The 288,358-nt window shown below is 33.3% G+C and overlaps 12 protein-coding genes and 1 non-coding gene across 14 annotated transcripts in view; 9 read left to right on the forward strand and 4 right to left on the reverse strand.

Annotated features, from left to right (window-relative positions):
- The window catches only part of Inx7 (innexin 7), a 3,661-nt gene extending 2,752 nt beyond the window's left edge, over window positions 1-909 (forward strand). Inside the window, exons 3-4 of the mRNA XM_036365778.2 lie at window positions 1-105; window positions 389-909. The exon at window positions 1-105 is cut by the window's left edge and continues 427 nt beyond it. Coding sequence (XP_036221671.2) covers window positions 1-105; window positions 389-722 — 439 coding nt within the window. The 3' untranslated portion in view covers window positions 723-909. The remainder of the gene's footprint in view (window positions 106-388) is intronic.
- Window positions 910-23,713: 22,804 nt separating this feature from the next.
- On the reverse strand, window positions 23,714-24,659 carry bou (glycosylphosphatidylinositol anchored membrane protein boudin). The gene has a single exon (XM_014243518.3). The coding sequence runs from the start codon at window positions 24,313-24,315 to the stop codon at window positions 23,890-23,892; it is 426 nt and encodes a 141-aa protein (XP_014098993.2). The 5' UTR covers window positions 24,316-24,659; the 3' UTR covers window positions 23,714-23,889.
- A 13,330-nt stretch (window positions 24,660-37,989) lies between these two features.
- Window positions 37,990-67,010, forward strand: ogre (optic ganglion reduced). Of its 2 annotated transcripts, none has more exons than XM_070109896.1 (6): window positions 37,990-38,678; window positions 53,337-53,937; window positions 59,400-59,507; window positions 66,126-66,281; window positions 66,340-66,692; window positions 66,759-67,010. In XM_070109896.1, exons 2-6 carry the CDS (start codon window positions 53,689-53,691, stop codon window positions 66,979-66,981), a joined length of 1,089 nt encoding a protein of 362 aa, XP_069965997.1. In that variant the 5' UTR covers window positions 37,990-38,678; window positions 53,337-53,688; the 3' UTR covers window positions 66,982-67,010. The 2 variants fall into 2 exon arrangements, with proteins under 2 accessions (XP_069965997.1, XP_069965998.1); XM_070109897.1 differs by lacking the exon at window positions 37,990-38,678 and adding an exon at window positions 51,190-51,208.
- A 1,173-nt stretch (window positions 67,011-68,183) lies between these two features.
- On the reverse strand, window positions 68,184-69,638 carry Rab21 (RAS oncogene family member Rab21). Its single transcript, XM_014243517.3, has one exon. It carries the CDS (start codon window positions 69,347-69,349, stop codon window positions 68,666-68,668), a length of 684 nt encoding a protein of 227 aa, XP_014098992.1. The 5' UTR covers window positions 69,350-69,638; the 3' UTR covers window positions 68,184-68,665.
- A 145-nt stretch (window positions 69,639-69,783) lies between these two features.
- On the forward strand, window positions 69,784-77,211 carry LOC106618833 (zinc finger protein 721). Its single transcript, XM_070110297.1, has 7 exons — window positions 69,784-70,064; window positions 71,399-72,763; window positions 72,842-73,230; window positions 73,287-73,545; window positions 74,163-74,297; window positions 74,362-75,725; window positions 75,782-77,211. The coding sequence occupies exons 1-7, from the start codon at window positions 69,948-69,950 to the stop codon at window positions 76,644-76,646; spliced, it is 4,494 nt and encodes a 1,497-aa protein (XP_069966398.1). The 5' UTR covers window positions 69,784-69,947; the 3' UTR covers window positions 76,647-77,211.
- LOC106618843 (protein CutA homolog) lies at window positions 70,191-71,187 on the forward strand. Its single transcript, XM_014236739.3, has one exon. The coding sequence runs from the start codon at window positions 70,552-70,554 to the stop codon at window positions 71,077-71,079; it is 528 nt and encodes a 175-aa protein (XP_014092214.2). The 5' UTR covers window positions 70,191-70,551; the 3' UTR covers window positions 71,080-71,187.
- Window positions 77,212-80,150: 2,939 nt separating the features above from the next.
- On the forward strand, window positions 80,151-229,944 carry LOC106618832 (uncharacterized). Its single transcript, XM_070109899.1, has 6 exons — window positions 80,151-81,079; window positions 209,667-209,723; window positions 210,371-210,514; window positions 215,368-215,561; window positions 216,202-216,298; window positions 228,463-229,944. Exons 4-6 carry the CDS (start codon window positions 215,421-215,423, stop codon window positions 228,609-228,611), a joined length of 387 nt encoding a protein of 128 aa, XP_069966000.1. The 5' UTR covers window positions 80,151-81,079; window positions 209,667-209,723; window positions 210,371-210,514; window positions 215,368-215,420; the 3' UTR covers window positions 228,612-229,944.
- TRNAM-CAU (transfer RNA methionine (anticodon CAU)) lies at window positions 87,344-87,416 on the forward strand. Its single transcript has one exon. It is a non-coding gene; the product is annotated as a tRNA-Met (tRNA).
- Window positions 148,024-149,759, reverse strand: LOC106618835 (protein spaetzle). Its single transcript, XM_036365787.2, has one exon. The coding sequence runs from the start codon at window positions 148,843-148,845 to the stop codon at window positions 148,126-148,128; it is 720 nt and encodes a 239-aa protein (XP_036221680.1). The 5' UTR covers window positions 148,846-149,759; the 3' UTR covers window positions 148,024-148,125.
- On the forward strand, window positions 149,769-150,792 carry LOC106618837 (protein spaetzle-like). The gene has a single exon (XM_070109755.1). It carries the CDS (start codon window positions 149,866-149,868, stop codon window positions 150,523-150,525), a length of 660 nt encoding a protein of 219 aa, XP_069965856.1. The 5' UTR covers window positions 149,769-149,865; the 3' UTR covers window positions 150,526-150,792.
- On the reverse strand, window positions 181,451-182,795 carry LOC106618839 (uncharacterized). The gene has a single exon (XM_014236734.3). The coding sequence runs from the start codon at window positions 182,694-182,696 to the stop codon at window positions 181,725-181,727; it is 972 nt and encodes a 323-aa protein (XP_014092209.2). The 5' UTR covers window positions 182,697-182,795; the 3' UTR covers window positions 181,451-181,724.
- Window positions 219,441-220,412, forward strand: LOC138857398 (protein spaetzle-like). The gene has a single exon (XM_070109898.1). The coding sequence runs from the start codon at window positions 219,535-219,537 to the stop codon at window positions 220,201-220,203; it is 669 nt and encodes a 222-aa protein (XP_069965999.1). The 5' UTR covers window positions 219,441-219,534; the 3' UTR covers window positions 220,204-220,412.
- LOC106618841 (protein spaetzle) lies at window positions 223,750-225,169 on the forward strand. Its single transcript, XM_014236737.3, has one exon. The coding sequence runs from the start codon at window positions 224,334-224,336 to the stop codon at window positions 224,994-224,996; it is 663 nt and encodes a 220-aa protein (XP_014092212.2). The 5' UTR covers window positions 223,750-224,333; the 3' UTR covers window positions 224,997-225,169.
- Window positions 229,945-288,358: the final 58,414 nt, after the last annotated feature.

The following is a 288,358-nucleotide window of genomic DNA, read 5'->3' on the forward strand; positions in this document are numbered from 1 at the left end:
CAACGAAAAGATTTATGCGATTTTATGGTTTTGGTATCTTTTCGTGTTGGTGATGACGATATTAGGACTGATTTGGCGTTTAAGCACATTTATGTTGTATAAAAAGTAAGTACATAACTATAATATATTTGTATATATAACTATAATATTGGTTATCATATAAGGTCGCTAGAGGAATCAAATATTCTATAAAAATACCCTCAGACACCAGACAATTTTTACTGAGAAATTTTCATATTTTTTAGAACCGATTTCCCGAAAAATATGCATAACAGCTTTTAAATCATTTTCGAATAGTCGAAATTCAAAAAATTACCCACATAGAACCCTATATATTTCAAGATTTACATTTATAATATATATTTACAAATTTTTGTGTTCATTTCAGTGTTCGTTTTACAAAATTAACATTCGCATATTTCGCACGGCCAGGTCGCATCGATGAACAAGAACTGACCGCTGTGGTCGCGAAGTGTAATTTCTCGAATTGGATGTTCTTATTCTTTCTACGCAGCAATATTTCCGAGTTTCTCTTCAAACGTGTGATTTTTCATTTGGCTAGCGAGTTGCCCGATCCTGAGAAGGATAACAGTATTAACGCATTCTTGGACAGGGAGCATTCGGCTGCTAAGGCGGGACCAAGTGGAGTAGTACATGCAATGCATCTAGATGAAGTCGATACGCCGCTGCTAATTAGCAAAGACGGAGCTAAAGTTGATTAGAACTCTAAATGTTTTATGGTAGTTTTCATGCCAATTTAGATATAATTTAGAAGTCAACTACTTGTTTATAAAGTGTAGAATTTAAGTTTTCCATGTTTATTTATTTCCAATACTGTTATTTTCTAACACTAAATTAAGGTAAATGAATCGAAATTAAATAAAATAATTGAATCTAAAGCTGATTAAAGATGTTTCTTTGGGTTTGAAATATAAATATTTTAGCGGTAAAGGATGTTGCGATGCAACAAAAAGCCTTACTGCAATGACGGCAAGAGAAATCCTGGCGCCCGTTAGAGAGAAAAGCTAAGAAAGGTGTATATTTTTAAGATAGCTCATATAGTTCTAGAAGTTAAAGTTATAGAGCTTAATTGAACATAACCATTTAAAAATACGGCGCAATTAGAGAATTCTAAGCACCAGATTTCTAAGATTGTCGGTTCTAAGTAACCGCAATAGATCGGGACTTTTATGTTGCCAAGAATTGTCAACTCGTTGCCAATTCTCAAAACTATTTGGAGAATGTTTCTGCCGCCAATATAAAAGCAACTAACATACTTTCAATGTGATACAGATAGATGAGACTTCTCTCCACTAATATGCCAAAGAGTAGACGAATGAATTTTCAGAGAAACGATAACTTTTGAAAAAAAAAAACAAATTACTCCTACACTATTGAATGACATAGGTCTTTATAGCGGCAATGAAACCAACAAAAAAAAATTATCATAATCCCAGCATAATTTTTCAAAGCTTTATGCTTGTATTCTAAGCTGCTAAAACAGCAATAACAACATTACCTGTAAATCTGATATAATAGTTTTTGAAATACTACATAAGCGACAAAAATAGCGCGACTGAGGTCATGACCAAAATGTTTAAAGTTTTATTTTAAAACGCCTTGAAGTGACATTAGCATCTATAAGAATGTATGATGAAAAGAATCTCTAATAATTCGATAAATTTGTATTATGTTGATCCCCCTGTATAAAATAAAATAAATCGAAAACCAACTTGTATACAACTCTGTTGCGCAATTTGCCACTTTTCAAAGAAACAAGTTGCCTCAAATCTGAAATCAGTTAATTTATTATTTACAAAAAGTGCTTTTTTATATCTTGATTTATTTCTTTATTTAAATACCTGTCGAGTATTACTGTTATTTTGTATTTTGCCTTATTTTCCTTTGCTATTGAGTTTGGCTGTTTACCGTTTCCAAGCACGTTCCCAAACTGAGTACCGGACTCAACAATTCAGAGAGTTGTCTTTTTGACAGATCGCTTGAACGCGCGTGATTTGCATTTTTTGCACTATTTATTTTTAACTTTCTTATAATAATTTTTTGAGATTTTTATAGCCTGTAATTACATTCGCTAAATGTTAATTGTTCATTTAAAGAAATCCCATTTGCAAATGAAACCGGTTTTATTTATTATTATTATTATTAATGTATAAAGGCCAAGTCATGATTTTAACTCCGCCGAACAAAGAAGCATCTCTAATTAGTTCCAGAATCATATTTTTTGGAAAAGTAAAATAAAAATAAAATAACGGAAAAAATTAACAATATAAATCTTTGAGTTTGCTTTCAATTAATTATAAGTCGGAAAGATTAATTATTTAGAAAACAGGTCTGAAATTTTCAACTGGCTTACGAAAAAAATTAATTTAAAGTTTGCCTTTAGAAATGATTAGGGGAATAATATATAATATATATTCTTATTATTTATTAGAATCCGCTTATGTAACAGTAATATAAAAGCTTTTAAAATTAGTAAAATTTGTTTGCTGTAAAAGTATAACTTATGGGGCACACCTAGTGTGACAGACTAAAAAAGGCGATTTTTGAGAATTAAAAAACTGATGCATCAATTGTTTTAAAATTTTAAGGGTATATTTATACATATTTTAAAAATACACAGTAAAATTTTAGGAGAAACCAATTAAATATTTTTTGAGCTACACGCAATCTCCCACGGCGCTTAAACAAAGGTCCTCCACTCTTGAAGATAATGTCCATACAATGACTTATTGACGAAAAAAGTCAAGCAATAAAAACATGGCGACGTTTTGAAAAAAAGTATAATTTTATATCAGTTGAAATAACTGGTAAATCATTGTATGGAGAACTACCATATATATAGAACCTGCAGAAAAAATGTTAGAGTAATTCCTCAAGCAAATTTGGAAAATGCTGTTTCGAGAAAAACGCGTTTAAAAATAAACTTTTAGGTCTAATTGAATTGAGAACTAAATTTTATGAGGCTGTAACTTAGAAACTTTTTGAGATATCGATTTAAATTTAGTAAGTTATTTAACCTACCGATTTTTTTAAAATTTCACACTAGGTTTAGTCCTTCATATTTCGTTCATAAGTGGCAAGAATTCTCAATAAGCTTATAAAAAATTAAATTTAAAATTTATTTTTTCCTAACACAAAGGGAAATAATATATAAGTTATTGAAGACATAACATAAAACAATTTTAATGAAGTCCGTTTATGTGAGAGTATATATGTATATTTGAACTCAGTTAAATTCATCTGCTGTGGAAGAGCGACGCTTCAGCTGCTAGAAAGCTTATATTGAGACAAAATTTCTAAATTTAAAAAATGTATTATCTCTTAAGGCTCTCGCTGTTGGCTACAGCGGGAAATGAGGTGAAAGTAAAACACAGATGTTATTGGATTTAATTTCCGAATTCCATAGATAATTATAATGATTGAAATTTCGCGAAAATATCACATTAACGAAAATAGTTGTAAATGAATTCAAAATTGTAAAATAAAATGGGAAACAATTGAATAATAAGCCAACCCTAAGAAAACATAAAACTTTGCTTATGAAAATGTGGGGTTAGAGATGAACGTTGGGCAACCTTAATTTAATTAGTTACAACAATATTTCCGATGACGATTTTGGGAACCAATTTTTTAAACCTACTTATTTTAATAGAAACAAAACTAAGTCACGTATATCCTGTCTCGAATCCCTTATAAATCGTGGCGATATCGCAGAAGCTATTTTGATACCACTTTTGATCGCCAATTTATCAAAAACTGTCGTCAGTTTTATTCCTACAACGCAATAAGCACCCATGTATACGAATAAGAGATCAACCAAAGTTACAAAGTTCAATACGAATTAAAATCCACACTTAGCAACACGCTCTTTGTATGAAAAATCCTAAATCCTATGTGTTTGTGTGTTAAAGTGTCTGAATGTGATTGCATTGAATTTTGAAAGCGGTTTCCAGTCCACACCAGCAGCTCTTGTAGGCGTTGTAAAACTAGCTTTGTCACACCTGCGAATATTCATACTTCAGTTTGTCATTTTGACTGTCTTCTTTTTATTCACTTTTATTTTACAGCTAACTATGAATTCGTCGTCTATTCAGCGCTACATTTTTGCGGTCAATGGCAACTTGTTCGGCAACTTTTTATGGTATATCACCCAGGCAGTTATGCTTTTAGAGTGAAATAAAAATCTGTGAAAGTAAAAATAAACAAACACAAAAATATTGCAAATTAGAGGCAAGTCGAGCCATAACAAGACAAAAGAGTCAGACAAATTAAAGCACTAAATTTTTACAGCTTCTCTAAACAAATCGAAGAGCTAAATAACGAGTTTCATTTAACGTTTGCATAATAAATGCATGAATCAAGTATTTTGAATATGGACAATTCTTTTATCAATGACTTGATATTGGATTCCAATCAGACAAATTTAGAAGTGATTTTATATGGCAGAGAAAACTTGAAAACTTTTTATTTTGTTGTCTGTAAACATACATAAATTCTAATCTAGCTACTTAGCTAACTTTGAAACAACATTTTAGAGTAGCCGACAATCTTTATAGGGAATTAAATTATCCTCCTTCTGTTCCGGCATTAACACTAGAACTACGAACCGGTCAAAATGACCGGTTGCATCATTTATTTATACCATTTCCTCTTTATTCCTATTTACTAGTTTACGCTAATGTCATGACTTTTATTAAATTTGTGTATAGAATAATATTATAGATTATTTTCTCCTTACCCTTCTAATTTTCAGGAAGAGAGAAGCGCTCATCAAATAGGGACACCAGCAAAGAGAAAATTCGCTAATTTAGTTTATGGGCTCGATACTGTAAACGAACGTGTAGCACAAAAGTGGTTTGCTAGGTTCCGTTCCGGTAATTTCGATGTCAAAGATGCACCACGCGTCAGGAGGCCTGTCGTCGAAAATTGCGATAAAATCATAGAAATAGTGGAAACAAGCAATCAGGTGAGCACTTATTTAATTGCTGAGGAACTAAAGATAAGCCAGAAATCCTTTTGGAAAAATTTGCATAACCTTGGATTCAAAAAGAAGCTCAATGTTTGGGTGCCACACGAACTAACGCAAAAAAACATGATGGACCGAATTTCCATCTGCGAATCGCTGCTGAATCGCAACAAAATCGACCCGTTTCTGAAGCGGATTGTGACTGGCGATGAAAAATGGGTCACTTACGACAACATCGAGCGCAAACGGTCGTGGTCAAAGCTCGAAGAAGCGGCCCAGACGGTGGCAAAGACCGGATTGACGGCCAGGAAGGTTTTGCTGTGTGTTTGGTGAGATTGGCAAGGAATAATCTACTGCGAGCTGCTCTCCTATGGCCAAACGCTCAATTCGGCCCTCTACTGCCAACAAATGGACCGCTTGAAGGCAGCACTCATCCAGAAAAAGCCATCTTTGACCAACAGAGGCCGAATTGTGTTCCGCCAGGACAACGCCAAGTCACACACGTCTTTGGTGACGCGCCAGAAGCTCCGGGAGCTCGGATGGGAGGTCCTAATGCACCCACCTTATAGTCCTGACCTGGCACCAAGTGATTACCATCTATTCCTGTCCATGGCGAACGCCCTTAATGGTGACAAGTTGGCCCCAAGAGAGGCCTGTGAAAATTGGCGCTCCGAGTTTTTTGCCAATAGGGTCGCAGCCTTCTACGAGACGGGTATAATGAAGTTGGCATCTCGTTGGCAACAAGTTTACGAACAAAACGGCGCATATTTGACTTAAATCGGACAATGTACACAAAGTTATCATCTTTTGAAAAATCAATAAAAAACCGAACGAGCTTTTTACTTGACCTAATATTTATATTAACAAGCAAAAGAAAGTATAAATGTCAGGAATTTCACCCTCTATACAGTGGTATTTCCTACTAAATTCAGCGTATGATTCATCAAATAATATCATATACAAACTAGCAGTCGTCAATTCCACGCTATGATTGAATTCAATTGATTGAATAATTTGTTTCCAATTTGTGTTACTAGGAACAGATATGTCTTATTTTACCCCAGCCACGATTTACTTTAGTAGGCACATTTCTAAAGATATGAAAATTTTAGAAAAATATTAATGTCAGTGAATGAGAGATATCCCATTGATGAGAGAATATTTTTCTCACTAAACGAAAGATGCTTCATGCATATGTAAACCTGTCAGAACTCATCTTGATCCATAAAGAACTTACATCACAAACTTCGACAGCATTGATCGACGAAATTTTAGAAAAAGATTTATCTTACTGAACCCAACTAAGCTTATCAGATCTCATCCCGAACCAAGAAGCACTTACGATCACACCACTCTTCACCTTCTTCGGCAGCATAGATGAGAAAAATGTTTAAAAAAAAGGCTTATCTCATTAAAAGCAAGACACTTCATAAACCTCTCCATACCACCTTACCAACTTCAACAGCATGTAACAGGGAAAATTATAGAAAAAGATTATTCTAACTATCCATAAAACTCTCAGGGCTCAAAGTGTTAAAAAATGCTTATGTCACTTTAAGACTAATAAAGATCCAAGAAGAACTTGCGCTCATACCACTTAATCAATTTAATTTGGGAAAAAATTAAAAAATTAGGCATTTTGAATTTTAGAAAAAAACTTAGCTCACTAAATGCGAGATGTTTCATAGACTTTGCAGGACTCTTCCCGATTCAAAAGAAAACAAACTTGCGGTCACGCTAGTATTGACTGAGCTTATGTATGACTCGTTGTTGGAAGAAAGAGAGTGGACCTCAAGCTACTTAGTATTACAGCTAATAGTGATTACTTTTTAGCTAACTACGAAATTATCAATTCAGCAAAATTCAATAGCAATTTAAGCCGCGTCACCTCAACTAGTTTTGGTGGCACTTGATAAGCTTGACGCGTGATTTTTGATTTTCCATCTTAAGCATTGCTAAACACACGCTGTAAAATACGTAAAGCCCATTTAAGTAAATTCCGCATGATGTTTTTTTCTTGCTTGGTTTCTGAAGTTGTTAGTGATTTGGAGTTTTCATGATTTTAGCGACAAGTTTCGTTATGCTGAAAGCAGGCCAACACGATAAATAAATAAAATCACGAAAATACGAGAAGAAAAAATTCACAAAATTTGTCACATCAGCAAAAAATGTTGAAAAAAAGATTAAGCAGAGCTTTATATTTTACCAACTACAAAGACACGCTACCAATTTCACGGACATACATACATACATACATATTTATATAGAAACCTGGCTTGTACGCCGCCGACTTTTGTTTATTCGCTGGGCATACAAATAAGGCACTTAAAAAGCATTGTTGTTGTTGCTTTTTGTGAAGCATTTAAAAGTAGTAGCGGCTTTTTGAATTTAAATTTTTTTCTTTTTGGTTTCACAAAGTGAATGACCGAACCATCAAGTTTCTGCCGAAAATAGCAAAATAAAGAATGAGCACATGGCATAAATATAATTTAAATACAGATATTTAGTTGTTGAAGGTTTAAGTATTTTGTCTTACAAGCGGCGGCAAGAGGCATAAGATTGAGCTCGTGCTGTGTTCGAGCCTAGTAATTTATTTTAATTAGACACGAAGAAATTGCTAACAAACTGGCTAGACTAATTGGATGTGGGACTAATTCGTACGCCACATTTAATTTATATAACAGCAGCAAAAGAAACTTTGAACTTTTTTAATTTCTGCTGAATATACAATAATACAACAAACATACGAACATAAGTATGAATACATATTAGCACTCGCTCGTGATCTGCGTCGATCTTGTGCCAGCAAAAATTAATTCACTTCTGCAGAAAGTATCTAAGCTGTAGTATAACAAAATTAGCATAAGCAGAAGTATGCAATGCCAATGCAAAGTACAATTAATTGCCCCACATTTCGTTATGTGTGCGATCTACACAAGCGCAAAAGGTGCATCTTCGAAGCGTTCTCAGACCCAATTTTTCAAGTGGCAACGAGTAGAGAACGCCAGTGATGGTCAGCTTATGTGCCCTCAGCCAATACAGTGTAATAAAATTGTGCCTAGTCTGCAAAGTTCTTATGCAAATCTAACGTTGCTACTTGTCTCAATTAGCTATGTAGATTAGCTGCACACGTTTATGGTTCGTCTGTGCCTGTGGCATGTGTGTGCGCGAAATTCTCTATTGGCTTTATTGTAATTTATTGTATTTTATTATCAATTTATTTGTAATGCACGAATATATGAAATATTTGCATACCATAACTTGCAGCTTTTGCATAGCTAATTGCTCCCAATTACTCGAAATACTCAATTTGCATCTTAAATATACCTAATTCAAAGTACATGTAAATTCATTTTATTAGTTTCTTTAGAGGTGAGCTATTCATTTAGGGTTAATTCCTTCATTAACCTCTTGTAAAATGAGTGAAATGGTGAAAATTGTAATTAGGGGCGATTGAATAAGCTTGCAAGTGTTTTGCATTGTAAATTGTTCACACTAGTTGTGGAATTTTTTAATGGACTGCTAATAAACTTAGTAATAAATCATTGAATGAAACAACACATCAGTGTAGAATTATTCACTGGCATTATTTCCTCTAATGGTTTGAAAACGAATTATGATTTGATATTGCAACATCGCCATTTCTATTTGAAAAAATTAACTTTCGAGTCAATTTCAAAAAGGCTGCAATAATTGTTATAAGTCAGCTCACACTTTATCACCATTTTATATAGTTGAGATATTTTATGAATTTTAGGGGTCAACTAATCGTTAATTACTTAATACATCTGAATAAATATGTCAGGCATTTTCCTGTTAAGAGTTTAGTGCGAATATTACGCCACACTTTTTTGAACGATTTTAATGGAGAGTTGAAAAGTGACGGGAGATTTCGCATAACCAACATATGGTTTAAATACATCATGACAAAGGATTGACAGTTGATAAAAACAATATCCGAAATCTCTAAAGTTTTAAGGTTGGATGAATTTATTTAATATAATGAAATGAGGTTTTGCACCTGAGTTTTAAACCAAACTTTATTTATCGATAATAAAATGGAATGTACCTCAATGAAAAACACAAAATAGAAGATGAACTAAATTACAGTAATGAGCGATTTAATTAATGTTCGGTTGTGAAAAGGTTTGAAAAAATCATAGTAAGAAACATGCAAAACCGATAGGCCGAAACTAAGCTGTTAATATTTAGCGATGAAGAAGCAATCGATAGTAATATTATTGGATCACAGTCTATAACAGCTTATGCCTACAATCACTGAACAAGTTTCTTTACCATCTTTAATTAGCTAACTGTGCTATCGCAAAAGTATCGTAAAATCTTCCAAAGCACACGGAACCACATAGACGAATAAATTCATCAGTTTACAATTTCTTTCATCTAAAATCAATGACCAACTTTATAAAATGGAGAGGACTAGGTTAAAACCTGACAGAGTTCAAACTGATAATTAACCGAAAACAGACGCAGCGATGATTTTGCGGCAGAGGTAGCGAAGCTTCCGATCACAAGGAAAATATCTATATATAATATTTGTATCGCAGTATATTGATAATCAAAATGTGCTGAGCTGTATGAAGTATGTGAAGAACGGAGGGTTACCCTCGATTTAAATCATTCACTTAATGACCCTCATATGATTATAATCATTTGGATACTTAATCTAAACCAAGGCCTAATTGGTTGAGATCTTCATGTAGCGGAAAGGTACCAAAATCCCGCACGAGCCAAAACGTCGATATCAAACAACCAAATTTGGAACATTCAATCGGCTTCAAATTTTTATTTATATCGCGTCAAAAGCTAAGGTAAAACTTTGTAAACAGAAACGGGCTTAAACTAACTGATAATTTTACTAAAGTCAGTTTTTAACTATTTACAAGTTAGATTTTTGTAGTATCATTATATAAGAGATACAATATACAATATTAAAACATATCTGATTTTTAATGATAAGAATTTTGGAGTTATCCCACCGGCCTCAACCAAAAGCTCCCAAAATTATGCTACAAATAATGGAACCAACAGTATGTTAAGTTGTATGAAGTAATAGCCAAATACAAAAGAAGTAAGAATTTGAAATTGTAATATTATCCTAGAACTACTATCTACGAAAAAGGATTACAAATATATATGTACAGTACATAGATAAATACATATAACATAAAAACTTTTAATTACGATGTCAAATTTAGTGCAACTTAACCTTAAACTATTAACTCATACAGCATACAATTAAAATTTACTACAATTAGTGGCATCTGGCAGGATCTGGTGAACCCACAGGACAAAGTACGCAAAACCAATCGACAATTGTACAATGAATGCTTCGCACATTCAAACAACAGTAAGAACTGTTCCCTTAACAGGATAATGGCACCAATAAAGACCAAAATACACAGCAATATTAGAGTTAATTGTATGTCTGACCCAAATACAAATTCTAAGAAATTGAATTGAACGTAAATACATATGTATTATATTAAATATACCTATACAAGTACTTAACTATTTTAACATGTTTTAATAGAGAAGCAAATAGTGGCAGTCATCTCTGTTATGTAGTGCTCATATATCACGTAGTCTTTTTCTTTGAACAAACAAAACCGCCTGAACATCTAAGGGAATCGGAGTGCATACTATGCGCTCAAGGTCAGTGTCAGCACCGATGTGTTGACGAGAGAGCAGGCAGCCTGCGGGTTGTTGGCAAGCAGCCCATAATCCATGTCGGCCTTTGAGTGCATTTTCCGACTACGGATACGTGCATGCTTCCTTTTTTCAGTGCAATTATGTATACTTATTTCTATGTATGCTCTGTGTGTATATTTAGAAAGCTTTTCCATACCATTTAAAAATAAATGAATGTATACAAAGTCAGACAAATGTTGAAATAAGAAATGTGCATACATAAAATGCTGGAGAACCAAAACCCGTATGAATTTAAAAATCATGCTGCCACCAGCATTTGGAACACCCCACAATTGTGGGCCCAACAGCAACTTCGGAGCGAAAAGTGCCCGGAACTCAGAATTCAAATGAAGACAGTTTCATTTTTATTAGCTATTTACTTTAAATTTTTTTTAACAATTTCGGGTTTTGGGAATACAGTCATTTCCAACATTTGTGCCAAATTTAAAAGTTCTTCTGGCGAATTTGCCTCCCCTTCTTATATCTAAAAATTATTGGAATATTGAAGACGGGAAAAAATTGCAACGCAAAACAAGGATTCTTTAGTGCCATAATCATAGAAATGGAGATGAGTGTATTTTTCCGTTACTAGTATCTTTGGGCTATTCGACTTTGCACATAATACTAAACTTGAAATATTGTGTTTGTTCTTAATACACTTTAACTTAGTTAAAAAAATAACTAACGTCTAGAAGAATTTAATTATAAAATATAACTTATCAGAAATTTAGGAACTTTTTCAACAGAATCTACATAAATGCATAGAAATATATTCATAGTTCATAGTATTTAGAATATGTGCATCGTTCGTTTTCTCTATTTCTCCCTTGACATTGACGAGGAAAATGCGTCGCTATTTTCGTACTTCAGAAAACACATTCAAATGAAGCCTACCGTAAAAGAGAGTAGACATACATACATACAAATACATATATGTTGATGTGAGCAATGAATTTTATGCTGTATTTACGTTGTCTGCCCGGAACAGCAGAAGTGGCAATGGACACGGTGTGTACTAAATATGTTTCTACTTTGAAATGTATGCATTTGCTTCTGAGTATAAGACACTAAGTCGAAATGCAGACGCATTAGCACATTTTCCACTTCCCATTTCTAGGAAAATGCGCGTCATTTCCCTTTACAAAGCGTCGAGTAATTGCTGCAGCGATTTCTATTGAAAACGTGTCGATGTTGCACAGTGCATACATACAAACATGCAAACATAGGGGATGTTTGGGATTTAACATAGTAAAGGTAAAGATGAAACGCACCACTAAATCTGGCATAAAATAAAATGCGTTTTGAAAAATAATGCTGCATGTGCTCAGACTCTCTCGACGGAAGTATAGAAATAGAAGAATCATATATTTCAAGTTTATATGAGTGCTTATGTTTTGAGTAGAATTGTCTTAAAAGGAGTGAGTTTGAGTTAGACAGTGAAATGCCCAATCTGCCTGTTTTTCAATCATCCTGAATATTTGCAAAACACACAGTTTAATAAGCACTGTATTAATAATATAAGTATATTTGTTATAAAAGAGAATCAAATGTGATTTATTCATAAAGAGAGAGAACAATAATTTAAAAGTATGTGGTTATAATTAACAAATCATCGGAACAGAAACTGTGGATGAAAACTGTTTGGTTTAAAAGTTATTTGGTACTCGAGTGTACGAAAACATGAACAGTGTTTTCTCTAAATATTGTTTTTCAAACTAGCGTAAGGATCATCCCAAAAAGTAAAAAAAATGACTACGATGCCAAAAAAAACATTTAACGCGAAAATAATCAAAAATTTTTGCAAAAAAAAGTCAAAGTTTTTTGAAGCCACATTTTTATGTTCTAAAGATCGCAGTCTAAAAATATAGCACAAAAAAAAACGCTCTCAAATGAAAAAGTGTTTGATTTCACGATTTCATTTCCGATGACATAATATAAAAACCGTTTCCATTTTAATGACTAAACATTCATTTTCCTAAAAGTAAATTTTAAATGCCATTTTTTTCGGCTTACACGGGTACTTCACCCCCTAAGTCAGTCGAGATATAATTGGTTAACAGGAAGTTCGAAGCATACCTAACCAAAAATAGTTACACTTAAATCATCATCCGGGTACTTTATTCCCCAGTGAATCCCAACTAGGCAGCATTCATCAACTCGCTGGATATAATTTAATTTTTGAGTTGCTTCCAAGCAGTCTAGTTTTCATCTAGATTAGAATATTGGACTGCAAGGGAGTTAATATACCTTAATCGGCATAAGCATAGGCGATAGATTTTTGGACTTAAAGCAGAAGTGATTTGGTTTGCAACATCGAAAATAATTTATGGTATGCCTTGTTTTGGCAATGTCCCTCTAGTGTCCATTGCTTAGCAGCAATTGAAGAACTAACAGAAAAGGTTTTCGGAGCTCCACAAAAAAAACAACCCTGGTAGGGTCAAGTTATAACTATAACACATATTCAGCTTGAAATCTCTGCAATTCTTTCTACAAAAAAAAGTCTGCAAAGCAAGACATTTATGTGCGTATATCTTTATTGAATATTTTACCTTTCAATTCTTTATTGAATATACGAAAATTTTTGGTTTTAACGTTTTTAATCCTTTCAAAAATTAAGTATTTCAAAACGATTCATAAGTAGTTAACTACAACTTTAATATCGTATTTGTCCATGTTAATTTGCCCGTTTTATAGTTCTTAAGACAAACTTGGTGTAAAAAAACCAAGCTTACCGTCCTAATATTATTGGATCTAAAGGTGTGGTTACAAAGCTGATAAATCAGCCATCAAATATTTTAAGAGTTTAGAAGCTGTTATACACCCGATAATCATTCCTTTGTTTAATTTAAGCTAGCGCTAGTACAGAGTCGAAAAGATATGTCCCCTCCGAAGAAAGCACGAACAGATAACAGCCGCTTTCAAAGGTTGAAAGGTGGAACCAAAGAAATTAAGAGTACTTATATAATAAGTCATATCGCTTTGTGAAATCACACTACTAAACTGTTTGGAAATTTTACTTTCCACAAACATAAGAATGTATGTACCATATTCTTACCATAATTTCAACAACAAAAATTCGTCGTTTGCAAAAACATTAAACAATCAAATGTACACTTAAAATCAACTAAGCAATTCGTTGCTTTTCGTATTTGCATGTGACCACATCGTATTCAAATAAATATTTGTATGCTCATTTCGTAGTATACCAGAACATAATCTACATTAGTATTTACTTTCAGTGTTTTTTTTTTTGTTTTTAATTAATTTCACGAAAAATTCTTGACCTTAACGGTCAAGTACAATTAGTTGCGACAACACAACGGTAAAACGTTAATCAATCTAACACTTAAGCAATGTGAATATATACATATAATTACCAATACATGCACACATTACGTAGATTACAATTAAATAGGTCAAAAAGAGCCGAGTTTTGGAATTTGCATGTGTAGAACTAAAAATATATATTTGTTTACGAACAATTACACTGCATGATTTTGAAAATAAAATAAAGTGAAATTACAAATTAGTGATCTCAAAAATGAAAAAAAAATTCCACCGAGACAAGAAACATCCACACGTGTTATCAAGCGAATCATGCAAATTTAATTCAACAACAAACACAACAAGTGAGATGATATTAAATTAGTTGAAAATCACGAGAATAATGACGCAAATATAAGTCTGACAATGCTGTCGTCACTAAACACCGCACATATGTAGGTACACCGGACAAGATCATCAACGGGCATGTCCGTCCGTTCGGCCGGCTCATACATCACATCCCACAATCACATAATCGTTAAATGCAATCAGCAGCGTAGACGTTGCGTTGTGAATGAGGAGCAAGTGAATGTCAAGCTTTCGTAATTACATAGATTAAATACACTATATACATATATTGTAGATGCAAATGTAGTCAGTGTAATAATATTTTTTTAACAGCATGTGGTAGTTAAAATATATAATTTACGCTACAGGCAAGACAGTAGTTAGTTTGAGGCTTTATCGAGGCATAATGAAAGTTTGTGAATTGTGGAAGAGTGAGACATGTAAATTGGTTAAAAGAAAAATTTGTAAAGGACTGTAAACCTATCCGCCCGAAATATCTAAGAAATACAGTGTGTTCCAAAATTAACGCAAGATTTAAATTTGCTGTCGTTTATGTAGTAAAGTGTTGACAACCCTAAAGAAAAAACAAATCAACAACTGACAGTTTAGGCTTAGTAAAAATAGAGCGTTATACGATAGAACCACATGTCTTCACTATTGAACAATATTTCAAAAATAATGAAAAAAAATGAATGCTGATTTTTCGAGGAAAATCATGCTAAGCGATGAACACATTTTCACCTTGATGGGTTTGTTAATCGCCAAAATTGCGGGTTCTGAGAACCCATATGTGATTGTCAAAAAACAAATGCATCCATAGCGTGTAACAGTTTGTTGTGGATTTTGGGCTTGAGGCATAATTGGACCACACCTTTTTGAAAATGGGGTTGATCAATCAGTGGCTGTTACTGATGCTCGATATCGCGACGTGATAACCCAGTTCTTTATGCCGAAATTGGATGATTTGATGTGGTCAATATGTGGTTTCAATAAGACAGTGCCACATGTCATACAGCCCGTGAAGCACTTCAATTGCTGCATGAGACATTTTCAGGTCGTATACTCTCTCGTTATGGTGATCAGAATTGGTCCCCTAGATCGTGTGATTTAACACCATTAGATTAATTTTTATGGGGTTATTTGAAATCAGAGAACCATTGCAACAAGCACACAACCACGCGTGCATTAAGGAGGAGATTCAATATTGCATCAATGAAATTAAGCCACATTTATGCAGAATAGTGATGGAAACAAATGCGTATGTGTATGCATCTCGACGCAATAATTAAAGCAAGTATTATATCTGTTGAATCATATATGTTATGTTATGTAGTGGACACGTGTAAGTTAAGATTTGACTTATATCGATAATTAAAGCTCTGGCTTCTAAAAACAACGATGAATAAATGATTCCGAGCAGTATTTAGAGCTGATCATTATTTAACTCTGGAGTCAAATCTACGGAGATTAATCCAACATATTTGCTGCATATGGTCTGCACTGACTTTTTCTTAATCTCAGACCACAAGAAAATAGTCTCGACGAGGAATTAACGGTCAGTTTGATATATTTTATTCATTTTCCGTATGAAGTTACAACAAATAGCTTGGATGTTTCTTAGGTAATTTTTGTGAAATCCGTCTTCTATGCAACAAAATGAAGAAATCAAGTAATTTGATATGTAAAATACATTCTAAATAACGTCTAACTGCCAAGTTTCCATCGATCTCTTTTAATTATTGCGAATGTTATATGAATGAAATAGATGTTTTTGAAATCAAAACGAAAGGAAAATCTAATAGGTTTTATTTATTTTTTGGTCATTCCTAAGACGAGAAATTTGCTTACTACTACTATTTAGGGAAAACTGGAGATTCTTTGCTCATATCGTTTTCTTATCGCTTTTTCCACAAAAGTTTCGAACAGGAATTCGAGCTTACTATGTAACTATATAATAAAAAAATTAATTTGCGAGTTCTGCGATTTCCGACTTAAAAACAAATTTTTATGCCACTTTTTTATACACTTTTAAGGAAAACAAGATTGTCATTCATAATTCAGTGGCCAGCGACTGTATTTGAATAGGTAACTACAAAGTTGTAAAACAAATACAAGTACACACGTAGGTACACATTTAAAAATGTAAGTATTCACATGTGCGCATTTATGTAACCCAATTGTGGGTTTTATATCGATTGTAATTTCTAATCCGATTGTTTAAAAATAGCTCAAGGCAACTTTAATTGATTGCAGATTCATTATTTTCATTACTGTTCAATTTGGTTTCAATTATATTTTGCTATTCTCTTTTGGTAATTTCTACTTGGAATATGAAGGTACAAACACATACTTGTGTACATGTAGGTATATATACATATATATATTCAATAACCGGCATGAGGTGACGATGTAAAATATTTTGAAATAACAAATATTATAAATTTCTGCTTTCATGTCTATAGTTATGTTGGAAATAAAAATGAAATAAATATCAAAAAAAAAATTTTTTAACTGAATTTCTCTACCTTGAGTAAAGTACTATAAGCATTGTTTGTATTACAAATACATATACATGTATTTATGTACGTATGCATGTACATTTTCGCGAAATTTTCCGATTCAATTATCTCAAAGAGATTAAATGCATAATTGTCCGGAACATTGTCATTTATACTAATGAAGTAATAATTAACAAATTCAATTATTATTTAAAGCACGGGCGGTTGACGAGAATATATATGAAGGAATGTCCATAAAATAGTATTTGCTGTTCATAACAATAATGAAAAGTTATAAATAAATTTCACGTTGGGCGATAAATCATAATTGACAACTTTATTGACCGATAGATGAGGTGCCATAAATAGCAATTGAAGTCGTTTGAACAGAACAGTATACAAATATAACAACGTCAATGTGCGATAATAATATCTGCACGAAATTTGCAAAATACACGGAATTAGAGCAATCAATAGATTGTACCGACTCAGTAGTTATTTTATTATGTTAGCTAGAAGTGGTGTTATTTCTGTTCAAATTACATTTAATTTCTAAATCTTTGTATAAATAAACCTAGAATTATTCATAATTTTTTTATTAGCTAGACCTTTTTTAAAATTCGATCTTCAGATATGTATAATACCGAATATGTTTCTTTCGCTTGGTGCTCTGAAAGATGGGTTCTTAGACACCTCTACAAAAATATCTCCAAGTATGAGCTGTTAATTGTAATAGAAAAGTCATCCGCCTTACAGTTTTCTATTTTTGCTTATTATCAGATACAAAAAAAAAAATCGAAAACTTAACCGTTTAAAATATCTTAACAGTTAAAGCTTGATTATGACTGTTATAACAAAATGAAAATAAATCATTATAAACCAGAAACCTTATAGTATTGTAGAGAATTTACTGCTCTACGAAAAAGGTCACTTATAATTAAAAAAAAAACATTATATGTGCATATATGTACATATATAATATGCATTGATGTTTGCCGTGGATATTTCGTAAAAGCCTAACTTAATCGAAAAATTATATGAAACCATTTTGTAGAGCAGTAAAGTTTCTAGAAAACTATGAGCTTTCCGATTTATAATGAGTTTTGTTTCCTTGAGTTATAAAATTCATAAAAAAAAACATAAATTAATTCAAAAAAATGAATGATCACACTTTCACCGTTAGTATCTTTTAAACGGTTAGGTTTGCGAAAGAGGTGCCTAAAAACCTAACTTTCGGAGCACCAAGCGAAAAAAATCGTTTTTTGTTTGTACCCACCCTAATAATATCCCCTATCTCAGAAGGCGCAAATAACCAATCTCAAAAGTGTAAAAAATTATAAACATTGTAAGTAGTGAAGTTGGAAACTATGTTTGTGTTTTATAATCTTGAATGATCAAATCTAAATTTGTTGTTGTTGCTGTAAAGCCGGAAATTAGGAATTCTGCCGACCGGACAGTCCTTGGACGGATAAAATTTGACTCCTTTCCGGTTGTATAGACCCAGCTGTAATAGCAACGGATTAAAGTAGCCCAAATCTCAGGGGGTCCACCAGTAAAACTTTAATCACAAAGAACCCCAAAACGCCAAAATTTAGTTAAAAATGTGGATGGTTTTGTAAGGAGCTTCTTGAAAATTCAGGGAATGTTAAGAGTTTGAAATATTTCGAAATTTAATTTCGAAAATCTATATTCATTACTAGGCAAAAATTTTAGAAGATTTTCAATAGCTTCTTTTGAGGTGAATAATTCACCAAACAACAAAAAAAACTATTTCACATTTTCACAAATGAGTAATTTCAAAAATTTTCTAGTTTTTACATAAATTTCAAAAACCATCCGTACTGCACTATATCAAACGATCAACAAATTATATCCATATTTTTATAAGCAACTTCAAGCCATTCGTTAGCGATTTCAAGTGAAGCCCAACAACTGTCACAGCAGTACAACATATTTGTGTCACCTTTGCTTGGACTTGATAACTTATGAAAGCCCGATCAAAGCGATCAATATGTACATAGTAAAATTAAAATACCACATTTGCTACAAAAGCAACCGAAGCAGCAGCAGCAGCAATAATTTAGTGGCAGCAACCTAAATGCGAATTGGAGTGAATTGAATTGGAATGTCATTGTGTGTGCATATGTGCATTTGTATGATCATAGAGTTGATCAGCGCTGCCACCAACGATCGTTTTACATGATCGATTTTGCTGTGACAGTGCGACATGAAGCATTTGTTGTTTATTCATTTGTATGTAGGTTATAATGGCAAATCGAAATTGTTACTGTGTTACTGCCTGCTGTTGCTGCTCACATTGTGGCAGTGGCGGCTGACAACTTTCAGTTCGCATCAACATACAACTTTCATACAACAATTGCACTTCAATGTGCTGCGATCTACACAAAGTTTTTGTGATTTTCTGTGATTTATTTTATTGACTTCTTTTCAATTTATTGTTTGCTAAATTTGCGTCAAGTTGAATTAGCAAATTTCTCATTTGAATAATTCACAAATCAGCAAAAAATAGATTTGAATACTTTGTGCTGTTTATATCTTTTATTTTTGCTAAATTGTTGTCATTATATAAGCAGCTGTGATCTCGCTAAACCCGTAAATTTGCTACCAGCAAAAATAAACATGACAAAAGTTGACAATAAAAAGCTTTTGAAAGACCCAACAAATGGTTAAGTTCATTGCTAAAACTACTTATTATTCTTAATTATTCGTGAAGCGTTCTTGTTGTTTTTATACGATAAAAATCAGGCTCACACCCCTAAATTATAATATATTAGGTCATGTAAAAAGTTCGTTCGGTTTTTATCTAAGAGATGGCGTTATTGTCCATAGTACTAGTGTTACGTGTCGCATCATGTCATACTATACGGCGCTGAAAACGTGTTTATTCGCGCTAAAAGTTTGTCTTTGACAGATTTTCGATTGATTGACTCAGTACGTGGTGAGCGCTCGTCAAAGATGGACACCAGAAAAGAGAAAATTCGCTAATTTAGTTTATGGGCCCGATACTGTAAACGAACGTGTAGCACAAAAGTGGTTTGCTAGGTTCCGTTCCGGTAATTTCGATGTCAAAGATGCAGACACGTTTTTGGTGACACGCCAGAAGCTCCGGGAGCTCGGATGGGAGGTCCTAATGCAGCCACCTTATAGTCCGGACCTGGCACCAAGTGATTACCATCTTTCCCTGTCCATGGCGAACGCGCTTAATGGTAAGAAGTTGGCCTCAAGAGAGGCCTATGAAAATTGGCTCTCCGAGTTTTTTGCCAATAGGGACGCAGCCTTCTACGAGAGGGGTATAATGTAGTTGGCATCTCGTTGACAACAAGTTTACAAACAAAACGGCGCATCTTAAATCGGACCAATGTAGACAAAGTTATCATCTTTTGAAAATCAATAAAAAACCGAACGAACTTTTTACTTGAAAAATATATATATACAATTCATTTTTATACTCTGAACAGGATATATTAAGTCTGCCACGAAGTTTGTAACACCCAGAAGGAAACGTCGTAGACCCTATTAAATATATACATAAATGATCAGCATGATGAGCTGAGTTGATTTAGATATTTCCGTCTGCCTGCCGAAATTTGGCATGGATTATTATTTGAGGCAACAATGTAATATCCGAAGAAGTTATTCAGATCGGATGGCTATAGCATATAGCTGCCATACCAACTGAACAATCGGAATGAAGTGCTTGTATGGAAAACTCTTTCATTTGACGAGGTAGGCACGAGTTATTGCTTAAGGCAACAAATTATTCTCCACAGAAATTGGTCAGATCAAATCACTATATCATATAGCTGCCACACAAATTGAACGTTCGGAATCAAGTTCTTGTAAGGGGCCTCTGTATTTGTGAAGGGTATTATAGCTTCGGCGCAACCGAAGTTAACGTTTTTTCTTGTTTAATAGTACTTAATTGCAATGACTCTGAGATGGATCCTGACGGAATGAGTAGTCCTCCTTAAAGCCGACAATTTTTTGTACGACAAAGGCTAAAGCGAAACGATGTAAATAATTTTCTGGATTGTTCCGTGTAGTAATAAGATCAAAAAATTATAATAAAATACATAATTAACTTTAACAAAGTTTTCCCACTCATGACCTTGATTTTGAACAGTTAGTTTGAATGGCAGTTATATGCTCTAGTAGTCCGATCTGAACAATGAATTGGAAAACAATCCCAGCCAAATTTCGTGAAGATATCTTGTCACATAAAAAAAAATGCCATACAAGAACTTGTTTTCTATCGCTCGGCTATATGCTATATCGGATAGTTCCGACAAATAAGCAGGTCCTTGAGAAAAAAGAACGCGTGCAAAATTTGAGATCAATGTCTCTAAAACTTTGCGGATATATAGACAGATGTGGCTTAATCGAACCAGCTTGTCGCGCTGTTCATTTATGTATATATTTTATGGGGTCTCCGACGTTTCCTTCTGGGTGACAAACTTAATATACCATGTTCAAGGTATAATATTTTAAAAATTTTTAAGATGAAGTAACAGCTCTAGCTAAGAATATTGAAGAGAAATATTTAAAGATTTTAGTGAGATCGCCATTTCTTTAAATTTTTTATTCAATTTAATAGGTAAAAATAATATTTTTCGGAATTATTGTTTAGAAGACCCGATATAATATTATAGATACATTAAAAACAATTTTTAATAAAAAATAATATAAATTTTGTAAAGAGCGATGAGATTACCAGCTCATCCGATGTCTTCATATTCATGGTTAAAAAAATCTCTTTATTGAAAACAATATTTGAGACACATACTAAAAGAAGATTCATTTCTGCAGCGGAAAGTGTCAAGCATACAACCTTAAATAATTAAGTACATTAGTGGGCAACAAACAAGTATTAGTGGGCAACAAACAGGACCTTTTCAGATTAGCTCACCCAGCCTCATTTCCTTGTCCTACAAGACGTATGAGCATTATTTGAAAGCATATTTTTATAGGTTATGGAAATTGTAAATTAACTTTAAATTCTTTATTGTATTACTTTAGTATTATTCTTTACAGAAATACTGTTGCTTAATTTTTTCGAATACTATACTTTGTACATTCCCAATATTTCTCACAGTTATACAAGTATATCCACTACGTTTTACAAAATGCAGCCTACTTTTCTGCGCGAACTAAGGATTAACTAGAACAACGCCGAAATATTTATAAATTGTGATACCGTGGCACGTAATAAATATCTAAACATTTAATTTTGAACTTCAAAAATGGTTAACCCATCGTAGTCTTGAAAAATAAACTTCGTTTTCAAACTAAGGCACAAAATGTTTGATTCGCTGTATTAATAAAATTTGTCGTAATAAAAATGTATAGAAAAGAAAAAAATAATATATAAATATTAGTGGAAATTAACAAAAATATATAATATATGGATATAGTATTACACTTTGTTGATATAATTTTTCATTTGTTTTTCTAATATTGTACATATACCCACGATATTTGTAACAGTTATAAAGCCACTTTATTTGGCAAAAGACCATTTCACGATGAAGTGATGACTAACTGAAATGGAGCCGAAATATTTCCAATATATTAATCTTTAATTTTAAGCCATAAAATAATGTATAACTCACCGTCATTCTAAAAAACATATTCGATTTAAAACCAAGGCGAAAAAATGTTTTGATTGGATGTAGCAACAAACTTTGTAGCAATAAAAGTGTTAACTAAAACCACATACTTATATTAGTGGAAACTAACACAATATGCTGATTAAAAATGTTTTTAAGAAATTAATCGGTTTCAATCCAACCTTGTAAAGATTAGCAGATTATTGACAATATTTATTGTATTAAAGAGTGTTTAAGTTATTTATGTTCGTTATAAGAAGATAGCTAACTATGCATAGCTCCAGCACACATAAATAACAAAAAGCATGAGTCAACAGATGAAAAAAAGCAAGCTTATAAATTCATAAATCTTAAGCACGGATTTTCGATAACTGGTTTACTTAATCTTTCGTATAATATATAATGAAAATTAATAAGATATCTTGAAATATTATATTTTTTAGTATCGGATTATTTTGCACAAGAAGAGGATTTGATTTTTTAAAACTTTTCCCAATGCCTAAAAATATAAAGAACATTCGACCAAACTTTTATCATTCGTAGCACTATCCCATATATATTATACCATATTATGATATGTACGAGAGCATCGAATTAAGTAGAATATAAACTAAGCCGTATATAAAACTACATCTTAATAGAATTGTGTTATTTATTGCAAAAAAAAAAAATTATGATAATTTTATTTTTTATTATAAATATATATATTAAAACGATTTATTTATCATTTATTCATCTCGAAGAACCACGTTACTTTTTGCTATACAGTTAAAAAATCTTCATATTCCCGTGCAACACCCTGTTTTAGTAAGAACATTCTTTAGTATCATAAAGGGCACAAGCAATAACCAATTAAAGCGGTAATCAACAATCCGCTCGAGGTCAAACGTTCAAATAATTAAAGATTGCGCCAATTGAGAAACTTCAAGCAGCAAAAGCATCTCTGATAGTTACAAAATTTTAGAATTTTCTTAAGAACCACTTAATAATACAAGTACGAATATAATGATGGAGATTTAAAAGTAACGCAGAGAGAGAGACTGAGTAACGGCAAACACCTCACTGAACTGGCCAAGAGAGTGAGCTGAAGAGCAACACAGCATGTTGGTTGAGTAATTGAGTAAGCCAGGCTTAAGTCACAACGCTCGCCCTTTATAGATCTACAAGGCATGACGTCACTGAGAGAGAGTTACAAAAGAGCTAAGTAAATCTAGGCGTGTACAACTTACAACTAAGCGAAAATTGTTATAAAAATATGTAGTAAAAATAATACACACAAGTTTTTATAAGTAAACATTTTATTTTTTATTGTAAACTATTTGTATGTAGGACTTGAAGAACACAAGGCACTTTTTTACAGACCAAAAATTAATTATATAATAATTAGTTACAATGATAGCAGGCTTAAAGCTACATATTTCGAGTTATTCATGCGCACAGCTTAGTGTCACCTTACTCAGCAACGCCAAAATCTGGCCAAAATTAAGGAGCCAACAATGGCAGCTAACCATGGTCTTAAGCTACCCGCTGCATTGCAGCCATCTGTGTCGCAGGTAAAGATGCAGGAGCGATAATCCATGCGATCACCTTTGTTCTTCACATAATCACAGTAATTGCCCAAATCCTTGGAAGAGCAGAAGCGTTTCGCACCTATGCCGCCCTCGTAACGCCCAATGTGCTTAATGCAATACTTCGCCTCATGGACATTGGAACAGTTCTGGGGCTGAATATCGGGATCATCGAAACGTTCGAACCATTCGCCACACTGGAAGGGTGTTTTGGTGTCAGAGGCATCGCAGACGTAACAATTTATAGCCAACGTTGTACCACTTAACGCGACGCTGATTAGTAGAATTTGCAGCACGATTTTAATTGAACACATTTTGTTTATTTTGTTTCAGTTTATGAATTTTATAGCACCAGCACGTAAAGAAAGCAAAGGTCAACAGCAGCACAAATAAAAAGTTTTCAGCAATTAACTATGCACTTAACAACAATAAATAGTAAAAATTTATTACGAAGCTTTGGAATAAACAAAACAGCACAGCTTGGCTCAGCTCACAAAGCAACACACACAACTCGCGTAAATAGATGGACGCAATGGGCACGGCGATGACCGTATAAAACGTCAATAGCAAACCTCAAAACGTCAAAAGTAAATGGAAACACAAAGTAAAACAGACAAATGTCAATTGGAAACTGACGTTTCTGGCCGTTTGCTTTTCAACTACATTCACAAGCTGGCCAACCAACCATGCAACTCCCAGCTGAACTCGGTCTCCCTCAGCACGACTTAACTTCACTTTATTTGGTTGTAGATTGGCATTTTTGTATGTGTACATCACACTTGACTTTACTCTCTTGCCAAACACATGCATGTGGGTCAATGTAAAAACCTGGCTCTCACTCTGGCCTTTGCTATCACCACAAAACCACTCATCGCTTGCCAACTTTGTTCGGAGCGGCTTAGCGGTTTATACGAGTGCAGTTTGCTGTCATTTGTGTATACGATAGGCAGCTAGAAACTGACATGCGCTCGCTCTTCCTTTGCTAACTTCTAGTGTTTAGCATTAAATATAATTAGCTGGTCTAACCAGTGTTGTCGCGGATGCGTTGTACAAACGATTTTTATTTAAAATCTGCTTTACTATTTCATCTGTTTCGAGAAAATATTATGTTTTAGTGATTCCTTAACCATAAAGCCATTAATCCCGAAATATATGCTATCGAAATCTTTAGTCCAATTAGTGAGTACTAGTGAGGCCTTAGTAGCTTTAATGTATTGCTTAGCCCGTAAGCTTAAGCCTTAGTGTCTATTCTTTGCAAGTACAGTATTAACTTTTGCACGCGGATTCTAATGTATCTTCAAAACTTTGATAGAATTTTTGTTGCAGAATGTTTTAAACTGATTTGTTTTGAAAGCATATTGATGCTATTGTTACCATCAAAATAAATCGAATTTCGGTTTACACATGTTAAGAAGTATAGTTCCGATCATAGTACCATTGTTGCTCAATATCGGTACCCCATCTTCTTCTTTTTTGCTTTTTGCCTTATGTTTCATCATTCCAACTTTCATACTATATATTAGGATTCGCTTGACGAAGGACTTATTAAGGGTTAATTTAATTAATCGACCGATTTCCTAAACCAACACTCTCATTTCAGTTAATAACAGTTTTTACGTTGGACTTCAAGGCTGTCATTCGCAAAAACGCTGTTGTTGAGATATATGTACGTCATACCTGTGGCAACAAAAATTAAGACAAATCGGTCCTTTAGGACTTTAACTTAAGTTATAGAACTGGATATAATCGATCAATAAGTTATTGTCTGTATTTTCTATTTAAAAGCTTCTTTAAACGCTAGAGTCAATTTGAGCTATATGATAACCCTCATTGCAACAACTAAGAATCAACGGCAAGCTGAAGAAACGTTCACATACCTTATATGTCATCATTTCTAATATGCACACGGTCATCTTAATTGTAATTGGCTTTACATTGGCAAAAACTTCGTTAAAACATTGAAGACCAAGATATGACCATAGTAAGATAATTCAAGTGCGCCACTATAGGTATATGCTTAAAGCAACATTAAAATTGGGTTTGTTGTACAGCTTCTACTTTTTTTTTTATTTTTGCATCTATACATATAATATATTTCATTAAAAAATAGCACTTTTTGATTGTGTCTCATCCAAAATTATTAATAAAATAAAACTTCGAAACACAATCCATAATGAGACAAAGAAAAACATAAAGACTAAGGCTCCAACTCTTTCTGATCCCAATCTCTTCTGTTAAAAACTCTTTTGATCAGAAAAGAGCTTCTTGCTTAGCTAACTTGAAAAAAAGTACATAAAACATATGTCGAGGTGAGAAAGTGAAGACCTTGACATTCCTAATGTAACCAAACCACAGGCAAGTACAAGAGTAAGGATTGATAATATATGTATTTATGATATGTATACCTTGCAATTAGCTTTTAATACACTTTCGAAAAAAAGGAAAATTTATTTTCAATATAACTTAAATAACATATACTTATCAAGTTCTTACAATAAAATACTAAGGTACAGGTACACTAAGTATCATACCCTAACCTACCGTCGTCCCCTGTTAGTAAGTCTGAGATTTTTACTCGGTCAAGAACTGGTACTCGAAGGAATTCTATTTAAAAGTTCTATTCCAACAGGATGGTTTGGGAGTGAACGTCGTCGTTTTTATTGAATGCAGTAATGTATCATGTAAGTTAGGGGATCTCATCCCTAAACCCCTAAAAGAATGTCTGTCATAAAAATGCCTTTAGCAAAGTAGAATTTATTCCCTTATATCAGAAAATCCAGCGTTTTCAGTTTTAACGCCTCATCTATAGTGAGTTCCCGTGAGTACTAGCAAAAATTATGGGTTATGTTCCCTATATTCGCTTACTGCGAATAATAACTAAATTCTGTAATACTCTTATACAATATTTCAACGGATTCTATTAGACTATGAAGCACTTTTTTGTGAGGAAAGTGTATTACTGAATTTGGTTTTTGTCTAGCATGAAAGTGATATCAGTTAGCCTAAAAATTGCTTTTTCAATACTTCTATACAAACAAATTTCTATTTACAAATCGAAAATTTTTATGAATATACATATCTATGTAAAAGGTGCCTTCCAAAGTAAACAGCACTTAAAAAAAAAAGACAAAACAAATGGTTTTATCGGCAAAATCAATTAATTTTATTCAAAATAGTCTCCTTCTGCTTTAATACAGCTTTTTGCACGGTTCAAAAGCATGTCGAACGAGTGTTTTAGCTCATTGCCCGGTATGGCCGCCAGTATGCCGGTGCAAGCCTTTTGAATGGCCTCCACGTCTGCATAACGCTTGCCTTTCATCGGCAAATGCATTTTTCCGAAAAGGTAGAAGTCGCACGGTGCCATATCAGGTGAATACGGGGAGTGGTTGATTGTTAAAATGTGATTTTTGGTCAAATAATCGGCCACAAGCGTCGATCGATGAGACATCGCTTTATCGTGCAACAAACGCCAACTTCCATCTTCGCGATATTCGGGCCGAACATGTCGAATACGGCGCACCAAACGCTTTAAAACTCCAAGGTAGAATACCGCATTAACGTTTTAGCCGAGTGGAACAAATTCTTTATGGACAATACCCTTGGAATCATAAAAACAAATTAGCATTGTTTTCACTTTTGACTTTTCCAGGTCCGATTTTTGGGTTTCGGCTCATTTCTCATTTATGTCCTCACGACCACTTTGAAAACGTTGAAACCACTCGTGTACCCTGCTACGGGATAGGCAATCATCGCCATAAACTTGTTTCATTAATTGAAACGTTTCGGTAAAAGTTTAAAACAAAATTTAATGTTGGCTCTTTGTTCGAAGCTCATTTTCGCACCGATGACAAAAACCTACTGACACTTAAAACGCAATAACTTCACTTCCAATAGATGAAATGTCATAAAATTTGTAGTGGAAGTCGATAAAGGATAGCTGATTCTAACGCACTAATCGACATAAAAATGGCGCCACTATAGTTTACTTTGTTACTTTTTTACTGTTTACTTTGGAACGCACCTTGTATTGGCTGCGAAAGGAATTTGGAAACACATGACCATATGAATTAAAAAAAATAAATATAAATAAAACAGTAGCCAAAGCTATTGTTTACTATTTCAATACTCGCCTCATAACGTGAAATGACCAACAAACTCAATAGAATCAAACTGCCAACTACTGTTTGCTAGTGGCTATAGTTATTTCTTCAATATACCCAAAGAAAACAAATTTAAACAAACTATATGTATGTACACATAGCGTAAGAATACAGACAAAATTTGAGCGGGTTGTATGTATTTACCGGCAGAACAACTGCTTCTCCCAATGTTGGCAATATTTGGCAACTTGTTGCTGCCACATGTAAGCAGCAGGCTTTTGGGACCTGTTGTACTTAAATGGTTTTGTCGAACAAGCATGAACACATATTAATACAACTATATAGCATAAATGTACTCGTATATGCATTGAAGACTTTGCACCTTTTTCTACGTGTTGGTTTTGGCCCAAGGCATAAGAACGAGTATAGAGAAAAATAAGGGAAAGACTTGCAACCGGTAAAACTACCTTGGCACCTCTTTTCTTTTCTAATTCTATTATTTCTACTATTTTATTTGTTTACAAACTACTCTAGCTACGTGACTGCAATGACATTGTTGGCAAACGAAGCCAGAATGAAATAACAGACCTAACTCGATGTAAGACAACTGTTGAATGTTAATGCTTTTTGATAACTTCAACCAGCATAAAGATTCCTTAGTTTTTTATATTGGTATTTATCGATTGCGTTTCTGTTTTGGTCGCCTATTTATTACAACACATTTTTTGGAGCGAAACAGATCAAACCAATGGATCTTCTTAATGCACGACTGGTTTTGTTTTGATATTGTATTTCTTGTAAAATGCAAGACACCATTAAACTGTATGTATCATTTTAAAATACCAGCAGTTTTGTGTTGCAATGTTGGCTTTGACGACTGAAAATAGTAAAACATTTGCTCTTTATTGTAAAATAAGTGCTAAATCTTTAGTTTTAATGTATATAGGTATGTATGTCTACACTAGTCTTTGCAACATTACACTGAGAGAAAAGTAAAGTTACAATTTTCAAAAGCACGATTTTTAGTCACTGTAAATTCGGAAATAATATTTAATTTCAGGGTTGCTTCGTATCTCAACTCGCTTTTAACATGCTCTTGCATAGCAAAAATAATTTTCCATAAAAAAAATTCCTTTAGACTCGGTTATCTTCGATGCGCCATTTTTTGCTAGCTATATTTGGGTACTGTTCTCAAAAAATTTACATGTAAAAGTAACAGCAAAGATATCAAGTTGTAATGCTACAAGAGAGCACCTCATTACTGTTGTATAACCGCTATCTTCAATGATACCAAGTTTTGTTTTATGCATTTCAGAAAAATTTTAACTATGTGAAGGGCTCAATAGACAAATTACTCTCCAAAATTAAAATACCAATATTTTATGTAGATTTTGAAAACTTAAGGCTTAAAATCAATTATAGTTGTTTATAATAAACGTATGGCTCAAGATCATTAAAATGTTTTTTTGCCGCGAAAATCAGAATTTATAGATGAATGAAATAAGCGCAACTCACTTGGGCATGCGTCAGAGAACCTGTTAACGCAGGGTTGTATCGTAAGTGCTGCCAGTTTGTTTGAACAACTGGTATAATTCCCTACTCTCTAATGTTGGGCGAATCGAAGACAACTAATGTAAACAATAATAAATATGTCGAAATATATATAAATTGATTATTAAGATTATAATTACAATAACTATGAGCCCGATACATAGATAAAACTGAACCGATCAAGATACAAGTATAATGAAATAACAGAACGTTTACACTATTTTTTTTTTATAATTTTATACATTTTTCTTCAGTTTAGTCAAGCAATTTTCAATCACATGGCCACATTAAAGCATACAGGGCCCTTCAATTTTCTAGCATCGAGATATAATTATATACAATATTATTAATTTTACTTCCCAATGCAACATTTTATTTAAAGAATTTTTAATATTATTATTTTTTTTAATTTTATGAATCGTTTTGTGAACTTTAGGAACACCCTTATATGAGATGTCTGAGCAAAAAGTTGCGATGGTGCAAAAAATTCAAAGTTACAAACCGCAAAGACTGATTAAAGGACTATATAGAAAGCAGGGTGCGGTAAGTCAACGATTTTTCTTATATTTTCAACTATGACATAGATATTTCTAAGCGAACCTCTCGAAAAGTAATGCACAACCCTACAAATAAAAGATTTACTTTCATATTTTAGTTCCACAAATTTCTTGTAGTACAAAATATGAGAGACAGTTCCGTTAGATTGAATGTTCAGAAGTGTTACACTTTTTCAGTGGCGCACGGAATGTAACTAAGAGAAATTTTCGATGACTTTTTCCGTCAACCACTACGTCTGAAAAATAAAAATGAATAAAAGACCGTTTAGAATATCTTAAAATTGTATTTTAATTATTTGTGTTTTAGGATGTGGAGCTTTGTACTTTTTGCGTTTAAATTTATTTTTTTATATCGATTTTTTGATTGCAGTTCTAGTCTTTACTAAATTAAACATTATAAAGCTTAGACAAATATACCCCATCTAAACTTAATATTAGAACCCAATATAAATGAAAAATATAATATTGAAATCAGAAAAAATTATACAAGTAAATCATTTTCACTATACAACGTAGACTAGTCCTGTTCCATACATTTGCAAGCTTGATCATAAAAATTGTGTGAAAAAAAGCTTACGAAATATAGATATCTAAACTTGAACATAGTATGGAACGACAAAATGGTTTAAATGCTTTTGGTGATCTAATCGGTCTCATGCGTTGCTGGTGAGTGCCTAGAATTTCCAAAAATGTGTTCATACTTAGAAGCCATGTTCTTAGGGCTAGATATATATTAGGGTGGAGCGAAAAAATTTTATTTTTTTGCCTTAGCCTCTGGGTAAATTCTGTAGATTTTAAGAAAGGAAAATTTTTGGACAAAAAAAAACTTTTTTAACACCTAGAGAAAGTTTTAAAGTAAATTTTCGAGTTAAAATTTTTATTTCTTAAACAATTTTTGATAAGTGTTCAATTAAAATTTATCAATTTAAAAAATTTTTTTGTGGCCATTATTGGAGTTTTAAAAAAGTCTTAAATGACCACATGCTTTCCTTAAGCGTTAAAATAAATTTTCAGTCAAAAATCGTCATATTCAGTATATTTTATATATTATACAAACGTGAAGAGTTTAAACCAAAAATTATTATTTTTTGTCCAAAAAAAATTTAACTCGAAATTTACTTTAAAACTGAGTTTTGTCCAAAAATTTTCTTTTTTATAATCTACAAATTTTACCCTCAGGCTAAGAAAAAAAACCAAATTTTTCTTCGCTCCACCCTAATATTTATTATATTTGTTTAACATCACGGGGGTCTATAAAATCGTAGACCTTAAGGTATTCACCAAAAAGTTTACTAAAATTATTTATTTTAAAATAACTTTTCTTTCACTGATCATCGCATGAAAGCTGCTAGCAGATTTTTTCCATAGACTGAATGCAATCTGCTTTGCCCACATCTTTACACGGGCACTGTTCCAGACAGATCGTGTTCTTGAGTTCAATAAACTATCCGAAAGTAGAATAAGTACAAGTTTTCTCGATTCGATTTTTATAAGCATACAATGCGGTACATATTTATATGTACACATATGTATTGTATGTACGTATGGCTGTGCGAGTATTTACAAACAAGAAACTCATGCTTCTTGCGTGTAAATACTATACATATATATACCGCAAAAGCGCTGACATTCGTTGTCACTTGTGCGCGTGCAGCGTCCAATGTTCATAAGGATTTTTCTAAGAAATGACTTGCAAGCTGAGAGTTTGGCGGGTGTCTGCAATTGCCGACGTGTTGTTGTTGATACGTTGATGATGCTGTTGCTGCTTTTGCTGCAATTGGCCGTGGGTGCATCTTGTTTTTCCTGTTTTCCACTCAATCGCTTTTCGTTTTTATTTTCATCCTCAACTGTGTGTGCTTTCGTGTGTGTGAGCTTATGTATGGTATTGCTTCGTTGCTCACTTTTTATATAAATTGAAGATTCTGAATGCCACGCCACTGTTCGCTGAGTTATCAATTTGAGTGCATATTTCATATAATTGCTTTTATTATCCAATATATAAGATATTATTATTTTGTTGATGTGAAGAAGAACTTCAAATGCAGCTGGACACACTTGCCGACAAATACAGCCACATGAAAATAAGACTCCATACAAATGTAGGGTCCACAGCAGCCGGTTTGTTCTTTCACTTTGTTTTTTGGTTCTACGTCCTGTGCGCCTGTTCCTTTGTCTGGCTTTGCGTCTGCTTGCTGTGGCTGTGGCGGCTTCTGCATTGCATGTGGCAAGTTCGTTGATATAAAATATGTATGTATTTATTTATGTACGTATTAATTTACTTATAACACAGCCATGCTCATGCTCATGTGGGTCTACATATGTTGCCCCCCACTTCCGTTGCCAGCATGTATGAATGTTGCTGCGAATGATGTTGTTGCTGCTCTTATAGTTCATTTTATGCCCAATATGCTCATTCATGCATATTCTTAATTCTTGATTATTGCATTTACTGTGCCCACATCAGACTATCACTCCTATATTTTTATTAAGTTTCGCAGCTCTCTTGCAGCTGTCATTGAAGCGATGGCCTGCATTGTGGCATAGACACAGTTCCTGCAACATTGTGTGCTACATGCCATGTTGGAAAGTGGAGTGTAGTGTAACATGACATTGAGTACTTTTTTGAGTGTTTTTGAAATATATTTTGTGGAATTTTTCAGGATGCATTTATGGGTATTACTAGCTTCCATAATCGTTTGGAACCACAAAACAAAAGTAGAAGCCACTATAACTTAAAAAATGGTAAACCCACCCTCGGAAACTTACAAAATTATAAAATTAATATATTATAGCTATTTACTTTCAATATTCCATTCGCTACTATATTCCATATAGGCAACGGAGCTCGAGGTTACTATGGGAACGCATTCAATTTCAGACATTCTACCTTAGAAAAATTCAAACAAGAATAAACAAGAACTTAGATAAATCCAAGCATATGAATAATATTCATACAAGTTTCCTCATGATGACAAAAAAATTCTGTTTCAAAATTGAGAATTTCAAAAAAAAGTATATACATTTTTGTTTGCTTATGTGATGTGTCTATATCGAATAGATATATATTTTAAAATGTTCTCCGAAAAATTGAAATTGGAAAATTTTAAAGAAGTGTAAATTTTTCACAAAAAACTGCTTTTTTGGGAAGCCGTCGGAAGTCCTTCGATTATTACCTGTAATCATCTAGTGCAATAAGAAACCCTTTTGGTTTTTGGATTTGAAATAATTTTAAGCAGAAAAATTTTCTTCACCGTCAAACACTTCCTTTTGGAAGACCTCTTGAAGAACGGTTATGGCTACAAGGATATCCAAAATTTTTCAAAATGTTAATAAAGTACATACCAGCTAATAAAGTACATAAAATTCTGAAAATGTACACTATTTTTATTTTTTTATTATAAAAAAGCGTTTCTTCCAAAAAGTTTCACAAAAAAAACGCGTTTTTTTCTGACTTGCAAGTGGATATAATCCCTTACACAAACACTCTATTAAAAATTCTCAAATCATTACTGATGAATATTATTTGTAGGTTTTAAAACTTATTGGTTATTTATTTAAATTGCTTTTTACACCTATATTATATTCTATTACAGAGTAACTTACATCACTTTTATGATCATCTACATATGGAATTACATTACATTAACTCAGGTTCAAACCCGGAAATGATGAATGCTAAAATAATTTAATATAGGCTACAAAAACACTATTCAAACTGATTTCTGGATATTTTGGATCTAACAATTGAAAATTGGCTTCCGAAATCGTGAGAACCATTTGACGACAGAATAACTTCAGTAATTGCAGTTGAACAATATTATAAATACATATGTATGTCCTCGACAACCCGGCAAGTCGCAACTACCCGAAACTCCAATATATTTAAAAATCTTTTAAGGAATCGAGTACATATTTTATCTACTTTAGAACTAAAGAAACTCAAAGAAATGTGAATAAAAATCTCTAGTAGGTCAAAAATATTGATAGAAAACGCTAGTAGGCAGTGTTTCATAAGTTGCAACGTGTGTATGTATTAGCAATTTGCAAGTAAGTAATGTATGATTTAACCAACGGATGGCTTGTTGGGATGGCATTTGTATAAATTGGTAAAACTTGGAAAGGTTGAAAATCAACCGAAAATACCGAGATATTGAAAACTTTAACATGTTAGCAAAAGGCTCAGAATTTTTAGCTTAACTTTTAAGGGTAAGAATTTATATTTGATATTAACATTTTATACTTTTTAATTGATCTCATCTTATGCATTCATGGAGAGCATTTTAAAATCGCCAAAATTTTCCTAATTTAAAATTAAACGTGAGTTTCTCAAAACACAAAATTATGAAAGGAACTTTATAAAATATTGAGTTATTTTCGAAGAATTTCCAACAGCTAGTCACTTCCGTATATATGTATATATGTGCTTATTCATATACATACAATGCAGTAAGATCAGAATTTAGTGATGATCGACAGTCCAAGGAGAGCTTCCTTTTCACTTATAAATTGCCAAATAACGCCCGGAAATGGTTCATCTGTCTCGATTTGAAATCAAATTGAAGACTAAATTAAAATGATTGATCGTAGCCTCCCCATTAGGTACAGCAATCTCTTAAAAGGCCTCAAATTATGCATGCGCTTAGCTGTCAACCAGCAGCAGGCGTATTATCCTTTGCTCTTAAAAGGCATACGTGCGCCGCAACACGTCGACACGTGAGCATAAACCCACAAATAATGCTGAGTAATGGATAAATGTATATCGGATATGATCACACGTGGTCATGCATGCCGTAAAATGAGTCGAGTGGCTGGATTGCATCGGCGCCGTTGAGTGATGTGTGCGTGTTACGTGGCATGCAACGCTCAGCATTTCAACGAATGCAACTACAAGAGACACCGCTAGTTTAAAAAATCGAAGTGAAAGGCACAACAACAACAAAGCAATAATAAAGAGGCGAACATCGGCGTTTGCAACAACAAAAAAAAGGAAAATGGAAAACAAAAGAATATATACAATAATAAGGCGGTAGTAAGTCAGAGCAAAAACGAATAAGCACATGCAAGTGGAGGCAAAACCAAAACACAAATGCATAACTTTTGACTTTACATACCGTACATGCGAGTATGTACACACGCATGCGCATGTCTACATCGGTAAAATGTGTGGTCGTTAAAGTGAATTCAACTTTGACATAACGGTAATTTAAAACCTGCCTTCAAGCAAACCCAATATTTTGTATTTTATTTGGTGTGTGACTCCAGATTAGGAAATACAAAACAAAAACATGGAGATATCAGCAGCACTAGCGAACCGAATTGAAAAACGATAAATATGTCAGCGAGAACACGAAAAGGAAACGAATAAATATTGTTAGCAATTTTAGTCGAGTCAAATAAAGGCAATCGGCTTTCTTTCTTTACAGCAGTGAGCTTAGTTTATGTTCATGTAAGTTGACAATAACAGGAATGTAAACGATTTAAATTGTAAATCGGCGAGCAAGTCGTAAATCAAATATTTCAAAAGCTAACCACCAGCAACTAATGACTTCATTGGTAAACATTGCAATTGCATTGACATATGTACATTTGAGAATATTCTCCTAAAATTTTAAGGTGATCAGGCAAAATAGTTTCAGAGATATAGCGTATAGTGTAAAATTTTATTAACTTAGCCTAATGGACTCCCAAAAACTTAAAACGCGTTTTTCTCAAAACGCTATTTTCGGAGTCGGTAAAACGGCTAGATCGATCGACTGAAACTGACGACGTTCTTACATATATTTGTCAGGTAAATTTCGATTTTTTAGCCAACTGAAATATAATTTTTTTTTTACAAAAAACTACTTTTTTGGAAAAGGCGCCATTTGCTCCATAATCAAATTTTTACTAGTGCTTCGATCATTAACTGCATTCATTTAAACTAATAGAATTTTTTTTTTTGTTTTTGGATTTGAGATCATTTTAATCCGAAAAATCTTTCTCGCCGCCAGACATCTTTTTTTAGAGGTGCGCTGGAAATCGCCTATGGGAACAAGAGAAACCAGAATTTTTCAAAACTCTTAAAATATTCTCAAATATATTTACACTCGATATTACTGCAAAAAAATCGATTTTTTGGAATTCGCTAGAAGACATAACCCCTTAATATAATATTTGAATAAATATTTTCATATTTATGTAAGAAAAATTTATGTAATTTATTTAATATATTTATTATTTTAATATTGCTATATTATCTGTTTTATATTATATTAAATTATGTTACATTACGTTAAGTTTTATTATATTAAGTTATGTTACGTTACGTTAAGTTTTTTTATATTTAGTTGTGTTACGTTACGTTAAGTTATGTTATGTTACTATATGTTTTGTTATTTTATACAATTATATTTGATACAATTTAATTTAATTTTTCAGTGTCTTTTTTTATTTTTTGTTATTTTTTACTTTTCGGTATTAAATTTAAATTTTTAAATTTTTAAATTTAATGCATACTCATGTTTTATTTTGCTTTCTGCTAGGGAGCATTATTATTAGAAACTAGAGTTTATATGTTGGAAATATTTTAATAGTACTAAATATTTACTAGTATCTATTAATTTAAATATATATTTTTTTATTTATTTAAAATTTTGCTATGCTAAGTTATGTCATGTTAAGTTATGTTAAGTAATGTTATGTTATAAAATGATTTATTATTCTGTTTAATTCAATTTTAATTTTCTTCATTTAGCAGTGCTATTTTAAATTATGTTTTATTCCATATTGTGTGTATTTTTTTCTATTAAAAGAGCTTTTAGAAAGATCGGCCTTAGTATTTACTATTAACGACCTCTGAACTTCTAACTGCTTAAAAAATAAGTCATTTAATTTTATTATATTTCACTTTAATTTTTGGCCTTCCAAAATGTTTAATATTTTATTTTATTTAAATTGCAGTTTACTTTATTTTAAATTATTTTAGCTCATTCTGGAGCGCCTCCAGTGAACACTCACTCATTGAGCGAGTGACTGGTGAGCAACTTTGTATGCTCAATTACAGCGCTGAGCGTAGTTGGCCGCCAAAGAGCGACTTAGAACATTAGTTTGGGGTATATATTCCTATAGTTCTAAATCTCTGCGGGCTATCACGCTAAAACTACCAAAGAATGACAGATGTTATGCTTACTTGTATGTATTTAGTATATGTATGGACAATAATTGCCCACGTGTATGTGAGCATGTGCGCCTGTATGTATGTAACTCAGCTGATTGCACCCTCCACTATTTGACAGTGACGGCCATTGAGCGGCTTCTAGCGCTGTAATATGGTTGTTTGACATTTTTGAGCGGTTTCAAGCGTATGCATACGTGCACTAACACACTCTCACGCACATACACACACGCATGCATACGGGCATACAAATGTACCCCTATAAGAGACAATGTTGACCAAATGTTGTACGTACCAACATATTTATAGCAGACAGACTGTGCTCAACTAAATCCAAAACAGAAAATTACACAAACAACAACACCAGCACTAAAGTATTTGTAAGTATGAATTTTCGAGTTTTACGTTTCAACTGCTCTTCGTCTCTTTCTTTATATATGTGTGTGTTTGTGTGTGGACGCGGTGTGCATATGTATGTATGGATTTGTTGTTCTCAGCGCTATTGCCATGCATGTTTTTGTTGTAATTGCTGTTGTGGTTTTTGTTGTTGTTGTACATTTTTATACGTTTTGTGTTGTTTCTCGTCTCGTTTCAAGCTTCTTCAACATCAGCCACTGTACAAGCAAATTAGTGTAGTATTTGTGTTGCACAGTACTCAGAGCTACCCAGCACAAGACGGCGCGTGAATACACACAGTGTTGAGCCAGCGTATGAAACAACAAGCCCACCGCAGCAGTCGTTAGGCTAGCCAGCGAGACTCTAGCACGATTACGAGATATTTATACAAAATAATAGTAATAATAATAATTATATTCATTATATTTTCATAAATTTTTAAGCAACGAATTTTACAACAACAATAAATGGTGTTTAGTGAACAATAGAAAGTTTGCGGTTAAAAAAAAAAACTTGTGTGTTTCAAGGCGTAAAATGTGGCCATGGATGTTTTTTTGATATCAATCACAGCGATCAAGTGAAGAAAAAAATAGAAATCCATAATTTTACGATCCTCACGATTAGCGGTCATAAAGTGTCAGAAGCTGCGATTTGTTTGTGAACGAACGGAAAGTGGCGCGCTACGTAATCCTTATCAGCCGACAACTTTACCAACAACATACAAACATACAACATAGACATTAGTGCGTGTGTTGGAACAACAAACACACGAGCAGGCAGTAGAAAAGGTGTGCGCGCTAAGCTTCGTATAAACAACAATAATAAATAATATTGTTTATGCAAGGATTTACTGCTGCAGCGATAAAAGGTTTAAACACATCTTAGGCGCCAATCAAGCGTGGACAGCAGCCATTAGTTGTGTAAGTATAAACAAGCATGCCGACATTTGACAAGCACTGTATTATTTATTGCAAGTACTCATAAGGTAAATAATTGCATCATGATTCATAGCTATTTTATATTTCAGTTAATTATTGATTGTAAAATAGCAACCATCCTTAATTTGCACGATCGTCATATTTTCTCACCACACAACTTTGTAATAATTAATTTATACAACGACAGACAGTCAGTTGTACTCACTTTGTAGATTTATTCACTGACTTCTAGCACTGACAACACTAATTAAATTACATTCAAGTTGCGGTCATTATGATTGCATAGCCAGTTCGCCGCTAAACTAGTCAATCAAGTTAGAAAAAATTTAAAACTATCAAAACCACACGCAATTAACTGCATATTCGCGCCAAATAATTTGCCATTCACTAAAATTTTTTCACTATAACGAATGGTAGCAGAAATTAGAATGTCATCATATATAAACAGTTATACAATTGTACAATATGTATGTTAATGTATTCAAACGATTGAACTATTTTGACTGAGCTCTCAAGTTTTGTTTTCAACTAGAATTCATATCGAAACTGATTTCCCATCAAAACAAGAAACAGTTTTGACTTCGGCTGCATCGACAATACATAACCTTCAAATGCATCTTTATTGCAATTGTATGTATAACTAAATCGGAAAACGTAATCGGCAAACGGTCTGCATACAACGAAAAACGTTTTGCTAGTTCTTTCTAGCCACGCGATTTGACATAAACAACCTTAAGTCGAATTAAGGTCACTTAATACGGAAAAATATTTTTTATGAAGATCCCTATCTTAATTTTGATCGATCAGTTTGTATGGCGGCTATATGCTATAATTGACCGATTTGAACAATTACTTCGGAGATGGCACCGTTGTCATGAACAATAATCCTTGCCAAATTTCATTCAATTTTATCATATTATATAAAGTTTTCCATACAAGAACTTTTTTTGGAACGGTCAGTTTGTTGGGCAGCTATAGTGGTCCGATATCACCAGTTCCGATAAATGAGAAGCTTCTAAGGAAGAAAATATCGTGTGCAATATTTCAGACCGATATCTCAAAAACTAAGGGTCCAATTTCAATATATACAGATGGACTCGGCTGAATCGACTCAACTCGCCAGCTGATCATTTATATATATATATAAACTTGACAGACTTAATATACCCTGTGCAGTGTATAAATATAACTGTTGTGTGATCTATATAAACTATTTAACTACATTTTATTGCATGTCGTGCTAACTTACGATGTTCTACACAATCTATAAAAACTATGGAAGCATTGTGCCAAATAGTGACGGATTTTGCTCCATATAGTATTCACTCCATCATTAATTCCCATCCGCTATTTAGCCGGCTTTCGATATAACTATAGCAAAATCTTCCACAATAACGTCGGTAACGATTGTAAGTAGTCGGCTGTGTTTTGGTTTTAAAGATATTTTCAGCTAACCGGTGAAATATTTATACCTATACGTCGTGCTGATAGTAGTTTCCCGGTTCAGGAGTAATTAATATAAAAATCAATGGTCAACAATATATATAACAATATATCTAAAACAATCGTCTAACATTTTGGCTATTCAAAACTGTCTAGTTTTTAGAAACTATGGAGTTCCAAAGAAAATGTAATTTACGTAGGGTCACGACCTATCAGTTCTCTATTATTTGTATAATGACCTTCTACTGAGGACATATAGTATAATGTTGGTCTAAACCAAACTTGACATAACCTAAATTAAATCATCTTCTACTCAGCGACAGACTTCTGGTGATATCGATTCTCAGGAACCTCACTCACACTTGCTGCAACATTTTTTTATGATTTCGAAAAAATATTAAGTTCAATATATATTTTCGCTAAAGGAATAGATTAGTCGTTAGTAAGCAATAATCGCTGTCAATAATAAACAAGCATTTGTTTCTTCGAAGTATGAATCTTTAGAATATATATTTTATATATATAATATAATATAATATATAGTTTACATTAATGGTAATATTGAACATTATTTTTATTCTTATTTCCATTAAGCTTTCTATACAAAAAGTTAAACATTTTAAAGAATATTCCAAATGGGATACTTGGAATATTTGCTGATATTTCGAGCCAACTGGTATTGAGTTTCAAACAACTCAGTCTTTGCAGTGTTTTAAAACTGCAAACTAATTGCTTTGGGATATTTTCATATTTTAATTATTAATATTGTTGCTTACCAAAGCATAAACACATGTGGTTACATGTACACATGTACATATGTATGGGTAAGTAACTTGCAAAGTACATAATAAAACTTCCAGTGACTTGATAAGCTATCGCTTGTGGCGGCAAATTGCAATCGTTTCGGAAATTGTAGTTAAGTTAGTGAATGTACTTAGACATAATTACGGAAATATAAACGCAGTTTTTGCAAACATTTTGAAAAAAATTAAAATATAAGCACATCATGCTTTTAAGATTTCTCAAAATTTAAATTTATTTCTCGAATTAAAATAGTTTTGAAGCAGTTGAGAGATCTGGTACTGATCCGCAGTATTATGATCGTGAAACATCAATAAGATTCTTTTTAAACTTAAAACGGTGCATCACATCTCGCGAATCACGTTATCCCAATCAAAGATAAAATACATCTCAAAAACATCTTTCTTCAGTAATACGGGTTACAAGCAATTAGCTTACAAGTGAGCAAGTCATTTTCTACAACAAAAAACAACAATATAAACAACTCAAAAGAAAATTTTAGTTACAAAAATACAACAGAAGAGAAATAATTTTAGTTTTGTAGAGAGTGTAAGCTATTCTGCGTTTTTCTTTGGGTTTATTAACTGGACCTCCTATGCTTCAAATTAAGCACTTACAAATTCTAGATTTCTTAAATAAAGATGGAATTAGAAAAGATTAAACCGATTAAATGTACAGTTGTGAGCGTAATTTTAGAGAGACGTCATTATAGAAATTCCCTCTGAAGGAACGAAGAAGAAAATGCATATGGTAACCTTGTTAATAAAAACGAAAAGTGGGGTTAGTTTCATGATGAAACAGTCATATGGAGAAAACACATGACAAAATGTACGTAAAAAGTTGATATTTGGATTGAGGCGAGTTTAACCTATGTATTCTCGATAAAGGCATCAGAGACATTCATAAGGAAATTTTTGGATGGAGAAGAAGAAAATATTGAGGACTTTATGGGTTGTAATATGCCTCCTAATGATTCAAGGATTGCAATAAAAAAAACAAGCTTTTTTCAGATATGAATAGAGTAAGAAGTTTATAGAGCGTAGATCTTTTACATATATATATTTTTAATATATTTATGCATCAAAGTTAAAGTTTTAACTCAGAAAATTCAATTTCATTGTAATATTATACATATACATATATTGAATTAATTACTTAAAAAAAAAAATTATTTGTATATACCATAAACAGTTATTATTCACTTACCCCTCAACCGTATAATCAATCTCGCACCTGAAATAAAAGCAAAATTTATGTTTTTTAATTATACAATTAGACATATCAAATAACCACTTAAACTAGTAAACTTAAATTTATAAAAATAAATAAAAAAATATGCTTAAGTTCTTCTTCTTCCACTAGAAAGCCAAAATATTAAATTACCAAACAAAAAGTTAGAAAAAAGCACAAAAAACAGTCACGAAAGCAGTGCCACAACGAATATGTTAAGTTACTACATTGGAACGAGCGTATCAACAAAAACACCAAATTCCAAACGATAACACAACAACAAGAAAAAAACAACCGCAACATGTCTGCAGGGTATAGTATAACAAGAGCAGCTGCTGCCGGTCTCTATGCTTGCTGCTGTGCTCATTGTTGTTGCTAACTCCAACATACCATAGTTTACCACCTATACTATTAATGTTATTGTTGTTGTTATTAGTTGGTGTACCCCTTTTGCGGCTGTCCAGCCAACTTTAAATGCTACCTTTTCAATTCATTTCCTCTACATAGTTTTTTGGTATACTGTGTGTTTTTTCTCTTTTTTGTGCTTTTATTGTGGATTTTTGTTGCTGGCTACCTTTCGCCTTGCCGCTCTGCATATTGGAATACCAACATTTGTGGTCAATTATACTAGAAAGAATTCATGCTGCAGCTACAAAAGCCAATAACAACAACATCAGCCTTAAATGGCCAGACAATAAAAATGAGAAATGAGTGCAGTCTCAGCAGCAGAGATGAAATGACCGAAAATGTGCGCAACAACAATTTGAATACTTGTTTTTTTTTCGGTAGACATGCAATGCATTTCCGTTTTGTTTCCAAACGTTCCCAGACCTAAACGTAAGAGAATGTGACAGACCTGGTGTTTTGTGTTCTTTGTTGACAGAGATAGGAGTCTATTGCAGGATAAAATATTTTGGATATTTCTGTAAAAATGTAAAAAACAAGAGAAGCGTTAACTTCGGGTGTAACGAAATTGTAATACCCTTCACAGGTACATTTTTTATAGCTAAAAAGGGTATAAAAGAATTATTTATATTGATTTTGATTGGCCAGTTTGAATGGCAGTTTTATGCTATAGTAGTCCGATCTAAAGCATTTGTTCGCAGATTGTAGCGTTGCCTTAGGCAATAATCCGTGCCAAGTTTTGAGAAGATATCTCGTCAAATAAAAAAGTTTTTCATGCAAGGACTCGATTTTGATCGTTCAGTTTGTATGACAGCTATATGCTATAGTGGTCCGATAACGGCGGTTCCAACAAATAAGTAGTTTTCTTAGGGATGAAAGGACGTTTGCAAAATTTCAGATTGATATCTCAAAAACTGAGGAACTAGTTCCCGTAAATACAGTCAGACGAACAGACACGACACAGGGATATGGTTAAATCGACTCAGCTCCTCACGTTTATTTCCAAAGTTTCCTTTTAGAACCATAAATCAAGCCATAATTTTAAATGATTAAATTAAACAAATATTAAAAAAATAAGTATATGAGCAAAATATTTTGATATACATATATAATATTATATATAATAATATATCTCACGGTAGCCCACAAATAAAAATTATACTCACAATATATTAATTGATCAGTGCTGAAATGATACATGCACCAGTGTAAATATATATTAAATAATGAATTTATTGGCTCACAGTCAGGTTCAACAGATAGCAATAAACTGTGCATAGTTTTCACTTTACGAGTTCACAACAATTTGTTAATTAGCCAAATTAATTTAATGAATATCAACAAAAGCTTAAATTTACACACAGCAGTGTGAAAAAATTGAGCAAAAAATATATACAGGTATGTCTGTGTAACCAATATGTATGTATAGTATAAACAATTTCATTCATGCATTTTTATTAATTTAAAAAATTATCAATTTTATCGACTTGTAGTGAGAACATGGTGTAATTGTTTTATTGTATGCAAATTTAATAATCGTTTGTGGTACAGAGTTTCCTCACGTCAAAAATTATTACCTGTCATAACGCATTACCGGTAAGCAGGAATTTCTCAAGGCAGTATATCAACGTTGGTTTGCCGGAACTAATATTAAGCTTGTCGACTAATCAGATAAAATTTTACTCGCATTTGAACTGCGTGCGCTAAACAGACCGACAGAAAAAAATGTTTTACTAAATTGTTACAAGTGCTTAAAAATCTGGTGTTGGCTTAAGAGAGATAGCAGAGAAATTCAACATCTTTTATGGAGCGACTCAACACATTTTGGTTAATGTTGGTATGAAGCATGTCAATAGACTCGTACCAAAAAACACGTACATCTTTTGCAAAAACAACGTCGTGTAGAGGTCGCAAAAGAGAAATGATACTTATTTTTTCTTAAGATTTTATCATATAAATTTCATAAGACTTGACCTATTAGGCTTTGAGAATTTATTATGGATAAAAGATGCCTTTAAGCAAGACAAAATATTTGTATAATATAGTAAAACCGGATATTCAAAGCATTCCAATAATTTCCCTTTCATACTACCTTACAATAGTTACGGCATTTAACTAAAACCAATCACAAGAAGTAATAATATTTGCATAAAATAAAAATAGTTTTCAGTTCAAATACTTTTAGCAACAACATAGACACATCTGCTTTTTAAATATTCATGCATAGTTATTGCAAAAACAAAGAAACCCATAAATTGCATATTCAATTGATTTCAATTAACCTTTAGGTGAGTCACTTGACCACACAACCATTACTAACCATTACTGCTAGACGCTAAACGCAACGTTATATTTTCGCTTGTTATGCAACTATTTTAATTTATAAATTTTTATGAAATATGTTAAGTGAAGAGAAGCGATCGTATAAATACAATTAGTCACACGTGTGAACTGTCGGTGGTCAGTGCAAATTGGCAATTAAACTTTTGTAAACAAGTATGTGTATGTAAAAAAAAAAAAACTATAAATAAACAAATTGTTAAGCATTAAAGGTAGTTTAGTGGTTTTATTAAATAACAGTGCTTCAACCGCAAATATTTGTTGAATTAGTTAAACTGTGGGAAAATTGTGAATGCGCAATCTCAAATAACAACCGAGTATACGCATTTGCCCCTTTTTCGACTAGCGGAACTAACCAGGTGTGAAAAAGTTGTTTACTTAATACTACATTATAATGATTGAATTGTTTAAAAAAATATTTGTAGGTATAATAGATAAATGTAGCATCTGATCAAATTTCACACGGACTGACAAAAAAAAAAGTACACCTTCACCTATTGTAATACAAATCTTTATTATCGCCTTCAAAATCGACTTTTGAGCCAATACAAGCTTGCCAACGCTTTATCTAATTTTGCATACACTTTTTATAAGCCTCGACTGGGTTAGCCTTTAGTGAATTTTTTTTTTCTTTTTTTTGGTTTCGGCTAATTTTTGGCAGCATTCGCTAAATAGCTGGACAATTTTGACATCATATTCATAAACCCACGTCTTTTCACCAGAAATGATGCGTTGGATCAAAGTAGGGTTCTCAACGACGCTGTCAAGCATCTATTCTACGACCTCTACTCGACGTCGTTTTTGCAAAAGATTCAAGTATTTTGATACGAGTCTAGCATTGACACGCTCATACCTAAAACATTAACCAAAATATGCTGAGTCGATTCATAAGAGATGTTGAGGTCTTCTGCTATCTCTCTGTTGCCAACACGACGATTTTCAAGCACTGCTTCTTTAACTTTTTCGATGTTATCTTAACTGAAGCGGAACGACGACTAGCGTGAGACAAGTTTTCGACGACTTCACGACCTTAACTGAACGCTTTGTGCAACTCAAATACTTAGGTTCGTGATAAATTTGGCTCCTCAAAACCAATCTACAACATTTTTAACGATTCTGTAGCTGTGATTCCATTGAAAACACAAAAAATTTCAACAAGGTTCTTTGAGTTCAATTTTTTCATGGTAAAAATCGCTAGACAAAGTGTTGGGCAGCTGAAACACACACTAATTGTCGTGTATCTAGAAAAAATATTTTATTGGATTGATTATGGAGGTCGCGTCAAATTTAATAATCTGGAATAATTACATTGAAAGCAGCTTATTAAACAGTGATAGCTCTTCCAATACAACTCAACCACTTTTCAAAGTTATAAACATCTCAATTTAGCTCGTTAGGATAGTTAATCGTTCAAACACATACCATCAGCAGTAATCCCGTTTACTTAACAAAACAAGTTGTCACATTATTAAGACCATTATTTATTATAAAAACTTTCAATTTCAACCAGTGTTTTTAATATACCAGTTCTTAATTAAACCCTGTTCGAAAAAAAACAAGACCGGTTATTATTCTACTCGCTATGTTTCAGCTCCACTCTCTTAACAACAAATGTAAATGTAAAAGCTGTTCTTGCTTAATAATTATTATTAATATATATACAAATAGAATAAATTACATAACTCATTCAAGTTGTTTGACTTAATTCTATTACAATATATTCGGTTTATACTTATTGTTTGTTCGATTCACTACTCGCTAAGGTAGCCTTTGATGTGTAGTCTCTGAAATACTGTAGTAAGAACCTTGAAACCATGTCAGATCCTACAGTTGCCTTCATGCCAATAAAATAACTTAAATTAAAGTAAGAAATATCTTATACGAATAACCTGGACGAACAATTTACCAAACTACATGCATACATATGTTATGTATATGGTAAGTGACATGGAAAGCACACAGTTCTCAATAAGGCAAGGTCAAACAGCATATTTCATATGTACATACAAGTATAATATACCACTCTCACCTGCTTTTGAACATAATATATAATCCAGTTATATAACCTTGACATTGATCGGCATTTAAATCAGTTAAACAAATTGATAGTATACATACATATATTGAATAAATTGCATAATGAAACACCACTTATAACTTATATATTTCCACCTTTTATCAACCTGTTTTCACGCCCGCACAGCTGACATAAAACGACATTTGCAAAACAAAAAAATGCAAGGGGAGAATGCTTAAATCTACAACATCAGCAATTACCGCACAAGCATATGTATTTATACACAAAAATGTATATGTAGTATTGAATATACTCATATATACAAACATTTAAATATTGTATACGTATGCATGTGTAGTTGCAGTAATAAATTGAAAAACACCTAGCAACAATTTCCACTACCTGTTGCACACACTGCCATATCAGATTTGCAAAATCTACCCACAAAGCTTTTTGTTGTTATTAATACATGGGCACAGTGTGTCGGTTAGAGAATCAGACGAACAAAAGCTTGAGTGTATTACTCAAAAATAATAAAAGAGATAAATAGTTATTCAACAAAAATATTTACGAAAAAATAACAGTTTTCCGATCAAAAAAAAAGTTATTTTTTAATAAATTTTTTTGCAATGGCAAACTTTGAAGAATTTTTGCTATGATATACTTGTATATCTCATAAAATCACTTGTCCGTTCGTAGTCAGCCTAAAACTTAAAATCCTTTCGCATTTTATAAAATCAAAAAATTTAAAGCATTAAATGAGAAACTCGAACAAGCATCTTTCAAAGCTGAAAGCGGCAAGACTGGTATGGCGTTGAGTTCTTCCAGGAATGGTTTGGCTTCGAAATCATAACCATAGGTATATCTATAATTTTTCCAATTGATCTTAAGCTATTTGGAAAAGAACTTCAGTGACATGGTTCTCATAGCCCAACATTTGAAAAAAAATTGCAAAATACATAAATATTTCAATGCGTTCGTACCATCTCTTATGGTGGAACACTGATTTCTTGTTTTAGTTCTAGTGCTATTTTCATAAATCAACATGGGTTACGAGGTGAGAATCTAGACTGTTGAAAAGTTCAAGAAGTAGAACCATCTTATGAAATTGCAGAAAATCGTCGAGACTTTGTTTTTTTGCAAAAACTTACAGTTGAAACTGTAAACATATGAAGTGGGGCAATTGAATAAGTCAAAACAATTTTGGGTCAGCTTATATTTTCAATATATACGGCGTATACTTAAGTGACTTCTATATTCTATTCTATAGGTTGCACATTTCTCTAAATCATCATTATGCCTTCTCTAGAGCACGTGCATAATTCTCTCTTTAAAATCTTGTGCGACGGTAATTTATACTGCAATTATCTTGTATACACAGAGGTCACGCCTAATGCAACGCTCAAAAGCAGCTGGGCTTACATCTATTTCTTCTCAAACAAACAAATAAAGATTTGCACATTACAGAGTCCTAATATACTCATCATATACATATATGGGTAGATAGATATGTACATATAATACACATGTATGTATGTCTAAATCAAATATAGTATATCTCAGTTGCTAATACATTGAAATGTAAATACAGCATCGCCTTTGGTACGTCACATTTGAAAAACGTGACGAAAAGATATATATCTATGACTTGTGGAGAATAGGAGAACTTAGAAAAAAATAAATGTTTGTATGTATGCATATGTGACATTACAAAAACTATGTATGTATTATTTTACAAATGCCTAGTATGTAAGTGAGTAATAAAAATTACTGAATGAACGCTCAATTGTGAATTATAAATTATTTCAGCTTATGAAGCACGTAGATTTCCTATAAATAAATTAAGTACAAATGGCGATAATATTTGTAATTTTTGACGATTACTTTTGGTTTACAGTTAAGCAAAAATTTGACGTTAAACACATTGCTGGTGTTTTTATAGTTGTGGCGGCAGAAAAATATTTAAAAAATACCGTAGAGTGTTTAGAGAGACCGGATAAAACGCCGGATCCGTTCTGGTTACGTAAACCCGGCTGTGATGCAACGGTGAATTGTTGAATTGTCAGCAATTGAATTATCAGCAAATATATGGAAAATCAAATATAAGTATTCACAAATATCCAGTAGAAATTCTGACAATCTCCTAAATGGAGCTTCACAAATGAGCCGAAACAATAAAAAACCAAACTTCGATGAAGGCGGTGGAGGCCATTCCAGCCGAGGCCTATAACAAGTATGTGGAAAATATACACAACACATTAACCAAAATGTGTTGCGTCGATCCATAAGAGATCTTGAGATCCTCTGTTATCTCTCTGATGCCAACACGACGATTTTCAGAAATTGCTTCTTAACTTTTTCGATGTTATTAATTGATGATACGTTGTTTTGCTTTTTATGTGACGTTATCTCTCTGCTATAACTCTAAATAAAATAAACAATCAGTATTTTTCCACCCTTAAATCGAAAAACGTGATTTATTTATCAATTGTAAAACTTGTCCAAAGAAAAGCATATGTACATACATATACAATATAATATAATTTTAAGCGCAATAAAAGCCACACACATGCTCATTATTTGACATTAAAAAAGTACCATAATAAAAAGACCAAAACCGCGCATTTAAGAAGAAATGAAACTGGAAGTGCGCTGAAGATTTAAATGACAAAAAATCAGTTCCGAAAGCGATTCCAAGAAAGTTCCACAAACACCAGCTGTTATTGTTTTAAAATGATGCCATCGAGCATTGTCACTCAAGCTGGTAAAACGATTCGATATGACATATGTTAATTTTGTTGGTACTGCGACGAAAATAGCTATGCCGATGTGTAGGAGATGACAAAGAAATAAACAAACTAGATAAATAAAAGATAAATTTTAACAAAAGGAAAACAAAAGCGATTTTCTAAAAAAAATGTAGACAAAATAAATGTCTGGAAACTATTTGTAATGAATAAAACTTATTTATTTCAATTTTTAGTTGTAATATGCATTTCATAATTGCTGGGAAATTTACACTCGCCTCAAGAGCAGAGACTACAAACAATAAATTCGATTTAATTTAATTTTCAATCATTGACGACGCAGACGAAAATTTATTTGCTATATGCACACAGTTAAGTGTTAAAAACCGCTTATAAAAAGCAATAAAAATTAAATTAACAGCGATTTGACTGTACGACTTCATACACGATGCTGAATACGAATACCAGTAGGTACATACATATATAAGAATTTCGAAAAAAGAGTCTACGGCAAGCAGACACAGTTCAATTAATAAATTCATCATAACTTATTTGGAAAAAAATCAACGTTCTGCCTTTAATTTGCGATTCAGTCGTGCGCAGCCGCAGCAATTCATCCAAGTCGCTGTTCGCTGACGACAAAGTGCAATGCACGGTTGACTCAGACGCTACTGGAATTTTTGGCATGCACGCTTATTAAAAATTTTGATGCGTTTCACGATTTAATTATTATTATTATTTTTTTTTTTTGTGAAGTCAATGTGTGCTTTTTATTACGTTAGTTTTTTTATATTTCGTAGTAGTTGCGGAAATAAAAATGGCATGCGCAACAGCCGGCTAATTTACATAGGCAAATGCTGGCGTTTATTTTTCTTAATTAAACTCATTACTACTCTCTGTTGTGGAAGTGAATTTCGCCGAATGAATAGCATATATTTTTACCTCGTCACTTATTATTAGTGATTTGGTTTTCCTATTATGCCTTAGCAACTCTCAACTGAATCATAGCGACGATTTAATTATGTAATTAGCGTCACAATGAATTGACAGTTTCAAGTTATTATTATACAATAACTAAAGGATTTTAAAATATCTGGTAAATAAAAGTATATATATGTACATATATATGGTAGGCTTAGGAAAATATGCTGTACATTTTGTATATATGTATGTATGTATATAAATAAACTATCACTAAATTTATCGTTACTTTTCCTTAGGACTATTAAGAAGTACAAAGCTTTGACTTATAATTATTTTTCAAATCCGAAATCGAACTTTAGGCTATGTCAGTAGGTTACGCTGGACAGTTGAGAAAAAAGTGCATAGATAATTCCACCTCGCCTTCCTCAAAAGAGATCAAACACTCCTTGACTATTCTTGAGCGTCCTATGAGCGGAAGCCAGTACTGCCGCTCTGCTATCGGAGTGAATGCATACCTCACTAAAGGAAGCAGCACTACGGAGCAGTACATCTATTGCAATTTTGGTGGCAGCCCCCACCGCTGGAAAGACACCGGCAGTGTTCTGGTGGTCTAGAGTTAAAGGCCGGTCATAATTTCGGCAGCTTCAAAATTAGACACTTTTTTAAATTCAATAAATTGAAATACTCGTATGTATGTATACAAAAAATTTAGCGAGGGAGAATATTTTTACACTTATTATAGAAAATACCTTAATTAAATAACTAATGTTTTGTACTGTATAGCAACAGGTGACAACCACATTTTTGATTTTTTCAACAGTGCGCCACACGCTATATCATCTGATGTATTAAAAAAATGTCAGATGAGAAATGGATGTCGTTTAAGTTTAAGTTCGACTGGGTGTCTATATATTTAGCATAGTTATCATATAAAAGCTATGAGCCAAATTGTGTTAAGATTGGTCATGTGAAATATAAAATTTGGAGAGAATTGGCGCAGATCTGAACGATCAACGAGTTTGCCAGATATTAGCACACGGGGTTGTTTGGATGTACCCAACTTAATTGGATACAAAATATGCTATTATGTTCAATTTTAAATAATTTTTAAATATACATATTATCAAGTTTCATAGCAAAATTTCAGTTTCGAATAGTTTTAGAAATACCATACAGCCTGGAATCTCTGTTAAAATTTTTGTAAGCCGCATTTGTTACGGACAATATTGTTCAAATTTTTAAAACAAATTTTATTATTCAACAGTTAACTTTAAAACTCAGCTCTAATTAAATTATTTTGACTGTCTAGACCTTTTTTTATAACTAATTAATACTTCACATAGTATAAGAATGTGAAATTTTGGGGTCATAACAATAGAGTCTACAGTAATTGTTTTACTTAAGGAAATGCATATGGTACACATTGTGTCACAAATGTTTTGCTTTTACAACTGTGACTAATAGGCTTGGCTTTATGCCGCAAAGAGTTAAGAAGTTATTTATTATTTTTCAAAATATTTATATACAAACGTATTTAAACAGATATACAAGTATTTTTATGTTTTCACATAGATAAGTAAATATGAACTTTTTTTAGAATGACACGCCTTAGGACTGTTTATTTGTTAAAAACTATCATGCGATTAAAATGTTTACAGCCTTGGTAGTGAACAAAATGTAACTAGTCATAATTATTTTGCAATCGAAAGTAATGGAGGCACACTTTAAATAATTTTAAAAATTTCAAATGAAGTCGTTGTGCTAAAAAATAACTCGAACTAAACCATTTGAAACATTCCCTCGCCTTCGGTATGTTAAAGGTTTACAGATATTTGAGATTTTCAAATTAACTGTGATTGGTCCAATCGAAGACATGGAGTCATAGCTTTTAACAGTTTATTGCTGTTCCTTAAACTTCTTAGTTCGCTCTCAATTCTTCGCTAGTCTGACGACATTTAAAAACAAGAAAAGAACGTTAATCGTTATCGGCGGTTCCGACGAATGAGCAGCTTCTTGAGGAGAAAGGGATGTATGCAAAATTTTAGATCCTTATCTTACAGGTAGACGGACAGACAGACATGGCTAAATCGACTCAGCTCATAATTCTTTCCTTCTGGGTGTTACAAACTTCGTGGCAAACTTAATATAGCCTTTTCAGGGTATAATAATCCCCATATGTTCATCAATCAGTGTAAATATGTGTAAATCAATTATAAAACCGTTAGTTACTAATGTGTTTAAAATTCTCGACTATTACAAAATTTACAAGTTCAAAAATATTGTTTTTTGACTCTCCGAGTCTGATTTTTACTTTTTCCTTTGAACTTTTACGTATATTTAATTCATCTATTTGTAAGGAAAAGACTCGTTTCCGAGCATATTTGGAGCTTTAAGAATCATGGCTGACAATATACATACTATACATAAGTACTTAAGAACCTCCTCGTTAGTAAGAGAATCAAATCTACGTAATTAATTTTCAAATACCCGTAAGACGTTAATACGACAATGTTTAAAAGAGCAACATAACCTTAATTTTAGGAAAAACTGTGATGTATGAAGTCAAGAACCGTTACTTCCTTTGAGAAATTCCCGAATGATTTAATAGGCATTATTAATTAATTAATTTATAAAGAAATGTGTCGTGTTGCATTTAAGCATTATTACTAAGAATTTGCAAATTCCTAATAAAAAATTCTAATTATCTTTTGCTTTATTCTTCTCTTCTTGCAGCTGATATGAACTTGCAACAGCCTTTGATGTTTCTACGTCGCATATCAGCATACAATTGCACTTTATTAGTGATTCATTTTCTCTACAACGCAAACAACAATAACAACGATTGACCTACGGAATTTTGTATTTTGAATACAGAAACTTTACAATTGGTTTTCTTGTTTATGACTCACTGCCATTTTCGAATTGGCGCTTATTTTAGCAAGAAGAAATAAATCAAGGACTTACACTTGACAACAAACTGCCAATAAACTATCTACTAAGTAATTTATATATCCAGTTAGACACAGAGTGACTAAGCAATTTTCAACACATCATTACGTCACTTAGTCTTAATTAATGCTACAAAATGTATAAGTTGCTAGCCGGTTTAAAATCCTATCTGAAATGGCAGCCCATTGAGACGGACAATGCCATCTTCCGCCTGCACAACTCATTTACGACCGTGTTGCTGCTCACCTGCAGTATGATCATTACGGCCACACAATTTGTAGGTCATCCGATCAGTTGCATCGTGAGTGGCATACCGACGCACGTGGTGAATACGTTCTGTTGGATTCATAGCACATTTACGATGCCAGACGCATTCAAGCGACAGGTGAGTGAGAATCATTTACAATTACATACATCAATTTTTATCTACTTAAGTAGATTGTACGTAAGCGCGTACATATGTTTGTATTTAGTATACCGCGACGATATTGAGTTACCATCGCCTAAAGGCGGGTTCTCATATTTAAGTTCGTATAAGTTTCATAAAGCTCTTTTCATAATATCTATGTAGGTGTATAATATTAAGATAATTGAGGGTTTACATACCCGAGGGTAAATTTATGCATACATATTTGTTTACATATGTAAGTATCTATTTAGTTGCATATACATAAGTTCTTTACAGAACGAACATTATATTAATTGTATCGTATAAGACGCTTGCCTTTTGCGGAGATCACATAAGACGCAATCAAAAATAATGAAAGGCGTATTGTGATCGCCTATGTTGATTGACGTAAACTAACGCTCAGAGAGTTTTCACCGTAGCAGAGAGAAATCAAAAATAACAAAATCTATATTGAAGCACCTGAATTAGAAACCAAGCTGCGGTTAATTTAAAAGTTGTAGAAGAATTTATTTCCAATACCAGACACATCTCCTAAGTAAACTAAGTTCAGTCTTTAAGTGGACTTTTAAGTTCAATGACAAGTCTATCATTCCTCCAACTGCAATTTCTGTAGAAATCTCTTTACTGACTTTTAGTAATTTTGTTTTTGTGATACGACTCAAAAATTGTTTCAGGAGACCAATAAATATGGAACTATGAAAATCTATATTAAGGAAATATAGTTAAAAGCTTTCACACAGCCAACTTTAATTTTATGAGTCATGAAGAAATGCAAGATACATACATATATGTAGGTTTCAAAATATTCAAAAGACTAACACTTCTTTTATGTAAGTGTACTGGTTCATAGATGTCGATCTCTTGCTACTGCTGAAATCTCTGGAAAATTATTAATAACTATCAAATTATAAGAATTCTGAATTTAGTTCCAAAAAAAAAAAAAAAACAGAGTAAATTTTATTTAAAAAATTCCTTTTTATACAATTTTTTAAGAACAATTCTGAGGAATTATTCGATTGGAAATGTTTGTCAATATATGCAAAATAGAGCATAAATTTTTTCTTTAAAAAATTCAACGTATTCATACACCACAAATTCGTATTATATTCTTCCAGACCAGTTGAATGAATTTTAGATTTCAAAGGTGGTAAGGAATACTACACTAAAACGGTAACAGCCTACTTGATTGCCTATGATGAGTAGGCGGTTGCCATGCGTAATCCAAATCGCTACCTAGTGGCTACTATACTCGATATGGTTACCACAAATAAAAAGTTTAACTATTATTTTCACTTTCTTCACATACCTAGTTCGTTGACAAGCTATTTATAGACTATACGAGTATAGTTTATTCCTCAGGTGGACCAAAAATAGATATTAAAGAGCTCTGAAGGATATACTCGAAACATATTAGCATAAATATAGAGGATTTTTTTTTTTTAATTTCGTTTTAAAATCGAAAACAGAACTAAAAAAGGTGTCAGGTACTCCCTAAAGTACGCTGAACTAAAAAATTATAATACAAATTGAATATAGAACATGATTATAGGTCTAGGCAAAGTCTGAATCATCAGAATAGGTCATTTGGCTAGAAAAATACTGTGAAATGAAGTAAAGCCTAGCAGCATTCCCGTTCGACAGTTGTTTTGGTGCTATCGGTATAACGACGGTTATTTTTTTTTGTTAAATTTTTTTAATCTTTCTGAAAAATAGTTTTTGCTAGTAATTTCGAAAATATTACAATAATTTTAATTTTATTACTGTTAACGATTCTACCACCTGATCAAAAATGACCCGGACTGACAAAAAACAAAAAAAATTTCATGTACTTTTGTATTAAATATTTCGCGTTCAAAATAAGCTATATAGGTATGTTAACACTTAGTGCAATTTTTCTTACATTTGTTATAAGCCTCGGCTAGGATGGTATTCAGTGCCTTTATCGAATTTTAGTTTTTTCGGTTTCAGTTAATTTTTGGGGCAACATTCGATGGATTGTTGGACATTTTCGAAGCCATATTCATAAACCCACGTCTGGTTCATCAGAAGTGATGTGTTCGATTTATGAAGAGTCCTCAGCTACGTTGTCAAGCATTTCTTTTAAAACCTCTACTCGAGGTCGTTCTTGCAAAAGATTCAGGTCTTTTGGTATGAGGCTAGCATTGACACGCTACATACCTAAAACTAACTAAAATGTGTTAAGTCGATCCATAAGAATTGTTTAGATCCTCTGAAATCTTTTGATGCCAACACGACGATTTTTAAGCAATATTACTTTTTCGATGGTAAAGTCATTAACAGAAGTGGATCGCAAGAGTTAAGTTTTCGATGACTTCACAATCTTCCCTGAACGTGTTGTGCCATATTCTCACTAGTTCGTGTTAAAGTAGACACCCCAAAACACTTCTGCAATATTTTCAATGATTTTGTAGCCGTGATTCCATTTGAAAAAAAAATTTCAAGTGGTTAAATTTTTTTTCATGCTAAATATCGAGGGACAAACTTTTCGCGTAGTAAACAAACAGTGTTTGGCAGCACACAATAATTGAGATATGGAAATTAAACTTAACACGAACATAAAAAATGTTGTACCACCCTAGAAATTTTTAATGGACCAGTCCAAGTCAAATTTGGTCGATGGTGAATTGAAAACAAAAGTAGTCGCTACTATCAACGGTCGATAGTACTTATCAATAAGTTGTTCGATTGTGCTGCATTTTATGAATGAACATATAAAGGAATAATTTTGAAATTAATATTGAAAAGTAAGGTCCCTATCACCTCCATTTATCACTATTTAACAAAATATAAATATTTGACAAGTAACACTTGACCTCAATCGTTCGCAATGTATGTACTGTGTTTATGTATTTTTATATTCATAATTTGCATACAAGTTTTTAATGAATATGAAGAAATGGTGGATTTATGAATTATTTAAAACACGTTGCTTTCGCCTACCGATCAAACAGCGCACACTGGCGAATACATACGTATGATGTATATTGAATATGTGAGGTATGTGTGTTAAAACTATAATGATAGTATAGCCGATGGATTGAATTTTAAACAATAAACCAGACATGCCCCTATGAATGTACCGCCACTGCCGCCTTTTGTGGTCTGAGTACAGCGGAACAGCACTGCTTTGTTGGGGGCAGCATTTCTTGTTTGGTTTCGCAATACCTGAAGTATGAAAAGTATAAGCAATACACTGAGGTAGAGTGTTTATAATGAAAGAAGTGTCTACAAAGAAAGACAAAACATTGATTTGAATTTTGCGCGGCATATTTCGCTTTTGTATGTTGGCGCACAATATCCGCGCATGCGCAACAATTCTTCTAGTAGAGAAGCTTTACGCAATTTTAATATGAAGGCAAGTGCTCGTTGTACATATTATATGTACATACACTTTCATAAAAGAACTATTTTAATTCATTGTAAGTCTGCAAGAGGAAACGCGAAACCCTTCAAGCAGCAATCAAACTTTGTTGGTTTATGCGCATCGCCTCAAAGTATTTAGCAAGTGCTTCGCGGAATGAGCAATTGGATACCTGTGGCGGCGCGCATGCGTTTAGGCCAGCGTGTGATGGGTACTTGTAAATACCGACATACATACATCTGTTTGCATGTATTTACATGAAGTGCTTGCGCTTAAGAAGATTTGAATTTCAGTTGAATTTGCTTAGTTGACAGCGCTAAGTGTTTGCTTCCCTTATATTTAATGATTTGTACTTTTTTATTGTTTAGTTTTTAAGTATATAAATATACAGGTTGGTTGAACAGTTTCTGCTCTCACCAAGAAAGAGCACTACTAGCTCCAAATTTTTTTTCTCAAGTTGGTACATCTGTCGTGCGAACACACGCAAAATTACAACTCATTCCGTCAATTAATTTTTTGTTTACAAGCCATTTGAAGTTGACGTGTCAGAGTATTTTTTTAATAAAACTTTGCTTGAGAAAACGAATTAAAGGGTTATATCCACTTGTGAATTTCAAAAAATTTATATTATTATTATATCGAATACACATTTGAAAATATATTCCATAAATTTGAAGTTTACGTGGCAAATAATTTCGGAGATTTGAGCATATTTTTAAGAATTTTCGAACTAAGTGTTCGAAATGGGTCTCAAAACTTTAAACGCGTATTTCTCGAAACGTTGTTTTCAGAGTCGATGTGGTAAATTTCTCCGAAACGGCAGGACTGATCGGCTTAAGATTTTCACACGACCTTCTTACATATAGTATTTTACAGGTGGTGATCAAAGGAATAATATTTTTGATAATAATTTCGATTTTTTAAGTCACTCTGAAGCGTAAACTTTTTCTTTTTTGTTTTGTGAAGCCGGAATTTTCGCAATCAAAACCAATTCAAAAATCAATATTTGGACTAGTTCTACTATAATTACCTGTATTCAACTATAGTAATAATAAATTAATTCGGATTCGAAATAATTTAAAGCAGAAAAACCGCCAGAAACTTGCTTCGGAAGTTCTCCTGGAGATGGGCTACGTGAACGTCTCTGATCATTAAAGTACAATTAATTCTGTTAATGTATATTATTATTATTGTTATGTTTTTTTTTTTGTTTATTAAATACTATACATTTTTATTTTTATGTAACAAAAAAATTTTTTTTTTATTTAACAAAAAAATTCAAACAAAATTCACAAAAACCGGCTTTTTTCTGACTTGCAAGTGGATAAAAACCCTTAAGCTAACTATATCGAACAAGTAAAAATCTAGTATATTTTTTACCAAAATCGGAGAATTGTCATCTTGTATAACATAAACACTAGCCTGGAAAAAGCAGTAGACTGACTAGTTTGGCTTGAGATTGATACTAGTTACAAATTAGTTCATAACCAGCTGATTTCACTGTAGGAATACTCATACTACAGCTATGAAAACGGCTATTTATTTTTTTATTTTTTTTTTTTCTAAAAGATGGCCTACTAAGACCACACTAAACTTTTTAGTTTAAATTATTATTATGTTTCTAATGACTGAAATAATTTAAAATTTTTTTAACGAGCTAATTTATATTCTCATTACTGGAAATGAAATTTACCACGCCTTAAAAAATGTTCTCGACAGAGAAACAAAATGCAACAACATACGTGTGGCCTAATTAAGACGCGTCGCGCATGCGTAACCGATTGCAGGTTAGGCGAACACAAAACGAAGTTAGGTGTGTCGAAGAAAGGGAGCTAGCTGAATGGTAATTATTATGCAAACGAATGTAGACAATTTAAGCGCACAAAAGAAAAAAATCTAAAACATAATTAATTTAAATGAGGCACGCATATCTATCTATAAATATTATGCTTCTCCAATACACGCACATACGTTTTTTTATATATTTTATAACTCTTTTAACTGTTTAGTAACAAAAACGAATACAATTTCCCTTCTCTCTGCCTTTCACACACAGGTCGGCCGTGAAGTAGCTCATCCTGGTGTTGCCAATGATTTCAACGATGAGGATGCCAAGAAATACTACACATACTACCAATGGGTCTGCTTCGTACTCTTCTTTCAGGTATGTAAGTGCTTGCCACAACAAAAAAAAAAACAACTCAAAAATAAAATAAAGTAATAAATTACGGCCAGCAATGCCAATTGTTGCAAACATCTCGAGCAGCAACATCAAAATAAAAGTTGCCTTTTAAGGCTAAACAATTTATGTGTCTAACAGACTTAATCTACCACACATACCCCCTTTGGTCAGACGTCAGTCAGCCTTTGCCTGTTGTGAAAGCGAAAGAAAATGTGGCGATCTTGCCACAATAATGGCCTGTCAAGTGATCTCGTTGATTGCTTGAAACTGTTGTGCCTTTTGTGGTCGCATGTGTATGAGTGTGTGTGTGTGTGCGATGCAAAACTGTCGCAAGCGCATTGCTGTGGGCATTTTTCTTATTTTTGCTGTCACTTACAAGTTGTTAGAAAATATCAGCAACATATTTGGTGTGGGCACCCGAGCTGCGCACTGTCGAACAACGCATGCGAAGCGCTAGTAATGTCTTTGCCAGTATAAATCAAATGCAGTTTGGCTTTAAGCAATTCTTTCACGACTTATTTGATGAGAATGAATGGCATTCGAGTTTGGAAGAGAAAAAGATTTTTAATGATCAGAATGTGTATAACTGCTATCTGCGCTTGTGCAACGATGAGCGGATAAATGTTAAAAATATAATAAATATATAAATTTAAAAAAAAAAAACAGAAAAAATGTAAACTTAGTCTGCACCGAAGCTAAAAAAAAAATTTGTATTATGATTTTGAGCAATCAGTTTGTATGGCAGCTATATTGGTTGGAATACCGTTGGCTCTGACAAATGAGCCGCTTCTGGGCAGAAAAGGACGTCTGTTAAATTTCAAAACAATATAACGAAAACTGAGGGAGAAGTTCGGCTATATACAAATGGACAGATACACCGACATGACTAAACCGACTTAGCATGTTGACTTAGCTTATTACGCCAATCATTGATAGGTATATAGGGTGTCCGATGTTACCCTCATGATGTTACAAAATTCATAGCAAACTCAAATCTTCAAAAACACTAATTAGAAGTTGCCGAGACCAATTAAAGAAATCTTACAAAGGAAATGCGAAGAAATATAATGCCATGGAGAAGTTTTCTTAAAATTGTCTAAACAAAAACGAAAAAACAAATTTTACAATACAAACTTTTTTTCAGCGACTTTCGTTGAGATTGCAGAAAGCTTTATTCGTTTTTTACAATATTTCATAAATCTTAGAAGAAAAAATTTATTATATCATCTCATAGCAACCGACCATTCACATTTGATAATTCTGTTTTGCAAGAGAATTATTCGCCCTAAAAGGTTTCTGACATAGCCTATGTATGTAAATATTTGCCTAGCCTATAACTCTATATATGGAATATAAAAACGTGATTAAATATTTTTCAAGCGTAAATAGAAACTATTTATAGAAGTTAGACAAGGGTTGGAAACAAAAACAAACAAAACATGTAGTAATATCAAAAGCAACTGTGATGCTCATGACGTTGACCTCTTAACACGTGCATTGTATATATGTACATATGTACATATATGTTTATGTTTGTACATATATTATTGAAAACTACCGAAACTACTCACTTAAGCTGTCAAACTGAGTGGCGTATGCGTAACTATAAAAAAGAGGTCACAAGCACAGCATTTTAATGAGTATGAAAGCTTTCAAATTTTAAGACAAAAATATCTATTCTATATATGCATATACAAAGAATAAGATTAAGGTAAATAATTGCAAATATATTGAAAGAAAAAAATGCCATAAAATAATATACAGCTCACAATTATAGGGCAAACAAACGGGAGCGCACGCGTATTTTTATATGCTTGTCAAGCTCTTTTGCATTTGATTGATTATGAAAAAAAACAAATACCACAAAATCATTTGAAATAAAAGCAAAACCGACAGGGGAAACAATTGAGAAATAAAAATGAATTGAAGTTTAATTAGAAAGTACCGTTGGTAGCAAGGTACATAAGTATGCCAAGGTGATTGGCGGTGATCGCTGATCACTTTTATGATATTTGCGCAATGAAATACATATATACAATTTTGTTACTTCTTGCTTTGGCACATCAAAAAGATATACCCAGTGGCTGTTAGTGGCATGTATAAAATTTATTTCGTGCTCAATTAATGATCATAATTTCGTGATTTTCTGTAGACGACCTGTGCGACTCGAGATTACTCACATATAACTACAAACATTTGTGTGGCTACCGAAGCTTCAGAACACAGTCACGCTCCTCTGCCTATGCTTTAGAATGGTTGCTTAAACGCTCTATTCGAAAAAAGTTTCAATTTCATATCAATTGAGTTTAATTGAGTGCGTACAGTGACTCCGAATTTTGCAGCGTACACGTTTTGTGAGAAATATGAATATACATACATATACACTAGGGTGAAGCGAATTTTTTTTTTTTTTTGGCTTAGCCTGGGGGTAAAATCTGTAGATTTTAAACAAAGAAAATTTTTGGCAAAAAAAAAAATTTTTTAACACCTACGGGCGGGGCGGCGCACTCAGTTTTAAAGTAAATTTCGAGTTAAAATTTTTTTGGACAAAAAAAAATAATTTTTTTTTAAACTCTTCACGTTTGTATAAAATATACCGAATTTGACGGTTTTTGACACAAAATTTATTTTAACGCTTAAAGAAAGCATGTGGTCATTTAAGACTTTTTTTTAAACTTCAATATCGACCACAAAAAAATTTTTTTAGTTGATAAATTTTAATGGGCCAGAAAGAGGACTCTCCACAGCTTCTAGAACACTTATAAAAAATTTTTTAGGAAATAAAAATTTTTACTCGAAAATTTATTTAAAACTGCCCCTAGGTGCTAAACAAATTTTTTATTTGTCCAAAAATGTAATTTTTTTATAATCTACAGATTTTACCCCCAGGCTAAGCAAAAAATAATTTTTTTTTTCGCTCCACCCTAATATACACATTTGTAGATTTTTGTGTGTGAGTGTGCGTACGCGTGGCTCGTCGAATAGATTTTGTTTTGTGTCTTGCTCTGTCCGTTTGACATAATAATAAAATTTTACTAAGTAACTAAGTTGAAGAAATTGCTTATGTGCTTACTTGCATATAGATATACATATATAGTTGTATAATAATCTACACATACATACACACAAACATTGGTATCAACTACATACATAATGAGGCTATCATCCGGTTGAAATGCAGTAAAGTGCGCCCAAACCGCAAATGAAATAAATATATCCACACTATACATACTGTGCATATTTAGCATACATACACATGCATATATGTATGTATGCTTGTATGTTTGTAGGTAAATACAATTGTCCTCAATTTAATCACAAAAACACCTTGTTGTTGTATGACAAATTAGGTTTTGTGTTGGCTTAGATGGCAACTTAAGTGATCTTGCAATGAGGCGAAAATAAAACCATTAAGGTGTAGTGGCGCACAAGTGTATTCTTCTGATCTTATATGTATATAAAAAAAGAAGCTTTTCAGCTTACTGTGGAGCTGAAGTAGGAGGTTATCATAACAAGCGCTTATAATAGCAGAAATTTAGACCCAACACACATCTATTTGAATTAGTTGCAAATCGATAGCTGTCTATATAGGTGGAGCTTTATTCTTTTATTATTAAAATTCAACGTATTTCAATACAAATCGTCATCAATGCCTTTAAAACAAAAGTATGCTAATAATAATTAACTTTAACTTACTACCTGTGCTCGCTATTCGTCGAATTGTTCACATCGAAATTATCGGAACGGAATCGACGAAACCAAAATTGCGCATGATTCGCTGTTACATTATCAGGACCATAAACGCTATTCACATTTTCAGCCGCCTGGCCCTTATCAAAGAAAAACCATTTTGCTCTTTGCTAATGTCCATTTTTGACGCGCGCTCAAAGAAAACTGAATCAACCAATCACAAAACTGTCAGAAAAACTTTTTTAGTTCAAACGCGAGATACAGATAAATAACGCCATCTAGTTGAAAAATAATGGATTTCTCCTTACTACAGCTCATATAATGTTCAAGTGCCAATAAGTCAAAGAACCGCTCAAAGTAATGAAAATATTGTTGTCATTCAGGCAAGTGTTGCTGAAGACCGTAATTTGTCGATTCCAAGACGTTCTCAAAAAGTTGGACCGTCTCAAACCACAACCTGGCGGATTTTGAAAGAGGATTTGGGCTGGAATCCATATAAAATTGTTCTCACTCCAGAACTCAAGCGACTGAAAAAGTCTGCAAATAATTATTAGGAATGAATATAAATTCGTGTCACTTAAGGTTACGTAGACCCGTTTGTCATGTGAACGCTAGAACATGCTCTTCTTTTCTATATAGTAAAAACGTTTATATTGTATAGGATTAATGTAAAAATTTAAGGTTAGTTGCTATTGGAACCTAAAAAATTTTAAAGTTCCACTAACAGAGGACGAAGAAACAAATTAATTGTTGTGTTCGTCTTTGCGGATACCTTTTATGCTCTAGACTTTTTAATCTTTATATAAGAACAGAAAATTCTAAAAGAATTTCTATGGAAAGCAAATTTCTAAAAAATCTAAAAATTAAAATAAATAAAAATTTTTACTGGAATCCTGTGGATTTTATCTTTTTTTTATTGTAAATTCAACGTGGAAACACCTCTTTAGTTTAGTAAAAGCATGGGTGCGCGAAAAAGAGGATCCCAGTTATATTCTCAAAAAAGAGAAACACATAAAATGTCACAGGATTACCGACTATACCAACACACTCGTCGATGAATCTCTTTCTCTGAGTATCCTCATAGTCTAGATTGCACAGCAATTTGTATAAGCAGGCTCAAGGCTCTCGGTTCCATTCAGGAATCGCATTACCTCAATAGCGCCCAGCAGGTTTCTAGTGTTCGTCAGGGTGCTGGGCCTTTGGGAACACATGTGATGAAAGAGAAGACACAATAGAACCTAGGTAATGTACATTTTTAGGCGAGACAAACGCGTTTCCAGTTTTGGAAGCCGATTACACTAAGTTAAAAAATTCTTACAAATACAATTATTACGAAATTTTCCATTTTCACACAGTTCCAAATTCCAACTTTTTAAGTAGGACAAATGGAGGAAGTTTTAAATTGCAACACAATCAGTGACGAAAAACGACACCAAAAATAGAAATAACTCTAATTAAATAAAGTTGTATGATAAAAAAAAAAACAACAAAATAAATTGTAAACTCATGAGCTCACGAAATTCAGACAACAACCGAATTTATTTGGCATTGTGCCCCAAAAACAACGTCTTTGCCGTGCATGTTTAAAACAGACAAATTGAGCAGACAGACAGCCAGACATGCATGTTATGATTTTAATTGCTTGAAAACCCGTAAAAATAGTATCACGAAATCAATGCCATAATAGCGATCAAAAGAATATTTTAAAAAGTAGTTGGCCTGGAAATTTCATGGACCAAACATGGCAAGATCAATGACCGTATTTAACCGGCTTCGGTGTTGGTGTAGTGTTATGTCACAAGCGGCATTACAGTAGGCTTGAAAGCGGCCGCTGGAAGTATTTACGAGTACACAGTTGTGATTTACAAGTGTTGCAATTGAATGCGACAAACGTGGTTTGCGGTTGCTGAGAGAATCAGCTAGCAGTTTAACGCTGTGGTTATCGTTTACGATGAATGAGGCGCACTGCAGTTAAGAGGTTATATGCACTTGTGATTTAAAAAAAATCAAAGATTTTTCGCATATACATATATATGTTATGTATATTCTTCGAAGTTAACACTATAAAATTTATGTACATATCTAAAAATGATCAGCATAATTAGCCGAGTCGATTTAGCCATGTCCGTCTTTTTAGCCGTCTGTAGCAACTAGTTCCTCCATGTTTGAGATATAGATCCAAAATTTTTCACACGTCTTTTTATCCCCAAGAAGCTGTTCATATGGCGGAAACAGCGATATCGGAGCACTATAGCATATAACTGTCATGCAAACTGGACAAGGTATCTTTACGAAATTTGGCAGGGATTTTTTTTTAAAGCTACGGTACAATCTCCGTAGAAATTTTTCAGATTGGGCCACTTTAGCATATACATAGCTGACTTACTGCTACCTTACAAACTGGCCAATCAAACTCAAGACAAAGTTTTTTTTCTCACCTTTTATGCTATAAGAAATTCACTTGTGAAGGGCTTCGGTGCAGTTGAAGTTTGTTTTTCTTGTTTGAAGATAATTTTAAGCAGAAAATTGTTCATCATTGTCAAGTACCGCTTTTCGAAAGTCCTCTTGGAGATCGGCTATGGTTAAGGGAATGCAATTTTTTTTTTTTTTTTATATCACCGATTATTAAAGTACATTAAATTCTGTAAATGTATACTATTTTTATTTATTTGTTAAAAATATTTGCATATTCAAAAAAAATTCACAAAAAAAGGCTTACGGCTTTAGCGCATGTGATCTGAATATGCAACATTACAAATAATATAAGTATATATGTATGTATGTATTGCCACCCCATAAAGTTAACACTCAGCTAATATGCGGAATCGCCTGCAAATATTGCCTACTGTTGAGCTTATGCCTACAAAATAGCAATTAAAACGCTTATTCTATAACTTTGCATACTTTTAGGCTATCGCTTGCTACACACCGAAGTTTTTGTGGGACAAATTTGAAGGTGGGCTGATGCGCATGATCGTCATGGGTCTAAATCTAACGATTTGTACGCGTGAGGAAAAGGAGGCGAAGCGTGATGCCTTATTGGACTACCTAATCAAGCATGTGAAGGTAATTTCAAGCGTTAACATCTCAAAAATATTTCATTAAATTTTTTTTTAATATACAGCGCCACAAACTGTATGCCATGCGCTACTGGGCCTGCGAGGCACTCTGCTTTATCAATATCATTGTGCAAATGTATTTGATGAATCGTTTCTTCGATGGTGAATTCATGTCTTATGGCACACGTATCATGCAGCTGTCGGACGTGCCACAGGAGCAGCGTGTCGATCCAATGGTTTACATATTTCCACGTGTCACCAAGTGTATATTCCATAAATATGGTGCTTCCGGTTCACTGCAGAAGCACGATTCGCTATGCATACTGCCATTGAATATTGTCAATGAGAAGACTTATGTATTCATTTGGTTCTGGTACATGATTATGCTGGTGATGTTGATCGGCCTGCTGCTCTTCCGGTGAGTTTACAAACATCAAAACTGTTTTTCAATTATTAAAATTAATTTCTTTTTGCGTTTCTTTAGCGCTTGCATCATTTTCATGCCCAAATTTCGACCACGTCTACTCAATGCTCGCAATCGCATGGTGCCCATGGAGATCTGTCGATCGCTCTCACGCAAATTGGACATTGGTGATTGGTGGCTCATCTACATGTTGGGTCGCAATTTGGATCCTGCCATCTACAAGGAAGTAATGAGTGAGTTTGCCAAACAAGTGGAACCCTCAAAGCACGATCGCACCAAGTAAGATGTGTGGAAGGGCAAATGAAAATAAAACGAAGAAGCGTAAAAGAAGAAAGAACACTGTCTGAAATCGTGTAAGGAATAACCTATAGTAGATTTTTCATATACATACATACATTAAACAAAAAATTTTAAAATTATGAATGTACACAAAAAAAAACAATGACAATCTAATGTAGTAATTCTGTGATTAAGAATTTTTTTAGAATTCCAACTAAAAATGTTTAACAAAGAAGAGAAGTTTTATGTAAAGGCAAGCAAATGCAAGGTTTTAAAAGCTAATATACAAAAATCAATGATCACAACTCGAAATATATTAAACATATATATAAAAAAAATAAAAAATTTAATTCAAAACTTCACCAACAAAAAGGTGCGGAATTGTAATTGCAACCATATGTAAATTAGTTTATGACCTGACATAAATAAAAAATTATGCATTTCATATGCATAAATGAGAATTATGTATTTAGTTGTAAGTTCTGAAATTTAGTATATTTTAACTTTATTCAAATGTTCGCTTTTGAGTCTTTCAATTTTTATATTTAGCATAAAAGTTGAATAAAATGTGTATGCATACACATATACATATTTCATAATATTAAGTGTAGTTTATAGAAAACAAATGAATTTGCATATTTTTATAATAATTAATAAGTGAAAACTATTTTAAGAAAAGACAAGAAAAATTTGATAATGAAATTGGTTTATACAAATATGTATGCTATATAATACATAGACGATATTTTTGTAGACTCTGCAAAATGATTGTTTTATTAATGTCAAAAAGTGAATAACGCAATTGGAAATCTCACAAATACAGTTTGTTCGCTTCTAGGGGTAAGTAATGCCCATTATATTCTCATCCACCAGAAGTCTACGTAGGTAAATGTATGTAAATAATACTGAATATATAAAACTCCATACGCAAACAAAGCAAATACGCCGACTCATTTACATCGCCAAAATATAAATACTTGAAATATCAACAATTTTTATTTCGACACTTGTAGTTATGCAGGTTGGATACACCTAAAAACATTTCACAAGCCTGCAGCACACATATACAATGTGTATGTGCGACATTGATAAGAATAAGATATGCGTACAGATTCGTTGCTTAATTCAAGCGCTGCATGAATCATATTTAATGGCGTTCTTTTTTTGCGAAGCGCTTTTATATCATAATAAATAAAAAAATATCCATTGTTTCAAGTCTTTTGGAATTTATTTGCTGCCATTTGAAGCAGAAAACTTTAATTGTATTGTATTATAATAATAACAACAAATGTGTATTAAAAATAACAAACTTTAAATGTATCGAAAGTTGAAAGTAGTCAGCTATTAGATCAATATAGCATTTAGTAAAAGTAAAAACAAATTTTAGTTTTTGTTCGACAGTAAAGAGTATCTGAAATTACATGTTTAGAAAAGCATATATTATTAGAGCGTTTTTTATAAAAAAAAAAAATATTTAATTTATATTTTACAATAAGTTTATCACAATTTAATCTAGCGGCGGCTGCATCGGCGTTGGCGTTGTCTACGTCGTCGTAGAACTTTTTTTTATCATAATTTGCATTTACACACACTCATTAACATAATTACGCTACTTTTGCCACCCTTCCTCTTTAACCAGTATTTTGTCGTTTGGTTGTTAAGCATTTAATTAAATAAACCCTTCTATTTTAACCAGCCCCACAGCATGACCTATTCGTTGTAGGCGTTTGTCTGCCTTCTTCATCGCCATCCTGTGAGTCATCCTCAACAATCAATCGTTGTGACGTACGTCCACCCTGCAACAGACGCAATGAACTGGTTTCTTGTTCGCGTTGAGCATGACGCTGTATCATCAATTGTGTGAGCGCTGTGAATAGCTCCTCTATGCCTTCATTGGCTTTGGCAGATGTCTCGAAATAATGTGCCCCCACACTTTCGGTATACTCTAATGCTACATCTTGTGGCACTGTGCGTTGTGCATCTAAATCCGTTTTATTGCCCACAATTGTTATAACGATTTCAGCACCCAGCATACGTTTAAGTTCTTTTACCCAATTTTTTACCTTTTGAAAGGAGTCTTCATCGGTAATATCATAGACGAGTATGGCACCATGAGATCCACGATAATAGATAGGTCCAAGAGCATGAAAACGTTCCTGACCAGCCGTATCCCAGATATTAAGATGTGCTCGACTACCATCTTCTAAAGTTAGCTTTTTTGTTAGAAATGAAGCCTGCAAGGTGCTGATGTGTTGAGGATTAAATTTATCTTCGACATAACGTAAAACGATAGAGGTTTTGCCAACGCAGCCTTCGCCTAATAGCACCACTTTGAAAGTCTTGAAATTGGAACTGGTGTTATTCGTTGGCATCTTTGCCTTGAAATTTGCGAGTAGCAAAGCTACGTTATTATTTAAACTATGACACTGTACGTATATATTTATTAGTAATTAAATCGTAACAAGAATCGCTGTGTCAACAAATTGGATTTCGATTTCTGACACCTCCTTTTCAGTATTGTACTCTCTTTTCTTATCCACCAAGTATATTTCCATCTGTTTTATTTACTATTCCTTCGCAAATGACGTCTTAAGTGACAGCTGTTATTGAAGTAGACACTGCCACATGTCAGCATAGTGCTTTTACATATTAATTTATTTTTTTGTAGCTTAGGAAGTATTGAATATAAAATTTTAATCGTTATAAAATAGTTATCAAAAATTATTTGAACTAAATTTGACACCGTTTCAATATTATATATTGAAACCAATTTCCAGGATGAACAATAAAATTAATATGAAAATAGTTATTGTTAATCACATTTTAGGTCGGGTTGGCAACACCAAAATCTGGGTACAGTGTTGTAAGTCAATCCGCTTGTTATTGCTTCCTTAGCTGTTGTTCGTTTTGAGAGTTGCAAGTGGATTTTAGCTATTTCAGCACCAATTGATTGGAAAATTAGTTAATATAATGAATTTTCGCGTCAATATAAATATTTGCCGTGTTTGTATGAAATCAGACGACAGCGTATCACTTATGGATGATGAAGAATTGCGCGAAAAGTTTGTGTTTACAACGCGTTTGAAGGTAAATATTTTGTATACCTAACCGACTAAATTCTAGTACATGAATTGACGATGTACTAGAGAAGATGGCCGTGTAGAAAATTCTTTTACTAGTGACAACAGGGTCGTTCAAATATGCGAATACGCAGTTGTACCCGGTTCATTTAATAGGCTATTTTGATTAATATCATATACAGTGAAATAAATGTCCACTTTTTGTACATTTCAACCGATAATATTAAAACATTTAAGATTTCCAAATTCAAGTAACATTTTACAATCGATTAGAAATACCGAACTGCTTACTGCTACTTTGACAGCCTTTAAGCATGGAGACACATGTATACATGTGTCAATATGTGCTTCTAAATAGCTACTCTGCTACGAAATATGTACAAACGTCAGTGCAATCACCAAAATCAATCTAATAAACATAAACAAAAACACCGGCTTAAATTAGCTATTTAAGGCATATTTTAAGGTGGACTTTGCCAATGAACACATTGTAAATGCAATCATTCATACGAACGGTGCTTTCCCGGCGATATACATCAGCTATTTTTACATCTCGTAAATTGTTTGCGACCTTCGTCGTTGCAGTGAATATTTTAAACGCAAGAGCAACTACACAATCATATAAAACTTGTGGTAGCACCTTAACTACCAGTTGTAAAGCCATGAGTGATCCTACTTTTGAAGACTCATACACTGCAGGTAGCAGTTCAGTGGCATTTGTAACAACACCAGATGACAAGTTGGCCAAAAAATTAGCACAGGGTTTAGTGGAAAGAAAATTGGCCGCTTGTGTCAACATAATTCCACATATACAGTCTATTTACATGTGGGAGGGAAAAGTTAATGAGGACAACGAATATTTAATGATGATCAAGACGAGGACGAGCCGTATGGACGAAGTTATCAAGTTTGTACGTGAAAACCATTCTTACAGTGTAGCAGAGGTTATAACCTTGCCTATTGAAAAAGGCAATGCACCGTATTTAAGTTGGATTGCGCAAACTGTGCCAGATAAGAAGTGAATAACAACAAATGTAAAGACTTAAAAGGTGAACATAATTCTCTGAAGCACATTGTGAAATGTATACATCTTATAAATATAAAAATAAATTGAAATATTTTAAATGTTATCTACTTGTTTGTCTTGCAAATAGAATGAAATGTAGGATCACAGAGGTCAAGTAAATTTCTAATCAATGATGCGTAATAGTCGTTATTAGAAGTCTTCGTTAAAAACAATTTAATTGTATCTGCATTCTATTTTAAATTTGACAAATTAATAATATTGCGGATTCCATTTGTTTTATTCTGTCTTCTCGTTTTATTTTTATTTTTTTACAGCTCATAGAAAGTGATGATATGCCTTCTTTAATTTGTTCTAAGTGCTTAAAACGACTGCGAGTAGCCTACGATTTCGTAAAGTTAGCCCACGACTCGGAGAAAAATTTGAAGGCATTTCTCGAAAAAATTAGTAAAGACTTTCAATTAGTAACAAATAACACTATTGGGAAATCCAATAACAACGAAGATGACGATGATCTCTTGTCAAACATTCTTGCTGAAGAGAATGCAGCCAAGAAAACAGAATCATTAACGCAAACATCGTTACAAAAAGATGAAACCGCAGTTTCTTCTTCCGAGCTATCCAGTAGTGTTAAAACTAATAACAGAAAAACTGCTATAGAAAAAACGGAAAACAATGTAGGTCAAATAACACTAAAGACCACAAAGTCTACCATAGGTGATACTACATCGCAAGATATATCAAAAGATATATACAAAAACAAAATGAAATTAAATATTAAGAAAGAAAGTGTTAATAAAGAAATAAAAGATTATCAATCTTTTGAGTCCAATATTCAAGTGGAAATAGAAGAAAATCTAGAGGACATCACAAAGTGTGGTATTGAAACAACAAAAGAACATTCCTCAGAACACGAAATACAAATACTTGAATACACCGATGAAGAGTCACAAACAGAATTAGAAATATTGGAAGAAAATCTTCAACCTAGTGACGATACTAGAAGTAGTATTGGTACAGAGGAGCCGCAACCGCAAAGTAGCGGAGGATTTCTTAAGGAATATCAAGCAATGCTTGATGAAGATGGCGAGTTTCTTGAAGAAAATAGTTCTATACACGATAAAACTACATCATCTAAAGAATTGAATTACTTTGATGATAGTGAAGAGCTATTGGATGACCAAGACATCGAAATGAAATCTATAGCCGAAGATAATCTAGATGAAGAACAAAGTGTTGACACCTCATCACAGCTGCAAACTGAATTCGTCGAAAACGATACTAAAAGTAAAACACGTAAATACCAGGCGAAAACCAACGTTCGTGGTTCGAGTGCTAAACCAGCAAAAAAATGTGATAGCTTGAATACATCAAAGCGATTTCTATGTTTTAAATGTAATCGTGACTTTAGCACTAAAACAAACCTAACGCGGCACATGACAACACACGAAGGCAACCGACCATTTCAGTGTAATGTATGTAACAAGAGTTTCACCCAGAATGTATCCTTAAAGCAACACATGTACACACACACTGGTGAGAAGCCATATCAATGTGAGGTGTGCCATAGAGGTTTTACCCAATGTAAAAGTCTAGTATTTCATATACGCCGACATACCGGCGATAAACCATTTCCATGTGAAAAATGTGGTGCACTCTTCCGACAAAAAGATGGGCTTAAGGTAATGTTTGCAATATTACATTTTAATTTAATAATAGCATAACAAAAACGAAATTTTTATCTTTCCACCTACTATTAGACCCACATTCTCAAACGGCACACAATCAAGTCGCAACATGGTAATATGGAGTTAACAACATGCGCCATATGCAAAGAAGTGTTTGCTGATAAAATTCTGCTTCAGGAGCATATGAAAAAACACTTAAACGACTATGTGCGTGTTGACTCTGCCATGTCATGCGCGAACCGTGAAGGAACAACCGAAGAGAATTCAGACATGCTCGAATTTTTAGATGAGGATCCTCTACACGACAAAGCAAATGCTATTATTGGCGAGAGCACATCAGAGAGCACTGATGATATTGGCTCGTCGGCACATGTGGTAGATTTAATGACGACTTCTGCTTTGGAACCGAGTCGTGCAAAGAAATTTCAGTGCCGAAAATGTTTCAAATGCTTTGCAATTAAGTAAGTAATTGTAAACAATAAGTTTAAAATGTCTATTAATTATATTCTCTCTTTAGAAAAAATTTGCTTCGTCATTTGACTACACATGAGATATCCGTTGATACTGATTTCGTCTGTAAAGTATGCGAACTTTGCTTTGCCACCAGTGATGACTTACAAGCGCATGCAATAAACGGGCACCATAACACTACCGAATCCTTCGAATGCGAACTGTGTCAATCCGCATTTTCTAGCGTTGAGGAGCTAAAGAAACATAGTGATTTGCATAATGCTAAAACATACAAGACCCATGGCGTTGCTAGGTTGCGAAAAACGTAATGTAGTACGATAAAAGCAGTTATTTATTTCTTTTTGCAAAAAAAAAAAAAACTGATAATGAAATATGTAATTGCTTACCACTTAATTTATTTGATTCTTTGTTATAATACTGTTTTCACACTATAATTTTTATATCACTTTTATAACGAACTCAATCCATACGAAAAAGATAACAAAATATATAAAGTGCCGATAATTTGTAACGGAATATAATAATATTTACGGGACTTTGGTTTGAAAATACAACAATACATACTAAAGTTTGAGGCCTGTTAGCTTAATGACAATTTGTAGCAATTATCACAGAAGTTGGCGCACTGAAAAGATGGGCAATATTTACATTTACAATCTATACATATCATATACTGCAGCACAATTAGGCAGTTTCGGTGCGTTAATATAATGGAAACTGGCAAAATAGTTTAATTGTATATATATTCCATATAAATTTTACTTATTCCAATTGAATATAATTATTTTGAACGCTACGCTAGTATCGATAGTTTTGGTCACCGATTGGTAGTTGGCAACGCCATCAGCTGTTTTGTTCTTTCTCTAATAATGTTGTTGGATTTTTCCAAGTAAACAAACTTTTTGTGGGTAAATTTTGAATAAATTGTTTCAATTCAATATTAACTTATAAAAAAAATATGGAAGTATGTCGTATTTGCGGAGGAGCTGAAAGACTCAAAAGTTTTCAAGGCGATGAGCAATTGAAGGAGTTGCTAAGAGTTTGCGCGAACATTACAGTAAAGAGAATAATTATTTTTCTTTAATATAAATTTTAACGAAAAAATTGTATTTTAATTTCAGATAGAAGAAAATGACTTTTTACCAAAGCATATATGCGAGCAATGTGAGAATGGTTTGCGTTTTTCTTACCAGTTGCGAAAACAAAGTGAAGAAACCGAAAAGCGGTTACGACAGGAGATGCAGACACAAACCAATAGTACAATTGATATTCTAGATGAGTTTACTTCGAATGATGTGAATCAATTTGCCCAAACGGCTGATTTAATAAGACACAAAAGTCTGATTTCAGAAATAAACATAAATATTTCGACTACAACTAAAGAATCGAATTGCGTACTTATCGAAGAAAATCACACACAGGAGATAATTGCGTCCACAAGCCTATGTATGGAAATTAAAGAGCACCAGAGCATTGTAGAAATATTAGATGATGACAATTTGCCCGAATTATCAGAAGAAGAACGTCTCAGGTTAGATTTGCAGAAGCGAGGCGTCGATATGCAGAAGCGCTTGGTGTCGATAGAAAACGAACCGTTTAATCAAGGACAGGAGGTAATTGCAGAAAAGCGAATTCAACTGGATTTGGATACGCAGACAGATGTATTTAGTGATATGGAAATGCCGGCGGACAAATGTTTGGAAATTTTAAATAATGAATTTAACGAAATTAACGATGAAGATGACATTATTGAATTAATTGATGATGATTCAACGCCAGAGTTACCGGACCAAGAATTTTCTACCAAACAAGTATGCGAAACATTGAATACAGACGAAAATCAAGATAAGGACTTTGTAGAAGAGATATTGTCTTCAGACGAAGAAGATCAGGGTATAGGTTACCAAACGGATATAGTATATGAAGAATCCTCTGTTGACGACTCCATCAATATCGATGATTGTCAAATGCATTTTATGAAAGAAGAAGGTAGTGATTTTGCTGGTAATGAGTGCATTGAAAATGAGTCGGTTATAACACAAGAAAATGAGGGGGACATAACGACGATAGGTGTTGACGGTGAAACACATAATAATTCGAGTGATGGAAAATCGGCATGCGTATACACCTGCTCCACATGCGACTTACAACTATCTACAGCTGCAGAATATCGTGAGCACACCAAAACACATTATGATAAACGATTTCTCTGCAAGAAATGCAATACATGGTTTCCGCTACGTACCAGCCTAGAAAAGCATTTACTGTTTCATGAAAGCGAACAACAGAAACCAGAATGTCCACACTGTGGACGTACATATCAGAGCCGTTGGAATTTAAGACGACACATACGTGGCATGCATGATAAAGTTGTTTATATGTGCGACATTTGTGGTAAGGCGTTTGCCCGGTCTGATGTACTCCAAGCTCACGTGGCCAAACATTCAGAGGATGGCGACCTTCGGTGCGAACAGTGTTCGAAATGGTAATTAAACATATACCTTTACAAACATTGATTAATTGCTTTTGTTTTAATTACAGTTTCAGTTCAAGGAGTACCTTAAAAAATCACATGAAAACTCATGTAAAGTCCTCAATTGTAAAAAAAAGTGACAATGTCACAAAGATTGCTAGTGCTGGTGTTGGTGCTGACGCTAAAAACACGAATGGAAAAAAGGTTTACTGCTGCCACTACTGCGGCAAGGAGTCCAAACATCATTTCACCCACAAAATGCATATGCGCATACATACGCAAGAACGGCCGCATAAATGTGAAGCTTGTGATAAGGCTTTTCGCACAATGGCCGCGCTGATTACCCACGAACGCATACACGAGGATGCACGGCCATATCAGTGCGAACACTGTTTGCTCTCCTTTCGACAGCAGGGCCATCTCAAGGAGCACCGTATGATACACGAAGGCATTACACCGCATGTGTGTAGTATTTGCCAATTGTCATTTACCAAAAAAAACAATATGCTTGTGCATATGCGTATACACTCTGGTGAAAATCCCTATAAGTGCGTTATATGTGATAAGCAGTTCAAGAAAGCCGCACTATTGCGAAAACATGAAAACGAGGTGCATAACAAAAACACAACTGATGAGCATGCAGGCGATAGCACATTTATTGATTTAGCAACAGAGTTGGTATGCAGCGATAGCAACAGTCTGGAGCTAATAGAAACAGAGAATGCCTCGTCAATTGAGAGCAGTGCCATAAGCAATGGCGTTGATATGCAGGAGGGCTTCGAAGAAATGCCCGATGTAATTAGAAATGTAGTTTTAGAACAAAATCATACTAGAAATCCAACCAATAATGAGTTTGATGTAATTGACAGTGGCGTTGTGTTGGTGGTGGATGATAACGCGAAATTTAATAGCTTATTTATTATGGATGATTAATTTTTGATTATAAGATTGTAGTTAATTTCGTAATGTCCGCTACACTTTTCGATTTCGAATTTTTTGCAAATATTATATTTAGAAATTATGGGCATTTCTTAAGAGAAAAGAAGAATTTATTTTTATTTTTATTTATTTCGTCTTCTGTTGCATGCAATCTTAAAAAGTTATAACGTATAATCAAAGTATTTTTTTCAGTGTTCTACGTTTATATAAGTCGAGTAATAAAATCATGTGGCGTAACGCATTAAACCAACTAGACGGCGAGCGATACGCAGGCCACTTGTAATATGCATAATATATTTAAATATATATACTTGTATATAAGTCTACAATTATTAATATTACCTTTAGAAAGTTCTTACTGGCATAAAATTATTTTTATACCTTTTAATAAAAATGTATTTTGATGTCCCAATCGCACAATAAATATTAAGGTCTTTAAACATTGCAATAACTTGATCTTATGCATTCAGTTTTTGTTAAAAAAAGCGTTTTAAAATTAGCTTTAAATTTAATGTACATCATACATTTATAAATTTGTACTACATATGTATGTCAACCAAAAATTTTGTATTACTTTTAGTTTTTTGCTTTGTTTAAAAAAGTTCAATCATCATACAACATTATAATATTATTTTAAAACATTACAAATAATCCAAAATAAAGTACAAAAAAATTGTAAATAATGTATTGCTAATCCACCAAAATATCATAACAAATATCAATCGAAAATTTTTATAAAAAGTGCGGCGACTCACAGGGCCAGGGCTATTTGACTTAAGGGGCACAACAACTTGTGTGATATTTTGAAATAAACGATTTTTTTTATTTTTAGATAGTCTGCAAGTTTAAAAATAACATACTAAATATTTAAATCGATATCTCAAAGTGAGTGATGACGTGAATACTTGTAACACAGGATGCGCTTGGGACACTAAAATTAGGTTCTAATTACTTCGATTGCCTAAAATTTTACTCCAACAGGAAGTAACTCAAAGCCTCACTCAGCTCGCTAAAATTTAATTTTGAGTTCTTGAAAGCGCGGAAAGTATCATCAAGAAAAATCGCTGAAAGTAAGACTTAATAAAGATCGGTGACAAAAAATCTATAATAATACAAGTATATACATATAACTGTGGTTTTGGTAAAAAATCCTCTGACAGATTCCACTACATAATAGTATTTCGTATGTTGGAGGAAGGTTCACGATATTGAAACTCCCCTTTTACAAAATAATGATCACTTACGTTGAGCTTCTGAATCAAGTGCATCTTCTACATGCATAAATAAGACGGAGTATCAACTTAGAAGTCGCCAAGTTCCTGTGAGTTCTTAGTCAAGGGAGAAGAGGCTTCCTAAGGTGTTGGTGTTGTTGTTCTTGTAGCGGCAGAATTCAGCCGAGTTGACAGTCCTTGACCGGATAAAATCCGGGTCCGTTCCGGTTACGTAGAACCGACTGTCGTGGAAACGGAACGCTTCCTAAGATCTTCTTAAGCTGAACACAGCATATAACCTCTATCTACTATATGCAAGTATCCACTTCTATATGAAGAGGCTGTGGCTGGAATTACTAAGTGGAGAATGATTTACATTCATTTGATTTTTGAAATTGGCACGAACTAGTACGATACTATTACGAATTCTGACATCACTTGGTTGTTTATAATGATAATCGGTGAAAATAATCCAACAGATAGAGGTTTACAAATGTAGAATGTAATAAATTATGTATCGGGATATCCAATTTTGCGTTGATTACATACACTTCAGATACAAACATATTATTTTTAAAGAAATACATTATTTTGCATAAAGGAAGCATAGTTAGAATGATACATTTTAGGTCTAATTCATAAAGTTTTTTTCCGATTACATGTTGCTATTTTAAAGGTAATTTTAAACGCCACTCTCTTAGAAAGACTCGTTCCGAAATGGAAAAAGTGCGACAATCGACTTTCACAAACATCTCTTGGGGCGAATTTGTCACGAGCCAAGTGTTAAATCCTATAGTCCGGACTGGATACAAAAGAATTTCCTAACCTATTTCCTGAAGCTTTTGGCGGCTCACCATTGATGTGTGCTCCCCTCCTATTGGCCAAAGCTGGTATTTTTATGAGCGATTGTTTTCTTCGACTGCGACTGGAAGAGCTTGGCCTTAGCGGAGCACCGTGTAGTAGGTGACTTCCTGCCAATCCCACCAAATATATATCAAAACCTGCCTCATCGTCTATTATGGCTTGGCCACCGTTTCCGTTTGGCGTTGCGAAAGTCAACACTATTCACCACCAGTAAGCATACGCTTTAGTAATGGATCGATTTTTTTGCGATTCAGCAGCGATTCACAGATGGAAAGTCGGTCCATGAATCTTTTTGCGTTAAATCGTGTGATACACATACATCGAGTTTCTATTTGTATCCAACCTTATATAAATGATTTTAAACAATTTTTTTGTGCAATATTTAAGTCCTGGGTAATCGAAACAGTGATCTCATGCTGGTCGGACTCGATAATTTCAAATGTTTTATCGATATTTCGACGCTTGATCTTATTTTTACCAGACCCTAATAGAATAATATATTATATTATATAGTCGCGCAGTGAATAATAATTTTATAGTAAGAATTTTAATACCGAGAATATCATTATAAAATAACGTAATCCCGGCATTGAAATCATGTATCGAGATTCACAGACTTAGTAAATACACATATTTGTATACAAGCACCTTGCTTCGAATTAAATATGTAGCATGAATTTAGGCGCTAACTGAATTGACAATAATTTTTACGTACATACTTATGTATACATATACATACATACATATATTTATTTGAAAGTTGCATTAAGCATATGCGCTTGACATGTTAACCACAAGCCTCCTAACAAAGTAGAAACAAAACAAAAATAAAGCGAGAAAAATAGAATAAAGGCAAGCATAGAAAACAGAGTGTCGAAAGAAAGCTATACAAACAAATACACTTTGAGGAAAAAAGTAAAGAAAAAGCTGCTAGCTAAATGAGCATTTCACGCATGTTGTTTTTGTTTTCTACTCATTATGCTATTGGCGCCAAAATTTAATAGAAACTGCTTTTTGCAGGCGCATGCGTTTAATTACAACAACTACGGATTTTTTATTTTGGTATTTTGTTGACAAAACAAAAATCAGCTGTGCGGCAATTGTTTTGGGAAATTTTCGCGCAGTGTTTTGGGTAGTTTGCCACTCACAGCGACCAGCCGGTGGACTACAAAACTGCTCCAACGAGTCTGATGGCGCTCAGTTTGCAACGGGTATTCAAACGAAGTGTACACGAACAAAACGGGAGAATTTATGCAGCGCTACGCGGCAATACGCGATAATAAAATTGCATGAAATTTAATGAAGTAATTTATTTTTGAAAAAAAAAATTTTTTTGAAGTGCTTTGAAAAAAAAATTTAAAATTTTGTTCGTCGCAAAAATTTTTTTTGGTAAAAAAAAATTTAAAATTCATAAAAAAATGGCAATTGTTTGCTAATGAAATTTTGTTAAGTTGTGCGCTTTTTTTTAAAACATTTTTCATAAAACTTAAAGAGTTTTAATAAAATGTTCCAACAAACGTTAATTTAAAGTTTAAAATATTTTTTTGTGCACAGTAATTTTAAAGAAAACTAAAAACAACAACAAAAAAATTAGAAAAATTGTTTTAATTGAGTTATAGCGCTGCTGTCAGTAATTCCTTTTGGTTTTACTCAAATCCATCACTTACTAAATTGAAGCGTTTCCTACGCTACCAAACCGCATTTTAGTTGTTGCATTTTATGCAGTTGGTTCGGCCAACTAATGAAAAGTTGCTTCACGAAGTCAGTGCGCGCTTGTATATTTGTTTGTGTGTGTGCGTTTAGCCAGCGCTAAGGATTAAGTTCAAGTAAAAGTAGCAACATATTTATTATGTGGCCAAAGCAGAGTCGAGTTCTTGCCTGCTTTATGGATTAATCCGATTACTTGTCAAAACAAAATTTCACGCAGCAGCACCAACAACAACGAAATCTACAACAACTGTAGCCAAGAAAAAAATAAAAAACCAGACACTATTCTTTACGACGTTCATATAATAAAATCAACTTTTCACCCTCCTCGTCGCACCAAATCGACGCACTTAAAGTAATTTCGGTAGTTTGGATTCCTAACTTGTTGGCTTAGTTTGTCTGGCGGTGGCGTTAGTTATTAGTGAAAATCATATTTTAAGTGAAAGTTGCGACACAAGTTTCCAAGTGCGTGTGTGTGTACTCGTATATATATATATATATATATATATATATTCACATATTAAGTTACCAAAAAGTTGTAATAACGACAACAAGAGCAACAACCGAAAGCATCTCTTTGTGGTTCTCCCACTTTTTACGCTTCAAGGAAATTTCATTTGTTGGCTTAAATCGTTGGCAATAAAGGTAAGTGACATTTTGTGTTTAAATGCGATTGAATTCGAATGAAAATAGCCAAATACATATTTATGGTCATCCTTGGGATTGCATGAATTTCAAATTATAGGGGTTGACGATGCGTATGAGTGACCTTTTGTTGGGTTTGATGAGTTTTTGACAACTTAACATATTAATTCCAGCCCTGGCGTGGTTTCCACGAAATAAAATGCAAAAAGTAAACGATTTCAAAAGGCATCAAGTAAGATTGCTTTAATAGCAAATTTAAAAAATTGTTATATTTTAATAACTGAAATTTTATCATTTTTCTTATACTAATTAAAGAGGGAAATTGGTAAAATAAGAAGCATTCAATTATTACTTTAAGATTACTTTTTCATATTCGGTTTTTCATTCAAAAATATTTACTTACTATTCTGGTAGCATATTCATTATTATATTGTATTCCTTTTATTACCACTAGTCGAATTATTCATTAGTCGCTATACTAGTTAGCTACTAAGTGAGCAAAAAAAAAAAAGAACACAAAGCTAATATCTAATGGGTTGTAAATGAACCTATACATACATGTACATATAAATAAATTCAGAATTATCAACTTAATTTTAAAAGGTGCCGGTAAGCATTGAAAGTTATGTACATAAAAAACACGTAATAAAAAATGTTTTCATTAAAAATACTCTAAATTTTAAACTGTTTAGGAGAAAATTTTTTGTATCACGTATTCTTGTAGAGCATACAAGTTCCGAAAAATTTACCTCAGGGGTATCGGTCATTGTTTTCAAGTCAAAAACTTACCTAATTGAAGCTCAATCAAACTTGAAATCTAAACTATATTAATTTTTAATAAAATGAGTCTAATTTTCAAAATACAAATCAAGTTTGGATGAAAATCATTTAGTTAAACAATAAAAAAAATATATATTTATAATATGGGTATATAGAATTTACATAAAAATATATCTTTAATATTTGCAATTGGAATACTAATATCTTCTCATTGAAGAATATTCGGATTATAATTGCTCTTTTAAAATTAGGCAGTGAAAAGAACGGTTATTTTGAAATTTAATAATACAGTTTGTTCTCAGAAATATTAGATAAACAAGTTTGTAACCGCAAAAAATATTCAATGGTCAAAATTTCATTTAAGGGATAATTTTTAGTTATTTAATATTTATTAATATCTGTGTAAATGTTTTTGAATTCACTCTTTTTTTGATCAGCTCTATCAACTAAGCGATTTTGACCGTAAAACTGTTCTAAAATGTGTAAAACAAAACTTGGTTGCGTGTAGGGTTGTAATTAATGCATTAAATTTTTTTTTTTTGTAATAAAATTATAATTATTTTTTTATTTTGTAATACCATTTACGGGATTAAAAAAATTAAAAAAATGTAAATCCAACATGCCTGCTTGAAAAAAAAATCAATTAATCACGCATACCGAGTTAAAAAATAAAAAAAATGTAATCCCGCATACCGTATTAATTTTTTTTTTTATTTAAAATCCCAACCGGATTAAAAAATAAAATGTTTAATCACAAGCATATAATTAAGATTAAAAAAAAATGTTTAAAAATTAATTTTTTTCGCGTTTGCGTACTTCATTTTAATTAAAAAATAAAAGTTTTAATTTTTAATCTTAACATTTTGGTTTTTTAATTTTTAATCGCAACAACGTTTTCATTTTAAATGGAATTTTTTGACAAGAGAGCAGTGCGCAAAGATAGCGAGCAGAGAAATGTCAAATCGAAGACAGCTTACTCTTTATTTTAGGTCAATTAAGGGGTGGGCATAAGATTAGATGTATAAAAATATCGTTTTTATTTTTATTTTCATATATTGTTAATAAAATTATTGAAAATATGTTCTCAAAATTTTATATGAAAATACCAATTTCATTCTATTATATTATATATATATTATATTTTATTATTATATTATATATATATTATATTTTGTTATAAGATGTTTTTCCCAAAATACCTTTTTTATGAATTTGTGTGAAGCAGGTTTGAAAAGTTCTCGACCAAACGTTTTGAAAATAATTTTCTTCATAGAATGGCGATCTGTATAAATCTAAAATCAGAATATCATTATATTTGAAAAATTTTTTTTTTTGCAAAAAGTTGAAGAAAGTGGGAAAAAATCTATCATTTTTGTTTTGGCCCTCGTAAAAACTTCGAAAAGAGACATGTCACAAAATAAATTCCAAACTCGTTTGTTTACAGACAAAAACTACGGCAGAATGTACGAAAAATACTGAGTCAGATTGTGACCTGCAACACGCATATTCACATATCTTCGGTATTTTTCGAAAAAATTCTTCAAACCTTTTATATTATATACTTATATATATGTATAAAATATTCCCAAAAGATTTAATAAAATATAATGATTTTTTATAGAATAAAAGAAGTACATCAAAATCATTCAAAATTCCTTCTTAACTCCATTACCCCCTTAAGGAAAAAATTTACATCAGATGCAACTTTGGCAGCTGCAAACTTCTCTTCAGAAAGTTAAAGTGTTCTTTTTCAATTCGGTTGCCGCAAACGTAGCTAAAATTGAATAAATATTTTACTTTTTTCCGATATTACTTTTAAATTATAATAGCTAAAGTCAAAACAAATATCAATTATGTGCATTGGATTTAATTTTGATCGATGATAGTAAATAAAGTACATGTGCCATATGTGAATATGCAACAAACAGATAGCGATTAAGCTAATAAGACACCAGTGTAAAGTGATGAAGAATATAAATTCCATGATAAAAGTACTATAAATTTGTACCTAAAGGTATGGAGAAATTGAAAATAGGTAAATTTGGTATGGATGTATATACAAGAATTTGGATTTCCCTTTTAAAACTGTTCTGCATGTTTTCCTCTCTCTAACCACGAAAATAAAAGCACCAAAGCAGCAGTCAATAAATAAAGTGAAAGCTGTTCGTCAAAGCCATTCATTCCAAAATACAATCAGAAATCGAAAAAAGACGACGATAAATCCACATACATATGTACTATATACATAGAAATAATAAGTACTTCTAATAAATATCGCAAATCGATCATGCCTTACAAACCAGAAGCGCATTACTAAATATTCGATGTCGAAATTTTTCGAAAGCAAAAGCCAGAAAAAGTACAAACATTATCATATAAACAGCATTTTATGACCAAAGGAGAAAATTTAACGAGCTGCAATGGGAAGGTGTTTTATCCAAAATAAAGTGCAAACTGCAGAGAGGCGGTCATAAATAAGGAGATAAAGCAAAACAAACTGATTGCTAGATGCAATCAAATACTTTTTGTTTATTTCTCTAACCAAATGCATCAGTGCTACACTGACTTGGCACTTCAACACGCCGCTGGTCAATTTATAACGAGTAGTTCGTGGTGGAAACACAAAAACAAAAGCGAGGGCTAGCAAGAAAAACATATACATTTTCCTTGCACATACTATTGCAAAATGATGGCTAAATGTGCTTTGTTGTTTTTGTGTATTTGTGTATAACGGTTTCACATGTTGCTCCATTGTTTTCATTTCTTAATTGCCCCTGCTAATAAGGTGTGTGCATAGCTGAGCATATAAACAGTGAGGGAGAGAGAGCGAGAGTGCGGGGAGTGTTCATTAAGGGCTAAAAATAAAAGCGCCCACCTACAGATTGCATCGAATTAATATAAAATGTGCTCTTATAAAGCAGAACGTTACAAAATTTCCATGCTTTGAAGACAAGATGCACTGAAGAGTGCTTAAGAATGTGAATGAAATGGTCTAAAATAAAAAAAGGAGCAGGAATAAAAATAAAATAAAATGGAACAGCGAAACTAAAATTAGAATAAAAATAATTTTAAAAACTAAAAAACAATGGAGTAATAGTTAGAAGAATAAGAAAATTGTTAAGAAGGTTGGAAGTTGAAAATTATACTCAAACTATTGTATTACTAAACGGTCTTCGCCGTGGATAAAACCAAAAAAAAATATCACTAGAAGACATTGTTCGTATAATGACTCACGGTCGAAAAAAAGGCAAAGTTGTTGCTCTTCGATTTTAAAATATTATTTGCAAAATTAGCACTTGTGCGGGAAGCTTACTGACTATTTCTCGGTATGTAATAAACAAAATTATACTATTAGTAATAGTGCGTGATGTGGTTCGCATATCGAAGACGGCATGTTATTGGCAAGATAAAACCAGTTATTCGAACCTTAAATTAATAAAATTATAAAACTAATGAAGCCAATATATTGGTTGTTTCACGTACTTCAGAAAAAAAGTATTTACAATAAAGAAATATATATATACTTTGGAGGGAATCAAAAGGGCCTTACAATTTAACGTCAAGGGTTGCCCTTTATATTTGGGGATTAGAGATCAAAAACAAATATTAATCATCGAAAATAGCTTTATTTTTTTTCAAAATATTCTCCATTAAGTTCTATACACTTTTGCATACGTTTAAACCAATTGTTGAAGAACTTTTGCCACTCCACCACCTCTTCAAATGTCGAGAAACGTTGCCTTCTTAGTTCATTACGCACGGTGCCAAGTCAGGACTATATAGTGGATGAGTCATCAACTCGTTGTTTTGAGTGCGTTTGTTTCAGTCAATGTGTGAGAGCTCGTATTGTCGTGCTGAAGAGTTGTTTCCTGATTTCTTGAAAGACAACTGGCAAACAAATGGTTGTGTACCACTCAGAATTTACTGTTATGCGTTGTTCTAGTGGTATGACTGAGACATGTCCAGTTTTTCCAAGATAACAGGGAATCATTTGCTTGAAAGTGGTTCGCGTGCTTTTGTTGGATTCGGCCCAATTTGAAACACCCATACAGTCTACTGCTGTTTACTACTGGGCTCATACGCGTAAATCCTCGATTTATCACCTGTCACGATGCCATAGACGTGTTTCGAAGCACCCAAGTAAAAAATAATCGCTTGAAAATGTTTGCGGGCTAATTCCATTTTTTGGTCGAGATAAATATTTTAAGTTACTGTAAACAATACAAATAGTGCTCGTATGTCAAAACGTTCTGTGTATGTATAACATCAAAAATGCCAAACTTTGCGATAAAGTTGTGAGCTGCCAGATTGCATCTCTAGAGTGACGTAATCCATGATTTGTTTTAGAATTTAGAATTAAGATGAGAGCAAGTTCGACAAAAAATTTCATATTTTGTAGAGTATTTCGCTAAATAAATTTATTAATTGGCTGATCGATACATTTCATCTTTTCAGCTGTAGTTTATAGGTATTTTAGTATAAAGATTCAAATTCTTATTACATTATTAAATACTTTAGTTGCTTTTTAGTTTTGATTTTGAGAACGCGGCATGTTCACTCCATTTTGTGCTTTTGTTTACACTTTCGCTGCACAAACATTTTCTTGCTAACATGTACTATACATATCACTGTATGTACTTTGTGCCTTGCTTTGGAAAGCTTTACTTCTGGGAATTTGTAAAAACAAACTTTGTTGCAGCGCTGATGTTGTAGAGATTTTCAAATACCTTTTTTTTGTGTTAAAAGATATATGCTGGTATATGTATATCTAAGTACATACATAATAAATAGAGAGACCCTCCTCTTCTCTCAATATCAATTGTTACTTTAGCTTTAACTTGAACTATTCTCTGATGTCTGAGCGTGTATTTTAGACGCCCTGTCAAGGTTTTGACATGCAAAACGTTTTTATTAAAGAATATTGGTATTTTCTGAACCATTAATTTAGAATATTTCTTACACAAAAAAAAAGTTAAGTTGCTCAGCAATTAAAGCTTCCAAGTAAAATGTAAAACTTTTTTTAAGCAAAAGTTATATACATATATGTTCACATTCGTACGACACAGTACGTATTTCGATATGATAAAACGCGAAAAGAATATGATTGTGGACAAATAATTAAATTGTAATTATAACTACAAATATTTGTGAAAACTTAAGTAGCCTTATCTATCATACGATATCTCCTCTATATGCGTATGGATATTCAACACCTGCTACAAGCATGTGTTTTAATACCCACTGACTTTACTTAAACAACATCGAAGCGCATATATACTTGTAAGTATTTATAAATATCACATATATGTATGTATACTATATACTTAGATGTTCGTACATTATATTAACTAGGAATTCTATTTTTTAAAGTGCAATATAAATATTAATAAAGTGTATCCAATTTAATTATCATAAATAGTTAGTATGCGTGTGCTTGGTGGTACGTACAATGTAAAAAGCTATATGGCCGACCGTGCCCACATGGCCTCGGTGGCGCAGTAGGCAGCGCGTAAGTCTCATAATCTTAAGGTCGTGAGTTCGAGCCTCACCCGGGGCATTAAATTTTTTGCAATTTAAATTTTTTATTAGTGTTTATATTCGTTTACAGAGAAATTTATAAAATATTAAAGGAAAATATTAAGACTTATGGCATTAAAGTTAGACTAATATATTTAATCAAATAAAAAAAAAAAAATAAAAACAATAAAAACATTAACTTTGGCTGCACCGAAGCTATAATACTCTTCACAAATACAAAGGTTCCTTACAATAACTTGATTCCGACCTAATTTCGTGAAGATATTTCGTCAAAGGAAAAAGTCTTCCATGCAAGCATTTTACACCGACTGTACAGTTAATATGACAGCTTTATGCTATAGTGATCCGATCTAAGCAATTTCTTCGGAGATTACATTGTTTCTTTAGGAAATAACGCATGCCAAATTTCGTGAAGATATTACGTCAATTAAAAAAGTCTAGTACAAGTACTTGATTCCTATTGCTCAGTTTGTATGGCAGATATTGTATGCTATAGTGGTGCGTTATCGGAAGTTCCGGCAAATGAGCAGCTTCTTGGTGAGGAAAGAACAGGTTCAAAATGTCTGATAGTCTAAAAATTGAGGCACCAGTTCATATATATACTGACAGACGGACAGACAGCCGTATATGGCCAAATCAACTCAACTCATCATGCTGTCAATTTATGTATATAATTTTTAGGGTCTCCGACGTTTCCTTCTGGGTGTTACAAACACGTGGCAAACTTAATATACCCTGTTCAGGGTATAATTAATAGCAATAAAATAAAAAATTAAAAAATGAAGGTAAAGGAAGAACAAAAACTGTTTGTTTTGGGGTTTTTAAATAGATTGTGTACTACTGTAATACTCTTAATAAAAAAATTTTGTGTGAAAATTCTTTAAAATTAGTTTATTATATAAGTATATATTGAATTTTCCATTTTCTCATGCATTTTATTGTTAAATTTTATTTATTTTTTAAATTTTTTTGTTCTTTTGCTTCTTTAATAGTTTTCCATTTTTTGTTTGTATTTTTACAGTTTAACAGACAATAATACAAGTTTCACTTCTAAAATTTGGCTTTGAGTGACCCTTCAAGCATTTGTCATGCACATTTATCTTCTTCACACCATTACTTTTCAAATATACATATCATATATGTATATATATCACAGCTGTGAGCGAAGGTCACATAAATTTTCAGAGCAAATAGCGGCACACATTTCAAAACGTGAAAAGTTTGCAAGAAGTTTCCAAAACATATAAACAAGAGTAAAAAGTTTAGTAAACAGCTTGCAGAGTGGCCTAGCTCCCACTTTGGTTCGAAGTTGAAGAGATTAAAGTTTATTGAGATTGATTATTTATTATATCGAAAACTGAAGTGAAATAATGAACAGAGTATTCGAGTGTGTAAGTCACTCAATAAGTGTATTTTTTTTAAATTATATGAGCTCTTCAAACATATTAAGAAAATTGATCATGTGTAAGAAAAAATATATAAGGTCTATATGTAAACATACATATATATTTCCAACGTTTGAAAAAATTATTTAGATAAACTTAAACTGATTTTAAAGCTGCTATTGTTGGAATACTCATTGATTATCTTCAAATTACGTTCGGGTAACGTAACTTTATCACAAATTTCTCTAACCCAAATACACAAATGTCTGCCTGTATATATGTATGTTTGTCAGACTACGAAAAAGCACTGTTCCATATGAGCTGAAGGCTCTCAGTTGGCTTTTGCTCCTCCAATTTCGTTATTCAGGGGTTCAGCTTCAATTAAAGTCACAAACCTATGTACGCATACAAAATCTTACACACATATGTCCTACTAATACACTTACACATATTTTAAAAACACGCATACTTATTTGCTGCTGTGCAAACTTTGAATCCTCAGCCATGTTTTTTAAATCAATTTGTCACGCGAAAAGCAGCGCTTAAACCCTCTACAAAAATATAACAGTATTTGCAAATAAGAGAATACATAAATTACACCACATAACGAGGTATTAAAAAGCAAAAAAAAAATATTATCATATATGTGTATGCTACTGTTGGAGTAAATATAATAAAAAAATTACTTCATGTGAAGGAATTGGAAACTTCGACGCCTGCAAATATGCAAATAAAATATGTCAATATTTGCTTGTAGTATCTTACACATACGTACTTACATACATACATCTCATGGTATATATGTACATATATGCTGGCTTAGACGGGCTGTAGAGCACACAAAAGGATGTTTGAAATGATTGGAACCAAGGCTTGCAATATGGCATAAAGACATATAGAATTCTGCAAAAATTTAAACACATTGAAAGGTAACGAACTCTTTTATTCTGTTGAGGATGGATTATATGCAAAGCTTCTTATAGCCATGAATATACTTAGGTATTTAGCATTTCTGATCGAAAATTACTTAAATTAAAGTAAACTTAAAAAGTATTTATATAAGTTAAGAATCGGTCTTGCTGAAAGTTAGTACTTGAACCTGAGCATTGGACGAAATGGTTTTGAAATTTACGAATAATCTTCATCTTCTTATCAATTTTATTAAGTTTTTTCTGATGGCTTTAGACCTCCATCAAATTTCAAAAACACAAAAGAGTCAGACCAATAACACAATCATACCACAAGGCTAAACTAGAGTTCGACTATGTCCCTTGCCCGACACTTTTCTTTGAAACAGATACATATATATAATTTAAAAAACGATTTTTTGTCGAAAAAAGCTAAAGCTATGGATTTGAACACTTCCTATAATTAAGGGGTTACATAGGTTTCACGGCTTCAAAAAACAAACAATTTTTCGTTCAAGTCTTATTTAATTCTATAACAATCTAGAATATTTTCCCTAAATTCTCAAGTTGATCCCAGTAATAGTTTTGGAGGTACAGCTTTGAAAAGTTGCGCACTCGAGGTCACTTAAAACTTTTAAAGCGTTTTTTTTCGAAACTGTGTTTTTAAAGTCGTTTGTCAAGTTTTCTCACAATTTAATCAACCGACCTTAATCAACTTTTTCACAGGCCTTTGTTTAAAAAAATACAAACGTCGAGAAATGTTTACCAAAATTTGCATGTTTTTGTAAAAACGTCAGTCAAAATACAGTTTTCACTTTATTCGTTTTTACTCTATCCAATACCTAGTTAATGCTCTTAGTTCAAACACGTATTGTTTCCTTTTTACTTTTGATGATTCTGTCAGAAGTTCTGCTGTCAACACGGAAGCACCCTTTTTCCGAGGGACTGCCGGAAATTACGTCGTAATGACCGAGTTTTGAATATTTTCCTTTGAAAATTTCACAAAATCTTTATCAATTATGTATCTTCGGTAATAAAAATTTTGAATAAAATATTTTACTTTTTATATGAAATTTTTTTTTTGGAAAATAGAGCGTTTTTCGCACGACGAAACCCATGTACAATAACCCTTTAAGAGAGATTTTCTGGCCACCGTCATACTTGGTTACTCGTCGGCAAAACCATAAAGATGAATTTTAAAAACTCTGATTGTCGAGATATACAAACAAAACAAATCTGATTTGAATGTTCCCTTATACTTAGTTGTTTATTGAAAGCAATTTTTTAACTTTGAAGAGGTAAATACATTTATAATATTTAAAGTACTTTAATTATCGGCGATTCATTTTGAAAAATTTGGGATTTCGCCCTAACTTATCTCTAAGAGGATCTTCGAAAGAGGATAGCTAGCGGTGAGCAAATTTTTTTTAAAGTCATCTCAAATTAAAAAACTGAAAAAAAATAGTATTACAAGAGATAAATACAGGTAATGATCGAAGGACAGCTAACATTTTAATTTGAGAAATTCAGACAACAGCCGTCTCGCCAAAAAAATTTGTTTTTTTAAACTTATACTTCACAGTGAAAAACCAAATTAATATAAAAATCGAAAAAGGTAGTGTGAAGATTTTAAGTCGAGTCCGGAGAAAGTTTTCTCACCGACTCTGAAAAGAGCGTTTCGAGAAAAATGTAAGGATGTAAGATGTTTAACATATAAAAACTTTGTGTACAACAATAGTCTCCTCTTTCATATTGAGCCGAAATGTCTAAAAATAGTTGTCTTCTCGGTTCGTCTGCATTTGAAAAAATCTGAATTCAACGTACAACGGTACAAATAGATCACAAACAAAGGGTTATAAAAACAAGTTATCAAAACTATCTCTTGAATTTAATTTCACTCGCTCACATATGTACAATATATGCATTTTTTTTAAACACTAGTGAGCGAATCGAAAACCGCTAATCTTAGCAACCAACTTTACTCTAGTCGAGCCGTTTAAAGGCTTGCTATTTTAAAAAGTAATATCTACTTTCATCAATTCTTTTAGTAATTTTAAGCAGAGCGAAACTTGAAATTTTAAGTTCCACCATTTACCCATAGATTTGCGTGAATACTCGTACCCATTTATATCTAGTAGTTGGCAACTTTATAAACTTTATCCTAAACACATTTCACTCAATCATTGTCATTTTTAAGTATACTCGTACATCATAGAGCTTTCGAATAACTAATGTCCATGCATTCCCTTTGTTTGCGGTCATGAATGTTTGAAGTTCACTTCATTTTTGCAATTTATGCTTGGCTGGAATGCCTGCATGAAGATGTGTGTATGGGCGCGGGAAGGTGTGCCAGTTGAACGAATTCCACAATAAACAGGAAAAAGTAAGTAAAATTTTGCATGCACAGTTGCAATGCTTCACAGATCCATATATCCACAAGCGGATATTCCTAAACATATATGTATGAATGTGTATTTTCGTACTTGAAAAAATTGTGACAAGAGAAATTTTTATCTACTTTGCTGCTTTTCACCGGTTCTCAGAAGGATTCAGCTGCATTCAGCATTTCTACATATTTTATGCAATTCCGGGGCTTTATGACACAACACCAATCACACAAATGCATATACCTACATATGCATATAAGAGTACACATATTCATTCATAAGCATATAAATCAATTTAAAAGCAAATATAGAAACACTAGGGACGCCTTGTTGCAGATTTACAAGTATAAGAAAAACTGGGAGAGAAGAAATGGTAACACAAGAACATATCTTACAACAGCAACAACCTAGCCCAAGTAATTTGGTAGTATGTGCCTTTCTAGTATGGCCTACATCGTTGTGCATTTGTTTATGTGTTCGCCTGTTTGCTTGCTTGTTTCTTGGCCGTAAACACATACGAGCATCCTTCCGTTGGCAAGTTGTTGGATACAATATTTTATTTATGACAAGCAACACGAAATATTACCAAGCAGTCAACAGCCAATAGGCAACAGTTGCTGGCGGAAAGAAGTGCACGCTCATAATGCACATATACACACACATGCTTGTATAACAGTATACTGTTCATTTCAACAATGGAAAAAAAAAGCACAAAAGTTGTGCTGTCGGCCACACCAAACATGCAAATTTTGATTTGTTCTCTAACGGCGCTTCCTTCGTCTCTCTCAATGCTAACGACAGTGGAGGAAATAATTTCGCATAATTGAATTAAAATAAATTACTAACAAAAGGATGTTATTCATTATATTATAAGTAGAGTAGAGCAAGTTTTATTTAAGAGATTAAGGAGACATGTATTTTTATAAATTTTTTGAGAAAAGAAAAATCGTGCTATTATGATGTTAAACTTTGCGTTATGTGGCATAAAGTAGGAGTGTTAATATAACGAGGATAAAATTATTTTCAACGAAGAAAAAGGAAATTAATATAAATAATACAGAGTATAAATTTTGTTCACTCTTGGCACTCTTGATCCGCTCACATCAAAATGGGGCCGAGTTGGATTTCTATTGGCGTCTTGCGTTCTAGCATTGAATCAATGGACCTCGCGGGCACTTAGCATGCGTTGATCAAAGATCAGCTTCTGTGCCATTGCCAGATCCATTTGGCTCTAAGTAGAACGCTATATCTATAACAAATATAACATACCATCTCAAATTTAACCCCCCAAATTGCCAAAAAAAACTATATTTTCACGTCTTTTAATACAAATCTTTATTATCGCCCTCAAATCAGTCCTCTGAGCCAATTCTAGCATGTCAATAATCTTAATCGAATTTTCATAATATTGTTATCAGTCTCGGCTGGGAAAGCCTTCGGTGTCTTCAGCGAATTTGGGTTTTTTCGGTTTCGGTTTATTTTTTGAGCACTATATGCTAGATTGTTGGACCGTTTTGACGTCTTATTTATAAAATAACATCTCGTCCCCCGATATATAAAAGATATTGAGACCCTCTGTTATCTCACTGATATCAACTGAATGATTTTCAAGTTTTGTTTCTTTAAACGACTAGTAAAGCCAAGTTAGATGATAGAAGATAAATGTAGAGTTATATACATACATCAATCGAAATTATTAAGATGACGAGAATTATTAAATTTCGCATGTCTGTCTGTCTGTGAAACTGATAGCTTTAGTTAAAAATCTTGATACAACTTTGGTGCGGTTGCTGCTAGGCGTTCTGAGAAGGTAGATATGGAAGTTGTAATATCGGAGCATTGCCATGTCAATAAATTGAAGTTAAGCAAAAAAATTGAAATTTGGTACAGAGGATAACAGTAAGGAGGAGCATTTTTTGTTTTACATAATTTTGAAATGTGGAAGTGGCCGCGATAATAGTTTTAGTTTTAACGAAAATAATACGGTTTTACGAGGTTCTTCTAACTTGAACAAATCACTCTAAATGGTATAATAGGTAAGGGTTTACTTTAATAACCAGAGGTGAACCTGAAACCAGAAGAAGAAGAATTGCGATGTGTATCAAGTGAACTATTTAATATCCGGCATGAATATTTTTCATTTAAATTGAGCTTCGAGCCCTGATAGCATATTCCAAGTCACTGTACTGAAATTGGGTGATCTGTAATCTATTTTACTACTTTTGCGCCAAAACCATCTCGAATTTATTAATAGATTTACGCTCTGTTGTAAATGGCAACATTGATATTGTTCCAGCTTCGTTCATTTTGGTTCTTACTTGGTTTTTGGTCATTTGTATTCAAATCACACGTCCTTACTTTTATAAATTTCTGAAAAGTTTTTAATATGCGTTGGTAAATCAAAAATCGACAGGTGCTGAATATAATTAAAACTATACTGATTTCCTTTAATGCATAAATTAAAGAGTCAGTTGTTTGCTGAATATTATTTTATTTAAAAGGTAAGAACCGTATTCGTAGAAATGTTTATACTTTTCCGTTTAAATTAAATTGGCTATGCAAAACTTGTATGCTTCCGATTACGAGTAAGAAATTATAATAACTGAATTGACTAAGAGTCTGCGCTGAATAGCTTCAAAACGGTGCAAAAAAACTAATAACTTTAATAATTTACAGCGCGGCAACAAAAAAAATTAAAATATGCACCAAAAACAATGTGCTGAATTAGCGCTGAATAGCACTAACATATATATTTTTCTCATTTAGCGTGCTGCGACTATAAACGGAATTGCTATGGAAGTGAGTCTGAATTAATTTATGTAAGTTTTTTTGTTGTTTTTGTAAATAATAAGAAGCGGGCATTAGCAATATAAATTGCAAACTTTAAATATTTCATAAGCACTTCAATGCTCAGCAAGCAAGCAATGCAACAGTAAATTAATTCCAAATTTTAATTAACAATTCAAGCCCTAAAAAGGATTAAGCGCAAGCAGGGCTGAATGCTCGTAAATAAATATGTGAGTGTGTGTGTGTAAATACTCCTTAGCGTTTGTAGCAGCAGCAGCAGCTGCTCGGTTAGCCAACTTGGTGGCATGATTTGACAAGCCAAGCTCCCTGTAAGCCCAAGCATATTGAGGTTGAACGTGCCAAAGTGCTTGCAAAAAGTCTTCAAACGAAGGGAGCAATAAAGGTGTGGAGAGTGGCGAAATTATTTTGCAAAAATGATAAAAAGGAAAATGAGCAATGGCAATCCGCTTCGGAAACCACATATACTGCACACCAATGGGCGTGAGCAGTTGCGAACACTCGGTAATATATGTACAGACACGCATATACTTGTACATATGTACGCATGTAAACCTCATATTTTAGGGATTTTGGAACTTGCTGGTAGGCATACGGCAGCAATGCTATTGAATTACGTTTTGATGAAGATAAGCATTGGACGCCAGGAGTTTCAAATAATGTTGAATGATGGCCTGCGGTGGCGTATGTGCAACCTTTTAGTACGTTCTTTTCGCACACTAAGTTTGTGCAAATATCGAAATTAAGTGGTAAAATTACTGTCATTTGAAATTGAGTGCCATTTGGTTTAAAATTCGTTCGTCCGGAATTTGAGTCAGAAATATTTTATATAATATTGAATATTTACTTACAAGTTAAAATCCATGATACTCTTAACAAAAATCCTCTTTCCATAACATATAACAAAACAACAAAAAAGGTAGACGTCAGGTACACCGAAGCTTTAATACACTTCTAAGCTGCCTTTCCTAGAGCATAAAGTAGTATATAAAGTATTATTAGTTATTTGACATGGGTGTAGACTGATTAGTCATTTCGGCAGCGTTGCCTTGGACAGCAATCCATGGTAAATTTCGTAAATACATATACAAATATGTATTTTGCAAAAAACTAAGTTTTCTATACAAGAACTTGATTTCAATCGATTAGTTTGTACGGCAACTATATGGTATAGTGGTCCGTTATCGGCGGTTACGACAAATGAGTAGCTTTATAAGGTCGAAAAGGTTTGAACAAAATTTTAGACCAATATTTCAAAAATGTCTGACTTTTTCGCGTATATACAGACAGACGGACATGGCTTTATCGACTCAGCTCGTCACGCTGATAATTTATATATACAATTTATAGAGTATCTGATGCTTTCTTCTGGAAGTTACAAACTTCGTGACAAACTCAATACTCCCTGTTTAGAGTATGAAAATTTTCACATAAGAGTTTCGATATTATTTTAGAGGTTAGGCCAGTCGCGATGTCTATGCTGTCTAATGAATAGTGTCGAAAAATGTAAGATTAAGAAAATTCTAGACTTTGCAGATCCTTTAACAGTACCGGAAGTAAAAGTTTTCACAACTTCGTTTCCTTTCGAAGTATGGAAAAATAATATAAGCCCAAATCGTGAAATCTAAAAACTCTGGTAGTTTCTTTAAAAGTGTTAGGTTAAGTAAAATAAAACAATTATTTTTCCAAAATTCAGTTCAGCATGGCGCTAAAAACCGTTTGGTACCATTTAAATAAGGCTGGATATAAAAAGAAGCTCGATGTAAGTATGGTATGGGTGCCACACGAGTAAACACAAAAAGTTTCATGGACGAATTTCCATCAAAATCAAGTCATTTCTGAAGCGGATGGTTACTGGTGACAGAAGGTGGGTCACTTGTGACAATGTCAAGCGAAAACGGTCGTGTTCGACCGACACGGTTTGGTGAGATTGGCAGGGAATTAGCTACTATAAGCTGCTGCCCTACGGCCAAAGCAATGTCAGCAATTGGAAGTCTGAAGTAAGCAATTGGAAGTAAGTCAGTAAGTGGGTAATAGGAGAGGAATTGTGTTCCATCCTGACAACACCAGGCCACACACACATGTATAGGGACTCGCCAGAAGCTTCGAGAGCTTAGTCAGGATAATCTTATGCATCCACCATATAGTTTGGAACTGCCATCAAGTGATCGCTATGTATTTCTGTATTTGGAAAATAGATTTGTAAACAAAAATTTGGTTTCAAGGGAAGCTTATGAAAATCGAACCGAAAGCGACTGGCTCAGTCGTTTGCCAATAAAGGGAGGGTTGCTATGAGAGTGGCATCCATGAAATTACATATCTTCAAACTGCCCAGTAATGTTTAAACATAATGGATAATTCTAATTACGCTAAATAAACCCTTCAAGTCAACGCCAAAATAAAGGATTTATTTTTACTTGGCCTAATATACGAAGGCCTTAGTGATGCAATATTTATAATTGAAGCAATCAATGGGAGAATTTAAAAAGGGAGTCTGCAGATGAATTCGAACATTTCAATTATTTATGTCTATTTAAGTACATTTTGCATCGGTAATGGTGAAACGTTTTGATTTGGAAGGAGTGAAAGTAGTATTAGACACATCTTTTAAAAAACTTAACTAGATGGCGTTTTAGTCGAAAATTGTATACCAATACATACATATATTTCTAATATTTCGCACCTTTTTTTAAAGAGATTTGATATTAAGTGCAATTGTCCTTAAGGTCCTAAAGGATTGCCATTAGCCTCTATATTTTTAAGTGTATTATTTGTTTAGTTTTACGATTTATGTAATATACTTGTATACCAGGTATTTTGTAAGTTGAGAAGGTGCAGCAACTAAAACTTTGTCAACATAAAGCCTTTCTATGATGTAATTATTTGCCTTCAAAGAAAAAGTAATTTGAAAAGAAGAAAAACATCTCCTTGGCATTGGCGGATGACCTTAAAAAGTAAAATTATATTTAAATATATTTTAGACGTACATATGTATGTATATGCTTGTTATGTAGCAACTTATACTGCTGCAAATATTCTTCAAACTACTTCCGCTATTTTATATATTGTTGTTGGTTTTATTTACTTAGATGTCGCATAATTTCATTGGAACATTTAAAGCCGACAGTAACTGTGCGTAGTTAGGACTACATCTATAAATATATAATATAATATAGTGTATATTATATGTACATAAAATATACGTTAAATGCGTACCTGATTGTCTATGACAGCGCGACGCCTCAGTTGCGAGTTGTGTAAACTCAAGCATAAATAGCAACAGCAACGGAAACAATGTCACAAACAGCAACAGAGTTACAGAGTAATAATAACGGCATGTCAACTCATAGCAACATAGGCTTACAAACCAAGCAACACAACAATAAACAAATAAACAAGTAGCCCTGACATTCAACTGATACTTAATAAGTTCTTTTGCCGCACATTTCCAAGGTACCAAAGCAATTTTGTGGAAACTTTAAGTTTAAGTTGCCATTGGGGGGGGGGGGCAAGTACATGGACTCGTATATAACAGCTGAGCTGGCTGCATCAAATGAATTTACATAATACATTTCTAATGGAAGCATTGAAGGGCTACTGCTTTTATGGCATCACTGCAGGGCACACACTTTGTTGCATATTTCCACTTCGACGTAAGTTTCTACTGCGGCGTTGGATCGCTGTGTTGTCGAGCTTATAACAGTCACGTGTACGGGCGGCCGAAGGAATACTTTTTTGTCTGCGACAATAGTCACGTGCGCTTCAGTTGCCAGTGCATGCCTGCGTTTCGCTATCATTCGCGCCAGTGTCAATGTCGTGAACATCCGCGAGTTGGTGGTGTCTTTATTATATGCGCATCACAACTTTAGCTGCTGAAGTGCTGGCATTCATTTGACAGCTGTCAATTGCATTGGAATTTGCACTTGTACGCTGTTATGATGAAGTTAGCAAGATTTACTGAGATATTTAGTTTATATAATTTAAATAAAATCTTGAAGCTGTACGTGTATGTTAGGCATGAAGTAACAGTTATAGGATTATGCTTAGTCCTGACTCTATAACTCTTATGAATTACACCCGCAGAAAAAAATCTATAGCCAAGTGCGATCTGACGAGTGGGGCGATCTTGTCTTCGCATCTGCGAGGTTGCCTATAGTCCAGCATCGTAACAAAATTCTTGTCGGTCATCAGATCGGACTTTATCGGACTAGCCTACATTGCGAGATTCCTTTACAACATGCGTTTTTTTGTGTTTGTTTTAAGAGGCATTTCGGAGATATTTTTTCTAGTCTGAAAACAGTATTTCAAGAAAAACAGGTATTAAAATTTTGGGAGCTGATTACACTGCGTTAAAAAATTCTTACAAATACGCTCATTTCTCCGAAACTAATTCCCGAGTCAACTTTAAATTTTTGGATTTCTGTACTTCGATATGAAGCAAAACAAAATATCAATTTTTTTAAATTCACAATAGGATGTAACACCTAAAGCTAATGTTGTCTTCATTCAAAAGCAACAATAAAATCTAAAAAGCAATATAGCTTTAAATCTAATGTAAAATCATCAAAAAGGAATAATGAAAGTAAAACTTTACATATCAGTCACATTACGAGCTTTTTACAGCTCGTGGGTTATTCGACAGCGAGAGCAAAGAGCCTACATAAATCTTTGCACGATTGCACACAAATAAAAAAACTGATTTTCACTCATCGCATCCGAAATTTGGCATTTAAACGTTTTTTTATTACAGTTATTCAAGTTATAAAAAGCGTGTTATCATTTTCAATTTCCTGAACTTCAGTCACGTCAAACCATTTTCTCAATATTATGCACTAACTCGGCGAATGGTCAACCATTAGTCATTTTATTAGAACCATTTCAGTTCATGCAACCTGCGCTTATTTCATCTGCTATCACTAATGTTACTGTAGCAATGAGCCATTTGTTGGTAGTCTAACCCACGTGTACTCGTGCAGTTTTATGAGATATCATTGCACTTAAATATTACTTATACGTCATGGTGCACCGGTGGTGTATAATTTCAAGTATTGTATTTATTTGAAACTCAACAGTAAAGGCTTGATCTTAAATCATGAATTAATGCATTTTTAACAAAAAATATTACATATCACTACTGCTTAATAAAATATAATACTCCTATTGTCCAATAGAACGAAAGTGATGCGTCACAAAACAACAAATATAGGAAATCAAGTGGTGGGAAGTAACAGCTGCCTGTGTATTTATTTTCTTATTATAATAATTTTTTTAATGACATGAAGATAAAGCTATGTGCATATGCAGTGATTATACTTTTACAAATAAGTACATATCAACTCATGTTGCTATTATTGCTATTAAATGGGGAATTGCTCACAAAATTCTAACACATGTCATTTATATTATTTACTATTTTATTTTGACAGCATAATAAAGTTAAAAAAGATTATTGTTTGGATTTCATGAGTGGTTGTTTGAAAATAACCAAACTTATAAAAATATATTTATACAGAAAATGGCAAAAGATTAGACTCAAACAAAGGGGTATCGAAATTAAAGTATGTATAAGGTAAATATTTCCAATCAAAAGAACACGAAATTTCTCGCATCTTGGGAACTAGGTCAATGTTGGCAGCTATAACTTTATTCAAAAAGTTAAGGACTTTGTATGTCTCGGAACCAGAATAAATTCCACCATATGTGAATTTTTGAAAGGTGGTGTTAATACAAAAGTTCTAATTCATTTTATTTCCTACAACTTTGTCACATAACTTTTTTCTATTCGACTCGAAGTTTTGCAAATTTGAGTTTGAGAAATTGAGTTTGAAAAATTGAGTTAAACCGTTTTTAATCCTTAAAAAATTCAAACAGGACCATTTTCTTCCTTTTACCGACCTCAGATTGTCCGTAAACTATTTTTTCTTTAATTTCTGATATTTTATCTTTCGTTTCCAATTTGTTTTATCCTACTATGATTTTATTGCTTTAAAAAATTATCTACCCTGGTATAATAGTCGTTTCTGATTTTTCAGATCTAAAAAAATTTATATAAACTTATACATTCAAAAAAGCCGTAAAGGAATTAAAAACAAAAGATAGAAAGTATGTGTTTTCAATTCACAAAGCCTTGGAGAGTAACAAATCGAACATCTAACTGGTATAAATTGCAAATTGGCACAATCAAACAGAGATACAACTCGCTTTTTGCTGTTTTTTAGTGGTCCTTAAAGATAACAAGTAGAGAAGTTGCAAAACGAATACGATTAATAATAGAACGAATATGAATATATCGTGAAACTGAACTAGATTCATAAAATAAAAATGGTTGATGACCCCTTAAAGAAAAACTGCAGAAATGCGAAATATGCTTACAAGGCTTGTAAATTTTGCAAGCATATATCACATAATAAATAGCTTAAATATCAAAATCAAAACACAAATTTTACCGAGTGTCAATTATGAAATGTCTTTTTTCGCAATACTTGAAAATATACCAAAAATTGTTCGAATAATGGCATTTTTGAAATGCTTATGTAATGAAATGTTTACTTTTGTTTGAACATGCCCTATGAAAGGACACATTGTTGTACCCGAAAACCTACAAAGGAAAAGTATTTGTAAAATATGGTATAATCTCATATACATATATGACAGCATTGTAGAGAAATGTAAACACAACTTCAATTAATTGATCTCCAACTATACCTCACTATATCATAAAGATATGCGTTGATACGCCACTCCTTTCCCAATATACTCTATAGAAAGTAGGCCGTGTGTACACTCCTTAAATATTAACCACACAATTTTTTTGCAGAGCACATTGTGTTATCGTTTGAGTTGAAATCCAATCATTTCGTCAACAATAATCCTACGTAATTAAAGGACAAGCAAAGTATTCAATAATTTGTAAATCACGAGACTAAAAATTTCATTAAATTTTTAATTCACAAACGAAATCCGTGCACAATGCACATAAATCATGGCCGATACTTCCTAGGAAAATGAATAATTATAGAAACGTGCAAGAAGGAACTTTATAAGAAAAGGTAGCTTGAAGCGTCAAATAGAAACGTCAACCTTGATAAAGTTGCCACGAACACACGCACAATTCAGCATCTATGTATATGTATATACATAACTATTTTTGTTTTCTGCTTTTGTGTTTTTGTTTATCACACGTCAAAGTTTTAATTGAATTCAACGCTATGTAGAATCTTTCCAAGAACTACGCCAGTAGTCAAATCAATGCGCCAACAATGCTGAACGACAAGCTGCCTGATAAATGCCAACAGCTTAGTTCCCGCTGTTGGTGAGGAATGTCTCGTTGATAACTGAATTCAATTTCCAATTTACGCAAATTTTCGAACTGAAGGCGAGGAAAAAATGTAATAGAACAATCACAACAATAAAAGTAAAACAACAACAATAGGTGATTTTGTAAAAGTTCAAGCGTCAACGGTACACTGATTGGTATTAGAGTAGGCAGAACGAATAAATCATATGCCTCAGCTGACGCAACACACACACACACACACACACGAACAAACAAACATGCATACATACATACATACTTATGAGCAAGAGAGTCAGTGTTCTGACTAGCATCTGTTTGTTTGTGTTTTTGGCGTGAAATATGATTTTATGCGCATTCGCGTTTTTTTTACGTTTTACTTTGGCACTTTAACGGTGTTGGGAGGCGCGTGCTTCCCGCGTGATTTGCGTGATTTTTAATTTTATGCAAAGTTTTTGTACTCTTATGAACGATATTTTCTCTTGCTGCTCAGAGAATTTGAAAAATTTTAATTATTCTACCAAAATATTCGTGCGCACGTTTTCCGCCGCACATTGTCACGTTAAATATTCAAAAATTCTCTGACAACGTAATCCCTTGATCTATCTGCATGAAACTTGAATTGGACATTTAGTTTTTATAAAAATATATTTATCAATTTATATTCTGGTTTTAGTTCTACGTTTAGTGCTTGATTGTATTTTTGCGCACGAATTTTGGGTGGCACTTGCTATGCATGTTAAGCGCCTTTTCTCTTGCATTTATTAGAACAAAAGTTTTTATTCTTGTTTTCCCCATGTTATTTTGCCGAAACTATTACTAATCCGTTAAAACGCTTTTTACCCGCATGATGCTTTCATGGGGTTACGTGCCTTGTTATCAGCAATGCTTTCGGGCTTAAAGCTTCACTTGTTTCCATTGCGCTTGGCAACGTATGTATATCACGTGACACGGTTATGACATTATGAATTTAAATTTAAATGATTCATGCGTTAAACTATTTTTGGTTGGCGAATTTTGGTCATTGGAAATTTAGGGAAATTATTTACGGTGTTTAGACTTTGAATATAAAATATGTGTTATAGTAAATTTTTATTTAAAGGTTGGCCAATGTCTGATTTGGAAAAAAGGAATTTTTTGGCATTTTAGGGTTCAAAAAACAATATTAAATATAAAAGTATATAAAGGTATAAAAGTGAACACAACTATTTATTTCTCCAATCGAAGCACCTAAGACTTTTAGGCCTATTTCCGGGATAATTAATTTTTTCCCAATCGGACTACGATGGTACTCGGACACTTAAAATTTGAACGGTAGATAACATTAAATAGTAAACTGCGTACGATATTTATTATATTTGCAATTTTATGATATTTTTTTTTTATTATTGCATTTTTTTTATAAACATTTTAATGCAAACTTTTTTGGTCAAAAATATATTAATTGAGTTAAAGTTAAAAAAAGTTGCGTAGCATTTCCTTGTTAGACAAAAATCTCGTTTTTATTTTGCTGCTTGCTTAATAAAGCTTGAAAGAAAAAGATTTGATTCGTTTTTCCTCAGTTTTGGAACTCAGCTAACATAAGACGAGGGAAAAGGAAACATAGGACTAGGGAAAAGTTTTCAAAACTCAATGATTTTAAGTGTTTTGTTCAATCTTTTTCTATATTATTGGGCGTAAAAATAATACATTAACCTACTTTAATCTAGTTTTGTTCGATATCTTATTACCATTTTTAAAGATCATTTCATAATGTCACACTCGTAGCAACCCTCATCTCTATTGGCAAAAAATTGGCACTATCGATTTTCACAAGCTTCTCTTGAGGAGAATTTTTCATCAGCCAAATTATTCGCCAAAGACAAAGATAGATGGTAATTAATTGATACATCCGGACTATAAGGTGTTTGTATAAGAACCTCGCAACCAAGCTCCCGTAGCCACTATATATGTGTGTGGCTTGGCGTTGTCCTGATGGAGCACAATTTCTCTCCTCCTCAGCAGCTTTGACCAGACCGCTTCTGGGAGATTGCTTCCTTCAGACGGTTCAATTGTTGATAGTACAAGTTGGAATAAAGAGTTTGGCCGTGGGAGAGCAGCTCATAGTAGATGATTCCGTGCCAATCCCACCAAACACATAGCAAAACCTTGCCACCGTCCATTCTCGTTTGACCACCATTTGCGCCGGCTCACCACAATTCGACCATGAACGTTTTTGCTTGACGTTTCTTCTCATTACATCTGCTTCAGAAATAAATCGATTTTTTTGAGCGTTAGTAGCAATTCCTAGATGAAAATTCTGTTCATGAGCCTTTCTCGCATAGTTTCAAACGTTTTTTTGTGCAATGTTTAGTTCTTTAGTTCTTGCTTACATGACGGTCGGACTTCGCGATTTCCACAATTTTATCGATATTTTACACACTTGGCTTCAGCATAGCCTGGTGCCTTTTTGACATCAAAATTACCCAAACGGAATCGACTTTACTACAACTGCGCGTGATTGCCTGTTATAGCATCAGAACCGTAAACACTATTCGCATTTTCAGCTTTCGTTTTATCGAAGAAAAACAGTAAAATATGACGAATTTTCTCTCTGCTGGTGTTCACCTTTGACGCGTAATCACACAATATTGGGTAAATCAATCAGAGAACTATCTACAAAGTTTTGAAGGGCGAAATTTTTTCTTTCTAACGTAATTTATAATTATACAACGCGACATACAGATTACTATAGCCATTTATTGGAAAAATAATGAATTTATTTTTATTGAACCACTAAAGTCTGTCAAACTCCAAGCTTGTGCGAAAACGAATGTATGTACAATAATAAAAAAATTTTAATTGCTATTGTTAATACGATTTATTAACACAATACGATATTTCCACACAACTGTAGCAATACAAAAAAAAAATCAATTTCCTTTATTGTTCTGGTTTTCAATATATCAATTGAATCTAAATTAATATTTACACAATGCAAAAAGGTTATCATGTGAAATGCAATAATAGTTATTATATTCAATTACATGCATGGACACCAATACTTATTAATAAAATACAATGCAACTTTCAATAAAATATTTATTTGAGAGGAAATATGAATTTTATTATACTCCCACCACCTGTTGCTTAGAGATTTATGGTATTGTTCGCTCAACGGTGGTTTCCAATAACTAAAACTAATAAAGTCAGATATAGTGCTATATACATTACGGTGGAGGGAAAAAAATTTTATTTTTGCTTAGCCTGGGGGTAAAATCTGTAGATTATAGAAAAAGCAACTTTTTGGACAAAAAAAGCATTTTTTTTTAACATCTAGAGGCGGCGCATTCAGTTTTAAAGTAAATTTCGAGTTAAAACTCGGCCAGGCTAAGCAAAAAAAATTTGTTTTCGTTCCACCATAATATACATATATCAAAATGATCAGGAATTCGAATAGATTTTCGTATGAAAATACAAAACATGAATTTGGTATAGAGGATCTCAGCGGGAGACATTTAATGAACATTTGAAATATGTGATGACATTTGAATAATAGATGATATATAATAGAGAGAGTTGAAAGATTATTAGATTCATATTGGGTCTATAACTTTATTCCTGGGTTTTACATTTTTACATTTTGAACGTTTATTTAAGAAAAATAAGTACAATAAGTAGTACGAGCATTATCGGAGCATTGTCCATTTGAGGCTTTAACATTTGGCTATCTTGCTGGAAATTTGAAGATTCCATCCCGACGTAGTGGCCAAAAATACATCAAATGTCCTGTTCTGATATGAATATTCATTCATTGGAATAATAAGGGAGTTTTGCATTGACCGAAAAATATGGTAGTCAGAAGTGGAAGTAAGGTGGGTGAGGCAAAACTTCTCAACCGCAGTTTTCTAAATAGCTTTTAACTAGCCTTGCAACAAGGCGTCGAGCGTTGTCATGATGGAAATTTATTGCGAATACCGCGCGTTTTTCGCCAATTGTTCGCTTTTATTTGATGAGTTGTTAACGGTAGCGTAGTCCAATAAAGGTTTTACTCAGTTTTAGAAGCTCAGCTATGTTTACAGCACGGCTCTCTGATCCGAATTAAGATATTCGTCATTGATATTCGGTTGTTCGTACTTTTGGCGGATGTTTTCTTCCTACTAAAGTAATAAAGAAGAACTCCCCTAAGAAGGCTCTTTCCGGCACAAAATTCGACATATTTGAGTGGAAAAAAATTATTGTTGTTTACGCTTCAAATGTATGACATAAACATATCTACTAAAACAGACCCAAAAGTAGTAGTTTTTCAATGCATGGCCGGAATATTGAAACAATGGAATAATTATCAAGTGACGCCGTTTCCTACCAAACTGTATGACTAGTTATAAACCCAAAAATATAAATAAGCCGAAAAATTTGGCTTGAACGATTCTACCAACACGTGATGTTAAAAGGAATGAAAATGGTTTCTGTTTTTTTTTTGTTTTTTGTTATGCAGATAATTTTTGGCATTTATGATTTATTTGGACAAAATGTCGGCCAAATGGCCACCACGGCACGTTTACGCTTTACGCTAATTTTCGATGACCCGATGCATCATTTCGGCTGGAATTTCGGCTATAGCACGCTGAATGTTATCTTCTCCGAGCTCCGAAGAAATGGCAAACCTTACGGCACACATTGACAACATTTGACGCAAATTCATAAACAAACCACCAATGCCCTAATTAATAGATATAATATATGATGTCTTCACTGTTGCTTTTATCAAAGCCCAAATATAAAAACTGATACACTACAAGAAAGTAATGTAATTTTTCAGATTATAATTTTCTGATATGAAATTAAATACCGGTTTTTAAAGGGTCTAGCGAAATGAAAAGTCTTAAAGTATTCAAGTAATATTTAAGAATTATATTTCAAACTATAAGTTATTCGGTAAAGCGGAAAGCGGAAATCGCAAATTCTTTTATGAGAAGGAAGAAGAGATCTATTAATTTACTTCATCCATATAATCCAATCGACTACAAAACCTTTAACAGTAGTTAGTTAGCCATGAATGACAAATCTATCTATTTTTATTTTTATAAACTTTCTTGAAATGTATCTTCTCGCATCATAAAATTTTATTATACACAGTAGTAGACAATAAAAATTACATATACTTTTCACATCTATTTGTATATGTCCATTTATATAAGATTTGAGTAAATGTACTCTGCTTTGTTGGAGAAAAGCTCAATTTAAACAGAATAATTGAAATAATATCTCACAAGGAGCGAAGCAATTTCCTGATAAATATAACAGATTTCAATAATCCACCATGAAGGTCAGATGAACCTTCACTCGGTTTGTCATAAATAATTGATTGCCTAATAAATAATTGTTGTTGTTGTAAATGGAAATAAAATTGAAATAAAATCGACCATTAAAAATGTGTTTAATCTTGAAGACAATGAAAAATACTTCTTCAATCAAATGCGAAAACTATAAAACATGTGTACATGTGTTTATGAGTTAGCAAAGAACAAATTTAATATTAAATCAAAATTATATTTGCAATATCTATTTTCGTATACACTAACATGTATGAAGGAAAAATTAAAGTTGTGAAGGTGGAGCCTCTTTGTGAAAGCCATGAAATTACCATTTTATTCAACTAGCCACGCAGCACTTACAGCGCACACATACATACATACATACATGCATAGCTGACATGTGTATGAGTTTGTAGCGTTGAAAATATCAGCAGGACGCTCAATGACAACATTGATTAACATGTCAGCGTTAAATTGCGTATTGTCCGCCTAAAAGCTGGCAATAAAGTGGACACAACAACAACAGCAATACCGTTTGCTTGGTCAGCCGAACATGAGCGCTCAAATGAACAGCGGCAGAGCACGAATACTGAAGGACACCATAGAATGGCGCAAGGGCTCAAAGTACTCCAGTGAGGGTGAAATCAAAAAGTGTCCGCGTAAAAAAAATGTACGCCACCTTTTTGTTAATTTTTAAAGCTTTTATCTTTTTTTCTCTCGTTTTTTCTCTTCATTTTCGTTTTCTGTATATTAAATGCCGGCATATTTCTACATAGCTGTTGATAGATTTAATTAAAGGATCGCACACCATTTCAAAGCAATAACTTATCATTCTCGCAGCGGAGGGTATTTTTTTTACTTGTATATTAGGGTGTTCCTTAAATATTTATTTTACAACGAATCGCAATGATGAGCGACACCTGTGGTATGAAATTTTGTATAAACAGAGCGTAGCCTCGCCCTCTAATCGGTTTAATGTATATATCTCTCAAGCTATTCAAGCTATATCGCCCAAATTTGCACAGGACATATTATTTTTCAACCAAATTTGGTACATAAGATTATTTTGACAAATCAAGCAATAATTTATGTATCGGGATACAATTTTTTTTTTTAAGGTATGCCATTGCAGGTCTAAAAATTGTCAAAATCGGACCATAACTATTCAAGCCCCCAGATACTGAATATGTAAATTCCAGAGCCTATGGTCCTTACTTGGTTGCTATTAAATTTGTTGACCAAATATAAAGCTTTACTATATTGGAAATCGTTGGATGCCTTATTTTTGGTATGAGCCTAATAGGCATATTAAAATAAATATTTAAACTGGCAAACTTTGAGTACCCTAATATTTACAAACATTTGCGTTTATAGGCGGCAGGGAAATTATTCGTCAGTAGTTAGCCCATAATGAGCTTATGTACGTACGACCGAATCTTCTTTTTCTGTTTTGCTCAGTTTCGCGTTAATTTATTAAATATGAAGAGAGAAAATACGGAAATTATGATACTTATTTAAACTATAGGAACACTTGATACAGCTACTTCTTAATTACAGACACGAAGATTGATAACGTGGACGAAACAGCAATGGTAGTCTTCCAGCATTTTATTGCATGAGAGTTTACATTTTAAAGTCTCTGATAGCTTCTTTTACAATATATTCACTTAATCGGTATATAAATTAAAACTTCTTTGTAGCTTACTGAATTTTTCCATAAATTTCATTTTAATTCTGAGAATAAATTATCGATGTTCGTCATAAGAATTAATCTCTGATAAATTAGTTCATTTAGTGCGTGTGCTGTGTGGAAATCTACTTTGAGCTTGATCAATATGAACGTAGAAATTTCAAAATATCCTTATGCTATTTTTTCTATGAGCTATTTTTTATTTATCGAGCTTCTGTTATTACTAATATTGATTGGAATCAGAGTTTTGACTTTGTTACCACAAAAAAAAATCAGGTTAGCGGGAATTATGGTACATGGCATAAAATAATTTTCTAAAATAACCAAAATAGAAAACTATTGAATTCTGTACAAAAATATTGCTTCATCTAACATAATAAATAATAATAAAAACAACGAGTACCCTCTTTTCACTCAACCGACACCGGAGACCCAATTTGTGTAATATGCGAAACTTCCTAAGTCACAAAAGGCAAAAGAATGCGTTTATATTTGAGATTTGAGCACCGCTCTATTACGGATGAAATGTGAAAAGTTTAAATTTTGTAACACTTATTTTAATATATTATTTAATAATTGAAATTAGCAAAAAACAAGTAAGGAAGGGCTTAAATCGGATGTAACCGAACATTTTATACTCTCGCAAAGTCAAATGGTATACTCGTTTGAGATTTTTTTGTGGATTGACTGATATTTTCGGTAGAAGGTCAACTATAGGCACTGGGGTCCACATATTTAGTACTTAGGGGTTGAACAGTTTTGGTTCGATTTAGACAATTTTTGGCCGCAAGGTGGCATACTTTAATTGCATTATTCACGCAAAGTTTTACGCCGATATAATAATTGTTGCTTGATTTGCATAGTGGAAAGTGAAAGAATCAGATGGAATTGAAAATGGTGTTACATGGAAAATAGGCGTGGTTGTAATCCGATTTCGCCCATTTTCGCACTATGACATAGAAACATGAAAAGAACGTTACGCACCGAATTTGGTTGAAATCGGTTAAGCAGATCTCAAGATATGGGTTTTCACCTAAAAGTGGTCTGTGCCACGCCCACTGTCTAATTTTGAACGCGGTTCCTATAAAGTCATCTTATACCATCTCAGAGATAAAATTTAATGTCTCTGGCGTGTTTAGTGCTTGATTTATCGCGCTTTTAGTAGTTTTTAACAGTACCGTTATATGGGGAGTGGGCGGAGTTGCCACCCGATTTCAACTATTTTCACACCGTCAATAGAAGTGCTAAAAAAATTTGCTTCCAGTGAATTTTGTTATTATAGCATTAGCGGTTTAGGAGATATGCACATTAAACCTATTAGAGGCGGGACCATGCCCACTTTTTAAAAAAAAATTTTAACTGCAGATGCCCCTCCCTAATGTGATCCTGTGTACCAAATAACAGTCTTGTATCTTATTGCGGAGCTTAGTTATGGCAAGTTATTTGTTTTTGATTAATGGCGTTTTGTGGGCGTGGCAGTGGTCCGATTACGCCCATCTGCAATACCAACCGTCTCACGGTACCATGAAACATGTCTACCAAGTTTCATAAAGATATCTCAATTTTTACTCAAGTTAGAGCTTGCACGGACGGACGGACAGACGGACGGACGGACAGACAGTCACCCGGATTTCAACTCGTCTCTTCATCCTGATCATTTATATATATATAACCCTATATCTAACTCGATTAATTTTAGGTGATACAAACAACCGTTAGGTGAACAAAACTATTATACTCTGTAGCAACAGGTTGCGAGAGTATAAAAAGGGTGAATTTATAAATTTTGAATGAATAAGAAGGAAAGAGGAAAAAAAAAATAACTGTTCTCGAAGAGACTCTAATTATAGGATGTATTTGATCATTCGCGTTTCCTACCACAGTACCTTATTCCAATATTGATCTCAGCAAATTTAAAACAAAAAAAAAATACTTTGATTTTTTGGTTTTATAAATTATTTTGACCCTCGGTTTGGTAAAGGTTTCCGAACACTAAACATATTTTGCAGTTGGCGGTCGCTATAATATGTACTTCAACCATTCAGCAAATTTTGTTTGGAACTAACTAAAGATACTTGATTTTTTTCATTTTCATAAATTCTTTCAATCTGTTTTTGCCCTTCGCTTTATTTTCACATAATATAAATATATTAATCTTACAGAAGCACAATTTCATAATATAATATTTTAATAAGCTGTTAACACCATCGCATTTATTAAAATATTTCTCCTCACTTAAAGGCAATTAATTTCCTGTATACAAATGTATGTATGTATATATGGGACTACGATTCCCTTTATTTCCTCGAATTTTTGTTTATATTACCGAAATGTCCTTGAACATCTACAAAGGCAACTGATAGACCAGATATATATATGTGTGTAAGAGCAGCTGTTATGCAAATACTTGTCGCTTGTGCAATTTCACACGTAATAACGAAACTACAAACGGAATATTCTCTAAGGGCAATGGTGATGAAATAGTTGAAGCGAAATATGAATGTAAAGGCAACATGTACAGAAATATCTTGATTAAAAATAGGAATATGTGTTGAATTTTATCAAAAGATCTCAAATATGTATATATGAATTTATAAAATATGAAAAGAAATTGCCTTTAGAGCAAAAGGTAAAACAAATTTAATTAAAATTGTTTTCACCTCAGATTGAAGAAAGTATTTAATTTAGCTAATATTAAAATGAGTATGGTGTTTTCAAATACAAGTTATACTCGTACATTGATGGGGTCTCATTTCAATATTAAACTATTTATTAATTTATTATTCTACTAGACTATTTTCGTCTTGTAGCTGTTTGCTCATTAACGGGCGCATCTATTGTTACATTAAAAAAATCGACTTCAAGATAACATACTAAAATTTTAAATTGATATCTCAAATAGCTTATGAGTTCCAGCCTTCTAAAGTGTAGCTGCTCAGTTCATTCAGTATAATTAGTTTATTTTTAAACACATTTTTCTCAAAGCTATGTGTATTTTTCAACTTTTTGATTTTATCAAAAATCTTATTTGGGCAGACTAAAATTTGTGGTCAATTTCACCTTCTTTTTGAAAATAATGCCATTTTGTAAACTTTTTCCGACCCTAGGTCATTGTTCAGCAGCAGAGAAACTTAATTAATTAAGAATTTTTCAAAGAAAATATTTTTTTTTCCAAAATCCTCTCGTAGTGCTATAACCACATTCTTCCTCTTAAAGGGTCACTGAACAATTTCCATTTCGAGTTACTGGGAGTCGTGGTATACTGCACACCAGGACACGCCACTTTTGTATCAGGCCCCACTTGCAGACCTGGAATTTTTTTTTTTAATATTAGAATTGATTTGTACTCTTTAAATATCAATAAAAAATATATGGTAAAAATATTTCTTGTGTTTTTTTTTTATCGAGTCGGTAGAAGAGCTTAAATCTCGGGCTTCTTAACCAGAATACCCCCTTAATTTCCAATAATCGCCTTCTTTAGGGTGTAACACTAGGTGTGACTCTTAATTCTGTATGGGATCGTCAATTAGCCAATGCATACTCCAAGGCTTTTTACGGACTCAATCGATATTTTGACTTCGATAACCTTGTCGGCGTCAAATACTGCTATTACGTGTTCACTCGATTCAAAAATATACCTATAAGGCAACATCGAGTCCTCTAAATAGAAAGTCTTCAAAGTTTTTAGCGACGTTGATGGTTTAGGGTGTCATCCAAAAGGCAATCGGTTTTAGGAAAAATTCTCCGAATTTAAGCTCACGAACTTCCGAATGGGGATTGTGTACCTCATTCACTCGCCTCCACTGCTCGAAAAAATGAAAAACTACGACACAGACTAAAAGTGAAGACTCATAAGGTAACATGGCACGGAATAATTGTAATTTACAGAAGCGTAAGATAGTTTAAGTCATCGCTACCAGTAATCGCCTCTTACTCAACGCAGTCACTCTTAACAAACCTGTAAGCTTTCCGGCTTTGTGTGAGACTCCGATTGTACCGTTGCCGAGAATTCCCTTTAAAATATGCACATAACAATGCATGTGTGAGCTCCTTTGTAGATTGGTAGATTTGTATTGTTGTCTTGTTGGCTTCGTTAGCTTTGCGCTTGCTGCTGTGGATACAATACAACTACAACAAGTACGGAACATATGTTGCCGTTGCATATAAGACATTTGTGTTTAACTGTAAATATGTTGCCGCTCCCAAAATTCGGCAACAAGCGAAACACTGTGACACTCATTGCAGCTTACTAATGTTGCTGTAACCACTGTTATCTTTATTGCTAGGGTTGTTGCTGACAACGACATTTTCCACTTGCTTCTGCCACTATTCCTGTGTGAATGCACAAGTAGTTGTGGTAAGTGCGATAGGAAACGGAAATTACAGATTAGTTTTGAGAATTGCACATCAAAGCAAATGAGCGTACCGAGAAGTCAGCAATCAAGCAGGCGAATGCACTCGCACACAACAACAAAACAGTATATGTTTAAACACATATGCATAATATCACGATTGTATATATAGCAGTCGCATAACATGTTGCAAGTAATTGTTGGTTGTCTAAATGTTTTTTATGTTTATTGCTGTCAGTTTGGCATATCACACCACACTTGTTGTTGTCATGACAAATCGCAGCGTATCCTCAATGCGCCCATTTAAATCTCAGTCAAATCGTTATGCTGATTGTCACTTATGCGTCTTGTGTTGGCTTCATCTTACAGCTGAGCAAATACAATTTGCATAAGTAGGTTGATACGAGTAGCATAGCGTATCGGATGTGTCTGATTGTTTTCCATGATGTCATAACTCTACGAAAAATATGTGTGTTGACATCTATGAGGCATGTATGTATGTAAAAAATTTACTTAGGAATCCCTGCTGGGAATTAAGATAAACTATTCATAAATAAAGTTAAGATAGAATAACTCTTGGCAACAAGCGGAACTTTGGACTGATAGAGCAATTAAGAAGTCAGTTCTCTAGTGAATCAAAATAAAACATCAAATGGATCTCATCTTTAGTATTCTATACAAAGCGGTAGTACTACATATGGTAACTATAGCTAGATAGTCGACTCACAGAGTATTCAAGACAATATAATTTTTTACAGCAATGCAGGTTACCAAAAAGTAGACGGATAAGTTTAGAAAACGTTATTGAACCGACTCACAAAGGAGGTCCATATTTACTAAACAGTTTAGGAGAGTAGAGGAAGAATAGTTTTCATATTCAGCAGACTATATAGAAAATAATTTCGATGTTCAAAAAATTATTGTTGTATCGAAAATGCAGGTTTTAAGTACTGAATTATTTCTAGTAGTTTTGATAATCACCAATTATTTGTGTTCGTGGCAATATTTGAAGTGAAATATTGTGGGGTACTTCAAAACACCTGTATTTCGAATCTGGTTACACATCATTATAAAAACGAATAGTAAAGCACTTAATTCTATAAAAACCATAAGTCTAATTTTATTCAAATATATTTTAAGTAACATGTCCACCACGCTACTTGAACTTTAATGGTGCAAAATCTGGGTTTATAGATTAATATAGATCCATTATTCTACCGAACTCTTTCTAATGATATTAAAGAAAATACATGAATTATATATGTAAGTAGAAAATCCAAACTAAAATTAACTTTGTTAGCTTCTAGAGCTCGGTATGTTTTGTATTTAGATCCAGATTCAGAGCGTTCGTATCTTATACTTATATGAGCGTTGCGATTTCGTTAACCTCAGACTAGTGGCTGCGATTGTCGATCGTTTAACGGAGAGGGCATCATATCAAATTATTTTTAGCTAGCGTTCGATTAACAAGTTACTAAGCTATCTGCAGAGAACGTAAAATGATATACGTTCTCTGCTATCCGTTCATAAAAATATGTTTGGCCGGAGTCGCTTTCTGACCATATTTCGGTTTAGAAATTAATTTAATTAATACCAAAATATTCGCATGATATCGAAAAAAATTAAAAACTAACACCGATTCCAATGCAAATCTGATTTCTGTTTTGCGAGTTTTCATTTTTGAGGAGGTAACTCTTTATTATTATTATGTTATTTTGATTTTTTAGAGGATTTGTCTTTAACTATTTAATTGTAATCGCTATCTCAGGATTAAGCTTTAAACCCTAACTTAACTCAAGTCTCAAGAAAAGTTCACTACTTTGGCATGGAATGCGTTTCAGAAGTCTATTGCGTTTCAAAATCTAAATTTATACTATATTATAAGATTTTCGAATATAAAAACTCAGGTATACGCCTTCGAAAGATCAAGCTCTATTTTCATTGTGAATCACCACAAAAATACTCATCTGAAATAAGAGTAAACGAGATACTGTGTACTTAAAGTCCCTACCACTATATTACCCTGCAGGCATTACATTGAAATATGTGTATTCGTATTTATATATTTTTAGCATGAGTGTTGCCATTGAATTATGCATGCCTTTCATTATTTGGTTACGCTATGGTATTACATCAAAAGGGCTTCACTTCGCCTACACTTGTATGAATTGATTTACATAGTTCTCGTTGACATTTGCCGCTTGTTTTGATGGAATGGAATTATTAGGATAAAATGCAAGCATGTCGTGATACCTCAATGATAATATTATATATACTTGTATTTGTGACTAGGCGTGCAAGTGGTTTGGCTAGATAAATTGCTTATTCGTCGAAAATAAATTAAGTTCTGATTGCAATTATAACCATGAAATTTGTATTTATTTATGTACAAGTATGTTACCGAATATGATTGACATTAATTGTGTTGGAGGGTAACCGCATATATAACTGGAATTAATTGCTGATTTGAACGGAAGCTGAAGGTGACTGGTTTCAATTCGATTCATATCTTACGGCATAAGCAATTAAAGAGTGTATGCAAAAATTCGAAGCATAATAAAAAACAGAACTTACTATAGAAACTGAGGTTGGATCCATCCATTTCTGTTAATGAGGATAACGTCGAAAGAGTGTGATTAAAAACACCATGTTGACCTCAGAGGGAGAGCAAAGGATCTCAAAATCACCTATGAATCGTCTTAATACTGGACTCGTATTAAACGTAGCTGAGGATCCTACATTCATCAAACGCATCATTACTAATAACGAGACGTGGGTTTAGGAATATTACGACGAAATTGTCTAGCGAATGACAATCTATAAATGAGCCGAAACCGAAAAAAATAAAATTCGCTAAAGGCAGTGATGATTATTCCAGTCGAGGCTTATAACAAGTGTATGGAAAATTGGATTAAGCGTTGGCGTGGTTGTATTGGTCCCAGAGTCTATTATGAAGTCGGTAATAAAGATTTGTATTAAAAAACGTGAAATTGTAGTTTTGTTTTTGTCAGTCTGGGTCATATTTGATCAGATGGTTAAGGAAGCAAGTATTTTTATTTTTTTTCTCCAAGACGAACTCCCAAGGAAAAGCAATGATGCTAAATTTTGGTTCAGAAATGGAAGAAATTCAATGTGGAAAATATATAGATATAGGGATCAGAAGGATATACGAAATCGGAACTGCATATTTAGTACTTACCTTCCATAATGAATTCAGATTGCATGATACTTAAAAATGTAATCTATACTAATGTTATAAAGAGAAAAGATTTGATTGTTTAAATTGAAAAGGCTTCGAAACTAATCGACGAATTTGAAAAATTTCTTCGCCGTTGAGAAGCTACACTCTCACCGGTGAACATAAGCTATATTATGTTTACAAAAATGTTAGTAAGGATTCTCAAACGTCAATAATGTAACGCAATGTGTAAAAAATGACCTCGAAAATTTCTCACCTAGTGTGCGTTGCAAACACTATTGATTATAGCACAAAATAATGTAATAAGACTCTACAGAACATGTAATTATCTATTAAAATTGTCGCGATAGCATTTGTCTAACTGCTATAGTAACGTCACAATAAGTATTCTGTTATAAATAATAATAAAAATGCCGCCTCTGTAAAAGACCCTTATTTGTAACTTCTTATTAATTCTTAACAAAATTAATTAATTCGTATTCAAAACTGATTCAATAACTTTATATAACTTTTTGAATTAATCGATTCGGACGTGCCATTCCAAAGATATCACGAATTTAAAAGTGTAAGCATTAGAAAAAAGTAAGCATTAGAAAAAAGCTTCGGCTAGGCTGCAACTAATATGCGATGTAGACATCATTGGATCACGAGAGGGGGGTCACTGTCATGAAAAAAAAGTGCAGCGCGGCTCACTCGCCCAGTTGGCTCAATACGAAGCGGTCGTGTGCGGATTTGAATATGAATAATATTACAAGTTCGATTTACACATCTTATCGTCTATATGAGGTCTTCTTCCCCCCAGTGGAACAGCAAATGGAGTGATCTGCTAGTGTTGTATATTCTCGGCTGAAATTTTACTCACGACCAAATCGTTTCCCTTATTCTCGCATACTTTGTTAATATATAATACTAGTAGCAGCGAAAATGGCGCCACATATCGAATAATAGCAAGTTATAAAACAAATTATTTTCGAAACACAACATATCTTTTTGAAATTATTTTGTAAATATTTGATATAATATGTTCCTACAGTTGTTGAAAAAATATTTAAAATGTTTTCATTTGGTAAATATAATCACATCTGCATAAGTAAATTTTATTATTTTCCTGTTTTACAAACTATCAGTTTCTTTGACTTTGTTTGTAGAAATAAACATTTAAACACACGTTAAACAATACAAAAAAAATGGTAATAAAACACAAATTCCCAAATATTTATTTGATTTTAGATATATTTAACAGTATATAGAAATAGTTTTTGAATTGAGTGAAATGTTTACTTTTCACACGGATTTTCATACATGTAAATAATTCTTTCAACGGAAGTTCCAGAAGTATAATATTTATTTTATATTATGTGCAAAACATAAAATTCAATCAATTTTCACATAAGAACTCACATATAAATTTACATATAAATCATTTACGATAAGTGTATGTACCCGGAAATGACTAAATAGTACTTGGCTAAAATCGAACTAGTCAGAGAAGCATCAAACTCAACCAATTTTTTGGAGAGCTGAATTGGAAAGGTAATATAGATAGCCGACTAATAAAAACTGTTTTTAATAAGAATGCAGAGGAACAAACTTCAAATTAAAATTGTTACTGAGAATATAAATTTAATTTGACTATTATGTAACTGTTTTGAACTAGTAAGAAACTGGTTTATTTTGACCGAAAGCAGACAACTGACATTCGTAGGACATCTATGTTTAAAAACTACCAGGTTTTGGTGTGGAAAACAAAAACTGACGGGCAGTCGTGCGGTTCATACTAGTTGTAATGTTTTTTTCAACTAGTTCACTTCAGTGCAGGGTAATTACACTGGCGAAACCCATACAAATTATATGATATACCATTAATTGTTGAATTTAGCGGCAATATGTTGTGTTTAATAGTGATATAATAAAATGAGGATGTTAAACTTAGTTTTATTTCGATTATTTTATTAACTCAGCTGCGTATGGCATCATCAGCAGCGGCTGAAATACCTTTCTAGTGTAATGGCAACGCGGTCTGTTTAGGCTTAACCTAAAATTTACAAGGCTTTTTCCGAATACGAATCGATGCGCTCATTATGATATTTCAACTTCCAACAAGTCGATTAACTTGAAAATTAGCATGAATATTGTTCTAAAACTATTTATCCATTTATCAGCCAACAAAAACTGAAAACTCCTAATTTGTAATATTTTTAAAAAGTTCGTGAAAATTGGAATAGTCGTTATTTTGTGCATTTTTTTTTCAATTTTGTTGGTTCATACTATTATGATATTTGCAAACATCAAGAATGAATTATTCTTTTATTTGTCAGATGATCAAAAGAGTAGAGATAGTGACGACGTGGTCATTTTCCACCTTCTACTTCAAAAAACGCGTAACTTTATGAAAATTTATTTTTTCTTTGAAATTTATTTTGTGCACTCTTGAAATCTGAATACACATGATAAAGAAGGATAAAACAAATATCAATTGCTTTGCTTTTATCAATTGCTGAAGAACCCAATTGACAACGTATACATATATTTTAAGGTGATCAGTAATTTCAAAGAAATCAATTATACATAAATGTAAAGAAAATTATTTGTAATTCTTTATTTAAAAACAATAAATGATTCTAGCATGCTAAAATATATACAGAGATTCTTCAAAAATCTTTTAAATTTTCAAATAATCGAAGTTATTTCCCCATAATATTTCGGATTCAGATTCCTTGCACTCGAACTCCTAATGATAGTAAGAGGCCATGTAAGTATTGTAGTTTAGACCTTAACCAAATCAGAAATTTCAACTTGTGGACTCAGAGATATCACATTTTATCACCTAGAAGCAATATAAATTTTCTACCCAAGTAAGGAGGACTGTGTTATCCCTTTAATGGACTAGGATACACCTAGTGTTAATGCCTAAAAAATGACGATTTTTAGGAATTTAAAAGAAAAACTCGAAGAACATGAAGCGTGTATTTAAACATATTTTAATAAAAATATTTAATATTTTTCGAGCGACCTCCGACGGGGCAAAAAAAAGATCAACCATTGTAGCATTGTTTTCGGCTTTCTTCGTGTATAAAACCTAAAAACAAAATTATTTTCTTGAAGATATTGGCCGTACAATGACCTACGGTCGAAAAGAATCAAAATTAACAAAATGGCGGCGTTTGAAAAAGTTCAGTTGTAATCGTAGTTATGGCCAATTTTTGATCAGATCAAAAACTGGTAGGTCAGCGTATGTATCTTAACCTGTGGACAGAAAAAATTTTGTGATCATCGGACCATTTGTTTCCGAGTAATCATGATTCAAGTAAAAACGAAAAATGTGGTGTTGGGAAAAACTCCTTTAAAGATGAACTGATGAAGCGGATTGAACTGAGCATCTACAATTTAGAAGCCTGTAACTCAAAAACTATTTGAGATCTCGATTTACAATTTTTAGTTATTTTTAAAAGCACCCTCAAACCGAAAAAAACAGAAAAAGTTCCTTTTCTATATAAATCGATACTTTCCAAAATATTAATAAGAATAAGATTACTATTTGATTTAATTTTTTTTTTAAATTAAAATCAAACAATTCATTATGTGGCTCTCCTTGTTAATGCAAACCATATAATAACCGTTATATATTCACTTATAACCACTCCGACTTTGCAGGATATAATGATTACCAATGAAGAAATTAGCAACAAATTGCTTATAATCAACAACAATTGGCGACAACAGCAGGCAGGCAGACAGCAGCAGTTAGCAAACAAGCACTTCATGTCGCCAGCCAATCAACTAACATAACGGCAAATGATGCAAATGCCGACACAGAATGAATGTTGTAAACAGCAATTGTATATAAATGTCTGGGCAATGCAATCACAATTTATTTAATAGTAAAGAAACTGTTAGCACACGCCATAATAATAGGCGATAAGCTAGTTCAGAGTGGCTGTTGCTGCACAAATTTGCTTGTGTCTGTTGGTATGTGCGCATTTCGAAATCGATATTGCTCTATAGAGAACAAGCCGAACAGCTGGAAACATGTGTTGTTGTTGGTTTACACTGTAAGTGTTGCAATTATGGCGACCAATTGCCACGGTTATTATAAAATATATTTTCAATAAATTTTATATGAATTTAAGATGCGAGCGTAAAGCGTATACAACATATTATTTCAACACAAATGCAACACGTTTACATAGAAAACCTCATGTGTATATCCCATGCCTTTCATCAAGTATGCAAATTATGGCCTTTGTATTGATGGTGTGAAAATGAGGTACCGCATGGCTGGCAATGATGAGCAACAACATGCAAATGTCATGTATGAGTAAATCCGATTTAATTAATAAATTTATGCAGATCATTTATTATGCAAACCAACACATGTCACTTGTCACTCATACACCATGGTGTTCGCTGCTCGCCACAAATGCGTTTGTGGTGGAAATACAACATCGATACAAATTTAATATAGCGCTTGGAGGATCGGTTCGCATCGCTGCTAATTTTTAAAAGAACTAAGCATAATACAACTAAATATTTTGAAAACTTCAAATGATCGTAAATTGAAACAAAAACGTTTACAGTGAACTGAAGCTGGTTGTTCAGCTCCAAAGCAGGTGAAGTCACAACGATCAGAAAAGAATGTTATGGCATCAGTTTTTTGGGATGCAAAAGGAATTTTGTTGATTGATTATCTGCAGAAAGGTAAAGCAATCAACTCTGACTATTATTGCAGCCTTTTGTCTCAGCTGGATGAAAAAATTTGTCACAAAAAAATCATTTTTCATCCAGACAATGCAGCTGCTCACAAAGGTGTTTTAACAATGACAAAATTCAACGAATAACGAATCAAAGTACGAATTGCTTGAGCATCAATCGTATTGATTAGATGTGGCTGCCAGCGACTACTAAATCTTCAGAAACCTGAAACAATGCCTTCGTGAAAAGCGTTTTTCATCGATTGAAGAAGCTATTACAGCCGTAAACATGTATTTTGCACAATTTGCAAAATTATCATGATTTGTTAAGCGCAATTTTTCTTTTCGAGTCGAAACTCATTTCACTAAAAAATTGTTTAGAATTATTTCATTGAATTTCAACGGTTTTTTTTTTATAATATTGGAGAGTGAACGTCATTTCTTTTTGTCTACGTACCCCGAAGAAAGCACCATAAAAACTTTGATCTCTACGCACTGGAACCACTCTTCCTAACCTTTGTAATCGCTCGGGGTTCATTGATAACGTCATTCATTTCTTGCAGTCCATCTATCTTAGGTAATATTTAATGTTGTCGAAACTAAAATAATAGTTCATAAACCTTGTGCAAAATATGTAAACCAGCCAGAGGCGTCTCAGCGAATGTTGTCAGTAATTTATGATGATGAATAAAAGGAAAATTCGAGGGAATACTTTTCTCATCAGTGTGAAAGGTAATATTTCGTCTTCGTCTTGCTTATTATCATATCTATCTGAATAGCTTATTTTTTCGACCACAATCAAATGGAATTAGATGCCCATGTATGATCTAAATATATCTTTGGAAAACGGCAGTTGTGCACTTTTCAGGATTTAGAACCGTAGTCAGCAGCTCAAAAGTTTTCCTTTGACTGTAATAGTTTATCTGAATTTATAGATAGATAATAATTTTGTTAGGATGCCAGATCCAGATGTTCTGGAATACCTTATATTTGTAGATCTAGTTTGGGAATGTATCGAATGATGTTTTTCAAATTTGTTTATACGGTTTTAAGTTTTTTTTTTCTTTTTCTTCATAAAACTAAAATATAGATTACGAAAGGAATGAATGACCATGATTATGATAAAAGAGAGGGTATCCTCTTGAATTACACACAGTAAAATTTAATTATAGCACAAATTCAGTCATGTTCATCTGTGAGGTTAAGTGGCTTTATTTAAAACCAACCTAGATTTTTCAAATAATACCATTACTTCCAACGCCTCACACAAACAACTAACATATAAATTTCAACTGTCAGATGTAGAAAAGAAAGTAACTTTTAACAGCAATTCATGTATATAAAAATGCAATTTTATTGCCTTACATCTACAGTGATATTCGCATAAATGTATGTGTATTTAGAAAGGTTTCATAAAGAAATATAAATCATTATTGAACGGTCAGTGGTATTTACATACATATATTCACAGTGGAGAGAAACAGGCCCATAAGTGCCCAAGCTGTAAAATGATTCATCGCAGGCATATAAACCACATCAAAAGAGATAAACCACAAGTAACAGTGAAATAAAGCATGAGATATTAAAAACCGCTATCTATGCAACGTGGCATTTGATCCATAAAAGCGGCACAGGAATTTTTAATATGCAAAGCATGGCGTTTGTCGATTTCTCACTGAATAAATAATATTAAAATGTCAAAACATTTGTAATAAAAGAAGCCTTGAGGAATGCCAAAGACTTAACTCTTAATAGTTATGGAAGTGAAAAAAACTGAAGTGGCAACATAAGAAAACACAAAGAAGTAACCCAAACAAAAAAAGGTAAATGATGTTAATGATAAACGTATAGAAGAGAGCATAAAGAGCAACAAAAAAACGTATGCAAAGCAGTATTTTTAAAAATTTCACAAAGAGAAAACAAAAGGAAACACGCCCCTCAATATGTAGACAGTTTAACAGTCCGAAAAAGGAAAAAATAGCATAAAAATGAGAAAACGGCTGCTGTTAGACAATAATCGTTGTGAAAGGATGAAATGACGCTTTAAAAATACACAAGTACCGAGAATTGCCGCTGACCAACAAACATACAAGAAATTCCGCCACGATTGCTTTTGGCGGCAAATTGCCAGCAGTTATGCGCCACTTAAGCCTACGCTACGGAATTGCGACGCTGGAAGGGGTAACACCAAAACACTTGCTTTGATAAGGGTTATTTGTGTCGGTTTTTACCGCCAACTCAGTTTTTGTTTTATACCCTCATTGTGGGTGGGCGTTGAAGGCGTGCCGCCTATTGTTTTGCTTTCGCGTTTTCTCCGCAGCTATTATATATGCATGAATGTGTGTGTGGGCTGCCGACATTGTTTCCACTACGCGCCTAAACCCTTTGGTATTTCCATCTTCTATTCCGCTTTTATGAAAACAATTACGGTGTTGTAGGCACTAGGCTAAACTGCTGTCCTTATTATTAACTACTTTAACCGAAGCTGTCACATTTTCTTGACAAAAGCCTTGAGGTAATCTTATTGCTGGAGCTTGTAGTGATCTACGATTAAATGAAACTTATGAAGAAAAGATACAATTTTATACAATGTTTGTTGCAATAATATTGTTTGTTGTTGATGTTTATTATACATCGAATTCAATCTTCTTTGTGATAATTTTGAGATCTGAATCATCTCAAAATGCCTTTTATAAAGCAGCAGTCATAGGAATAGCTCCAGAAACATGTTAGCACGACATAAAGCAAAGTTTGACATTTAACATGGGAATAAATATATCGAAAAATTTCGATAATGTTTATAAAATTTATTATCAATTATTTGAAATCTAAGAGACAATGGATAAAGCAAATTAAATATTTTATCTACAAAACGTAAATAAATATATCGATAAATTTCGATATATATTATTTATCGAATTTATTATCGATAATCTGAAAATAAAGTGATATTGAATAAAGCAAATAAAATAATTAGCAAAACGTATATAAATATATCGATAAATTACGATACTTAATATGTATCGAAATTATTTTCGATTTTATGGAATGACAGCGATGCTGAACTGAATAAATTATGAAACTATTGCCAGCGGATTTAAAAATGTTTCCGATATTTGTTATATATTATAATAGCATTAGTTTATACCTGTTGCAGCAAATATATTAAATACTTAATAAAATACATGAAAATAATATTTTTTAAAAGCAAGTATTGAGTAGTCGATAATTTAATATTTGTTTTGCGAATTTTTGATTATTGTAACCATCTTTCAATATTTTATGTCACATTTTTGCATATGGAAATTTTTATATATTTGGTATTTTTCTAAGAAATTCAATACAGTTCCGTAAAAATACGAATAGCATACATGTATTTAAGACTTGATTTTAAGAAAGTCTTAAAACCTTAATTTTAGTGACTGCATGATCTGAATTCTTTTACAAAGAAATATACAAATTTTCCAAGTTCAGGTAACATATTGGTAAAAATAACATAGTGCGCTAGCTGCCTTCTTCATACCTTCCTACAGTAGGCACATATTTTCCAGTACTGGTAAACTGTTGTTAAAAAATTGAGCGCTACCTGCTCTCTTCGTATATTCTTCACTAAGCATAGGTATAAAGAGTTAGAGATCGATCCATGTTTATCAGTTCAAGACAGAAAATCGTTTGGTTGACATCTCTCCTGCAGCGTTTTCGCATATTTTCTTTATTAAAAAAAAAAAAAAAAAAAATGAGTGCTTTACAATTTGAGGAAAATAGCAACGAAACTTCGATCACCCAACATAACGACAGAACAGATAGCAAGTTGAGCAGATTATTGTTACGGCAGAATAAAACCATAATGAAAATGGCTCGCAATCGTGCTTGGCGTATGGCTATAATGCGCCAAACACCGTTTGAAAAAGAGCTGCCCAAAGCTTGGAGAGAAATACTATCAAAACTGAGCGTCGAATTAAGGAAACGAGCACAGAATGGTGATCGCGCACAAATAAAACTGGAGAGAGTACAAAATATCGACACAAGATTTAATATTGGAGAAGCCGGGGAATCCACGGTAAAAACAGAATTATCACCAGAAATTAAGTTTATACTACGCTTTCGACGAGATATATCCGTGGAGCAAGCACTCATTAAACAACGTCTTTTGATTGAGCTTAAAGAACGCAGCGTTAAAAGAAATGCAGAAAATAAACAGAGTTACGAATTGCCAAAGACAAAGACTGAGGAGATTAAATCCGTATATAGCAACAATGAGAATATCAGTCAAAATATGAAGGCGGAGGAGGTCAAAACCGAAGCTAGCAACAATATCAGCGAAAATTGTAATAATTCTAAAGAAATTGAGAAGGACATTAGCAATGAGAAGCCCCGGTACCAACCACATATATCTACAGAACAAGCACTCATCAGAGAGAAACTCATGGCGGAACTGAAGGAGCGTTCTGCGAAAATGGATGCGGAAAATTAAATTTAGACCAGTGATTCCATGAAAAAAGCGTTGGCGTATTACTATATATTATACTAGTAAAATGAGCATTATTACTATTAAATTGAAATACAGATTGATTTGAGCATTAATACAAAAAAAATTTAGTTTTTAACTATTTGCTTTGCAATATTCTGAGGAAGATATCCCACCTCTAGTACTTAATTTTAATATATTATATTTCTTCTCAAGAAGTCGTTGTTGGTGTAAAGAACTTGTCAAGTGATTGCTTTAAATCAACATGATTAGGGTGGTTCTTGATGTTAGCGCACAAAAGTCTAACATTGGAGTTTAAACGACCAGTTTGTGAACTAGAGATCAAAAAACTACCGGCGTATAGTGGTTAGTATCAGCTGACCAAATCAATATAATCTCCTCTGATCGGGACCAGCAAGAGCTCTAAATGTAAGGGACCATCTCTTAAAGGAAGGAAATTTGATAAAGATTGAAGAGGACGAGAGAGGATAAACTAGCTTCCCTTAAACCCATATATCCTGAGTTAACTATAGTTATAACAATTTTTAGGCAAATGCGACATGATACCAACATTCAATAGGTTTTATTATGGTCTACAAAAACACAACAACAAGTATATTTGTATCTATTCCCTCATAGATATTCGTTGCCAGTCAAAATGAAAATAAGAGGATAATTTGTAGTTCCATAGACATTAGACAATGATAAGCACCACGCCATCAATACTAATACAAAACCCACTAATATAACAACCCAAAACAATGAGCCACCACAAGGGAACAATTTGTTTGCATGATTTTATTTTTGGCGCTAGTGAGGTTAAGCAGCACCCTTCAAGCTTCAACCAATTGAGTTAGCTGTGTAAACATAATTAGTCCTAATTGAAATTAATATCAACATACCCCAAGGCATTTGTTTTGCATAGTTTTGAGAATATTTCCTGGCAGCTGAATTTTGTTTTGAGGCGGCTCATGAATATTTGTGCATATAATTCCATATTTTTGAAAAATATTTGAGTAGAAAAGTGAGCAGCGTAAAATATTTCCTAAGGGAAATTTCGATGCAAGCATTGTTAGAAAGCCAAAAAGACTGGAATTTTTTATGCTTCCAAAAGCCTGTCGAAATTGTAATTGCTGGCCAATATTTTTTTTTTTTACTTTTTACATGTTTCACTATAATTTCGCAAAATAAGCCGCTTTAAGTTTTAAGAATTCTATAAAAAGGAATAATTTACGGAATTTGTGTCACTTCTTGCTTGTAGTAATTTTATTGATAGAATTGACATTATCTGACATTACAGCAAAAATATGCAAAATAGTAATAGAAATAATTATAATAAAATTTGTGCTTTTGTGTGTGGTGTTTTCCATTTAGAATTTGAATAAAATCAAAAAGTGATGTGATGAAGCAAAGAATTTTATGTGTCTCCTCTTGAAAGGGAAGTAAAATATTTCCAGGTCAGTGTGTTCTAATTTTTGTTTTGAAAAAATAAAAATAAAATACTGTACTGTTTTAAGGAATTTCCAAATAATCCTTATGCCCTTCTATAAAACATAATATATGCAAGTATGTAGTTATAATGGTCTTGTCATTCTTACTTTATTGGAAATATAAAATATTGTTATACAAGTATGACAGAATGTAACAGGAGGCGTGGATGATTTTACTTTATTTAGGCTTTATTAATATTCAGCTAGTGTTTAAGAAAGAAATTTTTTGTACCGGTAAGCATTAGTTTTTTGTTTCCATTTGAAGAAAAGTGCTGTAGCCTCGCATCGAATGCTAGTCGAGGCATATGGTGATCACGCTCTATCAAAAACAACATGAAAAAGATGGTTTCAACGGTTCAGAGATAATGATTTTGATGTGCGAAATGAATAATTTGGAAGACCTTCAAAAAATTTTGAAGACACCGAACTGCAAGCAATATTGGATAGTGATACTTTGTGTGAAAGGCAAATGGCAGCCATGTTAAATGTTGCACAACAACCAATTTCAGACCATTAGAAAGCTATGGGAATGAAAGACAAATGGAAAACCGAAACAGCACTTGTGAATTATCACTGGCGAGGAAAATTTATTTTAGGAATCCTACACGGAGAAAATAATGGGTTAATTCGGGACAACCATCAACACCGATTGCAAAAACAGATCGATTCGTTAAGAAGGCAATGCTCTGTATTTGGTGGGATCAGCAGGGTGTGGTATATCATATGCTTCTAAAGCTTGGTGAAACTGTTAATACTAATCGCTACAGCCAACAAATGAACAATTTGATATATGCATTGATCGTAAAATGATCAAAATTGGCCAGAAGTAATTTTTTATACGACCATGCAACTACACACAAAGCACAATCGGTTCAGGATACAATCAAAGTAATTGGCTGTGAGCTGCTAACCCACCAGCCGTATTCAACAGACTAAGCATCTTCCGATTACCATTTTTTTTGTCATCGATGCGACACGCATTGGCTGCGTAGCACTTCGATTCCTACGCAGAAGTTGAAAATTGGTTGTTTGTTTCAAAAGAAGAATATTTCTAATGCCGGAAAGGTGGTCCAAATGTATAAAAAAAAGCATACACTTTTTTACTTTCCCATTTAAAATTAGTATTTCATTTTCTTTAAAAAAACGCTCATTTTATACCGGATTCAATTTGACCATTTTTAGGTATGAGATGTCATACTTTGAAGGCAATATTTTTATTCAAATTTTTATTTCGATGTTGTCAGTGATGCTTGATTAATATATTGTAAAATGAAAAAATCATATGGAATTTAAAATTTTGACACATACAGGAAGTAGGCGCGATTGTTCGCCAAAACGTCATTAACGGATATCAAAATAATCTTATGCATTAAATTTGGTTGAAAGTTTGGCTGAGTTAAAGGATTTCAAGTAAAGATGGGCGGTGATACGCGCATGGTACAATTTTGATACTTTTTATAAATCCTTTGCGAATCATCTAATCTATATATAGGGGGTAGGCATAGTTATCATACGTTTGCACTCATTTTTACACAGAATTAGAAGTTGTTCACAGAAGTTTTGGTAGATTCAGCTTTAGTGGTTTGTAAGCTATATACTTTAAACATATTAATGGGCGGAATTACACTCATTTTTTAAAAGTGGAAAAAGTCTGATTGCGCTCATAAGCAATACCAACTTCACTTGGATGAATATAGATGCTCCGCCTTCAAAACGTTGTTATTCAAAACAACAATGAACAGAGTAAAAAAAAAAATTAATTTGCTACTTGCTCATTCATGTGTCTCTTCATGTTGACTAAAAATAATGTTTGAAATTAATTTCCATGCGCCCTTGTGGTTTTCTCTAGACAAATATAATAAACGAGTTGGTGCACGCCTCGAATTTCGTATGCAAGCCGTAGATTGACGTATTTTGCGAACATTTCAATTTAATTTGCGCCTATTTAAATAATAACATATCTACTATATCGCACAACCAAGTCACACATGTAACTACAATACTTATAGCATGTATGTAGATCTTACATACAAATTGACTGAGCGCCTAAGTATAGGCAACATTTAAATGCTAAGACATTTTCATTCAAAGCCATATCAGTGTATGCATATAAAGTGGCTAGAACGCAACATTTAGCTAATTCAGACAGCCAAAATACCACTTGAAAGCCATTTACGCAGGGCGATTGTGTATATGTATTTGTGGTAGTATGTTTTATGGTAAAATGCTTAACGAGCGATTTGTTAGGGCTTTTCATTTCAATTGCAGAGCATGAAATTGAAACTGAAAACCAAACTTATCTCACATGATGTCGGGCATTGCACTAAGTCTGCTAAAGCTTACTTATATATATACTTATGATATATGTATGTACATATAATATATAGGCTGCGAACTTTCAATCCTGGTTATTTTCCAGTTAACGCATTGACTTTAAAGCATAAGTGTGAGAGTGAGAGCGAGTAGAATAGACTGGCAATAGTGAAGGTCGAGAGTGTGTAATTTTGCATGACTTTGAACATGCTTTTAGGCGCCTAAGCTGACAACACGCTTTACTTATCTATAAGGCAAATGCTGCCTGTGTACATGTTTAGCTGCATATCTCTCAAGTCATATGTAGTTGAGTAAGTGAATCAGAACCACGAATTTTAATGCTGTAATACTGAAAGAACGCTACTACTTAGGCTTTTCGGTTGCCATCGTAAACGACGGCACGCAAAATGTGTTGTGGATTAATTTGTCGCGCTGCTTTAATGATTTAGATGCGATTCAGCACATTGAAGAAATGAAATATGTATATTTTTGTAGGCTATTCATTTGTTCATAAAAAAATTCGTTGCCATATTTGGTCTTATATATATTTATTGTATATTGTAGAAGGACTATCTAACATTATACATACATATATAATAAAACTTTCCATAAGTGTATAAACTACAGTAAATTTATAATGTGGAAAAGTGAATTTGCGCTAATGCATGGCGTCTTTGAAGCGAAAAATTTGTGAGAAAAACAACATGCGCTGGTCTTAAAGGATTGCAAAGTACTTAACGTTATTTATAGAGCTTGGCGTAAGTAAATTGAATGCTCTTCTGTGTTGCTTGCGCATCCACTTAGCTTCAGCTTAAGCAGAAGCAGTGAAGTGAGATGATTTCACTAGACGTGCAACGTACTGAACGTTAGCTATGAATATGGACCGCTGATTTGTGAGCATTTACACTCAATAATAATCAAATAATCTCAAATGTAGAATATGGGTTACATTAAAGTGAAATCCAGTTTTGAACCCTTGTAATTCTAGTGTGAAATTTCGGTTACAATAATTTGAAATTTTTTTGCATATCTGATCAGGATAGAAAGGCCGATAATATTGCTGATCTTCGCTATTATCACTAATATTGACTACTTCTCTGCCCGATATTACGGCAAAGACTAATTAGCACAATTGACCTTTGGTAACATGCAAAAAGAGAACGTCAAGATATGTCTCGAAATATTAAAACCCGTGAAGCAATTTGCAAAACTGAAATAACGAGCACCTAATTAAGCCTAATGTAGTTAAGACTTAGCTTAGACAGCATAGAGCACGCAATACCCAAATAAAATTCATTCCTGCCCTGCATGATTCTGAAAAAACTATCTAATTTTCGGGGACGGTCGAAAACTTCAGGCTATGCATCGCCACTTATTAATACAGACAGATTAATTATTCCTATTGAGAACTAATGATTGCTAAAACTATACTTCAAAAGGTCTCAGACTATTTTATATATACAAGAAAATTTAAGCTTTATATTATATAATATCGTCATGCTGCTATTATGAAAATTATTCAGTACAAAATAAAGACATAGTGTGGATTAATATGATTTCTTTCGCTTTTTATGTCAAGAAAAGAAACTCCCACAACATTGCCAATAAAATTAACACTTCAAATTATTATTTAATTTCTACATTTAAAATTTGGTTATAGAATACGAAAATCAGCTTCGTTACACCTTTATATTTTTTTTTTGTTTTTGCTTAGTTACAAGTAAAAAAGTAATAACAAATTGAAATTTAAAATTTTTTTAGATTTTTTTCAAAAGAATTACGATTACGGAATCATTAAAAATGTTGTAGATGTGTTTTGGGGGGTTTACTTTATCACGAACACAAGTATTGTAAAGTCATCGAAAACTTGCCTTATGCGATCCATCTCTGTTACCGACGGTAAAGAAACAAGGCTTGGAAAATGTCTCGTTCGCATATCTTATGGATCGACTCAAAATATTTAAAGTAAAATACGATTCTAGAATCGTTACTTGAATTGTTTGCAAAATCAACGTCGAGTAGAGGTCGCAAAAAAGATGCTAGGCAACGTAACTGAGGACCCTGCATTAATCAAACGTGTTATTATTGGTATTAAGACGTGAGTTAGGAAACGAAACCGAAAAAACAAAAACCCTAAAAGGCACTGAAAGCCATCCCAGTCGAGGCTCATAACAAATTTATGAAATATTGAATTAAACATAGGCCTGCTCTTTTTGGCTCAGGAGCCTTTTTTGAAGGTGAAAATAATGATTTGTAATAAAATTCGTAAAAATTACTTTTTGTCAATCCGTGAAAATTTTATAAAAAAAAAAATATTTTTAACAATAAAAAAATTTAGAGAATCGAAAAAGGATACGCATAATCTAAATAGACGATATAGTATGGGTCTCAATAAAGATTCTTAATTGCTCAATAATTATCCATTTATTATATGTTTATATTTCCAGATTTTTTCGAAACGTAACTACAAAGTTAAAGATGTGCTATGCTTCAAAGGTATTTAAAATCAGTTAAGCCTCGCCTTTTTAAAAACTACTTCCTTTCTTAATTTCACCTAAAACTCATGTATTGGTAATAAAATATTTTTTCCTACCTGACTTGTATATTTCTAATAAGAAAATCCTTGTTAAGCTTTAAAAATTCTTATGGATTTTTAAATCCCACCTATTCTGATGGTTAACATTGAGAAAAAATCAATAAATAAGCGAAATTTAAACCAGCCGAAATAATAAGCTCATTATTGATTTCATTAAGTTGACGACAAGTGACACGAAAGAGAATTTGAGTGTAATGGAATATGTATTTCTATTTTTCATTTTTTGAGTACTTATATATACATACATGTACTCATATTTCTATTAGGGTGCGCATAAAAATTTCTGAAATCAAAATCGGAAACGCTAAGATCGGACCACTATATATAGCGTATATTAAGACTGATCGATTAAAATCCAGTCCTTATACGGAAAACTTTTTTATTTGACAAAATATCTTCATGAATTTTGACAACGATTATTGCTTAAGAAAACGCTACAATATGCAAAGCAATTTTTTAGATCGGATCATTATAGCATATAGGTGCCATACAAACTTACCGATCAAAATCAAGTTCCTGTATGGAAACTTTTTTATTTGAAAAATATCTTGATGAAATTCGACATAGGCTATTGTCCAAAGCAACGCTACAATTTCTCCAAATTTTTCAGATAAGGCCCCTATAGCAAGCTCATCGATCAAAATCAAGTTGTATGGAAACTTTTATTTGTGAATTTACACATAATTGTTGCATTTTTTGCAGAAACAAAAAAAAAACATTTTATATTCTCAAAATTGAGTCTTTAAGCTTTTTTTTAGACAAAATTATCATTATGTGGCTCATATTTGCTGAGGATTTCTTACATCAAATAAAAACCTTTGATAGGCTAAGAGTTAAATATGGTAAATAAATAAATTAATTGCAGCACCCTAATATTTATACTATAATACAGTAATTAAGTCCAAAAGCGGAAATTATTAATTCTATGCTTAAAATGGAAAAACTTTGAAACAATTAATTTGAGGATATTGTTAAATTTGATCACTACTACAATTTCGAATTGCCTTGGTTATTACACAAAAATGTATGCCATTCACGGAACTCGTACATGGAAGTTATTGCTTTGCGTACGTTCAATTTTCGCATTTATTTTCACAGGCTAAGCCAGCTGAAAGACTCCACCGAATGTTTGTTTGTAGATGACGAACGACGCAGACAATGCAAATAAATGTTTATCATACGCCCCCGATGACAGTATATTACCATCTAAATCACTTCAGCACAAAAATTAACGGTTTATAAATCATTTTTATTGAATGCTTTAAGCGAAAACGATTCGCAGCGGTAACAAATTGTCATGGATATTTAAATGTCAGCAGAAATGTTGATATTCACCGTGACTTTTATGAAATAATGTCGTTGGTTGTGATATACTCGTATATAATATTTGTATATATGTATGTGCATATTTGTTAGTAGGCAATATGCTGCTGAGTAGGCATCCGTAGGCATTTGGTGTGCTTCCAACTGTATTAATAAGCGAAAATGAGTGTATAAAATGGATAAATAAATTTAGCGTGCATCTAGCACGTTTGACAAGCCATTTGAATGCGCACAGCATTTCCAGCAATAAATATGATGAATGCAATAAAAGTATATGTATATGCTAATAAAAATAAACCGAAGCGGTGATGCCACCTTCTAACTGCCTTAGCGTGCAATTTTATAGGCAAACAGCAGCTAGCAGCTATAAGCAGCATCAAAGCTTCAAAATATAAACACGCGTTTGTTTGTGTACATTCATGGAGCAGATACTAAAATCGCATGAAATGTAAATACTAACGATATATGTACAAGTATATAAGTGCGTTGTGTTCGCACCCACCCATTTCCGCTGCAATCATCTCTTCACACTTCTATTGACTGATACGCCGGCTGGCAGCGAAGCAAATGTGCTGCTCGCTTTCCTACAATCGCGTGCTGTCGCTGTTGTGCTATTGCCAGTGGGCGAAAAATCTCTTAGCCGCAAATGCGTGTAAATCCGATAAAATGTGATGCTTAATGTTAGTTGCTTCGCTGCCTGTCACATTTCATGCACTATTTGTGTGGCACTGAAGCAAGAAAACCAGCCAACTTTCTTTCTAGCTAAAAATATACTAATACTAAAATGGACAGTGACTATGTTTAGCTTAGTCATTTAGTCAATGACTACGTTACCAAGCGTTTCGTGGTTCAGAAGGCGTTTGCTGCTGGCGCCAGACACCCACTCAGTAGTGCATGTATGTATCAAGATGTTGCCTGCGTTGTTATGCTGTTACTGTGACGGCGATTGTCAGTCTGTGTCAGACCCAGCAAAATATTTATATTATTAGATGATGCAGTTTAAATATTTTGAATAACGTCAAATAAGTTGTGTAAGAATAAAATTCGAATTAAAGATATACATATAATATCTAGGGGGTTGAGTTATGAACGCGTAAATATTATATGTAAATATTTGAATTAGAAAAACTTATTATTTTACATAACCTTAACATTGCTTATATATTGTATTATCCATCATGCCAACGCTGGAATATTTTCAAGTTACTTGTACTTTTCGAAAATATAAGATAAGAGGTGCTGAGTCAATGACTTGGCCTAAGGAGAAAAGAAAAATATGTTGTTTTATCATTTGATCAAATATGACTCGGACAAGTTTTTTGCCTAGATTAATACAATCTTTTTTTATGTTCATGCGACGTTTGGTCTCCATTTGTCAGCAAGTGCATGTTTGGCAGCTCTTGGTTTACGATTTTTGGCCAAACATGCTTTGGCTCTTTGTAACTTTTTTATGTTTACGTAACTACAAAATCCGCTTCGGAAAACGCGTCATGAAGCCATTTAATGTATTTCGCTGAAGACCATGCCAGGTAAGGTTTATGGTATAACAAGTGAATGGAAAATTGGAATAATTTGCAGGCGAAAAAGATATGTATTAAAAAATGGGAAAATATGAAATATGTTCTTCTAGTGGGATGTGAGCTCCGTATGACGAAGATAAATCAAGGCAGCTATGAACTTTTCGAGCTGCGATTTCAGTTCTTTTATGTGATCGGTAGTGCTTTGACTGCGAAAACGGTGCTCGCTAAGTGGAAACCAAAAATATTTTTGACTGTAGAATATTCGCTGCTTTGATTTTGGAGACGATTCATTCATTACATGTATGATAAGTAATTTTTTTTTTTATTATGATCACTATAATCTTTTTAGCAACAATTTTTCAAGTTCTCGGCGAAATGTTTGTATGCAATTTGTTACATCATCAATAATTAACAATTTACGCAAAGATTAATGTTGAGGCGCGCATATTCAGACTCACATAAATTATATCCGAATAGCAAATTTTAAGAAAGTATATGTTAGAGAAAAGAAAAATAAAAGAAAAATGCGTTGTGAGGTATAAATTCAGCAACAAAATGTATAATAAAATGTAGCACAAGCAATAATAAACATTTTCTGATAGAAAATTGATCGTACAGCGAAAGATAGCTAATAGTACAATTTGATGGCAGAAAAACACACAAGCAATCATCAAAATTTTTACGGCAAATACTATGAAATTGCGATCATAAACAGACCCTAAGAGACTGCGTAAATATTAAACTTGCTCAGTCGCGTTGGCAATAGTGAGATTAATCGTTTAAATTTGGGAAAGATGCTAGCATTGATTTGTAAAATTGCTTGACAATGTAGAGGGTGAGGTAAGGCTATACCTACAATAGTAAACTTGATATACCGTATATAATACTATTGTACATATAAGGTCAATAGGAATTGTCTAATATTTTCCATTATAACTTGTACCGCTTTGTTTGTACTGAAGGGATCAGTTATAATAATGTTTGATTTTGTTTATGAAAAATGCGGAAATGAAATGTAAATTAATAATTGGACCTTGTACTACTTCACGCACAATCAGTATACTATCTTTCGGTGCTTTTTTGAGAGCTATAATAGCGTGAGTATAGCAACAGAATACCAAAATGTACATTACGAGTGGATATCGACTACCTAACGTAGTAGATAGAAATTTCATTATCTCAAAGGTCTGGAAATTGATTTAGAGCAGCTTCCTACAGTATTTTACAATCTTTACAGCTTGAATAAATTGTATGTTTGTAAAGAAAATATGTAATTTTCATGTATCTACGAACGTTTCTAGCAGAATATTTTACAAAAATGGAGCTTAAAAAATGCTTGCCCTTTAAACTCTTTATATATTTTTCAAGTTATGTTTATCCTCATACTGTTTGTTGTGAAATATGTTTTTGCTTTTATATTGTCAAATTATATATATATTAAACTAATATCTATAATATAATTGTGCTAAAACGCTGATAGTTAATTTAATGAACATTTTTATATATGTCAATAAAACTTATTTTGTAAGCCTTTATAAGAACTGAACAAAATAAACTCAGCTCAAACAATTAGTTCTTTTAGTCATGTGACAGGTAAGGTTAGGTTGCGTTCAGAAAAAACCAAAAACAAAAACAATTAAAGTCACATTTTGACAAAATGACCAAGATGGGTGCAAAATTTATTTTGTTACGTCTTTTTGAAAGAGAAAACAATGATAAGATTAGTTTTTTTCGAATTTTCTAAGAACTTTAAATGAGCACTAGGCTTATTAGAGGAAAACTTTGGTGCTCTGTAGAAATATTTTAAAATTTGGAGATAAAACGGCGCTACATTTTGCACTCTAAAGGTCTTCCGCTATCATAATCTTCATCGCGTTGTGTCCGTCTATGAAAATAGTTAAACTTTCCTACCGGGCCTCAATATTCAAATTACATCCATAAAGAATTATATGGCATATCGAACAAAGCGCATTGCAGTTTAGTTGCTGCAGCATACAAAGTTCTCCTGTTTGATGTGGCAAAGTGTTACTAGTGCACGCCGCAGATAATGGTGTCAAGCTGTGAGCTAGGTCATGAACGCTGAGAGGAGCATATATGCAAACAAGAGTATATGAATGCATACTTTGTATACAATGAACGCTTCCATCATTATAATGAATAATGCAAAATAGATGCAAGTTGAAGCACATACACTCACACACACACATACAAAAACTCACGGCAATGCACCAAAAATCATTCAATCGGTGTTGCAACAAATATAATAGGTATGTATATATGTATATACTGCAGCGCAGGAAACCTCATTTTCCACCAAAAATTCATACCATAATACCACACACATGCCGCATGAGCAGCTTCCGTCCGCTCGATTGCATTTTCGCTGACAAATATAAAACAGCAACAAAGTACTCGTGTGCGAAGAAAAATTCTCAAAGTTGGGCATAATAGCAGCGCCGATGGCATGTAGAATGGGGGAGGTGGAGGAAAGTGAAGTGGGGATGCAAAATGTTGCAGCTTCTGCACTGTGTGTGTATGTGTTTGTGATAGATAGACTAAATATTTACATGCGCTCATTCATAAACATTTTGTATGCGATTTTCGCTGACTGATGATGTGGTGCTGCCAACCACCCTCTCCCCCTCTCCACGATATTTACAATGCACACACGACTGTAAATAAGTTTCAGCTATAAATAATCGTTGAATGTTTCGTCGCTTGAACGCTTGAATGCACCGCCGCTGCACCGTTTCTGAATGCAACACGTCCGTTCCGAGCTTTGTACGACATGAAAATTTTATTTCTCTTCATTTGCTGCAAAATTTGCTTCTATTGTTGAAAATCGTAAAAAAAAGAAAATCATAATTTTTTCATGCAAATAAAAGGCAAACGCTTGTTGTGTGCCTGAAATGAGTTGCAACCAACGCGATTGACCTCTTTACTTTGAATTTAGTTGCCGAAATCATTAATCATAAATGTGCGAAAATAAAGCGGCGTCTTTCAAATTTTTAGCAAATAAGCAAAATTTATGCATTTCGGCAGAGCCCCTGCATTTTATTATACATATTATTATTATTCCTTCTTTATTGTTTGAATTTCTGCTTTGCCAGCTGAGTCGATTGTTTGCTCTTTCGCTTATTTTTTAGTTTTTTTTTAATTTTTTTTGTTGTATTTTTATTTTTTTAAATATTGAGTCTAATGTTTCCATTTTCGCTGTCTTTGTTTTGGTTTTTTTTTATGGTGTATTTTTCTTTTTATATTATTTTTGGCAGCCAAATAGCATACTGAAAAAATTTGGCTGAAGCCAGCGTAAAATTGGCCTCTTAAGTATCCTATTTTACATAAATAGAGTGCGTGCGCATGGAGTGTCGCCAGTGTTGAGTGTCGCCTGCATTGTTAAGGTTGACGTAATTAATAATAAGAAGCGATTGGCATTTTGGCACAGATTTCAATGTCTCTTTGTGCATTCTTTTTGTTAAGACGCTAATTAATTTATTTATGACTTTAAAAGACTTTTGCAAAGAGTTGCCAATTTTGAATGATAAGTTTATTATTGCTATTAAATAGTTTATACACAAATATCAGGAAAAAGTTTTTTTTTCGTTTCCATTTTCCTTACGGATCTGTAGATCTTTTATATGTTAACAATTGTGCCATCTAAAAGAAGCAATCGGTCAGAAACGGCCAGCTTTAGCAGAGGAATTGTGTTCCATCAAAACAACGCCAGGCCATACACATAAATAGTGACACGCCCAAAGCTTCGGCAGCTTGATGGGAGGGTTTTTACGCATCTGTCTTATAGTCCGTACCTGGCAGCTTTGCTGGTGAAAAACCGCTTCAAGAAAAGCTTGTGGAAGTCGACTGTCCCGGTATTTTGTCAATAGAGACAAAGTTTATACTGAAGTGGCATTATGAAAATAGTTTCAAAATGGCAACAATTTATTCAACAAAACTGTGCATATTTGACTTGAATCGGTTCAATTCAATCATGCTAAATAAAACATTCGGTTATATTGCAAAAATAATGGATTCTTGTTTTTCTACACCTTATACATTGGATTGAGGTTTAAAACTTTAATTTATAATCATCTTAAACGAAAAAAATTGCTATAGAGATAAGTCAGGGAACTGAAGTAATTAGTTAATGACACTTCTGAGAGTTTCGTTAACTACGCCAAGTAATCGTTAAATGTTTAGCGTCTTTTCCTATTTTGGGATACTTTGAAATTTTGCAGGATAAAAATATGTTATATTAGCAAACCTAACTTACTAATCTTCCTTCTATATTTGCGATTAAAGTGCAAAACTATTTCGGAAAACTGCTGAATCTCTTCGCCAACTGGTGAGCCAGTATACACATTTTGAAGCCTTTTATCGTGTCACAAAACCTGTTTAATTTTGATTTAAGTAGTTCTAAGCCCGTCCAAAGAGTTATACCACATCTTATACCGAGTGAGAGTTCTGGTAGCAGACAATCTACGTTTAAGAAACCAACATTTTCAATTGGACTTGCGCTGAGTGATGTCAACTCTCAAACATTCGTTTTATCAACACATGTATATAAGAAGTGTATACAGATTTTCAAAGTACTGGATTATTCTTAGAACGATTGTTCATCCAAATTTCTTTATTTTATTTGAAGTTACTTACCTAATGTATTTATATACTAAAGCTCGAATTAGTCTTCTAGAAGCCTTTACTTATTTTACTTTGCCGTAAAATGTGATAATAATAATAATACTCAGATCGTCCGTAAATTATATTTCCCTTAATGTTTATCATTTTATTTTTCATTTCCGATGGGTTTCAATCAACTATGACTTATTTCATTTTTCTCATTTTCAAAGTCTTCTTGCACTGGTCTATGCATAAGTTTTTTTTGTCGACAACTTTCTTGTGAACTTTCCACATTTTTAAGAAGGAAATTTTGGTTCAAAAACTACTGTATAAATACTGGGTCGACAGTCAGTATAAATGATGATTTATTAAGCTAGTTACTACCACACAAAAAGTTAGAGTAGCTACTTTTACTTTAAAAAGTTACATCATTTAGTCAAACTATTGTATTTTGAATTGAGTCAGTGGTACGGAATAATCGCATACGAATTCGAATTCGAAAAAAAAATACATCATTGAAGACTCCATCGAGACTCGTAAATGTTTATTGCACTAATATCGAATAAAGCAAGATAATTCTAAATCGGCTCTATATTAAATGAAAGAAAGAACTGAAGCTTTTATTATCGGTTTTATAGATTATTATTATTAATCGCTGAACTTGGCGTCCTTTAACTATTTTCGGCTTGCCGAAACTCCTTTCGTTCTGCACAAAAAAACGCACCTTGACCAAACTGAATAACAATAAATGTGTTACAGAAATTTGTTAAGAATCATAAAAAGTAATGAATACTTGAATTAATCGTTCGTTTACTTGTATGCGATGAGATGTAAAAAGTTCAGTTCTAACTTAGCGCCATCAGGCGTCAGCGCTTATATAATATGTCTATGTCTACATTTATATCGTAATTTCATTTTGCGCCTTCTCATCCATTTTATTACCTACTTCGTAGCTCATTCATATATATTGTTTTTGGTCAAATTATTTTTTAAAGCATATTACAATAATTGATTCGCTTTTTAAAATGTTATTTCATAATTTTGATAAGGATTAATAAATTTCTGCATTTCATAATACATGCTTATCTTTAGTCTAAAAATTTCATATATTTCGGTTGTATCTACCAACCTATATCAGATTTTATACTATTTGCCCTAATAAATTGTACAACCTTTTCATTATAGGTAAGTGAGCAGAAACCATTTGTCGGGGTCAACCAACTTTTATGCGAATTTCTAAATAATTGGCACGTCTTCCACAACTGTATAAATTTATTTACACGGATTAGCACAACGAAAAAGAAAGTGAGTTGCGAAATATCTTTGCCTAATGTGTTGAGCAATTTGTTCCATTTTATTAAGAGTTAGAGGTAAATTAATGGTGAACTGGCACGCGTTAGCCATTAACACTGAAAGCAACGGTTACTCACGTAAGAGGATGGAAGTGAAAAAAAGAGATAAAATGCAAAATAAAAGCAAGGCCACTCAGGAAGTTCATAGGTCAACGACGCATTGCTTGCAGAATAATAAAAAGTGGTAGGATATCTTTTTATCATACGACTGTAGAGTTTTTGACTTTGTAGTTTTAATGCCCCGGTTTAATATGTTGCAGGTTGAATTGAAGCTTTGAGCACAAAATTGCCACCTTGTAATAGCTTTAAGGAAACAATGAAGGTATGTACATATGTACATATATACATATTTCTTACACAAAATTTATTAAAATGTTCAACGGTCCATGCCTAAACTCGATAAGTCTAGCGAGAAGTATCTTATTGAAAATATTGGTATAAATTTGCTGTTAGTAAAAGAAATATTTTACTGGTGATATTAAAATATTCTGATAGCAAGGGAAATATATGAGGCGATTTTGCCTATTTTTTGATGATATAAGGTCATTGGACGGTCCAAGCTTTTTCGTTTCCTGTTGAAGCTTATGTTTCTATTGATAATCCAAAAAAAAAGCTGATGGGGTTCGGAACCGACAGTTGCCAGGGTATAAAAAATACGGAGAGTAAGATATCAATGGATTAAAAAAAATTGGTGTATCCTGTTCAACTGCTAGAGAAGAGCTGCAGTGAGCTTTTTTATAGATGGACGGAAGCTAAGTGAAAAAATGGCAGCAGGAATCTTCTGTCGGGAGCTATCGATCAACTCTAGCTAGAGGCTACTAGTCCATTGCAGTATCTGTCAACCGGATGTGGCTGCAATAGCTATACTGCTCCGAAGTGCAGCTTCTTTTAGAGAGGTGCATTCACTTTGTTAGTAGAGCTGAAATACTGGCCTTGATGAGCTCACTGACAGCGGTTCAAGTCTAATCAAGGAGTGTTTGCTCTCCTTATCAGTGCTATCAAGTTACTTGATTATCTCATTTGGGAGCCGAGTACAGCGGAATCGCCGGAAACTGCAAAACTGATGAGCTTGAGAGGGCATCCTTACCCCAATTTCATCAAATTGAAAACGAGTTGGTACTCTGCTATCATCTTGCGCTCTAGCATTGGGTTTATAAAGTGCGATTCCGCGATACCTTTGGTGCGAAGATTAGCCTTTCGACCCAATATAATCGTCTATAAAATTTCTTTGCTACAGAGGATTCTGATTCTGTAGTAGGATTCTTAGACTGGGTGCTGAACTTATGTTTTAGAGACCTTATTGCATCAAAAGGTGTAAATTATCTTACGTTCCTTTCTAACTTATTCGTCATAATAATTACACGTATATACACTTAGTTACTTAAATAAAAAAAAGTAATAAATATTTCTGCGACTGTTACTAAGTGAAATCGCATGATGATGTTAACAGCTGAGCAACCAAGTAAACCTTTCGCTTCCAAAGCATACGGAAACAAGAGAAGAGAGAAAACGGGAAAATAAAATGTAGAATTTTTTCATATTTAATGCAGCGTCACGCGTTTGCCAGCTTCATTTAACACGCGGGTGTGGTACGGGGCGATTCTTGTAAATTAAAAGATGGGAATGAAGCAAACTGAGAACAGCCTTCACAGCTGCCACAGCTTTTACATTCGCATTTTTCTTGTATTCCTACTAGTTATTTTTACGCTTCCCGACCGCAGTGAACACACTTTTTATGAGGCATTCTATTTTTGTTGTGTGTTTCGCTTGGCTTTACTCCAGTTGCCATGAGGTGTTTTATTTCTAACTTTTTTTTAACACTTTTCTATTATTTTTATCTTCCTTTATTTCTACATTCCTGCTGCACTGGCGGTAACTGCAGACGCATAAAAAATGATTTTGCAGCAACAACTTATTTGTTATCCCATCACCCGTTGGCTGCCGGCTGCCACTGACATTGAACTTTGTGGCTTTCAGTGGTGCTGCTAATGTTGCTGGTGCACATTGTTGCCGCTCGCGTTTCCGCGCAGCTCATTTACACGAGATGACAGAAGTCAGCGGTGGCACACGGAATCTGCCGGCAGCTGTTGGCGCCCTCACTCAATTGCAACAATGTTTGTTAGTATGTGTGTATGAATTTGCAATATGCCTTCATGTTCGCCATTGTTGTTCTTGCTGTCAAAATACTCGCTGCAATATACAATTGCAGCAGACACAGTTGTTTACATTGTTATTGCAGAGTTAGTAAATAATTTGTAACATTTGTGGTGTTTACGAAAAATATCGTCTTTCATTTACTGTCATCTGCACACTCGCAATTTCGCTTCTAATTAACTTTTCCTGCTTGTCAACAGCAAAAAAAAAAAAGAAAATATTAATTTCATTACAGAAAAGTTAAAGAACTAGAAACAAGTAATTTTCAAACCTTTTGCAATGGAAGTAAATATACAAAATAGAAGCGGATAAAAATATATGATTGCTCGAGACGTGTACAGTTTTGTCAACTCTTAATTGGTTCGGAAAATGCCATAAATCAAAATTACAAACAAAGCAGTGTTAAGGTCACGTTCGCTTGACATTGAAGGACCCAAGGCGAACGCGACATAGTTTTGGACAGCTGTGACATAACAAGCGTCACTGTCAAGCAAGTAATCAATATCAATATATGTATGATGAACAACAAATGCATACATAAATAATACACATATGTATACAGTGAGCCACCAAAGTGTTCATTAAAAATGATACTTTTCCATTTTATTCTTTTCATGACGAATATGCGATATTATCCAAATTGGTGCAACAAATTCGCTTGCTTGTTTCCTACTGTCCAGTCATTTTATTGATAAGTGTCACGCAGGTGTCGCAGAAACTGAAGCCGAGTGTATTAAAAAAAAACAGTGTTTCAGTAGGTTTTGTTTTCAAATTTGAAAACAAAGAAAGAAGCTGTCTTCCTCCACGAAAATATCCTCGAAACGACTAAAATTGCCGGGAGCCATAAAAAAATGTGAGGCTGTTTCAGATCGATATTTCAAAAACTGAGAAACTAGTTTGCGTATATACAGACAGACGGTCATAACTAAATCAAATCAGCTCATCATGCTGATAATTTATGTATATATTAAATTTATAGGGGGCTGGCCAACTTAATATACACTATTTAGGGCTCCAGGACAGGGAAGTCACATGTATAGATTGCTCTGCACATTAGGGTGGGCCAAAAAAAAATTTTAAGTTAAAGTCCAACAGAAAATCATAAAAAACTGCGAATAACTTGAAATAAGTTGACTCAACCAAAAAAATTTTCAAGCCTTTTTTGTAGATCGGTTAATTTCCTTTAAAAATATGTGTTGATTCTCGCTTAACAATTATTTGTTTGTGTACAATAAAAATCCAAAGAAAAAAACAAAATTTCCTGTGTTATTTATATGGGAAATCGAAAATATCAACGAGGCACCTCTTAATATTAATATTAAGAGCTCAAACTTTACCAAAATTTTTTATCATTTCGGATGAGATTTTTATGGTAACTAAGAAAAAAAATTAAAATTGTTTTTTGGCCCACCCTACTGCACATTCGCCTCACAAAAATCCTATTGATAATCTGTGGAATATATCAAAGAAAAGAACTTTTATGTGAAATTTACTCCTTAAAAACGTTGAAGAACAGAGAGTAGCCGTCAATGAAGCCCACAAATTTGAAATAATTTAATTAAAAGTATGTCTCAGAGGATGAATCTTATTAGTAAAGCTAAGGGCGGCCATATTAAGTACTAAAAGACACAGGAAACCCAGGAAATAACGAAAAGCGCCTAGTGATTAAAACACTAGGTTTATCTATGCATATCATATCAGTCATATACCAAAAGGCAGACTAATTCGTCCTTATGTAGACACTTCCACGTCTGAAATAAAGTGTTCCTAAGTGCTTGGTCCTAAAGACTAAACAGGTCGTAATTGGCAGAAAATACTCATATACTAAAAATCTGAAACAGTATAGCATTATTGCATATAATGCCTAAGGAATTTGTGTATATTTGAGTTAGCTTAGTGAATAAAATAAGGATAACTTAAGTAATAACATCATAACAAAGTTTCTTTTTTTGGTCTTTTATTGATTTTTCAAAAGATAATAACTTTGTGTACATATGTCCGATTTAAGTCAAATATGCGCCGTTTTGTTCATAAGCTTGTCGCCAACGAGATGCCAACTTCATTATACCCCTCTCGTAGAAGGCCGCGTCCCTACTCGGAGAGCCAATTTTCACAGGCCTCTCTTGGTGCCTCTCTAGATGGCCTCTTCTGGATGAGTGCTGCCTTCAAGCGGTCTAGTTGTTGGCAGTAGAGGGCTCAATTGAGCGTTTGGCCATAGGGGAGCAGCTCATAGTGGATGATTCCCTTCCAATCCCACCAAACACACAGCAAAACCTTCCTGGCCGTCAATCCGGTCTTGGCCACCGTCTGGGCCGCTTCCCGTCGATTTTGTAGCGATTCAGCAGCGATTCGCAGATGGAAATTCAGTCCATCATGTTTTTTGCGTTAGTTCGTGTGACACCCAAACATCGAGCTCCTTTTTGAATCCAAGGTTATGCAAATGGTTCCAAACGGTTTTCTGGCTTATCTTTAGTTCCTCAGCAATTAAATAAGTGCTCACGTGACGGTCTGTTTCCACTATTTCATGATTTTATCGCAATTTTCGACGACAGGCCTCCCGACGCGTGGTGCATCTTTGACATCGAAATTACCGGAACGGAACCTAGCAAACCCCTTTGGTGCTACACGTTCGTTTACAGTATCGGGCCCATAAACTAAATTAATGTTTTCAGCCATTTTGGCTGCTTTTTCGCCTTGATCGAAGAAAAATTGTAAAATATAGCGAATTTTCTCTTTGCTGGTGTCCATCTTTGACGAGCGCTCACAACGTACTGAGTTAATCAATCGAAAAACTGTCAAAGACAAACTTTTAGCGGAAATAAACACGTTTTCAGCACCGTATAGTATGACATGATGCCACACGTAACACTAGTACTATGGATAAAAACGCCATCTCTTAGATAAAAACCGAACGAACTTTTTACTGGACCATTATTATAAAAGAATTTTGTACGTAACCTCTTCTAACTAAGATTTTTTAATTTAAAAACAGATGTTTCTTAAAATTTTAATATAAGTTTTATAAACTCCTTGAGCAGCGTCTCGACTTAAAATTTTCAATTGAAAAGGATTGTAATTTGATTATTTAAATTTTTACCCGTTTACGAAATAAATCATAGTTTCAACTAGTGTTTTTTACTAAACTAAGCTCATTTTTTCCATACAATATCTATTGTCGGTTCAGTTCAACACTAATGGTGGTGCTATATTTATGTACGAGGTTATGTAGAAAAAAAGTATGTTCACATTTCAATTATATATGGTAGATAGATATATATGCCAGGTGAATAATGCTTATAGGAATATATAAATAGCAAAATTATTCAAGCAGAAGACATGACCCATTTGCAATTGATATTGAACAATACTGGAGATGCTTATCAGCAAAAATTTCACATGACGACTATACAAATTATTGCTGATGTGTGCTACACTAATACATAATACACGTATTGTAGAAACCGACATTGTGTTTTATGAGGTCATATAAAAGGACAATATCCACTTTTATACCAGTGCCAGCATCGATTAATTTGGCAAAAGGAATATTTTTTTGTTAATCATATTTATATGTTTATATTATAGTATACAAGTAAGTACGTACATGCCAGTATATATGAAGAAATATTTTATTAAATGCAAATACATCTGGTTTCTGAATTTAAGGTTGTTTTAGGCTCATATTTTACATAGATGGAAATGAGTAGATTTTACAAGGTCTGTGTTTAAGTTTTTTCTAGATTTTCAGCAGAAAAAAAACGATCATATGATTTCCATAGCTTATTTCCACAGTAGGTGGTCTTGCTTTCGGTAGTTTTGGTGGGCTATTTAAAAGCCACAGGTTTGATTTTATTCTCATTTCTATAAATAAGCCTTTTTAATATTGAAATTTGCGAAGTAATCATAAATTGTCTGTATATAATATGCCAATTTCGATTTGGTCTTTACAGGAGGTCTCTCTCTTTCTCGGTTTACTTAAAGCTCTAAAATGATTTAGAGTTCATTAGCTTTCCTTGCAGCCCAAGACTGACATTGCTTTCGAGTTTAAGACGTACTATAAGATAAATGAAATCAACGACTTCCAAAATAGGATATTCATGAACCAGACAAGATAGAGTGAACGGAACTAATAGAGTGGGGGTCCGCCAATAATATCATGATTCGTATATTATATAGCGAAAGAAATGAATTGAACAAGCACCGACTGACGTAATAGAGATGAGGTTTTTATATACTCTCTTATACATATAATACATAAGTGACTACTAACTTATTATAACTTCAACTTGTATGTTTGCAATGATCTTTGTAACACTTAAAAGGAGACGTCGGAGACCCTTTTTAGTATATATACAAATAATCAGCGTGACGAGCTCAGCCGACTTAACCATGTTCGCAAGTCCGTCTATCTGGATATACGCGAACTATAGCTGCCCTACAAACTGAACGATTAAACTCAAGCCCTTGTACGGAAAACGGTTTTATTCATAAAAAAAAAAAAAAAATTACAAATCGGGCAGTCTATAACATATACAACTGACCAATCAAACTCAATTCCTTGTATGCAAATTTGGTATATATTTATAGCCATCGCTATAATATCCGAACATATTGTTCAGATCGGCCCAATATTGCTTATAGCTGCCATTCGAACTGACTTATCAAAATCAAATGAAGATCTTTTATACCTTTTTATGCTACAAAAATGCACCTGTGAAGGGTATAATAGCTTCGGTGAAGCCGAAATTAAGGGTTTTTCTTGTTTTCATTTATAAGGCCATGAACTATAATATATATTTTTTATATTTTGCTTAAATAAAACTGTATATAAAATATATGTAACACTAATAAACATAACTATCTAAACTAAATAACTGTATATAAAATTCAATATTTCCTTCTTAAATTAAAGCGTAAAACACATTCACAATAATTTGGCAATTTAACCATACGCTCTACCAACACACCATTCACCAATACTATCAAGCTTCTATAGACATAGTGTTGTTTGCATTTGGATGAGACGCCAATGGGCATTAGATCCTCATATTTACAGGAACTGCCCTCATTTTCGCACTGCTCCACCAACACGCCCTGTCTATGGCGTTCATGCTGCACTACCAACACCCATTTGGACTCTTTTGTTTCAACACTTTTCGGATAAATGATGCGCGATTTGCTATTGCAAAAGTTCTCCTCCGCCTCCTCGTTCATGCGATTTGTCACATTGAAGGGTTGCATGAAATCGTCTTTGAAATATGAACTGAATTGCTCAAACTGCTGCGGATCGATCTTGTCTAGCTGTGAGGATTCCAAATAATTTGGCACATCAGTGCAGTATGACTGCCCAGCAGTGCGTTCTGCGCAGATAATATTCTCGCCGTTGTCATCTTTGCCAACAACCTCATTGGGATGGGCGCCTGAGGGTAGCGTACTGAATACCATCATACCGGGACCGACTTTGAAGATACTATCCAATTTACTAAGCACATCGTTAGCCCCATTCGGATCAGCGTGCGATTGTGGTCTGCTATTGGTTTTTTGCACTCTCAACAATAACGAAAACGCCGTTAATGTTAATAAAAATGTTAGTTTCATTGCCTTCATTGATTTTTGGAATTTAGATGTTGAATATCACTTTTATTTTAATACGATGTGTCTTCGCCGCTGGAAATTTTGTTGACTACTGAACACTAAAATAAAATTTCCAGCACAATATATATACACAAGGCCGAGTAAGGTGTACATGACTGAAAACTTCGAGTTTATATGTGCAGTACCTGTACAGTTTCTCTTTGTGCCTTAACCTTTCCGAAACACATCTTAAGGTAATTTCCATTGGGTTTTCCCAAATTATGGGTTACTTTAGGAGTGCGACGACAGCTGATGCACTGCGTTGTGTTCTCCCCTCTCCAAAAAAAAAACCTGAAAATATTGTCATTTCTGACCTTAACTGCATATGGATTTAGTGTTTGCATGACCGTATATACAGTCATTTGTTATGGGAAAAAACAAGTACGGGAAGATAAATTTCGGTTTAAAATAAAATTTTAAATATGCCACAAAATTCAGATAAGCTTCACAAATATTATTTCATCACCTGCAAAACATAAATCACCTGCAATTATGGGAATTGTCTTTAGAATGCCATTACTAAATAGAAAACCTAAAGTTTCCGATTTTCATAAATTTAATGTATACAATCTGAAATTGAAAATAAAAATCCATACTTCCCTTTATACCTTTCATACAGCATAGCAATGAAATGCTTCCGAAATATTCGCACGAACCTTTTTATTCGTTTTACAACAAAACAATTAAATCCTTTTTTAACTCCACCGGAATTTCCTAATCTGCTTCGGAAATAATCGCGCGAACTTTTTTACCTGACTGCACGGGAATTTCCTATTCTGCTTACTAAAAAATCGCGGAAACTTTTCTCGCTGCAGTCGCGATAACAGCAGATTTTTCTCCTCAGAGCGAGCTATATATTGAGCTAAAAATGGGCTCGAGGCATCAGTCATTAACACTGAAGTGAAAGCGAATAGACAGTTTAAGTTTTTTTTACTCAAAAAAGTAAGCCAGAGAATTTCACATTTAGAGCATTTCTATATTAAAACAAATAAGATGTCTGTAAAGTTGTCGTTATTGCTCACAATGGTTGCATTTTTCTTGATGCTTCGAAAAACCAATGGCAGACCACTGCCTAAAGCCGATGCACCCAAAGATGTGATCAATAAACTGCAGAGTATCTTTAAAGTTGGCGAAGGTATTATGGTATACAACACAGGAATAGCAAGAGAAGAACTTGAGGATGACGAAATTGTTTGCGCCGAACGTAGAGCTGGAAAGTCATATTGTAAAGAGGTTGAAAATTATATGGAGGCTACACGTCTAGACAAAATCGACCCAGAACAATTTGCTAAATTCAAGGAATATTTCAAAGACGATTTGGAACCAGCACAAATGGTGGCAACCCGCATGGATTTTGGAAAGTTGCCATGTAATAGTAGAACAAATATTATATATCCAAAGGGCGCTGAGTCAGAGGATTCGAAATGGTTGTTGATAGTGCAACATGGACAACACAAGCAAGGTATTTTGGTAGAGGAGTGCGAAAATGAGGGCCGACCATGCGAAGAGAATAGTACCTTGCCGCTGAAGGATATTCCAAAATGTAAACAAAGTTTCACCTATCGTAAATTGGTTGTGTTGGTGAATGGCGTGATGAAGGAGGAAATGGTGAAATTGCCAAGTACCTGCAAATGTAGAATGTGCTCCACATAAAGATATATACCTAGAATATAAGTAATAATATTTAATTTAAAATAGTAATAAAAATAGACATTTTAATTAAAATGTATTAATGTTAAAATTTTAGCTTGCATTACGATATTATTATTTAGAACTTGCAAGAAGAGATATAAGATATTAAAAAATTAGTTAGTGTATTGAAACGCATGGTGTTTCAATATTGCTTTAAGTATGGGAATGTATGAGAACTGAATTAAATTCTTTAGAAAGGACAATAATCAAAGCGAAAATTTATTAAAACTCTTTTACTCGTCCATGTTGTCGACTCCTTAACAATTTATGGCTGTTTTATCGCCCAGAAACTCTCCGCTTTATTATGCGTTTAGTCTAAGAGTGACGAACACTCGCTGTCTTCGTTTATCCAAACATAAGAGAGAAGCGAATCGAACAAACTACAACAGATGTTCAAGCAAACAGACAGCATTCGCGATGCAACTCTGCGCCAACATATCTCCTGATTCTAGCAATTGTGCTGCGATCCTATCTTTTCCACATCAAAGAACATTTTACTGACTCATCTCCTTTTTTTTTCTATGAACAATAATAATTTATTCAGCTTTAAGTTTAAAAAAAAAAAAATTGTATATTAATTTTTGAGAATAATTTTCATTTGCGCATTCACAATGGTAAAACTTATAATTTATTTATTTAATTTTTAAAAACCTTGAGCCATTCACAATGATAAAACTGGCATAAAATATACAAAACCAAATTTGGTTGCATTGAAGATAGCGGCTATACAACTTTTATGAGGAAACCGCATTCTCTCTTCTATGAATGCAACTCGATAATTTTGTTGGTGATTTTAAATAAAAATTTTCTGACAACGAGAGCAGAGAAATGGCGAATTGAAGACAGCTATTGAATCCCAATATCAGAAAATCATACAGTACTGCCTTATTTGTCGTGATCTTGTCGTTCATCGTAAGCAAATTAAATGTGAGATAAAATGTATTACCCAGTTCCTTTAAAGTTTAAATAAATCCCACTTTTGTTTAAAATGTTAACATATTTTTTATTATAATCCCACTTTAACATATGAGAATAAAAACGGTAAGATATTAATTTGCATGGCACTGAAAACTGTGCGATTTTTTTTGCGTCGACAAATAATGAATTCAATTAAAAATATGTTGGTTTTTTCTGCGATTTCTCAATTAAAGTATGTTTTTATGTGTAAGTTGCGAATTTGTGCACGAATTTATTATTTTTAAGTAATCCTTATTGATTTTGTTTTTGTACACGTATTTTAAACTACTTGCAAACACACTAGTTGTTACTACTAGTGTTGTAATATTAGTGCGGAAGAGATCAGACTTGCAACGATATAGTTAAATTTATATTTATATAATCATAGAAGAAACCGATTCTTTACGAACTAATTCATCAACACCAGCATTTCAATTATCCGCTAGAATACTGCCTACTATAGAACTTTTGTTGACTTGCCAGTGAGAGAGACAAAATGTGTTTATGAAAGGAATACTCCAATTATTGCGTTCTGCCACTAAAATACCAATCTTCCCTCTCCATATTTTTTTGGCAAATACAAAACTTTCTGAAAATAAAAATAGCATACTTATTATAAATTTTTAAATTTATCAGGAAGGTTTTATTATAGAAATCTACAGGTGTCGTTACAAAGATTTATCTTTTTTATGAAGAAGAGTTTACAAGTAATAATAACTTTTCCGCATTTCATAAGACAAATTTATCGTTACGATAGAGTGATCTGATGAATCGCTGTTATAATTAAGTTGGCTCCTCTCACATGAATACAGCTTCGTTCCATTGTCATCATCGGTATCGGTAAACAGCTTCTCATTAGAGAAGTTCAAATCATAGTATTTGCGGGGGGTATGAAAACAATTTTCGGTGGTTTTATCTTTATTACTCAATGGTACTGGTACTTTAGGATGCGCACATGTTATCTCTGTAATCCTGTGGCTTTCAGATGTCGGTAACGTCGAATTGCAACGATTCGATTTTGCAGGTGCTATCAAATCTTCAAATTCCACCTTTTGGTTTCGATTGCTTTTAGATTTCGTGACAGTTGAATGGCTACGAATCGATAGTGTAGATGCTATGGGAACTGCAAATGTCACTTTCTTCTTCTGCTGGCTTTCAGATTTCAGTAAAGTCGAATTTCTACGAACCGATTTTCCAGGTGCTATCGAATCTTCAAATTCCACTTTTTTGTTCCGTATGTTTTCAGATTTCGAGAAAGCTGTATGACTACGTACCGATGGTGCTGGTGTTATTGCATCCACAAATGTCACCTTTTTGTTCCGCTGGTTTTCAAACTCAGTTAAAGTCGATTTGCTACGAGGCGAAGGTGCAAGTGCCTCCGAATCCGCAAAGTTAATTTTTTCGTTCTGCTTACTTCTAGATTTCGTCAACATTGAATTACTACAAAGGTTCAGTTCGAAATTATCAAGAACATCTTGACGTTTCACTGTCTTCTTACTGCGCGTTCGCTTCCTCAAAACGTTGTATGATGGAGAGCCCTTGAGGGTACTGAAGCTTTTTTCTTCAAATGCTCTCTGCCATGGTGAATAGGTTGGGTCGTACTTTTGACGTTTGTTTGGTGGCTGGGTAGTTCGGGCGTTGAAAGAAATGTTTATTGTAGCTGGTGGAGCAGTGCAGACTGGTATGTCGTAAAATGTGGAATAACATCCCAGAGGTACTTCAATATATTCTTTGCGATACTCAAATGACGGTGTTTGGGTACAAGCATCATGTCTTCTTGATTGCATTCCTCCCATGTTTAATTTAAAAAACTTTCGTAATACTGCGGAAAAATAACGGAGTACTCCTCGATGTGATCATACGTTGTGAAATTATAGAACTTGACTAAGAGAACGGTGAAAAGTTGTTACCGTTTTATACAAAAAATATTGTTCCTTGGTATTAGTTTTTTAAGGATGACAGGTACAGGTAGCTTAAATTTATAACCTAAATTCACAGAGACAAAATATAATTCTTATCATTGTTTTTCCGCGAAATCAGGTGTTGACAATTTTACCTGTTGTCATTTAAGACAGAAATGTTAGAACTTAGGTAAGAATTTTGAGCATATATATATATATATATATATATGCTGAATATTTTAATTAATTTTTGTAGGGAATTGATCAACTAAACAAGAAAAAGCCTTAACTGTGGCCGCACCGAAGCGTTTAATACCCTTCATACGTGCGTTTTTATAGCATTAAAGGGTATAGAAAGATCGTTATCTTGACTTTAATAGCTTACTTTGAATGACAGCTATATGTTTTATTGATCCGATCTGAACAATTTATTCGGAGATTGTTGCGTTGCTTTGGGCAATAATTTGTGCCAAATTTCGGAAGAATATTTTGTCAAATAAAAAAATTGCCATACAAGAACTTAATTTGTATCGGCCAGTTTGTATGACAGCTATGTACTATATTAGTCTGATATCAACGGTTATAACAAATAAGCAGCTTTTAGGGGAGAAAAAATCGACATTTCAGATCAATATCTCAAATACTAAGGGACTAGTACGTATATACGAGTGAGTTCAAAAAATAACGGGAATACTGGTTTTTTTAAAACAATATTTATTCACTCGCCTACGTTAATATTGGTGCCTTCAAAATAGTCCACATTCAATATTACGCACTTATGCCAGCGCTTTTTCCAACTCTTTACTCCCGCAACATGTTGCTATAGAGTATTATAGTTTTGTTCACCTAATCGATCTTTTTATCACCTAAAACCATTCTTCTAATATTTCTATGTTATAGTGCGAAAATGGGCGAAATCGGGTTACAACCACGCCCATATCCCATATAACACCATTTTTTCCACTATGTAAATCAAGCAACAATGAATGTATCGGGGTAAAACCCTGCGTGAATAATACGTTTAAAGTATGCCACTTTGGGACCAAAAATTGTCTAAATCGAATCAAAACTGTCCAAGCCCCTAGGTACTGAATATGTGGACCCAGTTCCTATAGTTGATTTTATACCGAAAATATCGGTCAATGTGTAAGATATATAATTGAAATTCATATAATTAAATAAATAAATAATACTCTCGATAAAAGTACGTCTTTGGGTCAAAAATTGGATGAATTGGAATTCTTTAATATAAAATTTTGCCAACACATGACGGGCACAATAGACCCTAGGTCGCAGTGCATACCTCATTTTCAAATCTAATTTCCGGGCTTTGATGTTTTCAAGTTGTGAGAGTATAAAATGTTCGGCTACACCCGAACTTAGAACTTCCTTACCTGTTAACGGTTAGGTTTACGAAAAACTCGTAGACCTCTTTTGAAGTGAATTCAATTTCTCACAAAATCTACAAATCAAAATATGTTTCCAAGTAATTAGAAGCGAGATATGAATTTACGCTACTGTTCATGGTACAAAAACATACTTGTAGACATAAAAAATATGCATAGGTAATAATGGAATACCTTGGAAAAATATGGTTAGTTCGATCATTAAGGTCTGAGTTGAACTATTTTCAAAAATATCATGTCCGAAGTATGATTAAAGCCAATGGTCTAGTTTCTATTACATAACTGTCATCTAAAAGTGTTTTGAGTCTGCATCATTTGTCAGGATAACGTTATTTTTTTTTGCTATACTTTTGGGCAATCTTTTATCCTCAAAATTTAACCCGTACAATAAAATGTTTCCAAAAATGATGCAGAGATAACTGTGACACTTTATAAGGCATATATATTTAAGATATTATCCTCATCATAATACGATTTTTTTATCGTTCTGACAGATCTTAAATGCTATACGATCGCAAAAAATTCAAACATTACTCTAGTATAGCCGAAATCAGTACTGCATTAAAATTTCCCCGAAAAGTATCCCTTCAGTCCCCTAAAACTAAATTAGCAAACAGTAAGCCAACGTGTCTACTTTTATTCTCGCCAATTACAGTCTCAAATATTGGTGCCATTTTGACTAAAGAACTCCCTACAAGTTCCATGGATGTACAAAACTTTTTAAGAACCAAGACGAATCACTCACGTACAAAAACTTATGACCCACAAGATCTTAAAATCTAAAAAAAAAAATATCCTGATAACTTTCCACCAAAAAAACCACTTAAATCATCTAAACAAAAATGCAAGATTTTCATGAAATAAAATTGTACAATTAACACAAAGTTTCAAATTTATCACAGCTATATATTTTTTATTGGAATTTACAGGCTGTCGTTACAAAAAGTTGTTTTCTTTTATGAAAAAGACTTTACAAGTAATAATAATCTTTACGCATTTCATAGGAGAACTTCTTTCGGAGGTCGGATGTATCTGATGAATCGCTGCAGTAACTAAGTTGGCTGGACGTTTCCTCACAAGGGAATAGATTCTCTCCAATATCATCATCAATATATTCAAATAGATTCTCGTTAGAGAAGTTGAAATCACATTCATTGAGAGGAGTATTAAAACAATTTTCGGTGGTTTCACCTTTTTCAGTCGGTGGTGTTGGTGCTACCAAATCAAAACATGTCTTCTCTGAAATCAGTTTGCATTCAGGGTTCGGTAGCGCCTCCATTGCGAGATTTTCACTAGGATCTTGACGTTTCACTATCTTTTTACGCCGCATACTATCTCTCAACTCGGAAAAGGATGGAAAGCCTTTGGAAGCACACTGACCGGTCACGACATCTAATATCTTCTGCGAAGTTGTATTTACCTCATTTATGGATAACTGTGTAGGTTGATGTTTTATCAAATTTGTAGTATCATGCTTTTGACGTTTCTGCGGTGGATTGACAGGTGTATATTTTACCGCAGCAGGTAGAGCAGCGCAGACCGGGATGTCATTAAATGTGGAACAAAATCCCAGCGGTTCTTCAATGTACCCTTTACGATATTCAACTAGGGGTGTTTGGGGATACGAACCGCGTTTGCTAGATTGCACTCCACCCATTTTTAAGAAAAGTAAACTTTCGAAGATTTTCAAAAAATAACGGAGTAGCTCTTATGCTGTGAAATCACTGAACTTAACTAAGTAAACTCTGAGAAGTTGATACCTTTTTATACACAAAATTTAGTATTTTGGTATTGGTATTGAGGATCGCAGGCACAGGTAGCCTAAAGTTGTCGCTTTGTAAGCTTTAAGTCACAAGGTCATAACTGATTCATTTTCATTGTATTTCCATGAAATTAGGTGTTGACGATACTTGTATTACCGGCATTATGTTGTTTTTACAACAGAAGGGTTAGGTTAGGGTTTAGGTAAGAATTTTTTATACTCACGTAGTGTAATGCACAGCGTATAGTAATGTTGTTCAACGGTTATTTCTAACATCTAAGACTTGTCGAGATAGAAATATAATTTTCTATATCAAATTAGTCTGGACCATGTACGTACATGCAAATGAAGTTTGGTATTGAAATGTCACAGATCACTTTTAGCTGTAATTACCAAACCTCAGCAATGTCTCGACCGATTTGAACCTAATATCAATTATACAGTATTAATATAACACCAATTCGATTCAGCTTTCACTTTGCAATAATTTTATTAAAAATAAATATAGATCTTGGAATAGGACCATGTACTATAAGTCTTTTCAATGTCTGTCACTTAAAAATAGTGCCTAACAGACCTTATCTTTTCAGTGACATTGATATCATTAAAACTTTTTTAAATGTTCAAAAAACAAGAACAAACTTTAACGTCGTTGCACCAGAGTTATAACACACTTCACAAATCACATATTGTCCTTTATAAAGGATCTATATGCTACATACTTTTTTTTTTAAAGAAAATTGAGCTAGTACGATTTCAACTTTTGTTATCATAAAGTTATTTAGGAAGTAAGTCGAATTCAATTCATTGAGATGTACATGGTCTAAGCTTAATATACCTTATATACATAAATGATTAAATAATAACATTTAATCATGATTTTGTGACGGAATCAGACCAAATGAATAAGAATGAATATTCCAAATTACAGTAACAAAAATGTCTATAAACATTTGACTATGTTCTCATATACTTAGAACATATTTTATTATTAACTTAAAAACAGTTCTGAATTTTATCAGTAATAATCAATAATATATATTATATATCGTGTCAGTTAGCGCCATCTATTATTTTTTTTTTTTAATATTAAATTTACAGAAAATAACATGAAAGATTTTAATTTTGTAGTTAAGTATTATAAAAATGAACATAATCGCTATCATGTACAATATGTTCTAAATTATGATTTGGTACAGTCTTGGTACCCACAAAATTTCAATAAAAAAAATAGTTGAAAACTTAATGAATTAAGAAATTTCATCTTAAGTTATATATTTCATTTTCATTTTGAATATGTCTTCACATCAATAAACATCCTTAAGTTAACTACCTTAATAGTGACACTTGTAAAAATAATGCTTTAGATGTAGAAATAGAAATTGTTTTGTTTTTTTAGGTCTACACAAATATGTCAAAAACTTTTAGAATTTGATTTTTATTTTTCGCTTACCAAATAAGAGTTATTTGATAACAGTTATTTATTGCTCACCGAATAATAGTTATGCGGTGAGTTTTACTTAACTCTTACCCAATAAATGTTGAAGAGTAAACTTTTTGTTTTGCCTGCACAAATAATATTCTCACGGAAAGCAATTATTTGTCAAAGCAAAACAAAAAGCTTATTCTTCCAATCTTATTGCGTAAGAGTTAAGTAAAACTCACCATATAACTATTATATATGAATAATAAATAACTGTTGTCAAAGAGCTCTTATTTTGTAAGCGAGAAATAAAAATCAGTATATTTTGTGAGAAAAAAATATAATTTGAAAAATAATTATTAAACTTGATTTCCATTTATTCTAAACTGTTAAAATGTGCAATAAAGGTCATTATAAATTGTTTCAAGGAATGTATGATAATACACATGAATCGCACAATCTCCTCAATTCTGGGAAATATGTACCATAGATACATATTTTGGGCATTCCATAAACAAAGAAAAACATATGTAAAACATTAACCAAACAAAAATTAAGAACCTTTTCAAAAACACCTTTAACAATACACCAGGTAGCAAAATATTCGGACAGTTACAGATTACTATACAGATAAACAGATCCACAGACAGACAGATATGGCTAAATCGACTCAGCTCGACATTCATATATATATTTCTTCTGGATGTTACAAACTTTATCATAAATATATAGAATAATAAACAGTTACAAAATACAAAAAAAAGTTAAAATACAAAAAGATATATTATTTTAACATTATTATCATTACTTTACAAGTAAGGCAGGTAGATCTTATAAATCACTGTAAACACTTAGTTGGCTGGACGTCTCCACACATGGATAAATATTCTCTCCAACATCTACATCAATATAGTCAAATACATTCTCATTCGAGAAGTGGAAATCAAAAACGTTGAGAGCAGTATGAAAACAATTTTCGGGGGCTTCAACTTTTTCAATCGATGGTGCTACAGCTGTCACTGAATCTACACATTTCTCCTTTGTATTCAGTCTGCAATCTGGTTTCGGCAGCGCTGATGTGATATGAAATTTTATTTCGAAAATTTCACTGGCGTCTTGGCATTTCACTGTCTTCTTACGGCGCATACTTTCTCTCAACTCTGTAAATGATGGGAAGCCTTTGGGAGTACACTGACCGGCCACAGCATCTGTAATATTCTGCAAAGCTGCATCATCTTCTTTTATGGGTAAAAGTGTACGTGGGCTGCGTGCGTTTTTATCTTCAAATGCGCTCTTCCATATGGAATAAGTCGGGTCGTACTTTTGACGTTTCTGCGGTGTTATGATAGGAGCAGTGCAGCTGGGTATGTCGTAAAATGTCGAACAGCGTCCCAGCGGTTCCTCAATATATGATTTTCGATATTTAACAATTGGTGTTTGAGAGTATGAAGTGCGTCTTCTAGATTGCATCCCACCCATGTTAAAGATAAGTAAATCTTTAAAAACTCCGAAAAAAGAATGGAGTAGCTCTCGATGTGATCTATGCTGTGAAATCACTGAATTTAACTAAGTGAGCTCTGAGAATTCATTACCTTTTTATACAAAAAATAAAGTTTTTTGATATTCGGTTTAGAACTCGTGTTACTCACCCAACTCACTCAGACAAAACTTTTGTACATTAAAGAATTTAGGTGTAGACGATTATAACTGTTCTCTTATTTAGAACAACTCAAAGCTTAAAATTTAGGTAAAAATTGTTCAGCATATGTTGTTATTAGTGGTAATAAACGTATAACAAAAGAAACCGACAAAGAAACCCCTTTTTAAGTGAGAGTTCAATAATATGGAATAATAAAATATCCCGAATATATTCCATTATTTGTTTTTTTGGAAATTTTTAGTTAATAGACTGAATATACATATATAGAATAGAATAAAAAGATGTAACATATGCATATATATGAACTTTAAATATTAACACAAGGATATTTTTGGGATTTTATCCAATTTCGGCACCGAAAGACACATGTTTCACAAAACAGGTCGACTTAGGTCCACGTTATTGAAATTAATGTGGCATAGAGGCAAACGAAAGAACTTTATGTCCTTGTGTATATGACAATTAGAGTAAATTATTGACCTTATTCTATCTTCATAAACATAATTTTATGTGTTCAAATCGACCAAAAATCTTGCGACAGTGTGTTCTTTAATTTGCGGTAACAAAAATTCCGAAATTATACTATGTTCACAGTGGCCTTATTTAGAAACTGAGAATGAGGAACTTATTTTATCAGAAATCAATACCCAAAGAACAAACAAAGAGTATAGGATCTAAATTTTATCGATAAAAGTCGAAAAGTTTGTCATTGAGCGCCATCTGTCAGATAAATAAAGAACCAATCAAATTTTGCAGTTAAAAATTAGTAATGATACCATTAAGATTTCAAAACAGATTGAGTATTACATACGCATATTATTTCAGGATGCAGTTTGAACATAATTTACATACGGAAATATATATATGTTAATTATCTTGAAGATTTGAAATGAATATATCTTACAATTTTTACTAGAAATATGCCTAGATGTAGGCAACATTTTACACGTAATTCGGTGGTGGCTTCAAACTTATCGAATATTTGCAAAATTATTTACATCGTATATAAGTGGGAAGTTTAATCCAAAGCCAGAAATAACCTTTTCCCAAAAAAACTTCATCTCTACTTTATTCAAGTACCAGGTATCTCTTTGAACCAACATTTCTTATTAATAACTACAAGTGAAATATTTTAACAATTTAATTATTTTCTTAAGGTTTATGTAATGGGATTGTATAGCATATGGTACTCAATTGTATAAACTGCTCAAACTTAGAAAATAAATATCCACAATACACTAACAATAAATAATATATGTATGCCATTAGCGAAATAGTAGTGGAAACCTTAAAACTTTCAAGGACACACCCAAAAAAGTTTCTCATATACAACACGTAGCAGGTAAAAAGTAATATATAGACATATGTGGGCGGAAAATAGAAGCACTAGATTCTTTTCTTTTTCATTTTTTAGAAAACTTCTTGGAAATGAAAAACAATTGAAAAAGAAAAGATTTGTGGGAAGAGTCAATTATCGGAAATCCCCAAATGTCAAAGATAGGTCAGCTATTTTCCACCCCACATTTAGATTTGACTCGCAATTCCTCTCTTGCCACAAAATTTACAACAACAAATTTATCGCGTTCAATTGGATGCAAGAGAGTATGGGGATACCTCATTACAATGGTATAACCCTAGTTATCTTCAATGCTAGCAAGTTTTGTTTCGTTTTTTGTTTATCTATTGTAAAAGGCTCAAATGAGAAATTATTGTCGAAAATAAGAATACAACAAGAAAAAACGTCAACTTCGGTTGTACCGAAACTACAATACCCTTCACACGTACAAAAAATTCCTTACAAGAACTGCGATCGATCAGTTTGTATGGCAGTTATATGCTATAGTGACTCGATCTGAACAATTTTATCGGAAATTGTACCATTGCCTTAGACGATAACTCATGCCCAATTTCGCAAAGATATCCCGTCAAATGAAAATTTTTTCCATACAAGCACTGTATTCAGTTCGTTCACTTTGTATGGCAGCTATATGCTATGGTGGTCCGATATGGGCCGTTCCGACAAGCAGTTTTTTGAAGAGGAAAGAGCTGGCGCAAAATTTCAGATCGATATCTCAAAAACTCAGGAACTACTTCACATATACATATACAGACAAATGGACATGGCTAATTCGACCTAGCTTGTCACACTGTTCATTTATGTATACTGTTTAGGGGGCCTCCGATGTGTCGTTTTGGGTGATTGATTTCAAATACAGTTATATTTTTAGGGTTATCAAAACTATTTTTTGGCGGGAAAAGTAAAAATTCTCTAAAATTTCTCAAAGAAGCGCACTAAAATTGCGCATGCGTCAGCGGTTAGTTGCACTGCAAATGTGTGTTAGTGTTGCCACTTTGTTTGACTTTCCCCTAATCAAATCATAAAACGGCAGGGAATTTAAATAAATCTAAGAAAGCTTGAGAAGAAATGTAATTCTACAATATGAAAATATACACAATATAAGTATGGTGTAATTTTATTACTTGAAATTTTACAGTTATAAATTATTTTTCACTACAATAAATAAGACACAATAATCGCTATACAATTAAAAGATATAATAACATCCGCCCAAATCGTGTATGTCAATGAAATGCCGCTGATGAACCGTAGATTCCCAATTAGAGGAGCTTCTTTGGTGGTTTTTGAAAATCAATCGTTTTGGTTGTTTTTTCAATGCAATGTGCATTTTATTCGCTACACTAGCTTTCTCCGCGCTTTGCTGCTTCTGGTCTACCAGCAAGTTTTGAATTATCATCGGTTGCTCCATTGGCATTTTGCATACAAAAGATGCTTGAATACCATGCGACCTATCCTCGTGTATGCCCTTGGGAATGTCTTTCATACAAATTTCCTTCTGGACTTCATTATTGATATTGCTAAGCACCGCCTGCTGACTTTTATTGGTGTTTGTATCTGAAACAATCGATGTTGTTGGCGCGCCTAATAGTGGCTCTTGGCTGCTGCGCACTTCGTAAGGTACTGCTTCATGATCTTTATTAGCGACTGTATGTGGAATGATGGATGTTGATGACACGCCTAGCAATGGTTTTTTGCTGCTAATATCCTCGTAATCACTGAAATCCTCATTGTAGCTCATACACTTTTTATTTATGGTGTAGTACGGGAAACCCTTGGGTGTTTGTTGACCAGCTAAAACACCTGTGATATCGTAGATTCGTCTGTTCTTTCCTTTTATGGGTGGTACCTTACGTGGTGCGCGCAAGTGTGTATTTTCAAAACCGTTCTTCCAAAGAACATATACTGGATCATAATTTTGACATGTACACTCTTTTATTGGCTTTGGACGATTGCCATTATAAAGAAATCGCGCTCTGGCTGTAGACACCTGATAATATATATCGGTAAATGTGGAGCAACGTCTCATCGTTGAATTATTTTCGCTCGTGTCCAGTTCGAATAATTCTATATCACTTGTATTACTATGATCCTTAGATTGCATGCTGCCCATGATTGATTTGTGATTATGTTTATTCTGTATGAAATATCCTTAGGTTCTCCAGTTGCGTTGTGTATGAAACTGATTTTCAGCCTTAACTGTTTAAGTTTTCAAAAATTCTCACCTTTTTATATCTCAGCCAGAGCATTGCTACTTAAAATTTAACATATCTAAAGTCAGATCATTAAGTACGAAGTGCACAGGTAGCACGCGCTCGTCTGCAGTCTGTCTTGAAACTGCGAAATAATAAAGCAGTGGGTTTTCCTAGTAACCATTAAAGCCCGGGCGTCAGCAATATGTACCTGAATAGTTGTGTGTAACGATTCTGTCTGGAAATTTTGTACGGTTTATTTGCCTAAACATGGAAATGTATTAAATGTTGTACGGTGAGTAGATGTCTCGATTATTTGAAGTGAGAAACTTCTAATAAATGCGGGGTATGTCAAAAAAGAGAAAATAATCGAAAAATACTATGTTATATGTACGCAGTTTTATGGATGAAGTGTCTCGAGTACACATTGCTTTCATTCAATCGATGGTATATATGATACAGCATTAAATTCGTTGTGGCTTGTCAAATTAAATAGATATTGGAAATTAAGTTTTCTTTAACGAGAGCGATCTATGGTAAAAACACTTATACTATTATTTTTTTACTTAACCGTTCTATGCTGGCGCTATGAAAATATAAGTACATACATTAGAGCGGGTACATTTTTTTCGGTCCATTCTGAACAATTATGTCTAAGAGAATATGGGTCTAAAGCCGGTTTCGAGCCAGCGATTTTTAGGGCGAAGTTTATCTTTTAAGGATTATAAAAATTTCTTCGTCAGTTTTTGAGATGTGCGAATGTAATTCAATACATACAGACATGCATTTGATATTATATTGATCATCTGTTGGAATCGGCGAGATCGGACAACAATATATATATCTATCGGTATCCTGCCTTTAATTAAAAAGCTAAAAGTAATTTTGCAGAACTGTTCTTTAATGCATACTTAATAATGACAGTGAAAATAAAAAAAAATCGGACAACTATAACATATCTCCCATACAAATATCTTTTATAATAATATTTAATTGAATTTGGCAGAGGTTGGAAATATTTCAATTCTCCCAAGCTAAAGCAGCCAAAAATGGGACGCTCTCTTCATAGGTTTCAAATTGCGAGATTTCGTAGTTAATTGGATATATTTTGGGAACTACAAAAGAAGTGATGCAAAATTTGACATTTTGAAGACGCAAAAGAGTTCCACTAGATATTCCTACATGTACATAGTTGTTTCAATAGCACAGGAAAGAAGAACTCTGGAATTCAACGTTGGGATTCACACTTTGAAAAAGTATCATATCTTACAATTTTGGTAACTTTTGGCTGACTAAGGCCTCTTCTTCAACAAGAAACTTAATAATATGTTTGGCAGAAGATTGTACAAGAGTACCACCATATATATATATATATAGGTGTTAAAAAAATGTTTTAAATTTTCAAAATTTGAGTGATTGAAAAGACTCCCATAACCACTTGGCAGTAATAAAAAAACCTGTGAAGTTCTATACCATATCTAAATTGGAGGAGTACAATACACTCCTACGTACATAAGTAAGCCCTTACATCAACTTCAATAAAGCTACAAAAAACTCCGTCCAGTACTGCCCTCAACAATTAATTTATTTCAATCAACTTAATCGCACTGCATGCTCAGGAAAAGTTTTTCGCTTAGTATTCGCAACTTCCCCGCAAGTCAATCACTTAAGTAAGCTACAGCTCGGTGAACTACTCTGACACTTTGCCAACATCAGTAGATTAAACAGATATCGATATATATGTGAGTATGCAGTTGGTTTTAACTAGAACTTCACCGATGGTGTCCAGTTATAATGTGCATTCTGTGTACACAGTTCAGTTGAGGTGAGGTGAAGGCAACAGCAAAGTAACACAACAAAGTCATTATTAGAAAGTGCTCGAAAGGACGCACAGCACAGCGTCATTAATGCGGAAAAGTAGCAACAAAATCTTCTTTCTCTGTGAATATTTTTAGCACCGCATTATGGAGAAAACTGGAATACAGCTCGATGAATTGTAGGCTTCTCATGGCGAAAGAAACCTACGACTCAACAAATTTGCTGCGGACTATAGAGCTGTATTGGTGGGACTGCTGTTTGATATTGGTGATGTGCTACGTACTATGAAGGAGACTAATGTTAAACTAATGGAAATGCCTTACTTATATATAAGTTTCTTTTAAAATCTGTAAGTGTTTAGATAAGTTTTAAAAGTTTATTCACACGTTGATAATTATGAAAACAAATTATGGGCATAAATAAACGAAACGTCAGCATACTTTGCTACTGCTGATCAACCGTTGAATAGGTCGAAACCTAAATATTTTGCTCGCTTTTTAATCCTATCGACACAAATACACATTTTTTATTGCAGAAAACAACGAATGATGATCAATATGACAAAAAAAAATTTCCACGTATTCTAATATACAATATATCTTTATTATCCCTGTTATAAGCCTCGGCTCAGATAGCCGGTAGTGCCTTCAGCGAATTTTGGTTTTTTCGGTTTTTACTTATTTTTAGAGCTAGATTGTTGGACAGTTTCGACGTCATATTCATAAGGCTACGTCTCGTCACCAGTAATGATGTTGTAGGCTCCTCAGCTACATTGTCAACCAATTTTTTGCAAAAGCTTCAGGTCTACCAAAAGACGAGTTTAGCATTATCACTCTTCATAAACAAACAACTGCCAAACACACACTAATTAACATAGGTAGATCAAACTTTACACGAATATAAAAAAGTAGTACCAAACTAGAAAAAATGTTATTAACGATTCGGGTTGCGCGCAGTTGCAATGGATCAGTCCGGGTCAAATTTGATTAGATGGTATATTGGAAACCATACCGGGTGGAGTGCCTGTGCCTCTATTGTTAATTATTATTTTCTTGAATTTGGGCTCTCCTATAGATGCAATTTTCAGAATCACGGTTTCTCATATATGCTTCGGATGATTCATATTTAGAAAGAAGACAGTTAAACGAGCACACGAATTTTCTTGCTGTTTAAAAGCAATCATCAAAATTGTTTGAAGTTATTTTATAAACAGTTTTACCACAAAAAATATAGCTTTTCATACTACTTTGCCTTTAATAAATATCTCGGCTCTTCAAGCATTAAAATTATGCTTAAGTATCAACAGTCGTTCTTCGACGGATAATTTTAAGCTTTCTAGCTTCTTTCTGATACCAAAGTAGTTAATTTCAAACCCGTTAGACATACCAAAAAATCTTAAAATTTATAGTACTCTCTATACCCTATGATAACATCGTCACATAGCACCACAAAATGGACGACCAAGCTTCTCATAAGTTGTGACTACAAACCCTATTAGAGGACTATTATTTTTATTCAGAATGTATGGTTTAAGTGTATAAATATTTAAAATTTTCGAATAAATTATTTTTCATTCTGTGTACGCAGCTATCAGTATCCTGGCGCATATTCATTTCAACCGTGCGAAGCGCCAACGTGCCGCAAATTTCCGTCAACCGGAAGAACCTTAAAATTACTGCTGAAATTTCAAAAAATTCACTTTACATGTAGGTGCTTAAAGCGTATAAATATGAGCTTACAGGCCGAACTTTCATAATGTTAATACAAAATATGTCGAGCGCAAAAAAGGGAAAGCTTTTGTATAAATAAAATTGCACACGTTTCAGTTGATTAATTCACATGAATTTGGTAGAAAAATTAAGCTTTAATTTTTGCACGCAATTAAGCAGTTACCGCTGCAACATTTAAGGTTAATTAAAAATTCAGTGACGATTAAGAGAGTAAAGTAAAATGAATGCAAACAAGAAAAAGACTAAACAGACTCGGAAGCTTCGGTAAAAACTATAAATGCATGCAACTGTGTACGTAGATTTATATGTGTTTTACTTTACAGCTCAATTCATTAAAATTGTATGATAAATTTAGTTGGCAACTTCCACTGCCGCATTTTGCTGGTTACACTGTGCAACCAAATTAAATATGCAATACATTCAGCGCAGTTGGATACAGTTAAACGCTGAGCTCCATTTGTTTCGTTGTTGTTGTTGTTGTTGTTGTTTTAGTGGTTACAATTTCAAAATGCCATGAATTCGAAGTTCACACAAGGAAGCAGCCATAAAATTAATGCAACCATTTGAATCATGCAACTTTTACTGGCACCGCAGTACAAACACACATATATATGTGCCAGTATGTATGTATTGCAAGCATACGACCGCTTGACACGCGTTTGATTGACAGGCGCCACTGTACGGCAAAGTGAATTTCACTGCGGTTGAATTCACAAATATGGTGGGATTTCAGATATTCAAATATTTCAGCCGCAGGCAAAATTACCTCTTTTTGTTTTGCTGGTTTTGACCACTAGGATATGTCAAAAGTTATGCGGTCGGCTTCATATGGCGAGTGCCACGAATTTCATGGCCAACGGAGGGCTGTATATCAAATATGAAATGTTTTCGGACGTAGTAACGATATTGTAAATGTAAATTTAGAAGAAATACATATGAAATTTATTTACGTTTTCAAGTAGATTGTGCGCAATATCAATAACAAGCTCTCTATTCGACTTTCAGCACTTATTCAGCACAAGAGCATGAAACTTTAATACTATGGCGACTGAAAATCCGCGACTGGCAGTGTAATCAACAAACATTTTCATACAATCCCCAAATCTATTATTCTCAATGCAGTTAACCAGAGCAATATTTTAGAAAAAATGTTACAGAAAACAATATATGTTCCAAAACCATCCTTTGATTTTGATTATTACTGTATAAAAGCGTAGAACTTGTTATAGCTTGCTTCTACCTGCTCAAGGTGAAATTATTTTTATTCTACAATAAACGTCTGCCTTATAAAGCTCCGAGGTACTTTCTCTATGAAGATTAGTTACATTAAGAAGATCTGGTGTTGATATTCCAGAATATTGAAAGAAATTTCATCTGCTAAGTTAAACTATAATATGATCTGACAAATTCACAATAAAAGTGATTTATAATCAGCGCCCATAGTCTAAGAATCGGTATAAAATATCAGTAACAAAATTTTCACAGAATCTTAAATATTACAATATCTTCGAAAAAGAAACCACATCGTGAACATTTCTTTATCGTAAAAAGTTACCTTTACGCATAAAATCGGTATGCCCACAAGATCTCTACTGCTGTATAAAGTGACGTTGAGTAATATCATACGACCTTTCGGAATTGTTAGAATTTTTATGGACTACGTAACGTCATTTCAGATTCGTTGTGATGTGATTCAAAATGAAATACGAGAAAAAATAGTGTAAGCGACTGAATTCACGTTCCCAGGGAACGTGATGCCAACCAAAAGATGCTAATATCGAAATAATAAGTTTAAAAGCCAAGCAAAATAAAGGGACACCTATCATGGAAAATAATTAATAGCACTTATATCTTGATTCACACTGTTAACACTAGGTTCTCAGTTGTAGAAGACTTCATTAATTTAAGGAATGAGCTAAAACCAAATATAATATTAAAATTCTCTTTCGCCAAAAATTTGTTTACATTTATAAACATTACTTTATAGAATTTGTAGTATTTGATGTGGACAATGACAAGGTTCTTCCGGTATTCGGTACAAAATTCTGTGTCGGATTTATACAGTTTTTTAAGTTAGCTTCAGCAAATTTCAGTTGTTGGAAGTACAGAAAAAGAGAAAATTTCCTGTCTTAAAAGCGCTGTAGGATAAAGGACTTTGTGGAATGAATTGAAGGCAACTTGAAAGATTTGTTATATTATACGTGGCCAACTTGTTACAAATTCTTTAAACTATTCCAATCTCTATTCATTCATTTTTGTATTTTTCATATTTAATAATAAGTTTGGATTACATTTCACTATATTTAATATCATATATGAGAAGTAACTTATTAAAAGGACTGAAAAGGATTGCAACAGGGATTAATTTATTTCTTAAGCATAAACATGTATCACGTCTAAAATAGCGAAGACATTAACCCATAGAAATAACAAAAAGTCATTCTAATTAGAATATTCTGAACTAGATTTTCTATTGCTATTCGGTAGTTGCTTGCGCAAAATATACAATTTTTTAGATGTGTTTATTTTTTGAATTTACGTTGCAACTTTTAACAATACATTCTATGTATGTGTCAATGAATAGGAATGTTAAGTTGTTCCTTAAAAACTCAAGCGAAAAATGGCTTTAGCGTCAACTCATCACCGAACTGCAGACGGTTAAGAACTGGGAATAAAACTCCTATATAAAGGATTTTGTATAATATTTAAAAAAAATTTTAATTGTATGATAAGCAAAATTCATACTATATAAGTGAATATATTACAAATGTTTCTGTTGATATTTGCATTAATTGGAAATTTTTAAGTTTATCCAAACATTTCGTATTTCGATTGTGTATAACAGATGGCTTACCTACATTTAATCATATTAGTTTCTGTACATTTGCCAAGATATTAATTTTAATTTTTTCACTTTTAAGAACGCCTCTTATGTAGCTTTAAACTTACGTTAAACATATCTGTAGTGCGTAAAAATGGAAATCCAATGTGACACGGAAACTTTGGTGTTAGCCTGCGCTTGAAAAGCTTTGTGTGCGATGTACAGTAAATATACTTGTACATTTGGTGAATGCCGAAGGGGCCAGCACACGATTTGTGCTTTATACCAGGAAATCCTGACAGGAACCACAACACTGAAACATTCAATTGAAAGCACCACACATTTGAAATCACAGAAAAATGGAGTAAAGGTAATTGAATAGAAATAGTGCACGTATGTAAGTGTGTGAATTTGCTGACCGAATGCCGGTTGGGAATACGAATACGCAGTCGAAATATTATTCAGATCACGAGGAGAAACTCAAAGCAACCGAAATTACAGGAGTGTCGTTGCCACAAAAATTCAATATATATATGTGTGTGAGTGGTCTGTGGCTTTGAATTCACCTTATCTATGTATCTAAACACGCATGTGTAATTATATGCCAACAATATAAAGCCGGTATACCAGCACTGACTGATGAGCTGTTTGGTAATTCGGACCGGTATTATCTTACATACACATGCATGTATGAGAGAAGAGCGTACAAACAAATTAGTAGAACTAAACAGAGTGTAGTACTTGAATAAACTTTTCAAAGCATTGGCATGTTAAAATCAAGATGTTTTCTTCACTGATGCTTGATCTGAGGGCATCCATCAATTTGAGTGTGTGCAATCAAATGATGTAATTGGTACTCCAATTTTGAACAAACGATGCATTAGTAATTATTTAATACGTACAATTGTAAGCATTGCGTAGGAAAATGGAAGACGAAATGAATATATCTCTGAATACGGATTGGTTCATGTTAGGAACGTTTTCAAGTGACGGAAAATTAAAAAAAACAAAAAAAAAATATTTAAATAAAAAAAGCGTAAAAATTCTAAATGAAACTAAAACAAGAAAAAATTGTTAACCGAAGCTATAAAACCAAGTGCATTTTTTATAGCACAAAAGGGTAAAAAAAGATGTTTATTCTGATTTTGATCGGTTTGTTTGAAGGGCAGTTATAAGCTATAGTGGTCCGATATAAACAATATGTTCGGAGATTGTCCCGTAGCCTTGGACCATAGGGAAATCATTTCAAATGTTATGAATACATCTCATCAAATAAAAGAGATTTCCATAAAAGCTTTGAGTTTGATCGGTCAGTATATGACAACTATATGCTACAGTAATCCGATCTGAACAATTTTTTCGGCGTTTGCAGCGATGCTTTAAATAAAAGTCTCTGCCTAACTTCGTAAATTTATCTCGCCACATAAAAAGGTTTTACATACAAGGATCATTTAGTTTGTTAAAAACACCTCGTTACTCTGATCATTTATATAAATATATACAAGTATATGTACTTTTTGGGTATTACAAACATCTTAGTAAACTTAATATAACTATATCAAAAACATATAAACTACTTCTAAGATGTGCGGTCAGGAATGCGTTCGTCTTAAAGTGTCCGAGACTCTACAGTTCGTTTAATGGATGGACCAAAAATCAACTACAGGAAAAAAAACGACTGAATATTTTAATAGGGGTTACTAAAGAGGATTCCATGACCAATTTTTCAGAGGGCTGAGACAAATAATATTCAAGTTTCGTTGAATAGAAAGTGGGATGATACAATATAAGAAACTTAAAGGTTAAATTCAGTGTTTTGTATTTGAGCCTTGCTTTAAAAAAAAGATGTGAGCGCCACCTATATAGGAACATGTATGTATTTCTTGTATTAGTCACGAGACCAATCAAACGGCATCAATATCATTACATTTTTTAAAGATTTCGAAAACGACGATATACGTTTTATTAAAGTATTTTAATGGATAATGTTCTACCCCAAGCAGAAAGAAAAGGCGCCTCAACAAAGCTATTAATTCTTCGATGTGGATAGCATATGCATATTACTTACTTTAATTATTATACTGAAAAAAAGAATAGCACTACATACTTGGAAATAAAATATATGGTCTTAGAAAAAGAAAACCTTTATTTTTGATTTAAATTGAACGTTTTATTTAGCATAGTCAGAATGATCCGATTTAAATAAAAATTTATTCGTTTTGTTCAAAAACTTGTTGCCAATGTAATACCATTCTCATAGAAATCCTCGTTCCTATTGGTAAAAAATTGGGACTATCGAATTTCATAAGCTTCTTTTGAGACGAACCCTAGACAGGAACCGATAGTATTCACTTGGTGTCAGGTCCGGACTATAAGAAAAGCTTCTGCCGAATTACTTTTGCTATGTGTGGGCCAGCGTTGCTTTGATGGAATACTACCATACCTCTCTTATTGGCTCAAGTTGGCCGCTACTGGGCAATCGCTTCCTTCGAACGGTTCAATTGTCGACGGTACAGGTTAGAGTTAAGAGTTTGGCCGTAGGGAAGCAGCTCGTAGTAGATGATGGTCATTTTTACCAAATATAAAGCAAAACCTTTCTGACCGTCAATCCTGGCTTGATCATCGTTTGTGTCGTCTCACCTCGAATCGACCACCACGGTTTTTGCTTGACGTTGTCGTAAGTAACCCACTTATCATCACAAGCAAGCATTCGCTTCTGAAATTTAACGATTTTTTTGCGATTCAGCAGCGCTCTTCAGATGGATATTTTATCCATGCGCTTTTTTTGCGTTAACTCATGTAGCAGCCATATATAGAGCTTATTTTTATATCCAACTGCTCCTTGGCAATCGAAACCGTGCTTCTATAACGGTCGGAGTGAACGATTTCCATTGTAGTATCAATATTTTCAACAATTAGCTTTCCACGGCGTGCCCTACAACTGCGCGTGTTTGACTATTACAGTATCAAGATCACAAAGATTATTCATATTTTCAGCTGGCTTGCGAGCAACTATTTTCCAACTACAACACGCAAGAATTTTAGGCTATATAAATATCATCATTTCTAACTGTACACTTTTCATGGAATCTCCGCGAAGTCAAATTAAAATCAAACCTTTGACATGACTTATGTGCCTACCAACGCCTACTCATCACACCTGCTCTAATTCCACTATTCAAAGGTGCATATAACAAGCAATAGCAACAGTAAAAACACTGCATTTGAAGCAATCGTTTAAAATAGCGACCGCAAATATATGTCAAACACTTGAATTTGTACACCCTAATCTGGCACAGCTGCAAACTAAGAAAAGTACAACTTACTAGGCAGCTTAGCGTATCGACATACATACATACATTTAAGGATGTTTAAATTAGGACATCTAGTGCAACCGGGTAAATCCTTGTGCAATAACTTAGTAGCAGAGCTGCTAGACCAAACAATACATAACGGTACCTGTCGAAGCGGCGATGTACTTCAAATGTAGAATGTAAATTGAGAAATGAAAACCATTATTTACTGTTGCAAGCAGAGTCGACTCATATTAATAAAATCTGAGTTGAGTTGTAAGCATGCAAGTGTGTGCATATATTTATTATCCTTCGTGTACCTCTGCGATGGTTTTCTAATTTGACGATTTGACATGCAATTCCTTTTGATAGTTATCTAAAACCACTCATATTGAAAATTATCTCACAAATTTCACACTGGGACTACATTCTTACATGACAGAGCTACGTTTAACTACACAAGCGAGTGCAATCATACTGAAAGGATTATTTACTCGTAGTTGCATGCGAGTGCTTAGAGCCACTGGAATAGGGTTAATAGCTCTCTGCGGAGGTGGGTAGCAAACGACCACAGTTGCATTTTGCATGCTGTCACTTTGTTTGCTTCTTGCTTTTCTTATTATGCATTTCTTCCTTTCTTATATTGTTGCGCATCCAAGCATTGTCCATTGATACTCGAACTCGAGTGCTGCTTCGAAGTATCTACCATACAAGCGGCACTTATGCAGATGCAAATATTTATTCCTAATGCCATTCTAGACGGAGTTTGCTTTGATAGCAGATTTTCTCTCACAAAATACAAAATAAATAAATATCTGTGTATTTATTTTTCAAATAAGGACTACGCGCATATCGGCGTGTATCACGAGTTTGACAATATTGAAATCCTCTTGGATTTGGTCAATGACTTAAGCGCGTTAAGGAGATACGGTGTGTGCGCTAAGACGACATATCAATGAACTGTGGTTAGTATATACATGTATGTATGTTTGAAAGTATTTACTCAAGAAAAAACACACGCCACAAAGTCGCTGCCCTATCACACATATTGCTAAATACATACGTCTATGAATTTAAATTTACGGTCAATAGAAAATGTGTAAGTGTAGTGGTTACATATATATGCAATTATTTGACGAGAGAATTACCGCATAAACAAATACATAATTTGCATATAAAGAATATTTACTTTTATTCAAAATTTTTCTTTATTTGTGGCGCTAATGCCGTTTAGAAGAATTTACTTTGTAGAATACTGAATATTATCGCAGACGACTTGTGCGACATTTAAGACAAATGGTGATTGGAGAATAATTGTTATAAATCTTCCCTGGCATGAAGAGGAAATATTCACGGATATGATAATATACGATACAATTCGGACTTTAAGAGTGAATATAACAAAATTGATTAAGAACGAGGGTATAAACTGATTCGACGACAGGGTATGCAGTGAGAGACCACTGATCCGTAAGAAAAATGATTTACGTAGTCTATGGTTATCAGAACAATTTACATTTTTGGGAATACGATTTTTATAATATTATAGAAAAATTTTCCGATAACTAAGTATAATATAATTTGTGAATTCAAAAAACTCATTTTTGTTTATATATCGATATATACATATATGTGAATATTTTCCGAAAATTTGAAGTATATACCCCCCCACCCCCGCAAACCACTCTGCCAAAATTCCTCATCGGACAATAATAAATAAATAATCAATAAATAAACGTGTCGATGACATCAAATTTTACACCCGAGATGGTGCGAGAGGACTCTTGCAACATGTTGCTATAGAGTATAATAGTTTTGTTTACCTAAAAATAATCGAATTAGATACAAGATATACATATAAACGATCAAGATGATGGGACGAGTTGAAATCCAAGTGATTGTCTGTCTGTCCGTTCGTCTGATGGGCGTAATGGGAGCACTGCCACGCCCACCAAAAGCAATTGATCGAAAACCTATATAATGCCATAAATAAGCACTAAATTAAGATTTAAAACTATAATCTGGTAAAGGGGATTGCAGTAACAAGGGGCACTTGTGGTCTCAAAATTTAGAAAAATTGGCGTGACCCCGCCCTCTATTAAGTTCAATGTATATATCTCAGCATTCAAGCTACAATAACCAAATTCGTTTAGAACAAATCCTATAAGAACCACTAACCACAGTGTGAAAATGGACGAAATCAGAATATAACCCCGTCCTCATATGATGGTTTCGTTAAAAACTAATAAGTGCGCGATAAATCAACATCTAAATGCGCCAGATACTTTAAATTTTACATCCGGCATGTTACGAGAAGACTTTATCGAAGCCGGTGTCAAGATTGGACGATGGGCGTGGCACCGCTCTCCTTTAGGTGAAATCCCATATCTCCGGACCTACTGGGACAATTTTAACGAAATTCGATAGGTAACATTCGTATATTACAGTGCGAAAATATACCCTATACGCCCATACAATAAAACTTAAAATTACATTTGATTCTTTCACTTTCCAGTATACAAATCAAGCACCAATGAATATATTACAAAAAGTATGCTATCTCATTGTGTCGAATCGGGTAATACATGCCTTTGCCCCCATATACCAAAGTTAAAAATTGATGCACTAAACCCTTCTTCGCTATCTCTATTATACCCTATATAATGATTTCTGATTTTCCACCTGCCTTTAAAGTGTTTAGGTTCGTCAAAATGTGTGATATTTTAATGAAATTAAGTGGAAACATTTTCTTAAAGGTTATAAATTATATAATGGTTTGGCGCTCAATTTAAATGAAATTGGTCTTGGTCTAAATATCATATCCTTAATATAATGAATTTCGATCCTTTGGTGGACGTTTTTCATTTAGACTCTTCGGTTGAGTTTATGTAACATATATTTCATTTGATGATGATTTAAGTATAATTTTCGCTGACGGAAAATAAAATATTGTAATAAAACTAAGTGGGTCTATGACCCTCAAAATAAGTTAATATGATACCAAATTTGATTGTTATTCCTTCTTGATGTCGTCGAACAATGACTGCATTCACTGCATTTCTTAACATAAAGTTTTGCCAACAACTGAATGTATTTAGCAGGCTTTGATCTATGCAAGTTGCAAGATTATAATTGGTGATTTTAAAAACTTAAAATAAAATATAATAGTTTTTCCAAGAGGTAAGGAATGGACCTACGCTAAACCAATGAGTTACTAAAAAGCCATTTGGCGCGGATTTTCGCCACCAAAGAAAGAGAGTCATGCGTCAAAGAACATTTTAACCTCTAATGTTTGGCGTAGCAAAGCTAACTTTTATAGGGGTTCGGGTGTTTATATGGTACATAAAGACTAAAGTCCAAAAACTAAGAAGAAAATATATTTACAATTCACATACCTCAATACGTCGGGGTTGCAGCACTATTTAGAAACTATGACACTAAAGAGTGAAATTGATTCACCACTGTGTTGAAAAATAGCAAACTTCTATGGAATATTTGAACACTCGCAGATACATTGTCTGCATGCAATCATGACTTACCGAAAAGTCTACGATATTTACTGCTACCAGCCCTAACAGTGTGGAAGTCATATGCAACTTGTAAAAGTTTTTCGAAAGTTCAAAAGTGAGCAAATTACCGAGTGATTACGCATTTGTGTGCATTTGCTGGCAACCAAATAAAAATTTGAAAAGTGCCAAAACTTTTTGAAGTAAAAGAGAACTTTATATGCCAACGCACAAATGCATTAAATAAATAAATATATTTTATGTTAAGTGTTATACTACTTGGGGGCAAGTGTTACTTACTCACTTACTTAATATAAGAATTATCACCATTCTGGTGAGGAAAATAAGAAATAATTTGAAATTTATATTCAGTAGTTTTAAAGGCTCCATAAAACAATTTTCTGAAGAAATTTTGAATTTTGTGAGCTAATGCGATGTGTATCTCCTTTGGCTTTCTAGTGTTGGCGCAAAAGCCATTTAAGTGTTTGACAGCTGTCAGAAATCAATATCGTTCATTACAAATATGTAAATTGCTTATAAAAATATTTTACTTCAACAACAGCTGTTGGCTAATGATTGACAGAGCTTGTAAAAATATTAAGTAAAGCTGTCACTGATTACATTTTAATGAATTTGTAACAACTTAATTTTGGGTACTTGAAATGGTTTGGCCATGAAAAATTAAAATAGCTGAAGTTTCAGTGTAGCAGCCAATGAAGCGTAATAACTTATGTTAATCAGGGAACAAAAAAATGCGGACGAAAGTTTTCTTATACTTTTTGTTACAAAAAAAATTTATTTTAAAATATCTACAACAATTCTTTCTATAACTTTAAAATTTCAATAATTCCATGCTATTTAAAGAAAGTATATTTCAATCACTTACCTGAAAGTTAATGCTAACGCATGTGTCACAAACTGTACGTATTTGGTGTGTATACGAAAAGCGACTACCTGAAAAAGAGGACACCGATAATTCTACGTGGGATTAAAATTTAGTAATGGTTAAAATAAAAATACCTAAAACTAGCATATGCATGACTTTAGAATAGAAAAATATAATATATAATATATTTATTTAATTTGCGTTTGTCTTCGATTCATCATATATCCGCTTGCTATGCTTGAGCACAGCTCTCTTGTCAAAGAAGGTCATTCTTTTTGTTTTTGATTATACTACTACATTTCTTTTTTGCCAGTTGTTTATATCTTGAACATCTGTTTATATCTTAAGTTTGCTAAGAACTTTGTAACACTCAGAAGGAAACGTCGGTGACGCTATTAAGGGGGTATTCTAGTCTAAAGAAATTAATTTTAGAAAATTTTTGACGGGTATCTTTTTCTTTTAGTTATTTATTAACATTACAAGAACACAGGAAAAGAAAAAAAAAAATTAAAAAACTAGCATCTGATAAAGTGGGGGTCTCAAAAAATTGGCATGTGACAACGATTTCAACCCTCCTAGCAATTTGAAAAAAATGCAGAAAAAATATTATTAAAAATTTTAAAAACTAGCATCTGATAAAGTGGGGGAATCAAAAAATTGGCATGTGACCATACCCACGATTTCAACCCTCCTAGCAATTTGAAAAAAATGCAGAAAAGAAGTATTAATCTAGAATAATGTCGCAATGCGTGGAATTCGGGAAAAGTTTGAAAGCATTTTTTTCGCGAAATGGCGACTGCCCAAAAAACATTTTCTGTATTACGTTTTTTTAGACTGTTTCAACTTTTTTAAAAATAGTGAAATTTGGGCATATTGCTAGTTCCAGAAATAGACAAGTCTGTAATAAAGACTGTCTAAAAATTGCAGGTAAATCGGTCTAGTATAACCTGAGAAATCGGGGGTATCATTTCGAAAAAGACAGTTTCAAGAAATACGCGTTTAAAGTTTCAGTTCTGGCCGAACCAGCAAAAAACCTATGTATATCTCCGAGCATAATTTGAATTTTAAAAAATCTTCTTGTAGACATATTCTTGAATAATTAAACTTTGAAAATATAAAAAAAAATCGATTTTCCTTGTTTCTAGACTAAAATAACCCCTTAAGTGTATATATAAATGATCACCATGACGAGCTGAGTCGGTTTAGCCGTCTGTTCGTTGATGTATACTTTTGACGATCAAACTCAAATCCTTGTATGGAAAACTTTTTTATTTGGCAAGATAATTTTTCATATAAATAATCAAGATAAAGATCTTTATATATCTTTTTATGCTATATATTATAGCTTTGGTGCAACCGAAGTTAACGTTTTTTCTTGTTTCTATTCTTTGAAATAAATACATATATGTCATGAAATTACACTGAGTTATATTTATGTACTTTGTCAAAAGCGAAAACCTACCTAGACCTATAATTTTATTTTTTAATATTTAATAGTTTAGGGAAAAAAACACTCAAAACTAAAAAACCCTCACCTTATCACAATTTTTTGGCTTTCTAAGCCAATACGGTCGCCATAGAAGACCATCAGTAAAAATGCACAACGCAATTACCTCATATAGTTGTAATTATAATATTAATTAATTGTAATTCCCCCATCGAATTCAATTAGCATTTTTCGTGGGAAAATATAACGGAAATAGTGTGAGTAATTAATGTGTTCTCTGTCTATCCTTAGCTGTAAGCTTTTTCACCATATCAATGGCGCAAGGTCATATGCTCTCAGATGGGCTTACTCTAGTCACTATATGTATAGACACTACATCAGTACCCTATGGCAGTACATACAATTGTTAATTCATACACATGTATAAATATATATATAAACATTTCCTTTCGGTCATATTTCCTCTTGGACAATAATTTTGACACTTACTCCATTTTCCCTACTACTACTAATAGTACAAATGAACATTAATTTCGACCATTCCGGTGCTTATCATTAATTAAGCTTCCATGGGGAAACGTTGACTGCTTTTTGCGTAGAATTTCACGAAAAATTTGTATATTTGTTTTATTATTTGCGGAGTTTCTATTAAAGTGTGCGCTTCCCTCTTGGGGAATTTTAGTTTAATTAAAGTAATTGATAGTATATTTTATTTAATCATTTTCATTTCCGTCACTTGCAGAGAAATATAGCCAATTTAGAGTTAAATAGAAGCAGTTGACTGCTAATGACATAATTAAAAAACTATTGAAGAGATGATATCATGCAAAAAAATAATGATATTCAACAAAAAGAATATGTAATTAGAGAAGAAATTGGCTTAATACTAGGAACAAGCAGAAGCTTCAGAAGGAATTGTAATTTGAAAAACTACCGAAAAGATTTTTTATTTTTTTCAGTTACACACTTTATTTTTGGAGGAAAATATGCAGACTATATTTAGAATAAATCCTAGATTTGCATATATTTCAGCTATATTAGAAATGATAATGTTTCGAAAGAGATTGTTCCAAAATGTTAAGTGCTCTGAGCTACTCTAGAATCTAATAGATGATAGTGATTTTATTCTTTTTTCTGAGGGAATTTTTATTATTTAATCGAACAAAATCGATGATTACCAATTCAATTATATTCAGCGGGTCGTCTAACTTCACGCTCAGTCTATTTTTGACGGTGGATTGCAAAAAAAAATTCACTTGATATTTATACAATTATTCTTTAGTTTCATTAATTAAAACTTAAACTTGGATTTAGAAAAAAAACAATCTCTCTTTTTCAAACCTCTATCATAGACGAGTTTTTGATCCACCACTGCCGGTGAGACGTAGTCGCTTTCCTGGCATTAGCTTACAGTTTCAGAATCTTGAAACCAAAGAATAAAATGTTGTTTGCTTAATCTTTATAATCCCAGACATGACTAGACACATGCTTTTTTGAATATTTGAAAATCTGATAAAATGGTAGCGATTTAAAAAAATGCATTTGTGAGTGACCATGTTTTTGAAGCTAAAAAAGACTTTAATAAAATGGAAAAATAATTCCAAAAAATCTCGTGTCTAAACATAGTAAGATGTAACAATATACAGATTTTGAATATCTTTTATAGTTTTATTAAAATCGTGCCTAAGAAAAAAAAAACGATTTTTGGAAAAACACGTTTGAAGATAGACGTCGGGTTCGGGGCTCTATATTTTGTAAACCAACATGCATTTGATCAAATTCTTTATAGAGCATGTTACCTGTTATGTCTACATTATAATTATGTAAAAATATATTTATTTTTTCAAACCACGAAGAAAGACGAGATCCGCTTCAGCAGCACCGAAATTGATGTATATTTTAGAGCAATAACCTTTGGATAATTAATTTAGATTAGAAATATGCTAACGATACTTTTTTGAAGATCGACCTCAATTTAACTGCCCCGTTTGTTGATTGGCTTAAAAACATTTGTTCTCAATTTTATTTTTATCGAAACTGACCTTTTAATAGAAGTTATGTTAATTATAGACTTTAAGTGAATAGTATTTAAACCTTTTATAATTATCTTAATGGTCTTATGAGCTTTCGAAGTTGGATAGATAACAGAAATAACTGTGTCACAAGCTCTGAGAAATCGGCTCGACCTAAAATACGGCCTCTTTGGATTATATTACTGATCGAAGAAACTACTCTAGATTCATCATACTAAATAGTCATATCATAGATATAGCAGTATCTAATCTTGTAGTAAATGATGAATAACAACTATATATACGATGATAATTCACCATACGATAGAAAATTTCAGGGCACATATCTTTTAATTATTTTTAAGAACCAAGGTGAATACAGTAAACTCCAAACAATCGATGGCGCTATAGATCTATAGATATCCTGAATGACATTTATTTTTTGCGATAATCACCTTTCTGTTGCAGATAATATGCAGATATTTTTTGGAAAACAAACAGAGGACGATTTTTGAAGACTTTGAACTCTTTGTGAAAGAAAAATCAAACCACGTAACGTTGACTTTTTGAAAAAATGTCGGAAAATAGCAAAACGCTGCAACTAGAAAAATGATCCGACGTCGGTAATATTCTCTCTCCGACTGGTTAATAAATTAACTGCCTTAAAGAAATGGGGAAACAAAAGCTACATAAAAAACACAAATTTTCTATATATAATAAAGATAAAATTTTAATTCATATCCATTTGTAACACTTAAAATCAAACAAAAGTAAAATACATACATATATACATTAATAAAACGATTATCAATCTAATATATTTGAAATATATTTGGTCTTGTCAGTTTCTTCCAGTCAGCTTTAGTCCAAAATCACAGCATACAAAGGCACATTGAGGTAGTTTTAAAATCCTTTAAGATCCATCAGTATTCAGCTCATCCAACAGCCTGCGAGACAACGACAGATCCGCATGGAACGGAGCCGCGTGTTCACAGTTCGGTCGAGACGATAGCGCGTGTGACACCAAGACCAGGCACTACCGCAGCTAGTGGAACACTAGGCGCGGCGTGCTTACCCTTCTTGGCATGCACACGATAACGTTTCGGCGCACTGACACATTCAAAATTCTGCAGCTCGGTATATGCGGGATGATCATCTGGACTAAATTGACCGGCAATCGCTTCGGGTATGGCGGTGACATTGCCAAATGAGTATGCCGGTGCATCCTGTAGATATTGGCGCCAAAGACAATAAGTATCCGATGGCGGCGCAATGTCGACATAACTCACTGCGCTGCTGCACGAAGACAAATCGCGACGTGCACAAAACGGCGACGATGTCTTCGGCATTAATTGTACGTTCTCGCGCATCATTAAGATCTCCATTTTTAAATTCGAAACGGGTTGATTGCCACTGCGCTCAGACGAGGTATTACTATCACCCTTACTGTAACTACTGCTTGTATTACTTGATGGACTCATATCCTTTGTGTGTAATAGTAGACCATTGTAACTGAAACTGCTGCAACTGCTATCCAAATCGTCCGTCGAACCAGTGAAGTAACCAATCGAATGTTCTGTTATGCGATTATGTTGTGCTGGTGGCGGTGTCTCTTGTTGTGGCTTTTGTTTGTCGTTAAGCGTAAGACGCGCTAGCGCTTTTGGCATATCCTTGCGGCAGAGCTTTAGAAAAGCTGAACGCTTTTGTGGAATTTGTTTATTTGTCGTCGGCGTGGAGGAGTTTCTTGGTGGAGGTGGCGTGCTGCAACTGCTCCATGTGCTCGCACTGCTATAACGTTCCGATGCATTGCTGCTGCTATGCTCCGTAGAAATTCCACTGCTGGCGGTACAGTTGACGCGGCTGCTAAAGTTACGTTTACGCGGTGTTGAGCGGCCGGGCATAGTTGTGCCGTAGCTACTCTCGCTGGTGTCGTATGAAAAATTGCTCGATGTGCAACCCATTTTGTTAAAACTAATATTGATATTGAAATTGCAAAAACTAAAACTTTTTTGCTAAATGTGTGCGCTCCTAACTCAATCACTGTGCGTTTGATAATGAGTGACCTACGCAGCGGTACGGGTATTTATACTTTCGAGTCACATTCCTGAGACGGCCGCATGTCAAACTACCTGCGGGCGGTAATGTGACAGCAAGCGATGCATTTGGCGGTGATAGCCGCGTCGCAGAGAATGCGCGCATCGTTTCTTACCTGCTTACGCTTCGTTTCAAGGAAGTTTCATGTAAAGGCAAATATCGTTAACCTTCGAATTTTCGCTTTTCCGCTTCTTTTGGCAAAATTTACATTTTTCTAAATTGTGTTTTACATTGTAAAGGTGTTGGTTGTTGGTAGGTTCTTTGTCTACGACAACACATCGGACGCATAGTGTGCGTGCTAATTCAAGGTACCATATTCGGCTGCATGGTATATCCCTTGCAGCTGTATGTCGCCACATTTAACGTTTCGTGGATTTAGTCTCAGCAGGTATCGACTATTTACTTAGTTACTGTAACTATTTGTTGCCTCCTTTTATTTTGCGCAGACAGACATTGCTTGTTCCTATTAACCTGGTCTAAGCCGCTGCGTGTTGTTGGTACATGCTAATTCTTCAATAACACCTACAAGATAACGCTCATGTTAACATGTTGCTTATTCAATAATATTATTTTTTCGTGACTGTACATGTATTGTTATCGTAGATGACCATGCATTTTGTAGAGTGGTTCGTCTTTTGGTTCTTTGGTCCTTTGGCTGCTTCGACCACAAAAATAGTATTTGGCACACTAATCACAGTTCATATTGTTCGAACGCATATGCTAATTTCTTTCGCAATATCTACAATTCTTTTCGAAAATTATGTAAACAAATTGATTGGACTTTAATGAGTTTCCAATATTCAACGAGACGGTCAGAGGGGCTCGCTAATTTCAATACAATATATAGGCGAGTCTATGCATTACTGTTTCATTGTCTGGTATTATATTGTATAATACATTGTATATGGCTGCGTTTCCACCTTACTCAAAATTTTGGCTTAAAGAAAGTGTTTTGTGTCGAAATCATGTATAAGGATTAGTTTATAAATATCAGAAAATTCGAGAGAGAAATATTAGTTAATATTTATTTCATAGAACATTTGTCATCAAAACTTGCTCCAATTAAAATTCAGACCAAGCGCAACATTTTGCAAATAGTTCTTCTTTAAATGTGATGTACACCGAAACCATATCACATAAGTGTTGGGTAGGGTGTTCCAAAGAAGGACAAGGATCCGACGCTTGAATCTTTCGATATCGTAAGTTCTAAAAGTTACTTCAGGATAGCTTATGCTGCAACAACCAGTCCCAAGCATTCTAAAATTTGCAAATATTGATGTTAAATTTATCCACCCGAGCTTAATCGTTTCCGTAAATATTTACCATTTGAACTATTCTTTTTGGTAAATGTGTGAGTCGAGCGAGTACTGAGCTCATTTTTATTGGAACTTTTTCAGTGGAACGATAAAGCTCCTTCCGTGCAGGTTATGGCGATTTTTACCATGGAAAAAATTTAACAACGTGTTTGCTTAAAATTTTATGTTTCCAATGAAAACACGACTACGAAATCGTTGAAAATGTTGTAGAAGTGTTTTGGGGAGTCTACTTTATCATGAACACAAATATCTGAGGGAGAAAAAAACTTTTAAAAGCAATGTAGGCGCTAATAAACCTCTCTTAATGACGACAACATTTAAAAAGTTAAAGAAACAAATTGTATATCGTGGTGTTGGCATCAGAGAGATGGTAGATGTCCTCAACATCTCTTATGGATCGACTCAACACATTATGGTTAATATTTTGGGTAGTGAAGCGCATCAACGCTAGCCTCGTACCAAAAGACATGAAATTTTTGCAAAAGCGATAGCGCTAGTATAGAGGCCGCAAATGTGAAAATGTTTTTTGTGCTTTTTGTTAGTCCGAGTAAAAGATTATCAGATGTATATTTAAAACTTGTGTAACTACATATTTGTAATGGAAAAAAGTAAAAATCTTGTTTATAAGAAATACTTTAATTCTTAATGAACACATTTTTCCCCTAAAACTCTTTTCTACAACTTTTGTGTCATACATGCGCATTGTGCGCTACTCTCTGTCCACAAAGGTGCCACACCCAACCGCTACCGTTCCATTTTGCCTACATAAAAGGATTTTCCATATGTTTTTCGAAATAATTAGTCGAGTCAATCGACATATGGCAGCTTAAGTCTAATGCATAGACATTACAAAAGACGTCTCGTGTAAAAATCCCAGCATTTTACTATAGATAACTGGAGGTTCTCAAGAAAAGAGGGAAATTTTTCGCGTTGTATACGGGAAGGATAGGCAAAAAATGCGACGGAAATTTCGCTAAACAAATGCTGGCAGTGGTGATAAAGGTAATTTAATGTTAATATATGAAGAGGTGCGCCACATATACCATAAAGCAGTGCATATATGTGTGTATGTCTTTGGAGTGCCTTCAATTATTGCAAGGCAACACCGCTTTCGGGCAATTTAGTTCAAGGCCAGCGTTTGTTTGCTTTGTGCATTTGTCAGCAAAACAAGATGTTATTTGTAAAAAGAAAATATTTAGTTTATGACACTTGAATGCCAGCTAGCAATGTGCTTATATTTCGAAGTGTTTGCACTTATGTCAGTACAACGTTAAATATAATATGTTTGCAGGAATGTATTTCAAGTATCAACACAAAGTGCTATTTGTGCGCTCACTTGCGTTTGGAGAATAGCTAAATGGTTCTCCATGTGTGTATGTCTGCATTTTGGAATAGTTCGTAGTTCAAGTGAATCGCTTGGTTACAAATGAAATGTAAACATGGAAGCAATTTACATGCCAAACCAGTCGAAAGTGTGAAAATGTGTCTTATTATTGTAGCAATTTCCGTTGGCTCACTTAAACGCCTGAACAGGCTACGGGAATGCAGCTCCACTTTGGCGGACGCGCCAATTTGCAGCTTCCGCTTACCTACCATTTACTATATCGGTCGTCTGCATAGCGAATGCGATAAAGGAATTTTCAAGTACGCGCAGTTAGTTGCAAGTTTATTGGCAAACTATGGTGGATTTAACAATATTGAAATGCGCTGCACGCGCTCAAAAATGGGCGAATATGCGAAGTGTGCGGTGTTAGCGTGTTATTTTGTGACGCGGAATTATTGGGTTAAGCGGCGCACGAACTCGTTGGATATATTGGTGGCGCATATGGTGGTGCTGGTGAGTAGATGCGAAAAATTTCCATAATTTTTAAAATTGCGTTGGTTATGCTAAAAAACGAAAACAAGTCATATTCAAAACTGGTTTCTTATTCCATACAGGGGGTCACATATTGAAGGGTCAAAGCAGGTTTGACAGTTTCTGAATAGTGAGCATGGCCTATACTCCTATGCTTATTTTTCTATAGTACAACTAGAATTTTTACACTCGGATATAGAAAAAGACAAAAATCTGACAAAATGGCAACAATTTAAAAAGTGCTTTTTAGATCATGTTTTTTTTTTCAGCTATAAAAGAGTAAACATTAAAAAGATAATTTTTTTTATAGCGAAATATTTTTTGAATCAGTTCACACATTTCGAATATTTAAAGCTGCCTCTGAGCGACGTGAACAGTCGGCGTGGGGCCGGGTTTTGGGTTTAATATTTAGTTAACCAATATGCTTTCGATTAAATCCTTTATTGTACACCTTTCGTTTTATGTTGATATAAAAATAGACATTTTCAAAACGAGATGACAGATGACTCTCTTAAAAGCTTGGAAAATGAGAGTCATACGGTCTTTGTTCATAATATCCAATAAATATATCTTAAAATCTCTCCCACAACACTAAGTATAAGAAACGTCCCAAGTAAGATAAGTTGATACCAAATATCCACCAAATCAAAATTTCCCGACTGCATATACATAGCAGCTAATCAATTAATTTATTTCGTACATATGGGCCAATATTTGAGATATGTATCTTGATCAACATGCACTCCGCTTTTCGAATAATTATGCCTTGAAGTAAATATATTTTTATCTGACCATAGAAAAAATATTCCCGAAAACAAAATACTCATTGTTAAGTGAGGTGGCACACAATATATATTTAGTATATTGTATGTCTATTTCGTGATATGAATTTCCCGCTGCTTAAACCCCTTTTGTGTCCCCAAAATTAAGTGCTCTCATTACTCATTTATATTTTTCTACGAATCCAATTTTATTTTCGGATGTACATAATTCCCCACAGAAGGACTAAGGGTAATTATGCAGATTTCCCCATGCAGTAGTTTTCCACCTTTATACACAACTGTGCATAGGTATAAATATGTAAATACACCTCTTCTTGTGCAAACCTTGGCTTTGTATGCCGACGCGCACCTCCCGACCTATTTACTTTACACGGTTACATGAGAAAATAATTTATTTGTGAATACATGCATATATGAAATACACAGCACTTCAACTTCAAGTGTAAAAACACTTCCGGTGCTAACGGGAAAGCCCTTTATTCTTGTAAATATGTCAGTACTTGTATATTTGCTTTGCATTTTGTGTAAGACAAATTGATGCCGTTAAAACCAAAGTTTAACATAATATTTAAGCGTAACACATGTAAAATTCGAGCGAGTACATTCACTTACCTTTGTAATGGGAGCGGTCCATAACCAGATCCAATTCCATAGAAAAAAATGTTAGTTTGAGTCTTACTTTTTAACTCAACCCCATATATATCCAACAATAACTGAGTTACGTAAATGGAATATCATATGTATATGTAGTAAAACGGAAAACCCTCATATAAAAAGTTCAATGAGTTCCGAAATTATGATCACCTATCTTTCAGATCATAGCTGAGCAATTTTTATGAAACTATGTATTATCCGCGGTATAAAGTAATTTTGGACTAAAAATGGTTCAGATTGGCCTTTAATCTTACTTATCCTATGTATTATGTTAGACATCTTTTCTTTTGAGAAAATGGCGCGCATATTGCAATCTGTTTTGGTACACATGGTAGGATATATCATCTATTTCTTTACTTTCTCATAACGATATAATGATTTAAACGCTACCGATTGACTGTAAAATGGATATCTCTCGCAATATGTTAAGTTAAGTAATTTGGCAGCAGAAGTAGTCTCAAACGATTTATAATTTTTTTTTAATAATATAAGTACTTACTTCTGATATTTTGATATTTCAAACTGGGAACTGAGAGCACTCCTATTGCGTTTACGCCCGTTAGATGACGCAGGAATCAATGTATAATGATACATTGGATATATGTTCCGATCAGGCTCACATTCCAAATAAATATTGTAAATGTCAAAGAAACATTTTTTGTAAAGAAAACACGAATTCACTAAAACAGAGTCTAACTGTTATCTAAAATGTAATTATAATGTAATTATGATCAGAAACAAATAATAAAACAATTAAGATGCCATTATCCTCCATTATTCTTAGCTTTTAAATTTACCAGTTTTTTGAGTGGTAAACTTCGTGAGTTCAATATTCTTGCAAATTAATCTCAAAAAATTAGTATAAATTGATAAATTAATTGTTTCCTTGGTTGTATGGCATATAGCGCCGTCTTGTTAGAGCCCAAGATCGTCCACAGCAACATCGTTCAATTTAGGCACGAAAAAGTCACTTATCATTGCTTTATAGCGTTTACCATTGACATCACATAACATTATGGCCCACTTCATTTTTATCGACACATGAACCAATGATTTCTTCTCTGTACAAAGAGCACACCAAACAGTGTCTTTTTGAAGATGTAATGGCGTCTCAGCAATGGCTTGTGGATTATAATTCTTACATAAGTTGAATTTTGTAACCCAGAAAACCAAGATCTTTCCGCAAAATCTTCCATAAAATGGATGGGCACATCTGCAATAGTGTTTGCATGCGATGACGAAAGGATTCATTGGGGTCGTCTTCGTTACTCTACTCCACAGCAGCAATAGAGTCTTCGGTGCGCACTGTACGGCGTCTCTGAGGATGCGCATTAGCCACTATTATAAATGTGGTGCAAAACCGATTTATGGTTGCTCGGGTTACCGACTCTGCTGGGCGATTATGTCGACCGAATATTGGAAGCAGTGTGCGATGCGTCACGCAAACCGAACTATTATTTTTGTAATAAATGGCGTGATTTGCCAACGTTGTTCTGGAGTAAATCTGTTTATTATGAAATGGCAAACTTAACTGAATATAAATCAAGTAACAACTGTCATAAGGACCTACTCGGAAAAAAGTATTGACTCATTGAAAATCAAACGTCTAAAAAAATACACCCGTTATGTGTATAACAGTGTGAACTTGAATAAAATGACTAAATATTTACATAGAGATTCTTATTTTGCCTTTAATCCATTATCTACAAAAGCTTGTGTACAAAGCCAAAGAAAGCTCACCTGAGGTTATAATAACTTAAATTGTACATTTAATTCTCCACAACTGCTAAAATAAAAGGAACGTGGCCACAAAAGCATTTCACTTATAAAACAATAGCAATTCATTCTGCAAAATCAAATGGAACCAACTTTTGTGTGTTTTAATTGCTTTGAGTCTACGCACAATGCTTGTTCAATATCTTTTTCCAATAAATTTATATCTTTTTTATACTCTTTTATTTCATTTTATCTTATTTTACGGTTGAATCTATTTGACAGTTTTGCCTCAATACTCAGTTTGCAGTTTTGCTAACTAAGTTCCATACAATTTACTGTTAGGGTAGGTTTCACTTCATTGCGTCCTCATAGTTTTTTCCGTGCTCGTGGGGAATCGATTGTTAAAAGTTTTCACTGCAGTGGTTGACACAACAACTTTATGGTTTGCTCACTTGTTTAGACTGTTTCTGGTGTAAATTAAAATTGGTGAGGGCCCCGGTCTCTTGCATGTGCGTATTTGTTTATAAATTATTAACTGACAGTATGCGTTTGCTAATAAGAGTCAGCTAAACTTTTAAGTGCTTTCGTACTGAATCCGAGGAAGCAATTAAAATGCTTATTTAATTTCCACATGAAAATATAAACCAACTTAATTTAAGTAATTTAAAATTAATCAGAAATAATTTTCCGATGCAAATAGTTTAGAATGAAAAATATGTAGCTCTTGAATTTCGGATATTATTTTGAAATATATGCATATATGTATATAAACCACGGCAATTAAGGGCCAAAGCTTTCGAAAGTATAATTAGAAAAATCTTTTGACTAAAGTCTACATAAGTAGCGAAGTGGTAAACTTTAACTTTTGAACCTCAAATCCGATCATATTAAACCTCCAAACTTTTAAAGTTTAGCATAAATTCTAAAAATAGTATGCCATCAGCCTAACAATTTAAATGCGAAAGATTTGCTCTCAGGGTTCCTAAAAAAAGTCTCTTCATCCCGCTCTGCTGCCATTTTAAAATAGGTTCCACTAGAAAAATGTTGGAGTATGCTGATTTATAACGTCGAAAAGTCAGAAAAAATAAGTTAATTTCCGAAAATATTTGCTTGAAATGAACACATTGAACTTTGAATTGACCTTTGTAGACGTCTTTGCAAGAGATGATATTCCACTACTTCTTAATATATCTGATTTTTTCATACTTTCCTATAAATTTTCTTACCAGGAGTATGTTAGTAATGTTAGCGGACGAGTTGGCGAATAATACCCACCAGATCGGTGGGGATCGGGGGTCTAATCAAATGTTTAAAGCCGTTTTTTATTTCATTTACCTATTATTTCGTAGTAGCCGCTGTTTAGTGAGGTCTCGTTTTGCATTTAATGAGAAAAGTACTTTTATACCATCAGAAAGTAGAGATTTCAACAAATATTAAGCTTACTGCCTTTTTAAAAAACTGGATGAACATTTTTTTTTGAACAAGTTAAAAATGAGACATCTAAAAACTTAGATATTTAAATTTTCCACACAAATTATGAGGTTATGTGATAAGTTACAAAAGTTGTAGATATTTTAATTACCTACAACCTTGCGATATAACTTTTTTCTATGGGACTCGTAGTTTTGCCGGAAATCGACATAAACCGCTTTTGACCCTTAAAAATTCAACCAAGTCTCTCCTCTTTTTCTTCTTGAACGCAGATCTCCCGTAAATTATAATCCCTTTTATTATACCATGAACAGGCTATATTAAGTTTGCTACGAAGTTTGTAACACCTAGAAGGAAGCGTCGGAGACCCTATAAAAGGAATACATAAATGATCAGCAAGATGAGCTGAGTTGATTTAGCCATGTCCGTCTATCTGTCTGTCTGTATATATACAAACTAGTCCCTCAGCGGACCACTATTGCATATAGCTGCCATACAAACTGAAGAATCGGAATTAAGTAGTTGTATGGGAAACTTTTTTATTTGACGTGATATCTTTACGAAATTTGGCGTGGGTTATTGTCTAAGGCAATAATGCAATCTTCGAAGGAATTGCTCAGATCAGATCACTATATCATATAGCTACCTTACAAATTGAACGATCCGAATCAAGTTCTGTGAAGGGTATTATAGCTACGGTGCAACCGAAGTTAACATTTTTTCTTGTTTTTGTTATTTTATATTTGGTACTACTCCTAGTATGATTTTTTGCTTTTCCAAAACTATATATCGAAACATAGGTGATATTACATGATACTACTGACACCAAGAACTAGCTCTCCAAAATTTGACAAAATCAGTATGCAATGTAATTATTATTGCTCTTTATATATACATAATAGCCTTAGGTAAAAATCTCAGACAATAATTTTTAGACTTTTACAAAAGCAGTTGGTTGACATCTTAATTAATCAATACCTCATAACTTCCGTGTTAACGTTAGACCTGCCTTACTCTACACGTACGTCGTACACAAACAAATATATGTGAAAATAATGTGGGCAGTTGAGGAAGACAAATCCGGTTATCTAGCATAATTCAGATGTTATGACAACTAGACGAAAATCATTAGATAAAACATTTTGCTAGACCAATACAGCACTGGCAGATTAATAAGTAATGTGGGAAAATATTTCTAATGAAGGAATTTGAGTATTTTATTGAAGTGACGTTTTATTTTCAAATATGCATTTATACATGTAATTTTGAGAGAAATTGGCATGCGTTGACTAAAATTATATACTCGTATAGTATAGAAAATTATGTGTAGAGGCAAGGATAATGCGAACCACAACACATATGCATATAACTCGCCCGCCAATATTTTAACGCCTGTTGCTTTGTTGTCACTAAGTTTATAGAATGGCAACTTACATATCTACACATATGTATGTGTCCAAATAAACGTGTGAATTCTTTTTTTTCATATGCGCTACTTGGTTTTCTTACAAATACATATGCGTAGTAGTTCTCAAAGTGCAACAAAAAACAAAAAAAAACATAAATCTGTAGGTCATGAAAGAAGAGGTGTGTCGAATAGGCGACAAAAGCGTGAAGAAAAGCGCCATATGTGGTCTTGCCGTGATAATATTGGCACATCAACACGCGAAACTGCTGATAACATAGAAGAAATAAATTAAATGAGAAACTCCGCAAAGAGCAATGAAGGTGAGAAACACTCTGGCAAAGATGGTTGAACAAATGTGTTAGCGACAAAATAAACAAATAGCACGTGTGACTAAAATCAGTGGATGCAATGCCGATAAGCAGAAAGGATCACCATAAATTAAGGTCGTGTGAACTAGCGACGACAGCGGCAGCGCACAGCTAAGAAAACCACCTTTGCAACAACAAAGTCTCTTGCATGCATAACTCTGCTACCTTTACACATTGAGAAGTCAGAAAAAGTGTCTCTTTTACCTGCAAATCTCTAAATGCATTCCGAGACCGCATTGTTTACCTTTGCCAGCATCCAATTGCTAAGACGCACTCTCACTGACGTGTGCTCTCTCATGCTCTGGCACTTTCCTAGCGCTCTGAAACTTTCCTAGCGCTCTGATACTTGGCAACCCTGCACATTTTAAAACGCACTAAATCTGCAACTGTACTTTCGCACAAACTATGTCACTTGAAATTGTTTTGCTGTTGCGGCCGCCACTTGTTGGACGAACGCGCCATGTGTACTGGCCACTTGGTGGCTGCTGTACTTGTTGCGCTGTGGAAAGGCCCAAATGCCAGAGGTTATACCAGAACATGTAGAAATTGCGAGCCTTGGAATTTCCAAATGGCTAAGTCATAACATATGTTCCATTCTGTTTGTGACGCATTGTGGCAGAATAACTGCAGTTAATGTACAAAAACTAGCAAGCGGCTCGGCTAGTAACTAACTAAAGCGGTATTTGTGTGCAATAACAATTGCAGTTATAATGCAAAGTAGATTTGAAATTAGAAAATGCTTTCATATGAGTACGAAAAGGCAGTTAACATCAATTTCACGCACATCCTTTCCACTTTACGGCCAATCGGGTGTCAACAGGTGTGTCATATGTGCCATATGTTGGCTATTTTCGACTTTTAAGTAACTAAATTACACCGGCTGGAGTGACAATTGTGCACAGTGCACACGCCTAGTAAAGCGAACAAGTGAATCGAGACGACAACTGCGAGTACGTGGTTCGTATGTCTGTGTGTCCTTCTAGGACGCTGCATGACAGCTGTGTATTTAAGAATCGCCAATTGTAGATTTTTACTTCGTCCGTACCGTTGCTTTGTCTGTCAAATTTACACGTTTAATAGCCTCTCTGTCATGCTGAGTTGAAATCAGCGTCATTGATGTCCTACCATACCGTGCCATGCGAACTCGCTGCTTTAAGGACATCTCCTCCTACTCACCTTCAATATAATTTCACTGTTTACATGTAAAATTATTCGATCTCATTTGCTCTTAAATTGACACATCCTTTGTGTGTCACAATATTCTGACAGCTGCTTCAATGCGCTCTCGGCCAGTAGCAGGATGTGGTCGCCTAAAGGCCATACAGTGTTTCTCGGCGGTCCACAGTGAAAATGAGCGATAAAGGAGAGTGTTTTTGTTTGTTTAAAATATCTTTATATATAATATATGTATACAAGTATATATGCAAATAAAAATATTTTTTATTTCCATTCGTACACCACTATTTGCGTGCCGGCGCAAAAAGCTATGAACTCTTTGTAAATTGACCAGCTCTGCTGCTGGTTGTGTAATTTTTTGGTTGACGTATCCTGCAACAAAAGAATTGTCTAGACACCCTTGTCGTCATATGAGATGTGCAAATTGTGGCTTTTAGCGTCAATTATTTTCTTGACCAAAAAAAGGATTATTGTAGCAAACACTGAAATCAATATCTTGACGAGTTTTGTTGCAGAACAAAAGGAGCGTTAAAGCATTTAATAATAAAAAAAAAATACAATTCACAAATACAAAAGATGCCTTGCAAGATTGATTTTGATTAGTGAACCGTTATCTTAGACAATAACCCATGCCAGATTTCTTGAAGATATCTCGTTAAATGTAAAAGCTTTCCAAACAACCACTTGATTCCGATCGTTCAGTTTGTAGGCTATAGCGATCTAATCTGAACAATTTATTTAGAAAATGCACTATAACGAATGCCAAATTTCCTGAAGATATCTCGATGCATGACAACTGCAGAATTCAAAACTTCCCCACGCCCAGGATGACAGATGACCAAATTCGCTCAAGACAAATTCCATTCTAAAAACGGTTGAAATCAGGTGATCACCCTAATCAGTCCTCTTATAACGGTTTTGTTAAAAACTACTAAAAGCGCAGAGACATTAAACATTGACACCTGGGATGACACAAGAGGTCTTCATAGGAGTCGGGTCCAAAATTGGACAATGGTCATGGCACCGCCCATATTTCGGCGAAACTCATATGTCAACAACTACTCAATCGATATCGACCAAATTTGGTATGTGATATTATCTCGAAATGCCTATGTTTCAGTGTGAAAATCGGACTTCAATCTCGCCTACTTCTCATATAACAGAATTTTAAATTCCATTTGATTATTTCACCTTCGAATATGCAAATCAAGCAGCAATGAATGAATGAGGATAAAACTTTATGTCAATAATGTCTTTGTGGTGCAGCACCTTATTACCAAAAATTATCCAAATCAGAGTTAAACTATTCAAGCCCTCAGCTACCGAATATGTGGACCCCACTTCCGATCGGTCAATATGTGAGATATATTATAGAAATTCGAAGAGAATCCTTTTCTGATAATAATATATCTGCTTGTCAAAGATGGGTTGTATTTAGTCAATAATTCTCGCACGTATCGCTAAATAATCTTAGCAAAATTGACTGAGCGTAAAATACTAATTTATTGCCGAAATATTCTTTTTTAATCTATCTCTAGTTAGGGCAAACCCATTGAATTTAGGTTTTCCTACATGTTACAATGGACATTGTTTGCTCTTGACACTTATGTATTTACGTATATACATGGCGATAGCTAAACAAATAGGAAACTGTAGCCTCCTGCATATAATCGCTGTTTCAGATGAAATCATTGGCATACTTGGCAACAAGACCATTTCCACTTTAAAGTTTTCATTCAAAAAGGTGGATTTAAGAATATTTCCGGTGCTCTTTGTGATGACCAAGTACCGATGTACTGTTGAAAAGTTGAGTATGTTCAATCGAATATTATGTGGTCGCATTCGGGGTATACATATTTATAGAAAGTAGAAATTCTATTGGAAATTTTACTCGTTCGTTTTCAGCAACAACTGTATCGAAAGATTTAAAATCAATCAGAACGCCTAGTAACGACGGTTGTATCTGGAAGTTATGTTTTCAAATAGTTATAGCGGCCAATATAGAAGGTTCAGGAGTTTATCGCGAACAAAAAATGTGATACGTAATATATATAATATATTTATGTTATATGGTATATAGATATAGTATGTATTAAATGTTGTGTATGTGGGAGACAGGCCTACTGGCGAACCGAGTACGTAAAAATAATATCGAAATTCCAAAATTCCCCAAACTTATTTTTTAAATGCCCAGGAAGGCAGTGATAAAAAGATAGTCAAGATAAAGTGCCAATGTGAGAGAGAACCATTATGGTATATTACCGTGAAAGAGGGCACGAATTTGTACCGTACAATATGAGTTGCACCAAACGACATCATTTGGAAGTAATTGAAATATTTTTGAATGTTGGCCAAAAAGTACTTAGAGTGATTTTCTATCTCTAAAACTAATGACTGTAATGAATGAAGTGGTGGAACCAAATGTGACAAGTTTACTTTACCACCAGCGCAACATAATCCAGCAGATTCACCGCGGTGTTTTAAAGCGTTACAATGTTAACAAATTATTGACATTTCCCCAATTGTTGTGTAGTCTTTGAGAATGATTTGATAGTTCATATTCGGGTTAACATTTTGTAAAGCGAACTTTACTCTTTCAAAGTATGATCTAGATCTATATGTATGTAATTAATCCAAAAACACCGAACCGATCTGTAAATAAAATTGTAGTTTTTAGTATTTTCCTTGCAAGTTTTCCACATTTTATCAACGTTTAAACTTTTTCTGGACTTCCACGAATATTTATAGACTAAAATTAGCCAAATCGGTTGAGTCATTATCGAGTTTTAGCAAGACTAACGAACAGTAATTAAGAACTCGCGTCTGATCGTAACGTCAACTTTAGGGTTCAGGAAATATGTACTGATCTTGAAGTACATATGTCTCAAGGTTTTAAACTTTACAGAATCCTACAGATTTTACACGCTCTTAGAGCCTCAGAAGCGGTTATCAATAAATAGATGTCGAAAACAGCTTTATGCATTGATAATATCAGGTTATCGGGAGAGGTTAATCCACTACTTGTAGAAAGTGCGTAGCGTTAATGCTGATACACCAGCAACAACGTACAAATTGCAAATAAGAGATATTATGGTCTTTAAGCAGCACTTCAAAATTCTGTTTAATCAATAAATGGCACAAAATTTTTGCGTTAAGAGAGTTTCATCAATTTTTTCGTGTTATTAAACAACAAAAAAAAGATATCAGTATTTTAAAAAACTTTAGTATTGTACAACACAAATATAAGTAAGTATATGTATGAGACATGTGTAAGAGCTTACCAAGAAAGCTTGAACGCTACTTTACAAATTCACTTTACCATATGATAGACACAAGCGCGAAAGCAAATGGAAATTAGAGAAATACTTCAGTGGCAAATTGCTGATTCAGCAATACGTGCGTCCCCAATGGAGTTTGACATGTACGTCGATGCCGTGAACATAAAACGAAAACGACTTTTATTGCTTTCTTTCAGCAAACAACATACAAATTTGCTTTAATTCCTCACACAAAATGTGGAAAATGTCATTTATGGTTTTACAGCTGATAAGTCAAAATAGGGAAAACTGCAATTGGCGAACCTAGAGGACTGTGAACTTACGTAATCACATATTCAAACAGCTAGTAAACGAAAATAACGGTGTAGAGCGGTTAGTTAGCGCACCAAAAGCTTAGTCATCGAAGTCACACAGAAATTAAGCGGGAAAATTGTGAGCAATTACTGTTAAGCAATAACGAATGAGTGCTGCTGCAAATATTCAGGAGGACTTTGTGGTAATGCAGTTGGATATGGATGTGGATATGGATATTGATTCAATGGAAATGATAAATGCATATATGGTACATACCTATATCTATATGTATCCCTATCTCTAAATGTGTGTAATTGCTTGCTGCAGTGTTTAAAAGCCCCAAAAAAGAGGCAGCAGTCAGTGTACACCGTTAACTTAATTGCTTTATCATCAACTTAATCGTCAACTGAATGAATCAACATCATCAGCAATCTCATAAAACCCAGCAGCAACAAGAAAAACAGCGACATCATCATCATCATTAACAGCGCGCGCTCGATAATCAACATTATTTCGGTTAATAAGCGTTTGATGACATCGTCGTTAATGTTGTTGTCAGCGCATGGCGCACTAAAACGCCCAGCAATACAATACTTTTATACGAATACGACACACTGACATGCACACGTATACATAAGTAGATTGTATAGTCACTTAGCGAAATTGGACTGAATGCTCGCCTTAATTAGTGCAAATTTGCGATGAAGGCGACGACGTTTAACGAAGAAAAAACCAATTAAGTTTTTGCGTACAGTGTGATTTTTAAGTATGCATGTAGGTTAGTATTTAACTGCTGTCTATATGTATGTGTGAATGTGTGTAAGCAGTGATATTATTCTTTTGCAATTAAGTGAGTATTATGCAGAGCAATGTATGTTTATGTGCAGCTGTATTCGGATATCATCGGTAAGCTGACTTAAACACTTACAGGGGCGGTTTGATAGCTCAATGAAATCTTTCGAAATACAGAAAATCTCGATAAAATCGTTGGAGCGATATATATTGAACGATTATAATCGATATATGCAAGTATGTAAAACTCGACAGATTACTGAAGCGGAGGGATGAAGGGAAAATGTTCGTGATGGACCCGCGATGAGCTGACTAAGTCAGAATTGACGAGCAGTAAGTTTTTTAATCCTTCATAATTGGTGGGATTGGCAGGGACTCATTTAAAAGCAATACCGACTCTGAAAATTCATATTATATTATTGAGAATCATTCTTTGTGCAATATTTTGGGGTTTGAAAATTTTTAGCAATGCTTGGAGGTTACGAATGCCTGCGTCACTATGTCCACTTTTCACGATACCCTTTTTGAAACAGTAGAAGTTACACAGTGGTAAACCAATCGAGTTGAATAAAGAAGTTATATTTTATTAATAATATGTTTTCTCTCAAATTGCCATCTTATCGAACTGCCTATTTAGAACTTCACGTCGCAGCACTTTAAGATTTTTCTGTACTCTTAACCGAATTAAATCGAGTTCGCTCAGCATTATCTCCTCACATGGTAGGCTTGAATCGTTAATTAAATTGAAAAGCGGCAGCAAAATGCTTAAGAATAATGGTGACACTGAGCTGTAAATTATTGTGACACTGTAGTCACTAAAGCAGTTTACTTTCTTATATACATATAGGTGTCTGCTAGAAAGAGAACATAGTACACGTACGGCTATGCTGTAGCTGAGAACTGGTTACTTAACTGACTTCAAAGTAGTTACACACGAAGAGAGAGAGATATTTTAATTTTGTATCCTTTATATATGTTTGTATTATTTAATAAATAAAGTAGGAGTAAACATCTTTCCTGGATTTTCACTAGTCTCCCTTTGGATAACTAGTTAAAGTGTTTATGCATACTTTAAGTTCGCTCAGGTAATTGTATAGCGATTTTATAATTCTTTCTAACCTTTATTGTAAGACAGCCTACCAATACCTACCCTATATGTACTAGAATTAATGTAGTAGCTGTACAGATATAAAACTTGAAGTTAGTTGTCACTAGTTGAAAATAATAACATTTTCTGTCATATTGCTGCATATGTAATCGAAATTGGTATAAATCTGTTAGGAGTGATACCGCTCGGTAATGTATTATTCTTCACCTTCGCTGGGTGTAGCTCCATTTATAGTAGGATACGATTGCGTACGAGAATATGGTTGGGTGATTGTAAAAGAATTAACAGCAATTAATTCAATTTCATCAATCGCTATATAATGGCTAAATAAATTATCTGCTTATTTTCATAGAAAAACAATTTAACGATATTTTCTAACGGTATTTAATCCTGCAGATACTCGAATGTATGTATACAAAAACAAGTTAAGCCTTTTTTGAAGGATGCAAATAAGTAAAATTAATAGAATTATAATAAATTTTGCTTAAGAAACACAATCAAGGCCACATATCTATGCAAGTGAATGTTTTTGCACACATACCTAATAGTAGGATATTGTCTTTATCTAGTATGCTTAAATTTATTATACAATTTTCTAGTGCACCGAGCGGAATTCCCTTTGAAAAGTATACAGAAGCCTATATTTAACACATTAAATCATACTCAATATTTAGTGTTATCACAAGCAATCGATAAGGCTATCCGGAGACGGCTCTTGCTTTAAAGAGTAATAGTTTCGAAGATTCAGCCAGATATATTGTCATAACTTTAAATATATTTTTCCCGAAAGTTTTACCGAAATTTTTTTTTTTTTTTATATGTTGGGCAAAAATCCAATTTTAATATTTTTTCTTTGCTTTAAGTTATAGTTTATGATCTTAACTAATACTCGTACACTGTCTTGGCTTAGAAATATCAGTAAAGATAACAAGAAAATATATAATTTCTGTAATAGTTTCATAGATGGGCTTATAACTGGAGGTTTTTTCTGACACCTTAAGAAGTTATGATGTTATATGTTTTTCTTGACAAAATGCTTACGGAGAAATCTAACTGTATAGAATTCCAGCAGTGTAGTTATTTAATCTGTCAGCGGAGAGTAGTGATGCTCTTAACATGTAGAAATTCAGCGAAATGCGGCAACACGACTTAAGTGTTTTCCCCAACATCCAAATATGCTAGGTTAAAATAATAGATCACAAATAAGGCTAATCAAGTAGTTGATGAGCGAAACCTGTAGAGCAATTTCGATTCGAAACCTTTTTAAAATATTTTTTAAATAATAGTATATATTTTTTAAATAATTTTAGTAATAATTCAGGTGACTAAATTATTTATTGTACCTTTAGTCAACAATAGAAATGAAACCACGTGGCTTTCATAAACTGTTTCGACTTATAGCATTTAGACTAGCATTTCATCTCTGCTGGAAACTTCTTCGTTAACTTTCAGTTTATTGAAGGCATGTGGTTTATGACAGAAAACACATACGGAAATGTCAAAAACTTCTTTTGAATTATATAATATTGCGACAAATAACTTATACTTTAATATAGAACCGCTAACGAACTAACTGAAAGCCAGACAAATACATAGAAAAGGTGGATAATAAAAAACAAAAACCGTAACAATTGATTGCTGCAAAAAAGGCAGCGAACTCTTTGAAGTGAAACCAAACTTTCTGAAATAAACAAAATATGCGATGTTTACAAATATATATGTACAACATTGTTTTGGCCAAGAACAATTTGCAAACATTTTATAGCTGCTCGCACATCACGGGGGCGGGAAGAAAAAACCGTTGATTGCTTGAAATAAAATATTTTATTTTATTTTGTTTTGACTGTTGTTTTTCAGCAAGAATTTAAATTATGTCAATTTTTTGTGAAAATTTGACATATCAACTTTCGCTGACAAATGTTGATAAAGCGCACAGATGAAATATGAAATGATGGCGACATAGCGATAGTAAGTTTTGCACAGGGTGGCAGATATAGCATAAGGTATTTGCTGTCTTGTTAAAAATGTAGACAGAAGATACATCAATACAGTTAGGCAAGAGAATATTTGAATCAAAGTCGTAAAACGGTACAGTATTTTATATTTAGTTAATTGTACCAGTTTATTATATTTATACCAGTTGTTTGTTTGATTCGCTACTCCCCCCTATTTGGCTAATTCGCGGACGGCTAAGGAATAATTTCTAATTATTTTACAGCTTTATTCGATTAGCGATTATTATTATTATTAATATACTAATAAACCCGTTAATAGCTTACTAGATATTTGACTTAAGGTGTTATATCCACTACTAAATTTCAGTAAATCGATTATACAGATATCGAATGTACATATTGATCTGGCAAATAGTTTCGGAGTTATGAGGGTATATGTACTAATTTTTAAACTTTGCGTGAGCTTCCAAAACTTCAAACGCATTTTTCTCGAAACGTTTTCAAAGCCGGTGACAAAAATTTCTCCGAAACGGCAGAACTGATCGGCTTTTCGTAACAATTTTGACTAGTTCTTCGTTCATCACTTGTATCTATCTATAGTAATAATACATTTTATGATCCTTGGGTTTGAGATAATTTTAAGTACAAACATTTTCCTTCAGAATGAATCACCACATACGACAGTACATTAAATTGTGTATATATATTTGTATTTATTTATTAAATAAAATGTTTCTTCAAAAAACTTCACAAAAAAACGCGTTTTTTCTGACTTCCTAGTGAATATAACCAAAAAAATCAATAAAATAAGCAATTATTATGGATCACCCTATACATATTTATATAGATACACATTACCAAAACCAATCAGCACAAGAGTCAACAACAAGTTTACTTTGTAATTTTACACGTCTTTTTTTTTTTTTTTGAATCAATATAAAGTATCACAAATATGATAACGCATGGTTATGAGCATACTATTTTTAGCTTATATGACATACATGCACATTTAAATATTTATTTGTAGTCATACTATTTGTATCGCATGTCAATTCGTAAATATTTAAGTTCACGCCGTTTATTGAAACCTTAGAGAGGACAAAAAATGTACATATATGTATGTATGTATCAAAATGTATGTTAATAAGCGAGTCCTTTAAGTCGTGTCTAGACACGTGCCTGAAATTTGGAATTTACTTTTCAACTATCGATTTCGCTTATCAACAATTTTTCAGTTTTACTCGTTTATTTAGTTGCGATTGCTTTGGTGTTTTATTGCTGTTGTATGCCTTTTCGTTTGTATGTAAATATTTTCAAGTCAAAATATACAATTTAAATTGCTATTGTCTTCCACTAATCGCCATGTCTTCGGGCAAATGAGCCATATCTTAATTACGACTGGAATGCTTCATACTGCATTTGAAGATTTTACTTTGGGTCGTGTTTTGTATAATTTTTATGTTTTGCAGTTCCTTTTTTTTTGGCATTGAAAATGTTGCCTGTTTATTTATTTGCGTTCAAGATTTGTGACAGCAATCGGCTCATGATGAATTGTTGGCGATGGGTTCTATAAGATAGCTACTGTAATGTGATACCTAATTTTTAGCTTAAACAAAATTACTGAATAGAAGGCTATTTTTCATTGCTATCTGTATTGGTATTAGTGACAAAAAGAATTATGTTGTCTGCATTTTTTCAAGTTGTTTGGGTTAATGTGATTATATTAGTTAATTTCATTGGAATTAGAGGAATTAATTGGCTTTTGGCAAACATTTTAAACATAACAGTTAAAAGTTTAAACATAGACAGTTTAAATTCGAGTCATCAATTTAGTTTTATTACTATATTTTGCTCTTCGAAAATATTTTTATAAAAATTAAGCTAAATAACTCAAATAATATACACATGTATATGTGATATAAATTCAATCAAAGGGACTAAATTTAATATAATCAAGGTCAAACCGATAACTGGAAAACATTACATTGGATAGACGTGGTTCAAACCGATTTCATTCATATACGGCCTTAAACTTAGTTTTGTTTAAGAAAACTTGGCCACTTAATTTCAATAAAATAACACATATTTTGACCAACATAAACGGTTTAACGACAAGTGAAAAGTCCGAAATGAATATGTAGGGTATATTGGAGCTACGAGAAGGTCTATCGTGGTAAGGTATCGTACAGATTTACCAATATTCACGGTATAAAGTCAACCGGAAATACAATATGAAATTCTTATATTAGATATACGGGGGTTAAGAGTAATATTGGTTGTTCCCACATACTAGCGCCAGATAAAGGTGATCTCTGAGTTTCATTACGATACGATAATTTACATTTAGAGCAATATGGATGATATTAAGTCAGCCGGAAGAAATTTGTATATTAGATGTATCGCAGCTAGGGGAAGTATATATCCAATTTTACTCACTTTTCGCACAAGGACACTTCATTATCGGGAAATGATTCTCTGAAATTACTTGTTCTTAAAAAAATGTCATTACATAGTCAGTCGTGTAGTCCACTTATTCAGTATCTGGGGGGGTTATGATACGATTTCGACACTTTTTAGATGTGAGATTTCATACCTTAAAAATAATAATAATAATGCAAGGAAAATGAAAAAAATATCTGGAATTTGAAATTGTGATATATGGGAACTAGGAGTCGGAGTACAACGATTTCGTTTATTATGTCAGTTTAATAAAAAATTGGCGGGATAAAGTTATGCAACAATTTTAGTTTAAATTAGTTATGTAGTTCCTAAAATATATGAATTCACCTAAAGGCCCATTATTCAATTTTGACACTCGCCTTCCGATCTTAGATTTGGATATACGGGGGTCGGATCAATGTCTGGGCCGATTTTAACCCATATTGCGGTCAGGAAAACATATCCATTGAACTCAAATAAATATTATATAAATTGACTGACACAAGCGGAGCTTCAAACGGACGGAAAAGTAATTTTATTAGGTATATAGGGGTTAGGGGAAGTACTAAACCGATTTTATCCATTTTTGAAACTAGGTCACATTATTATCAAGAAAAACATTTCATTTCATTAAGATGCCAACTGATCATTATTTTCGGTGTATAGCCAATCATTGGTTCGAAGCTTCTCCTATTAGGTGGCTGGGGGTCTTCAAAAAGTATAGACCCACTACGACCATTTTTAATTGAGAGGAGCCGCGTTTTGAAGTATTTATTTGTATTTTAAGTTTAGTTAACTGTGGTTTAATTTATATATTGAGAAGAGAAGGTATCACTTATGGAGTTTGGTTATATAGAAAAAGGCATATTTGTAGTCCAATATGTTAAGTATGTTAAAAAATACATAGCATTTAGTTGAAATCGATTGCTAAGATATGTTAAGCGAATTACAAGTGGCGGTGGCGGCGCACCCATTATTTAATTTTTATACCGTTACACATAAAAACTTGCCGTACGATCTTTGCGATCTATTTTTAAGATACTTTCAACACAAATTTATTTTCATTACAAAACTTAGCGGTTGCAGAAAGCGCAAGGAATGATGGAATCAGTTGCACTAATTAGTTAAAACGACGTGCCAAGTAGGTGTCGGTCCTTGCGGGCGTTAGTCGTCGACACCTGCAACACGCAACAAGTCGCCAACACCGACAAGGCGCCATGTCATGCAACGGAAACGGCTCGCCGCATTGGCGCACTGGAAATGGTGGCAGACTAAAAGCTAGCCATTAAATTGATGAGCACATTATTCTAGCTTTAAAATAGCAAAGGTAAATGCTTGCATAAATGAATGCAGTCATGTGTATATGCGTGTGTGTGCAATGACACCGGATGTGTATGGGTGTCTGAGCAGTGGCTGGTACGAGCGACGACAAGTAATGGTCACTTAATATATCCTGGCGCGCTACTGTTGCGCAGTGGCAACAACACTTCCGACGCCCAGACACATTCCGGTTGCCTTCTCAGATACAAATACAAGCAGACTGATGTATGTTTATGTGTGAGTGTGTGTGTGTGCAGTTATGTGCACTTGCACACCTCTGCACTTGAGTGGCGACAAGCAGACTGGCATTTCGCGACAGTCTGTTACCTTGTATGTATGTATGTATGTATATATACTCTTTGTTAGTTAGGTATGAGTACCATATATAACGCACGAAATACTCGTGGAAGCAAAAAAAAGCAAATATCCTTAAATAACTACAACCACGCATACACTCATATATATATATAAGTATTTACTTATGTATGTAGCAGTATATATATATTGCAAGCGAGTAAATTTGAGCGCAACTGACTTGCTGAGTGGTGCACTATTATATTCTTAGCTGCTTCATGCATCCTTCATTCCGCTTCTTAATAAGTCCTTATTGCCATTGTATACCATAATTTGTGTCGTTGCACTTGTCGACAATGACCTCTGTCCGGTTTCAAGAGCTCAACACTCAATGCTCTATTGTCATTATATTGTTGTCGCATAGCAGCATTGTTGTTATTGTTATTATTATTTTTTTTACTTGTAAGGATTATTATACGCACCACTGTCACATATAATTGTTACCCACTAGTTTTTTCTTCAAAGTTGGTGCGGTCACAGGAGCCAACGTTTTGCCTTTCGTATGTCTACAAGAATAATGTCTGAGTAGACAATGCCAATGGCCTCGTCGTCGCCTTTCAAGCGTTGCGAACTATTTTGTTGAATTTTGCTGTGACCGCGTAATTTTCCTGGAGTCACACAATAATTTAGGCAATAATTTCTTGGTCTCCAATTGTTACTTATCCATTTAACCACAAATGTATTTCGAGTGATGTATCATGCGGCGAATTTTGGTTCGAGAATGAATGTATGTTTTTTTTTTATATAATATTTCTGTTCTTTATTTCTTAGGTGATCAAGCTCAAACAATCTAGTTTAAGGGCAACCTCAAATAATAATATTGAATATCAAGTAGTAAATTACAATAGTCTAAATAGCGTCTCCATAGGGGGTTTGCACACTAGTGAAAGTAGTTATCCTCCAGCCGGTTTAAATTTTATTGAATTTAATTTTTTAAATTTTTTAACAAAATGATCATGAAATTGTTTGAATAAAAACTGTAACAATTTAATGAAGTTTGAAAACTATAATTTTCTGGAAACCTAATCTAATCATACATTTTAGTATTCAATGCGAATTCTACTGAACTATTTTAACCAACCACTCGCAGTGCCATCTGCCGTAAATAATAATTTTCGCCCTTTTGTTACTGGAGTCTAGCACAATGTAACTGAGCTATCTTTATAAAGAAGTTGTAGTCTGTTAAGGGCACAACTAGTGTAAAATTAAATTTTTTTCATATCTCGATAATACCTTTAAAAATAACATAATAAACTTTTAAAACGATATTTCAAATAGTTTTTGAGTTACAGCCTTCTAAAGTGTAGCCGCTCAGTTCAATTAGCTGCATCTTTTTCTCTTTAAAAACCCGACAATTTTGTCAGTTTTTGATTTTTTTTCCTTGGGTCATTGTACGGATAATATCATCTAGTAGAAAGCTTCTTTGAGAGACCAGAATCACCGCAGTTGAGGACCTTTTATAAGCGCCATCGAAGATTCGTAAAATAGTTCATATCATGTTTTGCTGAAGTATGTATAAATATGTTTCCCTTAAAATTAAAATAATTTATATAGTATTTTTTTTTAATTCCCAAAAGTCACCGTTTTGAGGGTATCACACTAAGCGGCTGCCCCTTAAGGCATTATTATGATTGCTAGAAGTAAAAGTTCGACTTTCAGAATAGAGCTTTGGCTTGTTATGGATGTATTTCGCAAACTTGGAATATTAAAAAACAATTGAAAAAGAAAAGTAATAAATATGGAGGCATTTATTCTCAAACGGTACTTATTTTGTATCACACAAGTACGGGTCTCATGAACTCTCGCATATATTTTCACTTCCTTCCTACAGTTGCCCATATTCAAGTGAATCTATGTGCTTAAAATCCATCGAAAGGACAATATTTACCTATATTATAGATCTACGATCTGTACTTAATAGAAAATGTTTACTTAGAATATCTGGCTGATGATTACTCATATGTTAGAGATCAGTGTTAATTTGCAGAAGAAGTTTTAACGAGAGCGATGATGCTTCATTTATAACATTGAAAAGTATCGAGTTGTAATCGGACTTCAAATCTGTTGTTGAACAACCTTGGTAGTCAAGTATATCACTAGATAATACTTGGTTCACCATACGACTGCTAGATATAGTAACTTGTACTTCAGGCCTTAGTCATCAGTTAGGATCTCATCACAGCAACATAAGATCTGAGTACAAAGATTTGTCGTCAGCTTACTCTCAGTTTTCCAAATAACCAAAAAACTTTGGGTACTTGAAACACCCTATTGCCTAATAAGACTAAATAAGATTTCCAATAACAGCTTCCAGAATATCTAATAAGATTCTAATATCGAGTTGTCCTTACATATTATATTATACCTAAATGCAAAGTGTACACTATATGATGTTTGGTGCAACATGACAATGTTGGCACTTGTTTTACCAAAGTTTGCAACGTGTAAGCTTTTTCCTTTGGTTTTAAATTCGTAGAATTTTTTTCGACCATTAAATTGCTATGCAACCAGACACTTTTCAACCACAAACATCTGTCCTACTAAGGTATTTTCGGACATTTTGGTAACAAGCATTTTGGGAAAGGTGATAATAAAAGTTGCACACTAGAGAAAATCCCAGGCAAACAATTTTACTATCTATATATTTATTCAGAGAACGTATATGTTTGTAGATGTAAGTGTATGCAGTTGCAGCAAAAGTTTTATGCGAAATTTTACTCCACTGCAATAAATAAAACAGACAATGCAATACAGGAAATGATAAATATAAATCCAGTAAGTATTCAACTTGGGTGAAACCTAAAATAGTCGTGAACTATGTACTACTACTTAGTAAAACTGTAACTACCATTGCCCAATGGATAAAATGAAATGAATATTTAATGATTTCACTTAAATTGGATTATTAAATTTTAAACGTTTCAAAACAAGTTTATATTGAGTAAAATAATATGAAAATTCTTATTCTGAAAACTAACTCAAACCGATTTTATTAAATTTATATCCAAATTATTATCTCTTATATTAGGGTTTGAATTGAAGTACTGATTGTCGATATTGATTTGAACGAATGCGGAAAATGTGTCACATTTTTAATATCTTATTTGGTTGGAGGTTTTCAAGAAAAAGGTGATAGCCCAAGAAAAAGATAACAGCGATAACCACTAACTAAGCGTGATCCCCAATGATTTTCTGAGAGTAACGTAGGAATTTAGTCTTTTACATTGACCATGTTTTTTTGGAGAAAATAATAAAAACACAGGGATATGCCGATGGAAAACATGGGTTCTAGGAACTAAGATAGTTTCACGTGAAATTGCAGCAGAGTTGAAAATAATAACCCAGGATAGCTTTGATAATTTTGATTTGATATGATGATTTTGAAGTGAGCTTTAAGATACTGATGTGTTGGTAGGGAGCATTTGTTGTGGACGAGCCTTAATTTTTCTTCTGTTTGGTTGGCATGACATCTGTCAAATACATTCTATAACCTTACATTCATTTAACAAACAACGTCATATTTTTGATGCTGAAAATGTCAAAGTTTGTACCGGAAAGTATTAATTTTTTGTTTCCATTTGAAGAAAAGTGCTGCAGAGTCGCATCGAATGCTTGTCGAGGCATTTGGTGATCATGCTCTATCAGAAACAACATGCAAAAAATGGTTTCGAAGTTTGAAGACGCCGAACTGCAAGCAATATTGGATGTAGATGATGCTTTGAGTCAAAAGCAAATGGCAGCCATGACAAATGTTACACCACAAACAATTTCAGACCGTTTAAAAGCTGAAGGAAAAATTCAAAAGTGTGGAAAATGGGTGCCACATAAATTGAATGAAAGACAAATGGAAAACCGAAAAACACTTGTGAAATTTGAATTGTGAAACGACGTAATTTTATATACAACAATGCAACTGCACACAAAGCAAAATCGGTCCAGGGTACTAAGGTATCAAAGCACTTGGCTATTCACCAGACTTGGCAACTTCCGATAACCATTTTTTTTCAGCGAGGGAACACGCATTGGCTTAGCAGCACTTCGATTCCTACGCAGAAGTCGAAGATTGAGTGTCTGATTGGTTTGCTTCAAGAGGCGAACATTTTTATTGGCATGGTATCCAAAAATTGCCAGAAAGGTTGTCAAAATGTGTAAAAAGCAATGACCAATACTTTGCAAACGTTTTTTTTACTTTCTCATTCAAAATAAGTATTTCATAAGTAGCTCATTTCATACCGGTATATGTATGTAGTTTAATAATAATATGGTAAACGTCATAAACGATGAAGTAACAATTTTTTTTCCTCCAGTATGGAAAATAAAAGCACTTTTATTCAGCGTTTTAATTTTTCTACGACATTTTCATTTTAAAAGTAATGTTAATGGTTCTATTAATATATAATCTTTTCTCTTAATTCTCTATCTTCATAAGAATTTTAATATAATTTGGAGCAAGGGCTCACTTATTAACAACAAAATTGAATTCTGAGAAAGAGTTTAAGAGGTATCCTTCATAATTTGTAAAACTAAATATTAAGTCCATCTTCATATATTATTTTAATGTAACTTAATATTTTATCTTTTTTTCTTACAGTTATCAAACTGGAGAAACTATTAGCGCGACCAGAACCAACGCCAGGAGTTTCGGAAGGTAAGAGTTCTCAGTACTATTCATAATTAATGCCTATAGAAACCTCACCAAACTTCTATCAGGGGAATACGTCTGTGCAGTTTTATAAAAATTTGTTTGTGATTCTTTATTATATTTAATTTTATTTTAGAACGCGAAGTATCAAAAATATATTTCTATTCGAGAACGCCTAATAATTGGTTTGAGAGTAATTCAACTTGTTTTAAACTAAAAATCAAAGTTATTAAAGTAGTGACATTGTAACCTTAGTCTAAAGTCTTAGTCTTAAAACAAGGCCCAAAAAGGTTCTATATCAGGTCTATATATCTAGGTATTATCCATTTCTATGCTAAATCACATATAAGAAAAATTTGTTCAATGAGAGCACTTTTTACACGGATCTAACCTTAACTACCTAAACTAAACGCTAAATAAATTCAAAACCAATTTAGTATCGTATATGCCTGAATTTCATTACCTGTACATACTTTTATGTGTCGAATATTTATATCAATTAGTTACAGTAAAATTTCGTGATATTGATTTTTAACATCAGCATTAATACAAAGATCGAATAACAATACTTTACTCATTATTTACTAATTTAAAAATCTCACATATACATATAAATAATTCACGAAATTACTTTATACTCTCTTTAATTTAAGAATGGGGCTCTGGTTGGAATGGTCCAAATTTTATTGTGGAAATCGAAGAGACTGGTTCTGCCTCAGCAACGAACTCAGATTATCTCAACAGCAGCGAAGATGTGACCAACATAACACCATTGAATTCGACCATAGCGGGGAGTGGTAAGTTTAGTTGACAATAAATATTAAAAAACTTAAAGTTTTATTTAGAAAAAAAATAAAAAAATATTTTGCAACGTTTATAAAGTTCCACCTACATTCCTATTTTACCTGCGCAAGTTCAATATTTTTTAAAATATTGTTTTTGCTATAAAAGATTTAGTGATCTCAAGTATTGTCATAGTCAGCTTCATCATTTTTTTGAAGCCACATCTTAGTACAGCTCAGAATAAACTTTCTAAAAATTGGTATTCAACAATCGAAAAATTGTTCCTTCTTTGGTGGATATAGTACAATACCGTCGAGCCAACATAATACGTCTACATCAATAAAACCAGATATAACAGGCACTACACCAGTATTAAACGATGGATCTATGTCATCTTCACTACGTAAACCTAAATCAAAGAGCCAATTCCATACAAAGAAGCCAAGCTTGTATCCATTGGATCAGGCCTACATTATATGCCAGGAAGGTGCGCCAAAATCTATGAACAATAATGCGGAAAATTTTGTTTCGGTATAACTTACAGCAACTCTGAGGTAACACAAATCCAAGATGCGGGCATATAAGGAAACTACTTCTTACCCATGGGATCGCTATCTGTCAAAAAAATGCGAAAAGAGATGACCCGCAGGGACAGATGACCTGGAAAACAAGAAAAATATGTCTTCGAGCAATATTCCGCCTCCAACCTTATAGTAGACCTTTGACGACGATAGGAGAGAAGAAAAAAGTATAACTCACACCAACAACCTATTCAACTTTGCCAGAGATGAGTCAATCTGATCGAATTTATACATAAGGGTGTAGAATTTAGGTTTTCTTTTAATTATTAATTTTTTATGTAAATATTAAAATCTTTAAGAAAACAACACTTTAATATTTTACAATTTATTTGTGCTAAGACAACACCATTGATAACATTGCCGTCTTTATTGACACTCTATAAAATGAGATCTTACTTTATCCTCATCTATTTTTAACTCAAGCTAATTGATGGTCCGGGATTCGGTAGCGTATACTTCACATAACTCCACAAGGAGAAATCAATTGGGTAACGTATTGGGTATTAAAACTGTACAGTTTCTCAGTATAACATGCTTTACGTAAATCTGGCGAATACAGTGGATAAGCGATGACTTTCTTTTCGTTTATAAGCAAAATATTCAGCTCGTCATCTCTGATTTAACCTATTTTAATTAAAACGAAATAAAAATCAGTCTTTCACTCATGCTTAGTGTTAAGGTTTTAAGCATTTTTTTAAATCCTAAAGCAAAAAGAGGTTTCGAATTAGTTGGATATCTCGTTTCGTATATGATTGAGTCAAATTCTTTGGAACAGTTGAAGTAGTTTAGTATTTTCTATTGATAATGACAAGTTGGGACAAAAAGAGCTGAGGTTAAACTTCTAAAAGGCAGCTTAATTATTTTTTCAAATCGTAACAGTTATTGTAACGGCATCAGAGGGCTGTCTTAACATGAAATCCCAAAGTTACTAATTTTAAGAAATTTTAATTTCAGCCGCTTATTTTTCTCAATTTATTTATTTATTTACCTCGCCACTTTTTTATTGAGTATGAAATGATAAATCCTTGTCACTACATCTATAATACATATAGCATTGTTAAATAGAATTGGATGGAATTAGCCCTTGGCTTCATTCCATCTTTTACATTAGCAATACTTCGCGAAGAAGCGCGCTGCCAAATTAGTCGAAGTTCTTTATTTACTGTTTATTTTGTTATTATTTGTTTTACATATTAAAACACCAAGGAAAAAGTGTGCCTTGCGGCAGAATAAATAAGTTAATGGAATAACTGTAAAGCACGAAAATTAAATATTTAAACAACCGAAAGGAAAAATTATAAAGGATGTATCAATTTATACACTTTTGTCCTTTATGCACGCTTTGTATTTGTACTTTCAACAAATTGAGGGTTCTGCGAAGCCGCTCCAAAGTTTTAAAAGAAGTCGGGATGCAACCCACTTTACTACTGCAGATGCTATAATTTTTTCTGCGCTCGCTCGTATGAATATAAAAGCGAAAAGCTTCAAGCAACGGCCACCAAAGAACAAAATAAGCAAAGGAAGAAGAAAATGAGTAAGGAGAATAAGAGTAAATATTGTACATAAGTACAATGCAGTAAATAGTGTCTGAAGTGGGGAAATACTCACTAAAAGAAAATGCGTGAAATTTGCGACAAGTTTAAAGTAAATATCATAAAATGAAAAGTGAGAGAGAACATACAACAATAAATGCAGTTATGTACGACAAAATATATCATACAAGTATAATTATAAGGACCTGTCCGGAAATTTAGTATTATAGTGCAATGTGAGAGGAAATTTTTAATTACAATATGATTTTATTTAAACGTATATATATATATATATATATATATATCTAAAGTATCTTTTTAGTCTACGAAATTACTGGATTTTATTCAGAAACTACAAAGGAGTGGCATACGAACTCTAGTAGGAGTCTTATTTGTAGACATGTCAGCAGATGGGATACCGTACATTGTTTACTGTAGAATAGGCCAAACGTTACAAAAAAAAGAGCTTGTAGAGGTTCCTCTATGACAACGTCTCGGAAGTTGCAAATATAAAACTTTTCGAATTGACGCACCTTATCAAGAGCACAGATTGGTTCGGAAGGACATAATATAACGAGGGGATTTTAGAACCGGTGGTTTCACAATGCGCTTCCTTAAGGTTTAGTTGCGTCGTCAGAGTTTAATCTAAAATAATTTGTATCAAATAACATTAGTAAAGGTTTCTGATATAAGAGTAGTTACGACGGTCTCCACATCTTTAAACAAACAAGAACACAATCGAAAAAGTTTAGTAAGGCACAAAGACTATGTTCACTATGAAAATTAATTTACTGATCAAAGATGAGTCACAAATATATTCAAACATTAATGAATTATATACGAAACTTTATAATATAATAGAAGTTATTCAAAAGCTTCCCTTGAGGCGAATTTTTAATCAGCAAAATCTGTCGCCATACATATAAATAGTTGATTATCACTTGCTGACTCCCAAGCAAGCTACCGGAGCTTCTGTGTGGCCTAGAGTTGTCTAACAGGGAATACTTTTTCTCTCCTATTGGCTAAAGCTGGCCGCTTCAGGACGATTGCTTCCTTCAGACGGTCCAATTGTTGACAGTACAGGTCCGAACTAACAGTTTGCCCGTAGGTTAAAGAGGACTTTCCGTCACTACCGCCAAATAAATAGCAAAGCTTTCCTTACCATCAATCCTGGCTTGGAAATCTTATATCAACTTCTACTTACGATCTTTCCTTTTGAATTGAACAAATTTTTTTAATAAAAACTATCGATTCCAGTTGGGTGAATTTTCATCGCTATGTGTAAGCATGTAAACAAGTCGCTGGCACATATGCGTTTGACAATCGGGTAATGAAATACACAAAAAGCTGAGCGGAAATTATATTCATTTTTCCGACCAAAGGTGAACGAAAGGATCAAAGTTTTAGCACGAGCTGCACGCAATTTCAACCCAAACCGCTATGGCACGTGATGTGGCAACACATAGGTACAATGGAAACGACACACATGCGCATATATGTATAGAACACATATTACATTTCCCATGTACTTGCAACCATATGCTCAAAAGTACGCATCTACATTTATACGCGCATGTGTGTGTGTGTGTTGAAAGGAAACTGCTAACAAGAAAGAACGTACGTAATGTGATCGGCAACGGAGACATCAACGATTGTGCCGGTGACAAGCGCAACGAAGTTCAAGCCATACGCATGTGACTTTCAAGCGTTTCAAGGATATGCTACTCTCTCCGCGAACTAAACATACAAGCACATAAATGGAGATCAGGAGCATATATTATATAAGTATGTATGTACATATGTACTCCAGCACTGCGTCTCGTATTTATTTTCCACTTGGACACGTGCGCATATGTATATAGAATTTCATGTAATTTACGATTTCCCGCATTATCCGGCAACTGTTACTCGCTTGCAAGTAATTAAAACAAATTACCAGTATATCTACCTGCCATTAAGGTAGTAATTAAAAGTCGTCGCTGTGATTTGTGCAACAATGCGACTCATTGACTTTATTGCTATTGTTGGCATTAACTTGAGCACAAGCTGGATAAAGCACCACTACTCGCTTATTGTCAGCTATGTGTTTTTCTTTAATGGTGATTTTCATTTCATTTGTCTTCATTTGTCAAAGTACAAAAAAAACCAATTAAAAATTGAAATTCACAGCTTTCTTGGTAATTTGAGCATTTCTGTTTACTTTTAATTAAAAATGGTGTACAAATAAAAACGGAAGAAAATTTGTGAATACTTTGATGCCCCGAACATAAATATATATTTAATTTGTAACGCACAAAACGAAACGTCAGAGACTCAATAAAATATATACATAAGCGATCAACTTGACAAGCTGTTCGATTTAACCATGTTCGTCTGTAAATATGCGAACTAGTTCCTCACTTTTAAGATTTAAAATTTTACACATGTCTTTTTCTCCCCGAGAAGCTGTTTTTTTTGCCAGAACCGCCGATAGCAAAATCGAACTGATCGATCAAAATCAAGTCCTTGTATAAAAGACTTTTTCATTTGTCAAGATACCTTCACAAAATTTCGTACAGGCTATTATCTAAGACAATAAGACTAATAATATATATAAGATATGAAGCCGTGATTATAGCTTCGGTGCAGCACAACTTAAAAAATTTCCTTTTTTCTTAACTATTGTTTGAAATTTTAAAATTAAACTTAATACCTCAGTTACTTGAATATTTAATTTTTCTTGTATTAATTTTCTAATTTAATTTCTACTTAAAGGTCCCAAAATTGTGGTACGACCCGAAGAGGTAATCATTGTTGGCCTAGTGTTGATGCTTTGGGTTGGCGCCATCGTTCTCTTCTTTAACCGCTGGGGTAAAATACGCATGCTGGAACCCTATCAACCGAAATTCCAGCAACAACATCGTTCTTCCTGTCCGCTGGTCGATATTGATGCCATACCAACACATGGGGTAAGTATTTATAACTAGAAGCAACACAATTTTCATTATCGAGATTCAACAAATTATATATTTTCCCTGTAATTTGTATTATGCAGTGAAATTTACACTTGATTTTGAAGTCCGCTTAGTTATAATCACTTCGTTTATGTGGCCTGTTTGCAATACGTATCCAATCCAACATTTTAGCCGAGCTTACCTAATAGACTCAAACATGCAAATCATAAGCTTTGCCACGAACGTTCATCCGGAAACACAACTTTATTTGTTATTTATTACCACGGCTGACTTGAATAAATTTCAACTTAGAGGCCTAATTTTCGACCACTTTTAGCAGCAATTGGGGCTGTATGACAGTAGTAATGCGCCGAGTATTCTCTTTCAAAGCGTCAATCGTTTCGAGCCCACAAAAATTAGTCCATCGCAGAATTTAATTGCACTAACCAAAAATAATAGTTTTTTGCCATCTCACTTGTTCAGGGTCGCATTTGAAATCACTACTTTTTAAAAATTTTGGAAAATGTTGACTCCTTTACTAGATTTTATTTTTTTATGCTTATTTTTATTTAAAAGAGAACTTTATATACATAATTAAAGTCTTTATTCGATTGTTTACTAAAAAAAAAAACTTTTTCCCTCTGCATAATTTCAGCGCGCATCTGTATCTCGTATGTCAATGGGTTTAGTTACTAATATAAATATGCCGACCTGTCAATTTGCTGCTTATAATCCCACGATATATGCCAAAGGTAAGCACATTTTTAATATATTTATTTAAAGCCAGCTTTTATAAAACTTTCACTACTATCACTGCAAAAATGTAATTTTTGGATGTTTGGGTTAAATGAACGAACAATCATCTAACTGATACTCGTTTAATTGTATAATCTAAATGATCTACCAATTAAGATAAGATTAATAGATGTACTTTTGATACTTAATTATATTCGTACTAATTTCCAAATAATTAACGGACACACTTATTGTAACCGCCTAAAATAAGGTGATGAATGTTTTAAAATTTAGAGGATATATTTACAAATAATATATTTTTCACTGAGATTACCCAAGTTACTAAACAGACGTCCTCCACTGCTGCAGTGATTGCGACTTTTACCATATTTAAAAAAAAACCAAAAAAAATTATTAGTCTAGTTATATTTAAAACAAGAAAAAAAAGTTAACACCTAAGCTATAATATCCTTCACAAATACAAAATGCTTCTTAGAAGAACTTGATTCCGATCGTTCAGTTTTTATGGCAGCTATATGGTATAGTAATTCGATCTGAACAATTTCTTCAAAAATTTAATTATTGTTTTAGACAACAACCAATGCCAAATTTCGTGAAGATATCTCGTCAAATGAAAAAGTTGTCTATTATAAGTGCTATATCCTAAAATCCGATATCGGTCGTTCCGATAAATGAGCAACTTCTTAGGGATAAAAGGTCAGATGCTTAATTTCAGATGGATATCTGAAAACTGACGGACTAGATCTTATATAATATAACATATACAGACAGGCAGACAGACATGGCTAAATCAATACAGCTCATCACGATGATCATTTATATACGAGTATACATTTTAAGGGTCTCCGACGTTTCCTTATTGGTGTTACAAACTTCGTGGCAAACTTAATATATCCTGTTCAGGGTATAAAAAACTTAAATTTAACAAAAGGGGCGGACTTAAATATGAGTCGAATTTTGCTAAAAAATTAGATGATGTTTTGCCCGCCAAAATACTTTTTATAAATCGAAAAACTCGAAGAACGTTGTACAGAAAAACATATACAAAATAAGCAGAAAAAATTAAAGCGATAATTTGAAAAAGTTGTTTTGAAAAAAATGCATTTAAAGATAAATTGATTGAGCAGATTGAACTGTACGCCTACATTTTAGACGGCTGTAACTCAAAACTAATTGAGGTATCAAAAAAAATTTTTTCAAAATTTCGTATGCTCTTTAAATCGAAAATTTTTTGCCTTACATTGCGTAATTACTTACATTATTTGTTATTATGTTATAAAAGTTTCATGTATTACTAAAAAATATTAAACAAGTGTCTACAGAATTATAGATATGCCTCCAATGCGGCAAAATAAAGTTTAGCACTAAATACAACGGTACCACACATTACAGATGCGTGTCTATCACTCGCAAAATGCGCATAATCCGACTACATGGAACCATCCATTTACACGAAATCACAATAACAGACATTGCAGAGAATTTCAGTGCATCAAGTATGCAAGAACTTAGCTAAACTCTGGCCATTACTTGCACATATGTACATACGTACATACCACTGGACATATATATGAAGGACCTACTACGTTCTCGCACCGACCGTAAATCACCAACATGGGCAGCAGAAACGAAAATAGAGTTCAACAGTAAAACTGAAACTTTGAACGAGGAAATCATGATCCTCTTACTTATGTGAAGCTGCTTACATACTCAGATATACATGTTGTATGCCGTGTAGGCACACAAGCTAAAATAGCCTTGAAAGTATTGATTCGTGGTACGAGGGTTTGGCATATATTTAGGATGTATATTTACACTACGGTCCGACAACAGCAACAAATACATATATAATTTCATGTTGCTAATTTCGTTACGGCTTGCAGGCCAGCTCCAATTGGCTTACAGTGAGAACACTTTAAACTTATTACTTACCACGGTATAAATTTTGTTTACATAACAAATTACATCAATATATCATTGCGTTTAGTATCAGGTTCCCGCAATAGGTTACACTGCTATGCCACGTAATCTACTGCGAAACAGCACAGTGAAAGAATTGTAGAGAATCGAACAAAATTCGGGAAAAAACCTTAACTTCGGCTGCTCCGAAGCTGTAATACCCTTCACAGCTGTATAGCAAAAAATGATCTTACCGTGATTTTTATCGGTCAGATTGTATGGCAGTTATGCTATAATGGTCATATCTGAATAATATGTTTGGAGAACGGCTGCCTCGGAATTTCGTGAATATATCTTGACAAATAAAAAAGTTTTTTATACAAGGGCTACATTTTGACCAATTAGTTTGTATGGCTGTTATATCCTATAAAGATCCGATATCGGCGAATCTGACAAATAAGCAGCTTCTGAGGGAGAAAAGAATATGTGCGAAATTTCAGAGCGATATCTCAAAAACTGTGGGACTAGTTCGCGTATATACAGACAGATAGACGGGCACGGTTAAATCAACTCAGCTCATCATGCTGATCATTTATATATATGTATATATGTAATAGAGTCTCCAGCGTTTCCTTCTGAGTGTTTCAGACTTCCTGGCAAACTTATTATCCCCTATTCAGGGTATATAAACCGATAGATAGATCGGTAAGAATGCGCCAGAAATTCGGTAACTGACATTCAAAGTCATTTAGTTGAGAGATTTAGATGATTGGCTTGTGATTCTCTCACAAATAACGATCTTAATGAAATGAATACGCCGATATCGATTGTTTTAGACTGTTTTGATTTGTTGTAAAAATATGGTCTTAACGCAAACGTCGATTAAAACTTAATTTCACATAAAATATTAAACATACTGCTGTACATACAGTTTAGCAGTCGGATCATAACATATCGTATATAAGTTCAACAATAATTCTAGGGGTATGATTCGATAAAACAATGAAACCCCAAAGATGTTATTATTTACAAAAAAGGCAATCTGATTGCAGAATAACGACAGAACTAAGTCACAAGAAAAAGACACGGGGATTTTCCCAGTTGAAGCGAAATTCCTAAATTAAGTACCTGGGAATACTACTTCACCTTTAAAAGCCTTTCGTAGGTAAAAAATATTGTACATGCATAACTACGCATTGAGCTATAAAGTGGGCTGCAAATCTACTTGAGATGTCAGTCGTTAACACTAAGGTGACAGCGAAATATATAGCTAAAAACTCATCACTAAAAAACACAACACTAGCAGATTTTTAACACGTCGGATTTAAAATTAATGATGTCTACAAAGCTACACTCATTGCTTAAAATGCTAACATTTTTCCTGATAGTTCTGCAAAGTAGAGCCAAACCAGTGCCCAGTGCTGATCCTTCTAAGGACATAATGAAGAAACTGCAGAGCATCTTTAAAATTGACGAAGGCCTTATGGTATACAATACTGGAGTAGCAAGAGAAGAACTTGAGGATGATGAAATCGTTTGTGCCGAACGTAGAGCTGGAAAATCGTATTGCAAGGAGGTTGAAAATTATATGGAGGCTACACGGCTTGATAAAATTGACCCAGAAGAGTTTGAAAAATTCAGAGAGTATTTCACAGATGATGTGGCGTTGCCGTTGAATATAGCAATACGTATGGAGATCAAGGCGGTAAAGAAACTTGGTAATACCAAGACAAACGTGATATATCCAGAGGGTGCTGAGTCAGGGGATACTAAATGGTTGTTGATAGTCCAACATGAGCAACACAAGCAAGCTGTTCTAGTGGAGGAGTGTGAAAATAGGGAACGACTTGGTGAAGAGAATAGTACCCTGCCATTGATGGATATCTCTAAATGTAAACAAAACTTCAGTTATCGCAAGATGGTGGTGTTGGTGAATGGCCTTATGAAAGAGAAAATGATTAAATTACCAAGTACCTGTGAATGTAGCATGAGCTCCATTTGAGATTATTCATAGTTATGAGACTAAAATATGTAAAAATATTTAATTTTGGATAGCGTAGAATTTTGAAGTCATAAAAAAATATTAAAACTATAAAAAACATTAGATATTTTACTAGAATTCGCTTTCTTTGTAGCAATATTATTTATGTTAACAGACATAATCAATTAAAAGGCATTAAAATGGGTGGACATTTGCAGAGCTCCCAAAAATAGCCGGTTTTATAAATTTAATATATAAAGATAATAATATCTATGAGATGTCTACTTAAAATCTATAGACTTGTACCCAATCACATGGATGATGAGTTAGATTACCAATGATTGCATTTACGTAATCATATCGCACCAAATTGAGTCTTCAGAAGAATTTTCGAAAACAGGTGTACAGATTAAATTGCGAATACTACACTTCTTTTGTTCGTTCATAAACAATTGCTCTCTGCACCAGGTAGCTTGCTGCGAACTTTTATTTAGATACAATATGACGGGTTTTCAAATCAAAGATTTCATAAACAAGCTGCTTTCAAGATAAGATATACCAGTTCTTAGGTGAATTATGAGATAGTAGGGGCTGATTTTTCCCAAAACAAATATATGCGCTTATACTTTGGGCTGAACTATAAATGATATAAATAAACTACACCTTAGAATATTCAAAATACAATTTGAACTCAAGCACATAATGGTTGTAATTGTAGTACCTACATATTTCCTAATAGTGCTTGAAACAGTTGGCAGAGTATCAGCAATGCTCAAGACAGGTGCTTCTTAGGACATTGTGGATAAATTAAAGAATATTTTTAAATTTGAAGATGGTATTATGATATTTATCACCGAAATAGCAAGGACTTGAAGGTGACGAAAGTATTTACAGCGAACGTAGGACTGGAAAAAAAACATCGTTGAAAATTATATGGAGTTAGCCTCCATCTCTCCAAAACAATTTACTAGTAAATCCAAAGATTTAAAAAATTGTATGCCTTAATATTTAGAAGTAGTATAAGAAATTGATGTAAAAATGAGTAGTTGTGAGATTTGAAAAGCCAACACATATTAATATTCATACAGCATCTCTGGCTCAAAAAAAAAAGCCTGTTAAATGTATTGTCTTGTGTTCCAGGCTTCGCTGACCAGGTACAATTGTCACATACCATTGTATAGAAATCATCATCAAACGTTAATGTTCATAGGAAAACTACCTGTCGTAATTTACTTGCTGAGGTGTATGGTAAACTCAGCTCAGTTATATTGAAATTTTCAAAGTGATATGTCGCCAAAAATGGAACGATAACTAAGAAATACAGTGTTTAGTTATGAAAATAAATTAGTGCAAAGTTCTGCAGAAGTACCAATAACTTTTGAAGAGCAAAAGGTCACTTAATGACGGCAAGTTGTAATTCAACTATTCGGGTGAAGAACAAAACATAATTTGTCACCGACGAAAGGATTTATCCCAAGTGGTAAAATAAATAATATAAGAGATTTTTGATATTCACCAAAAAAAATAATATTCCGCACTTACATACGGGCTTTCTTTTATTTTATCAGAAGTGTAAGCAGGCCTTTGGAACTACCAAACGAAAGCTACTAAAAATCACTTCGACAAATTCACATTTCTGAGTTGTTTTTGAGCAGTCCACCACCTTTTTGCGTTGAGAGAAATTTCTTTTTTGGCATAAAAACGTAGCGCTTATTGTGCAATTTCCCAGTTCCTTTCGAAAGCGTCAGTTGCAAATTCATTCGAAACATATAGTAAATTCATGTGTTATGTGGCGAATGGGCAGGCAAATGAAAGAACATGCAAGAGAAAATGTGAATGAGGGAATTGCATGTTGCATGCAAATGTGCACATAAAACTTTGATTCATTTTACGAATGTTAAAATACAAAAGATTTTATGTATATATACATTGCACAAGAATGTATACATTATATTATATAAGAAAATGTGAATGACGTAAGTGCCAAGAAATTTCAAAACTGAGAGTTTATTCATTAAGCTTTCATAATAATTCATTTCAGTAATGGTAGCTTACACGCTAACTCATTATACCCTGAACAAGTTTGTAACACACAAAAGGAAACGTCGGAGACCCTACACAATATATATAATAATTATTAATTATATATATATAATTATTATAATATATATAATAATTATTAATTATATATATATAATTATTATTTATATATATTATTTTATTAAATATTACAATTGTAATTAGTCAGAATGACGAGCTGAGTCGATTTAGTAATGTCCGTCTGTATATATGAGAACTAGTCCTTAGTTTTTGAGATATCGACCAAAAATTTTACACACTGAACGATCGGAATCTAGTGCTTGCATGGAAATCTTTTTTGTTTAACAAGGTATCTTCTTGAAATATTGCATGGATTTTGTCTAAAGCAAGAATGCATTCACCGAAGAAATTGTTCCGATATATAAGTCAGTTTGCATGACAGCTATAAATGCAAACTGACCGATCGAACTCAAGTCCTGCTATGGAATACTTTTTTATTTGACAAGGTATCATAGCATAGACTGTTGTTGACTGCATCGCTACAATCTCCGAAGAAATTGTCCAGATCGGACCACTGTAGCATATAGTTGTCATATAAATTGACCGATCAAAATTAAGTTAAAGATCTTTTTATACCTCTTTATGCTATGAAAAATGCACGTGTTTTATAGCTTCGGTGCTTTTCTTGATTATTCGTACAAATATTAACACAGATTGTGGGGTCGTTGTGTAGATGAAATTGTGACTTTTGTAGTAGTTGACAGTTCTTGGCCGGATACTAATTCGGGTCCGATTTCGTTACGTATGTATGCCCGAATGTTGTCGGAACGGTTGTAGGTTTCATTAATCTATTGTCGAACAGTATTTATTTCTGAAAATCAACAATTCCGAAAATACAAAAGAAAACTAAGGAATACTGTTAAATTTATCTCTGTAACTACCCGTGGTGGCATCATTACTCATTTTACATTAAAAGTTTAGCAGGAAACCTTATTCCATCGAATGTTCAAGTTTAACCAATACTTGGTTTAAGCGCTATGAAGAGCAAAGTTCAGAGCTTGGAATTAACGTCGGTAGACTTTCGAATGATTAGCAGTGGAATTGAGATCCAAAATTGGATTAAGAGTTGGTCACAAAAGCCATATGAAAGAAATCGTGTTTGATTCGTTTTTAAACCAACAACATATTCAAAATAATGAATTTGTATCATTTTTAAAATAAATCATTATAAAACATATTTCTTAAAACATAGCAGAAGAAATATAATCACAAGAAGGAGGCAGTTAAAAAGCAAACGATGAATTCGATTCGGAAATGGATTAAAAATCGTAACTATATTTCTGACCAATGACAGGTCTATACAAATCATAGTAAATTATGACTATTAATATTATGCTCTTATATTATTATTATTATATATTACAAAGTTTCATTAAAAATAATTTCATTCATGAAAGTTTTTGCATGCCAGTTATTTATCGGCAAAATATATTTGAAGCAATAAAAATTTCTATTGAAAAATAAATAATTTCACTTTATTTTTGAAAAGAGCATATACAACATTTCCCAGACAGTAACTGTCTACTGTCATAACAATTAACAGCCTTAATTCCTGGAATTCATAATAAAAACGATTTTCTTCTTTTGAAGATTTGCTAAGGTTTAGGCACCTGCTAAATTTGATTGCATCATTATCAATAGCTTAGGTAATTTTCTGTAGCCGTACGCTAAATGCAAATACTTTTTGTCTAATCTTTTGAGCAAGCGCTGCGAAAGGTTAGCTACCGTAGACGCTATAATGGCGATACCTGCCACTTGGCTGTGCTACCCGCGTGCAAACGCGAAATCCGTGGGTTTGCCTGTATGGTCTGGTATAAAAAGGAAATTTTTTACACAACTCATTCAGTTGTGGGAAAAACCCAGCATTCAGCGAGTCCTGACAATTAACTGAGCGGTGGAAATTCCCAAGTTTCTACAGATTTTCATAATAAACTCAATCAATTCTGGCCAAAAACATTCAAGCCACTTGGGGAAAACCAAATGTACCAGGCTTTGGAGTAAACCATAAGATTATAGCGTAATTAAAGAGTCAACGGAACAAAAACAAAAATATGTTTTTTCTTCACTTGCGATTAGAGATCGTTCTCTTGGGCGTTTTATTGATTATTAAACACATTGGCAGTCGTCCAATAACAGATATCGAAACGGAAATAGTGTTGGATGACCTCTTTGAGATGGGAACTGGCTTTTATGTGTTCAACACAACGAAAGAACAATCAACCGTTGATGCTATCAATTGCCCCGAACGACTGAAAGGCCAGACATTCTGTACCGAGGTTACAAATTATTTGGAAGCAACACAATTGAATAAATTTAGTACAGAGGAATTTGAAAAGTTCAAACCATATTTCAAAGATGATTTCGTACAACCAATAAATGTGACGAATCGTATGAACGATGACATTGATGAGAGCTACTATTGTGACAGTAAAACACGATTGGTTTATCCGAAGGTAGCCGAAACTGTGGAATCGAAATGGCTAATGGTTGTGCAACACGAACAATACAAGCAAGGCGTTCTAGTGGAGCAATGCGAAAATGAAGATGCGCCGTGCAAATTTGACGATCTCTTACCATTCGGCGTGAAATCAAGATGTAAGCAACATTTTGTTTATAGAAGTTTAGTGGTGCTGGTGGATGGCGTCATGCATGAGCGCATGGTGAGGTTGCCCAACGCATGCAAATGTTCGTTGCGGGATATGAGGAGGAGTTGAAAATGGGGAAACTGCTTATTTATTAATTATTGTTCCTTAAATAATTCTCAGAATTATTTGTACAGTCATGTGGTAGAAAATAGTTCATAGAATGTTTTGTTAATTTGTTAAATAAGTATGAAATAAACTATAAATATAATAATACATATATATATATATTATATAATATATAAGTATGGTTTATGTTTCTGTTGTGGTTTTTTCGGGATATTTCAACTAAATGTGGTGTGAGTAAAAACCTCAGTGGTATTCGCTACTCATATTTTAGTTCGGTTAATTGTGCAACATGTATTGTTCAGAGAACGAGCATTATAATCCTACATTATATTGGTAAACTCTTTATAGGTCTTCCATTTGTTTTAGGCTTTTTTCAATTGAAGAAATCTTATAGTATAATTTAACTTACTAGTCTAATTAATATTTTATAGCAATCGAATTTGTTATATCGACTATATCCACTTCTAATTTCAAAAAATCGAGTTTTTTTGCCTACACCAAGTGCAGTAAAAAAACCATTATTTTTCCAATAGATGGCGTTATTAATCTGTATCTCTGCGTCTATTATGACATTTCTTACTAAAAAAGCTTTTCTGACAGTTTTGTGATTGGTTTATTTAGCTCTGTTTGAGCGCGTGTCAACGATGGACACTAGCAAAAAGAAAATCGCTTTATTTTACAAATTTTCTTCGATAAGGGCGAAAACGTAAGGCAGGCGGCTGAAATGATAAATATCGTTTATGGTCCTGACACTGTAACAGCCAATCGTGCGCAATTTTGGTTTCGTCGATTCCGTTCTGGTAATTTCGATACCAAAGATGCACCGCGCTCTGGAACACCAATTATCGAAAAAAATCGATCAAATAATGGAAATCGCCGAAACCAAGCATCGATTGCGATTGTCCAAGACCTAAACATTGCACAAAAAACCGTTTGGAATCATTTGAAAAAGGCTGGATACGAAAAGTAAAAATTAAAGCATTCAATTTCAAGCAAAAATAATGGATGTTTTTTACTACACCTAATATTTGAGAATAGTTTTCTTAGTTGGTCCGTCAAATAGTTTTGGAGATATGTATATTCATATGTATATATGCATTTGTTATTTCTAATCGGCTCGCAAAACTTTAAAGCAGTTTTTCTCGAAGCGCTGCTTCAGAGTCAATGAGGAAAATTTCTCCGAAACGGCATAACGGATCGACTCCTTAGTCATATCAAACAATCTTTTTAATAACAATTTCAATTTTTCAAGTACTTTGAAGTGTACATTTTTTTCAGATAAAACGACTTTTTTTTAGAAGTCATTATTTTGATAAAAATCAAAATTTTGACTAGTCCCTCGTTCATTACGTGTATTCGTCTATTGTAATAATTTTTTGTTTGGTTTTTTAATTTGAGATAACATACGCTGAAAAAATGTTCTTTTTGCTAGACACCTTTTTACGGGGGTTCTTCTGGAACACCCTTTTACTAAGGTTCCTAATTTTTTCAAAATAATTCGAGAATTTCTAAACTATATGAAATTCTTGATATAAACATTTTTTATTTAAAATTTGGGTATGGTATTTTGTAAAAGTTAAAACTATTGTGATATGCAAAAATTATATTTTTTTTCGAAATTTCGCACAAGGTGTGGTTATATATTTAAGCCGATGCAACACAATTCGTATGCATAAACGCTTCAGTTTAGTGCAGAATATTAAATTATAACTTTCAAAAATAGTCTTAAATATTCAAATTCAAATACCAAAAAATTCCCTCACTCACCCAAAATGTTCGTTACCTCAGGTCATATCATTTCCTCAGCTAGTGCTCCATATTCAGTTTGTGCAACATTATTTATCACTCACAAACACATACACAAATACACTTATAAATGCACATCACTTTACATCCATTGATTCACATGCGAATATTTTTGTATGTCTATTTTTACCAACTTTTCACACAAGCACTGTTATTTCACCGTAATAATTTTCATTTAAATGCAGAAATCATATGAGAACATGCTGCAGGTAAATTATGAAAGTCGTTTATTTTCTTGGTTTTTTGGCTACGTTTTCTCCTCTAGCAATATATTTACGTTGTCGACAGGCAAAAAATTAATCTGTGTTATTGCAAATCTGAAAATATGAAGAAAATAGCAGAAATTAATTAAGGTTTTGATTGTTTAGAAAATATAACGGAAGATAGACATTTAAATGCAAAGCTTACCCTTATATAAATATATAAAAGAAAAGCGCTTTAACATAAGAAAATAATATATGCATGTAAATTACCGATATTCTATCTGCTTTTGTCCTTTGTAAGCTCGGTGAGCTCTGCACCTGCGATATTTGAACCTTAATTAACGCATATTTTTGCGCCTACACACGAAAGCTTGTTAGTAACAGACATAAGGTATAGAAATGTGCGCGATATGGAAGATTTCAAACAGTTCAAACTGTAAATCTCTCTAGTTCTCAACACTTAAGAAGTTGCGCAAACTTTCGATAAATCATTCTAAGTACCTTGTGCTAAATAAAATATACGAAATAAGTTTGACTAAGCGTGAAATTGCTAATGCCATCGGCATCTCTGACGAGCGAGTACTTCATATTTTACAGCAAGAATTACATATGAAAAAGCTGTTTAGAAAGTTAGTGCCGCACACGTTAACAATTCAACAAAAACTGGGGCGAAAACAAATTTCTCAGAAGTTTTTTGTTCAGCTCCAAAGCAGGTGAAGTCAGATGGCATAAGTGTTTTGGGATGCAAAAGGAATTTTGTTACTACTCACAAAGGTGTTTTGACAATGACAAAACTCAACGAATTAAAGTACGAATTACATGAGCATCCGCCGTATTCACTAGATTTGGCTCCCAGTGACTACTACCTTTTCAGAAACCTGAAACAATTCCTTCGTGGAAAGCGTTTTTCGTCGAATGAAGAAGCTATTCCGGAAGGTCATTATAGGGATGGCATAAAATTATTGGAGGATCATTGGAATAAGTGGAATAAGGGAGATTATATTATATAAAAAAATATATTTCGTAACCAAAACAGTATTTTTTCAGTTCGACCGCAGAAACTTTGCAGCCAATAGCAGTTTCTACGCTCGAAATGATAAAATACTGTTTTTTTTTTGTGGCTATTAAATGTAAATTGCGTGTCAACAATGTGTGTCGCAAATACAGATTACGTTAATATTATATATCACTGTTCACAGTTCATTGAAGCTGCTATGGTAATCTTCTTTAATTGTTATCGGAAATATTGTGCAGCTGACATCTGGCGCCTCAAAGCGCAATTTGAACGCAGTAAATGTCGCTGCGGACACTTTATAGTTGCATACTTTTTAATTTGACAATGCTTTCGAATGTTGCAAGCGTCTGTAAATCCTTTTTGTTGTTGCTTTTATTTTAAGCTATAATTTTTGAGTAGTTTACGCGCTTGATAAACTCAATTTCTCCATTTGTCTCTTTTACAGGTTATGCTGTGAACATGCGCCCTCGGCAAAACTCGGTTTTCGTTGGCCCCAGTCCCAGTCAATTCATGATGCCACGACCGCCGCGTAAAACACGCTCCGCCATGGATTTACATTCGATGGTGTTGGATGAAGCGGCAGAGCAGGTTTAAATATTATATATTGAAGTTTACTATGAAGCACAACATCGCTTAAGATCGACACTAAAATTTCTTATGTAAACAATATAAATGCTTTTGCTCATTAACGCTCTCACCTATTTGAAAGAAATCAATAGAATACTTACTCCAATGTAATTGTTTGCTCTTGCACTTGTTATTTTCTACAAGTCACTACTATTTACCAACAACTACGATATATAATATATTTATATATCTTTTAAACACTATACATACTTACGAACATATTTTTATGCTTAAGAATTCTTCCTACTAAAATGATATAATGTTATATAAGTTGCGTTCTTATTATATATGTACGTGGAATTCATGTTTCTATGATAACTATCGAAACTTTTTCTTATTCTAAGTCACCTACTTACAAAGGAAACTATGTATATATCTACTATATTACTTAGGCAATTGAGTGTTTTATACATTTTATATATATGTACAAGTATAGTATATATATACTAATTAAGATATCTTCAATAAAAATGTGAAGGCATTGGCTTCGAGTCTTTATATTTTTATATACACACTTCTTAAGATTTTTAGCCAGAGTCACCGCTATCATATTTTTTTCATATCTTCTGTATACAAAATACTCAAGCAAGCGACAAGTAAATTTAGTTGCTCGTATATTCTTGGCTAAGATTGCTTTCCACTATCTACTAGTTTGTATTTCTATTTATTAGTATATTGTTGGCTAAATGAAGGTAAAATATCCATATCCACTATCATCCGAAGTTTAAGATATGTTTCTGATAACATTTTGAAAACACTTAGTATTAGAATATATTATAGGTTGTTAAAGGAGAGGCATTTCCATTGAAGAAACTCCGGAAAAATACACTTAATGGTACATTGCTGATTCTAATTCAGGAATCATTTTAAAAACCTTACATTCCAATTTTAGGAATAAAATATTCAATATTATTCAGAGCTTTGATATATTGCGGTTTCCGATATACAGGCAGCAAATTCGTGTCAATAATTGTGTTATTTAAATGATATAGCTATTTGGAATCAAATTTGTGTCTACCGTTATAGGTATATGCTTACGGTGGAATAATCTTGATAAATAAAAACAATAAAAGTTGGGAAATAAAAGTAATTATTAAGCGATAATCTTGGTAACTAGACCTGATATTATTAAAAAAATAGGAAGACAATATTGAACTAACGATCAACGGTGTTATTCCAGCCGATCGCCCTTTCGGTCTGCTCTATGGATGATATGAAATAGCGGCATTTTTCTGTAAGTAAACTTTACCTAAAATTTTGTTCGTTCTTGGCCTGACAAAATTCGATAATATCAATCTAATTGATAAAAAAAACAAAAGATAAATCATTGTATGGAGATTTCATACAGAACATGCAGAAAATTTGATATAGATCGGATCATTTGAAAAAACTAGTTTTGAGAAAACCGTGTTTAAAGATAAACTCATTGAGCTTATTGAATTGAGCGGCTACACATAAGAAGTGTAAAACTTTTTACTTATCTAACTAATTCAACCTTAGTCGATGAAACTAAAAGTTTTTGAGAAAAAAGTTCATTGACTTAAATTATTCAACTCTCAGCCAATAGATGGAAAAATCTACTGGGTCGTTAGCTTACTTAGATAGTATAAATAAAATGAATGATATTAAAATAGATCATGTACTACTGTTTACTGCTTTCTTTTTCGAAGACCAAGCGGATTGTTCTTATATATGGCCAACGAAGGCATATTTGGACAATATCCAACTTAAGTAGAGTTAAAGGTTGTCAAAATATAAATACCACTTTAAGGACAATAAACATAACGTAGGTGTTCTTAATTTTGTTACACGCAGGTCTAAGGTATTTAGAGATTCGTGCGTTATCAAAACACTTTTTACAATTTTGGTTAGCCCTTTATTGGAATATGACTCTATCGTATTGAACCTTAGTTAACAAATCCATTCTGACAATTTAAAGTCTGATCGAAAGCAATTTTTCCTTTTCGCCATAGGCCATTTTCAATGGGGTGCTAGGTTGAGTGTAACTTCATACACTAGGCGTTGACATGAATAGTTTGCAGTTCTTTTTTGTTGTCTAAAGTTAAATTTAATATTCTGGCCCGTTTTTCTATGCAAGTTGGACCTTTAGTGTTAAAATTTTGCAGATCAAATTTGATTTATCTGACCCACTTTTCAAAATTTAAAAGACTATATTGCTTTCTCTTAATACATAAATAAAATCATAAAAATTTATTATAACATAATTTAAATTGTATCTGTTAAAATTTTTGTTTCTGTAGCTAAAGAATTTTAGATCTTTGATTGAGCCCCTCGTGTCAGTTGGACGGGAGAAAAGTAATCGTCGGGTCAGTTTTTGATATATCGACCTGAAATTTTCGCCAAACACTAACCATTGGTCGAAACCGCCAATATCGGCCAACTATTGTATATAGCTGCATACAAATTGATTGGTCAAACTCAAGATAAGCAGCTTTTTATGCTATAAAAAATGCATGGGTAGTAGATCTTCGGTCTTCGTTCTTTTTTTTGTCGTAAACAAATCTGGATTCGATAGTCGAGCGACTCAGTATATATTCAGTGTGTATATAAAAATATATGTAAAAATTGCATTGTAAATAAGGCTTTGCAGAAAACTACTATTTAGTAAATAATTCAGTAAATTAAGATGTTCCTTAAGAGAAAAAATACAAACGAAAAGAAAAATGTATTTTCTTAATAATTTAATTAAGAAACTTCAAAGAAATGAAAAGCTTTAATACAAATCAACAAAAATACTAGCAAACGAGTAAGGTCGCGAGATTTGTGGTGGTAGTTGTGTAGAATAAAATAAAAAAGGGAAATATCAAGCAACATAAGCAAGGGTTACAACAAAAACAAATATACTTAATAGTTCTAAGCGTCAAAATTATAATATTTATTAAAAAATATATATATATTTCTTAATTTTTGTGCTATTTTACACACACGTTTCAAATAAATACTACTAAGCAAAAGCATATGAATACTTATGTATGTATTTTTTACAATATATGTACACATATAAACCAATTACAAGTATATATATATACGTATGTAACATAGCGTTTGGTCGTTGAATTTTTCTACTTGAAGTTTTATTAATTAAAAGTTTTCAAAAGTAGTTTGTTACATAAAGTTTATAATATGCGAAGTGTAGATTTATATAAGCACTTAAATAACAATTAAAGTATAAAGTGGCCAATTACTTCGATAAGTGCTATGTAGTGGAGTTAATATAGTAGTAAAAAACATAGAAAAATTAACTTTTTATTTTCAACTAATGACTATTGTATTCTATTTCTATTACACAAAACAAAACTTTATAAAAGTTTTGGTTTCACACACTGAAACCAAAACAAGAGCAATGGCAAAAAAGCTTTATGAAAATGTATAAAAACTAAGAAATAAGCGCAGTGTCAGAAGCACTTCGGCGTTGTCAACAGGCAATGAAGTTAGCATAGTCGGTATATTATGTAATAAGAAATAACAACATATGTATGTATATAAATATTTCACGGAAAATATTTTAAATCAATTTGTAGCATAAACAATAGAGATTTATCAAGTTCAAAAAAATCTATATTAGAAATATTATAATATTGAAACTATATAAATTTCAAAATTTTCAGCATAATGAAGTATACGAAGGACAAATACGAATACCGGTGGGCAAGATTTTTGGTTGACCCTACCTTTGATTCCACTTGCTTTGCATTTTGTAGAAACTGGAGAATGTCGACGATTTTTAAGATATAAGATTAATTTTGGCAATTTTCCTTATAATACCAATGAACGAAACAAAAACCATTTCTTGGGATTTTGAAAAAACGGGAGTAATGTGAAGTTTATTAAAGAAATTTAATTCATTTTATATAGCACACAATTTTGTATTATACTTCAGAGCACTTTTAGTTCAAGAAACGCCAAATAAAACCTTTCACTATGCTCTAGTTGTAAAGCGATTGGTGCCATTGGTCGTTCAAAGTCGTTAACATAGAAGTTAGATAAGAATTTTAACCTTGTTACCCGATTTAAGCCTGTAGTATATGCAGATTATGGAAGTTTGTGAAGGCCTCAATTTTGTAAGCTTTATCACATCCGAGAATGACTATGCTCCAAAGCGCTTAAAAACGTGGGATTACCACTAAACTTCAACTCTAGCAGACATCATACACTATTAAATTGTATTAATTTTGCGCTATTATCGACTTTAATGTGACTATAAGCGATTTAAATATATCAATCTTTCCAATGTTGGTATATATTGCGAAATTGTATCCCAGGAGGAACTATCCATAAAACCGCCGCCGATGGTATCGTATAGGTAAGCGAATTCGTCGAACAAATCTTGTAACGTTATTACAACAACGATACACAATTTTTTATCGTAAAAAAGCTCATAGACTCCTTCCTCTTTTTTATCACAATTTGGTTCATTCATCTATAAACAGTGTGCTTTTTCCTTAGATACTTGTATTATTTGTCTTAGAGTTACATAATTGAATTTTGTTGTTGACTATGGTAAATTATATTAATATTATATAACAATATCACAATATTTATATTTTTGAGCAAAAACTATGTCATTAATAATCCAAATATATATTAATATATATATAAGAAACAAATATCATTATATACAAGTTGAGACTATAATAAATAACACATATACCATACAAAACTAATTTTATTTAAAAAAAATATTTTCGGTTTCAAAAAGGTAAGTCTGAAAAGCGCATTGGGAATAAAAAGTTGTGTACCGAGAAAATACTAGTCCAAGCGACTGAACAGAAATAGAATGAATACACCGATAAGACGTTGAACGTATATTTAATGAAATTAATTTTCGATGAAATCCGATACCCCACTATCGAAAAATTCGAATATAAATAATCCGATAATTCGAACCAAGGCATTATTAAATACTCCGGCGGTGTCATCTATTGGATAGATATTTATTACAACCCAAATCTTGAAGACAAAAGCTAACTTATGTTCACCTTCTACAACCCAAGAATGAAACTATTTACAAAATCGTTAAACTGAAATCCATTGATGACTAAAAAGAAAACGTGTATTCTCTTTGATAAAATCATTGAACATTACGTATGCCTAATGCTATTTTCGAGTTTTGACCGCTCGTTTTAAGGTTACAAATAGAAATTCACAACATTTACAACCAAGTTCGGTTATGGTGCTCGACCGAGTCGTTAATAAAAAATTATTATGTGGTCTTATAGGCATCATAGAGAGAACAAAAGATCTCAACGTTTCTTATGGATTGACACAACCATTTTCACTAATATTTTGAGTATGAAGCGTCTCAACTCGTAAGAAAAGTCCTAAATCTTTTCCAAATTTGACTACAAGTAAAGGTCGCAAAAAATATTCTTGACAACTTAGCTAAGGAGCCTACATTAATTTAATGCTGCATTACTAGTAATAAACGATATGCCGTCATAACCGCCCAACAATCTTTCGCTGAAGATACTAAAGGTCATCCCAGTCGGTACTTATGACAAGTGTATATTTGATTAATTAACGAATAATAAATATGTTTTTGGCAGGGGCATTTCCCAAAAAAATTTGGACACGGAAATATGCATAATTCCGATCAAAAAAACAATAATAATTTTAGAATATTTTTATTCTCATTTTTAAGAGAGCTTCGTCCAACTTTAGCTTACAACAAAATCAATAATAACTAAAATTCCTCCAAGCGTAAATTACGGTGTATTTACATACATACAAACTGGAATATTACTTAATAGTTAATAACACATCTTAACGCACACGAAATGTTCAATTTAAAGCACGTTCGCTCATTAAGGACGAAGCAACGGTAAAAGTAGTTGTACACGAATGCACAAACACATAAGAAACCCCATCAATGTCATCGGGTTGACAATAGCTGATAGAATGACTGACGATACCACTAACTTGCTGACTGGCAGACTGATTGTAAAGCCAACACAGTGCTAAGGTCGGCACTTAACCGTTGTATTGTGCATGGAATTCGAGAGAAAGAACGATTAAATATGCGTGTGTGTAGTTAGACAGCGCGCAATTATAATTGGTAAGGCACCAACAAATTGTTAAGCAGGTAATGATGACGTGGTTGATGACTGAAACGATTTTGATGATGATGGTAATGATGATAATTGCTTTGTAATTTTGGTTAATTGCAGTTGGCCTTCGATGAAATGTGTACACACGCACACATACACAATTTACACAGTCAGAGCTGTTATACCAGAAGATAAATAGGGTGAAAACGTGTTTATGAAGCGATTGAAACATGCAAACGAATGTAGAATTCATAAGAGGTTAAAATGCGTGGTAATGAGCTTTAGTTGATGACTTCGCAAATTAAATGACTGAAGCACAAGTCAACTATTGTAAAATATGGAAGATTAAGTGGGAGGATTACAGTTATTAATAGATTTATGGAGGTGCAAGTGTTAGTTATTAAAAATGTAATGAGGTATTAATTAAAAATTCATTTTAAAAGGAAGAAAATTGAATTTCTGCGACAAGAAGAGAGAAAGGAACTTATGCGCTATGGAATACCTAGTATATTTTCTTAGAAATTTTTGTGGCACATAATAATGGCGCAAGCATCAATATGGCTGAGTGTCGAGTGTGACGATATTCAGAGCTTATATAAAATCATTCAATAAAGGTATTAATGTTTATAATGTTTCCCTATCTGGAATTACACACACAAAGCTTGAATTGTATTCAGTTTTTTCAGTTATCGACTAAACTATACTAATTAATTATGTATACCACTTTGACCAATATTAGTCTATACAAAAAACTTTTAAATACGACTTCTGCTCGCTATAGCCCCTTTTTCAAAAATTTTGCATCTGAAAGTCAAATTAAAGTTCGTAAGTTGAATTCAATACAAATGAGTAGTTAGTTTTGTTTTACATGTTTTAGACCAGTTTTAACTCAGTGAATGGCTCAAGTGACACATTACTTTCAAAAATTATATTTTTAGATTTTAAAAATATAAGACTTAAAATGAAATATAATTGTTTGTAAAAAATTTAAAAGTTACCAAGGGGTTACTTGAAGTTTAAAAAGTAGCTTGTATAGTTTGTTCCATTCGCTACTCTCTAATGCTTGTAAAATCGAAGACAACTGATATTGTTTGTGTTCTCGGGAGCTACCCAGAAAAATTCGCTTCAGAATGTATAGATTGGGTTTACAACTATATTCGGCCTTTTTTAAAAATTTTAACCTTAGAAAAACACGTAAAATAGTATTATTCAAAGTATTGATCACCTGAAGCTATAACATTTTCTCATCTCCTTGACAAGTTGTTGATTCCATCTCAAAATGACTGCGCTGGCTTGGCGGACAAGAATGAATCAAGCAAATTTTTGATACCCTAGTCTGATGTGAACCGTATTTCAGAGAGGACGTTTCGCATCCACCGGAACAAATGGTATTCAGAAGGTGAAAAATCTGGGCTATAATGCAGGTGAGACAAAACTTCCTAGCCGCTGTTTTCCCAAGAGTTTCTAAAATATCTTGCAACATGAGACCGAACGTTGTAATGATGCAAAATTATTTCCTTGTGCCTAGTCGCAAACTCCTGGAGTTTATGGCAATCGCTAGCTTAAATTAGATGAATTCTTGTCCATATTAATGGTTTTACGCAGCTTTAGCTCATATTAAGGCAAGCTTTTTTGATCCCACCAAATACCCAAATTACCTTGGAGTCGCTGATATTCGGTTTTGCCGTTGATTTGGCTGTTTGGCCGGATTTCACATACTAGTATGATTGTTTGCCTTGCCTTTAAACGACTTATTTTGTATCGTCCTTGCAGCTTTTCCGATAGGTAAATCTTCTTTCAACATCTCTTATCTTCAATTCATATGGCACCCAATTTCCTTACTTTTAAATGTATCCGGCTGCTTTTTAGCATTCTAAAATAGCTGCTTGAGTGACTTCCAAAGATTTTGAGAGCACTTCTTGTGTTGGGCAACAATCGAATATTCCAGTTAATAATCCTCAAACACCACAACGAAACGACGAGCTTCGTTATTTTGTTTAGTTTTCTTGAACGAAGACATCCATTGACTTGGCGACATCCATAGGACAGCTAACATCAAGCGTTTGCATTGAAGTCATCAGCAAACGTGTTGCAGCATCCAAGAAATACCCGCTCAACACTTATGAGCAATTTTTCATCCCAGCAAGCAATTTTCTTTGAAATGGGAGCAGAGAAAGGGGTTAGTGCTTTAATATTTTATCAACAACACCATATGCCCACCTTTCACTGATGCTCCAAAAATTTGAGGTAAGAGTCCTTTAATTATATTATAACTAACCTACTCAAATCTGCTTAAAGTTGCAGGTGAAGAAACTGACGACACTATTTTTTAGCTATCTGCTGCATTTCTTAGCATAGAAACTCTTGCTTCTCTTCAAAAAATCTTTATACGAGTATATTTATTATTGTAGCAAAAATGAGAACGAAATTTAATATGAGGTCGCAAAATATTTATATGCTTTGTATTTAAATTCCATTTTATTTCGTTGGCTCACAACACAGTGATTCCTAGTGGACCAATAAAAACATGACAATATAGAGACTGCTGTAATCACTGCAGCGGCAAACACAACTGCAGCTGACCTCGATACGACAGCCACGACCTTAGCATAACCACAATGAAAAGTACTCAAAATATTGCTAAAATGAATTCAAGGCGTTGTATTTTATGGCCAGTATTCTATATGAGTATGTGTGTGTGGGTGAGTAACGTTAGACAAGCCGAGTAATTGTCTAACAGACAAGGGAGTCGTTGTGACAATAGGTATAAACTGCCGGGATGGCGGAAGTCTCGCTTGTTATCAGCAATTGCTGCATTTCATTTTTATGTTTCACTTTTTATACGCCAATATGTATGTCTCAATACGGCTAGAAGGCAGAAAAGATTATGTTTGATGGCCAATAAACAGTTTGACAATATAACGAAATGAGAAACGTAGACACAAAACAATTACTTTGATAAACAAGACGTTTGCGTATAACCCAGTGAACACCATAGATGGTATATAGTCCAGAAGGTTTTTCCTTGTGGAGCAGCTTCTTTAAGATATAGGGGCCAACTGCAAAGCAATTTCCATCCTGGAAGCAGCGGCAGAGTAGGTAAACTCGTCAGCCAGTTCATTTCGGCTATCCCCTTGTGACTGTCACCAAGATAATGCGCTCTTCGTTGCAAACTGTTCAGCCATTCTACATACTTCTGCACCAATAGCGATGTACTTGTAGTCTCGTAAGCCGAGAGCGCTTTAAGTGCCACTTGGTCATCGCTTAGTATGGGAATATTTTTATTGCTATAGTTGCGTTGGATATTTATCTCTACACACCGACTTATAACACAGACTTCTGCTTGCGAAATGCTCGGATACCATCCCATAGGTATGGAAAGTTTGGTTCGCGATCCTGCAACGCCCGCACCAATGCCTTCCGACGTTTTCGAGCCGTCAATATACCACTGAATAATGCCTTTGCAGTAGGTCAATCATGGAGCTACTCCATTCAGCCATACTGCCGAGGGTAACTTTAAATTTGTTTGTGAAGTTGACTGTTCTGGTAATGCTGTCCCATGGGAGAAGAGCCTGTGGAGTTTCAGGCTTTCATTTGTTGGGACGAGATTATCTTTTCTCTGCCATGCCCTTTTACTTACGTTTAAAACTTTGTATATTCAGCTGTCTCATTGATTACTAGGTGGAGCGGTGTGAGTTTCGGCATGACTAGTTCGGGCATGTACGCATTTCACCTGATGCGCAGAAGCAGGCAAGTTTTTGCAGTTTCAATAGCTGAAGTGCTAACGAAATCTGAGATGCTTTCGAGGGTCAATTCACCGCTCCATATGTTACAATCGATTTCACGATCATGGTGTTCATCCACCTGATAATCGTTGGCTTGCAGGCCCAAGATTTGTCGGCCAAGCGAGCACACACCATGATGTGCTTTTGTGGCCTTAACCATGGTTAGATCCACATACTGCTCTCACCGAAGAGTGGAGTCCAAATTGAGACCCAGATATTTCGCCTCTCTGCCGCTAAGGGTTAAAGTCCTTAGCTCCGGCAGGGACCTTCTCTTAGTAAACGGGACGATTGTGGTTCTTCGACGAGTTGATGTTTAGTGCAACCGTACTTCACATTTCCTTTGCCAGACCTAAAATCCTTTACACTATATCAAAAAGATTTCTCGAATTCACCTCATGTTAATATAACAATGTCGTCAACGAGCCCATCGTTGGTTAACTGCTCAAGATTCTAGCCGATCTTCAGAGAGTCTTTGAAAAACTATTTTTAGCGGAGAGGAAAAATTTTCTGCTTAGATTATGTCAAATCTAAAAACCAAAAAAAAATATATATTATTACTATAGATGAATACAGGTAATGATAGAAAGACTAATCAAAATATTTATTTCTGACAAAATGGCAACTTCTAAAAAAATTCGTTTTTTGTGAAAATATTATCAAAAATTTTATTCTTTTGACCATTTCCGGACAAATATATCTAAAATGGTTGTGTGAAATTTTCAACATAATCGGTCACACCGCTTCAAGAAAAACGCGTTCGAAGTTTTGGAAGCTAGTTAAAAAATTCTTATCAACTTCAAATTTAATCGGTCATGAGTATTTAAAAAAATAATAATTTTTTTTTGGTCGATATATGACAGTTTTCGCAATTGCTTACATCAACCAAAGTTTTCGAAGAGATCTGAACACGCTGTTGTGTAAACGAAGTTCCTTACAAACCTTAGAAGCTCTCAATTTCTTCTTTCAATTGTTTGCTGGGAGAAATAAATAAAATACTTTAAATCTATGATATTACGAAACAAAAAAAGTTGACGCAATTTAATAAAAAGCGATAGAATTGCTGTAAGGCGTGACACTGGTGATGGATGCAGTTAGTAGAAAGCTCTTCGTAGAGATATAAAATTTGCTGCTGATGAAGAGAAAGTGATAGTAAGCTATTAAAACCGATAGTAAGAAAAGTACTTTATGTCGCTTTCGATTTAAATGGAAATATATTAAAACTTGAATTTAACAGAAATGGATTTTGAGAGAACCAGTTCAAGTGAGTCCAAGTGTAAATTACTGTTTGCTCTAACCAGAAGTCAACTCCTGAATAGATGTTTATAAAAAATCGTAAATCAAAAAAACCATAACAGTTGTGAAAATTATAACGGAAAAGCTTTTGTACATTTACATCCTACATAACGCCACTTTATCTAAAATACCACATGCTTTACGACCCTCGCCATTCGCCACACAATAAATCATATTTACAAATTGTATTTTCAATGCCACGCAGTTGCGAAGAGTTGTGGCATTTAAAGTTGGTTAATGCACACGAAATTTGAAGAAAGCGCTCCGCTTGAGTTTTGAGATAACCAGAGTGCACACGTCGTGAACATAAATTGCATATGCGCATTGCAATTGTTTTATTATCCCTTCGCTGCGCTACTTTTTAAGCACGTTTCGGCAATATGTTATCGGCGAAGATTTGCCACAATGCTACGCTGCGTGAAATTTGTACAAAAATATACTCTTTGTATATATTTACTTTATAAGTTATTTTGTAATTTGAACAATTCTGTTGCACATGCAAGCAAATAGACGTTGCGTATACGTCCTGTTACACCCTTCGGCAATGAACATAATAGTAGTATGAAAAATTTGAGCACGAAATTAAAGGTAGATGCAGGTTGAAAGATTTGTGAGAATTATGGTTGCCACCTCTTTTAAATTTAATACATTTTTTTAAACTAGCTGTACACAAATTTTTTGGTTTCGAGTTTAATTCTATATAAAAAATGAATGGAAATCTTCGAAATAGTCCCATTTGTGGACTTTGTGAGTCAGATTCGTTCACAAGATCACTTGAAACAAGTTTTATTAGGTAATGTTTATTTATTTGGTTTCGCAATATGAACATCTGGATATATAATAAATCACCACATCCATCAGATGAACGCTCTTAATATGTGGAGAAATATAAAAACAACAAAAAAATGTTATATTCGGTTGCCCCAAGGCTATAATACCCTTCATACAAGAACTATATGGTGATCGAACAGTTTTGTATGAAACCTATATGCTATAGTGGTCCGATCTGAACAATTTATTTGGAGATTGTACCGTTATTTTGTACAATAATCATACTAAATTTTTTTTCTTCAAAATATAAATAAATATAATAAATAAATAATAAACTAGTTTTTCATACAAGTATGTGATTTTGAACGTTCAATTTATATGACAGCAATATGCTTTTGTGATCTGGTATCGATGGTTCCGACAAATGAACATCTGCTTGGGGAGAAAAGTGTAAAATTTCAGATCGACATCTCAAAAGCAGAGAGAATAGTTCGCGTATATACAGAAATACGGATAGACAGACGGACATGACTTAATCGAGTAGGCTCGTCATGCTGATCATTTACCTAAATATTTTATAGGATCTCCGACGTTTCCTTAAAAACTTTGTGGCAAACTTAATATATCCTGTTTAGGGTATAAAAATGTTTAAAAATTAGATTAAGTGGTTAGGCCAGTCTAGAACCCCTTAGCACTTCTTGTGCCAGAGCGAAATAAAGAAGTTGATCTTCATCTGCATAAAACTTGCGAGTAAATGTGTTTTTATCATTACATACATTTTTCGCAAAATGGCAGACAAAAATAAATACTGACTGGTTTAGTTAAAAATTTGTTATAATAAAAAAAACACATACATACGTAGTATACTAGACGATATTTTGATAAAGTTACAGATAAAATTTCAATTAGCACTATAGATATGTTTAAAGTTTTCGGTGCTGACGCTGACTGACGCGAGCCCTTGGACAGTAACAAGGATTTTATAGAAATTAACGGTTGTGTTTTTATTATTCTAGCATATGAGTTAAATTTTTAGGACCTTTAAGTATGCCTTAAAAAAATATACTCTATTTTTTGTAAATCTTGGGCTGGCCTAATCTCTTAAAAAGTTCGTTTGCAACTACGTTAAGGCATAAATTTAAGTTCAATTTTAAATCAGCTGGGTGTTTAATAGAGGTAATTAAGCAAATCAGTTTTTTCTTCTACTCTACTTTAATGGCTTCCTATTTAACAGAAATTTTGTTCGAGTGTAAATGTGTAAACGCAATTAGACAAACTAGGAGTGTTCGAAACGACTTTTGAATAAACGGGGGACGTTAAAATTCATTATCCATGAAAAATAGCAAACTGCACAAAGCGACCTATGCTTGCTAGGCATCCTTTAAAATTTGAAGAGAGTGATTTAAATGAAATTAAATTTAAATTACACCCCAGAATCTGTATAAATGCACCTTTAAGTGTTTCCTTTGAACATAAACCAACTTGGAATGATTTAGCATTAATGGCCAATAAATTTCAGAGACAATTACACTTATTGTAATTTAAAGGACGGTAATTTTTGAGTGCACATTTAACAGCAGATTATTACAAGCAATGCAGTCTATAAAAATGTGTGACATTTTAAAGCGCAAAATTTATTTGGAAGACAAGAGGAATTGTGAGTAACTGGAACGAATGAACGAGGCAATAAAAATTTTAATTTAAATTCATGATAACAAAATATGGACACTTACAGATTTGTGTGGCTTTACAGTCTTAAAAATTGATTCTATGTATTTGTTACATTATCAATGAAGAATAGAAAACGTTCAGTATAATGCTAACTTCTTTAAATATCATTATTAATATAATCGAGAATTCTTCGACATATGCAAATAGTACTAGTACATATAATTAAATTCAGAGCAGATTAAATCAAGAAAAAATTTAACAATCATGCAATCTCTTTTCACTGAAATGCCATCATTAAATTGTTGTTTATGACAAGCGAATGACTAAATTGTTTTAAGCGCAACCGCTTTATTTGCTCCATATTGTGGCTCAACGCAAAAAATTGTGAGATTTATGGGCTACTGTCAGAAATTCGCTGCAGAAGATGAAATGATTGCAATAATAAAAAAATTGCAGACACCATCATCAACTTATTATATTATATTTCGTACCAAAAACAGTATTTTTTCATTTCGGGCACAAAAAATTTTCAACCAACTTGTAACCAACCATCTGGGATTTAGAAACTTTGTGACAAACTTAACCCTGTCTGTTTAAAGTATAAAAAGATAAAATTAAATATTAAAAACGTAACAGAAAAAATGTTTACCTTCTAATACATCCACAAAGAGCTCCTTTCAAATCCTTTGTGCAAAAAATAAACTAAATGAAAGAAGAAGAAATTATGTAATAAAAATACTAGTTTTAATATCACATAGCACAAGTCTCAAATCATCAAAGAAAAGTAAATTTATCTCGCATTGATTTCTCTTGTTTTGGTTCTGCTGAATTTAATACAATATCGGTCTAATTCATTTTATCGAACGGATTGCTTTCTTTTTATTTTGTGAAGGGAAATGTGATAAAAATATTTTAAATTAATTTAAACTATTTTTTTTAATTTTGTATATTTTACTTTTATTAGGCTTTATAATTTTTTAATCTTATATAATTTTGTATTTTTTTTTTGTTTTTGGCACCGTGTTGTGCACACCATAAACATACTCATATTTGTGCTTACCATTTTGATGAATATGCTAATTTTGTTGATTTGAAATTTAATTGGTATGTGTTTTCATTTAAGAGTTTATCTAAACAAAAAATTAACGATAAAAGTAATGTGATTGCAAAAATTTGTTGACAAGAGTTGCCATTTGTATAACAACTGTATTTACCTAAGAGCAATATAGCAGTGTAATGTTAGAGCAGATAGAACTTAATATGAAAGTAACTCTACTATGCGTGAAACTTAGCGCCAACTTCGTAGATTCCCACGTCGTTCAAGCGCATATCTAACAGTTTCAGTAAATACAAAGTTGACTGAAGCAAGCTGATGGCTTTAAGCACGAAAATACCAAAAATCAAATAAATTTACCTTGGAGGATATATTTTGTTTGGGTAAGCGAACGTGAAATTCGTTATACGAAATTTCAAGATAACTTAATACGGTTTTGGCAAGTGAGCGTTGACATTTGACATGAAAGCGAATAAGCTTACATACAGCAGCTGCCGCTTTCCCGTTAAAAACGAGGATTTCACGATTTACAGCGTACGCATCTCTGCGCTCTAACGAAACCAGTTATGGAATGGAGAGCATAAATATACATGTTTACATAACCATATGTACAATTCTGATATGCTTGTTTAACTTTGGACTGCTTTGAACACATACACACATACAAGTACAAACCCATACTAATACTTTCACACGCTTTGGTGAATATTTGCTTAGCGCGGATTTCCACAGCACGCATAACGGCTTTATGAGCAACTGGCATATGGATAAAATGGCAAATACGCGCAAAGCGAAGCGTAAAAAATGAAAATTCATTACATTCGTGTGGGTAAGTAAAAACAACACACACATTTTTCACCATTTTTTAGCATGATAGCATATTTGCACGCTGTCGTTTTAAAGCAAAAATGCCAAGAAATATTGTCACTCTTCCGCTTTGCGAAGCATAAGTGACTATGATGTTTGCTCGATCAGCAAACAAATACATGAACATAACACTACATACATACTGTGCGAAAAAATGCAAAAAGTGGGATATTCAAAATTCATGTCCATCCAAAAATTTTCAGACGCAAGCACGCACACCAGCGTTTGGGTGCGCCACATCCGTTGGGACCGCCGCAGCGACATTTCGAAAATAAGCCGATAAAATAATTTCGGTGCACTTGTGTGTACAAGTATGCGCCGGTTAGTGAAGCAAATAAAAGATGTGTGTAATAAAATAAAAAAAAACACAAAAGCGAAAAAAGATAAATGCGAAAAGTGTCTCTTCCGTTTTGCTTAACGGAAGTAATACCTATTCACATTTTTCGGCACCAAAAAGGACCCATTAATGGGTAACTGTGTCACCCCTGGCGCTAGTGGAGGCTCTATAATGCATGTTAACCACTAAAATAGCATAACTCAAAACTACAAAGGGAGCAAGAGAGGAGGGAAAATTAAAAAAATGCATCCCTACTTCTTGTCCCGATCGTTATTCTTAGCCAAATGGCTTCTGGAACTCTATGCAATACGAAAACTATTCGTATAAAGGTATAGCTCTTCTTGGAAATATACTAATCTCCATTTACGAGTATATTAAACTTCAAAAGAACTTTGCTAAAAATTTAATTCGGGAAATTTTATAATATATTTCGCTGCTGACTACACAGAAGTGGAAGAAGAGAGCTGCGCAACCGTCTTTGTCAATGTGTCTCGCATGAGATTTCTCAAAGTGAAGGAAGAATAAAACTAAATACACTACAAGTTCTTGAATAGGTATATACAATGATTTGTTTCTAAACCATGAACTCACATTTTTGCCTCTACGGACTACTATGGATACCATACCGACCGACTGATATTATTATGTGAACCATAACCCTTTCGCAAGGTTCATATCCTCTAACTAAAAATTCAACAAATAAATTAAAATCAAATAGAGTGAAACTAATAACAGATCTATTAAAAATAAAACCATTATTTTTTCATTAACTTAATTATTTAATTTTATTTAGCATAGTTAAAATGATCCGATTTAGGTCAAATATGCATCGTTTTGTTCGATAACTTTTTGCCCTTTGGTGGTAATTCTATAACGTCACACTTAGAGAAATCCCGGTCTATATTGTCAAAAAAGCGGGACAGTCCATTTTCGCCATAAACAAGAACGAGTTGATACCAGGTGCGGACTATTAGTCATGTAAAAAAATCAAGCCTCCAATCGATGTGTGTGTGGCTTGACGTTGTCCTGATGGAACACAATTGCTCTCCTACTGGCCATAACTGGCAACTTCTTGGTGATGGGTTCTTTTATATAGTTCAATTTTTGACAGTACAGGTCCGAATTAAGATGATTATGTGGCAATCCCACCAACCACATAGCAAACCTTCATGACCGTCAATCCTGGTTTGAACACCGTTTCCGCCCGCTCAACGGATTCGACCATGACCATTATCACTTGACGTTGTCGTAAGTGACCCACTTGTCATTACCAATAATCATCCGCTTCAGAAATGTATCGATTGGGTTGCGATTCAATACTGATTTGCAGATAGAAATTCGGCCCATGAGATTTTTTGCGTTAACTTGTGTGGCACTCATACACCGAATTTAGCATTATTGAAATGGTACCAAACGGTTTTTGCGCATTGCTTAACTCTTAGACAATCGAAACAACGCATATACAAGTATGACTGTCGAACGCGACGATTTTCATTATTTTATGGATATTTTCTACGATTGACTTTCCAAAACGCGGTGCATTTTTGGCGTCAATATTAACGGAACCGGCGTTTTCGTTTTCGTCTTCATCGAAAAATGTAAAATATTGCGTAGTTTCCCTTTGCCCATATTTAACGCGTGCATAAAAAAACTGAGTCAAGCAATCACAAAACTATCTGATAAGGTATTTTAGTACGAAATCTTATCTTTTTAATGCCATAAACTGTACCCTTATTGTACTTATACAACACGAGTTATATAAACATATATAGATTACCAAAGGATTCTATTGGAAAAATAATTAATTTATTTTTACTAAACTTTATATTATAACAAGTAAGGAAGCGCTAAGTTCGGAGGTAACCGATTATTTTATACTCATGCAACTTGCAAGGATCAAAGCGTGAAAAACACCTTCAGGTGTTCAATCTGCAATACCAACCTACCTTGGGTGCCAAAGAGTATGTGTACCAAGTTGCATTACAATAGCTCATTTTTTATTCAAGTTATCGCTTGCACAACGGGTACTGATCACCTCTAAAAATGGCAAGCCTACATTAAGGTCCTCACTCTCAATGGTAATTATAACAAATAATCAAATATAACTTTGTCCAAAAACATTTTGTTTTCATTAAAATATGTATATGTTTGTATTAGGTCTTTTAATAAAAATGAATTTTGACTTAAGCGCTTTCGGTGAGTTAAGTATTATGCGGCTTTCTTACGTACGCTGTAGTTTTTGTGACCCTTTTTGTCTAAAAATCGATTTGTTTATCTATATTTACAATAATTTTTACTCCATCATTTATATAAATCAGTCACGGACAGCTACCAAAGTCGTTGGAAGCACGTGTGTAATCTGTCCTTCGATATGCTTAGGATTCATTATTGCGTTCGGAGTTAACAATACTGGTTTTTACTTATTTACTTTCACTAAAACTTCTTCATAAATATTTGTACAGCAATTTGAAAGGTCAGTTTTACTTTTGAATATCTCTCCTTAAGCTCATACATATGTATTTAAGTATGATTTGGAAATACCGCATTGTATTTAAAATCTTTTTCAAGCAGCTGTTTATGTTTTTTATACTATTTGTTAAGGGTGGCACTTAAACCTCAGCAATAGGTCATTTAATCTATAAAAAGGTATACAAAAATGATAAAAATATAATTTAAATCGATTAAAATTTTGTATTTATCGATTTATGGTTACATTAAATATATCAAATTAAAGAACTGTTTTCTTAATGGCGTCAGTAAAAAAAATTGATTTTTTCGTGATATTCGAAGAAATATGGATCCTCAGGTATCGATGAACTTGTTTACTTTATTGGACTGATTTGATACCGAATTACAGAAAATACGGCCCCATTAGGAGCTGAACATTTTTTCTTCTACCCTGACAACGCATCGGCTCATACCTACGCCATCACCATGGCCTAACTTGTCGAATAAGCTTACGAGCTGTATCCACTGAATTTTCCAAATATGGCTAAGTATGACTTCTTGATAAGAATCATCGAATGATGAGATTATCACCACAAAAGAGGCCAAAGTAGAAAACTTCGAGAAAACATATATTCCCTACGAGTTAAGAAAAATAAGGAGGACAGAAGAAAGAATAAGAAGAAGGAACAAGAAATGGACCAAACTGCTTTTTTGACTTTAAAGTTACTTTCCAATATCGAGACAATGTAACTGCCATCCGACTTCTTTAGATGCAGTCTAAATTTGAGTATGTGTTTTTTTTTTATAGAATAATCTTTTCTATAAGCTCAACAGTGTTTTTCTGACTTTTCGCTAATAAAAAATCCATCAGCTAATTGGTATTATTTTTCAATCTAAAAATCTTTCAATGTACTCAACTTTAATTGGTTAATTTTTTCCCAAGACGTAATGTGACATAATATTTATGGAAAGTCCTTGTCTGGTGGTAAAACATTTGCAGCGACACTTGACTATTGAACTTCAAATCAAATGGCAAACAAAAACACTCATTTGAGCTACACTTAAAATGACATATTTATTTCAACTCGAAATGGCAAATGGCAGTGAAAGGGGGCGACAAATGGTCGGATGGTCATCAGTTGCAAGTGGAGTCAATTGGCTAACGAAGAGCAGTCATCGCAAATTTATGGCATTCACCGAGCACGTGCGGACGCTTGCACATTGTTGTTGCTGTTTTTGTTGCTATACAATTGCATTTTATTTACAACACAATAATTGTCGCTATTAGCTGATCAATATGACAGGCAGACTGTCGGCGGTGCTCAGGAAAAAAAAATAGATATACAACTTATTGTTTTTAAGCATAAATGATAGAAAACTAGCGTTTTTGCTGTTATGAGCATTGTCTTTGCAGAATTTATGCTCATTTCATTGCTATGGGAAAACTACAGAGATTTTCGCATTTTTTGAAGATTATTAATATATACTGGGTTTTGAACCAAGTGGTGTTGTTATTTAACAACAAATAAAACTGATGTTTTTGCTTCCTATTTTGCTTGAAAAAAAAGCTTAAATAACAATATGGAAATTTATAAAAGTGTAACACGAAAAAAAATTCAGCTTTTTTGTGATTTTTTTAAGTATTTGAAATTTTATCGCTCACCTCAATTTCTTATTCTCTCTTTTTGTTTGTACTGAGATAAATTGAAACACTCTCTACTTAGTTGGCCTTAATAGTTTTGTTTATGTAGAAGATGAGAGCTTTATGACTTAAAGATGAGATCACAATTTCTGTCTTCACCTATGTTTGGGTATTTACAATACTTTGGTTATTAATAATTAAACAATAATATAATAATCATGGTGTAACTTGATTATTATACCATTTTCCAATATGCCGAACACGCGTTGGAAAGATGCTGTCCTTGTGCGTCTTTTTTAGTATGTGTCATTCATTTCCAGCACAAACTACAATAATTTTTGTTCACTCAAATATTTAATATGAAGAAAACCTTAGCCGAAAGTAATTCTATTTTAATGGAAGTTAATGGTGAACAAGCTCTAGCTGAGCGAATGTGCCAAAATGGTGATTTTAGCTTGAAAATACGAACAAGGTATCAAAAATTGGCTTGATTCATTCTTGGCTGCTAAGCCTGCGCAGTTATTTTGGAATGGAATCCACAAATTGCAAGAAGATAGTAAAATGTTATAGCCACTGACGGGCAACAATTTATATAATAATATTGTAAATGTTTTTCGTTAACAAACGATTAAATTTACAAAAAAACACATAAATATAGTTATAGAAACAGATATTGCTGGAGGATGTTGTTATTGAGATTTCGTCTAGCAATTGGTGTTAATTTTTTACCCGTAAACCGAAAATCGGATATACTAATCGATAACTATACCTATATAGGTAGTAGTTTAAAAAAGTCCAAATTATGATATGATACATGAATCAAAAGAAATCCGGAACATTTTAGTGATTGGACTTCAAGACATCGTTTGCTAGGGTGAATTTGATGAAGAAGTGACGTTATAAAAACATATCCTCGGATTCTATCCGCTATAGTGTTATGCTCTTAAATGTAGACCATGTATATCTAATGGTGTATCTAATTAACGTTTAGGTAATGTTATGGTATATTGATGGTACTGTAACCAACGTCTCGGTGCACTTTCCCCAACCATTGAGTGGGTTAATAAGTTGTAAGATAATATTCTGTATGTTTTCGTCGGAAATTAGGCTTAAAGTACTTGCATTTTTTATTTTTATATAAACATAGAAAATTATTGTTTAAGCTCAAAACGTTTTATTTCCTTCGGATTTATCAAATTTTATTTTAAGGATAGAAACCATACTAAGCTTAAACATTATTTAATTTCCTTAACCACTCAGATAACATACCTCTTCAATAAATCTAGGAGTAAGGTTGGTCAATGAATCGATCACACCGTCAATTAAATTTAACAGTATATACGTATAAATAACATAAAATAAAGAAAATAATAAATTTGCCATCCTCAAAAATTATCTGTCTATAAAATAGTTTCTTGAACAATTGTGCACACAATGTTATACTTTAGCATTTTAAAGGAGCGCGAATTTTATTACTTAAACTTTTATTTAATTTTCCTTTAGTATATAAGAGTTTTAAACACAAACAATTCCTTTCACAGTGAACACATTGCCCACAGATCTCACTTTACAACAAACAACTCCTGCGAGCAAAAGTATACTTATATAGTAAATATATTATACAACTCACGTTCAACAGAGTAAATCACATAAAATATTTAAATAACCCAACAGCATTCCTCTTGCAGTGAAGCGTTGTGCTACGCATACTTTGCATCAATTTACTCTCTCTCATTTTCGACGCTCTTACTTTACGATGGGCTATCTAATTTCACATTATTCGAATAACAGTAAAATTGAATTCTCCTCCGCATGTGAGCAAATGCATCTGTGATAGCTAATGGCTTTCAATGCTAAACAAACATTTTTCGATGGTCAGTAATGCCTTAATGGTCGATACGGCTTGCCTTTGACTTAGTTTAGGCATTTATTTGAATTTCATTTATTGCATGTAACGGGAATTTGAAATGAATTTTAATTATTCACAGAATGATTAGAAAAGGCGGAAATGTTAGAATTGAATAAATGTAACATAACCGGAAAGATTCAAGTTAAAAGTTAGTATAGTTTTTGATCAATAGAAATCTCTAATAGATGATTTAAGAGCAATATTTGGTGATCGCGAGAAAGAATAAATTGTACAGGATTTCATTAGCTCCAACAGTATATTTAAATTTTTAATGGAGTAGAATCAGTTAAACATGCTATAATAAGTAACCTTTTTAAAATAAATTTATATTTAAATGTTTGTGCGAATTTTTCATAAACTGTAAGTATAAAAAAATATAAAAATTAAAACCAATAAATCTGTGGAGGATGCTGTGTATGTATGATTTAGATAAATAATATTTTGAGAATTAATAATAATACTAATATATATCGAAAGATGTCTACCGAGATTTTTCAAATTTTTATTATTAAATGATAATAATTTTAAGTTGAAATCTGAAAATAGGCTATTATTATTTATAAGACGTTCGAGAACAATCTTCTCACATATATAAGAAATGTATTCCTATTCAACAAAAAAATAATCCCACACAAAGATAGGTAGTAAGAAAGCTGACAGAAGTCAACGTTGAACTGGTTTAAGTTATTTCGCTGGAAAGTGATTAACTGGTGTGGAATTAGTATAAGGTGTTTTTTTCTTGGGCAAACTTTTTTACGATAATCTGAGCACAAGGTGAATTAGCAAGAAAATCCTGATCTATCAAGACCAAGATTTTTTCAAATTTTTTAAATGGTAAATAAATAAATAATAATTTTTTAAGACGCTAAATTAATTCTAAGTAAGAAACATAAAAATCTTTTCAGAATACTATTTTTTTCATACGTATGTAAGAATTTGGTTCATGTTCTTCAAAAATATTCACCACACTCGTAGGTAGTTAGCAGGCAGGCAGATGATGAAGTGATTTCAATTATTTCGCTGGAAAGTGATTATCACATGGGGGATTAGAATGTTTTTTACCTGTACCAATTTTTTACATATAATCTTAACACAAGGTGAAGAGCTATTTTGCACGAAAATTCGATTGAGAGAGATCAAGATCTTTCTAAAATTTTTGAAATGGTAAATAAAAAAATCATTTCTCAAGATGTCAAAAAATAGTTATACTTAAATCGTTCAAAAAATACTCTTTTCGCAAAAATTAATACAATGTTCCATATTCACAATAGTGTTAGCTCGCGGTGCAAACCACATTCTTTATCTATCTATATTCACCACAACAATATTCACCATACTCGCAGGTAGTGAGCGAGCAGGATAGCAAGGAAACCAGATTTTAATTATTTTCCCAGGAAAGTAATTATGTTAACACATAGGGGATTAGTATAAGGTGTTTTTTTTACCTAAAAAAACTTTTTTAAGATAAACTGCATATAAGGTGAGCTACCGTTTTTGCCAAGCTACTCTTCTGTTATAAAAGGATCAACGATCTTCAGAAACGGCACAGTCAGCAACAGCGATTAATGGTAAACAAATCGCATTTGAGCTTAATGTCCGATTTCACAGCATTTACATACGTTACCTGCTTCTCGTCAACATGAGTATTCAATTAAGGGAACATGTCGCCTCCACTCGAATACCATTTTTCGGAGCTGATAATTGTGGACATGATTCAACGCTCCCCATCCAAGACAATACAGTTTCTACAACAACTGCCGACGATCCTGTAAATTATACCGAGTATTTGGTTATGTTTAAATCTAACAAAGCGCAAGAAAAACCTCTGTCAAGCGAAGCAGCGCCAGCTGTTGCTCCTATACCCGACGAAAACACAGTAGTAGTGAAAGAAGATTTTAAAGACAATTCGAACCAAGAGAAACCGCCAATGCTCCAACTAATTAATATTAAGTCACCCAAAAAAGTGTTTGCGATCAAAAATATTATGTTTTTGCTCACTCGTCCTAAAACGCCGGAAAAAATATCCAAGGAGAAGGAATTGAGAATCGCAAAACTTTTATCCGAATTTAGAATGTACAATACGAAAACTGAACAACAAAAAGCATCTGAATTCTTTCGGAATGTGAAAATTATAAAAGCGAAAATTAGAGAAATACTCGACAGTGGTATTTGAACTTAGCGAGAAATGTATGATTGGATAGACGAATATTACTATTTGCTGTAAACTATATTTATTATGTAATAGATGCACTAAAAATTTGTTGCTTATTCAAAATTATATATTGAAAATGTAAAAATTCAAAAAAGTTTAATTAATATTTTGTATTCTCAAATTTTTTATTTGTTTATCATTTTATTTTTACTAAATTGGCCAGCAACTATCCTACAGCCTTTACGGGACTGTGTAAGTAGAAAGCTTGCGTGTTTTCCTTCCGTTCCCTTGCACATGATCTTGGCGATCCTGCATGTCTCTGAGGCATCCTATGTCTATATGAAAATGTCGGTATATGGTCAGCGTAATGAACTGAGTCAATTTGGCCATGTCCCTCTGGCCGCCCGTACGTTTGTATCTCAGTTCTCGAGATATCGATCTGAAATTTTGCACATGTCTTTTTCTTGGCAAAAAACTGCTCATTTTTTGGAACCACCAAGTTCGGATAACTATAGCATATAGCAGTCATACAAACTGACCGATCAAAATCAAATCTTTGACCCCATAAAATGTAAACAAAGAGGTTATTGGCACCAAATGTAAGGAAAGTTTGTTGACCTGGCTAAATGTAAACCAGGGTTATGGACTTTGTTTAATGTAAGCAAAGGGGTCATTGGCCCCTAAAATGTAAAAAAAACGGAATTGACCTCATAAAATGCAAATAAAAGGGTCACTGCAACCAAATGGAAACAAAGGTTTTGGACTTGCCTAAAAGTAAACAAAATTGCCACTGAACTCATAAAGTATTAATAAAGGGGTCATTTACGAGATATTAGGTAGCCAAGAAATACGTTCGCTCACTTCTAGTCAAAGTGAAAAATATAACTGGATACTGTTAAAACTGCGACACAAATGCTATAGCTGTTGAGAAATGTTTTTTTTCCACCAAAAATCGAAAAATATTAGTGGCTTGTGATTGTAACGGCCACTAAAATAAATTTATTCATTTATATACTAAAAAAAACCATATTCTTTTTAAATTTTATTGATAGAATTTTCTCGGATTCGTAACTAAAATGCACAGCTAGTGAATGAATGATAATGGAATCATTGCAACAAGTGTTAAAAAACAGTTTTGACTTTATGGGATTTCCGTACTGTGCTCTATGTCAACACTGTTGGTAACAAGGTAATATTTCTTTTTCTGTATGTTTTAAAGGAAAAATATCTTGAACATACTGTATTACTGTACCATATATATTTGGCATAGATTATTGTGCAAAGCAATATCGTAACATATTGCTCAGATCAAACTGCTATAGCCTATAGCTGCCGCACAAACTGACCGATCAAAATCAAGATATATCGTTTTATGCTATAAGAAATGCACCTGTGAAGAGTATTATATGTAACTACAGTGTAACCAAATGTCTTGTCTATAATGAAAAATATATCAACTTTCTTTCAGAGAAAATCAATCAATCACATTAAAGAGATCAAGGTCATCATAAATTAGTTTCTAAGCTATTTGTCATACTAACTACACACAGAAACTTTGAAAAAATTATATATATACATAATGACTACGATCTCAATAAGCTAATCTTGCACTCGTGCACTTATACCCCTCATCGTAGCAAATATTTCCAAAACGCATATATATATATATAATATGTATAATTTAGAATTAACTCTGATACCCGCATAATTATAGGCAAGTAATGAATGGCAAATATATACACATACATATATACATTTATGTGTAAAATTTCAGCAAAATGGCAGCCAACAACAAAAAATCGAAAATGTTAGCGCCATTAACGTTGGGACATTTCTGTCAATTGCAGATATTTCCCACACCAATGATATGCTCGCACAAACAAGTGTCAAATTCACAAGCACATACTTACGAGTACAAAAACAATTTTACACGCTTGATAATAACGCCACCAGTGACATGGCAAAGCAAACACCGCATGAATAAAATCAAATGAGGCGAAAATGTGCCGTTTAAATTGGTTTTTGCGCTTTTTTTTTTGTTGGCGGTCGCTGCTGGCAAAGTGAATATTGTGTGCCTGCTTCGTTGTTGTTTTATTTTTGCCTCTGCTTTTCATTCATCAGCTAGCCATAGCAACGCTTACTCGCCTGCCTAGTGTATTCATTTATGGTTTCCACTGGAGTTTACCAACAAATAGTGCGACAAAGTTCGAAATTTTTGTAGACACAACATTCCCAGCGATTCTTTTCACGGTCGCATGGGGACACCACACACTAACTGGCATCAAGTAATCGATATGGATAGTCAAGTGTAATATATAATATTTATAAATAAGTATATACACGTTTATATAAATATTTTCGTCATTTCTAGTTCCATCCCCACTCGTATGCGCGTAACACATAATTGATGTGATATTTTTAGAAATGGATTATTCAAGAGTAAATACAAGTATATGAAAGTATAGGTTAGATACCGAGAGCATAACCTGATGTTCAATTGAATTGTGTCTAACGTTCAGAATGATAACAACATATTTGAAAAAGTTGAAAAGTTTCGTTTCCAACATTAAAGGAAAAAAGAACAACAAATATCTTTAAACAAGAAAGCTATTCTACAAATGGTTAAGAGTTCCCCTAACAGACTTTTTTCTTCCTTAGGCGAGAAGGGTTGATCTTCGCACCAAAGGTAGCGCTGGATCTCACTTGGACAGCTGTAAACTTAAATACTTTGTGATACCCAAAAACTCCTAAAAATGGATCACCAGATCTTTATAGATCGGCGAAGCGATTTTAGCTTATCACAAATTTGTTAAGGCGTTTAATATCAAACTCATACACTTCGCTGGGTACCCCGAAGGTGTGTGTACCGGGATATTTCCATCTCAGTTTGTCAAAGTACCGAGATAATTCCACTTCGCCTTTTTCTAAATGTACTTCAGTCATACACCAGTCAGAACACCCACAATTGCAGTCAGAGGGACTTCGCTAAGTGTAAGTAGTTCAGAGAACTCCTTATGGTGCACTCTGGTCCAGAAAGATCTCGCAGTCGGACACGTTCTGATTATTGACCAGTGCTTACCCAGTTCAAGGAAGGTCCATAGATGCAGCGCTAGAGCATAAGGGGGAAACGGAGTATCGAGCAGAAAAAGAGAACTCTTTACACTCAGAATATGGAAAGTAACGCGAGCAGTTCCCAGTAGCAATCTAGCTGTCCTATGGTATGAATCACATTTACCCTTAGGAACCTATAATCATGAAAATAATAATCATGTTTCTAGTGAAGAAACCATATCTAGATCATAGTACTCTACTACAATGTAGCATAACCTACAGACTCTAAAATAAGTGTGGCTTAAATCTAGACTTCTAATTTAATATAAAAATTAAACAAAATATGTTGCCCGATGTCAGATATTATCGGATCAAACATAAGGCTTTCTGTTGTGAGACTTTTTAAAGTTTTCGAATATTTTGAATGCCCGAGGGTCACCTTCCAACTTGTGTAAAGTAGAAAGTGAGCATTAGCACCTGACTTTCAGTGTGGCCAAAAAGAAAAAAATATTTGAATTGGGTATTAAAAGGGGTCATGATGAGAATACTAAGTTTTTATTCCAAAAGAAATTACACAGCATAATTCGGAAATTTTTGTTTTTTGTGGAGAAAGCTTTAAGATATTTCTTGGAGAATAATCCAAAATTCTATTTAACGGCAATAATAATTCTATCATAAGACAGAAACCTGATTACAGCTTTACCAGTGCTCGAAAAGTAAGAGTTAACTGAATAAAATTGTTTTATAATGGTCGAAGACTAAGAACGAAATCTGTTCCTGCTACCCGGTAACGCTAAACTCCAACTATAACCACAGCGCTCTTTCTTTGCCTTGCCATAAAATACAAAAACGAGCATATTTATATTGTGAAAACACAATCATTCCTTTATGCTTGACCATTGATATGCATATAATTAAACATGCACATACTCAAGTATACGTATATGCTGAATATTATATAGGTTGATCCATTTCGACGTTCCCTATTTTTTTTAAAGAAAAAAACTCCGAAAATTCAAATTTGATGAGAAATGTTTATTATCATTTGAAAGAACATTCTTTGACATTTACTTTTTGAAAATTATCTCTTCCAAATGTGGGCAGCGGCTACGTCTCAGATGGTTCATCGGTTGAGTTCAATTTGATCGATGACTCGTTCGAGCATTTCGACAGATAGGTAACTGGCGAATGACAGACGTGATGTTTTGCTCCAAGGCCTGAATCGAAGCGAGATTGTTCGCAAATAATTTAGTTTTTAGATATCCTCACAGGAAAGAGTTTGGCGGTGTGATATCAAACGATCATGGTGGACCAATCGACCGGCCCAAAATGTGAAATTATCTGCTCACCGAAGTGTTCTCTCCATAAATTCATTGATTGATACGATGTGTGGGAATTGGCGCCATCTTGTTGAAAATAAATGTCGCCGAAATCACGAGCTTCAATTTCAGGCATCAAATAGTCGGTTATCATGGCGCGATAACGATCGCCATTGACGGTTACGTTCTCACCGGCATCACTTTTAAGAAATATGGACCGATGATTCCATTGGCCCACAAACCATAATAAAATTGAACGATTTGTAAACGTTGTTCAGGCGTAAGCCTTTCTACGATAAAATGCCAAACAATATTGAACAAAAATTATATGACAGCTTAACATGACTTACGCGTGATCCATCAAAAAAGGCTATTGAAAAAAGTACCTTTACTTGAATCACCCGTTTATTCACGGTACAACATTTTTATGTTTTGTATATATTTCACCCTCCACCCCACCCAAACAGCTGCTAATATTTTACAAATATGTTCATTTTCAAAAATGTTCAAAACATACGATAAATATATACATACACACATTTACGCAGCAAGCAATCACAAGCCCGGATTTCAAAATACCAAAAGCTTTTGGTAAGCAATTCAAACCACAATTTGGTTATTCGGGTTGGTTAATGGACCATACTAAGTACATATACAAATATATGCGCTGACCGATGCTTTGTTGTCCGAAGCCATGAAATTGTTACGATATCAATTTACGCTTATGGAAAAATGTAAATGTGTATATGTTGCGGGCACTTTATATAGAGTTACATACATACAATATATATTTTATGTTTACAAATATAAATCATAAAACCGCTGATTTATAGTGTTGGTGTTGTTAGTGTTGTATTAGGTGAAAAGGGTATGTGAATATATTTCATTGAGTTAGGAAATTTCAAAAATATATTTAGAAACTAAAAATTTTCAGGTTATGTATACAAAAAAATTTTCTTTTTTTATGGATTGTGTGTTATGATTTTAGAAATAAACATATTATTGGATATATATTTTTTTATTTAAGCGTATGAAAAACTTAAAAAAAAATAAAATGGTTTCGCCAGGACAACTTTTTATTGAAATATGCATGTCATAACAGAAGTTAGTAAATATTAAAAAAAAAATATAACATAATGTATTAGCTACGACTAATATAATCAGCTATATGTTTATGTATATGTATGTCTATGTAATTTTTCATATAAAATTTTCTAAGGTATTGGACATAATTCAAGCTTTCTTTATTCAAAATACACCAAGTTTGGCGGAAATATACCTAATAAATAATGTTTGCATGTTTCCTAAGATTTTATTAGCTGTCTTCGATTCCTCAGATGCTCCAACAAACGGACAGCAGTGTGGTGAGACACTCCGCTAACATGTCTTCTAAAACATGCGCCATAGTGTTATGTTTCTTAGTATGCTAAGTGGATAAATTAACTATAAAATAAATAAACTATGGTTGATTTTAAGTCTTATGTTGTAAAAATACAAAAAAACAAAGAAATTTGTAATTTAATTAGTCATTTGAACCACTAACAATAGTTAAAGTGAGCTTAAACAAGCAAAACAAAAGTAATGAGTTATCTGCATACTCTTTTGCTTGAGTTCAACTCGATAACTTTGTTTTGCTTTCACAATTAAAATTTTGGAAAAGAGAGCAGAGAAATGACCAATCGAAGACAGCTATTATAATTACGAGTGCAAACGGTCAATTTACCAAAAAACCAAGAACTTGGAGATTGACGAATCGTACAAGCAACTCACATATCAATGCATAAGGAAATAATAGCGCTTTTTAATGTAAATTTTTTAATAACGAGTGAGCTGAGGAGAATTGCGAAAATGGCTGAAGTATTATCAACATAAATGGGGGTAAAAAAAATCAAAAGATAACTGCGAAAATATATTCCAGATGTCTGAAGCTATTATTAAGCTTAATTTTTTTTATAAAATATTTTGTGTACATGGCTGTGGAAAAGGTCTTGATCGTTACTAATTTTATAAAGACACTCCTAAATCTCAAAATAAAAGTTCAGATCTCGGGGTTTTACTCCCCTCGACTATACTTTGTGGAGTTACTTGCAAAGTATAACATTGTTAGCATTGCTAGCTCGGATCACTGACAAGCTTAAGATAAATTGATATTGTATACAAAAATTAGACGACACACCCTGTATATGCAACGTTTTTGTTATGACTAGCATATTAATTGAACACAATATTTGTATAAAATACCTTATTTGTAGATCTCAAATATGATGAAATAAATCAATTGAAATTTCATAAAATTACTGCGCTACTGGAGCTCAGTTTTGCACTTGAATAACTGAAGGTGTGTTTCCTCAATAATATTATTTCATACATTAATTATAATATTAAAGTTATGGAAAAAATTGCCACGCATCACCAGAGACCACCCACGGTTGCCAAAAAAAAATACATAAAAGTAAATATTTATCCAACAAGTCAAACCATACATATAATATTCTATAAAAATAAATGTATGGCAATACACTTATGCTTTTACATATAGTATATAACAGAAGTGATAGTTACGTCAACCATATGGAGAAAACTAGAGGTATTAAACTACTAAACTGGGTGGTCTCTCTTGTAGTATCTCAAAGTATTGTACTAAGGTGAAAAATTCGGTACAACTTTTGGTGTATAACTTGGTTATTATTCCATTATTCGAATATTAAGAGATATGTTTTGGAAAGTTACTGTCCTTGTGCGTCTTTTTCAGAATATGTAATTTTTGTGAAGCGTAAACAGCAATATTTCTTCAAAAAGTGGCGTTTTTGCGAGAGTTCATCTTAATTATTTTAATATGAAGAAAACCTCAGTCGAAAGTCAACGTATTTTAAAGGAAGTTTATGGTGGACACGCTCTAGCTAAGCGAACGTGACAAAAGTGGTTTACACGGTGATTTTGACTAGGAAGACAAAGAACCTCCTGAGCGGAGCGGTTAAAAAAGTGTGAAGGTGAGGAAATGAAAGCATTTATCGATGACCATTGTTGCCATACGCAAGAAGAGCTCGCAGAGTTTGTGAGTCACTCAATTAGCCATTTTAAAACGTTTAAAAGCAGGGTTCCATATAAAGTGAAGCCTCGAGACGTTGAAAGACGATTTTGCACGTCAAAAATGCTATCTGAACGCTACAAAAGACATTTGTTCCGATCGATGCAGAACGCTCTCAGAACAGGGTATGAAAAATAGGCTTAATTTATTCTTGGTCACCAAGTTGGCGCAGTTCTTTTGCAATGGAATCCAAAATTTACCTGAAATTTTAGTAATACTATTGTATATTTTTCTTTAATAAACGTTCATATTAAAAAAATAACCCCGCACGAATATACTAAATTTTATGAATATTTTTCATGCACTACGTGCGTCGTTGTTTCTTAAAATATGCTTAAAATTTCGGGTTATAGATATTATTCCAATATTTTTGAGCCTTAGACTACTCAAAACATTAACCAATAAATGTATTGCATTTTCACCACAAGTTTTTCACACAACTAAATATATTCCACTATGTATTTGATTGCTCCACCTTAAGGAATTTATACAAAATGTTAAGTAAAATTTATTTTACTTTGATTAATTTTAAAACATGTGGCAACATGTTTTTCACCATTGAAGTCTTTACGAAAAAATATAAAAAATTATACGAGGCGGACCAATAATGATATTTAAGTAAAGTAAGCATATGCTGCAATCTAGTAAATATCCTAATGGGTAAAATACTTTATTGTATTCCATAAATTCCGTTATAAATATACACATGTATGATGCACAATCATCGCACACAATAAAATGCAGTACAAATGTTGTAGGCTCACAGATCTTTTGTTTTGTGTTTTTGTGCAGAGAACGCAAAAAATATGCGTAAAAGTGTAAGAAATACTGTATATATGATATGTATGTATATATTTATTTACCAACATGTAGGTTTATTAAATATCGTAATTATGTTGCGTATATGCCATGTCACACGATTCTATATGAGGATTGCATGAGCGCCTATAATATCACACTCTTCCGTATTTTCCGGCAAGTTGAAGTATTATATGAAATACAAATATTTTTATTTTTTTTTTGTTTCACTTAAGTTTTATAAACTTCGCCTGAAAGGAATGTGCAGTTTTCTTTATTTCCTTTCATTATGCGCGAATCACTTTCTTGGCACCTGATATGCTTTTCACTTAATGCTTAACTCATTTGTCATTTTGAATTACCTACGTAGGAAAATGCGTTGCTTGCTTTATATGTACATATGTATGTGTATGTAACATGCAAATGCCCATTAGCGGGTTGTCAGTCATCTTTGCTTCGGCTTCATTGCATGCCAAATTATGCTTGACATATTTTCGCTTCACGGTATTTTTTATGCTTCATTGCTGATGCCAAGAACGTACTTCACTCTTTTTCACTTTAATGCAAATGTTTTATTAACAAGTAGGGAAGGACTAGTTGCGGACACAACCGAAGATAGCGATTTCTCCCAGTTTGTAATAATTATGTTCATCATATTAGTGCCGAAAGATACGCACTGCTATACTCATTGGTACTGAATTTTAATGTCGTTAATGCAACTTGTCCACCAAATTTCAAAAATACTGATTTTATGAGGAAGATAGTTTTCAAGATTTGTGAAAATTTGTTAAATAGATTGAGAAATATACCTGGCTTATACTCTTGTGCAACATCTTGCGATAGTTGAAATAGCGAAACTGCTCACATAGAAAAGCGTTACTGAGTTTTAGTGAGGTTATGATGGTTGCAACGAAAAACTTTACTGTTTCAAAAATAAAGCTATTATGGGTATCCGCTCGAATTTGACTCGGACTAGGCCATGTAAACTGCATTCGCAAGCCGAATCGATAAAATAATGTTTTTCCTAGACTGGTAAAACCTGTTTTATGTTCGTATGAAGTATGATGTCTTAGTGTGTGTTTGCCAGTTGTTTGTTTACGACGCGAAAAGTTTGTCTGGCAAAAATGGAACAACGAGTTTGCTTGAAATTTTGTGTTCCCAATGGAATCATGGGCACGAAATCGTTGAAAATTGTTGTAGGAGTGTTTTAGGGAGTCTATTTTAGCACAAACACAAGTATTTGAGTGGCGCAAAGCATTCAGTGAAGGTCGTGAAGTCATTGAAAACTTGTCTCATACGTGTTGTCCATCCATCTCTATTAATGATGCTAACATCAAAAAGTTTAATAATCAGTCCGGTTGGCATCAGAGAGATAGCAGAGGATCTCACATGTCTTATGAATCGACTTAACAAATTTTGGTTAATGTTTTGGGTATAAAGCACATCAATGCTAGAGCGTACCAAAAAATCGAAATCTTTGACAAAAACGACATCAGGTAGAGGTCGCAAAAGAGATGCTAGACAACGTTGCTGAAGACCCTACATTCTTCAAACGTTGTTATTATTGTTGACGAGACAGCGTTTACTGTCCTAGAATCTCGCAATAATGCTCCTAAATTAGCCATCCCAACCGAGGCTTATAACATATGTATGGAAAATTGAATAAAACTTCGGCATGCTTATATTGGCTCAGAAGCCTATTTAGAAGGCGATAATAAATATTTCCAATAAAATATATAAAAGTATAATTTAGAATATTCAAAGTGAAACATGAGGTAATTATATACATATTCCATAATATCTTAGTGCTGATTATATTGCTCAACAATGTTCAGGATAGCCCATAAAAATGTTTACGATCGATCGAATTTTGATGATCTTACAAGAAAAAATTCCTGAAGTAAGTTCGCTTTCTTTTTTACACTTTATAAATTTATTCAGAAATATGGCTTGGGGTTGGTAGTGCTTTTGATAATTATTTGAAGTTGTTTTTACAATGGGTCTTCAAAAACTACAACTTTCAACACTTCGAATTCCTGACGAAAATTACTTCATTAAATTGAATTGAAACCTAGAAAGCAAGATATAAATTTCTTAAATCAATTTGGTACTACTGAACTACCTAAAAAATTTTTAGGCCTAAGTAAAATAATTGAAATAACTTTTTTGAAAACCTCTCCTCAAATCAACCATCGATCTTCATACAACCTTCTATTCACCTACTCGGTTCTGGCTGATATTACTGCTGTTTGCAACACATTTTTTTTACCGCAATATTCTACATTATACCAAACACAACCCAGCTATTTTGCCGAATAAAATCAAAATAATACAAAACTGGAAATAGAAAGCCACGAGGAACTTTAAAATTAAAACTGAATGTGTAATTACCTGTATGCAATGACGCTTAATTCCATTACTTTTTTTATTCTTTACTAACTACCTCATTTGACCACACTTACCAACTTTTTAAAAACGTGCTTCACCACTTAAATTGTCGCAATTTAATTTCTTTAATTCCTCCCTACGTGTCATTGCAGCAGTATTAGTGGTAATAAAACTGACTTTCAAATGCCACTCATTGCTACTTTTTCGGGGAATCCCACTTAAATGCACGGCCGTGATTTATGTGCGTCGGTGGTTGATTTTTTTGCTGTCGCGATATTATTTTGCTGCCACCCACGGATGACGGTGTGGTGGGCAGTGGTGTACTCGTATATTATGTTGTTGTCTTTTGTCTCCGTAGTAGCAGCATAAAACGCGAAATTAATGAGCATGCCTTTGCTGATGGCTGCAGGGTATTTACATTGTCATTGCCAGCAGCACCGCATTTTTATGTCATTGGCTATGTTTTCCTTTTTATTCGCGACATATAACGAGTTTTGTGGCCATGAAAAAGGTACAACGATAGTCTTCACATTTTTAATGACTGACTAGTAAACTCATAAAATGCTACTTACAATGTGCTTCTGCTTGTTTTATATAAGGGGGTGTACTCAAAAGTACTTGAGTACGAAAGTAATTCATGTTGGGAAAATGTAATAAAAGGCTGTGAAATTGACGCAAATGTGAATTTGTTGCAAAATGCAGGAGGCTAAGGGGTTAGAAAAAAAATTAAATATTTCGAATTCCTACTTAATTAAATTAATTGTAGTTTTTTTTGTTGCGGAATATTTGATTATTATGAATTCATACTTTATATTAATTGTTATACAGGATTGTTTTAATATAAAACCTTAGAACTCTCTTAAACTTTCTTGATCTTGGAACTCTGCTTGGTACAATAGAAATATAATTTGACAAGATATTTCCGAGAGTTAACTGTAGAAAGCCGTATATATATATACTCGAAAAAGTGCTTTAAATATGTTCTGTTCTTCAATAAAGTGATAAGTAAGTAGGGTATGTGCTTGATCGTTATAAATGCTTTCATAAAACTATATATTCAGGAAAAGAAAAAAACTTGAAGAAATGCTAATAAAACAATATGTTCCTTACAGCTTCATGTACGCAAATTAGGTTATGTTTATATACGAGAATGTTCAAAACTTGGTCTACATGTTGCTACATAGTATAATAGTTTTGATCACCTAACGGTTGTTTGTATCACCTAAAACTAATCGAGTTAGAGATGAGATAATCTTACAGGAACCGCGTTCAAAATTAGACAGTGGGCGTGACACCTCTAGTTTTAGATGAAAACCCATAGGGATCCGCTCAACCGATTTCAACCAAATTCGGTACATGACATTCTTTTTGTATTTTAGTAGTGCAAAAATGGGTGAAATCAGATTACAACTACGCCTACTTCCTATATAACACAGTTATAAATTCTATCTGATTCTTTCCCTTTCTACTATGCAACTCAAGCAACAATGTTTATTTTGGGGTAAAACTTTGTGTGAATAATGCGTTTAAAATATGTCTTCTTGTGACCAAAAATTGTCTAAATCGAACAATAACTGTTCAAGCCCCTAAGTACTGAATATGTGGATCTCTGTTGACTTTTTACCGAAAATATCGGTCAATGTGTAAGATATGTAAATGAAATTCATATAATAAAATAAATAAATGAAACTCTCGATAACAGTATGTTTTTGTGACAAAAATTGGTTGAATCGGATCAATACTTCCTTTACTATATAATTTTGCCAACACATAAAGTAATTTCCGGGCTTTGATCCTTGCAAGTTGCGAGAGTATAAAATGTTCGGTTACACCGCAACTTAGAACCTTCTTACTTGTTAAGTTTAGATTCTTTTTTTGCTGTTAAATGTTTGCTATATGAAATTGTATGGCATTCAACACTTATTAAAGCCTGAAGAAACAGTAAACACAAGCATCGTATTACTTTCACCCAATTCGACACACAAACATAAAGTTAACTGTGTTTTAACATAAAAAAACATATAATGAAAATGCATGCATGTCTCCAGATATACGCACTGAAGACAAGCGAGCATGTTGACTGAGTGACAGACACTTAGCAACTCTCAGCATTTCAGCAAGTAGTCCAAGTAGTCGACAGTTGTAAAGTATTGCGAAATTGCCTAACAAATTAAATGCCGAGAGCGTAGATACTACCGATTATATGAGCATTCCAAGTTGCTCGTGCATCAACACAAATGCCTAGTGTATGCATATATGTATATTTATATATACTTTAAATGTATATATGTACTTCTACATAATAGTATGAACATTTTATGCAGCGTATATTAGAATTGCTCAAATCAGTCCGCATGTATGTATATTTCAATCTGCGACTACGAAAGTGCATAAATAAAATATTTAACTTGCAAAAAGTTTGATTGCACATGTGAATGAGTGAGGAAAATGAGCAGTTGCAGCAACAGTGGCATTGAAAAGTGAAAATTCCATTGAGACACTGATTGCCAAAGCGAAAGAGAATTGCCTTTCAGCAACTGCACCAATGAAACAACGCAGATCCATACAGCAGCCAGCTACGCAGCTGCGCAGGCAGTTGAATATTGTAAGTGGAAACTTTGCAACACACAGTGCAGCTGTTTAAAAAGTGACGTATTTCTATATAATTAGCACTTACAAAATGGTTTGCATAATCATTACAAATTCAATGCAGGCGCTTCTTAACTTTCTCTTTTTTTCCGCATGCAATAAACAGCCATTAAATGTTGCTCATACGCAGCGTATGACTGAAAGTTTTTCAATTTCTCACACATACAAACCTTTGGATAAACATGCAAACTGATACTTTCTACACAACGACGGCACTTTTGAGTGCTGCAACTAACTTTGCGGCAATTTATGTATTCCAGCGGCGTAACGATTATTTTCATATTCCTTTTTTAATTTACGCGCGCTTGGCTATAAACTCATCAACTTGAAGTTGGCGCTTGTTCAGCAGCTGCGCCATCTCGCTTTTGTATGTTTACTTGAATACCTAATTATGTATGCAAAATGAGGCAGACACACGCCGTTGCACTGTTGCAATTCATTTATGCCTGTGCGCTTACCTTTATGGGTGTGTATATATGTACGTCCTTCGACTTGTATGCCCCGACGTAATTAATTATGCAGAGAAAGTTTGCAGTTTAACACGCTTTTTATAAACACACTTCAGGCAAAGCCAAGCAATTCTAAATGTGTTCGCTAACTGCCTGGCTGATGAGTGCAAAGTAAACCAGACAAAGTTTCTGCAACTTAGCGCCAGCTAATCAGGTTGCTGTACGAGCGTGTGAGTGACGGCGTCGGTATGTGCTCATATTACAGGTGGGAGCAAATTTCGCATAATGATGGCTTATTAACTTGAAGTGGATGAAATAATGTTGAAATATTTGACTTTGTCAAAGAAAACTCAATTTGCGGAATATGTCAAAGTGTTGCAAGTCGAAGCAAATATTTGTTAAATAACGCCAAAAGAAAGTATTTAATAACAAATGTAATGGAAAATGGGTTGAACGTGAAGTGTTGATACTAGTTCGGATGTTCTATAAATTCGTCGAATTCGCATCTTTCCATAGAAGACTGAAAAACGCGCATAAAACGTTTATTTTTTAGAATAACAGAGTTTCAAAGGCAATTTCCATTATCGTCATCTATCTTATTGGATCCGTTTTTGTTCAAAGAAAAACTTTCATTTCGTAGATCCTAATATGACCAGTTGTTCAACAGTTCCCTTTGCTGCTTCGTGGCCAAGTCATTGATTCAAAACTAGTTCCAGAAGCCTACTGTTGTTAACGCAGTTTAAGGCTAGTTTAGTTTTAATTCGGGAAAGAGATATGCATTGGATGATGTCCTGTTGACTACGCAAGCCAAAAAGTGTTCCCCACAAGGACTGATCGGTCAGTTTGTATTGCAGCTATATGCTATAGTGATCCGATGGCGGCCAAAAGAGCAGGTTATTGGGGCGAAGATAACGTGTGCGTCGTTTCAGGTCGATATCTCAAAAACTGAAAGATTAGTTCGCGTATATATAGACGTACAAACGGAGATGACTAAAGCGACTCAGCTCGTCACAATGATCATTTATATATATAATTTACAGGGTATCCGATGTCTTCTTCTGATCAGACTTAATATACCCTATTCAGGGTATACAAATATGGCTAGGGTACGTAAGGCGTTAAGCAAGCAGCATAATTTCTGATGCGTATCAGGTTCTAAGGTAGGTGTAAGGATCTATTTTATGAATCCGAAAATCAATAGCTTGGGGGTGTTCTTTGTACTTTTATAGATGAAATTACCTACTACTGTAATCTCGAACCTGATACCACTCAAATAATATACATACATCTTATATACCAAGACACTAATTGCCGCTATATTTGTAAGCTGAAATCAATCCGTCTAGCAACACTTTCTTTGTGGTACAACTCCATCGAATCTGCTCTTTTCTTTGATTTACAGGTAAATGATAACGTTTTAACAAGGTTTTAATAAATACATTTCAAATCAGGGTACTTTTCATTCTCCGATCGTATTAAGGAGTAATGTGAAATCTTTAAAAAATTATTTCTTTATTTTACACATTTTTCGATATTATATACCTATGAGTATTTCATATATTTTTTGTGTTATAGGCCTCTGAATTGTAGCCGCTCAAGTAAAACAGCTTCATCAGTTTAACTTTTAATGCGTTTTTCTTGAAACAGCATTTTTCAAATTTGTTTGAGTGATCAAATCGGAGGCAAAAGATTAGTGATTGAAAATTTTTTCAGAAATTTTTGGTCTGTATATATAGTAATTGTTCACACAATGACATAAAAGTTTTTTATCTATTTTTGACAGACCAAAGAGGACCAATTTTTGGGAAAAATTCAACTTTATTTTCAAAAACGACGTCATTACGACAATTTTTTATATTTCTTTCAACCGTACATTATTGTACCAACAATATCTTCCAGTAGAGAATTTGTGTAGTTTTTTAGCTTTCATCCACGGAGAAGGATGGAATCACGGCAGTAGTGGAGGACCTTTTTGCATATACTCCAAAAATATACCATATACAGATACATATATACTACTGTGGACAAAAAGTAATGTGAAATTGTCATATAAACCTCCCGGACACCAGGAAGGTTGGTGGGACTGTCTTTAATATTTGCCAAACGTCTGTTTGTCAAAAAGTTTTATTATCTCCGAGTTACACGTGTTTTTGTAAGCAACCAAAAATGAACTTTTAAGACAAACCGTGCTCTGGACGACCATGAACCTATACCGACGAGGATCCCTGCCAAAAACAATTTGGTGCTTGAAAATCGTCGATTGACAATTAGAGACCTTACTGATAGAGTTGGAATATCATCAATTGCTCACCCAAACCCGTTTAAAACAATGTTTCATGTCTCAAACGCGTCAAGTCTCGATTGGTTCCTTCATCACGATAATGCATAATGTCATACTGCATTGATTGTTTCCGACTTTTTTGCCAAAACCTCGACTCTTAGCGCCGTGCGACTTCTGGCAATTCAGAAAATTCAAAAGACCAATGTGGGTACGCCGTTTTTGACACGATTGAGACTATTCCGACTACTTCGAAGACTGGAAAAAGCGTTGGCAAAAGTTCGTTTTATCGGACGGGGACTTTGAAGGTGATGCAATTGATATTGAAGCATAAATAAAGTATTTACCTTCTATAAACAAATTCACCTTACTTTTTTATCACAGTAGTATTATGTCGCAGAGGAAAGATTTTTGCGAATATTTGGTTTTACTAAGAAAATACTTACAAAAGTTAAAATCGTCTGTAGACATTAAGCTATTTCAATTTCTCCTATTAATTTTCTTTCCTGAAATTTATATAATATTTTGAATTTAATGAAGTAACTGGCATCCAATCTGAAAGCTACTACGCAAAGGAGGAAAAAAATCGAAATTTGCTCAAAATTGTGAATTCTAAGCAGCGGTATACTCGTTAGGCGAGTTTATCTTTAAAACGGTTTATCCTCCCCGAGTAAGGCCAAGGCTAAAATATTATTTTCATGTACACTTTAGATTCAAGTCTGACAAGCATATACCCTGCACAGGAGGCACTTAGCACACCCCTGTTTAAATGTATTAGATATTCTAAAAATTCGAATATGTAACTTAACTAAATTAGTTTTTATGAAAGTGTTTACCTAAAGCTTATGAAAAAAACGATGTAAAAAAGACGTTATCCCTTCAAGGAAATACTTTTTTTAATCTCAAGAATTGTGAACATAAAGCACCAAGCTCTAATATATTTAGTATATTAAACTTTTCACCTTGGGTCAAAAACGATTGCGATATTTTCACGCCTTTTGTATTATTCTAAAGCGAAAAAGCAGTCTCTTAAAGTTCCATTTAAGTTTCACAAGTACTAAGTTAGTTCGCAGTACGACACTTCTATTCAATAATGAAAGCAATTCTCCGGAAATAATAATTACTTTGAAACAATAAGCGGGCAACTTTTCCAATAACTTGCGCAATTGCAAAGTCCCAAGTGCGAATTCAAATTTCATTCAATGGAACAAATCAACGATAAATTCAATTTCATTTCGCGCTACTTGCGTGCACACAATTTTTTTGTGGCTGTACATAGCTAAATATTTTTTGTTTGTTTTCCAATTACTTTGTTGGCCAAATATAAGCAAATACCGCACACAAGCAAAACATAAGGAAGCCACTTAGTTAACTGGATTTTTAATCGAATAAACAATTGCGTGCCATGGTGCACATATGTGCATAAGTGTATACACACATACATACCATCACACATGTATTTACATATCTATATTTGCATATGAGCATTTGCAATTTCAATGTTGGCGCACAGTAAACTCAATTGGCGTTCACGTTTCAATTTGCATTCAATTATATGTATGTATGTGTATGACATTGAAAGAGAGCTGGCACAAGGCAGCAAAATAGAGGGAGAAAAATATAAAATAATACAATAAACACGATTTGGATGCACAAGAATTTACGAAAAAGTGTATAAAAAATCAAAGCATTTCACTAAAATAATTTAATTAATTTTATAAAATTTATTCCAAACTGCCAGACAACAATACTCTTATCGCATAATTGTCAAATACGAGTATATAAAACTCTCACAGACTTTTGCACAATTAATCACTTTCACACTATATTAATGCGCATATGCTTATATACTATAATCATGCAAATCTTCAAACTTGGTTTTTGCTCCTCGTCAAAGTGATTTATTTCATTCATTTCTCGTATGACAGAGCGTATGAGTAATATGCGGGTTATTTTGCATGCGAGTTTGCGATGTGTGTGTATATGAAGGCTTGCAATTTTGCAGACGCGCAACAATTTTTTGCAGCCGAAATCCATATGTCAAAGTCAGAAAATGTTTTTGTCAATTATTTTTTAATATTATTTTGCATATTTGAGACGCAATTAAGTATCAAAGCACTCTAAGCGAGAACATTGTTTTAAGCATATTTCTTTTGTTAAGTAACAGTAAACGCACGGAATTATTAATCCAAAACGCTTATAGGCGTTTCAATTTATTGGGAAATTAAATTTTTATTATTATTATAATTATTTTATATCGAGCGAAAATAATAATTTTTTGAATTTTCGCTGATTAAATTTTTATTGGTCTGATTAACTTATTATAGAGAAAACTGTGTACCGCTTCAAACCATATCTGTGTGTTGCACACATACTGTCTCAGATATGCTTTAGACAAAACAGAACAGACGAAAGCGTTTAATGGTAGCTAAAAGCAAATGTGAACCGATTTCATTAGCTTTTAGTTTATCTCATTAATCTGAATCTAATTTTTAATCCTAAAATTGGATAATTTTTAATCCGATTTTGAGAAGAAATTTTTGTTTCTACAATTTTCGAATTTGGGGATTAAAAAATTAAATAAAATTAAACATAAAATTAAACATAATTTTTTAATCCGGTGGGATAAGAAATTTGAAAATTATATTAAACTAAGATTTTAGGGGGTAAAAAATATAAAAAAAAGTTTTTAAAATAAATTAGATAAACAACCCGTTATTTATTATGTAGACTTGCCATTAATAAGAGCCGAGGACAAATTCACAGAAAAAAGTGCCGTTATTATTTATTATAATTTGTATCCAGTGTCTACTCATATAGTATGTATAATAATCAGTTCAGCGTTTGCTTATCCTTATTAACAATGTGGGGAGCTAAAGAAAATCCTATTGCCGTGATTGCTTTACATAAGTGCGGAAAAAGCGCAAGTGAACTTTTCAAGAAACTTAAAATTTCGAAAATGTTTTTTTACTGCACTATTGATCGCTTTTTCCAAACGTCTACAATTGATGTGAAAGTGAAATGGTCACCCTCGCGTGGTTCAAGCAAATTCTGCCATATAAACTGTTTGCGAACGCATATGCAGAAATACTCTTGGAAAACAGAAAATTATGTTAATGGAAACTGATATATCGATCAGATCAACGTCAAAACTTATTCGAGATGATCTCCATATGAAAAGCTTTCGTTGCTCAATTGGTGACCTTCTGGCAAGACGCTTGAAGGAAACTAGGCTGAACAGATGCAAGCCGCTTCTTCAGTGGCGGTCAACGGCCATGAAAGTATACTTTTTACAGATGAAAAAGTTTTTACTATTGAAGAAGTTTTTAATATAAATAATAAGAGAAACTATGCAAAAAAAAAGTCAAAGACGCAAAAAATGTTATTCCAAGGGTTCAACGAGATCACCATCCAGCGGTTTTAATGGGTTTGTTGGAAGTCTTCTGTGGTGTATTCACTTTAATGCAAAAGCGGTTCTTTTAGATGGAGAGCATTGGAGTTTCCAGCAAGATTCCGCTCCAGCAGAGAAGGAAAACCACCAGCAGTAGCCTGATTTTATAGCTACAGATGATAAGTCGTTTGTAAGATTAGATTTCAATCCATTGGACTACAGTTTCTGGTCAGAGTTGGAAAACATGACCTGTCGCATACTCCACAGAAATTGTGGAGTCTTGAAACATCTTTGGTTTGAGTATACCTCCTTTAAAATACGCACTCCTCCATTAAACTAATTTTATTAAAAAATGTATTATAGTTTAATTTTTATAAAGGTCTGAACTTGTAACAGTACTTATGGCAGGACTAAGTATAGTCGTATCTTCAAATCGATTGCTTTACGGTCTTACAAACCACCTTTTTGTGAGGAAAGCTATACAATACGAATATGTTAGAAGATTATATAATTATTAAAGTGATCAGTTAAAATAATAAATCCGCAATCGAAAATTATAAAATGAGCTACCTGAAAAATGGAGGAAAAATAACGACAGTTTTTATATGAAAAATTCTCAATATATGAAATATAATACAATTTAACTCGGATTCACCATTGCGCTTCATTTTTAGTAATAGTATAATATTATCTATTTGCGAAACTAAAAATAAAACTCAACAAAATTGTTTGAAAACAATTTTAATGCAATCTTCATTATATAATTTGAATAATATTTTTGAAATAATATTGAATATGCCAATATATAAAATATGTAAAACAAGAGTATTTATTATTGGGACATTTTTTCAACAAACTATAAGAAGATATAGAAATTGAAGAATATTTTTTTTTTTATAAAAATTATTTCCTTCATATACATAAATTGTAAGGTTGTTAATTCAAGATCCAAATAAAAACATTTTTTGCCAATCTTTTTCCAAACATGCCTCAATAATGGATTATTGGTTTATGAACCCTAAAATGGGTAACGCAAATCAATAAATACATAACATATATACAATACATGTTGACTTTCTCATTTTGCTTGTAATATTTCCACAGATTTAATTTTGTTTGTGTTTCAGTATGATAAATGATTGTCAATAACTTCAAGCGCAGATTTTTACACGCATCAATCTTTTGCTACAAATGATATATGGTTATGTATTTGCTATTTTATCCCCTACTACAATGATAGCAAATGGCGAAGTAAGCAAATATGTTTATTCTTCACACACAAAGAAAACAAGCATTAAAAACACACAAAACCAAGAACAATGCAAATCCGTTACAGCTTCCAATGGCATTGTTTCATTCAACTGCAAACAGTTCAAAGTTGATTGTACCAAATAACACGCGAAATAATCGATGAGTATACAAAAAGAAGCTTATATGTATGCATGTAATATATAAGCTCAGAGATGTATTTTTATGAAGGTATGTGCTGTGTATGCAGCAGAGTACTGTTAAATATAAACCACATGCCAACCAACTAGCGCTAATGCAGCTTATAATACAGCACCAACAATAACAACGAAAGTGCATTTATATCCTTTCCTCACTCTACGCTTCCGACTTACTTCTGTGAGTACTTGCTGTCAGCGATTTGATGAAGAAGCAACGAAAGCAGTGAGCGCTGTCAAGCCGGACTAAGCGCTGGCGACACAAATTATGATTAATTGAAGTCAACAAAGCTAACTGTAGTATAAATAACAACTGGGAGGAAGAAGGAGCAGAAAATAATTGAGAAAAACTTCGCATGATCTAAATGCAGTATAGTTGTTGTTATTTCGTGTTCACTCTACTATACTCGTATGCGTTCGTATTGCCTAAGAGGCGCTGAAGGTGTGTTAAAAGAAAAATTCATTAAGTAAATGGATTAAACAGACAACAGAGTGCACTTGCAAACACGTGCTGCCAATTTATGACGCCAATTCGCGCTGTTTAGCGGTTAGCGGCTGAAGGCTGGTAGAGTGTTATGCCGTTGCACCTCGAAGTTTTGGGTAGACGTTAATGTAATTGTGTGGTATGTATTGAAGAAGGTTGTTGTAGTGAATAAAGGACAATTTAAAAACCACATTGAAAACCAAAGAATAGAAGAAGGGTACCATACCGCTTTAAGCTCATTAATTAAAGTTTTGGGAATGCGGTCGTACAGTGCGTATAAGCAACTTTATATTGCGATTGCTGTTAAGGGTCTAATAAAAACTAGAAGTTCGTTTATTTGGAATATTTCCAAGTTATATACTTGGAATTTTCACTTAATTTAGTTTATTTTGGTATATAAATATATAATATACATAATATTATATATACAGATTTTTTAAACATCAACAAAAACTAAGTACCAGATATGTCGGTCATAGATAGAAGGGATAGTAACCATTATAAACGGTGTATGGAAGCAAGAGGAAAGTGCGGTTGGATTTCATATAATTTTTGTAATTTTTCTCATAAAATTTTTTTAAGCTATTTCATACGATGGCCGATTCGATGAAAAACTAACCATAAGGAAGTTCTTCTTTATTACCTTAATATGAAGAAAACCTCAGCCAAAAGTCATCGATGTTGGTAGAAGTTTATGAATAACATGCTCTACCTTAGCTAAAGTGCCAAAAGTGGTTTGGACGATTTAAAAAAATTGATTTTGGCTTGGAAGCAGAAGAACATCCTGGGTGTCTAAAAAGGACAAGATAATATAATAGTTTTATTTAGTCAAATAGCTTATAAGAATTGATACAATGAAACTTCATGCACAGTATTGCTAGCAAACAAAAAGTTTATGCTAAAATACGTCAATATAATTCTGCTAGTAAATGCAAGGATATTTTTTTCAAATGTTTGTTTCTGTTTTAACGTACAACATTTTTTTTTACAATATTTACGTTGCATTTACACTTTAAAAAATTTCACATTTACATTTGAATGCTTTTATTCAATGTAAATAATATTGTTTTTTCCAAAATTTCATTAGCAGAAACAAACAAGAGAAATCGTCAACAAACAACTCCCATTACATTTAGTATTTGCTATACGTGCTCATTTCACGCAAATTGATTTCGATCTATTTCAAATAAGTATTCATACAGCTCACGCTACCACAACAATTTTTTTGTTAACTGTTCCACCCAGCACACATACACATACATTTAAATGTATAGTAGTGCTTTCGCCCTTTCTGGATCACACTCATTTTCATCTATCTCACACCGATTTCATTAAATTAGAAGTCAATCATTGTGTCGTGCTGTTACTAAATCAGCATTAAATCAACATAATCAATAAAACCAAATGTCTACACTTCATCAATATTATGCACAGAAGATGAATGTGTAATTGAGCTTGGAGAGTGCAGAGTATACAAACGATATGACAAAACATCGGCAAATAAACGTAAAAATAAAGTATGAAGGAATATGAGAACATTGCTGCCAAAAGCAGGCAAAAGCGAAAGTCACTCACTTAGTAAACACAAGTTACAAAAGGAACTACACAAAAAGAAGAACAAGAATAGCAGGCGGCAAGTTTATGCGGCGAGAACGTCGGATATTGACACTTTAGACACTAAAATTACTCAAAGCGCATAGAAATGAGCAAAGGCGGCGCTACGCATTATTTAGAGGCAAAAAAGTGAATTTTTGGGCGGCCTGCTTTTGGCAGTCCAGGGAAAATTTAAATGGATATGTCAGCAAACCATCAACTTTGCTTATTCCAATACATTTTTAGGGATTTTTATGTTGGCTGCTGTTAATTGTTATTACATACGTATTTTTGATGAGAGCTCAATCTTAGTTTAGTTATTTATTTTTATTTGCCATAGACCACTTGCTTAAAAGAGACGTCAGAGTTCAATGTCGATCTGGAGTTATGAATTATGGAAATATATTTTTCGAAAATTGAGGAATCGGCAATTACATGAAAATAAAACAGATAAGGAAGAACCAAGTTCGGATGTAAACGAAGATTTTATACTTTTGCATTTGAAAGGATCAAAGGCAGGGACATATCCTTCAGTTATTTCCCAAACTTAATAGTAAAAGATGTTGCGAAACTATTCAACATGCATTATTCGAAAAAATCATGACTTGATTACAATCAAATTTCGTAGCATATAAACTTATGTATGTACCATATATTATAAGTTAGTTAGTTTATAGTTACATAGTTTCATAGTTAAATTTTTCATTTCCGAAATATAAATATTAAGATCAGCCTAATTAATTCAAATGAGATATGTATGACATAAACTCAATCAAAGCTAAATTTAATATATGGGATATAAGAAGAAAACATCAATCAGAGGATGGGAAATCCATATTTTTTTCTGAACTAATGGAAATCATTATATGTAAACTATAGTATATCTAATACTATAGCATATCTAATATTATAATTCCACTTAAGATATCTTACTTATTGACCGATATATACTGTATAAAGCCAGCCGGAAGTTTGAAATTCTTATATAGTTCTTATTATCGTTTTTTCTCGTATAAGGCATATAGCGGCTAGGAAGTATTTTTACCCGATTTTATACAGTTTTGGTATTACTACATATCATTACCAGAAGGCTTTCTGAATTTCATTAAGAAACCCCACAGATTCACCAATATACAAGGTATTGAAATTTCGTATATTATACAATTATATATGGGGACTGGGGAAAGTATTGACTTGATACTGGACCGAGAGATGCGGTATATAGTCAACCGGAAGTTCGAAAATATTTATATTAGGTATATGGAAGCTAAAAGAGAAGTATTGACCCTATTTTTACCCATACTAGGGCATGCTGTCGTCACAAAAATAATCGTCCCTAATTTTAATATTAGACCTCACAAATAGACCGATGCGTTTGGTAAAAACTCGGCCATATGCACTGGGGCCCATACATTCGTTGTCTGCGTCCTTGAAATGGTATAGCCCAATTTCGACAATTTTTGGGCGTAAGAACGAAATAGCTCAAGCGCACTAATTGTGAAAAGTTTTATTCTGATAACTTCATTTATAATTGATTTATATACTGTAAAGTGACAAAATCATATGGAATTTCAAAGTTTGTTATAAGAGAAGTGAACATGGTTGTCATCCGATTTCGCCAATTTGATAGTGTATGATAGGAGTATTTGGATAACTTCGAACACCAAATTTGGTTTAAATTGGTCAAGTAGTTCCTGAGATATAGGATTTCCCCTAAATGTAGGCGGTACCACGCCCATTGTCTCATTTTTACACCCGCTCCTTAGTTGTTTAAACAGAGTTCCAAATAGGGTCACGCTGCCTAGTTATAGTCTAATTAGAAGATATATCGATAGGGATGACAGAGGTAATATTATATATAAATAGAAAAAACATATTAAGACCGATGTGATTGTCATAAGATTACTAATTGGCAAAATACGAAACTTTTCTACATAAAGAAAATAATAAAAACAACTTACATTACTCTCAAAGTGTATGCTAAGGTAAAAAAGTATGATCTAACAAAACTAATTTTTTATTCTTGTAAAAAAATTTCACTTGTGTGGAGTCTTTTATTTATTTTTGAAATATTTTAGTTAAAATGGATCCAATATGTCTTTTATAATAAAAATTGGAATTTTCTTCCATTTTATATTAGTCGTACCTTTAAAATATTTAATATGAAATTTATCGAGCGATTATTTTTTTATAATTTTTATTAGGGATTCATTGAAAATCCAAGATTGAAAAGTTTTGTTATAGACATATAAACATTTAAACCGTGAAAAAATTACCCTAATTCAATCAAAGTAGAAAATTTACAAGGATCGTTGCATCAACCTTTCTCACAACTAAAACAAATCTCACATAGTGCATTAAACTTTTTATTTGAAACCAGAAAACCCAATAGTACAATAGTTTTATGTAAAATAACAAAGAATGATCTAGTCAAAGAAAATTAAATAGTTGATTATTAACTTTTAGTTTAATTTAGATTATTTGATGCATTTTGAATAAACTAAATTACAGTAAATCCTAATAGACATTAATTTAAAGTAATAATCTGTATCTTGAAGTTTTTAAACAAATTCTGTGACACAATTCCAAATCCAAAAATCGAATTTATAATTTCTTATAAAAAGTTTATGTTCTTTAGCCTGAACGACACACTGTCCTGTACAGATGCATTCCACCGTACAACAACTCAATTGCGTCGTCTGAATATTTAGTCAACATTCTACGAAAAGATTGAATGAATGACTTCTGACTGTCTGACTTTTAACCGAAGCATTAGTACTTAGTTACGAGCACTATTACTTCGGCGCGAATCATCAGAATAACAACTTTGTTACGGCAAAGCAGGCGATTGCACGGTGTTTGTACTCTATTTGGTGGACAATTTACGCCAGGCGCATGGGACATAGTGGTTTCATTGTAGTGAAGTTCGTGGGATGGGCTACGTGCTAACGATAGGCCAACATCTTTGCGGTTAGTTGTTGACTGCAGAAATGAATTCGCCATGGACTTGAACTTCTTTGCCGTCACACATTTGTTATCTGTTCTGCGAGCACAATACACACGTCTATAAACTTCTGTAACCACAAAACAGTTAGTGCGTTGTTAGCCTGACTATAACCATGCGCAATCTCATTCGCATTCTCCAGCAAGGTCATAAACAATGATACAACAAATATTTGCTGTTACGCTACGTAGTAGAAGTATTAAGAGAAGCATCAAAAAGGATGAAATTGAGTGAAAGCGTTTCATTTTTATACAACGATGAGTTTCTTAGTAAGATAATAGTTGGTGGTTTGATTAATGATCGCCATTGTATGAAAATAATGGCTGCAAGCACAATTTTAGTGGTTCTTCTACATATAACATATAGAAAAATTAATATGTTGTACATATATAAATATGTAGTATATATGCAATGTAGAAGAATGTATACACATATGTATCCATATAGGTATAAGGAGCATGTGCTTTTTTTATTGGAATTACAGCTTAGCGTGTAGCTGAATTGGTACGAAGAAATGAGTTTCTATTGATTCAGAATTAAATATTTCCTAGCAGATATAAAGGGTAAAAAATACTTCAAAGATTATATAGATTATATAAAATAATATATATATATCATTCATCATAGATAGATTAATTATAAAGATATCAGTATAAATGGAGATATAGATATAAAGATATAGAGATATAGATATAGAAAGAGATCGAAATAGAGATAAAGATATAGATATAGATATAGATATAGGTATAGATATAGATATAGATATAGATATAGATATAGATATAGATATAGATATAGATATAGATATAGATATAGATACAGATATAGATATAGATATAGATATAGATATAGATATAGATATAGATATAGATACAGATATAGATATAGATATAGATATAGATATAGATATAGATATAGATATAGATATAGATATAGATATAGATATAGATATAGATATAGATATAGATATAGATATAGATATAGATATAGATATAGATATAGATATAGATATAGATATAGATATAGATATAGATATAGATATAGATATAGATATAGATATAGATATAGATATAGATATAGATATAGATATAGATTTGGCTAGAGATTGAGATAAAGATAGAGGTAGATATAGATTTAGAGATTTAGATAAAGATGTTAATATAGATATAGATCGAGATAGAGATAAAGATAGAGGTAGAAGTAGAGGTAGAGGTAGAGGTAGAGGTAGAGGTAGAGGTAGAGGTAGAGGTAGATATAGATATAGAGACAGAGATATAGATATAGATATAGATAAAGATAGAGATAGAGATAGAGATAGAGATAGAGATAGAGATAGAGATAGAGATAGAGATAGAGATAGAGATAGAGATAGAGATAGAGATAGAGATAGAAATAGAATAGAAATAGATATAGAAATAGATATAGAAATAGAATAGACAAAAAACTAAATAATCGTGTTTTTTTTTTAAATATATTTCAATTGGAAAAAAATTCATCAAACGTTCGGAGGACAACATCAACAACAATTCTCAACACAATTTTTCCAAAATATGTCGATATATTTTTGTATACTCTTCTCTCACATCAATAACAGAACGTAAGGGGCTATATCCGCTTGTGATCATCAAAAATCGAATTTTAGTTTTGTATATAATCGAATTAATATATATTTAAAACTACTCACCAAAAATTTTAAGTTTATCCGGCAAGCAATTTCGAAGATATGAGTGTATTTGAAATTTTTTAACTTAGTGAAATTAGTTCACAAGCGGTTAAAAGCGTTTTTTTCGAAAATATTTTTTTTTAGAATAATGAGGAAAATTTCTCCGAAACAACTGAACCGAACGACTAAAAATTTTCACACGACGTTCTTAGATATATTTGTCAGGAATAAGTGCGAAGTGTAAATTTTTTCACAAAAAACTACTTTTTTTTTGTGAAACCGCCATTTGGTCAAAAATCTAAATTTTGATTATTCGTTCATTACATGTATTCATCTATTGTAAAAATAGTTTCGTAATTTTTGTTTTCGAATTTGATACGATTTTAAGTAGATAAACCTTCTTTACTGCGAGACACCTATTTTCGGAGGTCCTCCTGGAGATCGGCTATGGGAATCTAAAATTTTTCAAACTAATTCGCCATTTATTAAAGTCTAATAAATATTGTAAATGAACACATTTTTATTTGTTTATAAAATAAAATGCGTCTTCAAAACAAAAAAAAAAAATCACACAAAAAACCCGTTTTTTCTGACTTGGAACTGGAGCATTATGTTGCATTATGAAAAATGTAAATGATATTAAAAAAAAGGGTATCAATATGAAAATGGGACATTTTACCCACACTTTCCATTAAATTATTACCACTTTTTCGTTTAAAAAATTGTTTTCTGCTTTCTTAATTTTTTTCACATCACTCACTTTAATCTAACTATCCTGTAGTCCTGTAGCCACATTTAGGTTCCGCGCACTTGTTTTGTCATCAACAAATGTCATCAATGTTTATGGTCATTCCAAATAGCAACAATAAAAGAATTGCATATATCAGCATAAAAAGAAAGGGGACGACAACGGAAAATATAAAGAATTTGAGCACAAAGAACAGCAGAAGTTAGAGAAGGCGGACTTGTGTGCAGCTGTTGCCGTTCAGTCATGTGTAGTAACAACAAAAAGGAAGAAAAAGCGAATAAAACAGAAGCCAACACAATCGCAACTGATGAAAATTACGATGAAGGTCAAAATATGGTTTTATCGTCCGAAAAGAATCACTGCAATCAGCAGCAAAAATGCCAACCGAAAATACCACAACAACAAAAAAAACAAAAAACCGTTATTATTAAGTAGTATGCAGCTGCGAACCACTGACAGAGCAACAACAGCCGCTCGAAGGGATCAACAACAACACTGTTAACAACAACTAAGCAAATTTACAGATATGTACGTAATACTGACCCAGATTTCTGCTTGATAGTCTCATATCACATTTCAAATTTTACTTTTCCTCCTACCCCGCCCACAAACAGAATTTATGCGCGCTTGGAACAAAATCGCTGGCAAATAAATGAAGCAGTTACTTGGTATGGCCCATCAGCGTCCACCATTGGTCGTTAGCGATTTTTTGTTTGTTTGCCGATTTTTATGCAGAGATACAAGTAAATCGGAAAATGTGTATTAAGTAATAGCCACTGCGTTCACACTTCATTGCAATGTTGATAGTTGATAAATTAGGCAGGCTTGTCGGTTTACACGCACCAGCGCCCCCACCTAGGCAGTGATTTCACATACATACATACATATCTATGGTATATTCAAAGATATATAATTAGATAAATATGTATATATTACATACAGCCTCAAGGATGTGTGTTATGGCCGTAAGCGTGGCTGTCAGTTCCATAGCTCCATATAAGCTCCTTCCAGCTATGTCATGTCACTTTTCGCTGACATTGACACTAACCATATTCTCACACTTGAGCAGTTCGCGTCTATTTCGTCTATTTGGCGTATCACATATCAATTTCACACTTCAGTCCCTTATGTGTGGGTGTGTATGTGCTTACCAAGCGTTTTACTATGCTGTGACACCTTGAGGTTGACCATCAGCTGGCGGATTGAATGTCAACTGTTGGTTTTTGTGTTTGGCCAGCGATAAATATTGCAGCAAAAGAAATTACGCTTTTGGTTAGCAGTCTCAGTGCGGAAAAAATTAATAGACCACCACGAGCGATATATGCAATTGCTTATTTATTTGTTGCCCCAATGAAAGGTTGAATGTAAGTTTGGTCATTCAATGACTAGGGGAAAGCTATTTATTTATATTGGCTGAACACGCGCCTTAAAGCTTCCAAAACAAAAAAAAGCATATATATTGAACATTTAATATGCGTTTATGTTGTTAATTTGTATAATATAGCACAGTAATAAAGGCATATATCGATAAATAAAGCGCAAATATCAACCTATAAAATAATGAAGTACTTAAAATAAAATTGTTTTTGTTCTGATTTTTATATTTTGATATGATATCTCGTAAACCATATTTGGAAGCATACTTAAAAGTTTGTCTTTTCAATGGATTCAACGATACGGAATCTTTGAAAATGTGCCAGAAGTATTATGGGGACTCTACTTTATCACGAACACAAGTATTTGAGTGGCACAAAGCACTAAGTTAAGATCTTGAGTCGAAAAAATACACCGAAATCTAAATCATTGAATTCAAAATTCGCTGAAGGCACTGAAGGTCACCCAACCGAGGCTTATGACAGCTTTATTGCAAATTGGATTAAACGTTGTCATGCTTTACTCAGGATCTTATTTTAAAGATTATAATACAGATTTGTATTAAAACATGTGAACATTTTTTTTGTTTTTTGTTAGTCCAGGTCAAATTTGATAAGACAGTTTGCTTTTAGAGTAGCCTCACTAACGCTGTGGATAGGTGGGCACGTCTCGCAGAATTGCAATCGAAATATACTTGTATGGATCTTCACTAATCAAGGAATCAATTTTATAAAAACCATTATAAAAACCCACTTATTCCTCTTCTCAATTCTCAAGAGAATATTCACCAGAAATAAATTTAAAGACAATGGAACTTATTATTTTGATGTAAAAAGCAAATCATACTGCAAAAATAGTATAAAAGAGTTGGAAGATCGCTATAATCGGTGAATCGCCCCCTATATAGTGGTTATATATTCGAATTATAAAATAAAATATTGCAATAACTTTCCGCTTACTTTGAAAGCTTCTAATTGCTCGAGGTTATTTATATGGCTTCCTCTTCTGGACTAAAAATATCAAGTTAAAATTACCCATGACTTTTGTAAAACTATATATTATATTGTATATAAATTACAATAATTTTTTTCACTCTAATATGTCGAGCTTGGTGCCAGAAAAAATGTTTTTGCGGGGAATTCTTCCTCATTACTTTAAAATAAGGGAAACCCCAGCCGAAAGTTATCATATTTTGGCGGAATTTTATGGTGAACTTACGCTGGCTGAGTGAACATGCTAAAAGTGGTAATTTTGGCTTGGAATACGAAGAACGTCCTGGGCGGCCAAAAAAGTTCGAAGAGTTCTGAAAAACGTTACATGGGGGCTAAGTTTTCTCCCGATTTTATCCATTTTAGGCACACAGATGTACCATTAAATATAATAGGAGAAAAACACACTCACTCAATATTATTAAGATAACTTATATATTGGACCATATATGGGGTATAAGGTCAACTTGAAGTCCGAAAATCTTTCCTCTAGGTACATGCTGGCTACGGGAAATATTGATCCGATTCAACCCATTTTAACATACAGACATACTATTATCAAAAATGGATTCTTTCCTAATTTCAATTATATACTTTACACATTGACCGATATTATCGGTAAAGAAGTCAGACATAGGCTCTGGGGTCCACATTTCCGGTATCTGAGGGCTTGAATAATTATTGTCCGATTTTCACAATTTTTAGAGCTCACAATTAATTAGAGCGAGCTTAGACGCCATACCTTTTTTATCCCGTTATATTACTTGGTGTTTGATTTGAATATTGGAAAGTGAAAAAATCAGATGGAATTTAAAGTTATGTTATAAGCGAAGTAGGCTACAATCACGCCATTAGGTGAACAAAACTATTATACTCTGTAGCAACATGTTACTAGAGTATTAAAAATCATATGTGAGTCCTGGACAGCCATCTAAATCAACGGCAAAACCGATTATCCATGGCGCTAATAGGCTCTATATTTGGTGGGATTAGAAGCCCATGCTGTATTATGAGCTTCTACCACCGGGTGAAGTCATTAATGGGAAATACTACTGAAAACAACTCAAATTGAAGCGAGCGTTTGCCGAAAATGCCCTGAATTCGCGACTAGGCACGTGGCAATAGTTTTTCATCATGACAACGTTCGACCTCATGTGACAAAATTGGTTAAAAATTATTTGGAAAACAGAGGCTGGAAAGTTTTGCCTCACGCGCCTTATAGCCCAGTCCTTGCCTCTTCTGATTAACATTTGTTCCGGTCAATGCAGAACACCTTCACTGGAATTCACAGCAAATGCAAAATAAATTTAATTCTCTAAAAAATTTCAAGAACAAAAAACGCACTTAAAATTTCTGCAATATGTAAATATATAATACAACTAAGAGTATTATTAAGGTTTTCCACAAAAAGCTGCAGAAAAGTGCATTAAGTAATACACAAACTATAAATACTATTGCTATAGTAATATGCTTACATTAAATAGAAATAATAAGCAGTAAGTGAAAAACGCAAATGCCATGAAAATGAAATGCTCCAAATAAAAAATGTACATAAATAAGTAGACAACGTAAAGGGCGAAAAGCTGAAATGAAGCAGAAAGAAAATTGATAAAAATAATAAAATCGATTAAGTAATGACACACTGCGGTTATTGACATGACCACAAACAAGTCGAAGAAAGGATAATCACACACATGTTTAAATATAAATATGTATGCGTGCGTGTGTATCTAACGAACACGCAAGCATGTACGAACTCTTTGATGACCTTCACTTTAGTGTTGATCGTTTGATTGTACATATTTACTGTAATATCCCCCCCTCACAATACCACACAATGCATTTATTATTCATTCTTCACGCTACACTCGTGCTCATTTTATGTCTGCAATCGCTCTCACAGGCCAGATTCTTAAAGGCAAGGAGAAATATGTGTTGACGCGTCAGTGGTTAACAAATAATGGCAAATTAGCTTTCAGCGGCGCTGTCATTACTCAATCAAAATCAGCAATTTCGATATTTTGCGATATTATGAATGCGCTAAAGATATATACATATACGAATTTGGTTAGGGGCTGTAATATCAAATAAGTGCAATAACTTTTGAGAATTATAAAGCAAAAGAAACGTAAAAAGTTGAAATAATTGTGAATATAGTACAAGAAGTTTGGCAAGGTCCTTCATCAAAAATCAAAGAGAGGCTCTCGAGTGTATACAGCATTTTGCCAAAATTGATCAGCCGATCAGAAGTAATTGTATTGTACAATTTTTTTCATAACTTTTTTTACTAAATATTATAATATACATACATACATCATTTAAAAATTTGTAAAATATAATAATGAGTTCTCCCAGAATCTTATTCCTTATTTTCAAACGTACCCTGAAGCACACGACAAAAGTGACTACAAAACAAATTATAAATGGTGATATTGATTAAAGTTAACAATTCTGTAATAATGTAGATGATTGCCAACTGATAATTAAGATAGAAAGGGTGTTTTTTTAGAGACATGTGGTTTTCAAGAAAAAATAAAACACATATACCTATTTCCATCTTATGGCCAATATTTGACCACTTTTTGTGGCAATTGGGACCGTATATCAGCAATAATGCGCCGATTATTCTCCTCCAAGACGTCTATCGTCTCGACCTTATCTGCGTAGACAAGCGACATTAAATAATCCCACAAAAAATAGTTCCGTGGTGTTAAATCGCACAATTTTGATGGCCATGCTACATGACCAAGACGCTAGACAATGCGCTACCCAAAAGTTTCCTTTCGTAAATTGATATTTTGATTAATTGATTTCATTGGATGTATTGTAGCACCGTCTTATTTAAAGCAAAGGTCGACCAAAGGTTCAACATCGTCCATTTCAGAAACGAAAAAGTCATTAATCATGGCTCTATAGCGTTCCCCATATACTGTAACATTATGGCCGACTTCATTTTCGAAGAAATATAGCAACTTCTTGAAGATCTAATGGTGTTCCGATAATGGCTTGTGGATTATCAGCAGTCCAAATGTGAAAATTCGGTTTATTAACATATCCATTCAACAAAAGTGATCTTCATTGCTGAATAAAATTTTATTGTGAATACCGGGATTGGTGGCCATCTCGTTTTAGGCTCGTTAACCGAACGTGCGATGCGCTTGATGATCATTCGGATTCAATTCTTGCACGAGTTTGATTTTGTAAACTCGTAAACCAAGATGCTTTCGCAACATTTTCCATAAAGTGGATAGGAACAGCTCTAATCGTTGCGCGCGATGGCGGATAGACGCATTTGGGTCTTCTTCGATACTCTGCTCCACAGTAGCAATAGCGTCTTCGCTGCGTACGGCGTCTTTAAGGATGCGCATTAGAATAAATGTGGTACGAAACCGATTCATGGTTGCTGGAATTACCGACTCTGTTCATTATAAAATGGCAAACCAAACAGAGTATAAATCAAGTGACAGCTGTTAACAAGACCAACTCCGAAAGCAATATTGGCTTATTGAAAACCACATGTCTAAAAAGAACATCAGTTATGTACCGTTGAGTGACATCAACATATTAAAGCAAATCTAAACATAACATTACCCGAGTTGTTGAAGATACTCGACCAGCTGGCGGTAACACATGAGAACGGAGATCAAACCATTTCTATTAACCCCAATGATGTTTACAACAGAGAATACAAAGAAGTCAATTGTTTCTTAAGAATATAAGACATTGATTTCCCCAATGCACACGCATGTACATTCACTTCAATTCAAATTTAATCGAAGGTTAAAGCATTCATTGGCATAAGGTATAATAATGAATAATAATTGTATGTATATATATAATAGAGTCGGTTAAAAACGAAAAAATTGTAAGACGCCGTTGTGTAAAGCTTTCAATTTCCTACAAAATCTATGTAACGAAATATGTTTTCAAGCAGTTGAAAGCGAGATTTGAATTTTCCAATCTAATAATAAGAAGAAAATAGAAAACCTTAAAGCGGAGGACCTTCCATTTAAAACTAAGCGCTCTCATACTTGGAGAGCCTTTCATAAAGGTGTCTAAGAACTTATTTTTCTGAGTACCAAGCGAAAAAAAATTTTCGCTTTCTTTGACCCACTCTAATACAACAGGTGATCCAGGTAAAGGTACCTAGTTCAATAGCCTTTTTTTGACACATCACACGTGAGTCGTTCCGAAGCGACATCACTTCGCTCTATGGGCTTTTGAAAAGTTCCAAGAAGATCTGAAGTTTTCGCGCCAAATTTTGTTCAGCGCTGAGACCCATTTCTGGCTTAATGGGTATGTAAACAAACAAAATTTTCGCATTTGGGATAAAGAGCAACCTGAAAAAATTCAAGAGCTGTCATTTCATCCAAAAACAACAACGGTTTGGTGTAGTTTGCGGGCCGGTGGAATCATCGATCCATATTTCTTCAAAAATGTTGCCGGTGAGAACGGAACCCTCAGTGGCGATCGTTATCGCGCCATGATAAACGACGATTTGATGCCTAAAATTGAAGCTCGTGATCTCGGCGACATTTGATTTCAAGAAGACGGTGCCATCAATCAATGAGTTACACACCGTTAGGCTTTTGCTGTGAGGATATATAAAGTCTAAAGTATATATGTATATGAAAGAGATTCTTTCGAATGATAATAACGATTTTCCATTAAATTTGAATTTTGTGTTGTTTTTTTCTTTAAAAAAGTAGGGAACTTCGAAATGGATCACCCTTGTATTACACCTTATCATACATACTTGTATGTACACTTATTAAGTGATTGACTTTCACCTTACCTTTTAACCTTTGACGGAGTAAAGTGACTAAATGACTACATGCCAATCGTTCAATGAGAATTTTATATATATAAGTATAAGGGTTGCCAAATAGCTTAGGGTAATTTATAGAACTTTGCTGACAATATAAACTATTGAGATTTCAAATATTTTGAATGCTATTCATAAAAAAATCTCTATATATATTGTATATGAGATTAAATGCTGAAAT

The sequence above is a fragment of the Bactrocera oleae genome, chromosome 5, assembly GCF_042242935.1.
Source record: "Bactrocera oleae isolate idBacOlea1 chromosome 5, idBacOlea1, whole genome shotgun sequence".
Classification (NCBI taxonomy): Eukaryota; Metazoa; Arthropoda; class Insecta; order Diptera; family Tephritidae; genus Bactrocera; species Bactrocera oleae.

Excerpts from the sequence above, each read along its gene's own strand:
- bou (XM_014243518.3), bottom strand. The coding sequence starts at position 24,315 with ATGTGTTCAATTAAAATCGTGCTGCAAATTCTACTAATCAGCGTCGCG.
- ogre (XM_070109896.1), top strand. The coding sequence starts at position 53,689 with ATGTATAAGTTGCTAGCCGGTTTAAAATCCTATCTGAAATGGCAGCCC. Across the intron at positions 53,938-59,399 it reads CAGACGCATTCAAGCGACAG|GTCGGCCGTGAAGTAGCTCA; the intron begins GTGAGTGAGAAT and ends TTTCACACACAG. Across the intron at positions 66,282-66,339 it reads ACCTAATCAAGCATGTGAAG|CGCCACAAACTGTATGCCAT; the intron begins GTAATTTCAAGC and ends TTTAATATACAG.
- Rab21 (XM_014243517.3), bottom strand. The coding sequence starts at position 69,349 with ATGCCAACGAATAACACCAGTTCCAATTTCAAGACTTTCAAAGTGGTG.
- LOC106618833 (XM_070110297.1), top strand. The coding sequence starts at position 69,948 with ATGAATTTTCGCGTCAATATAAATATTTGCCGTGTTTGTATGAAATCA. Across the intron at positions 73,546-74,162 it reads TTGCTAGGTTGCGAAAAACG|AATTGTTTCAATTCAATATT; the intron begins TAATGTAGTACG and ends AAATTTTGAATA. Across the intron at positions 75,726-75,781 it reads TGCGAACAGTGTTCGAAATG|TTTCAGTTCAAGGAGTACCT; the intron begins GTAATTAAACAT and ends TTTTAATTACAG.
- LOC106618843 (XM_014236739.3), top strand. The coding sequence starts at position 70,552 with ATGCAATCATTCATACGAACGGTGCTTTCCCGGCGATATACATCAGCT.
- LOC106618835 (XM_036365787.2), bottom strand. The coding sequence starts at position 148,845 with ATGAAGGCAATGAAACTAACATTTTTATTAACATTAACGGCGTTTTCG.
- LOC106618837 (XM_070109755.1), top strand. The coding sequence starts at position 149,866 with ATGTCTGTAAAGTTGTCGTTATTGCTCACAATGGTTGCATTTTTCTTG.
- LOC106618839 (XM_014236734.3), bottom strand. The coding sequence starts at position 182,696 with ATGGGTTGCACATCGAGCAATTTTTCATACGACACCAGCGAGAGTAGC.
- LOC106618832 (XM_070109899.1), top strand. The coding sequence starts at position 215,421 with ATGCTTTGGGTTGGCGCCATCGTTCTCTTCTTTAACCGCTGGGGTAAA. Across the intron at positions 215,562-216,201 it reads ATGCCATACCAACACATGGG|CGCGCATCTGTATCTCGTAT; the intron begins GTAAGTATTTAT and ends GCATAATTTCAG. Across the intron at positions 216,299-228,462 it reads TCCCACGATATATGCCAAAG|GTTATGCTGTGAACATGCGC; the intron begins GTAAGCACATTT and ends TCTCTTTTACAG.
- LOC138857398 (XM_070109898.1), top strand. The coding sequence starts at position 219,535 with ATGATGTCTACAAAGCTACACTCATTGCTTAAAATGCTAACATTTTTC.
- LOC106618841 (XM_014236737.3), top strand. The coding sequence starts at position 224,334 with ATGTTTTTTCTTCACTTGCGATTAGAGATCGTTCTCTTGGGCGTTTTA.